The sequence below is a fragment of the Schistocerca cancellata genome, chromosome 6 (assembly GCF_023864275.1).
Source record: "Schistocerca cancellata isolate TAMUIC-IGC-003103 chromosome 6, iqSchCanc2.1, whole genome shotgun sequence".
Lineage (NCBI taxonomy): Eukaryota > Metazoa > Arthropoda > Insecta > Orthoptera > Acrididae > Schistocerca > Schistocerca cancellata.
The window spans coordinates 62,914,516-63,202,873 of NC_064631.1; the positions used below are offsets into that span (position 1 = coordinate 62,914,516).

The 288,358-nt window shown below is 44.8% G+C and overlaps 1 protein-coding gene and 1 non-coding gene across 2 annotated transcripts; one reads left to right on the forward strand and one right to left on the reverse strand.

The window, feature by feature from the left end:
* The first annotated feature begins 13,420 nt into the window (after positions 1-13,420).
* LOC126088142 (UDP-glycosyltransferase UGT5-like) lies at positions 13,421-230,393 on the forward strand. Its single transcript, XM_049906259.1, has 7 exons — positions 13,421-13,570; positions 118,670-119,011; positions 143,715-143,969; positions 158,142-158,462; positions 190,993-191,215; positions 201,828-202,101; positions 230,105-230,393. Exons 1-7 carry the CDS (start codon positions 13,421-13,423, stop codon positions 230,391-230,393), a joined length of 1,854 nt encoding a protein of 617 aa, XP_049762216.1.
* Trnas-cga (transfer RNA serine (anticodon CGA)) lies at positions 63,127-63,201 on the reverse strand. The gene has a single exon. It is a non-coding gene; the product is annotated as a tRNA-Ser (tRNA).
* Positions 230,394-288,358: the final 57,965 nt, after the last annotated feature.

Consider the following 288,358-nt stretch of genomic DNA (forward strand, 5'->3'; position numbering starts at 1 on the left):
CGACCATCATCAGTTATTTTGCTACCCAAATAGCAAAACTCCTCTACTACTTGAAGTGTCTCATTTCCTAATCTAATACCCTCAACATCACCCGACTTAATTCGACTACATTCCATTATCCTCGTTTTGCTTTTGTTGATGTTCATCTTATATCTTCCCTTCAAGACACCATCCATTCCATTCAACTGCCCTTCCAAGTCCTTTGCTGTCTCTGACAGAATTACAATGTCATCTGCGAACCTCAACGTTTTTATTTCTTCTCCATGGATTTTAATACCTACTCCGAATTTTTCTTTTGTGTCCTTTACTGCTTGCTCAATATACAGATTGAATAACATCGGGGAGAGGCTACAACCCTGTCTTACTCCCTTCTTAACCACTGCTTCCCTTTCATGTCCCTCGACTCTTATAACTGCCATCTGGTTTCTGTACAAATTGTAAATAGCCTTTCGCTCCCTGTATTTTACCCCTGCCACCTTTAGAATTTGAAAGAGAGTATTCCAATCAACATTGTCAAAAGCTTTCTCTAAGTCTACAAATGCTAGAAACGTAGGTTTGCCTTTCCTTAATCTTTCTTCTAAGATAAGTCGTAAGGTCAGTATTGCCTCACGTGTTTCAGTATTTCTACGGAATCCAAACTGATCTTCCCCGAGGTCGGCTTCTATGTATTTGTAATAAATTTTTCATACACAAAATATTTGATCTTGACTCTTGTGATCAAGTACTGTCAAAACTGAAATGTTACAGTCATTTTTAATTTAGCTGGTCTAACACTCCCTGTTAAGGTATTCATCTATAGTGCAGAACGAACTGCCCACCAAAAAGTCTTTCTATCTCTGTTTACACTGTGCTTTATCTGAAACCAAGTTTTTAATGGTTGTTGGCAGTCTGTTGAAAATGTGTGTTCCTGAATACTGGACCCCTTTTTAGAACAAGACAAGTGATTTTACATCTCAATGTAGATTGTTCTCATTCCTAGTATTGATATTACGTATTGAACCGTTGGTTGGAAATAGAGATATATTATATGCAACAAATTTCATTTTCCTTGAACAGGTTTCTACATGATATTCTTGAATTTACACCACAAATGAGTCTTATTAGACGCTTTTGCACTCTAAAAACTTCCCCTAGGTTTGATAAGTTACCGCAAAATATCACACCATATGACATAGTCAATGAAGGTAAGCAAAGTATGCAAGTTATTCTAGAATTAGATCTCCTGCATCTGACATCATTCGCATTGCAAATACAGACTTATTTAGGCGCTTCAGCAGTACTGTGGTATGCCCTTCCCAACTGAATTCATTATAGAATTGAAATCCCACAAATTTAACACTGTCACCCTCCTCTATCTGTATGTCTTTGTATGTTATTACATGCTGGGAGGAAATCTCTTATAGGCTATGAACTGCATATAGTGTTTTTTTTTCAAAGTTTAATGACGGTGAATTACCTTTAAACAATTTATTACAGTAAGTGAAAATTTGATTAACAGCAAGTTCTAAATCTGTACTTGACATACCAGTTCTTGCAATATTTGTATCATCTGCAAACAATAAAAAAACTTAGCAAGTGGCACTGTAACAGACTAGAGGACCCAGTAGAGATTACGTGAGACCGATGCAAAATTTCAGCAGCATTCTCAGGCACTCACAGAAATACTCCAATAATGTACACGAAACACGTTCAGCAGGCCAAGCAACAGTGTTATGGAGAGGCATAACTAAGAAGGCCTGTTGTATTGCAATGACGAAGCGATTACTGCGTCCCAGGAGCAATGCGATGGGGAGAGGATTAAAAGAATCCGTCGCTTTGTGACGCAGAGAGAGTACTGGACACCTAGAGAGCTTCCATGGTGTGACCCTAGCCTAATGCCAACAGCAGTATAATAGAAATAATCATGCAGAGTGTCTCCAGCAGAGCTTTCACTTGCCAGCTGGAATTGGTTTGTACACTCCTGGAAATGGAAAAAAGAACACATTGACACCGGTGTGTCAGACCCACCATACTTGCTCCGGACACTGCGAGAGGGCTGTACAAGCAATGATCACACGCACGGCACAGCGGACACACCAGGAACCGCGGTGTTGGCCGTCGAATGGCGCTAGCTGCGCAGCTTTTGTGCACCGCCACCGTCAGTGTCAGCCTGTTTGCCGTGGCATACGGAGCTCCATCGCAGTCTTTAACACTGGTAGCATGCCGCGACAGCGTGGACGTGAACCGTATGTGCAGTTGACGGACTTTGAGCGAGGGCGTATAGTGGGCATGCGGGAGGCCGGGTGGACGTACCGCCGAATTGCTCAACACGTGGGGCGTGAGGTCTCCACAGTACATCGATGTTGTCGCCAGTGGTCGGCGGAAGGTGCACGTGCCCGTCGACCTGGGACCGGACCGCAGCGACGCACGGATGCACGCCAAGACCGTAGGATCCTACGCAGTGCCGTAGACGACCGCACCGCCACTTCCCAGCAAATTAGGGACACTGTTTCTCCTGGGGTATCGGCGAGGACCATTCGCAACCGTCTCCATGAAGCTGGGCTACGGTCCCGCACACCGTTAGGCCGTCTTCCGCTCACGCCCCAACATCGTGCAGCCCGCCTCCAGTGGTGTCGCGACAGGCGTGAATGTAGGGACGAATGGAGACGTGTCGTCTTCAGCGATGAGAGTCGCTTCTGCCTTGGTGCCAATGATGGTCGTATGCGTGTTTGGCGCCGTGCAGGAGAGCGCCACAATCAGGACTGCATACGACCGAGGCACACAGGGCCAACACCCGGCATCATGGTGTGGGGAGCGATCTCCTACACTGGCCGTACACCACTGGTGATCGTCGAGGGGACACTGAATAGTGCACGGTACATTCAAACCGTCATCGAACCCACCGTTCTACCATTCCTAGACCGGCAAGGGAACTTGCTGTTCCAACAGGACAATGCACGTCCGCATGTATCCCGTGCCACCCAACGTGCTCTAGAAGGTGTAAGTCAACTACCCTGGCCAGCAAGATCTCCGGATCTGTCCCCCATTGAGCATGTTTGGGACTGGATGAAGCGTCGTCTCACGCGGTCTGCACGTCCAGCACGAACGCTGGTCCAACTGAGGCGCCAGGTGGAAATGGCATGGCAAGCCGTTCCACAGGACTACATCCAGCATCTCTACGATCGTCTCCATGGGAGAATAGCAGCCTGCATTGCTGCGAAAGGTGGATATACACTGTACTAGTGCCGACATTGTGCATGCTCTGTTGCCTGTGTCTATGTGCCTGTGGTTCTGTCAGTGTGATCATGTGATGTATCTGACCCCAGGAATGTGTCAATAAAGTTTCCCTTTCCTGGGACAATGAATTCACGGTGTTCTTATTTCAATTTCCAGGAGTGTATTTTCTTTCTCCTTCTTTGAAGTTTCTTGTGTAGCTTTTCCTACAGTGAGTCGCCTGCTGACCTGGGTGGTGTTCCAGCGGGCTTGATAGCGTTTTTCCGTCACTTTAATATCCTGGTGAAAACGCTCTCCTGTCTCCTAACTAACATCTCCCATATTGTCCGGGAAGAAATCAAGGTCACTGTTCAAAAAGTGAAATTTCAGGCTCATTAACCATCCTAAAGTTTTAAACTTCTGTAACATTGACTGTAATAGAAACATATTCTGGGTCTTTTTCATGTCCTAAGAACTTTGTAACGACTTGTCTGAATGATACCCATGTTTTTTCTCATATAAGGTCATTGTGGATTCAAAGTTAACAACAAACATCAATTTTCTATTATCAGGTCCGACAAAGACACCTTCTTTTAGTTTAGATTCTGAAAGGTGTGGAAACTTTTGGCAGAGATACTTAAAACATGGTCCATCTTTAGGCAAAGCCTTTACAAACTGCTTCATTAGGCCTAACTTTATATGTAGAGGTGGTAGGAGTACGTTTTTTGGACATACGAGGTTTTTGCGTAAAATGGTTATCTCACCAGGTTTTAAAGACTCCCTCACAGGCCAGTTCTTTCTGCACCAGTGTTGATCCCTGGCCCTACTGTCCCATTCACACAAGAAACATGGAAATTTGGTAAAGCCACCTTGCTGACCAAGGAGCATGCATGTTACTTTTAGATCGTCACATATCATCCAACCATGAGCAGAATAGCCCATTTTATTTAGCACTATTTCTAGGTTTTCGTAACATTCTATCATATGTACAGAATGTCCAACATAGATGCATAAATGTTACCATTGTGTTATAAAACAGCCTTTAAACTAATTTTGGATGAATCAGTAATCAGCCGCCAGTCTTCTTCTTTTTTGTATTCAATACCAAACTCATTCATCAGACCTGCAATGTCTGAGCAGCACTTCTCGCGGTTCTAGGCGCTCAGTCCGGAACCACGCGACTGCTACGGTCGCAGGTTCGAATCCTGCCTCGGGCATGGATGTGTATGATGTCCTTAGGTTAGTTAGGTTTAAGTAGTTCTAAGTTCTAGGGGACTGATGACCACAGATGTTAAGTCCCATAGTGCTCAGAGCCATTTGAACCATTTTTTTTTGAGCAGCACACTAAATCATTTTCTTGTTGAAAATACTTGGAAAATTGCTGCTCTCTCTTTCTATATATAAATACGTTGGTTCAAACTGACAATAAGTTCTTTTCTTTTAATCTAGAACCAAGAAATTCAGCTTTTTCTTTCGTTAAGCCCAGATCCCTAACCAAATCGTGAAGCTCGGTCTGAGTAAACAATTTGGGCTCTAGACGTTCTGTATTACAATGGAATTCATCATCATCTGGTTCATCTAAATAGCATTGTACATCAGAAAATTCTTCTGCTGGAATAGAATTTAAATCAACTGGTGGTTCAGGAACCAGCAAATCTACACCATGGCCTACTGGTCAGATGGCGGACGGAAGGTTATGACTACTAATATCAACACTGCAATAGTAGCAATCATCGGAAATATTTCTTGGCTCCCTCCATGTCACAGGAACAGCAAATCTGAAGGCTTCTTTCTCGTTTTTGGACCATTTTCTCAGATCTTCAGCTCACACATAACATACCTTATGCAGCGCCAAGATCAGCAAGTTTAGATCCAAAGTATGATAAATAAAACCTTTTTCACAAAGTCTGTAATGTTTCTTTGGTGTTTTTATATCACAAATTCACCACAAATATAACAAAAACTGTCAGCAGAGTTTTTACAACCACGATTAGACATTGTACTGAGCACATGTAGAAGAAACGGGAAAGTGAGGTTAGGCTGACAGTAAACAAAACACCATCTGTTAACACAAAAATAGAATCGACCTATTATAGCCAGCAAATGTTTTTCAGCAGTGCTACCAACGTCATCTACATTCATTACACCTCCTTTTAAAATTATTTTAACTGTATAAAATCTGTTAAATTCTTTAAAAAATAGCTTAATTTAATAAATTTAACTGTAAAATGTGAAGAAATGGTGAGTGATACAGTTTTTTAAGTATCATATTTGGATTTAACACCCTAAAAAAAATGAGAATAGGGTATTTTCAGACAAAAGTTTTTCTATCATTGGCATGTGTTATTGGAGACACAGTAGTGGTTCCATGGTGAGACCCTTCGTAATTGCCAGCAGCATTAGCATAGAAGCGCACTTCTAGAAAATCACAACAGTGCCATGGGAGGCTCTTGTAGTAGGCTAGCAACGGTGTGATGGAGAGGCAATAACATGGCGGTAGTGAGAGTGTCATATAGAAACGTCAGCAGAATGACTATTCTATTGCAATGGCGAACCAATTCCTGTGTCCCAGTAGCGAGGTGATTTACTTGTTTATTTACACGTCAAGTTCTGTAGGACCAAATTGAGGAGCAAATCTCCAAGGTCATGGAACGTGTCAGTACAAGTAATAACAGATGAAAATAAAAAGGTTATGAAGCCAAAAACAAGTCAAGCCATAAGATTAAGTAAACACAATCAACAATACAACAAGAATCAGCTTAATTTTTCAAGGAACCCCTCGACAGAATAGCAGGAGTAACACATGCGGAAACTCTTCAGTTTCGAGTTGAAAACGCGTGGATTACTGCTAAGGTTTTTGAATTCTTGTGATAGCTTACTGAAAATGGATGCAGCAGTACACTACACACCTTTCTGCACAAGAGTTAAGTAAGTCCGATCCAAATGCAGGTTTGATTTTTGCCGAGCATTAACTGAGTGAAAGCTGCTTATTCTTGGGAATCTGAAAACTGAATAAATCACAGAATAATGTGGATAGAGAGGTACAAACTGACACACATGCTTGCAATGACATGGGGTTTCATTAGAACAAAAAAAAATTATATACAAAAGTTCAAAAATGTCCGATAGATGGCGCTTCATCTGATCAGAATAGCAATAATTAGCATAACAAAGTAAGACAAAGCAAAGATGATGTTCTTCACAGGAAATGCTCAATATGTCCACTATCATTCCTCAACAATAGCTGTAGTCGAGGAATAATGTTGTGTGTGAACAGCACTGTAAAGCATGTCCGGAGTAATGGTGAGACATTGGCGTCGGACATTGTCTTTTAGCATCCCTAGAGCTGTCGGTCGATCACGATACACTTGCGACTTCAGGTAACCCCAAAGCCAATAATCGCACGGACTGAGGTCTGGGGACCTGGGAGGCCAAGCATGACGAAAGTGGCGGCGAGCACACGATCATCACCAAACGACGCGCGCAAGAGATCTTTCACGCGTCTAGCAATATGAGGTGGTTCTAATAAAACCCCATGTCATTCCAAGCATGTGCGTCAATTTCTACCTCTCTATCTACATTATTCCGTTGTTTATTGAGTTTTCAAATTTATACTGACTTTTTGATCACCCGGTATATATTGAGAGGCCAATGTCAAAATACCCAGATTAGTGAACAGGGGTCGACAAGAGGTTCACCAATTTACACCACTTATTATCCGAACCGCCCGCTTCTGAGCCAAAAATATCCTTTTAGACTGGGAAGAGAAAAAATAGCATCATTAAGTCTTTGAATAAGATCCTGAACGTGGGCTTTCCACGATAGTTTACTGTCTATATGAACACCTAGAAATTAAGATGTCAGGATTTGTTGAATTGTGTGTTTCTAAACTGTAAAAACTGAGTCTTACAGTGATTTAGCGTTAGTTTATTTCCTACCAGCCATGAACTTATGTCATGAACTGCGCTATTTGAAACCGAGCCAATGTTGCACGGAATATGAGGAAGTAGTTACAGCAAGCGATCAGTTTCGTCACGCAGAAAGACATCTGGACAACCAGAAGACGTACCGCGGTGAGGCCCTAGCAAGTTGCCAGCAGCAGTCTCGGAGAACTGCATTTGCAGAATGGCTCCGCCAGTGTCATGGAGGAACTTGCTGTAGGCAAGCACACGTGAGATAGATGTGATTTCTGAAGGGTAGCGACAGCGTTATGCTGAGGTGTCTGCAGAATGCGTGCAGCAATCTGACGGTGAAGAAACATCCGTGTCCCAGCATCCGTGTGAAGGAGTGATGGTTACAGTAAGCCAGCAGCAGTGCGTCGGTTACAAACTGCTGGAAACCCGAGTGTGGTATGATACTGAGAAGGTTGCAGAATGATAGCAGCGGTAGTAGACATCACCAGTGTGATGGATCGACATTTTCAGTTGCCCAGTAACGATCAAATGGTTCAAATGGCCCTGAGCACTATGGGACTTACCTTCTAAGGTCATCAGTCCCCTAGAACTTAGAACTACTTATACCTAACTAACCTAAGGACATCACACACATCCATGCCCGAGGCAGGGTTCGAACCTGCGACCGTAGCGGTCGCGCAGTTCCAGACTGTAGCGCCTAGAACCGCTCGGCCACCCTGGCCGGCCCAGTAGTGGTCAGATGGAGAAGCGTTTCTAGAATGGCCTCGGGAGTGTCATTGAGATACATGTGCAGAACGCCTACAGTAGTGCAAACGCGAAGCAATTTTAGCGTCCCAGCAACCATACGATGTCATAAGTGTTACATTAAGTAAACAACGGTGCCTCAGAGATTATTAGACACGCATAAAATGTTCCATGGGAGACTAGTTGTAAATTCCAGCACTATTTTCATAGAAAGACACTCACTGAAATACTCCAACAATGTCGCTGAGGCACTAGCAGTAGGCCAGCAGCCGTGTTATGGAGAGGCATAACTGAGCTTCAGCACGAGAGTCATATTAAGGTGTCTGGAGAATGCCTATTGTAATGGCGAAGCGATTACTATGTACCAGGAGAGCTACATAAAGCCATCGCTTTGTGTTGCAGAAAGAGTACTAGACACCAAGAAGAGGTTACATGGTGTGATCCTAGTCTAAAGCCAGCAGCAGTATAATAGAAATATACAGGGTGTTACAAAAAGGTACGGCTAAACTCAGGAAACATTCCTCACACACAAAGAAAGAAAATATTTTATGTGGAAATGTGTCCGGAAACGCTTACTTTCCAAATTAGAGCTTGTTTTATTACTTCTCTTCAAATCACATTAATCATGGAATGGAAAAATACGGCAACAGAACGTACCAGCGTTCAAACACTTTGTTACACGAAATGTTCAAAATGTCCTCCGTTAGCGAGGATACATGCATCCACCCTCCGTCGCATGGAATCCCTGATGCGCTGATGCAGCCCTGGAGAATGGCGTATTGTATCACAGCCGTCCACAATAAGAGCACGTAGTCTCTACATTTGGTACCGGGGTTGCGTAGACAAGAGCTTTCAAATGCCCCCATAAATGAAAGTCAAGAGGGTTGAGGTCAGGAGAGCGTGGAGGCCACGGAATTGGTCCGCCTCTACCAATCCATCGGTCACCGAATCTGTTGTTGAGAAGCGTACGAACACTTCGACTGAAATGTGCAGGAGCTCCATCGTGCATGAACCACATGTTGTGTCGTACTTGTAAAGGCACATGTTCTAGCAGCACAGGTAGAGTATCCCATATGAAATCATGATAACGTGCTCCATTGAATGGCTCTGAGCACTATGGGACTTAACATCTGTGGTCATCAGTCCCCTAGAACTTAGAACTACTTAAACCTAACTAACCTAAGGACATCACACACATCCATGCCCGAGGCAGGATTCGAACCTGCGACCGTAGCAGTCGCGCGGTTCCTGACTGAGCGCCTAGAACCGCTAGACCACCGCGGCCGGCCGTGCTCCATTGAGCGTAGGTGGAAGAACATGGGGCCCAATCAAGACATCACCAACAATGCCTTCCGAAACGTTCACAGCAAATCTGTGTTGATGACGTGACTGCACAATTGCGTGCGGTTTCTCGTCAGCCCACACATGTTGATTGTGAAAATTTGCAATTTGATCACGTTGGAATGAAGCCTCATCCGTAAAGAGAACATTTGCACTGAAATGAGGATTGACACATTGTTGGATGAACCATTCGCAGAAGTGTACCCGTGGAGGCCAATCAACTGCTGATAGTGCCTGTACACGCTGTACGTGGTACGGAAACAACTGGTTCTCCCGTAGCACTCTCCATACAGTGACGTGGTCAACGTTACCTTGTACAGCAGCAACTTCTCTGACGCTGACATTAGTGTTATCGTCAACTGCACGAAGAATTGCCTCGTCCATTGCAGGTGTCCTCGTCGTTCTAGGTCTTCCCCAGTCGCGAGTCATAGGCTGGAATGTTCCGTGCTCCCTAAGACGCCGATCAATTGCTTCGAACTTCTTCCTGTCGGACACCTTCGTTCTGGGAATCTGTCTCGATACAAACGTACCGCGCCACGGCTATTGCCCCGTTCTAATCCATACATCAAATGGGCATCTGCCAACTCCGTATTTGTAAACATTGCACTGATTGCAAAACCACGTTCGTGATGAACACTAACCTGTTGATGCTACGTTCTGATGTGCTTGATGCTAGTACTATAGAGCAATGAGTCGCATGTCAACCCAAGCACCGAAGTCAACATTAGCTTCCTTCAATTGGGCCAACTGGCGGTGAATCGAGGAAGTACAGTACATACTGACGAAACTAAAATGAGCTCTAACATGGAAATTAAGCGTTTCCGGACACATGTCCACATAACATCTTTTCTTTATTTGTGTGTGAGGAATGTTTCCTGAAAGTTTGGCCCTATCTTTTTGTAACACCCTGTACATACTGAATGTCTCGAGAAGAGTGATAGACTCTCTTGCAGTAGCCCAGCACCCATTTGATGGATAGGCAGTTCCAGAGGGGCAGCATTGGTGTCATGGTGAGGCGTGCGCAGAAAGCATATAATAGTGTTATGACGAGGCAATTTCAGTGTCCCAGCGTCAATCTGAGGGTGCGAGGTTACAGTAAGCTGGCAGCTGTGCCTCGGATACAACCTGCTGAACACCCAGAAGAGGTTACATGGTGAGACCGTTGCCGAGTGCTAGAGTTAGTGTCATAAATACACACTAGCAGAAAAACTCAAACAGTGTTATCGAGACATATGCAATAGGGAATGATGATGATGATGATGATGATTAGTGTTTGAGGGCGCACAACAACGAGGTTATCAGCGTCCGGCAATAGGGAATGATCCGTCTCATGGAGAGGCAGTTCCGGAGAGGTAACATTAGTGTCATGGTGAAGCGTCACAGAATGCCTTATAGAAGTGCAATGGCGAGGCGATTTCTGTATCCCTGCAGCAATGTGCTGGAGAGCAAGTTACAGTAAGCTAGATGCCTTGCCTCGGAGACAGACTGTTGGAGATTGAGTAGATGTTACATGGTGAAACGCTTCCTAATTGCCAGCAATATTAGCATAGAAGGCACTTGCAGAGATACGCCAACATTGTTGTGGATACACCTATAGGAGGCCAGCAAGCGTGTGACGGAGACGCAATAGCATACCAGTAGCGGTAGTGTCATATTGAGGCGTCTGCAAAATACCTATTGCATTGCAATGGCGAAGCGATTACTGTGTCCCAGGAGCAAGATGATGAGGAGAGAGTCACAGCAAGCCATCAGCTTCGTCTCGCAGGAAAACTGCTGGACACCCAGAAGACGTCCCATGGTGAGATCCAAGGGGGATGCCAGCAGCAGCCTCGGAGAAACGCACTTGCAGAATCACTCCAGCAGTATCATACAGAAACTTTCTGTATGCCACCAGACGTTGATAGTGAGGCGATTCCTGAAGGGCAGCCAGAGTGTCATTGTGAGGTTTCTGCAGACCACCTGCATTAGTCTGATGCCGAATGAACTTGAGTGACCCAGCGTTAATGTGAGGGGACGAGGGTTACAGAGAGCTTCTTGGCCTCGGTTACAAACTACTGGACACCCAGGTGTGGTTTCAATATGAAACGTTGGGGAATGATAGGAACCATCGTGGACTTCAGCAGTCACGGATTAACATTTGCAGTTGCCCAGAAAAGGAGAGATGGAGAAGAATTTTTAGAACCGTCTTGGGAGTGTCATTGAGAGTCACTTCCAGAATGCCTATGGTAATGCAAGGGCGAAGCAATTTTAGTGTCCCATCAACAATAAGACGGCACGAGAGTTATGGTAAATTAGCAACTGTGCCTTCGAGACCGACTATTGGATACCCAGAAAAGGTTCCATGGTGAAACCAGTGATAACTTACAGCAGCTTTCTTTTAGAAAGCCACTGGGATAAATTCTCCAACAATGGCGACGAGACACTAGCAGTAGACCAGCAGGCGTGTTATGGAGAGGCATAACTGTCAGACTGCCATTTTAATGCGTCTACAGAATGACTGTTCTAATGACGATTCAATTACTGTGTTCGTATACCAAGAGTATGGGGAGATAGTTACAGAAGGAAAAGAGTTTTGTCTCGCAAAAAGAGTGTTGGACACCCAGATGTTCCATGGTGATGCGTTAGCAGGATGCAAGCAGCAGTCTATGAGAAACACACTGGGGTGTGATTTCTAACTCGTCTCCACGTGGTAAACTCCGAGCAACTCTGTCAAGCGGCTAAAGAGTTAGAAACCTAGGCAATCCGGACTGTCTTACGACCTCCTGGATAACCGGACACGGTGCAAGCGAAAGAAGCGAATGGCCTTCCCCAAGACCCTAGGACAAATACCGTGGGACCAGTCTTGCACGTCTGCCAGTTTAATGTAGAAAACATAAGCTGACCAAAGAGTGAATGCTTATCAAAGCTTCTTTTAGACCATGACACTGACATCCTTTTAATACAAGAAACACACACTGCAGACGAAGCACAGCTCCAGTCGAGAGGAAAAATCCCAGGGTACAGATTGACTGGCGCAACATACCCACCGCTACTTACGCAAAGACAAGTATTGATAATGTGAAGGTTGTCTCTACATCTGACAGCGATAACATCCATAACACTACGATAAAAGTGCGAGATTTAACTATCATTAACATCTACAAACCCTCCGCCGTTTCCTGGCCAGCAAACCAGCCTCCACTCGTCGGCCACCCTGCCCTAATTGCAGGTGTTTTCAATACCCACCATACTGAATGGAAGTACAGGGAAAATTACGCTAAGGGGCTCAGGATTATGGAATGGGCTGAAATGCAGATCATGCACCTATTTTATAGCCCTACAGGCATGGTAACCTTCAGATCAACCAGATGGGGGTCGGAGACAAACCCCGACCTGTGTTCTGTTTCCACCGACCCGAGGGCTAAGCCAATCCCTGTTAACAGTCACATCGTCAAACACTTTTCGCACAGCCGGTACAGACCAATCTTTCTTGAGGTGGGCATACAGATCCCCGTGATCCTTGCGTCTCCACTGCCCCGGTGGAATTTCTCCAACGCTGACTGGTCTGGCTTTTCTAGAGACCTGGACTTTAGCATACGATTCATAACCCCTCATCCTCAGCATTACCAAAAATTTGCTGACACTGTTATAAAGACCGATAAAAAACACATTTCTAGGGGCATTAGAAAGCGGTATATACCAGGATGGACTGAAGCTGGTAAACGGCTGTATGAGGAGTACGAGAAGAGCGGAAGATCTGAAGTCGCACATGACCTCCTGCACAGCCTGGACGAAGCTAGGGGGGTCAAGTAGAGGAACACCATTGAAAAACTGGATTTTAGACGCTCTAGCAGAAACTAGGAGCTAATTTACAAGTACCACAAACTAAACACCAGACCAAATTCCCAACAATATAGTCAAAACGTCTAGAGCACCTGTCGATAAACCACAGTCACGTAAAGCAAAGAAAGAACTAAATACATTAAAGAGAAACAGCCGAGAACAACAAGACTTGACAAAACCGTTCACAGTCACAGAAACGCTACAGGGCCCCTGGTCTCGACAACATACACCGAGAGTTCCTAACACTGTGGACCAAAAACAAAGGAATGGCAGACTACATTTTACTCCCACATAGTCCAGTCAGGAGTTTTGCTAAAAGAATTCAACCTGGGTTACAGAATTCAAACCTGGGTAACACTGAACAGAATACGGGCAGGTCATGGCTGATGTGGATCGTCGATGTACAGATGGAACTTGAGATACGACCCTGGTACGACTGTGGTGCCGAAGAACGAACCCTCCACCACATCGTCAGCGAGTGTCCCCTGAGGTCGTTCACCGGCACTGGTGACGGCTTCCTGAGGGCAACCCCACAAGCTGTGGAGTGGCTGCAGAATGTAAGTGTGGAATTGTGATTGCTGAAAATACTGGAATCTGAACTTCATGTAATCTTATTGTTTTGTAACATAGTTTCACAATTATTGTTACATGCCAATGTTCAGTTTACATTATTTTATTATGATTGCATCCTATATTTTGACAACGTATATTCTCTTTTATGCTGTTTCCAATTAGTGTGTCGTGCCATAAGCTAAATAAATAAATGAGAAACGCACTTGCAGAATGACTCCAGCAGTGTCACAGAGACATATGCAGTATGGCATGACTCGTATGATGGAGAACCAGTTCCTGACAGGCAGCAATAGTGTCATGGTGACGCATCTGCAGAGCGCCTATAGTAGTGCAAAACTGACTCAATTTTAGTGTCCCACCAGCAGTAAGATGGCACAAGAGTTACAGTAAGTCGGCAACTTTGCCTCGGAGACAGTTCATAGGACACCCAGAAGAGTCTCCTTGGTGAGGCCAGTGTTAAATTCCAGCAGCATTCTCACCGAAAAACACTCGCAGATATACTCCAACAACGTCGTCTAGGCACTTAAAGGAGGCCAACATTCGTGTTATGGAGAGGCATAACTGAGCACCAGCACGAGTGCTACATTAAGGCGAGTGCAGATTGTTCATTGTGTAGTACAGGCGAAGCGATTACTATGTCCAAGGAGCAATGCGATGGGTTTAGAAAGCAGTCAGGTTTGTGTCGCAGAAAGTGTACTGGGACCCAGATGAGGTTTCACGGCGTGACTCTAGCATAATGCCAGCAGCATTGTAATAGAAATACACAGGCAGAATGACGCTAACAAGGGAAAGGGTCTCTTGCAGTAGTCCAGCACCCGTGTGATGGAGAGGCAATTCCTGAGGGGCTGCATTAGTGTTTTGATGAAGCGTCACGGAATGCCTACAGTAGTACAACGACAGGGCAGTTTCCACGTCCCTGCAGCAACGTGATGGAGAGAGTGTTACAGTAAGGTAAATGCGTTAGCTCGGAGACAGATTATTGGAAACCCAGAAGAGGTGCTATGGTGAGACGCTTCCTGATTGCCAGCAGCAATACATAGAAGGGCACTTACAATAATACACCAACAGTGTCTTAGAGCCACTTGTAGAAGGCCAGCAGTCGTGAGATGGAGATGTAATAACATAACGGTAGCCGGAGTGGCAAATTAAGGCGTCTGGAGAATGATTCTTCTATTGCAATGGTGAAGCAATTACTGTGCCCCAGCAGCAAGGTGTTGGGGGAGAGTTACAGCAAGCCATTAGGTTTGTCTCGCAGAAAGGCTACAGGGTACCCAGGAGACGTTCCATGGCGAGACCCTAGCGTAATGCCAGAACCAGTCTCGGAGAAACGCAGTTGGAGAATGACTCCAGCAGTGTCATAGAGACAGTTCCTGTAGACCAGCAGACGTAGGTGGAGAGGCAGTTCCTGAAGGGGAGCAGTCTGATGGGTAAGAAACTTCATCTACATCTACATCTACATACATACTCCGCAATCTACCATACGGTGCGTGGCGGAGGGTACCTCGTACCGCCGAGCGGTTAAAGGCGCTACAGTCTGGAGCCGCACGACCGCTACGGTCGCAGGTTCGAATCCTGCCTCGGGCATGGATGTGTGTGATGTCCTTAGGTTATTTAGGTTTAAGTAGTTCTACGTTCTAGGGGACTTATGACCACAGCAGTTCAGTCCCATAGTGCTCAGAGCCATTTGAACCATTTTTACCTCGTACCACAACTAGCATCTTCTCTCCCTGTTCCACTCCCAAACAGAACAAGGTTCAAAATGGCTCTGAGCACTATGGGACTCAACTGCTGTGGTCATAAGTCCCCTAGAACTTAGAACTACTTAAACCTAACTAACCTAAGGACAGCACACTACACCCAGCCATCACGAGGCAGAGAAAATCCCTGACCCCGCCGGGAATCGAACCCGGGAACCCGGGCGTGGGAAGCGAGAACACAGAACAAGGGAAAAATGACTCCCTATATGCCTCTGTACGAGCCCTAATCTCTCTTACCTTATCTTTGTGGTCTTTCCGCGAAATGCAAATTGGCGGCAGTAGAATTGTACTGCAGTCAGCCTCAAATGATGGTTCTCTAAATTTCCTCAGTAGCGATTCATGAGAAGAACACCTCCTTTCCTCTAGAGACTACCACCCGAGTTCCTGAAGCATTTCCGTAACACTCGCGTGATGATCAAACCTACCAGTAACAAATCTAGCAGCCCGCCTCTGAATTGCTTCTATGTCCTCCCTCAATCCGACCTGATAGGCATCCCAAACGCTCGAGCAGTACTCAAGAATAGGTCGTACTAGTGTTTTATAAGCGGTCTCTTGTACAGATGAACCACATCTTCCCAAAATTCTACCAATGAACCGAAGACGACTATCCGTCTTTCCCACAACTGCCATTACATGCTTGTCCCACTTCATATCGCTCTGCAATGTTACGCCCAAATATTTAATCGACGTGACTATGTCAAGCGCTACACTACTAATGGAGTATTCAGACATTACAGGATTCTTTTTCCTATTCATCTGCATTAATTTACATTTATCTATATTTAGAGGTAGGTGCCATTCTTTACAGCAATCACAAATCCTGTCCAAGTCATCTTGTATCCTCCTACAGTCACTCAACGACGACACCTTCCCGCACACCACAGCATCATCAGCAAACAGCCGCATATTGCTATCCACTCTATCCAAAAGATCATTTATGTAGATAGAAAAGAACAGCGGACCAACCACACTTCCCTGGGGCACTCCAGATGATACCCTTAGTTCCGATGAACACTCACCATCGAGGACAACGAACTAGGTTCTATTACTTAAGACTTCTGACTCGCAGCGTCAATGTGAGGGAGCGAGAGGTACAGTAAGGAGTCCACTGTGCATAAGTTACAAACTACTAGATACCCAGACGTAGTTTGATTATGGGAACTTTGCACAATGAATGAAAAATGGTTCAAATGGCTCTGAGCACTATATGACGTAACAGCTGTGGTCATCAGTCCCCTAGAACTCAGAACTACTTAAACCTAACTAACCTAAGGACATCACACACATCCATGCCCGAGGCAGGATTCGAACCTGCAACCGTAGCAGTCGCACGGTTCCGGACTGCGCGCCTAGAACCGCGAGACCACCGCGGCCGGCAGAATGAATGAAACGGTCGCTGAATTCAGCAGTGTGATGGGCTGTCATATGCACTGGCCCAGGAACAGTGAGATGGAGAAGCATTTCTAGAATGGTCTTTTGAGAGACATCTGCAGAATGGCTATCGTAGTGTAAAGGCGAAGCAACAATTAGATCTCACGAGAGGTAAATTAGCAACTGTGCCTCAGAGACAGATTGTTGGTCACCCAGAAAGATCCCAAGGTGAGACCAGCAGCATTCTCATAGAAAGGCACTCGCAGAAATAGTCCAACATTGTCGACGAGATACTTGCCATAGACCAGAAGCCGTGTTTTGGTGAGCTATAACAGAGCAGCAGCACGAGTGTCATGTTAAGGCGTCTGCATAATGCCTATTGTATTGCAATGGTGAAGCGATTACTGTCTCCCAGGAGCAATGCAACATAGATAGAGCTACAGAAAGCCGGAAGAGGTTCTATGGTGTTACCCTAATCTAATGCCAGCAGCAGTGTAATAGAAACTCACAGGCAGAAAGATTCTAGCAGTGTGAAAGAGACTATTGCAGTGGCCCAACACGTGTGTGATGGAGAGGCAATTGCTGAGGGGCAGCATTAGGCCGTGTCCTACGTAAGCGACAGAAGCGAGCGACAGCGCGCGACAGCTTCAGGCGACAAAACACAACCGTAGGTGTAGTTATGGAAGTGTCCTACGTGAGCGACATCTGTGTTGCTGCCTGTCTCCCGCTGCAAACGTGTTTGAATCTTGTCGCTGCAGCAAGCGCGACACAGAGCGACAGCCACATGTCTTCTTGGCAAAGCAGTGGAGCGGACGCGACGGCAGCTATGAATTACTTAACATCCGATTTTAAGAAAACTATTCGGTGAAAAAATTTGATTCTTCCGCAACCTATAGCTTGATATCCTTAAATGATAAAGGTCAGAATTTATTTTCGTTATTCGTCATAGTTACTGTGCTGCACGAAATTGAGCACATGGCTGCACGAAATTTTTTATGAATTTGCAGAGGTAAAATCACATTGTGTAGACTTTCTATATAGTTCATTTAAGGCCATACATTATTGCATATGCAATGTAACCAATATATCTAAATTGTATTTGAAGTTGAGACCGGAAAGATATCTCTTTCCATTCTTGAGATATTGGTTGTTATATCCACGGACGGGTCGCTCCCGTCGCGTCCGAAACGTTGCCGCGTTTCGGGAATCAAGTGGTCGTAAAAATCGTCGTATCTCATAAAAGGTTCAAGATATCGAAACGACGATTTTTGGAAATGACAGCACACAGAAAGGACTATTTTGTCATATGATTAACACTCGATACGTTTTTGTAAACGTGTGAGCAGAGTGAAAACAATACTCACTATAACTTACACCATGAGGTTTTGTCCAAATTTTCATAGGCAAACAAAGGGAGAGAAACAGGTAAACGGGATATCAAAGTGACCAGCATGAGGTCTAGTTTGGCATGAAAATATTTAACTGCTTGAAAGTCATCAGGGTAATGAACGAAAACTTAATTAAGCTGAGGAAAAATTGAAATATTTCACAAAAAGCTGGTTTAAATGAAGTGTCAAAAATGTCATCTGTTCAAGTCCTAGCTATTTCGCACATAAAAATATACATTGGTGCGGTATGTAAATGTCAAAAAGCATCCTTCGAATCAAGTACACCAGGAAGGCAAACGAGGAGTCAGTAAGACCATGCTTTTTGAATGAAACTTGAAATTAAAAAATGAAAGAAATCACTCAAATATTTTATGAAATTATTTGTGTAAAAGAAATAAGTAGATCAGAGAAACGTTCTACGTGCCTTTGAATGATGCTCGAAATCATGAACAGAAAATGAGGTGCACCAAACGTTTCCCTAATATTTTTTATTTCATACTTTTAGACAAATCGTTACACAAATGTTTGACATTCTTTTAAAAAATTTTATAATATTTACTTTTACAGACTATTTAGAGTAATTGAAACGCTTGGCCTTGACACTGACTGCTGATGAATTACATTCGCAGCATGAAATATCTGTAAAATTTCATGGTTCATTGTAATTTATTAGGAATTAAATGTGTGTGATATACTGGGATAGGTGTGAAGACCAAGTTCTTTCGCAACACCTTTTAAATATACTTATCGATGCAGTGTAAACAGTATACATAAAACTTAGTATACAGAATCGTAATTGAGTCATTAAAAATATAAGAATTGAGAGGAATCGAACTCAGGACCTTATCTTCACATGTAAAAAAAGACCGGTATACGCTACCCCTACACCACAGCTACCTACTGTGTACACATATGATTCTTTGTGCTTATCTTTGTATTTAGCTTAGTTAGTCATGTAATAGTCATTCGCCCGCATCTCGTGGTCGTGCGGTAGCGTTCTCGCTTCCCACACCCGGGTTCCCGGGTTCGATTCCCGGCGGGGTCAGGGATTTTCTCTGCCTCGTGATGGCTGGGTGTTGTGTGCTGTCCTTAGGTTAGTTAGGTTTAAGTAGTTCTAAGTTCTAGGGGACTTATGACCACAGCAGTTGAGTCCCATAGTGCTCAGAGCCATTAATAGTCATTCCTCTGCATTTATTGGCTGTTAAAAGTTCTTGATCATGTAAAAAAAACATTCGTATTTAATTTATTGATGAGATAGTCGAATGCTCCTCTGCTCATTCACGTGTATTCGAAGAACTTGTCTGGTGATCTTCGTAGTCGATGATACTTAAGAAATTCTCCATGGAGATTCCTCCATTAGTAAATTTCATGCAGAGCATTACTTTTCGCTTTGTTTTCTTAAGTAAACCTAATTCTGTAGCCTTACTCTCCAGCTACAGTATTCTACAGGTTAAGGACGCCGTTTTATAGAAACAGCCGGTTGTCTATAAGCAGTCATCTTGTAGCGCGACACGGTCGCTCGCACGCAGGACACCCGAGGTAGTCGCCCGATGTTGCTGCTTGTGGCTGTAGTGTCGCATATCCGGAAGTCGCTCACTGTCGCTCACTTCTGTGGCTCACGTAGGACACGGCCTTAGTGTGAAACGTTCCCTTTGAAAAATTATACATGACTGTGCTTAAACTGAAAGTGACACACAATATTTTTTAGCGCAACGCAATCTGACTTTCAAAAATCCCTACAAAAGAATGGCCCTGACTAACATTAACCTATACCTTTCACAAATCACTTACCTCACAAAAATCTTCGTTACTCTAGCTACAGCAATACAGCGAGCGCCACTACTGCCAGCTAAATAAAAGATTCAAACTACGGAAGGCACTAACTACTAGTAGGCATAGTTAGCAAATGAAAGATTTTAATAGAGAACAAACAATGTATTTACCTTAATAGTCATCAAAAGTCATAATATATACAGCAGTTCATGACATCCATTTTTACAAATTTCAAAACTCCGCCATTTCTCTCCCCACATCCACCACTGCTGGCGGCTCACCTCCAACTGCGCAACGCTACGCGCTGTTAACATCCAGCTGCCCAACACTACAATGGCAGACAACAATGCAAACTAGTCACAGACTGCACACAGCACAGCCAGTAATTTTCATACAGAGCGCTACATGGCGTTACCAATAAGAAAACCTAAACAGCCTACTTACAAGTGTTACGGTGAAGCGGCTGCAGAAAGCCTTTAGTACTGCGACAGCGAAGCAATTTCTGTGTCCCAGCCTCAATCTGAGGGTGCGAGGGTTGCTGCCAGCTGTGTACAAAGAAAAGCAACGGACCCAATACGGATCCTTGCGGAACACCACATGTAATTAAGTCCCAATTACAGAAAGACGCTCTAAAGTTTATCACTATCACCGCTGGGCATAACGTATGCATGACGTAAACGTTATCTTTCCACAAATACGATTACTGCGATCCTTCCAGTTGCAGTCTTCCTCTATTGATGTAACATTGCCCCAAGGCGCCGCTAGGACGCAGTCGCCCCAGAAATGTAACGACAAGACACAACTTCGCATCCCGCCGGTCTGGCCACGCTGAATGGATCATTAAAAGTTAATCCGCGGCCACAGCACTGGGTCTTGCCGACTACGGGCGGCGATTCGTTATATTATTCCGAGCGTTAAATCGCATTTGACGAGACACGTTCAGCGGAGCGAGGGCGGACTCGGGCCCGGAGGTATTTATAGCCCGGCCCGCGCGGAAACTTGCCGCCGGCGGAGGAGCACCGCCTTTGTGGCGAGCGGCTCGCATAATTTTATGTCGCCGGCGCGCATGAATAGTGCGCCGCAGACGAGGGCGGGACGGCAGGCCACAGAGTCTCTGCCGGCAGCGGCGAGTCACCGCGACCTGGGGACGTCAGGCATGCTGCTTCTGATGCTGCCGCCACTGAAGGCTGAGGCGTTGACACGGGGAAGGGAGTACGTCACGAAAAGCAGATTTAACGGGACAAGCAACAAACAGTTTTGACACAACGAAATACGAAGTTGTGTTTTGAAAATGGTTCCAGAAATTCAAATTAACTTAGAAATAACACTGATAAACGAAAACATTACGACTACTGCCCACCACGACGTTGGATGCCGCTTAGTGGCGTTTCGGGCAAGTTGTGCGCTAACAAAAGTATGTAAGCGGAGTACACACGTATGGGGCGTCACCCTAGCGAAGATACGGTCTCCAAATGGGGAAATACATTGAGAAAAGCGCCTTTGACAATTATTATTACGCAGAGCCTGTAAACGAGATCTCGAAAACGGCGAAGCAGGTCGAACGGTCACGTGCTACTGTCGTGAGCATCTGCGGAAAGACAGTGAAATTACCACAAGGCGCTAAATGGCTGGACGTCCACGACTTTTCACGCAACGTGGTGTTCGGAGGCTTGTCTGCTCTGTAAAGTAGGATAGGTGGTGATCTTTGCCAGTTCTGGAGAAAGACTACGATGCTGGGCACGCACAAGCGTTTCGGAGCACACCGTTCATGGTACATTGTTGAACATAGAGTTCCGCGGCAGACCACCCCTGCGTACTGACGCAACGACATCGCCAATTACGATTTCAGAGGGCACGGAATCATGGGTATTAGACCGTCGATCAATGGAAACCCGTCGGCTTTTTGGGTGAATAATATTTTTGCTGCACTCGGTCGATGTTCGTCTCTACAAGTACCGTCATTGATGTGAACGTGCAGCGCGCCACGGACGCAGCATTATTATGCTGTGGGAGACATTCTCTTGCGCTTGCACGGGACTTGTAGTAATCGAAGACACACTAACAGCTGTGAACCACCTGCACCCCTTCATGCTTGATGTCTTCTCAAGGGCAATATCATCGTTCAGCAGTATAGCTGACCGTGTCTCGGAGCCGGAACCGTGCTACAGTGGTTTGAGATTATAGTGAACTCATCTTGTTGTCTCGGATATCAAATTCGTCAGATTTAAACCTTATAGAAACCGTCTGGGTCGCTATCGGGTATCTCCGCATAATCAAATCAGTGGCCTTTTATTTACGCGTATTACATGACCTGTCGGGAGACATCTAGTGGCACGTACGTCCACAAATCTATCAACGAACTGTCAGATACTCAGAATCACTGATGTGTTCAGTTGCAAAGACGGACAAAGAAGCTATTAAGCAGACAGTCATAATTTTATGGCTCATCAGAGTGTTTACAGCAAGCTGTCACGTTTGTATAAGAAATATAATTATGGTGTACAAAGATTGCGATAAAACACAAGATATCAAGATGTTTGATCTCTATGTAGTCCAACACCAGAGGAGCTGTTTCTTCTTTTTTTTCGCATCACTAATAATCGGCTTTCGTCCAGCTGGTGGTAGAGAACGAACTGCAGAGATGTTCTTGACTGATTTACCCTTTTTCAAAATGTTGTGCTCCCTCCAAGATTCCATTTCATTGAACAAATATTTTATTTCTGTTATGGACAGCTTATTCCTCACAATTCTAATCCAGGAAGCGGAACGGACCTTCACTGGTGCTGTATGCAGTAATGGATCGCGTACTGTGGCGAAATCATAGAAATCTTCCTCCATCGTCTTTACAATATTAAATTATTTCATATTCTTTGCTTCTCTAATCGTATTAGCTATTTCGTCAGGAGTTATTGATTGTGAAACCTTCTTTCTCTTTTCTGTTATGCCAAAATCTCAGTCAGAAGGCACGTACGAACGCCCCTACACTAGAAATTTCAAACTGACATTATCAGCTATACTGTTTATACTTGACTTTCGGCTCCAAAACTAAAAGTGCAGCTCCCGTATGTCATACTCTCCAAAACTATGATAGTTATATTTGTATTTAAAAAGTATAAGTACAGAAATCGGTTACGTCACAATAAAATAAAAAAAACTAGGCGTTACCACTGACCGATATCAAGTAAATTTCATTGCGGACGAAAAACATGAGTTACCAGTTTGCATGGAACAGATTTCCTAGTAACACCTAGAATCACTCGGCCACAGCGGCTGGCTATTACACTATCAGGAGGGTGTATTAATACTAATTTCTCTGCGAATATAATTTCTTTGGTATTAGGTATTAGGCATTAGGCGACGGTCACTCCCTCAGAGGCTAGGAAAGATGTAGAGGGCTGAGATTCAAGGTGGGGCAGATGTCTCGGCGGTCATAATCCCTTATACTCCCTTCACCTGTCCAGCTCCTTCCACAAAGAAAATTTCACTAAAAGAGTTATGTTTCTGTTATTTTAACTTATTTTTATAACTCAGCCAACGTTCGGGGAATAAATAAGCATGAAAAGAGTCTAAAGCGTGACAAGGATTCTATAAAATTTCGAGGTAACTTTGGCAGTCAATACTCTGCAGCTGCTCGCCCAGAGGGCACATCCCAGCCAGGTAGAGGTGGCTGTCCGCATCACAGACCGACCCTACCTAATGCCGACCACAAGCCGCATGTGCAACGTGAGTAAAAAGGAAGAATCGGAAAACCATGATACACTGATTAAAGCAAGCCATTAAGTAAAAACGTCTTCCCTAAGGAAGAAGTAACAACCAGGCTGACTTTGCCGAATGTCGCCGGAGGCGACTCAGAGAAAGAGCATTTGAGCCGTATACACATGCTAGCTTACCCGTAACCTGTTAAACATCTGTTCGTACTTGTTGTCCCTCGTGATATACTGAAAATGGTCAGCGCAAATTTCCAATTTGTTCATATGTCTTGTCAAAGTCGTGGCAATTGTAGCTATCACAGTTCTTGAATCTGTGGCATGTCACATATAAATTGCAATTTCCCCAATGAATGCTTTTAGAATTTAGTACGTATCTCTCTATAAACTGTAATTTCTGGGAAATTACCTTATAGCAATGTACTAAGCACTTATCCAACAAATTATTATTATTATTAAGCTATATAAAACATTTTGTAATTATTTTCTTCTTAACTAACGAAATAGTTGCTATAATTATGCGTTCCATGCGTTAATAAATTGTCAAGAGACATGAATGATCGTGAAATATATGTAAAATCAGCTATAACTTTCGAATATGTATATATTAGTCCACTAAAAAAAGGCATTGTAAACACGTATTTCATAAATCTGAAGCCCATGTTTCTGTTGTAGTTTATTCTTATTCTCATAAGTCCTTTCCTTGAGACCTAAAACATTTTATGGAGTCTAATGATTCGCCCATTCTTACACTTGACTCAGCCTTCTAACAGCAGAAATAATTTTGTAAATATAATTACTTCTACTTCAAAAGCGAATGTGTTGAAGATTCTTGCCGTTTGTGGCACAAATTTAGCAACAATATTAATGTGAAATTGGTTTCTTCAGTGTTGGGAAACAGTTTTATTGCTTCTGACTATTTATTATCACTTCTGTGTCGTTTTATCCTAAGCTACAGCTGTGGTGGCGTATTTCGCATATTAAATTATGAACCTATTACATTGCATATAGGTTTTTCTACGTTCCAAATCGACTCATGTGGCTGAACGTGTAGCGAACAAAACCTCACTTTGTTGGGTAGATACACAACGTCTTTTTGCAAAAGGTCAGGTCTTTCAGTGTTTATTATCAAGTTTTTGTTATTAACGGAAAACGACTTTATTTTGGAAATATCTACGTTACAAGAAACCGTAAATAAACTATCCTATGATGTAACATTTCGTACCTTCCATGGTTGTTAGGAAACTAAAAACGACAAATGTGATGTGATTTGGAAGTTATTGTAGACTTTCATGGTACTACACAGATTTCCTATTGTAAAAACTGTTGTTGTTATTGTGATCTTCAGTCCTGAGACTGGTTTGATGCAGCTCTCAATGCTCCTCTATCCTGTGGAAGCTTCTTGATCTCCCAGTACTTACTGCAACCAACATCCTTCTGAATCTGCTTAGTGTAATCATCTCTTGGTCTCCCTCTACAATTTTTACCCTCCCCGCTGCCCTCCAATGCTAAATTTGTGATCCCTTGATGCCTCAGAACACGTCCTACCAACCGGTCCCCTCTTCTTGTCAAGTTGTGCCACAAACTCCTCCCCAATTCTATTCAACTATTTATCGTTCATGTTTCCTTCCATACGTGGCTACACTCCAGACAAATACTTTCAGAAACGACTTCCTGACACTTAAATCTATACTCGATGTTAACAAATTTCTCTTCTTCAGAAATGCTTTCCTTGCCATTGCCAGTCTACATTTTATATCTTCTCTACTTCGACCATCATCACTTATTTTGCTCCCCAAATAGAACAACTCCTTTACTACTTTAAGTGTCTCATTTCCTAATCTAATTCCCTCAGCATCACCCGACTTAGTTCGACTACATTCCATTATCCTCGTTTTGCTTTTGTTGATGTTCATCTTGTATTCTGCTTTCAACAACTGTCCATTCCGTTCAACTGCTCTTCCAAGTCCTTTGCTGTCTCTGACAGAAATACAATGTCATCGGCGAACCTCAAAGTTTTTATTTCTTCTCCATGGATTTTAATACCTACTCCGCACTTTTCTTTTGTTTCATTTACTGCTTGCTCAATATACAGATTGAATAACATCGGGGACAGGCTACAACCCTGTCTCACTCCCTTCTCAACGCTGCTTCCCTTTCATGCCCCTCTACCCTTGTAATTGCCATCTGGTTTCTGTACAAATTGTAAATAACCTTTCACTCCCTGTATTTTACCCTGCCACCTTCAGAATTTGAAAGAGAGTATTCCAGTCAACATTGTCAAAAGCTTTCTCCAAGTTTACAAATGCTAGAAACGTAGGTTTGCCTTTCCTTAATCTACACTCCTGGAAATTGAAATAAGAACACCGTGAATTCATTGTCCCAGGAAGGGGAAACTTTATTGACACATTCCTGGGGTCAGATACATCACATGATCACACTGACAGAACCACAGGCACATAGACACAGGCAACAGAGCATGCACAATGTCGGCACTAGTACAGTGTATATCCACCTTTCGCAGCAATGCAGGCTGCTATTCTCCCATGGAGACGATCGTAGAGATGCTGAATGTAGTCCTGTGGAACGGCTTGCCATGCCATTTCCACCTGGCGCCTCAGTTGGACCAGCGTTCGTGCTGGACGTGCAGACCGCGTGAGACGACGCTTCATCCAGTCCCAAACATGCTCAGTGGGGGACAGATCCGGAGATCTTGCTGGCCAGGGTAGTTGACTTACACATTCTAGAGCACGTTGGGTGGCACGGGATACATGCGGACGTGCATTGTCCTGTTGGAACAGCAAGTTCCCTTGCCGGTCTAGGAATGGTAGAACGATGGGTTCGATGACGGTTTGGATGTACCGTGCACTATTCAGTGTCCCCCCGACGATCACCAGTGGTGTACGGCCAGTGTAGGAGATCGCTCCCCACACCATGATGGCGGGTGTTGGCCCTGTGTGCCTCGGTCGTATGCAGTCCTGACTGTGGCGCTCACCTGCACGGCGCCAAATACGCATACGACCATCATTGGCACCAAGGCAGAAGCGACTCTCATCGCTGAAGACGACACGTCTCCATTTGTCCCTCCATTCACGCCTGTCGCGACACCACTGGAGGCGGGCTGCACGATGTTGGGGCGTGAGCGGAAGACGGCCTAACGGTGTGCGGGACCGTAGCCCAGCTTCATGGAGACGGTTGCGAATGGTCCTCGCCGATACCCCAGGAGCAACAGTGTCCCTAATTTGCTGGGAAGTGGCGGTGCGGTCCCCTACGGCACTGCGTAGGATCCTACGGTCTTGGCGTGCATCCGTGCGTCGCTGCGGTCCGGTCCCAGGTCGACGGGCACGTGCACCTTCCGCCGACCACTGGCGACAACATCGATGTACTGTGGAGACCACACGCCCCACGTGTTGAGCAATTCGGCGGTACGTCCACCCGGCCTCCCGCATGCCCACTATACGCCCTCGCTCAAAGTCCGTCAACTGCACATACGGTTCACGTCCACGCTGTCGCGGCATGCTACCAGTGTTAAAGACTGCGATGGAGCTCCGTATGCCACGGCAAACTGGCTGACACTGACGGCGGCGGTGCACAAATGCTGCGCAGCTAGCGCCATTCGACGGCCAACACCGCGGTTCCTGGTGTGTCCGCTGTGCCGTGCGTGTGATCATTGCTTGTACAGCCCTCTCGCAGTGTCCGGAGCAAGTATGGTGGGTCTGACACACCGGTGTCAATGTGTTCTTTTTTCCATTTCCAGGAGTGTATTTTCTAAGATAAAGCGTAGGGTCAGTATTGCCTCACGTGTTCCAACATTTCTACGGAATCCAAACTGATCTTCGCCGAGGTCGGCTTCTACCAGTTTTTCCATTCGTATGTAAAGAATTCGCGTTAGTATTTTGCAGCTGTGACTTATTAAACTGATAGTTCGGTAATTTTCACATCTGTCAACACCTGCTTTCTTTGGGATTGGAATTATTATATTCTTCTCGAAGTCTGGGGGTATTTCGCCTGTCTCATACATCTTGCTCACCAGATGGTAGAGTTCTGTCAGGACTGGCTCTCCGAAGGCCGTCAGTAGTTCCAATGGAATGTTGTCTACTCCTGGGGCTTTGTTTCGACTCAGGTCCTTCAGTGCTCTGTCAAACTCTTCACGCAGTATCGTATCTCCCATTTGATCTTCATCTACATCCTCTTCCATTTGCATAATGTCTTCAAACACATCGCCCTTGTATAGACCCTCTATATACTCCTTCCACCTTTCTGCTTTCCCTTCTTTGCTTAGGACTGGGTTTCCATCTCAGCTCTTGATATTCATACAAGTGGCTCTCTTTTCTCCAAAGGTCTCTTTAATTTTCCTGTAGGCAGTATCTGTCTTACCCCTAGTGAGATAAGCCTCTACATCCTTACTGTTGTCCTCTAGCCATCCCTGCTTAGCCATTTTGCACTTCCTGTCGATCTCATTTTTGAGAGATTTGTATTCCTTTTTGCCTGCTTCATTTACTGAGTTTTTATATTTTCTCCTTTCATCAATTAAATTCAATATCTCTTCTGTTACCCAAGGATTTCTACTAGCCCTCGTCTTTTTACTTACTTGATCCTCTGCTGCCTTCACTACTTCGTCCCTCAGAGCTACCCATTATTCTTCTTCTACTGTATTTCTTTCCCCCATTCCTGTCAACTGTTCCCTTATGCTCTCCCTGAAACTCTGTACAACCTCTGGTTTAATCAGTTTGTCCAGGTCCCATCTCCTTAAATTCCCACCTTTTTGCAGTTTCTTCAGTTTTAATCTACATAACCAATAGATTGTGCTCAGTGTGGTGTCACCGCCAGACACCACACTTGCTAGGTGGTAGCTTAAATCGGCCGCGGTCCATTAGTACATGTCGGACCCGCGTGTCGCCACTGTCAGTACTTGCAGACCTAGCGCCACCACATGGCAGGTCTAGAAAGACGGACTAGCACTCGTCCCAGTTGTACGGACGACATTGCTAGCGACTAGACGTACGAAGTCTTCCTCTCATTTGCCGAGAGACATTTAGAATAGCCTTCAGCTAAGTCCATGCCTACGACCTAGCAAGGCGCCATTAGCCTTACAGTGATTGTAATTAACCGTATCTGGAGATACTCATTTGTATCGTCAATAGCGATGTACCACAAGGATGAATTAAAGTTAAGTATTCAAGGAGCTGCATATTTTTCTCTATAGCATTCATCAAGTATCCTGTTCCAGAACTCACGCCAGCCGGCGTGTGTGTACGCGTGCCTATCGGTAACCTCACCCTGTGTCTAGACTCTTGTCTAGACACAACAGTCAGAGTGCTCATCTGCCCCTGGAAATGTCTTACAATTTAGAACCTGGTTCCTAAATCTCTGTCTTACCATTATATAATGTATCTGCCTTCCAGTATCTCCAGGCTTCTTCCATGTATACAACCTTCTTTCATGGTTCTTGAACTATGTGTTAGCTATGATTAAGTTATGCTCTGTGCAGAATTCTACCAGGCGGCTTCCTCCTTCATTTCTTACCCCCATTCCATATTCACCTACTACATTTCCTTCTCTTCCTTTTCCTACTAGCGATTTCCAGTCACCCATGAATGTTAAATTTTCGGCTCCCATCACTACCTGAATAATTTCTTTTATCCTATCATACATTTCATCAATTTCTTCGTCATCTGCAGAGCTAGTTGGCATATAAACTTGTACTACTGTAGCAGGCATGGGCTTCTTGTCTATCTTGGCCACAATAATGCGTTCACTACGCTGTTTGTAGTAGCTTACCCGCACTTTTTTTTATTCATTATTAAACCTACTCCTGCATTACCCCTATTTGATTTTGTATTTATAACCCTGTATTCACCTGACGAATAGGCTTGTTGCTCGTGCCACCGAACTTCACTAATTCCCACTATATCTAACTTTAACCTATCCATTTCCCTTTTTAAATTCTCTAACCTACATGCTCGATTAAGGGATCTGACATTCCACGCTCCGATCCGTAGAACGCCAGTTTTCTTTCTTCTGATTACGACGTCCTCTTGAGTAGTCCCCGCCTCGGAGATACGAATGGGAGACTATTTTACCTCCGGAATATTTTACCCAGGAGGACGCCATCATCATTTAACCATACAGTAAAGCTGCATGCCTTCGCGAAAAATTACGGCTGTAGTTTCCCCTTGCTTTCAGCCGTTCGCAGTACCAGCACAGCAAGGCCGTTTTGGTTAGTGTTGCAAGGCCAGATCAGTCAATCATCCAGACTGTTGCCCCTGCAACTACTGAAAAGGCTGCTGCCCCTCTATTATTACACGCAGTCATCCGAAGTCGTATTCAGAAGCCTCTGTTGCCGGCCGCTTGGGGCGCTGTGCTAGTTATTGGTAACAAAGACGAGACGAAGTGTCGCGACTGTTGGTAGATTGCAGACTGCAGTGACCTCTGTCGGTTCGTGATTAACGAACAAGCTGTCATGTCGTCACGGACTTGAGCAAATCAGCAGCACGTGGACACACACACACACACACACACACACACACACACAGCGAGTGTCTCGCCGCGCAGTCGCCGCCCCGCTGCAGCGGCCGCTGCTGAATTAATAGCGACGGCTTGCGTCGGGGACTTCCCGTGCAGGAAGCCGCTGCCACGACCCGCCATGAATAAATCCGTCCGCCAGGGACTGTGCGGCAAGGGGCCGAAGACGCGACGGCAGAGCAGCGGGCCAGTGCTGCCACCACACACCCTGCACTACGCCATCGTACGGACTTACGGAGCATCCAGACAGTGGCAATCGCTATAACAAGAGCAGCGTTCATACCGATCAGTGTTGTAGGTTAGTCTCGGTAGTGACGTCATTTTCGGTTCTTTATCGAAATATCCTATTCAGTAAGCTTCTGAGACTTGTTACCGAACGTTCCTCCCACCGATTTTACGACAATTGTACCGAGAGGTTTTGGATTTCGGTCTGGTGCTGTCGATCAGTGAACTGTGGTTTATGTACACCTATAATTTGTTATTTTAAACATATTTAGCGGTTTTAGCTTTGGATTTAGTGACTGTGTTACTAAAGAGTCACTAGAGGACGCTTCTGGTTGGAAAGTGAGTTCGTAATAGACTATTTTCCTTTGCTAGAAATACGGTTAGGCTAGGTTGTTACTGTGAACGATAACATCCGAAAAAAACTTTTTAAGTCAATATTCTCTCAAAATACGCATTATTTTTATGCAAAAGACTTTAAAGATCATTACGAGACATCGGTTCCGCTTACGCATATTACATGAGTGTGAACTGACGTTACTAGTGCCTTTGTGCACGTTTTCCCACAAATGGTTTAGTTAGTAATTATCGAAACGTGTTTACAACTTTCAAGTAACAATGGAAAGCAATTACGTGAAGCATTATATTGGAAACCTTCCAAACTATCACGCATTTATGACTTATGCAGCACCGTTTGGCAACAAAGTCAGCCTACGTTCCTCTACGCAATACTACAAGAAATGAGCACTTCGTGTCTGTTGTGTGGGGTGGCAAAGTGGTTAGCGAGCGGGAATGCAATTCGAAAGACATGGGTTCGCGCATAGATGGATGCAAAAACTTTTTTTTTCTCTTCATATGTGCAACACGTTCTGAGACATTGTTATTCGTGTGAGTTAAGATTGTTCTGCAATATTCGTTATTACTTACATGTAAGAGCGCACTTCCTCTGTAAAGATTTCGTGATTTCTGTGTGTTTAAAACACGAAATATGAAATTGTTGGAGATGAAATTGCTGTGAGTGAAACAACCAACAGTGACCTTTATATTTTTTCTTGTCAGAAATAATTCACCGTTTTTTCCGAATATGTAGCGATTTCCGAGTTGCGGTTAGACAGGAATCTAAGAGCACAACTTAAATTACTGGGAAGGTAACTAGCAGCAGTCATCTTCATAATCTTGCTTGTCACAAGTATTTATCTGCGATCGAATTCTCAACCACAGTAGACAGAGATGAAAGATCTCTGCCGTAATATTTTTAGACTGTAGCACCATATACGACACATTTTCATTCATGAGATGCATGTTATAAACTTCGACGAACTGCAGGAGCTCTCGAAAATGCGTTTTTTTGTTTGTTTTGTTTTTAAGACCCAAATTCTTGATGTATCATATAGGGAAGTGGGCTACTTAATCATTTGGATCTCTAGGAGCGAGTAAGAACCACATTTTGTTCATCTTCTTGTTCTTTGAAACTCTCAGAATCAATTTTTCGGGTGTTTTTATAGCTGTATTAGTACAATGTGGTACTACACATTATTCCTAGCTCATTTTCCGAAACGTAAAATCAAAACACGATGTCAGTGTGAATGAGAATAAGATGACGTAATGCGGCGTTTGCGACAATCTGCAGAATACAGTCAAATACGATATCGTTACTATGCATGCATGGAAACATTCGGTCAGAAAAACTGTAAAAATTTTTATGCATTTCATCTGAGAATCATGGAAATGGATATACTGCGCCTGATACAGTTAAGGAGGAGGCAAGGTCGATGAAGGCGGGCACGTCAGCTCGATGGAATGCGGCGTCATACGTTATGGCAACGTAAACGCAGTTTTCGGTACTTGGAAGAACAGCGCGCCCGTGTCGTCTGCTAGCCGCTTTGTGTTCGTGGCGCTGTGCGCGCTGCAGTGCGCATGCGCGGATCTGCGGCCGCTTGCTTTTGATTGGCTTGCGCGACACTAACCGACAACAGCGCTTCGGTTCTCTAGATCCGAACGGTATCGCTACCGAAATGCATACTGAATAACGCAGGGACTCTAATTCGAGTACTAGACCTATAACACTCTTAACTGCTACTGCTATACCTTAACCTCGAAGCTGGAGGCAGTTTGCAAAACAGAATTATTTTGTTATAGCAATTATGGTATAAAGCGACAGAGCAGTGTTACCCTCTGATAGAAATTTTGTTATGTTGACCGTGTTGTCCCTAACGGAGGTGGTTTATCGGAAATGAAAGTCAGAATTACGTAAATATTTGAACAGTAACAAACGGAATTTTGCCTATCTGCACTGTTTAATGGATAAAGAAAATGGTCGCCAGCCTAACTAGGCAAGAGAATGATTAACGTTCTCGTTCAAGAAAATAGTTATTAGTAATTTTAGTGGATAAACACAACCTATACTTTGTCACACGGGAGTGCAGTGAACTCTGACACATACATTTCTTTACATTAAGAATGAAGCTAACAGTTAGAGCAGCAGAACTATTTGCAAAATTATAAGAGATACCAAAACACCCTATTACTTTCAGGCTTTAAAGAAATTATGGTTTTTTATAATTAGTGGTCTTCCCATTACTTGATACCCAGCATTAATACAATAGATAAACTGTGGATCTTGTTATATTATTAATATGCACTTCCTATACACAAGAGAGACATACACTTAACAAACATGAGTATATAACGTTTCACAACTGCAGTTTTCCACTTTTACTACAGCGAAACACAATGTTGACAAAATTTCGAGAAACTGACTCACCTTTTTTTTTAATTTACTACAGATATCAAGGTGATCATTTGCTAAGCAAAACTTTAGAAGCCTCAGTCTTAAGAACTTTTAATTTTGCAGTTGGCAACAGCACTTTAACAAGCAGTTTTAACAGGAAAATTATTTTCAGCAAACAACATTTACTTTAACTCACTCTCTTGCCACATTAACTTTAACTTTCTTTTTACTAAGTTCAAGAGGCATTAATTAGCATAACATTGGTCATAAATGTTTTTTCATTAGGGACACTCGGATATCACTTTAGCTCAAAAGGAGAAGAGCCTGAGAAGTGTTATGATGAGGAGAAAAATCAAGGTAGGTACATAAATTCAGATACAAATTACCTTATATTTGAGCACACTAACACATCCATTAAGCTGATCCTTCACTGTACATCATTGTAGTATTCCGATGTAATGATTGCGCAATGTGGTGGCAACTGCATGTTGGTAGGTGGAATTGCAGGCAGAATTGCTGGACTCTGTCATTTCTTGGTGGCGATGATTGATACCAATCCCAGAATATTTCCAGCTATTTATCCATTCTTCCGAGGCATTGGAAAGCGGCAGGAAAAGCTTCTCTCGGAACCAGCACAATATGCATCTTTTACATGGCAGTGCACAGACTCGTAGCTCGTTCCCGACTCGTAGCTTGTCCCCGACTCGTAGCTCGTCTCCGACTGACAATCAGTTCCACCTTTTCTACCTAGGGCAACCACAATTTGCGCGCGCTACACAGTTCCGTTCCCGAGGGGAACCACTACACCTTTTACATACAAATTAACTAAGAACCCTAAGTGAAGGTCAGCAGTTTACATAACAGCAAACAAACACATTAAATAAAACAGAACATTTTCACATATTGACACTTCTACAAAAAATTATTCGCACAAAATTACAATCATATACAGCAAGTTTTGTCCCCTCCAAATGGGACAAAGCATTTAAATGACAGATACACTAATTTGCATAGAAACAAACCATGACATCAAAGTTTGTACAAAGAAAGGAGTATACAATTTAATGTTATCGATTCAAACAAACACATTTACAGAAGCACACAATGTAACATTAAATGAAACAAAAGCAAAATAAATCAGTACAGCATTAGAGCTATGGTGTTACAGACCGTTCAGTGCTATTGAGTACCGAAACGATCGGCACAATGGCGGAAAGATACAGAATAGGCACCAAGGCCTTCTAGCATTTCTTGTGTGGAACAAGGCCTTGCGATCACCAGCAGGGAGGTGAGAACGGAGATATTCATGTGTAATTTATATGCAGAACTTGCAGTCTTTTTCCACTTTGAAGAATTTATTATGCGTCTGGATGTGCTGTTGAACTTGTAACACGGCTCAGTAAAAAGTTAGCGATTGATGGACAACCTCTCTTGAAAGTTTTTGGAGTAAACCGTTTGGTTTTGCAGTGTTCAAGCCCATACCTGTAAACATCATGACTGCTTTATAACATTCTCTTGTAAAAGTTGTTAAATGTATGGAGTCTCTAACCTATTTGCCAATTGTTCACAAAATTCGGCGCATACTAGTTTCACAAAGATCACGTCAGCGAAAAAAGTCAGACTGGTGACCAATCACTTCATGTTCTTCGAGTCACATCGTTTGATCTAGTTTTCTATAACAATGGTAATTCGTGATCACGCTTGCCTGTACAGGAAATCGATCTGAAAAAATGCAACTTCTAACATTTCTGGCTCTTGCAGCTGTTGTTACTTTATTATTATTCAAAGCATTCTACGTGCTGGCGTCACTGGAAAGTACTGATGAGTATATGCAAATGTGGAATCCAACACCTGTCGCTCTACAAGTGCCATCACAGTTTGGTGGGCTCTATTATTTAGCTGACGTTGTGCCCGCGTAGCGATCCAGCGCTCACATTGGCTGCTGGGATGGTGTATGTGAGACAAAACTTGATAGCTTAATTATTTATCATTTGTTAAACCTCGAATAGAAATCTTTGTAAATATAAAAGGCCTCCCATAACGCAGCCATTAGGACGAACTATTCAAAATAATCTGATAAGAACTTCAAAACACAAGAAAATTTATGAAGAACCCAAATCACCTCGTGTTGCTGGAAATGGTGTCCTACTGGACAGTAGAATTCCAGTCTTGCCGGCAGTCAGTAAAATTAAACTGAGTGTTGGGGGGCGCGGAGTTGGTTTGTTTGTGTATGTGTGTGTGTGTGGAGGGGAGGGGGGGGGGGCAATGGAGGAGAGTGGAGGGTGGGAGAACAAAACTTAAAATTTCTGGAGTATTCGAAGTTCGCGGCGTGGGCACGAATCATTCATTCATTCATTTTTTTTATTTTTTATTTTTTATTTTTTTGGACTGCATACGAAACTTTGCAAAGTTGTATCTGCTCCGCTTGATCGACCCAGACTTTCCTGATTACTAGAGACAGCCACCGTAACGTATCGATACCAACGCACAATACTCTGTTCACTTGGCGGTTTTTTCCCGTAATTCCTCCTGAATGCACGTTGCACTGTTATGTCAGATGAACATCTCGCATATTCGAACACACAAAACCTCTTTCCTTACCCTCACGCCAGTTTGTCAAGACACTCAACTCGTAACGCCAACTCGGCGAGTTCGCGGTTCTATTCACGCATCAGTCACATTTGCACACGAAATACTTCGAAAAATATAGAATTTTGAAAAGTAACGAGTCATTTACAATAGCCCTGTATTTTGACAGTGCAAGAAAGAAGGATCCTTTATTGTATGATTATATGATAGCGGAACAAACACTGGTAGCAGTTACTTCTGTAAAATATCTGGGAGTATGCGTGCGGAACGATTTGAAGTGGAATGATCATATAAAATTAATTGTTGGTAAGGCGGGTACCAGGTTGAGATTCATTGGGAGAGTCCTTAGAAAATGTAGTCCATCAACAAAGGAGGTGGCTTACAAAACACTCGTTCGACCTATACTTGAGTATTGCTCATCAGTGTGGGATCCGTACCAGATCGGGTTGACGGAGGAGATAGAGAAGATCCAAAGAAGAGCGGCGCGTTTCGTCACAGGGTTATTTGGTAACCGTGATAGCGTTACGGAGATGTTTAACAAACTCAGGTGGCAGACTCTGCAAGAGAGGCGCTCTGCATCGCGGTGTAGCTTGCTCGCCAGGTTTCGAGAGGGTGCGTTTCTGGATGAGGTATCGAATATATTGCTTCCCCCTACTTATACCTCCCGAGGGGATCACGAATGTAAAATTAGAGAGATTAGAGCGCGCACAGAGGCTTTCAGACAGTCGTTCTTCCCGCGAACCATACGCGACTGGAACAGGAAAGGGAGATAATGACAGTGGCACGTAAAGTGCCCTCCGCCACACACCGTTGGGTGGCTTGCGGAGTATAAATGTAGATGTAGATGTAGATGTAGAACGGCCAGGGCCGGTTTATGGCGCAACCGACAAGAGCGGCAGCTTGGCGCGCCAAGCTGAGAAGTCGCAAATATCATTACCTCGTATTAGAAAAAGTAATTTTATGGGCGTATTTTCTAATACCTTTTTAAGCTCCCGAGTCCGCTTGACTTCACTTATGCCTGTAGGTAGTGATGAAAGGAGTGTTTCAAGATTTCACACGGAAATACCTTCGGTCAAGATGCTCTTAAGAACGATTGAGTAAACACTCGGCATTCGCCATTCAAATCGATATCTTGAAGTCATTAGACTCAGATTCAATTCTGAGAGATTGTGCAAATAAAAACTAAAAGAATGTCAGCATAATGTTTTCTATGCAAAGGCGAAAATTGTAGCTATATCTACTGAAGAACTGTAGGAATTATACCGGACTTCGTAAATAGAATATTTCTATTTGGCATGACACACAAACTTGTGTTTTTCTCTCCAGGTGCCTACATAATAATTTAGTCCTCGTTTGTCAATTTACACCTACTTTCATGCAAAATGTTCTAAAATTCAGCTTCTTACGAATGAATTTTCTTCACATGTAACACACAACTTGCGTTGCTCAACCCTGTCTTGAGTTTAAAATGTCGTTATAAAATAAGATATTTGTAGATTGCTGTCCCACTCTTCCCTATGGAAAGTAAAATGATTCTTAAATTACAGAATTTAAAACTGTTGTTTTTAAACTAAAATAACAGAAATTTTACATTTTCATTCTTTCCACTCGGTTTAATAGACAGCACATTTTTATTGAAGTTACAACAATAGAATAGCTCTAGTTCGTTTTGCTTTCTCTAAAAATCTTTTTAAGATATCAGGAATTACCTTAAACAGAATTGAACTATGTGTTTAGCATTAGAACAAGATTCACAAATTTATTTATTTCTGTTACAGAGAAAAAAAAATGGGTCAAATGGCTCTGAGCACTATGGGACTTAACATCTGAGCTCATCAGTCCCCTAGAACTTAGAACTACTTAAACCTAACTAACCTAAGGACATCACATACATCCATGCCCGAGGCAGGATTCGAACCTGCGATCGTAGCGGTCACGCGGTTCCAGACTGAAGAGCCTAGAACCGCACGGCCACATCGGCCGGCCGTTACAGAGAAATCTGTGTATAGTAGCATACTAATTTTAGAAGTGAAAACTAGCCATTTCCACGATCTCTAGATTTATTTTTAAAGGTCTTACAAACAAACCAAGGACAGGCAACAAATATCTAGGGTAGGGTGGAGGGTGCGCCAAACGATATGTCACTTGTTCGGAACAATGTTATCGAACTTGTCCATAGTATGATGTAAGTAACTTAAATATCTGGTGCAGCCGGCCGGTGTGGCCGAGCGGTTCTAGGCGCTTTAGTCTGGAACCGCGCGACTGCTACGGTCGCAGGTTCGAATCCTGCCTCGGGCATGGATGTGTGTGATGTTCTTAGGTTACTTAGGTTTAAGTAGTTCTAAGTTCTAGGGGACTGATGACCTCAGATGTTAAGTCCCATAGTGCTCAGAGCCATTTGAACCACATCTGGTGCAAAACAGTTTCACGTGAGTATTTTGTACTGGAATGCCAACAACATCATTTAAGCATCGCATGTAATTACAAGAGACTCTTGGTTTTAAATTCAAGTCTTATTGACTACTATTTATATCATGTTGTTAGTTACAGTCTTAAAGCTACAGATAACAGGTAATGAAAGTCGCAAAACCATAGGATTAAATTAATAAAAAGAAAAAAATATAAAAAGTTGTGGTCGTGATTTCGTAGTCTGGATGATTGCTTCTTGAACACGTGGCTTTTTATGCACAGAGAATGACTAAGGTGTGTCTGTGTGTGTGATGTACTTTAGATAAGAGGCTTCCACGTGCAGGACTTCTGTAGTAAAAATCGCGTATCTGCGAGATCGGCGTTACGCGATAAGATCAGTCGAAGAATTGCAGCTGCCACCGGAGCAGGAGGACCGCACGTCTAGGTGGAAACAGTTCCTCGTTTCCTGTCAACAAATCACAAATCGTTCAGAAAGTGAGTACATGTCAAGAAAGTACTGTCTGATTTACATGGCAAATCCACGGGCAACAATGATAGCACCACTTCACTCTACAAAACGGCCGAACTCATACCGGTCACTAAAAAAAAGTGTTATACAGTGAACGTACTGCAAACAAACCAAGGACATTGGCCGCTGTGTCCGCCCCCTTAGCCGAGTCGTCAGTGCGTCTGACTGCGACGCTGGGGGCCCGCGTTCGATTTCTGGTCCGATCGGATATCTTCTCCGCTCGGGGACTGGTGTTGTGTTGTCCTCATTACCATTTCATCATCAGCGAAATTCAAATCTCCCAGCATGATCCGAACTAAAAAGACTTGCAACTAGGCGCCTGAACTTCTCCAGGTGTGGACTCTCGGCTATTAAATGCCATGCCATCATTTTTTTCCATTGTAGCCGGTCTGTCGAATGGCGGACGCTTATTAGATGAACAATTACGTGTCTGCTCAACAAAAGTAATGGCGCATTTGTACGAAAAAAGGCTGTTATTAAGTTGATGTCATCTTTGGCAGTACAGTGGCAACGTAATTGAAAATGTGAAAGTTAAAGAGTAAATAAATATAAAGGAAACAAACCAGAAAAACATTAACGTTAGAACACTGAAAAACAATATGTGTGGCAGGTTTGATGTTAATGTTCCTCTGGTTTGTTCTCAATTATTTATTGTTAACCCTAAAATTTTCAATTACGTTAGCACTGTTTTTCACCTCATTCTCGACGTGTAACATCAATTTCAGTGTTGTTGACCAACATTGAACCTTCTTTGACGACGATAGTTAGTTAACGCCTGATGGTGGCCTAGCAAGCTAAAAAACAGTAAACGAAATAAATTAATACTGTAGAACGTTCACTATTTCGCATTTTCCATTTGCATTTATGAAATTGTTCTAACAAAGAACAACGGAACAATTAGTTAATACTATCAATATAAGGCTGTCGATATATCGAAAGCACCTGTGCATTTTACTGGTACAGTAATACGTTCTTCCATAATTGTATTTTCCAGAAATTTTTAAGAAAGGTCTGAGTTTCATATATTGTGTAAAATAAACTTCACAAAACGAAAGTTCATTGAATACCGTATATCACGCGAGGAATGTCAGTATTGAGGGATATGACAGAAACGCTAATTTCAAGGAAAAAACTTCGTATGGACGTTTGCACTATTCCGAATGGATTCCGAGACAGAACATGTTTCATGCAAAGTCGTATTTATTTTCTGCGTTAATCAATATACAGGGTGATTCAAAAAGAATACCACAACTTTAGGAATTTAAAACTCTGCAACGACAAAAGGCAGAGCTAAGCACTATCTGTCGGCGAATTAAGAGAGCTATAAAGTTTCATTTAGTTGTATATTTGTTCGCTTGAGGCGCTGTTGACTAGGCGTCAGCGTCAGTTGATGCTAAGATGGCGACCGCTCAACAGAAAGCTTTTTGTGTTATTGAGTACGGCAGAAGTGAATCGACGACAGTTGTTCAGCGTGCATTTCGAACGAAGTATGGTGTTAAACCTCCAGATAGGTGGTGTATTAAATGTTGGTATAAACAGTTTACAGAGAATGGGTGTTTGTGCAACGGGAAAAGTTCTGGACGGCCGAGAACGGGTGACGAAGATGTAGCACGCATCCAGCAAGCATTTGTTCGCAGCCCAGGAAAATCGACTCGCAGAGCTAGCAGAGAGCTGCGAATTCCACAATCAACTGTATGGAGAGTCCTACGAAAAAGGTTAGTTATGAAACCTTATCGTCTGAAATTGGTTCAAGCACTGTCTGCAGCTGATAAGATTAAAAGAATCGATTTCTGTGATTTTATCCTTGCTCAAATGGAAACAGATGAATCTTTCGTTTCAAAGATTGTGTTTAGTGATGAAGCAACTTTCCACACTAACGGGAAAGTCAACCGTCACAATGTCTGTATATGGGGCACTGATAATCCGCGGGAAACAACTCAGTATGAACGTGACTCGCCAAGGTGAACGTTTTCTGTGCCATTTCAGCCAATAAAGTTTCTGGTCCCTTTTTCTTCGAAGGTGCTACTGTAACTGGACTACAGTATCTGGAGATGTTAGAGAATTGGCTGTTCCCTCAGCTCGAACAAGAAGCACAACAATTCATATTTCAGCAGGATGGAGCGCCACCACATTGGCACTTATCTGTCCGTAACTACCTGAACGTCAACTACCCGAGGCGATGGATCGGCCGCCAGCCAGCCCGTGACAGAGCACTTCATCACTGGCCTCCAAGAAGCCCTGATCTTACCCCCTGCGATTTTTTCTTATGGGGGTATGTTAAGGATTGGTGTTTCGGCCACCTCTCCCAGCCACCATTGATGATTTGAAACGAGAAATAACAGCAGCTATCCAAACTGTTACGCCTGATATGCTACAGAGAGTGTGGAACGAGTTGGAGTATCGGGTTGATATTGCTCGAGTGTCTGGAGGGGGCCATATTGAACATCTCTGAACTTGTTTTTGAGTGAAAAAAAACCTTTTTAAATACTCTTTTTAATGATGTATAACAGAAGGTTATATTATGTTTCTTTCATTAAATACACATTTTCAAAGTTGTGGTATTCTTTTTGAATCACCCTGTATAGTAAGGTTTACACATAACAATGTGCCATTTAGAAAGTATCAATTGAAAAATACGTATCTTTGATACAGGCAGCTCTGCGCATATCGTAAACGTCACAGTACAGCTGTCGTATGGATTCCAATAAATGTTCGAGTATCCCATCGTCAAACTCAGCGCATTTGTGCACTCTTGGGAGAAAATGTTGTGTTGCCTGTCTAAGTGCATCTGCACGTTCCCTAATGACGGCGGAAGCCGCCATGACGTGACCTAGTAGTTAATCTCGCGTATTCACCTTTCGTTTGTACACTACAGAATTCATCAAAATCCATAAATAAAAGTGTCATGTGTAAAAGTGTGTGTGACGACCTAGGTGGCCAGTTAATTGTTCTGCCGGGACCAATGCAGCTATTGGGGTAAGTGCATTTCAGATACTCTGTCACATGTCTGGTAATACGCAGATCGGCTCCGTCGTGTCGGCAGTACATTGCAGCCCGCGTGGTCAGAGCAAGGTTTTTAAGATGTTCAACAAATGAATTCTCCAAACAATGCAAATTATTCTGTCCCGCCATTCGCTCTCCTAAAATGACCGGACCTATCAGTATACTGCCTATCATGCGCCACCAAACATTAATTGATGAACGAACTTGGAAATTGGTTTTCACTGTAGCTTGCGGATTTCCTGCTATAATCGATAACTGCTCTGTGTGTTGTTGATCTCATTCCTTGTAAACGTTTCATTATCAGTGAATGGTGATAACGGAAGCAAATGACGGTTGTCATTTAATTAGCGACAAAATTCAAGTCTTGTAGTATTGTCGATAATGTGAAGACAGTGGACACAATGTGTGTGAAGTGGGTACAAGTTTTCCGCATGCAATGTTCGCCATACCCGTATTTGTAGGGCCTTGATGCGTGCAGAAAGTCGGCGTGTGCTGGTAACAGGACTGCACAGGCTGTTGAACTACATGTTCCGAAGGAAAATGGCACCTTGGAAGAATACGTGTTGCACGCAGTGGGCTGAAAACACTGGAAATAGTCTATGATGGGTAATTCGAGGCGTCGGAAAGCGTCGACGGTATTCTTCAATGGTAGCAGGATCACTACCACTGCATAAGCCATAAACATATACCATATCCGCATATTATCATTAGTGGCACTTTGGTCAGTTAGTGTGCAAACACAGTAACCTATACTTCTCTCTGATACGCTGCCAGTCCCTCGCACTACTTCACTCACAAGACGCCAAGGAGAACTGCACGTTCAAGTTGCTAGTGTCGTGTCCTAATACAGGACAGAGAGAAGTCTGTGGATTTAAGGTCATTCTGCAGTTTCCGAGGGGTGAGGAACAAATGTAGAAAGACAAATTCCCAGGGATGGTAGACTGATGACTTGGATCAATGTCAGACACTGAAACGCGTACGCAGCGATGGTGAGCCATGACAGAATCTCTGACCAGAGAGCATGTAGTCAGTATTGCTGCGAGTTAGCAGTTGTGTGTGACGAGTCGGCGGACGTCGACATGGCATTCTGATCAAGATTCAGGACGAGGTATATTTTTTAAATAAGGTAATTAAGCAGCTTTGCGCACATCTGATAATGTAATGTAAATTAACTGTAACTAATTTGTTCAAGAATCGCCCCAATAATAATTTCGTTTTGAAAGCAACCATTTTTAACAAAGAACCCATTTTATGAAATAATATTTCCCTTGCATTTCCTTAAAGAAAAGTTTCCGTTAAGTTAAAAATATATATATATATATTTGCGATGCATTTCCTCGAAGCTATGGCGAAAAATAAGAGCAGATGCAGTTTTATTGAGGTAAGAATTTGAGTTTAATCAGGGCCTAAAGATCGACATTTCGGTCGATTTGTGTTTTCATTGTCACTGAGATAGTGTAACCTCCCCACAAAATTTTAATGACAATTATTTAATATAAATGGAGCCAAGTGTAACCTTCCCAGAGAATTTTGAAAGTCAATATTTAAATGTTAGAACTAGCAATCTGAGCCATGTGTAACCTCCCCACAAAAATGAAAGTCAATTTAATAAGAAATGAATGAAATCTTAGTGACAATGAAAACACAAATAGACCGAAATGTCGATCTTTAGGCCCTGATTAAACTCAAATTCTTACCTCAATAAAACTGCATCTGCTCTTATTTTTCGCCATAGCTTCGAGGAAATGCATCGCAAATATATATATATATTTTTTTTAACTTAACGGAAACTTTTCTTTAAGGAAATGCAAGGGAAATATTATTTCATAAAATGGGTTCTTTGTTAAAAATGGTTGCTTTCAAAACGAAATTATTATTGGGGCGATTCTTGAACAAATTAGTTACAGTTAATTTACATTACATTATCAGATGTGCGCAAAGCTGCTTCATTACCTTATTTAAAAAATATACCTCGTCCTGAATCTTGACCAGAATGCCATGTCGACGCCCGCCGACTCGTCACACACAACTGCTAACTCGCAGCAATACTGACTACATGCTCTCTGGTCAGAGATTCTGTCATGGCTCACCATCGCTGCGTACGCGTTTCAACACTGTCGCAGGGCACCTACGAAAGGCGCGGGTTTTGGGACTCGACAGGATTCTCGCAGCAGAAGACTCGTGGAATGCAGGGGTCTGATGAACACTGTTTATTTGCGATCAGACTAACTACCACACTGTGCCTGAAACCACGGAATGGGTACTAGCAGAAGCAGCGATCACTAGCAGCACGTCAAGTATAGACTTGAGACCAGCACTCCAAGTGAGAAAAGCAGACGTGTCGCAGCTTATCGAGGCTGGCCACGACCGACACGGATTCGGCGCCAGCGATCTTACTGAGAACTCCCTCTGAATGCAACAAGTGGGTTTTTAAAGAATCGTGGCGGCGCACTATTTCTCCCTCCTAATAGTCGACCTACCAAACCACTGGCACTCAACAAGCTTCGGCCTATCTGGTGAGTCGTTCTGCACCTCCAGGACGCCTGTGGCCAACCACATTTAGATTCCTCCCTTACTCCCACTCAGCAGGTAGGGATGCTTCTGGATTTTACATTGACAATCTCCAAGTGTTCAGCTGAAAGCTAAACGACACTGGCACTCCTATTATGGTCAGCAATAACAGTGTTTTATGTCACTTGGGCCCTCCATCAGTCCTTTTGTGAGTGGGGTCTGATGCAGTAGCACGCTAACCTTTGTAAACCTACATACGTTGCATCTCTCAGGCACAAAAACCAAGTATGCTGCCTCTGCTGAGACGTGCCTTTTCGTGGCCATCTTTACTGTGGATGTGGATGTGGTTACCAGTTAATTCTCTGAAGTGAAACTTCTCCTCTGAGACAGCTGCCCAGAGTGTCTGCGGTTTACAGGGCTCTACTGCTACTATTTAGCTCCGGTAACCTAAATGCTACCACTTTTGCCTCCCTCTGCATTGTGTCTCTGATTTCCTGTCTCGGAGTGCCCTCGATGGGTGCCAACAGCCTTAATCGTAACAACGTACACGTCATTAAGTCATCAGGATATGATAGAAGTAATGACTTAAAGACATACCGAGCAAAGAGGTTTCAAGCAACGAGGTATGATGGGCTAGAACAAAACGTCTACATCTACATTTATACTCCGCAAGCCACCCAACGGTGTGTGGCGGAGGGCACTTTACGTGCCACTGTCCTTACCTCCCTTTTCTGTTCGAGTCGCGTATGGTTCGCGGGAAGAACGACTGTCTGAAAGACTCCGTGTGCGCTCGAATCTCTCTAATTTTACATTCGTGATCTCCTCGGGAGGTATAAGTAGGGGGAAGCAATACAGGGTTATTACAAATGATTGAAGCGATTTCACAGCTCTACAATAACTTTATTATTTGAGATATTTTCACAATGCTTTGCACACACATACAAAAACTCAAAAAGTTTTTTTAGGCATTCACAAATGTTCGATATGTGCCCCTTTAGTGATTCGGCAGACATCAAGCCGATAATCAAGTTCCTCCCACACCCGGCGCAGCATATCCCCATCAATGAGTTCGAAAGCATCGTTGATGTGAGCTTGCAGTTCTGGCACGTTTCTTGGTAGAGGAGGTTTAAACACTGAATCTTTCACATAGCCCAACAGAAAGAAATCGCTTGGAGTTAAGTCGGCAGAGCGTGGAGGCCATGACATGAATTGCTGATCATGATCTCCACTACGACCGACCCATCGGTTTTCCAATCTCCTGTTTAAGAAATGCCGAACATCGTGATGGAAGTGCGGTGGAGCACCATCCTGTTGAAAGATGAAGTCGGCGCTGTTGGTCTCCAGTTGTGGCATGAGCCAATTTTCCAGCATGTCCAGATACACGTGTCCTGTAACGTGTTTTTTGCAGAATAAAAAGGGGCCGCAAACTTTAAACCGTGAGATTGCACAAAACACGTTAACTTTTGGTGAATTGCGAATTTGCTGCACGAATGCGTGAGGATTCGCTACCGCCCAGATTCGCACACTGTGTCTGTTCACTTCACCATTAAGAAAAAATGTTGCTTCGTCACTGAAAACAAGTTTCGCACTGAACGCATCCTCTTCCATGAGCTGTTGCAACCGCGCCGAAAATTCAAAGCGTTTGACTTTGTCATCGGGTGTCAGGGCTTGTAGCAATTGTAAACGGTAAGGCTTCTGCTTTTGCCTTTTCCGTAAGATTTTCCAAACCGTCGGCTGTGGTACGTTTAGCTCCCTGCTTGCTTTATTCGTCGACTTCCGCGGGCTACGCGTGAAACTTCCCTGCACGCGTTCAACCGTTTCTTCGCTCACTGCAGGCCGACCCGTTGATTTCCCCTTACAGAGGCATCCAGAAGCTTTAAACTGCGCATACCATCGCCGAATGGAGTTAGCAGTTGGTGGATCTTTGTTGAACTTCGTCCTGAAGTGTCGTTGCACTGTTATGACTGACTGATGTGAGTGCATTTCAAGTACGACATACGCTTTCTCGGCTCCTGTCGCCATTTTGTTTAAATGGTTTAAATGGCTCTGAGCACTATGGGACTCAACTTCTGATGTCATTAGTCCCCTAGAACTTAGAACTAGTTAAACCTAACTAACCTAAGGACATTACACACACCCATGCCCGAGGCAGGATTCGAACCTGCGACGCCATTTTGTCTCGCTGCGCTCTCGAGCGCTCTGGCGGCAGAAACCTGAAGTGCGGCTTCAGCCGAACAAAACTTTATGAGTTTTTCTACGTATCTGTAGTGTGTCGTGACCATATGTCAATGAATGGAGCTACAGCGAATTTATGAAATCGCTTCAATCATTTGTAATAGCCCTGTATATTCGATACCTCATCCAGAAACGCACCCTCTCGAAACCTGGCGAGCAAGCTACACCGCGATGCAGTCAAGGAAGTTGGGTGGGTAAGACACACACGTGTGCACCACTAGCCCAAAAACAAATGGACATTAAATGTGTTTTGGGCGTAGTTCCATACGAAGGTTTTTGCTTCAGATGAGCGTTCGTGTCATATCCCTGGATAATTACCATTGCTCGTGGAATACCCTGTATACCATCTAGATAAGGCCTGGCCAGGAGGCTCCTAGGCAAGCACCATCGGTCGTACTCACTCGCCTCCTGAGTAGTGAGCAGTCGCGCTAAAAGGGGGTCGTCAGATGTCATAATGTAGAGCACGGAAATCCAAACTGTGCACTGACTTCCGAGGAATAATCACGGTTCGCTGTCAGCATGTGCTTATGGCGAGCTGCTTAAAGTGGAGCGCAGCTCCTTTCAAATCGATGAGAGGCAGCATGATGGCCGAGTGTGGAAACTGAAAGCGAAGATCAGACACATTAACGTCAGATTACAATACGTCAGTGCAGAATGCCTCGCTACCGTTAGAACTTATAGACCTACAGTGTGAAGGCAGTTTCGTGATAAATCTTATTTTATTGTAAGTCTCGCAGATTTTTGTAAAAATTTTCCTCCATATAAATTTCCATGAGTTCACAACTTTACATCGATGATTGGACCTACACTCCTGGAAATGGAAAAAAGAACACATTGACACCGGTGTGTCAGACCCACCATACTTGCCCCGGACACTGCGAGAGGGCTGTACAAGCAATGATCACACGCACGGCACAGCGGACACACCAGGAACCGCGGTGTTGGCCGTCGAATGGCGCTAGCTGCGCAGCATTTGTGCACCGCCGCCGTCAGTGTCAGCCAGTTTGCCGTGGCATACGGAGCTCCATCGCAGTCTTTAACACTGGTAGCATGCCGCGACAGCGTGGACGTGAACCGTATGTGCAGTTGACGGACTTTGAGCGAGGGCGTATAGTGGGCATGCGGGAGGCCAGGTGGACGTACCGCCGAATTGCTCAACACGTGGGGCGTGAGGTCTCCACAGTACATCGATGTTGTCGCCAGTGGTCGGCGGAAGGTGCACGTGCCCGTCGACCTGGGACCGGACCGCAGCGACGCACGGATGCACGCCAAGACCGTAGGATCCTACGCAGTGCCGTAGGGGACTGCACCGCCACTTCCCAGCAAATTCGGGACACTGTTGCTCCTGGGGTATCGGCGAGGACCATTCGCAACCGTCTCCATGAAGCTGGGCTACGGTCCCGCACACCGTTAGGCCGTCTTCCGCTCACGCCCCAACATCGTGCAGCCCGCCTCCAGTGGTGTCGCGACAGGCGTGAATGGAGGGACGAATGGAGACGTGTCGTCTTCAGCGATGAGAGTCGCTTCTGCCTTGGTGCCAATGATGGTCGTATGCGTGTTTGGCGCCGTGCAGGTGAGCGCCACAATCAGGACTGCATACGACCGAGGCACACTGGGCCAACACCCGGCATCATGGTGTGGGGAGCGATCTCCTACACTGGCCGTACACCACTGGTGATCGTCGAGGAGACACTGAATAGTGCACGGTACATCCAAACCGTCATCGAACCCATCGTTCTACCATTCCTAGACCGGCAAGGGAACTTGCTGTTCCAACAGGACAATGCACGTCCGCATGTATCCCGTGCCACCCAACGTGCTCTAGAAGGTGTAAGTCAACTACCCTGGCCAGCAAGATCTCCGGATCTGTCCCCCATTGAGCATGTTTGGGACTGGATGAAGCGTCGTCTCACGCAGTCTGCACGTCCAGCACGAACGCTGGTCCAACTGAGGCGCCAGGTGGAAATGGCATGGCAAGCCGTTCCACAGGACTACATCCAGCATCTCTACGATCGTCTCCATGGGAGAATAGCAGCCTGCATTGCTGCGAAAGGTGGATATACACTGTACTAGTGCCGACATTGTGCATGCTGTGTTGCCTGTGTCTATGTGCCTGTGGTTCTGTCAGTGTGATCATGTGATGTATCTGACCCCAGGAATGTGTCAATAAAGTTTCCCCTTCCTGGGACAATGAATTCACGGTGTTCTTATTTCAATTTCCAGGAGTGTAAATTTCCATGACTTCACAACTTTACATCGATGATTGGACCTGTATACTTGTGCAAGCAAATTGGCTCCACAATGAAGAAAACGAAATCTACCTGCAGAAGCTCACTGGCATACACTGACGGGCCAGAACATTATGACCGCCTGCTTAATAGCTTGCTGAGCCATCCTTGTAGCGCTACACATCACAATTTCTGCCTTTCGTCGATTCTACAGGTCGTTGGTAGGCTTGTGAAGGTATGTGGCATCATATGCCCACGCACAGGTCACGTACACTATGTGATCAAAAGTATCCGACCACCTGGCTGAAAATGACTTACAAGTTCGCGGCGCCCGCCATCGGTAATGCTGAAATTCAGTATGGTGTTGGCCCACCCTTAGCCTTGACGTTAGCTTCCACCTTGGCAGGCACACATTGAATCAGCTGTTGGAAGGTTTCTTGGGGAATGGCAGCCCATTCTTCACGGGCTCCTGCACTGAAGAGAGGTATCGATGTTGATCGGTGAGGCCTGGCACGAAGTCAGCATTGAAAAACATCCCAAAGGCGTTATTTAGGATTCAGGTCAGGACTCTGAGCAGGCCAGTCCATTACAGGGATGTTATTACCGTGTAACCACTCCGACACAGGCCGTGCATTATGAACAGGTACTCGATCGTGTTGAAAGATGCAGTCGCAATCCCCGAGTAGCTCTTCAACAGTGGGAAGCAAGAACGTGCTTAAAACATCAATGTAGACCTGTGCTGTGATAGTGCCATGCAAAACAACAAGGGATGCAAGCCCCCTCCATAGAAACACGACCACACCATGACACGACCGCCTCCGAATGTTACTGTTGTTCAAAATGGTTCAAATGGCTCTGAGCACTATGCGACTTAACTTCTGAGGTCATCAGTCGCCTAGAACTTAGAACTAATTGAACCTAACTAACCTAAGGACATCACACACATCCATGCCCGAGGCAGGATTCGAACCTGCGACCGTAGCAGTCCCGCGGTTCCGGACTGCGCGCCTAGAACCACTAGACCACCGCGGCCGGCTGTGTTACTGTTGTCACTACATGCGCTGGCAGATGACGTTCACTAGGCATTCGCCATGTCCACACGCTGCTGTCAGATCACCACATTGTCTACCGTGATTCATCACTCCACACAGCGTTTGTCCATTGTTCAATCGTCCACTGTTTACGCTCGTTACACCAAGCGAGGCGTTTGGCATTTACTGGCGTGATGTGTGGCTTATGAGCAGCCATGAAATCCAAGCTTTCTCACCTCCCGCCTAAATGTCGTATTATTTGCAGTGGATCCAGATGCAGTTTGGAATTCCTGTGTGATGGTCTGGACAGATGTCTGCCCATTACACACTACGACCCTCTTCAACTGTCGGCGGTCTCTGTCAGTTAACAGATGAGGTCGGCCTATACGCTTTTGTGCTGTACGTGTCCCTTCACTATTACATCGGAAACAGTGGACCTAAAGATGTTTAGGAGTGTGAAAATCTCGCGTACAGACGTATGACACAAGTTACACCCAATCACCTGACCACGTTCGAAGTCCGCGATTTCCGGGGAGCGCCCCATTCTGCTCTCTCACGATGTCTAATGATTACTGAAGTCGCTGATATGGAGTACCTGGCAGTAGGTAGCAGCACAATGCACCTAATATGAAAAACGTATGTTCCTGGGGGTGTCCGGATACTTTTGATCACATAGTGTAATTTCTGTAAATAACTGGCCGCAGATTTGTGTACGCCGTGACGGCGCCCAATAGCGATTCACATCAGGCGAATTTGGTGGCCAAAACATCTAACTGAGTTCACTATAATGCTCCTGGCTCCGACGCACAAACAGTTATCCTGCTAATAGGTGACATCGCCATCCGAGAAGAAATCAAACATGAAGGCGTGTAGGTTATTCGCAGATGTTATAGTGCCTTCGACTGCTACCACAGGTCCCATGGAAGCGCAGGAGAATGTTGAAAGGTGGCTACACTGAGCCACAGCGCCAAAGATCGCGCCAGAGAGTATTGTTCCGCCGCCTCCACTGGCAGTGATTATTGAGACGTAGCGGCAAGCAGTTCTTGCTGAGAAGTTGTGGTGGACACTGCTTGTAGCTGAAGTTGGAGTGAGATGGGGTAGTAGTGAGTGTTTGTTCCATGTTTTATGCAGCTATGTGATGGGAGAGATAGCAGATGTTATTCTAATGGAGACATTGTAATGATCAGAGTGCATTTCGTCAATATAAATTAAGGTAACAAACTACTTTTATTCTTCTCTCTCATTATTTCAGTGACCTGAATAATGTGTCATTACAGGTTCAGTCAACAAGCATCTGGCGTGTGTTCTTGTATTAGAGTGTAATTTTGGTTTTCTTGCACAATTATAGTATTTGTAATTTTCTTTTATCACGTCAGTATAATTGGTATTTAAAAATTCTTGTCTTGTTGAAGAAGAACCGTGCCAGATGTGCGTTGAGTCATACTACCACATACAGAACAGCTACACTTGTGCTTTGTTGGTTTCGTAGGTTTTATAGTTGCTGGGGACTTAATTAATTATTTGTATTAACTGAAATTTTCATTTCATTCTTTGTGGTTGTTACATGCAGTCAGATTGCGTACAAAAACTAGTCAGGGCCAGCCGTTTACGAAACAGCGTAATCGGACATACAGCGACAGAAAATTAAAAAGTATTTGCATTGCATTCTTATATCTTTATTATAATAAAGCCCCCATGCACGTGGCGACCGCTGCTTCGGATCGTCCCTTGGAAATCTTCTGATTGTAAAATAGACAGTAGTATTGTTGTAGTAATTTGTAGTTTAGTAATTGTAGTTATATTGCATGTGTAGATTTGGTAATTGTCATTCTTCTTACGGTATTTCATAATTTAATTTTGTTGTCTTGTATACGCGTTTGACGATTTAGTGCAATTATTTCAATGGTTCGTCAATCGTGTTTGAGGGAAACATTTCGAGTGAATGGTATTGTTGGACATAAGGAGGCATTGTGTGTAATTTTCGTACAGTGACGAGTTTTGTATATTTTGTAAATGATTACGTGATCAATGAAAAAGGCGAAAATGATGGATAGTGAGAATGACGAAATTGTTGACATGGCGAACTCGCCAACAGAGGAAAACAGTATCATGAATAATGAAGTGGAAAACAATTTAATAAGCAGGGAAAATAGTCCGGAAATAGTTCAAAATTTTTCACAATCAAAAAATTTTCAGAATACGAGATTAATGACAGAAGATATGCAGCAGTTGATGAGTGCAATATTAAATTTTCGATCTGAATTTAAAACTGAGATGGGAGCAATGGGATCACAGTTACGATCTGAATTAAAAACAGATATGGGAACAATGGCAACACGGTTAGACTCTTTGGGATCACAGTTACGATCTGAATTAAAAACAGATAGGGGAACAATGGAAAAACGGTTAGACTCTCTGGGATCACAAATGGGAACAATGGAAACACGGATAGATTCACGAATAGGGACATGTTTCAAAAATATGAAAGATGAATTAAAGAAAGAAATCAGAGAAGAAGTACAACCGATTTTGAATGCTCACAATAATAGATTAGTTGCAGTAGAGATTAGACAAAGGGAACAGGATAGAGAACAGGAGGAAAGAGATCGCGTGACAGTACAGAAATTTTCAGAGTTAAATTTACAACGTGCACACGATAAGAAAGAAATATTTGAGAGAATCGAGGAATCCGTACCAAATGACAGATTAAATAACTTAACACAACAATATGAACAGTTAACTACCAAATGTGTCAATACTGAAACCCGAGTCGCGACACTTACGGAAGACGTAAATAAACAGAAAGAACAAATAGGTGATTTATCGGAAAGAGTTGAGGAAATTTCAGACAAATTGACAAATCTTAGTTTAAATGGGGACAGAGATTCAGATGATACAGCACCATTGCCATTTGCAGAAACCGAAGAGTACCAGAACATAAATAAGCATGGTGAAAATCAGGGAAAATTTAATGAACGCGTTAAAAGGGAAGTGGAGGCATTAGAAAAGCAAGTCAAACAAATTGAAAGCAAAATCGTAGGAAAGGACGGTAGAAGAAATTTGGAATCACCGATAGCAGCGGGTTTTGAAGAAAGTAATTTATTTCATTTACGAGATGCAACAAGAGAGCGCCAGGCGCGCGAACTTGACAATAATCGACATTCGTACTGGGACAGACGCGGTAGGTCTTTGTCGCCACGAGGCGAAAACTTTGACTATAAACACTTTTTGACTGTTCGGAAATTTAAGATCTTCCGCAATTCTAAGAATGACATACATCCATGTGCATGGTTAGATCAATTTATGTACGCACTTCCGCCAAATTTGCCACTAAGTCACAAACTAGAATTTATGTGCGGCTATTAAAGTCCTCAGGAGTTCACTACTCTAAGTGAATATGTGCCGTAGCGAGCATAGGGCCCCGAGCTGTAGTGGTGCTATTTCTCTTTTAGTTTTCTGTACCGCTGCCTACTCTTTCACTATTCTTTGCATCTATCGAAACAACTCTTCAACTATCAATCTATCTAGTGAGTAAGTAAACAATAACCGGATATGACTGTTTTACCCAAAAGTGACTTTGGAATTTACCGTTTGGACTTAATATACTTTCTGCAGCATTCATTCGTAGTTAAAACGAAATTTTACCTGTTTATCTTCGTGACAATATTACTTCATATGTTGACGACATTCTTATTGCTAAAAATTCTTGGAGTGAGCACAACAAAATTTTGGATTCATTGTTACGTATCTTTGCAAGAGTTGGCATTACAGTAAACTTGGAAAAATCTGAATTTGGTCGTTCTCAGGTGAAATTTCTCGGTCACATTATTTCTACAGAAGGTATTCTTCCTGATCCAGAAAAATTAGACGCTATTCGTAATTATGCCGTTCCTACCACAAAAGGTGATGTTCGTAGTTTCCTTGGTGTCTGCAATTTTCTTAGACGCTTTGTTAGATTGGACAATTTGGCCACACCTCGTTCGATCTATCTGGAAAGTTCTTTTTAAACGAAAATCGGTCGACAACTCTATTTGGTTAGTTTGTATTCCTGATGAGTGGGTTAATAAGCTGATTTGGTATACGCATTTCAGTTATGCACACTTTGGTCCCAGAAAATGCTTTCATAAATTACGGGAAAATTGCTACTTCAGTAATATGGAAAAACGTATTCGATCTGTTCTTGCCAAATGCAAATTATGTCAAAAGGCTAAGCCGCCGACAATTTCTCACAGAGCACCGTTGTTTCCTATCATTCCAGCGAAATTAAAGGACGTGGCTGCAGTCGATTTGTTCGGTCCAGTGGTTCGATCTACTAATGGTTTTGCGTACATTTTCGTAGCAGTGGAGCTGACATCAAAATATGTGTGTTTTACACCGTTACGCAAAGCAACAGCTCGTTCAGTATCTAACGCTTTCATCAAACATTTTCTTAAAGAAGTGGGTTATGTTGATAAGGTTATATCAGATAATGGATCACAGTTTCGTTCTAAAATTTGGCTTCGTACTCTACGGCGTCGTAAAATTAAACCAATCTTCATTTCACTTTTTCGCCCTCAATCTAACGCTTCAGAGAGATGGATGAAGGAAATCAATAAATTGTGTCGTCTTTATTGTCATCAGAATCACAGAACGTGGGATCAGTATCTTCATATTTTTCAAAACATTCTGAATGAACTTCCTAATGACTCAACTTCTTTACCGCCTATACTGATATTAAAAAACAAAGCACCGACAAATCGCATTTCTGAAATCGTTCCTTTTCCGCCTTCACGGAAACTGCGGCATTCTGAAGTTGTTAACCTGGCTCTACAAAATATTGCATCTGCGGCTGCTAGAAGAGAGAAATCAGCTAAGCGTCCTGGTCGTTTAAAAATCTTGTCAGTGGGTCAAAAAGTGTTAATTAAGTCTCATCGATTGTCTCACAAAGGAAAAGGCTTGTGTCGCAAATTTTTTCTGCTTTATAACGGTCCATATAGAATTCGCAAAATTATTCATGATAACACTGTTGAAGTAGAAACTCTTAAATCTCGACACTCTAAGGGAATACATCATATATCTAACGTTAAAATTTTTGTGGAATGATATACTTTTGAAAAATTTTTGTAGAATGACATACTTTTGAGAAACTAACAGTTGTATGTAAACACACGGAGAATGCAAGGATACCGCGCCGTGTTCCGGCGGCGGCAGATACTCAAAGCAACACTCAAGTCTGCGCGCCGCACAAGGCAGTCGTTGACCGCAAACAATCACTTCCTACGTCACGCGCCTACAGCTGATCGAGCGCTCAGTGTGAATGCACTGACAGCCGTAAATAAATACACAGTCTAATTTCTCCGACTAAATTCAGTATAAAGCTATAGTGACTTGATGAATTATGTTATTAACATTCAGTATTTTTCAGGATACGGTTCTATAAAATATTTAAGAACTTCAGGTAAATTCTGTGCGTGTCCAACGTTAAGACGACTTGCTATCGGGAAAATTTCAGGAAAAATGTCATTTCGAAGAAGAAAGTAATAAACTAAAAAGGTAATTATTAATTGAGTCTATTTTTCAGGTAGACGTACTTTAGACGTAATTTGCTGCTCGCGATTACGTGATTCATACTTCGTGCTAAATTTCATGTTCTATGAATTTACTTGTGAAGCGACGTGCTTGCGTACGTTAACTGATTTTGACCATGATTATTAATGAACTGAGTTGTAACTTGTTTGTATTATGCATCGCTTGACTGCAATGCTTTTTCACTGATGTCATATTTTTTTATTATGTGCTTGCTGTGCTTATTTATTTAAATTGTAATTGTCACCTGATAAATTGTGCTGATGTGGTTAGGTATGTAAGTTATACTTTGTGATTTATCTGCTTGCGCCTTCATGTTTACTTATTATAATTACATATGAACATTTATTTGCTTACGCTAATACGATGCTAATTACCTGTTTATTACGTAAGATATGTTTGCTGCTATGCGTATGGATTGCATATTTATACATCTCTGTTTGTTGTCACAACTACTCTTTAATTTGGTATATAGAAATGCTGTTGTACTGTGTATGAACATAGAGTTTAGGTTACACTATTGTATTAATTATAGATTGTTTTTTTGGCAGAGCCTCGTTGTAAGAATTGTGCTGCATCCACTTGTTGACATTCTGTTCACTACTGGTATATTTACTCGCTATTGCTTGTTTTGCTTACGCTCAGTGCTTTATATTTTAACATAAGAAAATGAACTGCAGTAATTCGACGAGCGACTTTAGTACAACAAACATCACAGAAGTCACATGAGCTGGAGGTTTTATGGAAGCTGTATAAATTTATGCTAATAGGAAGGAAGCTAACGATATGACATACCAAAACTAGGTTTAGACCATTGACAGTTATTACACTGCATTTTTCGTGAGCAACTGAAATAAGAAGTGACACTTGACACAAGAAATACTCCACATGTTTGCTTCTGTTTGCCATAATTCTTGAAGTGGTGTACACACTGTGAAATATTATGATCAGTCACACCCCGTAATCGTACTTAATTACTGAGAGTTATTCAAACTAAGTCTGTTAGAGGTCATGTATGCATTCTTTGTTTATAATTCATAATGAGTAGAAGATTTTGGTCAGATGGATTACACAGAGGTTGTGTGTTGACAGTGTGTCTTCGGATTGTATGGGATGATGAGGTTTGCATTAGGATTTTATCTGTACTTATTCGAGGAGACTGACTAGAGGAAAGAGTTGTTATGGAAGTGAAATGATACTGGCAATAAGGTTTATATGTATCAACGTATTGAAGAGGTATTATTGAGGTATTGAGATTATATGAAGTTGATTGGAGTTTTAGTGTATAAGAGGTAAAATAAGTGAGGCGCATATTTTTTTTTTTTTTTGTTGGTCTATATGGAACAAGGAGGATGAAGATAGCAGACTAGAACACTAAAATGGAAGGAAGATTGTCTACACACACTTTGTTAAATCACCAAGCAGTATGTACTTTTTTTTTGGAGAGAGGAAGCATTGCATATCTTGGCACACTGACAGTTGATCAGCAACCGTACATTTTGATCTGGCTTGGCAAACATTGGTCTTGACATGATGACTATGACGCTGACTTAACTATTATTGACTGTTATACATTGCTGCCACTATTACTTGATACACATGATGAACATGAAATTTTGACAGAAGTGCATATACACAGTTAACACTACTCAATTACACAGTAGTACTTAATGTGGATGAAAGATGAGTGAGTGTGTTTTGTGTGTTTTCCTTTCCTAATCCTACCCACCTATCTCCTAAATATTATTTTATTTGTTTGTAGTGGCTTGCACTGACACTCATAAATATTATAGGTTTACTGATATGACAATTATCTGATATCATTTGTGTGTTTATTAGAATTTGTATGTTTAGTGTAAGAGCATTGTAAAAGCATTTGTATGTGTATTCAAACTATTGTTCATGCTTGAACTGTCTGAGTAGTGATGGTGAATATTATGAACTGTTACCTGCACTTTTCAACATGATGTGTGACACTTAGAAATGTTTAATTTCTGCTGATGAACTGTGTGATCAGTGATAGTAAATATTATGGACTGTTACTTGTACTTTTCCTACATGATTGGTGCCAATAGGACATGTTTACTTTCTGCTAATAAACGCTGATGAACAGTGTAATCAGTGATAGGGAATATTATGGACTGCTGTCTGCACCTACTCAACATTGCTGGGTGCCACTGATGGACTGCTTCTACTGAAATGTCACCTGATGGAGTCTGAACCTACTCCACATTGCTGGGTGCCACTGATGAACTGCTTCTATCGAAATGATGTCACCTGTTGGAGTCTGCACCTACTCAACATTGCTGGGTGCCACTGATGGACTGCTTCTACTGAAATGATGTCACCTGTTGGAGTCTGCACCTGTTCCACAATGCTGGGTGCCACTGATGGACTGCTTCTACTGAAATGATGTCACCTGTTGGAGTCTGCACCTGTTCCACAATGCTGGGTGCCACTGATGGACTGCTTCTACTGAAATGACGTCACCTGTTGGAGTCTGCACCTACTCCACATTGCTGGGTGCCACTGATGGACTGCTTCTACTGAAATGATGTCACCTGATGGAGTCTGAACCTACTCCACATTGCTGGGTGCCACTGATGAACTGCTTCTACTGAAATGATGTCACCTGTTGGAGTCTGCACCTACTCAACATTGCTGGGTGCCACTGATGGACTGCTTCTACTGAAATGATGTCACCTGTTGGAGTCTGCACCTGTTCCACAATGCTGGGTGCCACTGATGGACTGCTTCTACTGAAATGATGTCACCTGTTGGAGTCTGCACCTGTTCCACAATGCTGGGTGCCACTGATGGACTGCTTCTACTGAAATGATGTCACCTGATGGTGTCTGCACCTACTCAACATTGCTGGGTGCTACTGCTGGAACTGTCAACCACTGGTTGTGAAAACATTTTATGTGAATATTTGTATGAACTGATTTTTTGTGTATTACTGTTTGTGAAAAGTTATGAGACTCTTACCTGTACATATTCGTCATTGCTGACGCTATTGAGTGAACTGTTTAACCACATAATACTTGTGTAAACTATTATGTAAAGTCACATGTATGAAAGAATTTGTATTGCTTAGTGTATTTTATATATTAGGCTATTGAAAGGTCAGTGCAAAGCCAAAATTTTATCTAGTTATATGATATTTACGTATTAATATTATCTTTTATTTTTGTCTGTATTTTTTTGACGAGTTTGGTGATATTTTCACCACCAATGCTGGCAAAAATACCATCAAATTCTAGCCCGTGGAGGAAGGGCATATGAAAGGTGGCTACACTGAGCCACAGCGCCAAAGATCGCGCCAGAGAGTATTGTTCCGCCGCCTCCACTGGCAGTGATTATTGAGACGTAGCGGCAAGCAGTTCTTGCCGAGAAGTTGTGGTGGACACTGCTTGTAGCTGAAGTTGGAGTGAGATGGGGTAGTAGTGAGTGTTTGTTCCATGTTTTATGCAGCTATGTGATGGGAGAGATAGCAGATGTTATTCTAATGGAGACATTGTAATGATCAGAGTGCATTTCATCAATATAAATTAAGGTAACAAACTACTTTTATTCTTCTCTCTCATTATTTCAGTGACCTGAATAATGTGTCATTACAGGTTCAGTCAACAAGCATCTGGCGTGTGTTCTTGTATTAGAGTGTAATTTTGGTTTTCTTGCACAATTATAGTATTTGTAATTTTCTTTTATCACGTCAGTATAATTGGTATTTAAAAATTCTTGTCTTGTTGAAGAAGAACCGTGCCAGATGTGCGTTGAGTCATACTACCACATACAGAACAGCTACACTTGTGCTTTGTTGGTTTCGTAGGTTTTATAGTTGCTGGGGACTTAATTAATTATTTGTATTAACTGAAATTTTCATTTCATTCTTTGTGGTTGTTACATGCAGTCAGATTGCGTACAAAAACTAGTCAGGGCCAGCCGTTTACGAAACAGCGTAATCGGACATACAGCGACAGAAAATTAAAAAGTATTTGCATTGCATTCTTATATCTTTATTATAATAAAGCCCCCATGCAATGTCTGCCGTAGCATGATACTGCTCCCATCATCCCGCGTCTGTAGCGCGGCACACGTGTCGAATCGCATTTCGCATACAGAATTTTGTGTTTTTGATTGAAAAATATGATGTTGTCCCATGAAAGATCGATGGAGCTATCAGTTAGTAATACCAATATGAAACAGTCAATATCTCGAAAACAGCGACGCATTTTGTCGATAACATGATTTTTCATCACTTGTCGTTCTACAAACTTTTAAATAATCATTGATTTTCATACATACTGTGAAATAAACTTTAAAAAACGAGAGATCGTTAAGTTCCAGGTGTGCCGGGGGAATGGTCAATATTCATGCATGTTATATGAATGGTACTTTGAAACAAGTAACTTCATCTGCACGAATGACCTATCCGAATGGTTTCCGAAACAGAACACATTTAATGTACATTCTTATTTTTTTTTTGTATTATTGGAACTTAATTTTTTATATTTTTTGTATCATTTTTTATATTATTCAATAAAGTTTATACACGTACAATGGTTTGTAAACACAACAATATGGTATTTAGAAAGTGTCAATGGAAAAGTACGTATCTTTAACGCATTCAACTCTATGCAGTATGATATACGTCACATTACAGCTCTTGTACAGTTCAAAATAAATGGTGGAATATCTCACCACCAACTGCGTGATTTGTGCACTCTTTGGGGAACATGTTGCACGTCCCTTAGTGAAGGCACAAGTGGCCATGATGTGACCAAGGAGTTAATCTCGCGTATTCCCCTTTCGTTTGTACATCGCAGAGTTCTATAACCACATAAAGGAAAGTGTAATGGCTCTAGTTGTGGCGATCTAGGTGACCAGTTAATTGGAATACCGCGACCAATGCAGCAAATGGGGTATATGTAGTTGAGACGTACGCTCACACGTCTAGTAAAATGTAGACAGGGTTCCTCGTGCTGGAAGTATATGCAAGTCCGCGTGTCCAAAGACACGTCTTCAACGTGTACAGCAAAGGAATTTTCCGAATAACGGAAGTAATTCTATCTAGTCATTCGCTTTTCTAAAATGACTACGGCACCGAACGTTAATCGAAAAATGAACGTCGAAACAGGTTTCTACTGTAAAGTGTGGCTTCCTACGACCATCGATGATTATCATGTGACTCCATTCTGTGTACGCATGACTTCATCAGTCCACACTACACTACTGGCCATTAAAATTGCTACACCAACAAGAAATGCAGATGATAAACGGGTATTCATTGGGCAAATATACTAGAACTGACAAGTGATTACATTTTCACGCAATTTGGGTGTACTGATCCTGAGAAATCAGTACCCACAACAACCACCTCTGGCTGTAATAACAGCCTTGATACGCCTGGGCATTGAGTCAAACACAGCTTAGATGGCGTGTACGGGTACACTTGTCCATGCAGCTTCAACACGATACCACAGTTCATCAAGAGTAGTGATGCTTATTGTGACGAGCAGTTGTTCGGCCACCATTGACAAGGCGTTTTCAGTTCGTGAGAAATCTGGAGAATGTGCTGGCCAGGGCAGCAGTCGAACATTTTCTGTATCCAGAAAGGCACGTACAGGTCGTGCATTATTCTGCTGAAATGTAGGGTTTCGCTGGGATCGAATGAAGGGTAGAGCCACGGGTCGTAACACATCTGAAATGTAACGTCTACTCTTCAAAGTGCCGTCAATGCGAAGAAGAGGTGACCGAGACGTGTAACCAATGGCACCCCATACCATCACGCCGGGTGATACGCCAGTATGGTGATGACGAATACACGCTTCCAATGTGCGTTCACCACGATGTCGCCAAACACGTATGCGACCATCATGATGCCCTAAAGAGAACCTGGATTCATCCGAAAAAATGATGTTTTGCCATTCGTGCACCCAGGTTCGTCGTTGAGTACACCATCGCAGGCACTCTTGTCTTTGATGCAGCGTCAAGGGTGACCGCAGCCATGGTCTCCGAGCTGATAGTCCATGCTGCTGCAAACGTCGTCGAACTGTTCGTGCAGATGGTTGTTGTCTTGCATCTGTTGACTCAGGGATCGAGACGTGGCTGCACGATCCGTTACAGCCATGCGGATAAGATGCCTGTCATCTCGACTGCTAGTGATACGAGGCCGTTGGGATCCAGCACAGCGTTCCGTATTACCCTCCCGAACCCACCGATTCCATATTGTGCTAAAAGTCATTGGATCTCGACCAACGCGAGCAGCAATGTCGCGATACGATAAACCGCAATCGCCATAGGCTACAATCCGACCTTTATCAAAGTCGGAAACGTGATGGTACGCATTTCTCCTCCTTACACGAGGCACCACAACAACGTTTCACCAGGCAACGCCGGTCAACTGCTGTTTGTGTATGAGAAATCGGTTGGAAACTTTCGTCATGTCAGCACGTTGTAGGTGTCGCCACCGGCGCCAACCTTGTGTGAATGCTGTGAAAAGCTAATCATTTGCATATCAAAGCATCTTCTTCCTGTCGGTTAAATTTCGCGTCTGTATCACGTCATCTTCGTGGTGTAGCAAATTTAATGGCCAGTAGTGTATTAATGGACGCAGGTGACGATGCATTTACCGGTGATAAAATAATGTTTTGTGGCATTGTTGGCAATGTGAAGACTGGGGACGCGGTGTACGTGAAATGGGTGTAAGTTTACTGCATGTAGCCTTCACCGTACACGTATTCGTGGGACACTGGTACGTGCAGAAAGTCGCCATGTGCTCGTAACAGGACTACGCGGGATCTTTTCAACAATGTTTTGCTGTTCTGCACAGCCTGAACTAAAGGTTCAGAAGAAAAATGAGAACTTGCAAGAATACCCGTTTCACGCAACGTGCCGAAAACTCGACTAAGCACTCCGTGATCGGGAATTCGATGCGTCGGAAAGCGCCGATGGTATTCTTCGACACCAGCGGGAGGACTGCCATCGTAGAAGTTGTAAACCTGCACCATACCTGCACATTCTTCATAAGTGCAGACGCGTTGCATTTTAGGCAGCGCGGGTACAAACATAGTTAATCGCGCTTCTCTCAGATACACTTTCAGTCGGCCGCACTGCTTGAGTCACAACACACTATGGACAAGAGCGCGCTCAAGGAGCCCGTTTAATGGCAGAAAGACATCCCCAGCAGAGAGACTGAAAGGGACGAGGTAGGTTGAGCTATAATAAATCATCAGTTTCGTTCGGTAAGACATTTACTTGCGCGGTACTAGCCCAAAAAGATATATACATTAAATATACTCTGTTTGGCAAACCACTCAGGATGGGGAGATGTCCATACGAAGTTTTTTGCTTCAAACGAGCGTTGCTGTCGCATCACTGGATATTGAGCGTTCCTCCCGGGACACCCTGTACACTATACACTGAACGCCAAAGAAACTGGTGTAAGCATGCGTATTCAAATACAGTGATACATAAACAGGCAGAATACGGCGCTTCGGTCGGCAACGCCTATAAAGGCAACAAGTAGCTGGCGCAGTCGTTAGATCGGTTACTGCTGCTTCAATGACAGTTTGTCAAGATTCAAGTGAATCTGAACGTGGTGTTATAGCCTGCGTACGAGCGATGGGACGCATCATCGGCGAAGTAGCGATGAATTGGGGATTTTCCCGTATGACCACTTCACGGGTGTACCATGAATTTCAGGAAACCGGTAAAACATCAGATCTTCGACATCACTGCGGCCGATAAAGATCCTGCAGGAACGGGAGTCACGACGACTGAAGAGAATCGTTCAGCGTGACAGAAATCCAAACCTTCCGCAAATTGCTGCAGATTTCGACGCTGGGCCATCAGCAAGTGTCCACGTGTGAGGCATTCAATGAAACATCATCGATATGAATGAGATTTTCACTCTGCACCGGAGTGTGCGCTGATATGAAACTTTCCTGGCAGATTAAAACTGTGTTCCCGGCCGAGACTCGAACTCGGGACCTTTGCCTTTCGCGGGCAAGTGCTCTACCAACTGAGCTACCGAAGCACGACTCACGCCCGGTACTCACAGCTTTACTTCTGCCAGTATCTCGTCTCGTACCTTCCAAACTTTACAGAAGCTTTACAGAAGAGCACTTGCCCGCGAAAGGCAAAGGTCCCGAGTTCGAGTCTCGGTCGGGCACACAGTTTTAATCTGCCAGGAAAGTCTCATATCAGCGCACACTCCGCTGCAGAGTGAAAATCTCATTCTGGAAACATCCCCCAGGCTGTGGCTAAACCATGTCTCCGCTGTATCCTTTCTTTCAGGAGTGCTAGTTCTGCAAGGTTCGCAGGAGAGCTTCTGTAAAGTTTGGAAGGTAGGAGACGAGATACTGGCAGAAGTAAAGCTGTGAGTACCGGGCGTGAGTCGTGCTTCGGTAGCCCAATTGGTAGAGCACTTGCCCGCGAAAGGCAAAGGTCCCGAGTTCGAGTCTCGGTCGGGCACACAGTTCTAATCTGCCAGGAAAGTTTTATCATCGATATGAGCATTCGGAGCCTAAGGCCCACTTGTGTACCATTGATCACTGCACGACGCAAAGCTTTACGCCTCGCCTGGGCCCATCAACAGCGACATTGGATTATTAATGATTGGAGACATTTGTCCTGGTCGTACGAGACTCGTTTCAAATTGTATCGAACGGATGGACGTGTGCGGGTATGGAGGCAACCTCCTGAATCCATGGACCCTGCATGTCGGGAGGGGACTGTTCAAGGTGGTGGAGGCTCTGTAATGGTGTGGGGCGTGTGCAGTTGGAGTGAAATGGGATCCCTGATGTGTCTAGATACTACTCTGACAGGTGACACGTACGTAAGCATCCTGTCTGATCACCTGCTTCCATTCATATCCATTGTGCATTTTGACGGACTTGGGCAATGCCGCATACGTCCACAATTGCTGCAGAGTGGCTCCAGGAACACTCTTCTCAGTGTAAACACTTCAGCTGGCCACGAACATGACTATTTTTGAGAATATATGGTATGCCTTGCTAGGTGCTGTTCAGGAGAGATCTCCACCCCCTCACCTGTTACGGATTTATGGACAGCCCTAGAGGATTCATTGTGTCAGTTCCCTCCAGCACCACTTCAGACATTAGTCGAGTCCGTGCCACGTCGTGTTGCAGCACTTCTGCGTGCTGATGGGGGCCGTACACGAAATTAGGCTCTTGTACCAGTTTCTTTGGCTCTTCAGTGTACGTTTCAGGACTTCGTACATCCGTAAAACCGGGACTCTTATGGGACTAGTTTGTTGTTCATCTGCCCTTTTGTCTGTCTGTTTCTCCGATTATTAACGACCTTTTTCTTAGGAACGAGTAGGCCTATCAATCCGAACCTTATGTCACTTATTAAGGTCTACGGGTCATTGGCGGCGTAAAAAATTGAAGCTTTTAAGTGAATGTGATTAAGAGATACGACCATTTATGTCACACGTTCTGATAATCACAGACTTACTCATCAAAACCTATAGGGTAATCTGGCAATAAGAAAGGTTTCACATACAACTACAGGAAACAAAACATCAAAACCGTTAATTTGTAATTGTATTGCTAAAAAAACTTTCGTTGTCATTTTTTACCTGATCGTCTATCAGTCCGTTAAGACAGCTTTTTTGTCACGGACAGGTAGACATATCAAATTAAAATAAGTGACACACGCTAGACTCCTAAGATACGACTTGGCAAACAAATGGTAATGAGATGGGGAGCTATTAATATCAATGGGGGCTACTCTGGGAAGAAGGTAGAGCTGGCAGAGGCTGCAAGTAAGATGGGGCTGGACGTTTTAGCTGTTAGTGACATTCGGGTAAGGGGTGAGAAAGAAGAGGAAGTGGGAGAATACAAGGTCTACCTGTCAGGCGTCAAAGCAGGAATAGCACAATGGGGTGTAGGGCTTTACATCAGGAAAGAAATGGAACCCAGCGTAGTTGCAATAAGGTATGTAAACGAACGACTGATGTGGATAGATTTGACAGTGTCTAGCAAGAAAATTAGGATTGTGTCAGTATATTCGCATTGTGAAGGGACAGATCAAGATAAGATGGATAGTTTTTATGAGGCACTCAGTGATGTAGTTGTTAGAGTAAAGGACAAGGACAGTGTTCTGCTCATGGGTGATTTTGACGCCAGGATTGGAAATCGAACAGAAGTGTATGAAAAGGTTATGGGTAAATTTGGAGAGGATATGGAGGCCAACAGAAACGGGAAACAACTCTTGGATTTCTGTGCCAGTATGGGCTTAGTAATCACAAACTCCTTTTTTAAACATAAGAACATTCACCGGTATACTTGGGAAGGCAGGGGAACCAGATCTGTCATTGACTATATAATAACAGATCAGGAATTCAGGAAGGCTGTGAGGGACACGCGTGTATTCAGGGGATTCTTTGATGACACTGATTATTATTTAATCTGCAGTGAAATTGGGATTGTGAGGCCGAAAGTGCAGGAGGTCAGGTCCATATGTAGGAGGATAAGAGTGGAGAAACTTCAGGATAAGGAAATCAGGCACAAGTACATAACAGCGATCTCAGAAAGGTACCAGTTAGTTGAATGTAGTCAATTACAGTCATTGGAAAAGGAATGGACAAGGTACAGGGACACAGTACTAGAAGTGGCTAAAGAATGTCTTGGAACAGTAGTGTGTAAAAGTAGGATGAAGCAAACAGCTTGGTGGAATGATACAGTCAAGGCAGCCCGTAAAAGGAAAAAGAAGGCGTATCACAAATGGCTACATACCAGAACCCAGGTAGACAGAGAAAGTTATGTTGAAGAAAGAAACAAAGCCAAACAGATAATTGCAGCATCGAAGAAGAAATCGTGGGAAGACTTTGGAAACAGGTTGGAGACTATGGGTCAAGCTGCTGGAAAACCATTCTGGAGTGTAATTAGCAGTCTTCGAAAGGGAGGTAAGAAGGAAATGACAAGTATTTTGGACAGGTCAGGAAAACTGCTGGTGAATCCTGTGGATGCCTTGGGCAGATTGAGGGAATATTTTGAAGAGTTGCTCAATGTAGGTGAAAATGCGATCAGTAATGTTTCAGATTTCGAGGTAGAATGGGATAGGAATGATGATGGAAATAGGATCACATTTGAGGAAGTGGAAAAAATGGTCAATAGATTGCAGTGCAATAAAGCGGCTGGGGTGGATGAAATTAAGTCGGAACTCATCAAATACAGTGGAATGTCAGGTCTTAAATGGCTACACAGGATAATTGAAATGGCCTGGGAGTCGGGACAGGTTCCATCAGACTGGACAAAAGCAGTAATCACACCAATCTTTAAACACGGAAACAGAAAAGATTGTAACAACTACAGAGGTATCTCTTTAATCAGCGTTGTGGGTAAAATCTTCGCAGGTATTGTTGAAAGGAAAGTGCGAGTATTAGTTGAGGACCAATTGGATGAAAATCAGTGTGGGTTTAGGCCTCTTAGAGGTTGTCAGGACCAGATCTTTAGCTTACGGCAAATAATGGAGAAGTGTTATGAGTGGAACAGCGAATTGTATTATGCTTTATAGATCTAGAAAAGGCATATGACCGGGTTCCTAGGAGGAAGTTATTGTCTGTTCTACAAGATAATGGAATAGGAGGCAAACTTTTGCAAGCAATTAAAGGTCTTTACATGGATAGTCAGGCAGCAGTTAGAGTTGACGGTAAATTGAGTTCATGGTTCAGAGTAGTTTCAGGGGTAAGACTAGGCTGCAACCTGTCTCCACTGTTGTTCATATTATTTATGGATCATATGTTGAAAACAATAGACTGGCTGGGTGAGATTAAGATATGTGAACACAAAATAAGCAGTCTTGCATATGCGGATGACTTAGTTGTGATGGCAGATTCGATTGAAAGTTTGCAAAGTAATATTTCAGAGCTAGATCAGAAATTTAAGGACTATGGTATGAAGATTAGCATCTCCAAAACAAAAGTAATGTCAGTGGGAAAGAAATATAAACGGATTGAGTGCCAAATAGGAGGAACAAAGTTAGAACGGTTTCAAGTACTTAGGATGCATATTCTCACAGGATGGCAACATAGTGAAAGAACTGGAAGCGAGGTGTAGCAAAGCTAATGCAGTGAGCGCTCAGCTACGATCTACTCTCTTCTGCAAGAAGGAAGTCAGTACCAAGACTAAGTTATCTGTGCACCGTTCAATCTTTCGACCAACTTTGTTGTATGGGAGCGAAAGCTGGGTGGATTCAGGTTACCTTATCAACAAGGTTGAGGTTACGGATATGAAAGTAGCTAGGATGATTGCAGGTACTAGTAGATGGGAACAATGGCAGGAGGGTGTACACAATGAGGAAATCAAAGAAAAACTGGGAATGAACTGTATAGATTTAGCAGTCAGGGCGAACAGGCTTAGATGGTGGGGTCATGTTACACGCATGGGAGAAGCAAGGTTACCCAAGAGACTCATGGATTCAGCAGTAGAGGGTAGGAGGAGTCGGGGCAGACCGAGGAGAAGGTACCTGGATTCGGTTAAGAATGATTTTGAAGTAATAGGTTTAACATCAGAAGAGGCACCAATGTTAGCACTGAATAGGGGATCATGGAGGAACTGTATAAGGGGTGCTATGCTCCAGGCTGAACGCTGAAAGGCATAATCAGTCTTAAATGATGATGATGATGATGATGATGACACACGCTAAGGTCTCAGTTCCCTTCGTGTTGTAAAAACGTTAAGCTTCTTAGCCAACGAAAACAAAAGAAATGGCCAGTTACGTCACATATTTTGACACTCGCAAACTCACTCGTTAAAGTCTGTAGGGCACTTTCCGTTGGTATAGAATCATTAAATTTGCCAAGAAGCGAGGTTTCACAGAACAAGTGAAGATGAAAATCAGGAAGTTCTTAATTTTCCATTTGTTATTCGACTTCAAATTAAGAGTCAGACATTTTCGAAAGTCTTGGAATCCCCGGAACCGATATCTTGCCAGTATCAATTATGGTAACAGGCAAAAATCCTCGAGATTCTCGGTTCCTGGGACAGACGAACTGACCGTACACACAATTAAGTTTGTTCCGAACCCCCATAGCGCGAGTCCTACTAGCACCTGGCCAGTTCTTTTAACTTTTTAAGGAATTAATTTTCACTTGTGTGTCTCTATAGATCTTAAACAACTAGGTTAATCCCTAATGTGTATTCGAAAAAGACGATCGTGTGAAACCCAGCTCGCGCTATTCGTCCACGAGTCTCAGAGGGCCATAGGCATGGGTTCCCAGGTAGATGCCGTGTTTCTTGACTTCCACAAGGCGTTTGATACAGTTCCCCACAGTCGTTTAATGAACAAAGTAACAGCATATGGACTAACAGATCAGTTGTGTGATTGGATTGAAGAGTTCCTAGATAACAGAACGCAGCATGTCATTCTCAATGGAGAGAAGTCTTCCGAAGAAAGAGTGATTTCAGGTGAGCCGCAGGGGACTGTCGTAGGACCGTTGCTATTCACAATATATATAAATGACCTTGTGGATAACATCGGAAGTTCACTGAGGCTTTTTGCGGATGATGATGTAGTATATCGAGAGGTTGTAACAATGGAAAATTGTACTGAAATGCAAGTGGGTCTGCAGCGAACTGACGCATGGTGCAGAGAATGGTAATTGAATCTCAATGTAGACAAGTGTAATGTGCTGCGAATACATAGAAACAAATATCCTTCATCATTTAGCTACGATACAGCAGGTCAGCAACTGGAAGCAGTTAATACCATAAATTATCTGGGAGAACTGATTTAAAATGGAATGACCATATGAAATTAATCGTCGGTAAAGCAGGTGCCAGACTGAGATTCATTGGAAGAATCCTAAGGAAATGCAATCCGAAAACAAAGGAAGTAGGTTACAGTACACTTGTTCGCCCACTGCTTGAATACTGCTCACCGGTGTGGGATCCGTATCAGATAGAATAGGGTTGATACAAGAGATAGAGAAAAGCCAACGGAGAGCAGCGCGCTTCGTTACAGGATCATTTAGTAATCGCGAAAGCGTTACGGAGATGATAGATAAACTCCAAAAAAATGGTTCAAATGGCTCTGAGCACTATGGGACTTAACATCTGTGCTCATCAGTCCCCTAGAACTTAGAACTACTTAAACCTAACTAACCTAAGAACATCACGCACATCCATGCCCGAGGCAGGATTCGAACCTGCGACCGTAGGAGTCGCGCTGTTCCGGACTGAGCGCCTAGAACCGCTAGACCACCACGGCCGGCGATAAACTCCAGTGGAAGACTCTGCAAGAGAGACGCTCAGTAGCTTAGTACGGGCTTTTGTTGAAGTTTCGAGAACATACCTTCACCGAGGAGTCAAGCAGTATATTGCTCCCTCCTACGTATATCTCGCGAAGAGACCATGAGGATAAAATCAGAGAGGTTAGAGCCCACACGGAGGCATACCGACAGTCTTCCTTTCCACGAAAAATACGAGACTGGAATTGAAGGGAGAACCTATAGAAGTACTCAAGGTACCTTCCGCCACACACCGTCAGGTGGCTTGCGGAGTATGGATGTAGATGTAGAAACTACCCATTCTGTGAATCCCAGCTTTACTCGAACCAATCGAGTAGGAAGCTTCCCAAGTTGCCTGAAAACAGTATAGGAGAGACGTAATTAGGGGAACTAATAACGCAAAGTTGCATTTAGTGGCGAGACCAGACACTGGTCTGTTGTCAGAGAGGACTCTGCTTCAGCCGTCGTCAGGAGCGAGTCAACTGCCGTACTGTGTCCTGTGTCCTTCAGCGTAACACGCACAGGACCAGCTCCAGGGACCTCCTAATGGCGATGCACACGAGGGCAGACATAAAGTGTTAACTATCTCCTCGAAAAAAAATACGTAATACAGATTTTGGGTGTGTGCAGACACATGTTTGCAGTGCTGTTACACACTGACAGCCCACGTCACAGAACCCAAGCGCCGTCAGAGGATGCAAAATCCCGTGTGTGTGAGAACGTGAAATCTAACTGAATCTGAAATTAATCAAGAATCAGGCACACCATTGAGATCCAGTTCTGAATTTAATGTACATTACAGAATTACTAACTTTGGCCCTACTAGTGAATCTGAGGTTCGAGAATTGGTATAATATTTATTACTTAAAGGAAATGTTTGTGATAATGAATTCAATATTTAAGTAACACAATGGTTTATTACAAAAGACACATATAGAATAAAGCAGCAAAATACAATTATGTTGACAAGAACTTTACAAAGACGTACCTCACTATGAGAAATGCAAACTAAAGTCTGAGTTAGGAGAGTTACTAAAGGAGATAGATTAGCATAAAACCTCGGATCTAATTCTGTGAACTAGGTACAGTAACCTAAGACGATCACAGTGTCTGGAAACAATCATAATAGCTCACATAATTCAAGATAGCGCTAAAATTGTTCAGTGTGTCTATTTAGTTGGACTGCCAGAAGAATTCTTGAAGATGTATAATTTCGAAATCGATAACGTGAATTATATACCACCAATAAAATCGCTGTATTGACTATCTAGTACCACAAGGTATCTTAATAGCTGAAATGGCTCTGAGCCCTATAGGACTTAACATCTGAGGTCATCAGTGACCTAGAATTTAGTACTACTTAAACCTAACTAACCTAAGGACATCACACACATCCGTGCCCGAGGCAGGATTCGAACCTGCGACCGTAGCGGTCGCGCGATTCCAGACTGAAGCGCCTAGAACCGCTCCGCCACACCGGCCGGCGTACATTAATGAAATACAACTGAACACCGTTAATGTTCCATTGGTGAAGATGAATCACACTAGATATGCAGGTGGTTAAATATTAAGCTCTGATTAAAAAAGCCTTGCCGCAGTGGATACACCGGTTCCCGTGAGATCACCGAAGTTAAGCGCTGTCGGGCGTGGTCGGCACTTGGATGGGTGACCACCCAAGTCGCCATGCGCTGTTGCCATTTTTCGGGTTCACTCAGCGTCGTGATGCCAATTGAGGAGCTACTCGACCGAATAGTAGCGGCTTCGGTCAAGAATACCATCATAACGACTGGCAGAGCGGTGTGCTGACCCCACGCCCCTTCTATCCACATCCTCCACTGAGGATGACACGGCGGTTGGATGATACCGGAAGGCCACTCGTGGCCTGAAGGCGGAGTGATTACTAAAACAATGTTAGGCGATCGGCCTGTTATTTATCGCATTAGGATTTCGTACACTAAAAACCATAACACAGAGTCACATTCATTAAAAATATTTTCGCATCGCTGTGCTGGGGCACGCATCATAGGCAGCAGATATTGTAGTTGGTTTGTATCACAATATTTGCAAAAATAATTTATTCATATTCCCATAATGTGGGATATTTTGCTTTTAAAACTCCATAGCATTTTTCAGTAGTAACTGTCCTAACTGCATTTGAACAAAATATGTTTTGAAAGCTTCATTTTTTGGGTTGATTAGTTAAAGTGTAGCGCAGGGTCAAACATGTTAGATGAATTCCCGAAATCATGCTCGAATTGTCCGGTAGGATCAAAATTTAGCACCATAGAACCGCAGCAAGGTAACCCTCACCTGCCCATTTTGTCACATTACTGTGCTACTTGCCAATGCACAATTCATAGCTCTGCGACTGCGTGAGGCGTTGTGTTGAACGTATGGACTTTAAGTTCCTAACCCTGGAGTGCACCTTGAAACCTCACACTTTTTTCTCTTCCTCCCAGCACAGAAAATGGTATTTTTGTCTTGCGAATGATGAGTTTGGGTTTCTGTGCAGTTGTAACAGCAGAAAGTAATTATATGGGTTGTCTGTTTGCTTCAGACTGCACTACAACAAATCTCTCATGTAAAGCTGGAGAGAGAATCAATAAGCCGTCATCTGTTTCTTTTTTCCGCAGATAAATAGTAAACTACTTTCATGATTCCATTGTGCATCGAGGATACAGGGCCGTCGTTCTGGGATTTGGGGGTGGATGACTGGCACGTAAACTGTAGCCAAGCTAATGTCTTGGGAGTGAGCGACGTCATCTCTGCTGCATCGTGTTAAACCGGATCTTTTCTCCAGCTCGGTAGCATCTCAACGAGGGAGTGACAGAAAAATATTGAAGGCGTTATTTCGCAACGGTTCTGTAACGCTTCATATCCGTCTTGGCCGCAGATCAGCGCCTGAACCGCAGCCACGCCAAGGAATGAGCTTAATTTCCTGTGAACGCGGTGACAACTAAGAAACTTAAGGTAACTTACGCTGAGGTGATAAAAGTCATCGGATGGCGATATGAGTATACAGGGTGAGTCACTGACTGTTGCCAACTAGAATAAGTCCGGAAGTATAATACACTCCTGGAAATGGAAAAAAGAACACATTGACACCGGTGTGTCAGACCCACCATACTTGCTCCGGACACTGCGAGAGGGCTGTACAAGCAATGATCACACGCACGGCACAGCGGACACACCAGGAACCGCGGTGTTGGCCGTCGAATGGCGCTAGCTGCGCAGCATTTGTGCACCGCCGCCGTCAGTGTCAGCCAGTTTGCCGTGGCATACGGAGCTCCATCGCAGTCTTTAACACTGGTAGCATGCCGCGACAGCGTGGACGTGAACCGTATGTGCAGTTGACGGACTTTGAGCGAGGGCGTATAGTGGGCATGCGGGAGGCCGGGTGGACGTACCGCCGAATTGCTCAACACGTGGGGCGTGAGGTCTCCACAGTGCATCGATGTTGTCGCCAGTGGTCGGCGGAAGGTGCACGTGCCCGTCGACCTGGGACCGGACCGCAGCGACGCACGGATGTACGCCAAGACCGTAGGATCCTACGCAGTGCCGTAGGGGACCGCACCGCCACTTCCCAGCAAATTAGGGACACTGTTGCTCCTGGGGTATCGGCGAGGACCATTCGCAACCGTCTCCATGAAGCTGGGCTACGGTCCCGCACACCGTTAGGCCGTCTTCCGCTCACGCCCCAACATCGTGCAGCCCGCCTCCAGTGGTGTCGCGACAGGCGTGAATGGAGGGACGAATGGAGACGTGTCGTCTTCAGCGATGAGAGTCGCTTCTGCCTTGGTGCCAATGATGGTCGTATGCGTGTTTGGCGCCGTGCAGGTGAGCGCCACAATCAGGACTGCATACGACCGAGGCACACAGGGCCAACACCCGGCATCATGGAGTGGGGAGCGATCTCCTACACTGGCCGTACACCACTGGTGATCGTCGAGGGGACACTGAATAGTGCACGGTACATCCAAACCGTCATCGAACCCATCGTTCTACCATTCCTAGACCGGCAAGGGAACTTGCTGTTCCAACAGGACAATGCACGTCCGCATGTATCCCGTGCCACCCAACGTGCTCTAGAAGGTGTAAGTCAACTACCCTGGCCAGCAAGATCTCCGGATCTCTCCCCCATTGAGCATGTTTGGGACTGGATGAAGCGTCGTCTCACGCGGTCTGCAGGTCCAGCACGAACGCTGGTCCAACTGAGGCGCCAGGTGGAAATGGCATGGCAAGCCGTTCCACAGGACTACATCCTGCATCTCTACGATCGTCTCCATGGGAGAATAGCAGCCTGCATTGCTGCGAAAGGTGGATATACACTGTACTAGTGCCGACATTGTGCATGCTCTGTTGCCTGTGTCTATGTGCCTGTGGTTCTGTCAGTGTGATCATGTGATGTATCTGACCCCAGGAATGTGTCAATAAAGTTTCCCCTTCCTGGGACAATGAATTCACGGTGTTCTTATTTCAATTTCCAGGAGTGTAGTAGCTGGAAAGTTTGGAGCAAGTGTTGCATGGGACAGCGGGGGCCGTAATACGACGTCGGTTTTTTGTTGCTATGTGGGGTCGTGTCAGAGATATGAGGTCGCGTCAGAGATATGAAGGTCAACTTCGGTTTTTTGTTTAATGGGATTCTATAGTTTAGTACTTATTTTCTGATAGCGGCTATTGAGACGAATCCAGTGTGTAAGTTCTTTGAAGGTCAACGAAGATCACAAAGGTGGCATGAACGTCCATTTACAATGACCACTGGCATAAATGCAGTGCTGCAATCTTCTTATAATAGATTGAGTGCTATTCCTTATCACTTCGGCACTTATCGAAGCACATGTTCTAACCATTCTCTCCCGTATGTCTTTAGATGCAGTTGCAACGTCTTTATAAACAATGTATTTTACGAATCCCCACAAGAAAAAATCCAGATGCGCCAAGTCTGGCGAATGAGCCGGCCACGACACATCTCCTCCGCGACCAATCCAACGATCTGGGAATTGTCTCTGCAACTCAACAGCGAAAAATGCGCCGGACACCCACCGTGTTGATACCACGTTCTGTTCCTTGTTCCTAAAGGTATTTCTTCCAATAACAGACCTAATGTTTCTTGCAGGAATGTGGTGTACTTCCTACCATTAATATTTCCTTCGGTGAAATAGGGGCCTATAATTCTGTCCTCCAGAGCCCCACACCATACATTCACCAATGACGGTTTTTAGTGTGCAACTTGCCGCAGCCAACATGGATTTTCAGTTTCCCAATAATGCATGTTATGCAAATCAACATTTCCATGGTTCGTGAATGTAACTTCGTCAGTAAATAGAATGAAATAAATAAATGAACCATCCGTCTGAATCTGAAGTTGAACCATCGGCAGAATTCAATGCGACGCATACGATCGGTGCCAGTTAATTCTTGGTGGAGACTGATATACTAAGGATGGTATTTATGGCGATGCAGAACACGAGCAACACTACTCTGGGTCATGCCAGATTCCCTTGCGATTTGACGTTTCCTCGTTAGTAACTTTCCTTTGCCGGATATGTTTCCGATGCGTTAAAGGACCACTTGTTCTCAATTTATCATACACATATTTAAATGTACGACGTGTAGGATGAGTACGTTGAGGATATCTTTCAGCGTATGTCTCTAGCTGTCACTGAATTTAGTTGGCACTCTCCGTTAATGAGAAGGATATCGACTTGTTCTTCGAATGAATACATCATTCACATTCGCTTGATTCGACGATACTACTCTTACCGTTTCTATTAGTGTTGTGTTGCGAAACCGTTGAATACTGTTTACATGTCAATGGCACTTTAGATGGATGTGGCGTATTGGGCGAATATTTACTATTTGCACGATATACGAGAGAGAATTGTCAGAGCATGTGCTTCGATAAGTGCCGAAGTGATAAGGAATACCACTCAGTCCATGATAAGAAGATTGCAGCACTGCATTGATACCAATGGTCATCATTTCGAACGCCTTCTGTAAATTAAAATAACTACCAAGCTGTAACATCCCACTTAAAAAAAACAAAGTCGTCCTCATATCTCTGACGCGATCCTACCTAGCAACAAAAAACCGACGTCATGCAACATTTGTCCCACAAACTTTTCAGCTACTTTCATACTTTCGGAGTTATTCTTGGTAGCAGTAGGTAATGAGTCACCCTGTATACATATGGCGATAGTATCGCGTACACAAGGTGTAAAAGCTAACTTCATTTTGAAACGTCCCCTTAGAACAATTTATACAAGACTGTGCTTAAACTAACACACAATATTTTTTAGCGCAACGCAGTCTGACTTTCAGAAATCCCTACGAAGGAATGGCCCTCACTAACATTAACCTGTACCTTTCACAAATCACTTACCTCACCAAAAATCTGCGTTACTCGAACTACTGCAATACAGCGAGCGCCACTACTGCCAGCTAAATAAAAGATTCAAACTACGGAAGTCACTAACTACTGATAGGGATAGTTAGCAAATGAAAGATTTTAATAGAGAACAAACAATGTATTTACCGTAATATAATATATATAGCAGTTCATAATATCCAGTATAACAAATTTCAAAACTCCGCCATCTCTCTCCCCACATCCACCACTGCTGGCGGCTCACCTCCAACTGCGCAACGCTACGCACTGTTCACCTCCAGCTGCCGCTGCCCAACACTACAATGGCAGACAACAATGCAAACTAGCCACAGACTGCACACAGCACAGCCAGTGATTTTGATATAGAGCGCTACGTAACGTTGCCAATAAGAAAACATAAACAGCCTACTTACATAAAGAAAACATAAACAGCCTACTTACAATTTGTACTCCAATGATTCACATGAAAAGCCTGCCAACATTATTACGGCCCCACGGCTCAAATCAGCAGACTTTGAACCCGGTAGGGTACTTGGAGCTGAGCGCACGGCACATTCGATTTCAGATATCATTAGGCAATCCAGTATTCCGAGATCCAAAGCGTCAACAGTGTGCCGAGAATGTCAAATTTCAGGCATTACCTGTCGCCACGGTCATTACAGTGAACGACGGCCTTTACTCAACGACCGGGAGCAGCGCCGTTTGCGTTGCTAACAGTCAAGCAAGACTGCGTCACCGCCAGACAGCACACTTGCTAGGTTGTAGCCTTTAAATCGGCCGCGGTCCGTTAGTATACGTCGCACCCGCGTGTCGCCACTATCAGTGATTGTAGACCGAGCGCCGCCACACGGCAGGTCTAGAGACACTTCCTAGCACTCGCCCCAGTTGTACAGCCGACTTTGCTAGCGATGGTTCACTGACAAAATGCGCTCTCCTTCGCCGACACGATAGTTAGCATAGCCTTCAGCTACGTCATTTGCTATGACCTAGCAAGGCGCCATTACCAGTCACTATTGATACTGTGAATCATGTACCGTCAAGAGCGACGTTCACCATTAATGGATTAAAGTTAACTATTCCACCAACTACGTCCTTTTTTTCTAAAGTCTAATTTCCTTGTCCTGTTTGTAACATTATGTGATTGCCTTATCATTTTAAATCATTCACTAATCGAGCAGTCGCTCGGCAACAGCTACAGTTAGCAAATAATGTTGCGAGAATGTAAAAGGTGAACGACCTGTGACGTAACTTGTTTATTGTCGAAGCGCCGTCAGAGATGCAGTGAGTTATTGACTTTGAAAACCGCGGCGCGAAAAACGGACAGAAGAAGAACACTTTTACACATTTTTTTTTTTTTGAGGTACGAGATATTCTCGATGAAAAGTTACTCACTCTTCTCTTGTCTCGTGTAACTTGTGTCGGACGCGCATGTCTTGCCGCCGTATTATTATTGTTAAAATTAATATTGTTCTAATGTAAAGTAAATGTGTAATACTAAAAGTGCCTAGCAGTAGATTCATTGTGCGACGTGTATGTGAAAACGTCAAAGGAATTGTTTTCATTAAGAGAAGTGCCAGTCAAAACGGCATCCATGTTAAATCCTTCATTGCAGTGTAAGTTCGTCTATGAATTGCCATAAATTCAGACTTAAATGGAACTGGTGTATGGACTATTCATTTACTATAGAATCTATGTCTGACTTCTTCATGAAATTATTTAATTTTCTATATGTTTCTGCCAAATAGAGAGTTCACAGTCACGAATTCTTTCGTCGAGTTCGGACGGAAGTTGCATGCGGCGAAATATTTTCTCCGCGCCATATTCCACTGGTAAATGCATGATAAACTACGGTCCCTTAGGAAATTCATGTTGAGCTATCCAAAATAATACTCTCCTCTGCAATGCAACTTCCGACTGATCAGACGATCCAACAAGAAACAGCCGCACACAGTCGGCGTTCGCAAATATGTTTCCACCGCTGATTATAGCTATATGTTACAGCATAAAAGTAAACATATTGTTATAATTAGCGACTACGAACGGGCACATTTATAACTGTATGTTTATGTATACACATTACGTAAACATATCGTTATATGTTCCAGACCTGACGCCAGCTTGCGTGAGCTAAGACGCGTGCCTTTCGGCTTCCTCTAGTAAACCGTTGTTGGCGCTCCTGCCAACCCACAACAAAGAACGTATCCGTTAGGACAGGACAGCGAAATTTGGCGTTAATGGGCTATGGCTGCTGACGACCGACGCGAGTGCCTTTACTGACAGCACGACATCGCCTGCAGCGCCTCTCCTCGGTTCGTGACCATATCGGTTAGACCAGGGCTTAACAACTGGCCGGTTTTGAGCGCGAGTACTCGCGTCTGCTCAGGCACTTGCTCGCGAGCAGGTGCAAGGTCCCGTAGTAGGGAGGGAGGGGAAATGCGCGCGCACGTTTGAATGTGATCTCGCGTTCTTAGCAGATTTAACTAGCCATCTGAATGCTTTGAACTTTTTACTACAAGGTAGAGATCTGCTAATTACTCATTTCATAGATCGCATACGAGCTTTTAAAATCAAATTGACACTTTGGGTGAGTCAGCTGGAAACAGGAAACCTAGCTCATTTTCCTAAATTATCATCCATGCAAGATGTTCACAAAGACTGTGAACGTTATGCACATAGTTTGGTTGATGAGCGCTTTCAAGATCTGACAGCACTAGACAGTGATTTTGATCTGTTCTCTCCATATTCAGCGAATATTTAAGAGATTCGTCCTGAGCTGCAGCAAGCAATTATTGACCTGCAGTGTGACAGAGAATACAGAGACAAATTTCAGAACAAGAAAAACATTTTGGAATTCTACAGACACTTCCCTCAGGATAGATTTCCTCGTTTGCACAAACTGGCGGCTACAATAATATCAATGTTCGGTTCCACGTATGTTTGTGAACAACTGTTCTCTGCAATGAAATGTAACAAGACGCGCCTGAGAAACGCATTGTGTGATCGAAATTTAAACTGCACGCTGCGCCTAAAATGCACAAGAACAATTACTCCGAACATAGACGCAATTGTAAAGGGCAAAAGATAACCGAGAATCCCACACTTCAGTGACGCCTTTTATTGTGTAACAGTTCACAAATTAATGCGAATGTAGAGGCATACACTAAGCTAGTAAAATTATGTGGCATGTGTACATTCTCCTTTATTTGTTTCATTTGTCGCAGTAATAATTCGTGAGTGATATCCATGCAGGTGGCCGCGGATTGACTGGCGGCAGCTGTTGTGTGCCCCACGTGGCTTTCCCCACTCTCCGCTCTGGTCCGGTAGTGGGGGTAGCGTGCTCGCGCTGCTCCGTGCTCGCGCCTTGCTGCTCACAGCTTGCTCCGCGAGCACATATGTTGTGAAGCCCTGGGTTAGACCCTAGGTGACTAGAAAACCATGACCTGGTCAGATGAATCCCGATTTCAGTTGATAAGATCTGATAGTAGGGTTCGAATGTGGCACAGACTCCATGCAAGACATGCACCCAAGTTGTCAACAAGGCACTCTGATGGTGGCTCCTTAATGGTGAGGGCTGTGTTTACATGGAATGGACCGACCCTCTGGTCCAACTAACCGAACACTGACTGGAAATGATTATGATCAGCTACTTGGAGATTATTTTTAGTCATTTATGGACTTCACGTTCCAAAACAAAGATGACATGTCAGTGGACTGCAACTGTTCGCAGTTAATTTGAAGAACGTTTTGGATAATACGAACGAATGGTTTGGCCACCTAGATCGCCTGACATGAATCCCATCGAACATTTTCTGGAGGTAATTGAGAGATCAGTTCGTTCGCAGCATCCTGCAGTGTCAACCCTTCGTAGTTATGGACGTGTGTAGAGGCAACATGGCTCATTATTTCTACAGGGGACTCCCAACGTCTTTTTGAGTCCATGTCATGTTAAGTTGCTGCACTACGCCGAGGAGAAAGAGGTCCGACGCTAAATTAGGATGTATCCCATGACGTTTGTTACCTCAACGTATGTAGTGATTTCTAAAGCTACAGTATTTCTCGTCACGGGCGGCAATGTTAAACGTGCAGTCGTTTGGGTAAGCTGCAGATAGCAAAACTATAAATGTGAGAGAATTTTCTTGCACCCCCCCCGTCTCCCCCTCTTTTCCCCTTGCGGGGTTGCCTTTGCACACAGACAGCGCCTGGTGCTGGATTGTGTCTGCGTGCAGCAGGTAAAGCCGTCGGCACACGGACCGTGCTGTCGAACGTTAACGTTAAGCGTGCCAAGTTCAACGTGCTGCTGAACACTCAGGAACGATGCGAGTTGTGCATACGGTACGTGGGACCCAACGTGGTATAGGCAATCGCAACGGCACTCCAGCGGCAGTTGAGGAATGTTTCTAGTTCGTAAATCACACTGTTTACTCAACGGGCCCGCATAAAATTCCCACGTTAGCTCTATTAAAACGCACATTCCCTCCATCGTCCACGAAAAGGAAAATACCATGTCCAATCAGTAAGGACACAGGCTAATAAAAGTTCCATTACAAACAGTGCAGTACAAATTTGGAATACTTCTCCGCATAAGAATAATAAATAATGTTTATTATTTCATCATTTCCACATTTTAGTAAAAACCCCAAGGTCAGTCTTACTTGATCACTGTTCCTACCCAGTAGCAGAGTCTTTGGAACATGTGAATTACGAAGCGTAAAAGAAAAAGGAGCAAAAAATCTTTATACAAGTAGCGCAAGCTGTCTAGTAGATTAAGATAATCGAACAAAGTCACCCCTCAAAAAAAGGTGACCTTATATTTAAATAACATCAAATATTATAGTATATATTTATATTAAACTAATAATAAAGTATAGGAACCTAATAAAAACACGAATGTTAGGAAAAAATAAAATTGGAAGTGTCAAAACGCGAACCATCAGCCCGATAAACAACTTGCTACAAGACGGTGACTCTACTCATTACGCTAAGCCAATACACACCTATGGCTTCTAATGATAGTATGTTACTCCTTGCTGGGAACCTTAATCGCAGATATGTTACTAACTGAAATTTAATTATAACAAATTGTACCAAGAACAATGTGTTTTGGGTGGATCTTCAGTGTGCCGCTGCCTTCAAATAGCCTACTCTCATAATACGCAAGTTACAATAATTCTTTTGCCACGAACACGATGTTTCTCATTATTTTATTGGAACAAATCACAAGTTAACAACGCGTTTTCCAGTGATTCTCAATGTGCTGGTGCTCAGAAACGGCATATATACATATAGGCTTGAAATGAATGCCAATATAGCGCCTCACAACTCTGTACTGAAGAGAGACAGCGTGCGAGTGACGTAGGTGGCGTTGTGTCATCTCATTGGTCAACGCTCAGACGCACGCTCAGAACATCTGACATGCCAGATATTGCTCTGCACGTTCGGAAAGACACCCGAACGTGCTATTCCACGCTATGACGTCAGAAACTCGGCACGCCCAGCGCTCGGATGCACGGTCCGTGTGCCGTCGGCTTAAGGAACCGCCGCGGCTCCTTCCACGTTCCGCCTTTCCCAACGCCCAGAGCCCCGGACTTCGTCGTCCTATGGATCATCTGGTGTTTGGTTTTCCCTCAAATCCCTTCTTCGCCTCTCCTTCTTCTGGCACATGGACTACATGGCGCTCCATCTGGACCCGTTTGCACTTCAGCTTCTGTAGGACTGTTGGTTGTTGCATCGAGAACTAGATTTCGTCGTTCTTCCTTCTCCTACTTTTTCCTATATCTTCCTCATTACTCTTCTTTCGAATATTAATAATTTTTCCTTTCCTCGATTAGTCTAGCTCCAGGTTTCTAAGGTGTACATGACAGCTGGGGATGTCACTGTGTTAAAGATTCTCATCTTCGTGTTCGCTGATACTAATTTTGAGCTGAGAGTCTCCCTGAGGGAATAGACTAAATGAATTTCATTCTCACTAATATTCTTTCCTTTATGTCAGTTTCTAAGCTGTTGTGTTTGATAAACCAAGATCCCAAGTATTTGGAGAACTCTCTTGAAGCTCACATCATCTGTCTGAAGAAATTCTTCCTGGTCTTGTCTTCTTCCTAATTGCATGAACTCTGTTTTGGTTTGATTCGCGTTTAGCCCAACCTTCTGTGCGTTGTTTTCCATTTTCTGGAACATTTCTTTCAACTAATGATTTGATTCACTTAGTAGCACTATATCAACTGCATTGCTAGACAACTGAAATTATCATCAGTCTGTAGTCCAGCACACTCCTATTGCCTATATTTCCTTATTACTTACACTCAACAGAAGGCATGAAAGAGCATCACCTTGTCTGACTCCTGTCTCATTCCTGAACGCTTCTGACATGCCCCGCCTGGAAGGCACTGGTGCTCTTCACCTATCCATTTATAAGTTTCTACCAATCCCACTAACTTCTCAGAGCTTCTGATGTCAAGCAGTGCATTCTGTAGGCTATTCCTGAGTATGCTATCGTTTGCACTTTCATAATCGACGAGAAACCATACATACATATTAATCATATTCTCAATGTTCTTCAAACAATTGTCTTAGGGCGGAAATGTTGTGTATTGTCGATTGATCTGGTCGAAAACCAGCTTCATATTCCTATATGTTGTTCTCTACGAATGTCTGTAGTTTTGTAAGGATGACCACAGACAACACACTGTAAGTTACATTCACCAAGTTGATGCTTCTGTAGTTAACACACTCGTATTTGATTCCCTGCTTGTATATCGAGCATATTACGGAAACTTTGCATTGTCATTACCACGTCTCATTCTTCCACATCACCTGGATCGGGTTACATGTCGCTAAGTGCAAGGTCTCACCTCCCACTTTCGTTAATTCTCCTATTATTCCGGCCTCCTCTGGGGTTTTGTTGTTTCTGCGTCTACTAACTGGAATCATGACATGTTCTTCAGTCACCCCCTATTATTCTTTTATCTTCCATTTGTGACCAGATTATGTTTTATTTGTAATTAAATTCACGGTGTGGCGCAGGGTTGCATTTAATAAATAAAACATTTATTCTTCAATTACGAGCACTTTTCAGAGACACCTGGTGCGCAGCTACCCGACACGTCACTATTTCAACATATTTTTTGACTGTTGCTAGAATTAGAACGCTGCTGTGATCTGTTGTGGAAAGAAGAGTTTCCCTTCTTACTTAAGTTAAATGGAAACTTATTGTTGTTGCGGTCTTCAGTCCAGAGATTGGTTTCATGCTGCTCTCCGTGCTGAAGCTGTCTAGTGTATTCATACCTTGGTCTCCCTCCACGATTATTACCATCCGCGTCTCCCTCCAATACTAAATTGATCATCCCTTGATGCCTCAGAACGTGTCCTACCAACCGATCCCTTCTGCTACTCAAGTTGTGCCACAAATTTCTCTTCTCCCCAATTCTGCTCAGTACCTCCTCATTAATTACGTGATCTACCCGTCTAATCTTCAGCATTCTGCTGTAACACCACATTTCGAAAGCTTCTATTCTCTTCTTGTCTACACTATTTATCGTCCATGTTTCACTTCCATGCATGGCTACACTCCAGACAAATACTTTCAGAAAAGACTTCCTGGCCATAAATCTATACTCGATGTTAACAAATTGCTCTTCCTCAGAAACGCTTTCCTTGCCATTGCCAGTCTACATTTTATATCCTCTCCACTTCGACTATCATCAGTTACTTCTCTCCCCAAATAGCTAAACTCATCTACTACTTTAAGTGTATCATTTCCTAATCAGATTCCCTCAGCAACACCTGATTCAATTCGACTACATTCCATTATCCTCGTTTTGCTTTTGTTGACGTTCATCTTATATCCTCCATTCAAGACACTGTACATTTCGTTCAATTGCTCTTCAGGTTCTTTGCTGTCTCTGGCAGAATTACAATCTCTTCGGCAAACCTCAAAGTTTTTATTTCTTCTCTGTGGATTTTAATTCCCATTCCAAATTTTTCTCTTGTTTCCTTTATTGCTTGCTCAATATACAGACTGAATAACATCGGAGGTAGACCACAACCCTGTCTCAGTCCCTTCTCAACCACTGCTTGCCTTTCATGCCCCTCGACTCTTATAACAGACATCTGGTTCTGTACAAATAGTAAATAGCCTTTCTCTCCCTGCATTTGACACCTGCCACCTTCAGAATTTGTATCAGACTATTCCAGTCAACATTATCAAAAGCTTTCTCTAAGTCTACAAATGCTAGAAACGTAGGTTTGCCTTTCCGTAATCTATCTTCTAAGACAAGTCGTAGGGTCAGTATTGCCTCGCGTGTTCCAAGATTTCTACGGAATCCAAAGTGATATTCCACGAGGTCGGCTTCTACCAGTTTTTCAATTCGTCTGTAAAGAATTCGTGTAAGTATTTTGGAGCCGTGACTTATTAAACTGATAGTTCGGTAATTTTCACATCAGTTAACACCTGCTTTCTTTGGGATTGGTGTTTTTATATTCTTCTTGAAGTCTGATGGAATTTCGCCTGTCTCATACATCTAGCTCACCGGATAGTAGATTTTTGTCACGGCTGGCTCTCCCAAGGCAATCAGTAGTTGTAATGGCATGTTGTCTCCTCCCGAGGCCTTGTTTCGACTTAGGTCTTTCAGTGCTCTGTCAAACTCTTCACGTAGTATCATGTCTCCTATTTCATAATCATCTTCGTCCTCTCTGATTTCCATATTTCCCTCATGTGCATCGGTCTTGTATAGACCCTCTATATACTCCTTCCACCTTTCTGCCTTCCTTTCTTTGCTTTGAACTGGTTTTCCATCTGAGCTCATGTTATTCATACAAGTTGTTCTCTTTTCTGCAAGGGTCTCTTTAATTTTCCTGTAGATAGTATCTATCTTACCCCTAGCGATATATGCCTCTACATCCATACATTTGTCCTCTAACAATCCCTACTTAGCCATTTTGCACTTCCTGTCTATCTCATTTTTGAGACGTTTGTATTCGTTTTTGCCTGCTTCATTTACTGCATTTTTATATTTTCTCCTTTCATGAATTAAATTCAGTATCTCTTCTGTTACTCACGGATTTCTACTCGCCCCTATCTTTTACCTGTTTGATTCTCTGCAGCCTTCACTATTACATCTCTCAAAGCTACGCATTCTTCTTCTGTATTTCTTTCATCCGTTCTTGTCAATCGTTCCCCGATGTTCTCTCTGAAACTATGTACAACCTCTGGTTCTTTCAGTTTATTCGGGTCCCATCTCCTTAAATTCACACCTTTTTGCAGTTTCTTCAGTTTTAATCTACAGTTCATAACCAATAAATTGTAGTCATTGTCCTCATCTTCCCTTGGAAACGCCTTGCAATTTAAAACCTGGTTCCTAAATCTCTGCCGGCCGCTGTGGCCGAGCTGTTCTAGGCGCTACAGTCTGGAACCGCGCAATCTGCTACGGTCGCAGGTTCAAATCCTGCCTCGGGCGTGGATGTGCGTGATGTCCTTAGGTTTAAGTAGTTCTAAGTTCTAGGGGACTGATGACCTCAGAAGTTAAGTTCAAATGGCTCTGAGCACTATGGGACTCAACTGCTGAGGTCATTAGTCCCCTAGAACTTAGAACTAGTTAAACCTAACTAACCTAAGGACATCACACACATCCATGCCCGAGGCAGGATTCGAACCTGCGACCGTAGCGGTCTCGTGGTTCCAGACGGCAGCGCCAGAACCGCGCGGCCACTTCGGCCGGCAGAAGTTAAGTCCCATAGTGCTCAGTGCCATTTGAACCACTTTGAACCTAAATCTCTGTCTTACCATTATATAATCTATTTGAAACCTTCCAGTGTCTCCAAGTCCCTTCCACGTATACAACCTTCTTTCAAGTTTCTTATACCTATGATTAAGTTATACTCTGTGCAAAATTCTATTAGGCCGCTTCCTCGTTCACTCCTTAGATCCATTCCATATTCAACTACTACTTTTCCTTCTCTTCCTTTTCCTATTATCGAATTCCAATCCCCCATGATTATTAAATTTTCGTCTCCCTTCACTATCTGAATAATTTCTTTTATCTCATCATACAGTTCTTCAATCTCTTCGTCGTCTACGGACTCTATCTTGGTTACAATAATTCGTTCACTATATTGTTCGCAGTAGCTTACCCACGCTCTTATTTTTTTATTCATTATAAACCTACTCCTGCATACCCATATTTGATTTTGTATTTAAAACCCTGTATTCACTTGACCAGAGGTCTTGTTCCTCCAGCCACCGAACTTCATTAATTCCCTCTATATCTAGCTTTTACCTATCCATTTCCCTTTTTAAATTTTCAAACCTATCTGCCATATTAAGGGATACGAGATTTCAAGCTCCGATCCGTAGAAAGCCAGTTGTCTTTCTCCTGATAACGACGTCCTCCTGAATAGTCTCCGTCCGGGGATCCGAATGGGGGACTATGTTACCACCGGAATATTTTACCCAAGAGGACGCCATCATCATTTAACCATACAGTATAACTGCATGCCCTCGGGAAAAATTACGGCTGTATTTTCCCCTTGCTTTCAGCCATTCGCAGTACCAGCACAGCAAAGCCGTTTTGGTTAATGTTACAAGGCCAGATCGGTCAATCATCCAGACTGTTACCCCTGAAACTACTGAAAAGGCTGCTTCCCCCCCCCCCCCCCCCCCCACCGCCCCTTCAGGACACAAATGTTTGTCTGGCCTCTCAACAGATACTCCTCCGTTCTGGTTGCACCTACGGTACGACTATCTGTACTACTGAGGCACGCAAGCCTCCCCACCAACGGCAAGGTCCATGGAAATCTACAGAACTAAATAACCCGGATGAAGCGCTACACGTCGCTTAAAAATGCAGCTACGCTTAAGGCAGTCTTTTTTCGATTATAGCCTACTTTCCGCCATTAAAAACAGAGGGAGGTGGGGTGGAGGGGGAAGAAGAAAAGCTGTATGACGTGCCATGAAACTCAGCGCAATGCTGTGAGCATCTTCCGTTTTCTCAGTCATTCTGTTACTTCTGTAGCACCACTGAACAAAGCCTTCAAACCTGAAACACCACTTTTGTACATATAATTGCACATGTCAAAATATTTCCAACCTCTAACGCGTGAATAACTTCCTTATATTGATAAAACTATAAGTGGGGAGTGCAACAAGTCCCCGTTTCTCCCATTCCCTGTGTCTAAACCTCTGACCACACAATATCAAGGAAGTGATACATTATTAGCCATCTCCACACTTCTCATTAGAATTACAAATTACGATTGATGCAGATCCTTCATCTACTTGTAAAAGAATCCTTTTAGCTCATAAAAGACCCAAAGAGCTAATAAGGTTGACTAGACGAAATATTAGTTTTTGTGGGTTGGCAGGAGAGCCAACACCGGTATGAGAGGAAGCCGAAAGGCACGCGTTTTAGCTCACGCAGGCTGGCGTGAGGTCTGGAACAGGACAAGGAAATTAGACTTTAGCAAAAAAGGACGTAGCTGTTGGAATACTTAACTTTAATCCGCAATGGTGAAAGTCGCTCTTGACGGTACATGTTTTACAGTATCAATAGTAACTGGTAATGGCACCTTGCTAGGTCGTAGCAAATGACGTAGCTAAAGGCTCGGCAAATGAGAGCGTAATTTGTCAGTGAACCATCGCTAGCAAAGTCGGTTTTACCACTGGGGCGAGTGCTAGGAAGTCTCTCTAGACCTGCCGTGTGGCGGCGCTCTGTCTGCAATCACTGATAGTGGCGACACGCGGGTCCGACGTATACTAACGGACCGCGACCGATTTAAAGGCTACCACCTAGCAAGTGTGGTGTCTGGCTGTGACACCACATTCCTCCCCTGCAAATCGGCGCACGGTTGTGGCATAAGGCTTCCGCCCGCCGTGGGGAGCTACCCATGTTGACGTATGCGACGAGGTGGGGAGACTAACAACAGGCGAGGCTGTGCCACCCGCACCCTGCCATTCGGAACGCGGGGAGCTAGGAAACGCCTGAAAACCTGCTCCAGGGTGCACGCCAACATGCTGTGTATGCGCCCGTAGAGAGACAGGAGGGGCCGAAGGGTCGACCTCCATCGGGCCGGGGCACCCGACATATGGTCCGGAGCGGGCAAGAGTTCCATGTCGGAGGACAACTGGTCACGGGAAGCGATCGGCGGCGCGTGACCCAGGGAGGCGCCCGGCGGGAGAACAGGCGGTGGCGGCGACGGCGGCGGTGGCTCGTCGCCATGGGGCAAAATGGTAGGCAGCGTCGGTAACACCTGGGGCTGAGGCGAGCCAGTAGATGGGTCCCCAGGGCGCTGACCGCACGGCACCGTCGCTGAAAGCAGACGGGGAGCGGCAGATCCCGTGCGACGTCAGAGGCGCAGCTGATTGAGATGCCGACGCACCTCACCAGAGGCCCCCAAAACCAGATACATAGCGCGGCCGAGGCAGCGAAGAATGCGCCCTTCGAGCCAACGCCGTGAACCTCGATAGTTGCGGTAGTAGACAAGATCGCCTGGGGCAAAAGCAGGTGTCTGCCGCTGCAGAGGAACCTGATGCGGCGGATGTAGCAAAGACATCAAGGTTCGATGAGGGCGACCGTGGAGCAACTCAGCCGGCGAGCGACCATCTCGGGACTGAGAGCGATACGAGGACAAAAAGAGCAATAACGCGTCCTTCCGAGAATGAGACTCTTTCGACTTCAACATCTGTGACTTGAAAGTCCTGACCAAACCTTCAGCGGCACCGTTTGACTGTGGCGCCGACGTCAGATGTTGAATACCATTGGCCTTGCAGAATGACTGAAATTCTGCGGATATGAATTGTGGGCCATTGTCGGAAACAATAGTCTGTGGAAGACCTTCGATACAAAAGATAGCGGACAACGCTTGGATGGTGGCAGATGACGTCGTGGAAGACATCCGGACAACAAAAGGAAAATTACTGAATGAATCGACCACAACCAACCATCGAGCATTCCAGAATGGACCAGCAAAATCGATGTGTAAGCGTTGCCAAGGGGAAGTGGCTTTTGGCCATGCAAAGAATTTCTGCGGTGGTGCTGATTGTTGTTCGTCACACACCATGCAAGAAGAGCACATATTCGTAATCGCGGCATCGATTCCGAACCAAGTACAGTGCTGACGAGCAAGTTGTTTTGTTCGCACTATACCCCAATGTCCTTGGTGGAGAAGCTGTAAGACTGTAACGAACGTGGGACCACGACCCTGGACTGATCATTATCAGAACTCAACAGAAAAACACCACGTCGTACAAAAAGTCTCTCCTTGTGAGCAAAAAATCGGCGAACCAACGGATCCCCGATCCATGACTTTGACAAGGGCCATTGCGTAGCAACAAAACGCAGAACGGTAGCAAGGACAGGGTCGGCAGCTGTGGCTGTAGCTACACGACGAAAATCAGTCGGAAACGATTCGACCACGTCATCTGTTTCCGAATCAATGAACATGCAAGCAAGTTCGGAGGAATCGAATGCCCTATCCTCAGCAACAGGCAAACGGTGCAAAGCATCGGCGTTTCCGTGCTTAGCAGTGGACCGATACAAGATATCGTAGCGGTACTGCGAGAGAAAAATAGACCAGCGAATGAATTTCTGCGCTGTACATGGAGGTACAGGCTTGGTCGGATGAAAAAGCGATGTCAAAGGTTTGTGGTCGGTGATGATGGTAAAGTGACGACCATACAAGAAATCATGAAACTTTGTAACACCAAATAGGAGAGCCAATGTTTCTTTCTCGATCTGTGAATAATTTCTTTGCGCAGACGAGAGCAATTTGGACGTAAAGGCAATAGGGCGATCGTGCGAACCATCTTCGTGCGCAAGCACAGCACCGATCCCGAAATCCGATGCATCCACCATCAACAAAAGGGGCTTCGGGGGATCGAATGGCGTAAGGCAAGTATTGGAAAGCAACGCCGATTTCAACTGGCGAAAGGCGCGTTCGCATTCCGTCGTCCAGACGAACGGAACACCTTTACGGCGTAAGCGATGAAGCGGAGCTGAAATGGAAGAGGCGTGGGGGATATATTTATGATAATAGTTGATTTTTCCCAGCACATTCTGTAGCTGCTTCAAATTCTGCAGCGAAGGCAAGTCTTGTATGGCACGGAGGTGCTCTGGACTGGGATGTATGCTTTAGGCATTGAGTACATGTCCCAGATAGGGTACGTCACGAGCAAAAAACACACATTCGTACTTCCGCAAGCGAAGACCATTTTGTCGCAATTCCTGAAATAATGTTCTGAGATTGGCTAAATGTTCTTCTTCCGTCTGTCCGGAGATCACAATATCGTCCAGATAGTTTGCTGCAGTAGGGACCGATGCACAAACAGTTTGTAGATATTGCTGAAATAATGCAGGGGCGGATGCACACCCGAATGGCAGTCGTGTGAATCGGTACAAACCAAGATGCGTGTTAACCACCAAAACACGCTGGGAGTCTTCGTCCACCTGTATTTGCAAGTACGCATCTGCTAGGTCCAACTTCGAAAAATATTTACCCGGGCACAGTTTGTCAAAAAGATCTTCCGAGCGGGGTAAAGGAAAAGGTGCAGTCACTAGTTGTGGATTCACTGTTGCCTTGAAGTCCACACAAAGTCTCAATTTTCCGGAAGGTTTTTGCAAAATTACTAAGGGTGATGCCCAGTGAGAAGCCTGCACACGTTCAATTACACCTTGTGATTCCAAATCGTGTAATGTTTTTGTGACCTCATCACGCAATGTGTGGGGAACATTGCGCGTTCTGAAAAATTTCGGTTGTGCTTTTACTTGCAGTTCCAAATGTGCTTTATAGTTCTTAGCGCAACCGAGGCCCGGTGCAAAAATGTCTGCAAATTCTTCACATTGACGAGAAACACTGTCTGAAGGCACAGTCTGGTTCACTGATAGGACCTGATTTACTATAGACAAGTTAAACAACTGAAATAAATCGAAACCAAACAAGTTCACTGCAGAAGAAGAACGAAGGACGTAAAATGACACAAGTTTTGTTTGTCCATGTGCATGTTGCAAGAAGGCTGCACTGTCCTAACACAGGGAGCTCGTGATCTGAATAGGTAGTTAACTTAACATTTGCGGCACGCAACGGAGGTGTGCACAGCAGTTTGTAAGTGTCTTGATTGATCAGTGAAACTGCAGCTCCGGTATCGAGCTGGAATGGTATCACTTTGCCGTTAATGTCCAAGTCCACAAAAAGTTTATTGTCCTGCTGACGACAAGAGCGACTGTCTCGTGCAACGTGAACTGACACTGGTACAAAATCACTTGCGACTTGACGGGAGTTCCTGCGATGTTGACGCACACTAGTTGTGGGACGAACACAGCCACTGTTAGAGAGAGTGGCACTGGGCGGAGTGGCATGAACTATATGAATTTCCATGGGCGAAGTGTCGTGAGCCTCAGTATCCTTGGTTCGATTCCTATTCCGGCGTGAAGCAAAGGGCCTGGAATGGTTTTGAGTTTGCGATCGGAGCTTTCTATGGCAAACACTTTGAACATGTCCTTTTTTATTGCAATAAAAGCAAATAGCTTGGCGTGATGGGCAATTCTCACGCGAATGTCTAGTAGCACACCGCGGGTATGATTTTAGCACTGCATTTGCTTGCTGGCGTGGTACACGTGGCTGAGAGCCTGGCGGCAGCAGCGCGGTCGAGCTCGAGGACTGTTTACTGTTCCGTGCAGCTCGCCCGGCGGGCCGGTTAACCTGACATACGGGTGGCGAAGTTTCAAATGATTCCTGAGCAAAGTCAAGTGTGTCCTGCCGATCCAATATGTCCATCACTTGTTGAAGGGAGGGATTGACTAGTTTCAAAATCTGTTCCCTTATACGAACATCAGAAACGTTCTGTGCAATTGCATCATGCACCATAGTATCTGAATAAGGGAGTCCACATTGACACTCAAAAGCACAATCCCTAGTGAGGCCTTGCAAGGCTGCAACCCACTCCCGATTAGTCTGACCTGTCGTACGTTTTGTACGAAAGAAGATATACCTTTTGGCAACTACATTGACTGATTCTTTGAAATATGCGTCTAATGCAGACAAAATTTCGTCGTAGGACAGAGTTGCTATGTCACGTTGGGGAAATAATTTGACTATCACACGGTACGTGTGCACCCCGATGGAGGACAATAAAAAAGGCTGCCGCTCGTTACCTTGAATTCTGTAGTCAGCGAGATGGAATCCAAATTGGCGTGACCACTCCATCCAGCTTTCCAGTGCCGCATCAAAAGGACGAACAGTTGGTGCAACTGCGTGTTGTGGCTGCGTTAGCGGTGGAGCGGCGGCTGCTGCATTGTTTTGCATTGCACGTTGACCCTGTACGAGCTGTCCAAGGGCATCCAGTAAGGCCTGCGTCTGCTGATTCTTTAAGCGATCAAATTCGGACAGTACATCTGCAGATGGTGGCGAAGCCATATCACAAGTAAATCAGGGCAGTATAGTTACGAACACGGTGTTGCCTCGTCGCCAAATGTTGTGGGTTGGCAGGAGAGCCAACACCGGTATGAGAGGAAGCCGAAAGGCACGCATTTTAGCTCATGCAGGCTGGCATGAGGTCTGGAACAGGACAAGGAAATTAGACTTTAGCAAAAAAGGACGTAGCTGTTGGAATACTTAACTTTAATTCATTAATGGTGAACGTCGCTCTTGACGGTACATGTTTTACAGTATCAATAGTAACTGGTAATGGCACCTTGCTAGGTCATAGCAAATGACGTAGCTGAAGGCTATGCTAACTATCGTCTCGGCAAATTGAGCGTATTTTGTCAGTGAACCATCGCGAGCAAAGTCAGCTGTACAACTGGAGCGAGTGCTAGGAAGTCTCTCTAGACCTGCCGTGTGGCGGCGCTCGGTCTGCAATCACTGATAGTGGCGACACGCGGGTCCGACGTATACTAACGGACCGCGGCTGATTTAAAGGCTACCACCTAGCAAGTGTGGTGTCTGGCGGTGACACCACATTAGTCATCCTACATGCTGGCCGTTTACTAACTTCTAAAATAGCACCCTGGGCTACATTTAACATAATCAGCACATTATTTTTCAGTCCCACTGATGCAACTATCCTTTTAATTAGGTTTTTTTACTGGCTACCAGTTTTTAAATAAAATTCAGTTATCAAATAGAATGACTGTTCAAAATAAACGATTTTAGATACAAGAGTTGCTGTGAGTAATTTTATGTGAAAGTACAGTTAAAACGCATAATTTCTTGAAGAGGAACCCATACGACGACTACGGGTGAACCACTAAATAATATTCATACACCTTGGCTTTATGAAATCAATAATTTCTTTCTAAGTGATGAGTTACCCCAAAAAATTATTCCCCGTTATTGAGTGGCAATATACAAAATGTACTAGGTGGTTTATTTGTTTGTTTCCAATACTAGCAATTATACAAAGAAGAGCTTAACTTAGTTGTTTGAGCAACTAAGTAATAGGCATGTTCCAGTTAAGATATCACGAATGTGTCCACCGAAACATTTGCGACATTCTGCGTTCTATACTAGCTCCTAGCCACATTCTTCATGAGTTCTTGTCATGACTGTTTGATCTACAGAAGTGAATATAGTGTGTTTTCTCAAAACTGAAGGAGTGTAAATTTTCAGAGAACCAATTAATAATTCTTTGAAAAACAGCATTAAGAATTTCTTTTGATATTTCCTCTGTCTTTCATTATCAGTACCGTCTGCAAAAAGTACCAGTTCTGTTTCATGAAAGAGATGTGGTAGATTATTCACATGTATCCCAGGTAAACTACGTTACTTGTTGCGCTTTCCCGAGGCAACGAGCGCGGACACACAATTGCATTGACAAAAATTCTGGCAAGTTGGGTTCACCATTTACTGCATAATAATTCATTTTTGTATACATGTCTTTCGCAGTTTGTTGTTTGATCCAGAGTTCTCCATTTACTTGTTCGTTTTAGTACACCACATGTTCTCTCTTTTCAGTCGGCTACAAGTCAGTAGTTCGGAGCACACTCTGCCGTTATCTCCGTAAGTCGCGTCGTGCCGTTTGTGGCGAGCAGCCTACCGTGGCCGCCCGTATTTCTTAGTTAAATTTCATGCCTTATCTCACTCCACACCTTCCAGTGGCCATCGGATCGGCAGAACACGTTCTCGGCATCTGAACGAACGAGCATTTGCGGTGTCGCGCCTCAAGTTTAACGTTCGCCGTTGTGTCTGTTAAACAAGTACAGTTTGTTTCGGACAGTGCCAGAAGTCAACGTGATTCTACGCAGGTATCAGTAGTGCAGTTCTGTAAGTAAGAAATCGTCCTCCTGGTTTAATGCATTCATCCTGTGTCCGTGCACGTCACCAGGTTCGAAAAAGCAAACAGTTAATCTAAAGTGAAGTGCTGCGTTCCCTGACCTAGGGGTTGTTATTTTCTGTTGTTTTTCGAGATTCCGTTAAATTTTATTCTCTCTCGCCATTTCATGCACGCCTGTCACAAATGTACGAAATGGAGTCAATTCTGATTAGGCTGCACGAACTTATACTTATCAATATTGAATAACACGCATTGCATCCGATGCCCTCTGTTTGATGACACTCCAGTTGATGGTTGTTGCAACACTGTTAGAAAGTATTTCTGTTGTCTTTATATCCAGTAACCTTCAAACAACGCATATGTGTGTATGCAGAGTTTTACAGACGATCGTCCTTGATCGATGGTACGGCAGGAAACATCTATGTATGTTGCAATATTTTAATCGATTTTAGGGGCTGTAGCCGTGATATTTCCCTCGTTAGTTGAACAAAGGTCGGGAAAAGAATCAGCTGGGGGCTTTAGTGATCATTGCTAACTGTGGAATTCCTCGAGTCTAATGACAAGACATAGAGATAAAGCTTGGTACTTGTGCGAGACTATTGTGTTTGCCACTGTGCAACGTCCATTGCTGGTAACGAAATATGTTGTTGTTGTTGTGGTCTTCAGTCCTGAGACTGGTTTGATGCAGCTCTCCATGCTACTCTATCCTGTGCAAGCTTCTTCATCTCCCAGTACCTACTGCAACCTACATCCTTCTGAATTTGATTAGTCTATTCATCTCTTGGTCTCCCTCTACGATTTTTACCCTCCACGCTGCCCTCCAATACTAAATTGGTGATCCCTTGATGCCTCAGAGCATGTCCTACCAACCGATCCCTTCTTCTGGTCAAGTTGTGCCACAAACTTCTCTTCTCCCCAATCCTATTCAATACTTCCTCATTAGTTATGTGATCTACACATCTGATCTTCAGCATTATTCTGTGGCACCACATTTCGAAAGCTTCTATTCTCTTCTTGTCCAAACTATTTATCGTCCATGTTTCACTTCCATACATGGCTACACTCCATACAAATACTTTCAGGAACGACTTCCTGACGCTTAAATCTATACTCGATGTTAACAAATTTCTCTTTTTCAGAAACGCTTTCCTTGCCATTGCCAGTCTACATTTTATATCCTCTCTACTTCGACCATCATCAGTTACTTTGATCTCCAAATAGCAAAACTCCTTTACTACTTTAAGTGTCTCATTTCCTAATCTAATTCCCGTAGCATCACCCGACTTAATTCGACTACATTCCATTATCCTCGTTTTGCTTTTGCTTATATTGATATTATATGCTTCTTTCAAGACACTGTCCATTCCATTCAACTGCTCTTCCAAGTCCTTTGCAGTCTCTGACAGAATTACAATGTCATCGGCGAACCTCAAAGTTTTTATTTCTTCTCCATGGATTTTAATACCTACTCCGAATTTTTCTTTTGTTTCCTTTACTGGTTGCTCAATATACAGATTGAATAACATCGGGGATAGGCTACAACCCTGTCTCACTCGCTTCCCAACTACTGCTTGCCTTTCATACCCCTCGACTCTTATAACTGCCATCTGGTTTCTGTACAAATTGTAAATAGCCTTTCGCTCCCTGTATTTTACCCCTGCCACCTTCAGAATTTGAAAGAGAGTATTCCAATCAACGTTGTCAAAAGCTTTATCTAAGTCTACAAATGCTAGAAATGTAGGTTTGCCTTTCCTTAATCTTTCTTCTAAGATAAGTCGTAAGGTCAGTATTGCCACGCAATAGTCAGCGGTCATGCAAAAAGCAATCCGGACAGTTTATAAATCATTAAATCACACACAACGCTGTCGCGGTCTTGTTAGCTTTACGGAAGGCAGGCGTGCATAAGATTCGCTACCAGTGAGGTTTGTCGTACTGGACGTTCTTGATGTACCGTTCAAGACCGCTACGTGCAACATTGACACTACAGCCACCTTCTTCAGCCTGACAGATCTGCCGTGGGCGAGCACTGTAGTCCGGCTGGCTGACGATGTGTCGAGATTTTAATATTTGTGCCACCCTACTGGGATTATGTTTTCGTGGAATCCGCTGAAATGTGTTATGTTTGACTACTGAATTAATTAACGGTTTCGACTTTGACAAAAGTTGAATCCGGCACTGGCAATAATTAGCTCTCAAAGACGACATCACTTTTCCCTTGAACGCCAGAATTTGAGACGAAATTCCCTTCTCAGACAGTCACCGTAGCATATACAGGGTGGTTCAAAACGGTCTTTACAACTTTGAGTTCGTATATTTCAGAAATTTGGTTGGTAGAAAGATGTGGTTTGTGATATAATGTTTATGTGCACCTGAAGGTTTCTTTTCAATTTTTTAAATTTTTTACCGTTGATTATCGACGAAAACGGCATTCTCCAGTAGATGACACAGTTCGCGGAATGGATGATGAATACCAAGTCTGACACCGTGATACAGCGGAGCCCCAAAAAGTTTTTTTTTAATGAAGGATATTGTCTATCAGACCCAGAACTGCCTTCTGGCATTGGAGCAGCAACTGCATATGTTAATCAGGATACGCTGGGGCGGACATGGGAGGAACTGGAATAACGCTTAGACATCCTGCTTACTACACGTGGTGCACAGAATAAACTGTTGAACGGCTACTAAAAACTTATGTGTATGAGAATACTACATCTCAGAGCGCAACTTTCTACCCATCCCCATTTGAGAAACATACGTGATGAAATTTGTAAAGCATTTTGAAACATCCTGAAATCTGCCTCCCCGTGTAGTGTTTCTTCCACTATGATTTTCTGTGCGGGTATGCGAAAAGACGCACGCCATCGGTGCACATGGTGATTTTGACAAGTAGGTACAAACTACACGGAATCAGCTCGGAGAGGATGAGAGCAAAAGGAAGGTCATATGTACGCACGGCCGGAAATGCGTTCCGAGCGAGGTACACTCTCTTGGAGATAGTGCAGGCTCAAGTCATTGAAAGTACATGTGACAACACACCATGTAAGTGGGACTCGTCTCTGCGTGCTACTGTTTCAGACGCACACACGCAAGGACAGAGCTGGCGTACCACTACGTAGCAGACGCATACGTCCATAGGCACGTCTCACAACACTGGATTCAAGAGTGCCCCGCACGACGTGTCGGGAGTTGCGGAAGGATGTCTGGTCCCGTAAGGCAATCGCCAATTAGGTTTGGCACCTGTACCTTCTAATAAAATATTGTACGTTATTTCGGGCAATTGCTCTCTGTACTTCATGAGAATAATAAACCACGTAGGCGCCCTGAAAAGCAATGCCTCCGAATTTTTTATGTGAAAACTCTTAAAACATTTTAAATGAAACTAAACTTATTTACACTTCACAACTTTTTCCTTCCTGTCTACATATTTGCAGCCTTCTGCCTCGAGAGAATTCCAAACGGTAGCGGTGCTTGGCGGTGTGTAACGTAACTATGTCGGTGCACGGAAATCAACGTGCTGTAACCTAGTTTCGAATTCGAAGAGTCCGTTCGCACATGGAGCAGCGTCTCCTTCAGCACGATAACGCCAGACCACACACGAGCGCTGTGTCACCTGCAACAGTCCGATGCCTTGGCTTCACTCTCATCGATCATCCGCCATGTAGTTCCGACTTGGACCCACCCGATTCTCATTTTTTTCCAAAACTTAAAGGACATCTTCGAGGTCTCCACACGGATAGCGGGGCAAGCGGACCTGAGGCTGTGGCTCCGTCAACAGAGTCAAACATTCTACAAGGGTGGTATCAACAAACTGGTCTCTCGTTGGGAGGAATGTGTTCGTCGCCACGGCTACAATACCGAGAATGAAATATGATGAAAAATGAAGATGTAGAACGTTAAGATCGTTGGTCTTATTTGAAAAAGTTTCGAGCGTTTTCACATAAAGTATTCGGAGACATTACTTTTCAGCGCGTCCTCATACTTTATTTCACCTACTACGGCTTTTTATGTGATTCATCTGACGTAAATCATTAAAAGACTATATAAATTGACACTAATTTAGCGTTTAACGGATCAGCTGAGTAACTGGACCACGAACTGAGCACTCAAATGTCAGTATTTACGATGTCAAAGTTTCTTGTAAGATCTTCAATTGAGAAAGAGTTACAACCCACTAATTTCATATTCTTTGCGAGTAGTAAGTTCCACCTATGAGGCTGCTACACCTTGTGAAGTAAGTAAACAACTATCTGTGGATCATTATTTAATGAAAAGCTACCCGACAGCGTCCAATGTACTGTTCGTCACATTTCGACACTAGTCGCAACATTTAGAGTCTTCACGAGACGATCTCCGCCAACCTGAGCGGCGCACTGAATCCAATAAGTTCGATTATTCGGGTTTATAGCGTTATGTAATAGCGAATCATAGATAAAGGCAACTTTAGTAGACTGGATACTCCCTGCACGCAGACAAAACACAAGCTTAGACTTGGAACGAATGAAGTAGATAGTTCATATACTACAAAAAAAAAAAAAAAAAAAAAAAAAAAAAAATGCACTAAGAAAGTAGATAAGAAGGTACAGAAGAAACGAGTGCAGACGTATAAAAACAATGAGAAATCTAACAGCGTGATTAGTTAATTAATGATCCACAGAAGTAATATAATGGAAAATGCAAAGTATGCGAAATTACAATTGCTTGTACTGGAATGAGACAGTTCAGTGGAAAAATCTTTTGTGCTTCCATGCGTTATGTGCACTGCATGTGGTGTGCACGTTTTGTTTTGATTATGATCGTCGGCTGGACTGTTGGTTTATGATGGGTCATGTGAAGAGTTCATTCTTATTATTTTGGGGATAGGCAACACTGGGAAAGAAAATAGCATACATATAAATCAGAAATGAAAAAGCACCTTGCATCCTTGTGAAATATCTGTTCCCTGCTTCTGTTGCCACGTCTAACAGTTCATATCGAAGTGACCAAGGAAATGTTCCTGCAGCTGAATTAACTTTCACATATCGAAGCGTTGAACGTAATTTGTCCTATAACAATATGGACTGTACTGTAAGACTGAATAAAATTATATATCTTAATTCAAGAACAGCTTCAAGTATTCATCTTCCTAGAACCAAACTGGAAACTCTGTTTTACGGGGTTCTACAGCAATATGCTATTCAGACTGTAAAAAATTATCCAAACACAGACAATTTACTTTATCGCTTATAGACTGGTTCTTCTAACAAGGAAAACACATACCGTTTCCTTTAGTGATACAATGTTCAACAGACAAAAATGAAATTCAAAATTAGTTAATATTTTTATGAAATAGTTATGAGACTGGAGATGGCATCTTACAAGCAATTCAAAAAGCAAATGGAAAATACAACTTATCTTTTCGTACTTCATCTGGGCTACGTGCTGGCAACACGGATGGTAATTTCGGTGTTAACTATTCTTATTTTCAAATGTGGGAGATTTGGTACCAGATTTGATTAAAGAAAGTTGCACAACTGCATGGGACATGCCACACTTTTTTTGTTATATGACGCAGGCTCCATAATTTTAATAATTTCTGCTCATTTTTCCCATTCTGCTGTAAAAAGACAAAAACTGAATAACTTTACAAAACCAGTAGCTAGAAACTTTCGCGAAATGGAACGTCATATGGGAAAAAGATGGCCCTCCCATATTTTAAATTTGATTAATACAATTGAAAAATGTCTGGAAGGAACTGCATAACAAATCTGGATTTTCGTAACACTATTTATAATTTTAAAAATGGATTATAGAAGAAAACAAAAGAACTCTTCTTTGGATATGAAAGAGACAAGATCGTTAAAATGTTGTATCCACCTGAAATGACTAGTACAATTCACAGCAGCTTGTTATTATTTGTTGACAGTGCTTTAGAGTACCTAACTAAATGGTTTGATTTTAGTGACACATGTTGATTATTTACACTGAGTAATATAAATTCAAACAGCATTGTTAAATTCGACCTTTTTGTTAACAATTCTTGGAAATTTAAAGCTGCAAAATCTCAAATTGAATGTGGATGAACTTTAGGCGAAATTGCATTATTAAACAAATTATGTGATCAAATATATATTTCTTAAGGTTTTTCAGAATCATCCACTGCGCAAAAATGGCTACAAATATTTAGTAAGACCGATGATGATTTCAGAAACTTTTACAATTAATTTCATTTCTATAGGCTATTCCCGCCACTTAAGCATTCAAAGAGAGCTTTTGTATGATGAATATTAGGTGGCAGAACGAAAGAAATCATCTCTGAATTTAATCAAAATATCCACGGGTGTACTGCCGGTCTACAGTGTCCAACGGGCACAATATTTCGGCGATCATACATGTCGCCATCATCAGGTGAACTGACGGACTGAGCTCCTGTGAACGTTCCGGTACGGAGATCCGTACGCTATGCCTCCTCAGGGGGAACTGGGTTCGGTCGCGGCGGCGGCCGATTTAAATACCCTCCGCCCGCGGCGCACTCCCTCCGCCGTCCGCGCCCCGCGCCGCGGTCGCGCGGTGGAACAGATTGCGACGGCGTCTGAGATGACATCGGTGTGATGGCTCTGTCAGCCGTGGTCGTCACGACGAGTGCGCCGCGGGCGGAGGGTATTTAAATCGGTCGCCGCCGCGACCGAACCCAGTTCCCCCTGAGCAGCCATAGCGTACGGATCTCCGTACCGGAACGTTCACAGGATTTCAGTCCGTCAGTTCACCTGATGATGGCGACATGTATGATCGCCGAAATATTTTGCCCGTTGGACACTGTAGACCGGCAGTACACCCGTGGATATTTTGATTATCAAATACGCCGGGAGAAACTAAAGAATCATCATCTCTGAATTTAATAAAAAGTGAGCTATTTATGTATTCTAACGTAAACAAAGCCTGCAAAGATGCCGTGAAGCTGTCTAGCAGTGACAATTATTTCTTAAATATTGTCAAAAGCCATTATAAACATATTTTAAACAAAGTAATATTGCAAAATAAATAACACTTTATTTCCATACAATGTACTTTTTTCTTACATTTATCAACCAGTTCACCTGATAGCAACCCTATCGCCAATAGTTCACCCCAACACACTGAGGCTGAACCAGTGTTGATAATTCGCTGTCACCATACTTCGGGGATTCCCAATGACCCTGAGGCAGGTGTTGTGGAGGTTGATGATCTTACCCCTCGTTAAGGTAACCTCATCTGTTAATAGCATGGCTGACAGAATTCCCAGCACCATGGTTGCCTGTGCACAAATCAGGACAAAATAGTCGCCGCAGAGGCAAGTCCATATATAATACGGCATGCAAGCGATATAAGTGATACGGTTAGAGGCAGCTGTCTTGCAGAATGTCCTACACTGTCGTCTGGCTTACCTCACGCTGGAGGGCAACCTTCCTGATGCTGATATATTTATTTATTTATTCGTCAGAGGATCATCTCGCAGTGATGAAGGATTTGCCAAGGTAATGCACTGCAAATCAGTAGGTCAAAATACGAGGGCAGTTCAATAAGTAATGCAACACATTTTTTTCTGAAACAGGGGTTGTGTTATTCAGCATTGAAATACACCAGGTTATTCCCCAATCTTTTAGCTACACAACACTATTTTTCAACGTAATCTCCATTCAGTGTTACGGCCTTATGCAACCTTGAAATGAGGGCCTGTATGCCTGCACGGTACCATTCCACTGGTCGATGTCGGAGCCAACGTCGTACTGCATCAATAACTTCTTCATCATCCGCGTAGTGCCTCCCACGGATTGCGTCCTTCATTGGGCCAAACATATGGAAATCTGACAGTGCGAGATCGGGGCTGTAGGGTGCATGAGGAAGAACAGTCCACTGAAGTTTTGTGAGCTCCTCTCGGGTGCGAAGACTTGTGTAAGGTCTTGCGTTGTCATGAAGAAGGAGAAGTTTGTTCAGATTTTTGTGCCTACGAACACGCTGAAGTCGTTTCTTCAATTTCTGAAGAGTAGCACAATACAGTTCAGAGTTGATCGTTTGACCATGGGGAAGGACATCGAACAGAATAACCCCTTCAGCGTCCCAGAAGACTGTAACCATGACTTTACCGGCTGAGGGTATGGCTTTAAACTTTTTCTTGGTAGGGGAGTGGGTGTGGCGCCACTCCATTGACTGCCGTTTTGTATCAGGTTCGAAGTGATGAACCCATGTTTCATCGCCTGTAACGATCTTTGACAAGAAATTGTCACCCTCAGCCACATGACGAGCAAGCAATTCCGCACAGATGGTTCTCCTTTGCTCTTTATGGTGTTCGGTTAGATAACGAGGGACCCAGCGGGAACAAACCTTTGAATATCCCAACTGGTAAACAATTGTGACAGCACTACCAACAGAGATGTCAAGTTGAGCACTGAGTTGTTTGATGGTGATCCGTCGATCATCTCGAACGAGTGTGTTCGCACGCTCCGCCATTGCAGGAGTCACAGCTGTGCACGGCCGGCCCGCACGCGGGAGATCAGACAGTCTTGCTTGACCTTGCGGCGATGATGACACACGCTTTGCCCAACGACTCACCGTGCTTTTGTCCACTGCCAGATCACCGTAGACATTCTGCAAGCGCCTATGAATATCTGAGATGCCCTGGTTTTCCGCCAAAAGAAACTCGATCACTGCCCATTGTTTGCAACGCACATCCGTTACAGACGCCATTTTAACTGCTCCGTACAGCACTGCCACCTGTCGGAAGTCAATGAAACTATACGAGACGAAGCGGGAATGTTTGAAAATATTCCACAAGAAATTTCCGGTTTTTTCAACCAAAATTGGCCGAGAAAAAAAATGTGTTGCATTACTTATTGAACTGCCCTCGTATACAACATACGAAAAACACATAACTTGATTTATGACTATAGGATAATTAGTGTATGAGGATGATAGGTGGTCGACCATGACGTTGATTAAGCGACCGTCCCGGCATTTGTATTAGTGATGTAGGAAAACCAGGGAAAACCCAAATCGTTAAGGCCACACGGAGCAACTCCATTATTCTCAATATGAGTCCTGTGTTTTAACAACTGGACTGCCTCATTGATAAATCCATAATATTGTATAATATTCCTTGATTGATACATAATTTTTTTCAGGTCGATTGTAATACAAAACATAGTTTTGTTCTTCATTGCTGCACACACTAAGGACACCCGTTGCAGACTGCAGGACTGTTTTAGGTAACTCGTAATACAGAACACAGTTCCTCTCTTCATTGCCACAACACTAAGGACACCCACTGATGACGCCTAGGCTGTGAATACGCTGCTATGCCTCTTGCATAACTCCAGATTCCAATCCCGCCACGTTCTACTATGCTCCTCAGTCCACCTGAAAAAATGAGTCAGCAGACATTACTATCATGCAGTTTATATCATGACACACGATACCCTTGTGAAAGCAGTAAACTATGATCATATATTGAAATACGACACGGTACTGTAGTTATCCACTTTCATTACTACCCACTACCCTAAATCCTCAAAGTAATATACACTCCTGGAAATGGAAAAAAGAACACATTGACACCGGTTTGTCAGACCCACCATACTTGCTCCGGACACTGCGAGAGGGCTGTACAAGCAATGATCACACGCACGGCACAGCGGACACACCAGGAACCGCGGTGTTGGCCGTCGAATGGCGCTAGCTGCGCAGCATTTGTGCACCGCCGCCGTCAGTGTCAGCCAGTTTTCCGTGGCATACGGAGCTCCATCGCAGTCTTTAACACTGGTAGCATGCCGCGACAGCGTGGACGTGAACCGTATGTGCAGTTGACGGACTTTGAGCGAGGGCGTATAGTGGGCATGCGGGAGGCCGTGTGGACGTACCGCCGAATTGCTCAACACGTGGGGCGTGAGGTCTCCACAGTACATCGATGTTGTCGCCAGTGGTCGGCGGAAGGTACACGTGCCCGTCGACCTGGGACCGGACCGCAGCGACGCACGGATGCACGCCAAGACCGTAGGATCCTACGCAGTGCCGTAGGGGACCGCACCGCCACTTCCCAGCAAATTAGGAACACTGTTGTTCCTGTGGTATCGGCGAGGACCATTCGCAACCGTCTCCATGAAGCTGGGCTACGGTCCCGCACACCGTTAGGCCGTCTTCCGCTCACGCCCCAACATCGTGCAGCCCGCCTCCAGTGGTGTCGCGACAGGCGTGAATGGAGGGACGAATGGAGACGTGTCGTCTTCAGCGATGAGAGTCGCTTCTGCCTTGGTGCCAATGATGGTCGTATGCGTGTTTGGCGCCGTGCAGGTGAGCGCCACAATCAGGACTGCATACGACCGAGGCACACAGGGCCAACACCCGGCATCATGGTGTGGGGAGCGATCTCCTACACTGGCCGTACACCACTGGTGATCGTCGAGGGGACACTGAATAGTGCACGGTACATCCAAACCGTCATCGAACCCATCGTTCTACCATTCCTAGACCGGCAAGGGAACTTGCTGTTCCAACAGGACAATGCACGTCCGCATGTATCCCGTGCCACCCAACGTGCTCTAGAAGGTGTAAGTCAACTACCCTGGCCAGCACGATCTCCTGATCTGTCCCCCATTGAGCATGTTTGGGACTGGATGAAGCGTCGTCTCACGCGGTCTGCACGTCCAGCACGAACGCTGGTCCAACTGAGGCGCCAGGTGGAAATGGCATGGCAAGCCGTTCCACAGGACTACATCCAGCATCTCTACGATCGTCTCCATGGGAGAATAGCAGCCTGCATTGCTGCGAAAGGTGGATATACACTGTACTAGTGCCGACATTGTGCATGCTCTGTTGCCTGTGTCTGTGTGCCTGTGGTTCTGTCAGTTTGATCATGTGATGTATCTGACCCCAGGAATGTGTCAATAAAGTTTCCCCTTCCTGGGACAATGAATTCACGGTGTTCTTATTTCAATTTCCAGGAGTGTATAACAGTGTGCTATACATTATTCACTAAAAACGTTTTAATTTCCTTTCGAAACAAATGTGTGTTATTAATACTTTTTATTCCTTTTGCCACTTTATTATTATGCAATTTTATCCCTTGAGAAAAATGATGTTTTGAATTTTTTTTGTTTGTTCCTGGGTAAATGTAACTTCCAAATGGCTCCTGTTCTCTGATTATGTGCAGAACAATTAGTAAAGTTGTTGTTGTTGTTGTGGTCTTCAGTCCTGAGACTGGTTTGATGCAGCTCTCCATGCTACTCTATCCTGTGCAAGCTTCTTCATCTCCCAGTACCTACTGCAATCTACATCCTTCTGAATCTGCTTAGTGTATTCATCTCTTGGTCTCCCTCTACGATTTTTACCCTCCACGCTGTCCTCCAATACTACATTGGTGATCCCTTGATGTCTCAGAACATGTCCTACCAACCGATCCCTTCTTCTGGTCAAGTTGTGCCACAAACTTCTCTTCTCCCCAATCCTATTCAATACTTCCTCATTAGTTATGTGATCTACCCATCTAATCTTCAGCATTCTTCTGTAGCACCACATTTCGAAAGCTTCTATTCTCTTCTTGTCCAAACTATTTATCGTCCATGTCTCACTTCAATACATGGCTACACTCCATACAAATACTTTTAGAAATGACTTCCTGACACTTAAATCTATACTCGATGTTAACAAATTTCTCTTCTTCAGAAACGGTTTCCTTCCCATTGCCAGTCTACATTTTCTATCCTCTCTACTTCGACCATCATCAGTTATTTTGCTCCCCAAATAGCAAAACTCCTTTACTACTTTAAGTGTCTCATTTATTAATCTAATTCCCGTAGCATCACCCGAGTTAACCTGACTACATTCCATTATCCCCTTTTTGCTTTTGTTGATGTTCATCTTATATCCTCCTTTCAAGACACTGTCCATTTCGTTCAGCTGTTCTTCCAAGTCCTTTGCTGTCTGTGACAGAATACAATGTCATCGGCAAACCTCAAAGTTTTTATTTCTTCTCCATGGACTTTAATACCTACTCCGAATTTTTCTTTTGTTTCCTTCACTGCTTGCTCAATATAGAGATTGAATAACATCAAGAAGAGGCTACAACCCTGTCTCACTCCTTTCCCAATCACTGCTTCCCTTTCACGTCCCTCGACTCTTATAACTGCCATCTGCTTTCTGTACAAATTGTAAATAGCCTTTCGCTCCCTGTATTTTACCCCTGCCACCTTCAGAATTTGAAAGAGAGTATTCCAGTCAACATTGTCAAAACCTTTCTCTAAGTCTACAAATTCTAGAAACGTAGGTTTGCCTTTCCTTAATCTTTCTTCTAAGATAAGTCGTAAGGTCAGTATTGCCTCACGTGTTCGCGTGTTTCTGCGGAATCCAAAGTGATCTTCCTCGAGGTCGGCTTCCACTAGCTTTTGCATTCGTCTGTAAAGAATTCGTGTTAGTATTTTGCAGCTGTGGCTTATTAAACTGATTGTTCGGCAATTTTCACATCTGTCAACACCTGCTTTCTTTGGGATTGGAATTATTATATTCTTCTTGAAATCTGAGGGTATTTCACCTGTTTCATACATCTTGCTCACCAGATGGTAGAGTTTTGTCAGCACTGGCTCTCCCAAGGCCGTCAGTACTCCGGGGGCCTTGTTCCGACTCAGGTCTTTCAGTGCTCTGTCAAACTCTTGTTCTCTTATCTCCAAAGGTCTCTTTAATTTTCCTGTAGGCAGTATATATCTTACCCCTAGTGAGATAAGCCTCTACATCCTTACATTTGTCCTCTAGCCATCCCTGCTTAGCCATTTTGCACTTCCTTATGACCTCATTTTTGAGACGTTTGTATTCCTTTTTGTCTGCTTCATTTACTACATTTTCTCCTTTCATCAATTAAATTCAATATTTCTTCTGTTACCCTGTTGATCCTCTGCTGCCTTCACTACTTCATCCCTCAAAGCTACCCATTCTTCTTCTACTGTATTTCTTTCCCCCATTCCTGTCAAATTGTTCCCTTATCCTCTCCCTGAAACTCTGTACAACCTCTGGTTTTTCAGTTTATCCAGGTCCCATCTCCTTAAATTCCCACCTTTTTGCAGTTTCTTCAGTTTTAATCTACAGTTCATAACCAATAGATTGTGCTCAGAGTCCACATCTGCCCCTGGAAATGACTTACAATTTAAAACCTGGTTCCTAAATCTCTGTCTTACCATTATATAATCTATCTGATACCTTTTAGTATCTCCAGGTTCTTCCATGTATACAACCTTCTATCATGATTCTTAAACCAAGTGTTAGCTATGATTATGTTGTGCTCTGTGCAAAATTCTACCAGGCGGCTTCTTCTTTCATTTCTTAGCCCCAATCCATATTCACCTACTACGTTTCCTTCCCTCCCTTTTCCTACACTCGAATTCCAGTCACCCATGACTATTAAATTTTCGTCTCCCTTCAGTATCTGAATAATTTCTTTTATTTCATCATGCATTTCTTGAATTTCTTCGTCATCTGCAGAGCTAGTTGGCATATAAACTTGTACTACTGTAGTAGGTGTGGGCTTCGTATCTAACTTGGCCACAACAATGCGTTCGCTGTGGTGTTTGTAGTAGCTTACCCGCATTCCTATTTTCCTATTCATTATTAAACCTACTCCTGCATTACCCCTGTTTGATTTTGTGTTTATAACCCTGTAGTCACCTGACCAGCAGTCTTGTTCCTCCTGCCACCGAACTTCACTAATTTCCACTATATCTAACTTTAACCTATCCATTTCCCTTTTTAAACTTTCTAACCTACCTGCCCGATTAAGGGATCTGACATTCCACGCTCCGATCCGTAGAACGCCAGTTTTCTTTCTCCTGATAACGACATCCTCTTCAGTAGTCCCCTCCCGGAGATCCGAATTAGTAAAGTATTTATTAATATTTAATAATTTAGTAATACATTGGTGTGCACCACATATTGGTGGATGTACTCACTTGGTGCCGTAAGGATGTCCAATTTTTTAAATAACTCATTACAGTGAGCCTGGCTGCTACTTCCAGTTATTATTCTTATGGCCCTTTCCTGTAGTTTAAAAACGGGGTTCATCTTTTGTGCTTTTCTCCCAGAAAAGATTCCCATAACAAACTGAGTGGGCATCGGAACAGTATGTCACCAAAAGACATTGGCTGTTACAGATTGAAAGCTAATACCTAAGAACTGATGCCAATCATTTTGCCAGTATCTTTGCCCGTTTATTCCATGTTAACTACAAATCTATACTCATACCTAAACAAATTGTATTTGTTGCACGATCTACAGATTATTCATGTATGCTGAAAGTGACAAAATTTTTCTTCTCTTTATGGTGAAGTATATACAGTTTGTTTTCTTTATGTTCAACGTTAATTTATTATATACTGCCTAATTTTAAAGATCCTTGACCGGTTGCTTTCTCCAATAGGTGTTCTGATGTTTTGTTAGTTATTATGATGTTGGTGTCACCAGCAAAGAGAGCTGTTTCGCTATTTCTTAATCAGGAAAGTCACTGATATTGTTACATGCCAACCTAGTACATGGCAGCAAATGGTTAAAATTTTCATATTCACTGAGCGAAGCTATCCTGCTTACATTAAGATAGTGCCGACACAAGGCAGTGTGAAGAATAAACACTTGAGCACCTAAAGTGGGTCAGGGGAAAACACGACATTGGCGCTTTTGGCATGACAGACGCAGGAATTCAGCAGAGATGTAGCGGGACAAAGCAGCTAGGCAGGATCACGTCACCTTTGTTACTCGCTGTGCCACGAGCTGGGAACAGTCACGTCTGACGCCATACGTGGTTATCAGGATGTGTCGTGTTCGAAAGAGAGAGACTAATCAGGGCCCATAATCTTGCTGTAGGAGAATAAAAACTGTGTCTGAATTGAGTGATTTTTATCATTTCAGAAAAACCATGGAGTATAATCTCCTGTAAGTACACGATGCAGTGCAGAGGATGACTTAGGCACATGATTCAATTCAATAGTCACCTGTGTATATGGCGTAATGAATCCCTTTCTCTCGTTCATTTGCCCCACACTTGAGAGAGTATTATTATTCTAAAATATTCTGCCCCAGGGACAGGTGTTGCAACCTCTACTCAGCAACCTCTACTTATGACAGAACTATTCCACACTGCATGGAGAACGTCCTTTGTGAGAGGAAGAAAACCCACTTTGATTACATCTCCTAGCCAATGAGGTTTCTGTCTAGCATCTGTAGACCACTAGGTTAAATCTATGGTGCAGGCCATATCACGAGAAGTGTAATGATAACTATGTCACAAAAATATAATTTTGCAGCAATTTTCGAATTGAAAGCCTATACTGGAATAACTGACATTTATCGTGTAACGAGACTTTTCCCCAGGGCTTCACTCATGTATGTGTTCAACTTACACATTGCACAGATCTCCTCCCCTCTCTGTGTCCACCTCTTCATCCCCCTGTCTGTCCCCCACACTCTCCCACCTCTATCTGCCCATCTCCTCCCACCCTCCCTTTCTGTATTTTCTCTCTGTCCATCTTTTCCTCCTCCCTCGCCCTTTTTCACCTCGTCCTCCCTCCATCTCTGTCCATCTCCCTTTCTCTGCCTCCCCCTCACCCCTTTCGCAGTACATCTCCTCTGCCCCATCTATCTGTTCATCTCATTCTCCTCCACACTCTCGATGTCCATCTCATTAACCACTCTCTCTCCATCCATCCCTCCACTACCTCTCTTTGCCCACCACCTCCTCAACTTTTTCTGTCCTCCACATCCTCCCCCCTTCCACCTACCCATCTCTTCCCCCCTTCTTACCACTCAGCTGTACCTACTGGGACATGCAGCCCCTGCAAAGTGTGGTGATACTACCTGCATGACATACCTGTCATGCAGTGCAGCCTACATGTTGCAGTGAAGAAAACAAATTTTTGGCTGTATCTCTGCTACTATGGGAGTTACAATGTTCTAACCCCTATTATGCCAATTCTTATATGGAAAGTAGTATGTGTGGGTTAGCAGTTGCTGGACACACACATATACTATTTTATAGACATAATTCTGCTACAATTTATGGTTTAATGTACTGATGAGATTAAAAAATTAAGATTTATTGAAATCATAGTGGTACACATTTTTTTAAAAAAAGACTAGAAGTTGAGATTTGTGTATGAGCAAAAACTCATTATTTCTGTTTTGAAAATAACATGTTGCAATTATAAGCTTGTATCTTTGTTAGGCCAATGCAAGTTAATGGAAGGAATGTAACAATTAATCAAATTTTAGGGAGGAAATGAAGAACACACTTTGTACATGGAGTGCTAATGAGGCAGCACATCTCCTATTAAGTTAGCTGTCTCGCCATTGGACGATGTGAGGAGCACTCGCTAAATAATCACATGCTGATATTACATGTAATGAATAGTGGTGCACCAGAATAAAAGTGGACTTTTCAAAATGCCCTATATAACAATGCAGAATGTCAACTGACTGTACATTTAAAATTAGGATGGGCTTATTGTCTAGTGAGGAAGTTACTGTAATTATAAAAGAATATTCAAACAATATTTAAAAAACCATACAATTAACCTGTATCTTTAATCAATCAAGCAACATGACGCAAAAAAAAACTGCAGTGGTGTGAGAGCCTGCAGCACAGTGCTGTGCAGCGAACTTGGGGGAGTCATGTTCGACGTCAATACGCATGGATGTTATGAGGATGTTATAAACTGTATGCATTTTATTCGCTGTATGTTTTTTAACCAAGATACGTATATGTGTGCGTGGAGTAGCACTTCTATACAAGTTCCATAAGGTACATAAAATTTTGTATTTTATATAATAGGTGAAAGTAATTGTAGTCTCTTCCTGCCCCTCTAATTATCTTCATGTTCTCCCCTTCCTTCAGATGATGGTAGCCTAATATTGCTGAAATCAGTCATCTTGGAACAATAAAAGTTTCTATACCACAGTAGCGTCATATGAAGTGCGTTCTTCATTTCCAGCCATACGTATCACCCTACAATACAACATGTGTACTTTACGAAATTACATTTTACTTATAGTTAGTTTAAATACAACACTTTCCCAAACAAATCAGACTTAAAATGAAAGTTTCACATAATTTTTTGACCAATTGGCCTGTGCTTGCATACACTTTACATTGCTGCGTTCATAACTTAGTTGTCTTAAAATACCTGTTTCAATAATTAGCAGAACCAGAGCCCCTCACTAAAACATTCACTGTGGTCGCTTGAAGCTCACTGTCGCGTTTCAACTTACTATGATGTAAGGAGCCTGTATGCCAAGTCTCAGACGCTGTGCGTATTGAGGCATCTGGTACATTTCATGCAACATTCCCTTAACGAATACAATTATCCAAAAACGGTTTTTACAGCTCTGCGACTGGCTCCAGGAAATGAAACATTCTTTACTTGTCCTGGTTTGTATGAAATGTAATATGCATGAAACAGGCTTTCCACGAAATGTGATCTTACTTCAAACTAGCAGAATTTTGTTTGCTGTGCTTATAAAAGTCTTAACAAACTTGTCAACTGTTATCCATGCGTTTGACTGTGACACACTGGGATTTTGGCGAGAGGTTGCACGGCCTTTGAGACGTAAATGGGACTTACCTCGTATCAGCTGCTCACTGAAAAATTCAGCTGCATATTCCCACAAAAAAATTACATGTACTATTTTACGATTATGCGAAGGCCCCCACCACAGCATTAAAAGAAAAATACGTTTCTTGTTTTAAATTTTTGTGATCCGGCCTCCTACGCTGCAGCCTACACAGACTGCAACCTAAATGCGTCGCTGCAACCTATGAAGCAATACGAATCTTTTCTTATTCAACCAAACCACACCACCTGCAAAGAAACTGAGCATTCAGACGGGGAGGAGGAAACGAAATACACTCCTGGAAATGGATAAAAGAACACATTGACACCGGTGTGTCAGACCCACCATACTTGCTCCGGACACTGCGAGAGGGCTGTACAAGCAATAATCACACGCACGGCACAGAGGACACACCAGGAACCGCGGTGTTGGCCGTCGAATGGCGCTAGCTGCGCAGCATTTGTGCACCGCCGCCGTCAGTGTCAGCCAGTTTGCCGTGGCATACGGAGCTCCATCGCAGTCTTTAACACTGGTAGCATGCCGCGACAGCGTGGACGTGAACCGTATGTGCAGTTGACAGACTTTGAGCGAGGGCGTATAGTGGGCATGCGGGAGGCCGGGTGGACGTACCGCCGAATTGCTCAACACGTGGGGCGTGAGGTCTCCACAGTACATCGATGTTGTCGCCAGTGGTCGGCGGAAGGTACACGTGCCCGTCGACCTGGGACTGGACCGCAGCGACGCACGGATGCACGCCAAGACCGTAGGATCCTACGCAGTGCCCTAGGGGACCGCACCGCCACTTCCCAGCAAATTAGGGACACTGTTGCTCCTGGGGTATCGGCGAGGACCATTCGCAACCGTCTCCATGAAGCTGGGCTACGGTCCTGCACACCGTTAGGCCGTCTTCCGCTCACGCCCCAACATCGTGCAGCCCGCCTCCAGTGGTGTCGCGACAGGCGTGAATGGAGGGACGAATGGAGACGTGTCGTCTTCAGCGATGAGAGTCGCTTCTGCCTTGGTGCCAATGATGGTCGTATGCGTGTTTGGCGCCGTGCAGGTGAGCGCCACAACCAGGACTGCATACGACCGAGGCACACAGGGCCAACACCCGGCTTCATGGTGTGGGGAGCGATCTCCTACACTGGCCTTACACCACTGGTGATCGTCGAGGGGACGGTACATACAAACCGTCATGGAACCCATCGTTCTACCATTACTAGACCGGCAAGGGAACTTGCTGTTCCAACAGGACAATGCACGTCCGCATGTATCCCGTGCCACCCAACGTGCTCTAGAAGATGTAAGTCAACTACCCCGGCCAGCAAGATCTCCGGATATGTCCCCCATTGAGCATGTTTGGGACTGGATGAAGCGTCGTCTCACGCAGTCTGCACGTCCAGCACGAACGCTGGTCCAACTGAGGCGCCAGGTGGAAATGGCATGGCAAGCCGTTCCACAGGACTACATCCAGCATCTCTACGATCGTCTCCATGGGAGAATAGCAGCCTGCATTGCTGCGAAAGGTGGATCTACACTGTACTTGTGTCGACATTGTGCATGCTCTGTTGCCTGTGTCTATGTGCCTGTGGTTCTGTCAGTGTGATCATGTGATGTATCTGACCCCAGGAATGTGTCAATAAAGTTTCCCCTTCCTGGGACAATGAATTCACGGTGTTCTTATTTCAATTTCCAGGAGTGTAAAACATCACGGGTTGAGCAGATATTTGATATTACTGCACAGAATAAAAAAAATCGAGTTAAATTTAAAACAAAATTGGCAGTATGAGCCCACTTGCCAGCATGACGTTGCACCTCCTGCATCCTGCGTACACGCACTGGTTCAGTCACACAGGGAGTCATGAAGCTGCAGTATCGTCTCCTGAACCAATGTAGCCAACAACTGTCCTAACTGGTCCTCGATACCCCGGATAATTGCAGTGGAATAGAGTTGATGACCAAGCTGCTACCACACAAGTTCTGTTACGAACACGTATGGGCATCTTGCTGGCCATAGGAGTATCTCAGTACCATGCAGGCAGTTCCGAACCAATTGACGTCTGTGGATGAGCATTGGCCTGTTGAAAAATGGCATCGTATTACTCTCGCATGAGAGGTAACGTATGGCGATGCCTGTGATGTAACATTGTGCCATTGGAATTGTACCTGAGGTGATATTCGATGCCTTCCCACACCTATATGCTAGGAGTAACGCCGCTGCTGCTCTCCGAAACATTGAAAGAATAAGATCTCTCTCCACGTTGCCGCCATACTGGCTGAAAGTGTCCATCTTGGGTGCTGCAGGACCGCGATTCGTCGCTAGCACGAGACAACGCCATTCATCAGTACTCCATGTTTGCCAGTCAACGCACCACTCCAGAAGCAAATGTTTATGTTGTGCTGATAAGAGCAGTCTATGCATGGAACGGAAATTCCCTAGTACAGGTGGTGCTAGCCTCAGACCAGTGGTCCAGGGTGACACAGAATGTTGCTATGACTCCATTACTTGTTCTCGGATGGCAGGAGCAGATGTCAAGGGCTGAGGATGCGTTTGATGCACCATACAGCAACACACCCTTGTGCTTGTCGGACGCAGTCGACTGGAACCTCAGCGACCAGTATGCATGCATTCACGTTCACATGCAGTGCAACGTCAATCAGCTGTCACATCGGATGCTAGAAAAATCAGAATATTGCACGATTCGACCGACCAGCCCAACAGAGAGCCACAAAGAGGCCCCTTTGAACCTCTGTCGGCGCTGATAATGCTGTCTTGGACGAGTATGCAGCATCTTCATGTCCTTCGCTGTGCTGATCGACATCACGCCATTTGTGCAGGGTTGGACAAATAAAAGTGGCCCAGAGAACAAGGTTCCAGAGAACAAAGAAACACAGTGGAGGAAATGCACTATTCACCTGTCTATAGCAGATGCTGAAAGTGACCGCTATCCATCTCTTGGCACTATGGAGCTCTGACTGCTCAGCAAGTTGCTGAAGGCGGGTTGAAGATTGTCCGCTGGAATTTCTGCAGTCTCGTCCGAAATGTTCTGCTGCAGCTCTTGTTGCGATACACGTTAGACTTGAAGGTTCCCCACACAGAGTAATCGCACACTGATAGATCAGGTGACCTGGGTGGCCAGCTAGCACCGCGACCAGACTGACGTCTGGACGTCTGCCAACAACTCTCCCACGCGTGAAGATTGTGAAAATCTACTCCAAGGTTCGGCCGACCGTATGGGCATTTGCTCCATGCTGTTGCCTGTACCTGTAGGTATTTTTCTCCACCGTTAATGCTGCCACAAATGATTTCAAAATGTTGGAAATGTAAGACACAGTAGCCAGCGTACGATGAAAGAAGATGACACGAGTAATGCGGCGTCCAATCACTGCACACCAAACCTCAAACCTTTTGCTCATGTAATGGTGCTTTGTGGGAAGTTATGAGGATTCTCCGCTGCCGAGAACCTGTGATTTTGTGAGTTTACATAACCACACAGGTGAAACCAAGCTTCATCAGACATAAAGAACAGATCCATGCCCGAGCCATTCATTGTTCTCAGTGAACAGTCACTCACAAAACTTGAGGCGCTGAGCAGCATATGCGGGTTTTAATGTATGAACAACAGACGCATGACAGGGGTGCATGTGCAGGTCCAGGTGACGTGATATCTCGGTCTCTTGCAGCAGGCGTCGGGTTGATTGGTAGGACTCTGAAGCATATTCTGTTCAACTGAAGCCACATTTTCTGGTGTACTGGATACGTTTCTGAATGTTTTTTTTTTTTACTTGTTCTAAACAGATCCTGTCTGACACCTTTTTCGGACTAAGTGTTGCAAGGCACTTGTTGCTGGAACTTTGACACCGTTGAACTTCTCAGCAAAGAATTGACTACACCGGTTCCACGACTTTTTTCTCACATAACTTTCCCCAACGAACACTTGCTGCTAAACCGTGAGCACCATCACTTGCTTTGCACTGCTCCACTCACTCTGGCGCAGTCCGCACTATGAGCTGAACATGGACCACGTGATGGGCATACACGTGGTGTGCACGTCATGAGATGTGGTAAATGTAAATGTCGTGTGACTAGGGCCTCCCATCGGGTAGACCGTTGGCCAGGTGCAAGTCTTTCGATTTGACGCCACTTCGGCGACTTGCGCGTCGATGGGGATGAAATGATGATGATTAGGACAACACAACACCCAGTCCTTGAGGGGAGAAATTCTCCGACCCAGCCGGGAATCGAAGCCGGGCCCTTAAGATTAACATTTTGTTGCGCTGACCACTCAGCTACCGGTGGCGAACATGGGATGTGGTTATATGCATACATTCACATCCAATCACCTTTACTTGTCTGGCCCACCTTTATTTTCCCCACCCTGTATATCCTACCAGATGTGCTAATAACACTAAACATGAGAACAATAATGCACTCTGGCAGCCCTCCTACATGCTACGATCGTAAATCAGTAGCTAAGGTAGAATATTCAAAATTTCTAGATGTATACATTGATGAGGAGTTGAACTGGAAAAAACACACTGAGGATCTGCTGAAACGTTTGAGTTCAGCTACTTATGCTATTGCGGTCATTGCAAATTTTGGCTATATACATCTGAGTAAATTAGCTTACCACGCCTATTTTCATTCTGTGCATTCCTGTGGCACCACTCATCATTGAGTAAAAGAGTGTTCATTGCACAAAAGCGTGTAATCAGAATAATTGCTGGAGCTCATCCAAGATCATCCTGCAGACACTTATTTAAAGAGCTAGAAATCTTCACTGTAGCCTCACATATATATTGTGAGGCTACAGTGAAGATTTCTAGCTCTTTAAATAAGTGTCTGCAGGATGATCTTGGATGAGCTCCAGCAATTATTCTGATTACACGCTTTTGTGCAATGAACACTCTTTTACTCAATGATGAGTGATGCCACAGGAAAGCACAGAATGAAAATAGGCGTGGTAAGCTAATTTACTCAGATGTATATAGCCAAAATTATATATATACACTCCTGGAAATGGAAAAAAGAACACATTGACACCGGTGTGTCAGACCCACCATACTTGCTCCGGACACTGCGAGAGGGCTGTACAAGCAATGATCACACGCACGGCACAGCGGACACACCAGGAACCCCGGTGTTGGCCGTCGAATGGCGCTAGCTGCGCAGCATTTGTGCACCGCCGCCGTCAGTGTCAGCCAGTTTGCCGTGGCATACGGAGCTCCATCGCAGTCTTTAACACTGGTAGCATGCCGCGACAGCGTGGACGTGAACCGTATGTGCAGTTGACGGACTTTGAGCGAGGGCGTATAGTGGGCATGCGGGAGGCCGGGTGGACGTACCGCCGAATTGCTCAACACGTGGGGCGTGAGGTCGCCACAGTACATCGATGTTCTCGCCAGTGGTCGGCGGAAGGTGCACGTGCCCGTCGACCTGGGACCGGACCGCAGCGACGCACGGATGCACGCCAAGACCGTAGGATCCTACGCAGTGCCGTAGGGGACCGCACCGCCACTTCCCAGCAAATTAGGGACACTGTTGCTCCTGGGGTATCGGCGAGGACCATTCGCAACCGTCTCCATGAAGCTGGGCTACGGTCCCGCACACCGTTAGGCCGTCTTCCGCTCACGCCCCAACATCGTGCAGCCCGCCTCCAGTGGTGTCGCGACAGGCGTGAATGGAGGGACGAATGGAGACGTGTCGTCTTCAGCGATGAGAGTCGCTTCTGCCTTGGTGCCAATGATGGTCGTATGCGTGTTTGGCGCCGTGCAGGTGAGCGCCACAATCAGGACTGCATACGACCGAGGCACACAGGGCCAACACCCGGCATCATGGTGTGGGGAGCGATCTCCTACACTGGCCGTACACCACTGGTGATCGTCGAGGGGACACTGAATAGTGCACGGTACATCCAAACCGTCATCGAACCCATCGTTCTACCATTCCTAGACCGGCAAGGGAACTTGCTGTTCCAACAGGACAATGCACGTCCGCATGTATCCCGTGCCACCCAACGTGCTCTAGAAGGTGTAAGTCAACTACCCTGGTCAGCAAGATCTCCGGATCTGTCCCCCATTGAGGATGTTTGGGACTGGATGAAGCGTCGTCTCACGCGGTCTGCACGTCCAGCACGAAAGCTGGTCCAACTGAGGCGCCAGGTGGAAATGGCATGGCAAGCCGTTCCACAGGACTACATCCAGCATCTCTACGATCGTCTCCATGGGAGAATAGCAGCCTGCATTGCTGTGAAAGGTGGATATACACTGTACTAGTGCCGACATTGTGCATGCTCTGTTGCCTGTGTCTATGTGCCTGTGGTTCTGTCAGTGTGATCATGTGCTGTATCTGATCCCAGGAATGTGTCAATAAAGTTTCCCCTTCCTGGGACAATGAATTCTCGGTGTTCTTATTTCAATTTCCAGGAGTATATATATATATATATATATATATATATATATATATATATATATATATATATATATATATTCACTTATGAAATTGGTTATTAACAATCCGAACGGATTCAAAAATATTAGCAATGTACATGGCTACAGCACTAGGAGAAAGGATGATCTTCACTACTCAAGGTTAAATCTAACTTTGGCTCAGAAGGGGGTAAATTATGCTGCCACAAAAGTCTTTGGTCACTTACCTAATAGCATCAAAAGTTTGACAAATAGCCATATAGTATTTCTTAATGGCAACTCCTTCTACTCATTAGATGAATTTTTGGATATAGTAAGTGGGTAATTTCCCAAATCTCCAGAAAAAAAAATTAGTGTCATGTAATATTTTGTCTAATGTAATATCTTGTATAGGCACCTTTTATTAACCTGACACGTTCAACATCATAACGAAGTGTCTTATTCATAATCTATGGAAGAAGTACTAATCTAATCTACAGAGACTTGTAGCTCTAATGATTCACACACCCACTGATGGAGAGTACAAGAATGGTGTTACACGGACAACTGGCCACGCGTTCTGCGTGCTTCGCTGTTTCTGTTAGGCAGTTCCTATTGTCTTCGTGCACACACTGAGCGCTGTTTGCTCGTCCACCGCGCTGACGCTCCGCTGCGCTGGTGCTTCGCAGCAGGAGGCCGCCATGCTCGCCGCCTCCCTCGCAGCGGCGCTGCTGGTGCTGGCGGCGGTCCCAGTGCAGCCCGCCAACATCCTGGCGCCCATCTGGTTCCAGGCGAGGAGCCACTTTGCGGTGTACGAGCCGCTGTTCAGGGCGCTGGCGGCCCGCGGCCACAACGTCACCGTGCTCAGCCACTATCCCCAGCGGGCTCCGCTCGCCAACTACCGCGACATCAGCCTCGCCGGCAGTGCGCCCCTTTTCACCAACAACGTAAGTGTATTCCTGTCTCTCTATGTTTCCCCAGCGGATATATTCAATATACAACGGTGAGCCGAAACGTTATGACCACCTGTTTAATACGAGGGCAGTTCAATAAGTAATGCAACACATTTTTTTTCTCGGCCAATTTTGGTTGAAAAAACCGGAAATTTCTTGTGGAATATTTTCAAACATTCCCGCTTCGTCTCGTATAGTTTCATTGACTTCCGACAGGTGGCAGCGCTGTACGGAGCTGTTCAAATGACGTCTGTAACGGATGTGCGTTGCAAACAACGGGCAGTGATCGAGTTTCTTTTGGCGGAAAACCAGGGCATCTCAGATATTCATAGGCGCTTGCAGAATGTCTACGGTGATCTGGCAGTGGACAAAAGCACGGTGAGTCGTTGGGCAAAGCGTGTGTCATCATCGCCGCAAGGTCAAGCAAGACTGTCTGATCTCCCGCGTGCGGGCCGGCCGTGCACAGCTGTGACTCCTGCAATGGCGGAGCGTGCGAACACACTCGTTCGAGATGATCGACGGATCACCATCAAACAACTCAGTGCTCAACTTGACATCTCTGTTGGTAGTGCTGTCACAATTGTTTACCAGTTGGGATATTCAAAGGTTTGTTCCCGCTGGGTCCCTCGTTATCTAACCGAACACCATAAAGAGCAAAGGAGAACCATCTGTGCGGAATTGCTTGCTCGTCATGTGGCTGAGGGTGACAATTTCTTGTCAAAGATTGTTACAGGCGATGAAACATGGGTTCATCACTTCGAACCGGAAACAAAACGGCAATCAATGGAGTGGCGCCACACCCACTCCCCTACCAAGAAAAAGTTTAAAGCCATACCCTCAGCCGGTAAAGTCATGGTTACAGTCTTCTGGGACGCTGAAGGGGTTATTCTGTTCGATGTCCTTCCCCATGGTCAAACGATCAACTCTGAACTGTATTGTGCTACCCTTCAGAAATTGAAGAAACGACTTCAGCGTGTTCGTAGGCACAAAAATCTGAACGAACTTGTCCTTCTTCATGACAACACAAGACCTTACACAAGTCTTCGCACCCGAGAGGAGCTCACAAAACTTCAGTGGACTGTTCTTCCTCATGCACCCTACAGCCCCGATCTCGCACCGTCGGATTTCCATATGTTTGGCCCAATGAAGGACGCAATCCGTGGGAGGCACTACGCGGATGATGAAGAAGTTATTGATGCAGTACGACGTTGGCTCTGACATCGACCAGTGGAATAGTACCGTGCAGGCATACAGGCCCTCATTTCAAGGTGGCGTAAGGCCGTAGCATTGAATGGAGATTACGTTGAAAAATAGTGTTGTGTAGCTAAAAGATTGGGGAATAACCTGGTTTATTTCAATGCTGAATAAAATAACCCCTGTTTCAGAAAAAAAATGTGTTGCATTACTTATTGAACTGCCCTCGTAGATTGTTGGTCCACTATGCAAACACAAGACAGAAGCTATTGCGCTTAATATGGATACTACAAGTTCTCAACATGATTCCAGAAGTAAGTGGTACCAGATGCCTACGAAGAGGTCAAGCAATTCCCGAAAATTACGGGATGGTGGTTTACGGGAACGCAGCAGGCGCCCGAAATAGGCTCAAAAAGCAACAGATCAGGCACATTTGCTGGCCAAGCCTTCAGGGTGAGTTTACTATAACGCCCCTCAAACCACTGTAGCATGATTCTGACCTTGCAACACGGACAGTTGTCCTGCTGGAAGATGTCAGCGCGAGGGGGGACTACAAGCATGAAAGTATGGAGCAATACAAGTGTTCCACACTAATGTTTACGTAGTTCACTGCTGCGATGATTCCTTCCATTACCATCACAGATCTCATGGAAGTCCAACTCAGTGCACCCCATGGCACAATTCTGCCCTCACTGGTCCGCATCCATGGCGTGGTAATGTTTCGTGCTCCCATTTTCCTGGATGACGACCTGCAAGGCCCCAACAGTCGACCTGGTATAACAAGTGATTCATTCGACAGGTGACACGTTTCTATTGATCCACGGTAAAAACTGAGTGATGCTGCGCCCAGTGCAATCGTAACTGATGATGTTGTTGGGTCAGTACAGGAACATGTAGGGGTCGTGTGATGTGGAGCTCCGTGTTTAACAATGACCTTTGAAAGGGTGTGCTTCGAAACACTTGTGCCTGTGTGCCAGAATTGTACTCTGCCCTCAGATCTGCCACAGATAGCTGCCTATCGTGGATTACACAGAGCGGGATCCTCCGACCACTATGTTTTGTGATGAGACGTGGTCGTGCAATGCCAGACAGCCTAACTGAACCGCTCCATCCGGAAGGGACCTCAGTCCATTATACTTAATTTCGAGAAAACAAAAAACAAAAAAACAAATAATGTAGATACTAGAGTATGAGATCAAAGCTAAGAGAAAAAATATATGTTGTTTATCGACCGAGTATCAAGGTCCTTACAGAGTTTACAGGCGTTTAAAGTGTTTTAATTTAGGAAAAAAGAATGTTATTTGGTGATGGATTGAAGTCCTTTCTGCATGGGCCTCAATAGATTTTCACCCTTTAGCAGTTTCTTGAGGAAAATATAATGATTCCTTTATTACTTTGAGGATATGCTTATAGTTTAGGAATGTGAAAGGATCATGAGCATTAGATAAAGCAAAACAACTGGTTTTCAATCAATATTTATTATATTATTAAGAAGAAAATCAATATTTATTAAGAAGAAAAACAATTCAATACATCATTTTGAGTTTCTTTACACATCTTGCTCTTCACTGTTAACAACGTGTGTCGGTTCGTGGTAGAATTCTTCATGCTCATTCGGTCTATAAGTTAGTAATCTAGTAACGTCCTTTACTTTTGCTGCTTTTATTGCAGCTTTCTCCGTGGGATATGCACAGTTGGGTAGAAAAGTAGAATGTGACACATGGCCAGGTCGAGACAGACGGAATATGTGTTTCACAATACCATCAATACACTGGGATGTTATTATACACCCACATAGTTGGCTGCTGTATGAAAAGTGCGTCATTGTACTGATTCCGAAATGTACTTTCTGGTCTCGTGGTACTGACTTAGGTATAGTTTCTTCTGATATGCAGTTTCTTTTGTAAAGAATTGGTCACCAGTTTTTGAAATCCAAGATATCCTCTGTTTTCACTTCACATACTTCAAATTTCACAGATGTGCTACTTTCTATGATCAGTTTGGTTATTTCATGCACACAATATAGTCGATTTGATTGTAGCAAAGTCCCTGTCACAGGGCAGAAAAGAATGACCTCTCACTGTAAAGAAGTGCTAGATATGTTTAAATCGGCCAGTGTCTGTTAAAAAAAAAATAAATAAATAAATAAATAAAGCGGCAGCCTTACCAAAGTATGGTTCTTATTCTGCCCTGCAGAGTTATCGGAATATAAATGTAGCTCTGTAATTTCAGCAGGAATGTCCTGCAGGTAGTTATACAAGAAAGAACATACCTCATTACATACTTTCCTGTCAATTCCCTCGTGGTAATTATATAGTTTAGCTTTATTTTTCTAGATATCATAAATGCAAAACACAGTAGTAGTCATCTGGGGCATGTGATAAAGTTTCCTGGAACGGTGTTCATAAATGGCAGCACAACATGTCGAAACACCAGACTAACGCACAAATTTGCAGTCAAGGTTAGTGGAATAACCACGAGAGTGCTCCTGCTGTCATGCGAAACCACAGCGCATACCATAACTATGTGTGTGGGGTTAGTGTGTCTAGCATGCGGACAGGTTCGTTGCAGGTCCTGAATTGGTCTTCTTCTAACCAACTCACGGGCACCACTAGTACCGAAGCAGAACCAGCTTTCATCAGAAAACACAAAAGATTTCTGGCCTGACCTCCAATGATCTCTTGTTTGACACCACTGAAGTCGCAAATGGCGGTGATTTCGAGTAATTGGAACGCACGCGACAGGCCGTCTGACTCGGAGAGGTCCTAGAAATAATCGTTTACCACTTTACTTTTGAATGCATTACGGGAACAGCAGTGATCAATGTCTTGTAAATAATTACTATTAAAAACAGTCTTGATCACGATTTATTTAGCAAGGTGACCGGTTTCGACCACTACTGTGGTCATCTTCAGACCTACAAGATGTATACAAATCACTAATTAGAGGGCTACATGCATTAATGAAAATACATAAAGTTATAAGACTATAAAGCTATAAAACGTTGAATTACCATTGAGTAGGAACCCCTTTCTGTTGGAGAATCACAACTGGAGAAACCAGTGTACGTCTTACTTTATATAATGGAGGCTCCACCCACTTCTGACTGCATGATGTCATTATTAACCAATGAGTTATAAGTCGAATTACAATTTAAAATTTCTTAGTTAAAAGAACATTGTCAAGAATTAGAAATAAATACACACTAAACTTAGCTTATTAAACAGCTATTGTCAATTAAAAAGCGTTAAAAATATTTAAATATGTAGGAAAATGAACTTCGGTTTGGCAGTACATGGGTTGCCCTCTCATGGCCTGTCAGTGAACCATTTGGAACCACTGGTTGCTATGGTGAAGTTAGACGCCGTTGCAAAGATGAAGAAGTAAGCTTTCTCCACTGAAGTTGTTGTAGAGTCGATAGTCGAACTAGTGGTTGCCATGGTGAGGACAAACGCCGATGCAAAGATGTGGCAGCAGGCTTCTTTCCAACGAAGTTGTTGCGAAGTGGAATGGAAAAGACTGTGGCGTCAGACGATGTATTATTGAGCAGCAACTTGTCTTTATTGAAACGAAAAGAGTAAGCTACAATAATCTGTAGCTGATATATATATATATATATATATATATATATATATATATATATATATATATATATATATATATATATATATATATACTACATGCTGAACAAATACGCTACGAAGTAGTTGACCGTATATATGAAATATTATCTATGAAGTAAATATGTAGATTACAAGTGCCAATTTTTTTATAAGGCATTGCTATTCCTCAAGTTACATACCAGTCATATAAGCAAATAAAAATGAAATAATTTAAAATTATAAATTTGTGAGCCATTGTCAAAAATAAAATAAAACGATGTGAATTAGTAAAATACAGTCTAAAAGCATATTGATGATTGACTATCTGTTTTAGAATTATTGCTTTTATGCTTTTAGACTGCATTTTACTAATTCACATCGTTTTATTTTATTTTTGACAATGGCTCATAATTTTATAATTTTAAATTATTTCATTTTTATTTGCTTATATGACTGGTATGTAACTTGAGGAATAGCAATGCCTTATAAAAAAATTGGCACTTGTAATCTACATATTTACTTCATAGATAATATTTCATATATACGGTCAACTACTTCGTAGCGTATTTGTTCAGCATGTAGTATATATATATATATATATATATATATATATATATCAGCTACAGATTATTGTAGCTTACTCTTTTCGTTTCAATAAAGACAAGTTGCTGCTCAATAATACATCGTCTGACGCCACAGTCTTTTCCATTCCACTTCGCAACAACTTCGTTGGAAAGAAGCCTGCTGCCACATCTTTGCATCGGCGTTTGTCCTCACCATGGCAACCACTAGTTCGACTATCGACTCTACAACAACTTCAGTGGAGAAAGCTTGCTTCTTCATCTTTGCAACGGCGTCTAACTTCACCATAGCAACCAGTGGTTCCAAATGGTTCACTGACAGGCCATGAGAGGGCAACCCATGTACTGCCAAACCGAAGTTCATTTTCCTACATATTTAAATATTTTTAACGCTTTTTAATTGACAATAGCTGTTTAATAAGCTAAGTTTAGTGTGTATTTATTTCTAATTCTTGACAATGTTCTTTTAACTAAGAAATTTTAAATTGTAATTCGACTTATAACTCATTGGTTAATAATGACATCATGCAGTCAGAAGTGGGTGGAGCCTCCATTATATAAAGTAAGACGTACACTGGTTTCTTCAGTTGTGATTCTCCAACAGAAAGGGGTTCCTACTCAATGGTAATTCAACGTTTTATAGCTTTATAGTCTTATAACTTTATGTATTTTCATTAATGCATGTAGCCCTCTAATTAGTGCTTTGTATACATCTTGTAGGTCTGAAGATGACCACAGTAGTGGTCGAAACCGGTTACCTTGTTAAATAAATCGTGATCAAGACTGTTTTTAATAGTAATTGTTTAACACTTTGTTGTGTCACTGTGGTGCCAGCGGTTGCTCAAATTGCCGCTGCATATAAAGTGGCTACATTCCTGTCAAGACTTTCTTAAATATCGCAGAAGGAACATCAAACTTCTCGTACCACAATTACATGACTTCGTTCAAACTTAGCGAGGTGTTGAGAATGGCGTCTTTGTCGCCTTACAGGCACTCTTGACTACAGTCAACACACCACGTTCAGTCTTAAAGGCAACTAACGCTCACGACCGTTACAGCGCGTATTTGTGAAATCTAAAATGCATCCTGATAGTGTAGCTACTGGTGCCACTCTTATACTTCTGGCGTGAAATATGATTAGACATCTTTCAGATGTAGAAACGTGCCTGCCAACTTTAGTTTCTGTCGCACAACTCCATCTTGACGCTGCAATTATTTCTCTATCAGTGTACCTGAAAGATTTTACATGTTCCATCGTCTCACCTTCGAATGTTTTGGAGGAACCTTCATGTTTGTCGATTCTCATCACTTCCGCCTTTTCTATGTGATAAATTATAATTTTCCCTCTGAGCCAACACCACTTGATTATCTGCTTACCTAACTGCTTTTATCCTTCTCCTCTTACTATAGTTCACCTTAATTTCTCTAATATCTTGATAATTAGTTTCTCAGCAAAAGTATTGAAAAGCGTCGGTGAGAAACTACGCGCTTGTCTGATACCTCTTCCAGTAGCCGCTCCATCTGTTTCCCCATCTCCAACCTCTAGAACCATTTTTTTGTTTGTTTTCTGTACAGTTTCTTTATCTGTCTCCTGTTCTATCAGTCTACACCAATGTATTTTACGGATTTCAGGAGGACACTTCAGTCAGCTCTGTGAACCTGCTTTTCCCAATCAGCAAAGCAGCCGTACATAAGACTGCTATCTCATCCCAGAAATGGTATAGTTGAAGACGCCTTGGACAGAGCGTCGGACAGTGGAGAGAGCAACGGAACATATAGTGCCATTGGAATCCCCTGGAAATCCATTGTCACTGCGTCTTCTGGTACGCAACACCTCACGGGTCTGTCTTGATTCAAGGGTCAGTGGCGGAGTCTACATCTACATCCATACTCCGCAAGCCACCTGACGGTGTGTGGCGGAGGGTACCTTCAGTACCTCTATCGGTTCTCCCTTCTATTCCAGTCTCGTATTGTTCGTGGAAAGAAGGATTGTCGGTATGCCTCTGTGTGGACTCTAATCTCTCTGATTTTATCCTCATGGTCTCTTCGCGAGATATACGTAGGCGGGAGAAATATATTGCTTCACTCTTCGGTGAAGGTATGTTCTCGAAACTTTGACAAAAGCCCGTACCGAGCTACTGAGCGTCTCTCCTGCAGAGTCTTCCACTGGAGTTTATCTATCATCTCCGTAACGCTTTCGCGGTTACTAAATGATCCTGTAACGAAGCGCGCTGCTCTCCGTTGGATCTTCTCTATATCTTCTATCAACCCTATCTGGTACGGATCCCACACTGCTGAGCAGTATTCAAGCAGTGGGCGAACAAGCGTACTGTAACCTACTTCCTTTGTTTTCGGATTGCATTTCCTTAGGATTCTTCCAATGAATCTCAGTCTGGCATCTGCTTTACCGACGATCAACATTATATGATCATTCCATTTTAAATCACTCCTAATGCGTACTCCCAGATAATTTATGGTATTAACTGCTTCCAGTTGCTGACCTGCTATTTTGTAGCTAAATGATAAAGGATCTATCTTTCTGTGTATTCGCAGCACATTACACTTGTCTACATTGACATTCAGTTGCTGGGTGGAGCGCGAAAGTGGGAACTACCGGAAGGGATGCCACCCTTGCCTTAATGACAGGTACAAGGTGTTACCGAATGTTCATAAAACATTGGGCAGCGCCTTTACTTGTTTGAGGGTGGCAGCCGTGCCGGCAGTTCCCACGTTCGCGCTCCAACCAGGAAAGCCTCTCCTGTTGGAGCAGTGGCCAGTTTTCCTGCCCACTCCGAACAAGTGGGCGGGTATTCTAGTCACTGGGAGCTCCAGCGTTAGACGTGTAGCAGAGCCGCTAAGGGAAATAGCAGCCAGGTAGGGAAACAATGCCAGTGTTTACTCAGTGTGTCTGCCGGGAGATCTCTACAAGAAGTGGCTTGGAACACAGTGGGTACAACTGGCTGCAAGTCGTGGCTCATTTCAGTACGAATGACTGTTGTCACTTGGGTTCTGAGGCCATCTCAGTTCCTTTGGGCGGTTCACTGATTTGGTGAAGGCAGGCTGCAAACACAGATCACTTTTTGTAGAATCACACTCAGTGTCGGTCCTGTGATTTGGAGCAGAATGAAAAGTCTAAACCAGAGGCTCAGACGACTATGCAGCGATGTTGTTGTTGTGGTCTTCAGTCCTGACACTGGTTTGATGCAGCTCTCCATGCTACTCTATCCTGTGAAAGCTTCTTCATCTCCCAGTACCTACTGCAGCCTACATCCTTCTGAATCTGCTTAGTGTATTCATCTCTTGGTCTCCCTCTACGATTTTTACCCTCCATGCTCTCCTCCAATACTAAATTGGTGATCCCTTGATGCTTCAGAACATGTCCTACCAACCGATCCCTTCTTTTTGTCAAGTTGTGCCACAAACTTCTCTTCTCCCCAATTCTATTCAACACCTCCTCATTAGTTATGTGGTCTACCCATCTAATCTTCAGCATTCTTCTGTAGCATCACATTTCGAAAGCTTCTATTCTCTTCTTGTCCAAACTATTTATCGTCCACGTTTCACTTCCATACATGGTTACACTACACACAAGTACTTTCAGAAACGACTTCCTGACACTTAAATGTATACTCGATGTTAAGAAATTTCTCTTCTTCAGAAACGCTTTCCTTGCCATTGCCAGTCTTCATTTTATATCCTCTCTACTTCGACCATCATCAGTTATTTTGCTCCCCAAATAGCAAAACTCCTTTACTACTTTAAGTGTCTCATTTCCTAATCTAATTCCCGTAGCATCACCCGAGTTAACTCGACTACATTCCATTATCCCCTTTTTGCTTTTGTTGATGTTCATCTTATATCCTCCTTTCAAGACACAATCCATTCCGTTCAACTGCTCTTCCAAGACCTTTGCTGTCTCTGACAGAATTACAATGTCATCGGCAAACCTCAAAGTTTTTATTTCTTCTCCATGGATTTTAATACCTACTCCGAATTTTTCTTTTGTTTCATTTACTGCTTGCTCAATATAGAGATTGAATAACATCGGGGAGAGGCTACAACCCTGTCTCACTCCCTTCCCAACCATGCTTCCCTTTCGTGTCCCTCGGCTCTTATAACTGCCATTTGGTTTCTGTACAAATTGTAAATAGCCTTTCGCTCCCTGTATTTTACCCTTGCCACCTTCAGAATTTGAAAGAGAATATTCCATTCAACATTGTCAAAAGCTTTCTCTAAGTCTACAAATGATAGAAACGTAGGTTTGTCTTTCCTTAATCTAGCTTCTAAGATATCGGATGCGAATTTCTTGACCTCCACTATCGAGTGGAGAACAGCAGGGCACCTCTCAATAGAACAGCAGTCTTCTACATGCAGGAACCAGCTGCTAGTGAACTGGAGTAAGTGCGGCATGCACTTCCAAGTTTTTTTGGGTTCAGGACCGCCCATGCCCCTGGGGATCAGTGTTGAACTGCCTGCCGAAATCGCAGGCAGATCAGTCACATTATTTACAGAAAACGTTCGTCCTCGCAGATAGTAAATAGTAAAATTAATATGACATCAGTAAAATGCACAAAAAGTAGTATCGCTTATTACTGAATGATTGCCTCAGTCGCACATACTGATGGAGATGATGCAGCAGGCGCTGGACTCGCATTCCTGATTTAAGTTTTCCTTTATTTCTGTAAATTTTGCAAAGTAGATTGCAGGATTATTGCATTAAGAGTACAGACGATTTCCTTCCCTCGCACTCCAGAATACGAGCTTCGGCTGTGTACTCAAGGACTTTCTTTGTTCCTTCCAACTTACAATTCGCTAATGAATGTCTGGGACTAAGCAACAAGTACATTGTAACATTGCACAAGATATGGATTCGCGAATAGTGCAGACACGAGTAGGTGATCAATATAATTACATCTATATATTCATACTCCGCAAATCATTGTGAAGTGCATGACAGAGGGTGCTTTCCATTGTGCTAGTTATTACGGCATCTTCCTGTTGCATTCGCCTATGGACGCAGGTGGACTGATACCGTAAACGCCTGCGTGAGTGCTGTAATTAGTCTAACACTGTCTTTGCAGTCACTACGGGAGCGATACATAGGATTTGCAGTATATTACTAGATTCAGCATTTAAAGTTGGCTCTTGTAAATTTCTGAGTTCTGTTTCATGGGATAATATGCATCTGTCTGCAGGTGTTTGCCAGTTCAGTTTCTTCAGCTTCTCCGTAACACTCTCTCACGGATCAAACAAACATGTGACCATTCATGCTGCCCTTCTCTGAATACGACAGTACGTCGCCTACAGGTACTATTTGGTATGGGTCACTTGAGCAACATTCTTAGATGCATCACCCGACAGATTTTTAAGCACATTCGTAGAGTTATTGCATTTACTAGTGTTCAACTAATGAAACTAAGTTTGGCGCCTGATTTGATAGTTCCAGGTCGTCTTCGATAAAACTGTTGGACCCACGTGTTTTTATGAGTTGACTGTGACTGTTTGATATTATACTCATAGGACACTACGTTTTCTTCATTTTTTGAGGTGAACTATTTTACACTTTTGAACACTTAAAGCAAGTTGCTAATTTTTGCTCTGTTTTGATGTCTTGTCAAGGCCTGACTGAATATTTGTGCAGCGTTTTTCAGAGAGTTCTTTACTGTAGATATCTGTATCATGTGCAAAATTTTTAGGTTACTGCTAATATTGTCTGCAAGGTCATTTATGTACGACACGAACAGCAACGGTCACAGTACACCTCCCTGGGACACATCTGGAATTACTTGTACATCCGTCGATGACTCTGGATCCACGATAAATACTGCATCTACTAGACTACCTCGATCCATGGCTTTGAGTATGTCATTTGAGAAACTACGTGGTGTGAAATTTTGTTCGCATGACCTACGATGTGTTATGGTTAAAAGAGGAGCTAACTCAGCCGAAAATTCAGTGCAGAATCTGACAAGATTCTATCATACCTGGAATATTTAACTATTTAAGCTGTTTCTCAACGCAGTTGACATTAATATCTATTTGAATCATCTTCACAGTGGTGCGATATTTAGCAGAATGCTAAGGACACACGGTGTTTTAACTAACAAGAAATATGCGTGAGTATTTGAGCAGTACAAAGGACCTACGGCCACTGCAGCAACGGCAGGGGTACATTAAATTCCTTGTACTTACTGTCAGGCGTACAGAGGACCTACTAAAACAAACATCAACACTCGGCTTGAAGAAGGTGAGAGAAATTGCCATCTGAGAAATATGGAGAAACAAGGTACTCCGAGATCATCGACCATCAAGTTCGAAATGTTAGTGACAACCAATGATTATTATGGGAGAAAAGTTTGAAAATACTGATTCCATTCACCAGTGCTTCTAGGCCGGAATATGGATTTTCCAATATGGCAGCACTAAACCCAAAAGTGGGAAAGTGAATGAGATTAGAAGATTGGATGACAATAGGATAGCATGGTTAATGGATATTTGTAGTTTTTAATTTTTGTGGTATGTAGCGTTCAGAACTCACAAATCAATCGTAAAAAGCAGTTCGATGTAACTCTAAAAATTCTCGTGGGAAGCAAATTTGAACTCCTCCGAGGAACTTTAATTTTTTAAACGTAGGATACTTTGTGACTTGACCTCGTGGCTCAATCGTTAGTGCTCGAGACTGGGAGTCACTAGCTCGCGTCTCACTTCAGTGTTTTTCTTTCGTTCAGTTCGAATACCTACGTCATTTAAATACAAAAGTCACTAAATAGGCGATAATTAACATACATATAATTTTTATGCGTATTACGTAGGAATTGAGAGGACACACGATACTAGGGAGCAACTCTTTTTATCTGCGTGTGTTTAGAAATTTTGCAGTCCGCACATCTGTTAGTTTAGTGCGTTGACAACTGTTCCCGGCACCGAGATTCCATGCTACTGGGTTGACGCCTACGCTAGTAAAATTACCCGCGCTGTGGTTCACAGCTACTCGGCGACAAAAGATTTCTGTGAACTGCGCAACGGTTGGAAGGGACGCGACGTCTTTTGCAAGGGACCGCTAAACTGTAGTAGCATTTCAGAGTTCGTTGCCGAAGCAGCAGATCGTATTTTGCAGCGCTGTGCGTGAAAATCTTCTACTACGACAAAAAAATTAAAGTCGGACGTGGACGACGGCAAGTTGATTGGTCCTTTGGCGTTACAAGGTGTTGTTGAAGCCTCCTTATGCAGTGAAGGCTTAAGATTTTGGCATGAGAGATTCCCCTGTATATTAATAGCAACTCCTAGCAGAAAATAGTCTCGTTGCACCAACATCACTGGCGGTAATTCCCGAAGAAAACCATACTACTAGCAGAAAACGTGTTCCATCATACATTACAAACTTCACACGGAAGAAAGTTTATACCATGTGGAGAGATAATTATGTTCAATTAACAGGACGAGAAAAATATTTTTAGTGGTATGTAGTAAGAAGTAAGAAGACGTGGATTTTTCATAAAAACGATACTCATGTGTTAACTGGCATATATTTAATGTACCATACTTAAATGACGTAGGTATTCGAATTGGATGAAAAAAGGGAGATAAATGACCAAAGTGACACTAACCGTCGTCGTTATCGTCGTCAACAAACTGTCCTACCTTTAATGAATTAAAGTTGCTTAGAGAACTTCAAGGTCGGTTTCTCGAGAATTTTTAGACTTGCATCTAACAGCTTTGGTAAATTGATACTTGATTTCTGAAGTTCATGTAGCATGAATATAAAAAAAATTACAAAAATTAGATTTACATAATTCTAATGTTTTATTTCCAATAGGGTCATTAATTAAAATTTGTTATTATTTACTCAGTTTCTGTCACAGTTGCGTAGAATTTCTTCGTAATGATTAGTTTTGAACGTTTGCGTTCATTCTCAACTCATTGCCTTCGGGAGTTACAATATCATTAAAGATAAAGAATGGCAGTTATTGCAACAATTATCAATATATCGTGTGCATTTTATTAGTTTTGTAACAGTTTGATCTTTTGAAAGCAAACTGGTCGTCTGACGCCCGCAGTACGATGACGCTATAACTTGAAAAGCAGCAAGTGGTTGCGAATGCGCTTGCTGCTGTCATACAAGTATTTTAAAGGCAACATCCCAGTTTTCATATTAACCGAATACGCATTACAACAGTTTTCATGATGTTTTTTGCGAAAAGATGGTCGAATAAATAAGTCTGGTAAAGATGTTAAGGCGATAGCTCCTTGGGCTGGTGCTAACGTAATATGACTCCATTCGTACTGTTTGTTCATGTTATTATTCGCTTCATATCGTAGCGTAACATTAGAACTACAATTGTGTAAGGCAAGATTTTGTAACGGAGATGTGTAAGAAGAAAATTAAAATGTAGATAATTCTTTACTGAGGAATGTAAGTAGCAACTGTGTCGGACTATTTCTTTTAAGCAGAGTCAGCGTGTAAGACCAAATATTAACTTTGAAAGTGTGGAATACTATTGGCTACACACGGAGGTGGCCACAACTAGTGACGTCTGTCGAGGTTCTGTAAGCACGTCTGTAGTGACGGCCTTCGGTATAAGCTAGTTGGTTAGATGTAACACTACTGTATTAGGGTTATTCCACAACTGTTGTGCAAATCTGTTTCATGTAGATGTCTTGGGAGTGTGTCGGTGGAATCAGGCTCTAAGAGCCATTTGAAATGCAGGTTTTCTTATTCTATAATTGCACTACAACGAGCTGTGCACATTGTATATTGACAATTACTGTTGTAATGATTTGAATTCTCTGTATATATTAATGTTGCAGCTTTCGTAGGCAGTGGTTAGAGAATGAACGTTAAAGTTCGAAGCTAATCACCACCAAGAAATTCTGCGCAACTGTGACTGAAACTTGAATAAATAATAATTTAAAAAAGCGATTGGCTCGTGATGCCCTTGTGAGACCAATCAGCACAAAGTATTCTAGAATTAAGTTGTACCAGTGCCTTCATTGCCTCATTATTTCTTTGCTGAAAAACATGTTAATTTCATTTACAAAATTGTTAAGGCTTTCGTGGCCACTTGTTGACAAACTGCCTATTGGCTTCTGTCTCGGGTTCTTCGGCCGACGTTCATCTAATGATTTTTCTGACGTTTCGCCAGCACGAGTGGCTGGCATTGTCAAAGCTTCACCCTCCATTGCCGGTGGTGAACTGGGGGCGAGCTCGCGGCCGCAGACTATATGTACCTGGCGCGCCAACGTCCGAGGGCTTCTCCGCGGTCATTTCCGGTGCGGTTCTCCTCTTGCTACCTGCGACGGTCGTTCGCTGCAGTACGGGAAGCCACGATCCGTCTACCTTAAGGCTTTCCTCTTTCTTGTTCAAACTGTTCGCGTGTTTTTGGATTTCTACAGCTTCTCTGAACAAGCGCGTGTGATAGTGCTTAAGGTAAACGGATCCTGGCTTCCCGTACTGCAGCGAACGACCGTCGCAGGCAGCAAGAGGAGAACCGCACCGGAAATGACCGCGGAGAAGCCCTCGGACGTTGGCGCGCCAGGTACATATAGTCTGCGGCCGCGAGCTCGCCCCCAGTTCACCACCGGCTAGAGGTGGGCCAAATGGTTATTCTGGAGTAACCGTTATCACAGTTCCAGTTATTCTTTGATAACCGTTATCGTTAACCGTTATTAATAACTGCCAAGTTATTTTTCGCTAGCGAATACCGATAACTCCGACAGTTAAATAACGACATAGTTGGAATCCATCAGTTTAGTTATCAGTATAACTGCGAGTAGTGTGAAATAGCAGGAATGTCGTATGAATCGTGTCATAACCTTAGCTTATTAACTCCGGGTACATTTTAGTTGATGTTAGAACGATTATTAGTGTTTCATATTAAATGTTTGTAGGTTATCGGTCGCTATTAGAAATATTATCTTCGCAGCTGCGACAGAAAGTACGCGGAACTTCGCCAAAGCACTGTTTAAGTAAAATGTTAACAACGTGCATTTTTAAGTATGAAGTAATATGTAAACTGAGTACTGTATGTTAAATTCGAAGCTTAATTTCTTGTGCTGCTCACATAATAGAATAAAGTGTACAGCCTTATAATACAACAAAAAATATACGTAATGTGACAGTTTCGTTTACTCCTGTGCTGTAAAAGCTAGTCCTATTGGGGAAAGTGTGAGTACGCTAATCCAAGTTTTATGTCAGATTTGCAAACTGCTCGATTTCTCCAGCGACAGCATGTTTATAACATATGAAGACATGCAGATCGAAAAGGTTGACAGTGTTACATTTCTGGGACTACAACTCGATAATAAATTCAGTTGGGAAGGGCATACCACATTTTTGTTTATATGTTATTTCATAAGGGAGCATATTCTGTGGGAACTTATCAAACGTAGCAAAAGTTTTTCGCATGTAAAAGCGTGTAATAAAAATCGTTTGTGGTATCAATTCAAGAACATCATGTAGGAACCTGTCGAAGCAGACGGGTGGAATCAGACGCTTCCATCGACCCCTCCTTCTACTCTGTAGATGAATATCGTAACAGAGACTGATAGACCAGCTTAGGTAAAAATTCTGCTATATTTCAGTTTTGACAGCACTTGGTTGCAACAGTCAAGATCGGGTATTCTGTGTACGATAAATTTATCAAAAGTACGTAACTGTGTTTTATTCTGTCAGTGTACCAATTCTGTAAATATTAGCAGTTACTGTGATATATTCACATATTTTGACAATCTCCTGACAAATGATGAGGATAATAATTATTATATTCCACTGTATTATGTTATACTTTCTGACATGTTATTTGTCATTTGCGATGGCCAGCGGCTATTTCCGTAGCAGTACGAAAATATTTGTTCGCTCCAGTTACTATCCTCTCTGGAAATATCACCTGGAACTACGACCTTTAACTGGAGTCACCGAGTCAGGAACGTCTAGACACACAGTTATTCCGTTACCAGCTTCCAGGTTATCTGTGGTGGTAGCCCGATAACTACCAGAGAACTAGAACTACGAGCCAATAACGATAACTGCCAGAGGAGAATACCGGTCTCTGACAGTTATTTCCATAGTCGCTCGAATTCCTAAGTAACTTTCCTTCTACTACCCGTCCAAGCTAAATTAACACGTAAGGCGGTGGCTTAAGGGAACGACCGTACTTGTTAATGCCTGTACTGCAGCTCCTATCAGCCACGGCTCGGACATTAACTTTATTTAATTGTTTATGCTAAAAGTAACGAAGGCCCACGAAATAGTACACAGTTCTTATCAACAGATGGCGCGCAGTCTCACAGTTATTCCCATGGTCTATAGAACGCCTTCCAAATGCGCAGTACGATCTTCGGTCAACAGATGGCGCGAGGCACTGTTGACACTAAACAGTTATTGAAATAACTGCCAGAATCAGAGGAACGGTTATCGCAGTAACCGTTACTTCTCAGTAACAGGTTATTTCTATCAGTTACGTTATTTTTTGCCACCTCTACCACCGGCAATGGAGGGTGAAGCTTTGACAATGCCAGCCACTCGTGCTGGTGAAACGTCAGAAAAATCATTAGATGAACGTCGGCCGAAGAACCCGAGACAGAAGCCAATAGGCAGTTTGTTAATTTCATTTGTTTGAACGCTTCCTAAATATTTCTCATCTTTCGACATTTTCAAAACAAGGCTTTTATTACTCCGAAGATTGGTTAGGTGTTAAACTTAGTTGGGGGTGGCCTGCAACGCGTTTTTTTCCTATGCCGATCTCTTCAATCTCAGAGTAACTTCTGCTCCAACGTCATCAATTGTTTGTTGTACTTGTTACAATATCTGTCGTCCTCTACAATTTTTGCCCCTATGACTCCTTGTAACAGCATTCCCCGATGCCTTTAACACATGTCATATTATCCTGTACCTCCTCTTATCAGTGTTTTCCGCAAGTTTCTTTCCTTCGACTATTCTCTGGAGAACCTCCCCATTTCTTATCTTATCAGTCCAGTCTATGGCAGGAAATTTTAAGCGATTCGATTCTCTTCTTTGTCGGTTTTCTCACAGTCCGTGATTCACTTTCATACAGCATTGTACTGCAAACGCGTATTCTCAGATACCAGTCTCTAAAGTTGTCCAATGTTCAGTATTACTATCCTTCTTCTGTCGGGAGATGTTCTCTTTGCTTGTAGTAGTCTGCGTCTTATGGCCTCTTTACTTCTTTCGTCAAGCGTTATTTTGCTTTCATAGTACCAGAATTCCTTCACATCATCTACCACGTGGTCCCCAATTTCGGCATTAAGTTTCTTGCTAATTTCATTTCTGCTGTCCCTTAATACTATCGTCTTTATTTTATTTACTTTCAAATTGATCCTGCAGATCACGCCACTGAAGTCTGGTAATTCTTTCTGACTTTCACAGAGGAATTCAGTATCATATCACGTCACTCGCGTGATAAACAATTTAAACTTCATTTATTCATTCATTAGTTGGCGTACCAATTTTGACGAGGTTTTGAGTGGTCATAAGAACAAGCAGGTTTTAGAGCTGGAAGATCAACAATTGATCATATCTTTTGCCTACAACAAATTATTGAAAAAAAAATGGTTCGGGCACAACCTATACATTTAGTATTCATAGATATAGAAAAAGCCTATGATAGTGTGCCTTTATCCAGTTTATGGAAAGCTTTAATATCAATAGGAATAAATCCAAGAATAATTAAAGCAATTCAAAATTTATATAAAAATTCTATTTCAAAAATAAAAATTGGTAAATATCTATCACATGGATTCCAAGTCACAAAAGGATTACGTCAAGGATGTAGCATCTCACCTACATTGTATAAAATATATACAGAAGTAACTTTACAGAATTGGAAGAAAAAATGTCACGCTATGGGAATACCAATAAATGATAGAACAATATACTCGTTACAATTTGCAGATGACCAACTGATTATAGCCTAAGACTATGAGGACACAGAGTATATGACCAGAAAATTGATTCAAGAATATAAAAAAACAGGTCTAAATGTAAACATGAATAAAACAAAGTACATGGTAATTGGTGGAGTGAATGGAGACTTAATATTAGAAGAAGGGATGGGAACAATAACAGCTACTGAGGAATATAAATATTTAGGTGTGAAAATTACAAATGATGGGAAACAGGACAAAGAAATTAGATCAAGAATAAATTCTGGAAAGACGACAATCTCTTTATTGAATGGAATTCTCTGGAACAAACACATAACAACTGATAACAAAATAAGGATTTTTAAAACAATAGTTAGGAGCATTATTACATATGGTTCAGAAGTGTGGACAACAAAATGGCAACTGAAATCAAAATTATTAGCCACAGAAATGGGTTTCTGGAGACGTTCAGCAAGAATATCAAGACGAGAAAGAATAAGAAATGAAGTAATCAGAGACAAGATGAAATGTAAAAATTCAGTTATTGATTTCATCGTGCACAAACAACTTAAATGGTATGAACATATCAGACGAATGGAACAGGAAAGACTACCAAAATGCATAATCGACTGGGTACCAATTGGAAGAAGAAAAAGGGGACGACCACCTGATACATGGAAACAGGGAGTTCAGTCAGCAATGAGGAAGAACAACATTCCTGAAGATTTATGGACAAATAGAGAAGAGTGGAGAACAATAATTAGTGACTTACTGTAATCTAGAATAGGTGCTGGAAAAATGTACTCACATTGTAAATCCAGAATAATAATAATTGAGTGGTCATAGCGCCAGGTGTTAATGGTGCCTCTCGCAGCTCTTATTCAGCCGACAGCCAACACTGCAAACTGATTAGGTAGCTTCAGTAAGGGCAGAAGCTGAACTAACGAATTAACGACCGCGCCTCGTACCCCCCTCTCCTGCTTACAAGGCAGATGCGCTCAGCGCTACACCATCGTACCGCTGTGCCTATCGCGGCTTCACCAAGTACCACAGTCCACTGCCCTCCGTAACACAAACTTCATATCAGCCCGTTGCCTCTTTCTTTAATCGTGAGTACTGCCGAGGCTCTCCGGGATCAAGTCCCGACTGTGGCACAAATTTTAATTCATTACTTCAGCTTCTATCCTTATTGAAGACAAAGCTGAGACTCATATGTCTCCAGGCAAATGGAATTTCATCAAATCAATGATTATTCAGCCTCTGTAGCAGTCACACTAATGCAAAATTTATTTATCCTTCTACAGCCCACCTAATCGTGTCGTATATCTCTGCTGAGTAATATTAACGTTTCTTCAGTCCAGTGCCTTTGACAGTAAGTATTGTTGATGAAGTTATAAGAGAAACATTCAGTTTTCTTAAAACTGACACTAAAAACTAAACATTTATTTAACTGATCACCTAAAATGAAATATTTTTCTCATAAATAAACGTAAGATACAAATTTTGTAGCTTAGCATGTGATAATTACTTTAGCTGACATTGATCCCTTTACCGTTATCATATTTGTAACATACAACCGTAAAAGTTCTCACTTACTTCCTCAGTTTCCAGAATAATATTCTTAAATTAATCACAAAGTGTACCTCACTCCGATTTTTAAAGAACCATAATGAATCTTTTATTTTATTTTGTACGTATCCCCATTGAAAAATTCACTTCCAGTGCGCCGTTATTTCAAAGATTCTGCTGTTATTTGTTCCGCCGAATTCTTTTCGAAATACGCGTGGTTCATATTTGGTTGTCGCTGGCTATTGCGCTGCCCTCTCTTAATTAATCTAACAATTTTGTTTCGAAACCTGGCTGAAAAGGCAGAGAGATTCTGGTCGTGTGTGAAGTCTCCTAACGGCAAAACACAACCAATGCCTTCTCTGCGCGCTAGGAATGGAAATACTATCGATGACAGTGCTGCCAAAGCCGAGTTACTAAACACAGCCTTCCGAAATTCCTTCACCAAAGAAGACTAATTAAATAACTTAATAAAAGCAAGTCCTACGGTCCAGATTGTATACCAATCAGGTTCCTTTTAGAGTATGGTGATAGATCAGCTCCACACTCAACAACCACATACAGCTGTTCGCTAGACGAAAGATCCGTACCCAAAGACTGGAAAGTTGTACAGGTCACATCAATATTCAAGAAAGGTAGTAGAAGTAATCCACTTAATTAAAGGCCCATATCGTTAACGTCAATATGCAGCAGGATTTTGGAAGATATATTGTGTTTGAACACTATGAATAATTTCAAAAAGAACAGTCTATTATACACGTTAACACGGATTTACAAAACATCACTCTTGTGAAACGAAACTGGCTCTTTACTCACACGAAGTGTTGAGTGGCATCGATAGGGGATCTGAAATTAATTTCGTATTTTTAGAACTCCAGAAGGCATTTGACACCGTATTTCATAAGCTATTTGTAATCAAACTGCGTGCTTATGGAATATCGTCTGAATTATGCGACAGCAATTGTGATAGAGTGAAGCAGAAGTGATTTCTGGCGTTCCCACACGTAGCGTTATAGGCCCTCCGCTGTTCTTACCTACATAAACTATTTAGGAGACAATCTGAGCAGCCGTCCTACGTTGATTGCAAATGGTGCTGTCGTTTATCGTCTACTAAAGTCACCAAAAGATCAAAATAGACTGCAGAGCGATGTAGAAAAATATGTGTATGGTGAGAAAATTAACAGTTGACCCAAAAAATGAAAAGTACAAGGCGCACGATAAATCAGTCGAATCTAAAGGCCGTAACGAGCAACTTAAATTGGAAAGCACACATGTAAAATGTTGTGGGGAAGGCGAACGAAAGACTGCGATTTACTGGGAGAACATTTAGAAGATGCAACAGATCTACTAAGGAGACTGCCTACTCTACGCTTGTCCATCCTCTTTAGGAGTACTGCTGCGCGATGTGGGATCCTTACCAGATAGGTTTAACGGAGTACATACAGGAAGTTCAAAGAAGGACAGCACATTTAGTATTATCGAGAAATAGGGGAGAGAGTGTCACGGATATGATAAACGGTTTGGAGTGGAATAATTGAAACAAAGGTGTTTTTCGTTGCGGCGTACCTTCTCGCGAAATTTCGGTCAACAACTTTCTCCTTCGAATGTGAAAATATTTTGTTGACGCCGAACTACATAGGGAGAAACGATCATCATAATTAAATAAGGGAAATCATATCTCGCACGGACTAATATAGTGTTCGTTTTTTCCGTGCGGTGTTCAGGAGAGGAATAATAGGGAATTACTGTAAGGTGGTTCGATGAATGCTCTGTCATACACTTATCCATGTATCCATGTAATGCAGATTTAGATGTTTGCTATACTCTGTTCTGCTGCGGCGCTCACAGATCGCTCCTGCTTCACGTGCCAGCAATATCTTACACTGCGGTCTCCGTGACAGAAAAAGAATAGGAAGGAAAAAAGTTCAGAATCTAAGTTGAGTTCCGGCTTATATTCGTCAATGACGTCTCTGATTTAAAAAAAAAATCAAAAAGACGAAAAGTTTCACACAATATTTAGGTACGCCTGGGCAGTATGTGAGCTGAATATCATTTGTACACTACTGGCCATTGAAACTGCTACACCACGAAGATGACGTGTTACAGACGCGAAATTTAACCGACAGGAATAAGATGCTATGATATGCAAGTGATTAACTTTTAAGAGCATTCTCATACACAAACAGCAGATGACCGGCGTTGCCTGGTGAAACGTTGTTGTGATGCCTCGTATAAGGAGGAGAAATGCGTACCGTCCATGACGTTTTCGACTTTGATAAAGGTGGGATTGTGGCCTATCGCGATTGCGGTTTATCGTATCGCGACATTGCTGCTCGCGTTGGTCGAGATCCAATGACTGTTAGCAGGATATGGAATCGGTGGGTTCAGGAGGGTAATACGGAACGCCGTGCTTGATCCCAACGGCCTCGTATCACTAGCAGTCGAGATGACAGGCATCTTATCCGCGTGGCTGTAACGGATCGTGCAGCCACGTCTCGATCCCTGAGTCAACAGATGGGGACGTTTGGAAGACAACAGCCATCTGCACGAACAGTTCGACGACGTTTGCAGCAGCATGGACTATCAGCTCTGAGACCATGGCTGCGGTTACACTTGACGCTGCATCACAGACAGGAGCGCCTGCAACGGTGTACTCAACGACGAACCTGGGTGCACGAAAGGGAAAACGTCATTTTTTCGGATGAATCCAGGTTCTGTTTGAAGAATCATGATGGTCGCATCCGTGTTTGGCGACCTCGCGGTGGACACACATTGGAAGCGTGTATTCGTCGTCGCCATACTGGCTTATCACCCGGCGTGATGGTATGGGGTGGCATTGGTTACACGTCTCGGTCACCTCTTGTTCGCACTGACGGCACTTTGAACAGTGGACGTTACATTTCAGATGTGTTACGGCCCGTGGCTCTACCCTTCATTCGATCCCTGCGAAACCCTACATTTCAGCAGGATAATGCACGACCGCATGTTGCAGGGCCTTTCTGGATACAGAAAATGTTCGACTGCTGCCCTGGTCGGCACATTACCCAGATCTCTCACCAATTGAAAAAGTCTGGTCAATGGTGGCCGAGCAACTGGCTCGTCACAATACGCCAGTCACTACTCTTGATGAACTGTGGTATCATGTTGAAGCTGCATGGGCAGCTGTACCTGTACACGCCATCCAAGCTTTGTTTGACTCAATGCCAAGGAGTGTCAAGGCCGTTATTACGGCCAGAGGTGGTTGTTCTGGGTACTGATTTCTCAGGATCTATGCACCCAAATTGCGTGAAAACGTAATCACATGCCAGTTCTGGTATAATACACTCCTGGAAATGGAAAAAAGAACGCATTGACACCGGTGTGTCAGACCCACCATACTTGCTCCGGACACTGCGAGAGGGCTGTACAAGCAATGATCACACGCACGGCACAGCGGACACACTAGGAACCGCGGTGTTGGCCGTCGAATGGCGCTAGCTGCGCAGCATTTGTGCACCGCCGCCGTCACTGTCAGCCAGTTTGCCGTGGCATATGGAGCTCCATCGCAGTCTTTAACACTGGTAGCATGCCGCGACAGCGTGGACGTGAACCGTATGTGCAGCTGACGGACTTTGAGCGAGGGCGTATAGTGGGCATGCGGGAGGCCGGGTGGACGTACCGCCGAATTGCTCAACACGTGGGGCGTGAGGTCTCCACAGTACATCGATGTTGTCGCCAGTGGTCGGCGGAAGGTGCACGTGCCCGTCGACCTGGGACCGGACCGCAGCGACGCACGGATGCACGCCAAGACCGTAGGATCCTACGCAGTGCCGTAGGGGACCGCACCGCCACTTCCCAGCAAATTAGGGACACTGTTGCTCTTGGGGTATCGGCGAGGACCATTCGCAACCGTCTCCATGAAGCTGGGCTACGGTCCCGCACACCGTTAGGCCGTCTTCCGCTCACGCCCCAACATCGTGCAGCCCGCCTCCAGTGGTGTGGCGACAGGCGTGAATGGAGGGACGAATGGGGACGTGTCGTCTTCAGCGATGAGAGTCGCTTCTGCCTTGGTGCCAATGATGGTCGTACGCGTGTTTGGCGCCGTGCAGGTGAGCGCAACAATCAGGACTGCATACGACCTAGGCACACAGGGCCAACACCCGGCATCATGGTGTGGGGAGCGATCTCCTACACTGGCCGTACACCACTGGTGATCGTCGAGGGGACACTGAATAGTGCACGGTACATCCAAACCGTCATCGAAACTATCGTTTTACCATTCCTAGACCGGCAAGGGAACTTGCTGTTCCAACAGGACAATGCACGACCGCATGTATCCCGTGCCACCCAACGTGCTCTAGAAGGTGTAAGTCAACTACCCTGGCCAGCAAGATCTCCGGATCTGTCCCCCATTGAGCATGTTTGGGACTGGATGAAGCGTCGTCTCACGCGGTCTGCACGTCCAGCACGAACGCTGGTCCAACTGAGGCGCCAGTGGAAATGGCATGGCAAGCCGTTCCACAGGACTACATCCAGCATCTCTACGATCGTCTCCATGGGAGAATAGCAGCCTGCATTGCTGCGAAAGGTGGATATACACTGTACTAGTGCCGACATTGTGCATGCTCTGTTGCCTGTGTCTATGTGCCTGTGGTTCTGTCAGTGTGATCATGTGATGTCTCTGACCCCAGGAATGTGTCAATAAAGTTTCCCCTTCCTGGGACAATGAATTCACGGTGTTCTTATTTCAATTTCCAGGAGTGTATATTTGCCCACTGAATACCCGTTTATCATCTGCATTTCTTCTTGGTGTAGCAATTTTAATGGCCAGTAGTGTACTGTAATGAGACCCTGCGGTGAGACTGGGAGAGTTGACACTGTGACTGCGGTCAGGTTCCAGTGGATCTGGTGGTGGCGCTGAGCAACCCTGCTGCCCTGAGCGCCTGGATGTGGAGCAACGGCACGCAGCTGTGCCGCGACCTGTACGCCCTGCCGCAGGTGCAGCAGCTGCTGCGGTCCGGCGACCACTACGACCTCGTCATCGCCGAGGTGTTCTTCGGCGACTGCATGCTGGCGCTCGCGCACAAGTTCCGAGCGCCGCTCGTGGGCGTCATCTCCTCCGTGGCTCTGCCGTGGGCGCACGACAGGGTCAGTTACCTTTCATCTTTCTTTTTGCGTAATGACTCTCTTAATACGTGCACTAACAAGGGAACCTCCCCATCGCACCCCCCTCAGATTTAGTTACAAGTTGGCACAGTGGATAAGCCTTGAAAAACTGAACACAGACCAATCGAGAAAACAGGAAGAAGTTGTGTGGGACTATGAAAAAAATAAGCAAAATATACAAACTGAGTAGTCCATGTGCAAGATAGGTAACATCAAGGACCATGTGCCCTCAGGAACTCCGTGGTCCCGTGGTTAGGGTGAGCAGCTGCGGAGCAACAGGTCCTTGGTTCAAAGTGAAAAGTTTAATTTCTTTATTTTCGCAAAGTTATGATCTGTCCGTTCGTTCATTGACGTCTCTGTTCACTGTAATAAGTTTAGTGTCTGTGTTTTGCGACCGCGCCGCAAAACTGAACGGTTAGTAACGAAAGGACGTGCCTCTCGAATGGGAACCGAAAATATTTCATCGCAAGGTCAACCGATACTTCCACAGGAAAACACGTCTGATATATTCTATACGACACTGGTGACGGCATGTGCGTCACATGACAGGAATATGTTGTCGACCCACCTAACTTGTACACTTGGCGAATGGGTAAAAAGATTCTTCTACCTTCCCCGATTTAGGTTTTCTTGTAGATGTGATAATCACTCCCAAAAGAATGATGAAAACATAAGAGCTTGTCACATAAACTGCGACAAATGAATGCAACAGTTTCACAGCCGCACAGTTTTCCCTGTGCTCTGTCAAAACATATGTTTTTAACGTTTTCAAATTTTTCCATGTGTAGACCGTCAAATCCTGCACATGTCCAAGCAAATCTGAACATGTCCTGGTATTTTGGAGAGCGAAGTCGATTATGTGAGTGCCTGAACTTTCATAATTGTGTTAAAATAAAATATTTAGCTTTTCACTCGAGGAAGACTTAAACCGAAGACCTCTCGTTCCGCAGCTGCTCACGCTAACCACGGACCACGGCGCTCCTGAGCTCACGTTGTTCTTGATGTTGCCTATCATGCACATGGACTACTCAGTTTGTATATTTTGCTTATTTTTTTCATAGTTCCACACAACTTCTTGTTTTCTCGATTGATCTGTGTTCAGTTTTTCAAAACCTATCCACTGTGTCAACTTATAACTAAATCTGAGCGTGGTGCGGTGGGGAGGTTCCCTTGTAAGTAACGTGCTTGGTTACCGAACATCATCAGCCACTGGAGAACCATTGCTGAATACAACAACCACCACTGCGTGAAGTCGAGCTCTAATCTTTTCCACATGACACGTAGGTTCTTTGCAGTGTCCAAAAATTCACTCGTCTCTCTTCTCAGTCAAAACACTGCACAGACACTGTGCCTAACGCCAGTAGCACTGTGACTATTTTTGTGAACGAGAGATGAACTTTCCCGTTATCCGACTCCATTTTCCTAGGAGCTCCAATTGTACAATTTAGTGTCCTCTGTGTCTATATTTTGGAGTAGCCGGTTTTTTTTTCGAAAAGAATTTTAAATGTCTGAGCTCTTCGTTCAAGTTCTGTGGCTCGCTGAGTCTTTCAGCCCTGGCCATCAATTCCTTAAGTGCCCCATCTTTTCAGCTTTAGGCACTGATTGGAATTTTTGAGTAGGTAACAGTTAGTGAGTGTCGGTTTTGTATGGACTTTGTGCTCTCAAGCTCCGTGATCACTTGCACAGAGTGTAACTAAATCCCATTTAGAGACTTTTTAGTCTCGTAGTGGAGACCAAGTCGGTTAAGCTCAGCATAGGAACACAAATGCAGAATCTTACCGTTTTCATGCTACACGCAATATACCACGACGGACGTCTCTCTCTTGGCTCCTGCCGCTTGCCGGCTGGGTCCACTCACAGGTACGGCTAGATCGGATGACCACCGACGGCAACACAGATGCGGTACATCCATACCACGCTCCGGTAAACACGCTCGCCTCATCTGGAATTACGTCATACTCCCCAAGCCACTGCCGGCCGGAGTGGCCGAGAGGTTCTAGGCGCTGTAGTCTGGAACCGCGCGACTGCTACGGTCGCAGGTTCGAATCCTGCCTCGGGCATCGATGTGTTTGAAGTCCCTAGGTTAGTTAGGTTTAAGTAGTTCTGAGTTATAGGGGACTTATGGCCTCAGAAGTCAAGTCCCATAGTGCTCAGAGCCATTTGAACCATTTTTGAACCCCAAGCCACCTAATGGTGTGTGGTAGAGCGTACTTTTTGTACGACTAACTGAACCGTCCAGCCCTGATCGACTGGCTAATAGCGTGTGTCTAGCTGCGTTCGCCACAGCCATAACCAGTGCCATTGGCTCTTCCTCGGAAGCCACAGTGGTCTCGTAAATCTAGGACCTTATGTGACCCTCCCATGTCCCATTGAACCGGGCTTCGCCGTACGATAACATTACGTCTAGCTATTCCGAAAATGTGTCGTTCACTAGCAGTACACTAAAAATGAAATGTACGTAAAACTTGTATTATGTACAGTACTAAATTATTACTACTATGCAATAAATTGTACAGTATGGACAAAGACCACATGCACAACAACAGGTAGAATACTCTCTGGGCAGTTGACAAACTCAACTAAATGGTATGTAAACAAACCTGCAGTGTAGTGGATATGGGACATCTGTCGATTGGTGAATACGTAATACCGTAGTCAGGGCGCCTAAAATGAGGCAGATTTGGTAGCTGGGGTCATAGTAACAGTGCGGCTGTATTTATCGTACGAGAGCGAAACTTGGTAGATATGCTAATGTGTTACTATGGAACCGGATTCGCTACAAAATAAATAAATAAATGAAAACATAATTAAAATTATGGCCAGCATGATCTGCCGCAATGCAAGAAAGACGTATAGAATCATTTCCATACCTAATAGATTGCGGAAAGGTCAAATAAGTGAGAAAGGCATAATCTTGATTTTATTATTTACCCTCTTTCATGAAAACAATGCTTTCCACACTGTTGCTCTCTTCAAAAGCAGAAATCACAAGTTGTAGAAGTAGGTCTCTATAACGTGCTGACGACACGATACACCTGACAGGCTCTGAGCGAATTCTGTTTAAAGCAGAACGGACCGAGAATAAAGGTCCTTCTGAGTCCGCACCTCACAGTCACATACCGCAAACGCAATCGCTTCTACATCTACATGCATACTCTTCAAGCCACCTGACGGTGTGTGGCGGAGGGTACTTTGAGTACCTCTATCGGTTCTCCCTTCTATTCCAGTCTCGTATTGTTCGTGGAAAAATAAATTGTCGGTATACCTCTGTGTGGGCTCTAATCTCTCTGATTTTATCCTCATGGTCTCTTCGCAAGATCTCCGTAGGAGGGAGCAATATACTGCTTGACTCCTCGGTGAAGGTATTGTTCCCGAAACTTCAACAAAAGCCCGTACCGAGCTACTGAGCGTCCCTCTTGCAGAGTCTTCCACTGGAGTTTATCTATCAGTTGCGTAACGCTTTCGCGATTACTAAATGGTCCTGTAACGAAGCGCGCTGCTATCTGTTGGATCTTCTCTATCTCTTCTATCAACCTTGTTTGGTACGGATCCCACACCTGTGAGCAGTATTCAAGCAGTGTGCAACACGCGATCTAACAGTACTCCAAATTCGACAGTTCTGTGTATTTACTGCACCTTGTAGTGTAAAATGTGCCTCGTCAGCCGCGCGGGATTAGCCGAGCGGTCTTAGGCGCTGCAGTCATGGACAGTGCGCCTGGTCCCGGCGGAGGTTCGAGTCCTCCCTCGGGCATGGGTGTGTGTGTTTGTCCTTAGGATAATTTAGGTTAAGTAATGCGCAAGCTTAGGGACTGATGACCTCAGCAGTTAAGTCCCATAAGATTTCACGCACATTTGAACTTTTTTTTTTTGTGTCTCGTCACGCCATAGAATAATACCTGCCCCACATGTCATCAACTTCGATCTGTGGCAGAAATCGAAGAGAAAATTCAGAACCTTGCTGCGGATCACGTGGTTCAGTTGCTGCACCGTCTGGATCTTGTATGGATAATATACAGGGTGAAAAGTATTTTAACCGACAAACTCTGGGAGGTTGTAGGGGACATCTAAACAAATATTGTTCCCTAATGTCATTTTTTCCTATGAGGATCATTTAAACCGGTGGAGGCCGTATTACGCTCTTCAGTTGTTAGAGGGCGTATTATGCTCTTCAGTTGTAGGCAACTTCTGTCCACCAGTGTAGTAGTGCATTGTCTCTGTTTACTAATGGAGCGATACACATGGAGTGAGTACACTGATATGGTTGGTGCGTACTACGTAGCTGCAGAGCGGGTTTATCAACTACCTGCTCCCTACAAGACAACGCATGTGGTTCCAGCATGATGGGGCGCCGGTATTTCTCAGTCGTCGTGTGCGTCGATACCTGGACCGACGGTTCCCAGAAACGTGGATTGGCAGAGGTGGTTCTGTACCATGGCCTGCTCGATCCCCAGATATGTCCTCTGTGGACTTTTTTGTGTGGGGAGAGATGCGCAACCTTGTTTACGAAACTCCTGTTGCATCAGAAGAGGATTTGGTTGCCCGGATAGTAGCAGCAGCAGGAACAATTCAGGATACTCCTGGGGTTTTTTCCCGTGTCAAAACATGATCCGACGGTGTAACCTTTGTTTACGTGTCAATGGAGGCATATTTGAAAATCTACTGTAATTGAAATTGGGTTGTGTTAATGTGTTGTCTCTTGATCATAAAAAAATGGAAAAGTGTTTGTTGGTTTAATTAACTTGCCGCCAGAGAAATCTTCCTCTACCGGTTTAACTACTCCTCATACGAAAAAATGACATCAGGTGATGATGATGATGATGATGTTTGGTTTGTGGGGCGCTCAACTGCGTGGTTATCAGCGCCCGTACAATTATCCAATCTTTGCTCAGTCCAATTTCGCCACTTTTCTGGATGATGATGATGAAATGATGAGGACAACACAAACACCCAGTCATCTCGAGGCAGGTGAAAATTCCTGACCCCGCCGGGAATCGAACCCGGGACCCCGTGCTCGGGAAGCGAGAACGCTACCGCGAGACCACGAGCGGCGGACAATGACATCAGGGAAAAATATTTGTTTTGATGTCCCCTACAACCTTCCAGGGTTTGTCGGTTTAAAGACTTTTCACTCTGTACGTCGCAAAACTTTCGGCATTGTTGACCATCGTATGGTGACAATGCACAAGCCCTAGCGCTACACGGGCACGTGCTGCTTGGCCAGTACAGCAACAGCAACAGCAACAGCAACAGCAACCTCGTCAGTAAGTTCCACAGGGACAGAGCGTCTTCCTCTTCCAGGTGCCACACAAAGCTCTCCCGTGTTTGCAACTTTCATTATCATTTTCTTTAAACCATTAAATGACATGGGGCCTGTCCTCAGACCTTTTAGTCGGCGATGCTCTCTCAATGCAGCGTTGTAATTGCTGCTGCTCACATAAAAAAATTTTCATTAACAGTGCACGGTCTCTCTTCTCGACAACCATACCGTTTACTCACGTTATGTCTAGTCAAATGACAACCTGGAAGTCATACCGCGATACTAACGGTGTACAGCGCCAGATTTGCGCCTGGTGCAGAAAATTAGAACTAATTATTTTCAAGCTTAAATCGGTTCCGCATTAACTCACTAGCATATCCGCCAAGCTTCGCTACCCTACGGTAATTACAGCCCACAGTGGACCTCCGTGAGTAGCTGCACTTCAATTATAAACACTCGGTGTTTTGCGTGAAACAGGAAAACAGCTAAACTGAACTGCCTTGATCCCCACTACAAGTTCTCAACGTCTGTAAGGGGAATTTACAGGGTGTTTCAAAAATGACCGGTATATTTGAAACGGCAATAAAAACTAAACGAGCAGCGATAGAAATACACCGTTTGTTGCAATATGCTTGGGACAACGGTACATTTTCAGGCAGACAAACTTTCGAAATTACAGTAGTTACAATTTTCAACAACAGATGGCGCTGCGGTCTGGGAAACTCTATAGTACGATATTTTCCACATATCCACCATGCATAGCAATAATATGGCGTAGTCTCTGAATGAAATTACCCGAAACCTTTGACAACGTGTCTGGCGGAATGGCTTCACATGCAGATGACATGTACTGCTTCAGCTGTTCAATTGTTTCTGGATTCTGGCGGTGCACCTGGTCTTTCAAGTGTCCCCACAGAAAGAAGTCACAGGGGTTCATGTCTGGCGAATAGGGAGGCCAATCCACGCCGCCTCCTGTATGTTTCGGATAGCCCAAAGCAATCACACGATCATCGAAATATTCATTCAGGAAATTAAAGACGTCGGCCGTGCGATGTGGCCGGGCACCATCTTGCATAAACCACGAGGTGCTCGCAGTGTCGTCTAAGGCAGTTTGTACCGCCACAAATTCACGAAGAATGTCCAGATAGCGTGATGCAGTAATCGTTTCGGATCTGAAAAATGGGCCAATGATTCCTTTGGAAGAAATGGCGGCCCAGACCAGTACTTTTTGAGGATGCAGGGATGATGGGACTGCAACATGGGGCTTTTCGGTTCCCCATATGCGCCAGTTCTGTTTATTGACGAAGCCGTCCAGGTAAAAATAAGCTTCGTCAGTAAACCAAATGCTGCCCACATGCATATCGCCGTCATCAATCCTGTGCACTATATCGTTAGCGAATGTCTCTCGTGCAGCAATGGTAGCGGCGCTGAGGGGTTGCCGCGTTTGAATTACATTAAACCTCCGTTGAAAACTTCGTCTTGTTGCAACAACACTGTGTTCTAGGCGGTGGAATTCCAACACCAGAAAAATCCTCTGTTCTAAGGAATAAACCATGTTGTCTACAGCACACTTGCACGTTGTGAACAGCACACGCTTACAGCAGAAAGACGACGTACAGAATGGCGCACCCACAGACTGCGTTGTCTTCTATATCTTTCACATCACTTGCAGCGCCATCTGTTGTTGAAAATTGTAACTACTGTAATTTCGAAAGTTTGTCCGCCTTAAAATGTACTGTTGTCCCAAGCATATTGCAACAAACGGTGTATTTCTATCGCTGCTCGTTTAGTTTATATTGCCGTTTCAAATATACCGGTCATTTTTGAAACACCCTGTAGTTATACACTGTACATCCAAAAATGACATTGGACGTCCTCTCCGTTTTTCCGTTGCGAAGTGTAACTTAGAATTAATGTCGTGCACAAAATATACAAATTCTGAGAATTCATTTTCTTCGTGAGGCCATATAACTAAGTTACATCATATTCAATAAGTAAGGAAGTAAGTGTCTTGAATACATGTGGCGCGCACTGAAACATGGCAGTGTGCTGCGAGCGTGAATAAAGTAGAACTCAAATCGTTACCGGGAGTGGAGGGGTGCGCCGTAAGGAGTCCCACCTGCCTCTCACAGCCCAGACAGGCTACACTTGCGAAACCAGAGCTGACGAAGGGTCGTGCCCACCGCGAGTCCTTTCTGGTGTCGTGGGAGTCCAGGTCGAATTCCGGAAGCGGCGGATGTAACGCTGTGAGAGCAGGTCGATAGTTGTGCACGGATAGCCCAGTCTCCCGCCAGTGGTAGAGGTCCTACGTTCGAGTTCTGGTATGGTACACACTTTTGATTTGCCAGGGAGTTTCGCCTAGAATCGATTTCAAATTCCAGCAGTTCTTGCTGTGCTACAATCCTTTGTGTGTAGCTTCCAGATTACCTCAAAGGAAAGACATTCTACACAGTACATTAGGAGAACACCCATTAGAGAACCAAAGCTAAGAAGCAGAACTTTACACAGGCTAACAAATGTAGGAACACGCGAGCCAATCCTGGCGCTATGACTTATCTTAGAAGATATGTTAAGGAAAGGTAGCCTACGTTTATAGAATTTGTAGACTTAGAGAAAGCAGTTCACAGTGTTGCCTGGAATATTCTCATTGGAATTCTAAAGGTAGCAGAGGCAAAATACAGGGAGCGAAAGGCTATTTACAATTTGTACAGAAACCAGATGGCAGTTATAAGAGTCGAGGGGCATGAAAGGGAAGCAGCGGTTGGGAAGCGAGTGAGACAGGGTTGTAGCCTGTCCCCGATGTTATTCAACCTGTATATTGAACAAGCAGTAAAGGAAACGAAAGTAAAATTTGGAATAGGAAATTTATTTATTTAATCGTATGGCTAGGGCCCCCGTCGGGCAGGCCGTTCGCCGGGTCCCGGGTCGCAAGACACCCGTTTCAGTTCGTCGTTGATCCATTAACTCAGTTTTTTATTACAGAGGGCAGCTAACCCTCTGACCGAACACGCTGAGTTACCGTGCCGGTGACCATTCAGCTACTGGGGGCGGACGAAATAGGAAGTAAAGTACAGGGTTAAAAAATGAAAATTTGAGGTTTGTCGATGACATTGCAATTCTGTCAGAGACAGGAAGGACTTGGATGAGCCGTTGAACGGAATGGACGGTGTCTTGAGAAGAGGATAAGAGATGAACGTCAACAACAAGGATTATCGAATTTAGTCAGATGAAATCAGGCTGTGGTAAGGGATTTAGATTAGAAAATGCGACACTTAAAGTAGTAGAAGAGTTTTGATATTTGGGCAACAAACTAACTGATGATGATCGAAGTAGGGAGGATATACATCGTAGACTGGCGATGGCAAGAAAAGCTTTTCTGAAGAAGAGAAAGTTGTTTACCAACGAATATAGACTCAAGTATAAGGAAGTTTTTTCTGAAACTGCTTGGAGTGTAGCCATCTACTGGCCGCGGTGGCCGAGCGGTTCTAGGCGCTTCAGTCCGGAACCGCGCGACTGCTACGGTCGCAGGTTCGAAACCTGTCTCGAGCAGGGATGTGTGTGATGTCCTTAGGTTAAGTTTAAGTTGTTCTAAGTTCTAGGGGACTGATGACGTCAGATGTTAAGTCCCGTAGTGCTCAGAGCCATTTGATTTTTGTAGCCATCTATGGAAGTGAAATATGGACGATAAACAGTTTAGACAAAAAGAGAATGGAAGGTTTGGAAATGTAGTGGTAGAGAAGAATGCTGAAAATTAATTGGGTTGATCACGTAACTAATGACGAGGTACTGAAAAGAACTGAGGAGACAAGAAATTTGTGAGGTACAACTTGACCAAAAGAAGGAATCGGTTCATAGGACACATTCTGACATCAAGGGATCACCGGTTTAGTACTGGAGGAAAGTGTAGGGAGTGAAAATAGTAGAGGGAGACCAAGTGAGGAATACGGTAAGCATATTAAGAGGGATTTAGGTTGCAGTAGTTATTCGCATATGAAAAGGTCCGCCCAGGATAGAGTAGCATGCGGAGCTGCATCAAACCAGTCTGATGACCATGTTGTTGTTGTTGTTGTTGTCTTCAGTCCTGAGACTGGTTTGATGCAGCTCTCCATGCTACTCTATCCTGTGCAAGTTTCTTCATCTCCCAGTACCTACTGCAACCAACATCCTTCTGAATTTGCTTAGTGTATTCATCTCTTGGTCTCCCTCTACGATTTTTATCCTCCACGTTACCCTCCAATACTAAATTGGTGATCCCTTGATGCCTTAGAACATGTCCTACCAACCGAGCCCGTCTTCTAGTCAAGTTGTACCACAAACTTCTCTTCTCCTCAATCCTATTCAATACTTCCTCATTAGTTATGTGATCTACCCATCTTATCTTCAGCATTCTTCTGTAGCACCACATTTCGTAAGCTTCTATTCTCTTCGTGTCCAAACTATTTATCGACCATGTTTCACTTCCGTACATGGCTACACCCCATACAATTACTTTCAGAAACTTCTTCCTGGCACTTAAATCTATACTCGATGTTAACAAATTTCTCTTCTTCAGAAACGCTTTCCTTCCCATTGCCAGTCTACATTTTCTATCCTCTCTACTTCGACCATCATCAGTTATTTTGATCTCCAAATAGCAAAACTCCTTTACTACTTTAAGTGTCTCATTTCCTAATCTAATACCCTCAACATCACCCGACTTAATTCGACTACATTCCATTATCCTCGTTTTGCTTTTGTTGATGTTCATCTTAGATCCTCCTTTTCTAACATTCTGCGTGGTGTCTGTTTGTTCTATATCGTGTCTCCCTACTACTTTCGCGCAACGACGCTCTGAGCGTGTTTTTTTTAGGGAATTGACTAGTTTGAACCTGGGACCTGTTGCTGGTAAGGAGACGTCAGACCACATATGACATGTAAAATTCAGAAGAGTTCAGTGAGACTATCGATGATATAACCAAATACTTAATTATTTCAGCGTCAGCTCCACTGCACTCCCTGTAAAAGAATCTTAATACTAACTAATTTTAGTGGAAGGGGTTCAAGGCTTTCCTATTTTTAGTTAGCTGGTAAAATAACATCGAAAAATCAGTTACGTTTACCATTGGAAATTTTATTCTACTCACAAAACATTGTTTATAATTTGCACTATTGATAAAAGGATATGTTTTAATACAGGATGGTAAAAACCAACTGCGTTCAACAAAAATGTGAACGAATATTCCCTGAATGGGTTTCCAAGTTCTACAATGACCTATGCCATATCACATCTATAATCTAGGTTTAAATTAAGTTTCACAAAAGAGAAAACTATCAAAATGGTCTACAGTGATCCTCAATTATCTTTAATTACTTATCTAACTTGTCATAAATTACAGTGGCTGATGTGGCTTCTCAATAACTATATAACGGAAAAATCATCGCGTTTCAGATTTTTACTTCAAGTGGCAAATGTGAACACCATGAGCTTTAATTGACGATCGACACTAGTATTACGCAAAAAGGAGGTGTAACAGATGAGACTTCTGCAGTTATGAGTGAAGCTTTATGCGTTATTATGTGGCATCGCGTGCGTTCATTACCTTGTCGGTGTTCGTCAGGGGGCGGAGGACAGCACAGCTCCGCTCACCTCGCCGTCTCGGAAGCAACACTCTCCTAACTTCTCCTTACTACAATTTACCGAAGTTGGTTTAAAAAAAACTATCTGGTTGTGTTTTCATCTGACCTATCAGGGTCTCAATGTTATCGTTAAGCTCCACCTACAAAAATTCTGTCTATCCAATGAGAAACGTTATACTTTTCGTGGTAGGGCAATGTTTTTAAAGTTTGCAATGTAACAGAGACGCGAAAAAGTCTGACACTAAAACTTGCGGCTGGGGTGGTCCTAGAGGCTAGCTGGCGACATGGGTGTCCGTCACTTATCGTAGGGCCTTCAGCTTAACACGATTCTGCTTTCGGCTTCTGTTCTCGTTTCTCCCCTCGGAACAGAGTCTTTCTCATGGTGGGAAGGTATGACATGCATTTAGGCATTCTTGTGTTAGTCTGTGGTATTTCATTTGCTCACTCGTTACTCGTATTACTTCGGTTAATTTAATGTCACGATTTATTCGGAGTTATGTGACATACTACTGGATTTGCTTATCATGTCAGGGTTTTCATGGAAGGTGTTGGATTTGCCTGACACATTACACTTTCAAGACACTATCCATTCCTTTCAACTGCTCTTCCAAGTCCTTTGCTGTCTCTGACAGAATTACAATGTCATCGGCAAATCTCAAAGTGTTTATTTCTTCTCCATGGATTTTAATACCTACTCCGAATTTTTCTTTTGTTTCCTTCACTGCTTGCACAATATAGAGATTGAATAACATCGGGGATAGGCGACAACCCTGTCTCACTCCCTACCCAACCACTGCTTCCCATTCATGTCCCTCGACTCCTATAACTGCCATCTGGTTTCTGTACAAATTGTAAATACCTTTTCGCTCCCTGTATTTTACCCCTGCCACCTTCAGAATTTGAAAGAGAATATTCCAGTGAACATTGTCAAAAGCTTTCTCTAAGTCTACGAATGCTGGAAACGTAGGTTTGCCTTTCCTTAATCTAGCTTCTAAGATAAGTCGTAGGGTCAGTATTGCCTCACGTGTTCCGATTAACAACAACAATGTCACTGAAACTTCCTGGCAGATTAAAACTGTGTGCCGGACCGAGACTCGAACTTGGGACCTTTGCCTTTCACGGGCAAGTGCTCTACCATCTGAGCTACCCAAGCACGACTCACGCACCGTGCTCACAGCTTTACTTGTGCCAGTATCTCGTCTCGTACCTTCCAAACTTCTTCTGGAAACAATGTCACTTTAACCCATTAGCGGAACCGAGTGAGGTGGCGCAGTGGTTAGACACTGGACTCGCATTCGGGAGGAGGACGGTTCAATCCCGCGTCCGGCCATCCTGATTTAGATTTTCCGTGATTTCCCTAAATCACTCCAGGCAAATGCCGGGATGGTTCCTCTGAAAGGGCACGGCCGACTTCCTTCCCCATCCTTCCCTAATCGGATGAGACCGATGACCACGCTGTCTGGTCTCCTTCCCCAAAACAACCAACCAACTAACCCATTAGCGGGGTCAGGGATTTTCTCTGCCTCGTGATAACTGGGTGTTGTGTGATGTCCTTAGGTTAGTTAGGTTTAAGTAGTTCTAAGTTCTAGGGGACTGATGACCATAGATATCAAGTCCCATAGTGCGCAGAGCCATTTGAACCATAACCCATTAGCGCTGTGCGTTGCCATATGGCAACGTTTGTAAAACTTTTTTAAAATCGTTGATTCCACGACATCGACGAAGTGAGAGTGTTGGCAGCACTGGATTCCGCTCCGCTAGACTGTAAAGATCACTGCAATGCAACAGTTTTAACAATACATTTAAATTCTGCGTCGTAAGCTGTGTTGGAAGTCTTCGTTTTCTGAATGACGAATAAAAATGGAGTATAAGTTCAAGTAAGTACGTTTTACACAGTAACTTCCGATATATAATTTGGTTTTTTAGTATGGGTCTGCTTTAAATACTCAAATATATATTCTTTGGGGGTTACTGCTTGCTGTGAAATAAATTACGTTCATTTAGGCCGTTTGAACGTCGGTGTTGCCATATGGCTACGCTAGGTGCTTGTACTCAGTAAAAGGACCATTTTTTTTCTTTTTTGTTTTAGAAGAGGTTTCTCGCTTGCTGAGGCGTTGGAGATTCTTTATAATGACAATATTGGAGGTGATGTGTTTGATGACCCCCAAAATTATTTTCTAAGAAAGATCGGGGATATTTTGAGACAGCAATAGAGAAGAATGATGGATTATTGTATGTGCGGTGGCTGGACAACTCAGTTCTCACAGTGATCTCTTCTTCATGTGGTGCACAAGAAGTTGTCCAAGCCAAAAGATTCTCGCAACTAAAAAAGCGAAATATAATGATTCCCAGACCAAAACTGGTAGCCACGTATAATACTTATACGTGAGGTACTGATCAAATGGATCAGAATCTAGCATGCTATCACATTGCAATAAGAAGCAAGAAATGGTACTGGTGTCTCTTTACACGGATGTTAGATGTTGTCATGCAAAACAGTTGGATTTTGTATAACAAAGCGTGAAACCAAACTATTTCTCAGCTTGATTTCAAGAGAGAAGTAGCAACAGTGTACTTGCAAAGACACCAAGCTTTACCAAAAGGAGCCGGGAGACCATCTGCATCAAGGTCATGTTCCGACAGCCGCATATCAGATTCAATTAGGTTTGATAAGACTGACCACGTCGTCCAGCACACAGAAGGAAATAAGAAGAAGAGGTGTGCACACAAGGACTGTAAATCTGTTGTGAGAACAATCTGTTCAAAGTGTAATGTGGGATTGTGTATTGACTGTTTCATTCCATTTCATGTAAAATAATGCTGAGTTCAAGATTTGATTTTTGATTATTAATTGTACTGTGTTATACAGTATCCATTGTATGATGAAAAGTGGATAGTAAATTTGCACAAAACTTGTATATGTAATAAGAAATTTGAATAACCTACTTATTTTAGTTGAAGTTGTAATCCGTATAAATTTAGGTAGTGAAAGCGCCTAGCGTTGGCATATGGCAACATGAAATATCTAGCTAATGGCGGTAATGACTTCCGTCGAAACAACTCTGTCGTGTACTTTATGCCTTTAACAGAAATAATAACGCAATTTTTTTTAAAAATCACGAAAAAATTAATTCCGGCGCTAATGGGTTAAAAAATGCTACTGGATTTCAAGAGTGGTCATTGGAAGAGTAAATAGACTATTATAATTTGTTTCCCGTCTTCACTGAGTGGTAGTATTGGTGAAGAAGGTGCAGTACAACAAACGTTCCTTTTTTTTTTAGGTGGGGAACCCCGAGCACCCTGCCTACAGCCAGACGTACTTCTCGGCCGGCACGCCGCCCTTCAGCTTCTGGCAGCGGCTGGTGCACAGCGTGGGGCACGTGGCGGCCAGGCTGGGCTACTGGCTGTGCTCGGACCTCGAGGTGGACGCGGTGGTGCGCGAGGCGCTGGGGGAGGGGGTGCCCCCGACGGCGCAGCTGTCTCGCCGCACCAGCCTGCTGCTGGCCAACAGCCACTGGAGCCTGGGCCAGCCGCTGCCCGCCGTGCCGGCCCTGGTGCACGTGGCCGGCGTGCACATCCGGCCGCCGCAGCCGCTGCCGCAGGTTAGAGATGGGGGATCCGCTCTTGAACTGATTCATAGAGTTGAATCTTTCAAAGGAATGAACAATCAGTGATTCAGAAAAAAAGAACGGTAGCTCCAAACGTTTCCCACAGCAGAGAGAGAGAGAGAGAGAGAGAGAGAGAGAGAGAGAGAGAGAGAGAGACGGAGCAAATCAGCAGCGCCTCTGCTGGTCACAGCACAGTGCACGCCACACAACACTGCCAGCGCCGGCCTCTGCCCTGCTTCTACCTTGGCTGCCTGCATTGTGCAGTGCCCCATTGGATTTTGTGTTTCACATATGCCGTTCCGTCTCTGTGCGTTGTCTGCCGCGTGCAGTGTCTGGCGCAGCTTAACTTCGCATCTCACTCTGTCGGCGATCGTTTCAGTCGCACGTCCTGCCCTCTGGGTAGTTGATGCGAGCAACAGGACAGAGAGCCACCTAGCGGATAACATAGGAACTACTTGCAACAACCTGCTCGCAAGGGAACGGACGATTTGTCTCGGAGCGGGTGAGTTCACCACTCCCCCCACCCTCGGAACTCGCCCGCTCAACGCTCACCCCACCGTTCTCGACTCTAGCCAGAGCGTTGAGCAAAGCAACTCAGGTGTCACTCTGGTCTCTGCGGTCTTAGCTCACGCAGTAATACAGCTCGCAGCTCGACCTGCTCGACTCAGTGCTTCTGCATCGGAGTTTGTCTCTACTGGATATTGTTCTTCGTAGTAATACCGCTATGTATATTACATTATTATGTTATGTATACATCAATTGTTTTTATTTTATTTTTATTTGTTTAAACTGATTAGATTAGGTTCCTGATGACTCCTCTTACTATAGGATTTTTATTATGGACACTCGAATTTACGCTTTAATTACGAGCGAACCGATAAACGTATCGCAAAATGTGATACACCAATATTTTCCTTGTTTTATTCTGCGTAAGGCTATATGCAGCACTTTCGTTTTACAGTCAAATTTATATTTTTTTTCTTATTCTGGTACGGATTTTGCGATTTTAGGCGTCTTCGGAAGGAAACGTTCACTTTAAAAATATATGGCTTGCGATGTATTTGTATGAGGTTAATGAAATTTTAATACGTTATAGCCAAATATATTGTTAATGTAAATCTCAAGTTACAACATTTTCCGATCACCCAAAAATCCACGATAGTGCAAAATAAATCAATAATCAAAAACTTTGTCATATAGTGGAAATTTCAATAAACAATACAAAATTCTTACTCATTATCTGTGTTACTTCAAAATAAGATCAAATAAGATCAAAATACAGGTATAGTACTGGAATAAACCAAGTTTAAAGGACAATGTGCCTTCCATTTATTTTCTATTGTAAATGAGTGGTGAGTCATGAAAAACAGCTAATTCATTTCAGGGAGTGAACAGTTCTGATCCGATCTCTGAAAAGAACAGTTTTGCCCATCTCTACCGCAGGTGCGAGTCCCGTCCGACACTAGGACAAACGACACTTTTCCACGTCACTGTCACGTACCTCTAACAGGGGAACCTCCCATCGCACCCCGCCCCCCCTCAGATTTAGTTATAAGTTGGCACAGTGGATAGGCCTTGAAAAACTGAACACAGGTCAATCGAGAAAACAGGAAGAAGTTGTGTGGAAAAAAATAAGCAAAATATACAAACTAAGTAGTCCACGTGCAAGATTGACAACGTCAAGGATTGTGTGAGCTCACGAGCTCCGTGGTCCCGTGGTCAGCGTAAGCAGCTGCGGAACGTGAGGTCCTTGGTTCAAGTCTTCCCTCGAGTGAATAGTTTACTTTCTTTATTTTCGCAAAGTTATGATCTGTCCGTTCGTTCATTGACATCTCAGTTCACTGTAATAAGTTTAGTGTCTGTGTTTTGCGACCGCACCGCAGAACCGTGCGATTAGTAGACGAAAGGAAGTGCCTCTCCAATGCGAACCGAAAACATTTGATCTCAAGATCATAGGTCAACCGATTCCTCCACAGTAAAACACGTCTGATATATTCTATACGACACTGGTGACGGCATGTGCGTCACATGACAGGAATATGTTGTCGACCCACCTAACTTGTACACTTGGCGAATGGGTAAAAAGATTCTTCTACCTTGCCCGATTTAGGTTTTCTTGTGGATGTGACAAACACTCCCAAAAAATTAAATTTTTCACTCGAGGGAAGACTTGAACCAAGGACATCTCGTTCCGCACCTGCTCACGCTAACTACGGAACCACGACGCTCCTGAGCTCATATTATCCTTGATGTTGCCTATCTTGTGCATGGACTACTGAGTTTTTATATGTTGCTTATTTTTTTTCATAGTTCCACACGACTTCTTCCTGCTTTCTCGATTGATCTGTGTTCAGTTTTTCGAGGCCTATGCACTGTGCCAACTTATAACTAAATCTGAGTAGGGTGCGATGGGGAGGTTCCCTTGTAAGCGGTATCGACTCCGTCTTTGCCCACTATTTTGCAGTCAAACTTCTCAGCACTGGAAATGTGTACTCGCTGTTGCGTCTGACTCCTTGGGAACTGAGGTAGATAGTAATAATTCAGTTAATTAGAACATTCTGAATAAGTAACTGAGCCATGTATCAACTCGTGCTACACCTCTTGTTTAGATTGCATTTGGTTTCCTTTTCTTCCCCTGACATGTTTGTTTGATATGTTGTCTGTCATTAAGTGGCTGCTTGGTTGTCTTTTCCCTCTGCTATCGATATCTGCGTTTTGCTTCCGGCAAACTGTTATGGAGAAAGTGAGATCTTTGACCGGTGGTAACCTCGGGTGGTGGCGCGGAAGTAGGGGCGTGGCGCGCAGAGAGTGGTGGACACGGGAGGGCAGTGTGGCTCTCCAGCGCGAAGCAGGCGTGGTCGGTTGTACCGAGTCGCCACGTGATGTACCGGGTGATCAAAAAGTCAGTATAAATTTGAAAACTGAATAAATCACCGAATAATGTAGATAGAGAGGTACAAATTGACACATATGCTTGGATTGACATGAGGTTTTATTAGAACCAAAAAAAATACAAAAGTTCAAAAAATGTCCGACATATGGCGCTTCATCTGGTCAGAATAGCAATAATTAGCATAACAAAGTAAGACAAAGCAAAGATGATGTTCTTTACAGGAAATGCTCAATATGTCGACCATCATTCCTCAACAATAGCTGTAATTGTGGAATAATGTTGTGAACAGCACTGTAAAGCATGTCCGGAGTTCTGGTGAATCATTGGCGTCGGATGTTGTCTTTCAGCATCCCTAGAGATGTCGGTCGATCACGATACACTTGCGACTTCAGGTGACCTCAAAGCCAATAATCGCACGGACTGAGGTCTGGGGACCTGGGAGGCCAAGCATGACGAAAGTGGCCGCTGAGCCCACGATCATCACCAAACGACGAGCACAAGAGATCTTTCACGCGTCTAGCAATATGGGGTGGAGCGCCTGGTTCTAATAAAACCCCATGTCATTCCAAGCATGTGTGTCAATTTTTACCTCTATATCTACATTATTACGTCGTTTATTAAATTTTCAAATTTATACTGACTTTTTGATCACCCGGTATACCGGTTGTGTGTAACGAGCGGGTGGAGTTGACGGAAGAGCTCCCTGCGTGTTGGTTGTATACAGAATCGCCCCACGAGTAGTTGCTGTTCATTTCGCCTTGGTGGGACGTTAACAAGGACCTCTCGTTCCGCAGCTGCTCACGCTCGCTTGTTTCTTTAAATCCGCCGTTTCAACACTGGAGTTTAAAAGGAGACACCTAACATGAAGGAGCGGTCACTACCCGTCAACGTTGCAGAGAAGACGTGAATTCCGGTGACAGAGCGTGTTGTCGCGTGACCGTGGCGTGTTGGGTACGCTGGTGACGCGTGCGCAGTCGGATGTGTGGATCCTTGCCATCGGAGGTCGTGTACTGCCTGTTCGAGCATAATTGCAAGTTAAGTTCGTGGAAGGTTTAATCATTAAGTAATAATTTTGTGTAACCAGCGTCTCTTCTGTCTTGTGGCCTCCGGCGACCGGGTTTCCTGTCCCCGGCACCGGTGTAATTGAAGACAGTGATCTTTCCTCCTCCTCTCGTTACTGTCCGGTGGGAGGTGTAGTTTTGGGCAGTTTAATTGTTTCGCTATTCTGTCGTGGGTTATGAGTAAATTCATGCTTCTTGTTGGTTGATCATGTGGTCGCTCATTCAAGACTGTGTTGCGGTAGCGTTCTCGCTTCCCGCGCCCGGGTTCCCGGGTTCGATTCCCGGCGGGGTCAGGGATTTTCTCTGCCTCGAGATGACTGGGTGTTGTGTGATGTCCTTAGGTTAGTTAGGTTTAAGTAGTTCTAAGTTCTAGGGGACATGACCATAGATGCTAAGTCCCATAGTGCTCAGAGCCATTTTTTGACTGTGTGGTGTAATGTTTCCTTGCACGAGGTTAGCTCTAATTCTGTCAGCAGTTAAGCCTTCTTATAACAAGTTTTCGCTGGCTAAAAGTCGGTGCAGTGACCAGCCTGAGAGTGGCAATTGTGTTACGGGCGTATTTAAATTTTCAGTATTCTTTCTAGCCTGGTTGGTTTGTGGGAATTAAAGGGACCAGACTGCTACGGTCATCGGTCCTTTCTAGCCTGAGCATCCCTGAGTGGGTGATTTGTGGCCGCCTTACACGGGTCCGTCATATTTGTTATGTTCTAAAGATATTCCAGGACACTTTTGTTAAAAAAATTTTTAAATTCCTCCAAGTTTGTAAATTCGTTTTATTGCCATTAATCTCGTGTTTGCTGAGACCTGTTTAATTTTTTTAATAGCGGTGTTGGTAGCTTCACTACCTCACCGTACCTTATTAACAAAGTTCTGTATTTACTTTAGTAGCCTGTTTACTAATGTTCTTTAAATGTTTTAACTGTTTTATTACTGTAAATTACTTGATTGCCGTTAGCGGCGTGTTTAAAAGGCTGTTTATTGCCGTACTGCTGGTTTCTGTAAGATACGAATAAAACCTTTGTGAAAATCTCAACTCGACAGTAAACTACTAGAAATTTGGCCCTGTTTCCCTTGTGGTGTGGGTTGTAGTAAGTGTAACCACTTTATTAGTTACAACAAAACATATGTTTGCCTGCCAGTCTCAGCTGTAGCTATGCAAATGCACACGTAGACTTATAGTTCAGAACACACTAAATGAGCCCAGTATTTTCAGCGAAGCTCTTCACCCTGTACCAGGCCACACAGTACATCCGGCGACACAGGCTTTTCAGTTACGAGGTGCGAAAATAAAGTAATCAAACTGATTTTCTTTACAAGATGTGGGAGCTCTGCAGGCTTGCGTAAGCACAATATCTTTGATCTTGGTCTATAAGCTGCTTCTAGTCCAAGCGGCACATCGATGCAACTGCTCAGTCGTGAGTTGTGCTGTAATAAGTTAACACGTGTTTGTGTCTCTCGTCACGGAAATGGAACCGCATAATATTGCGCAACGGTATGCCATTTCTTTTTGCGTTAAATTGGGTGAAAACGCGACGACAACTTAAGGTAAGCTTCAGAAGGCTTTTGGAGAAGAGGTTATGTCAAGAGCTCAAGTTTATCGTTTGCATAAAATGTTTAGTGAAGGCAGAACGAATGTTGAAGATGAAGACCGCAGTGGACAACAATCAACCTCAAGGACGGATGCTAACAGGGTGCGTGAACTCGTAAGATCTGATCGAAGATTATCCGTGAAAATGATTGCAGAAGAACTGAACATCAATCGAGCAACGGTTCGTCTAATAACAACTGAAGATCTTGGTATGAGAAAGATTTGTGCAAAAATGGTCCCCAAAAATGTCACATCACAACAGCGAGAAACACGGAAAAATGTGCGAACCGATCTGTTAGAGCAAACGAAAATCAATCCAGAATTGTTGAGCGGTGTTATCACTGGTGATGAAAGTTGGTTTCTTCAGTACGATCCAGAGACAAAACGCCTAAGTTCGCAATTGTGCACAAAGGGATCAACCAGACCAGAAAAAGCTCGCATGTCAAAGTCAAAAGTGAAATGCATGCTTGTGTGCTCGTTTGATTCCAAGTGAACTGTTCATAAAGAGTGGGTGCCTCCTGAACAAAGAGTTAATCAATATCACTACAAAGAAAATTTTAGAAAGACTTCGTAAAAGAGTTCTTCGTGTCCGTGCCAGCATTGCTGATAATTGGATTCTGTATCACGATAATGCGCCATCCCATACTGCTCTTCAAGTACAGCAATTTTTAACCTAGAAACAAATTTCAGTACTACCACAGCGACCTTATTGACCAGATATCGCTCCGTGCGGCTTTTTTCTATTTCCAAGAGTCAAAACGGTGGTCAAGGGACGCCATTTTCAAACAACAGAAGATGTCCAAAAAGCTGTGACGAGGGTCTTGGAGGATATTACAGAAGATGAGTTCCAGAAATGTTACCATCAATGGTAGACGCGCTGGAAAAAGTGAGTCAGAAGGGAACTACTCTGAAGGAGACAACACTAAACTTGACTAAAACGGTTGAAACTTTTTTTTTTCACGTCAGTCTCAGTACTTTATTGTCGCACCTCGTATGTCGCCTGCTGTGACTCTTTCAGTGCCCCTAAGTCTCTCTGTGTACTGTACACCGTCCATCCCTTAGTGCTTAGGATCTAGGAAAGCTGTCACTTGCTCACTCTTGATGGAGCCACCGTGAGGTGTATGTGGGTCCCTGGTCACGTCGGTCTGACGGCATGGATGTGTGTGATGTCCTTAGATTAGTTAGGTTTAAGTAGTTCTATGTTCTAGGGGACTGATGACCTCAGAAGTTAAGTCCCATAGTGCTCTGTCCGCGTACCTCAGTTCACTACTTATTTCATTCCGGCCTTTGATCTCTGTTGGCATCTGTCAGCAGGTGGTGTCACTTTGGCATCAGCACTGGTCCTCCCTTCATGGGAACAAGCCTCTCCCAGCGGCTTGGACGACCTCCTCTCGGCCCTCTCGCCGCGAGGAGACCATTTCAGCTAGGTTGCATATTGGGTACTGTCTTTTTAGCCATTGCCATTTGTTGAGTGGAGATCCCCCAGCACTTTGTGCTCCTTGTCCTCGACCTTTGACCGTTCTTCATGTCCTGACGAAATACTCATTCTTTAATCACTTACGCCGACCGAGGTGGCCGAGCGGTTCTAGGCGCTACAGCCTGGAATCGCGCGACCGCTACGGTCGCAGGTTCGAATCCTGCCTCGGGCATGGATGTGTGTGATGTCCATAGGTTAGTTAGGTTCAAGTAGTTCTAGGGGACTGATGACCTCAGATGTTAAGTCCCATAGTGCTCAGAGCCATTTGAACCACTTTTAATTACTTACGTTCTAATTTATGTTTGCCGCCTGAGTTATCGGCCGTTTTAGCGAACGACGCGCGGGCTGTCGAGCGCGTTTTACTTTTTATCCGTCGTAGCAATACGGTGAAGGACATTTAATCTTTAGTTCAGGACCTCCGTTGTCTTTATGGCGTACTTTAACGTCCTTTCTCCAAGAGAAAGTCCTTGCTTTTAGCTGTCTTTCCATCCGTCGATCGGGTTTCATGTGTAGTCGCTTTCAACTCCTTTTTGTGTTACGCTTCTACCGGCCGCTGTGGCCTAGCGGTTCTAGGCGCTTCAGTCCGGAACCGTGCTGCTGCTACGGTCGTAGGTTCGAATCCTGCCTTGGGTATGGATGTGCGTGATATCCGTAGGTTAGTTAGGTTTAAGTCGTTCTAAGTCTAGGGGATGGTTCAAATGGCTCTGAGAACTATGGGACATAACATCTGAAGTCATCAGTCCCCTAGAACGTAGAACTACTTAAACCTGACTAACCTATGGACATCACACACATCCATGCCCGAGGCAGGATTCGAACCTGCGACAGTAGCGGTCGCGCGGTTCCAGACTGAAGCGCCTAGAACCGCTCAGCCAAACCGACCGGCTGTCTAGGGGACTGATGACCTCAAATGTTAAGTCCCATATGCTTAGAGCCATTTTTTTTCTTGTTGCGGTTCTGACGTGGACGCATACGACCTTAGTTGTTTTCGCGCCGTAAAAGAAAACAAGACAAAGATAACGATTACTGAGTGGTGAGCTGATACAAGTGCAGAACGGCCGTACTGTCGCTTTTTTACAGTCACTAGAAAAAAAGACAAGCTAGTAGACACTTGTTGACACAGTTCTGATGGCGATGGCGTGTAGACACAGTTTAAAGGAGATGGAAATCTCTTCACTCCCCGTCGGTTGACACGCGCTGTGCCGGCCGCGGTGCTCTTGCGGTTGTAGGCGCTCAGTCCGGAACCGCGAGACTGCTACGGTCGCAGGTTCGAATCCTGCCTCGGGCATGGATGTGTGTGATGTCCTTAGGTTAGTTAGGTTTAAGTAGTTCTAAGTTCTAGGGGACTGATGACCACAGATGTTAAGTCCCATAGTGCTCAGAGCCATTTGAACCATTTTGAACACGCGCTGTGTCCTGGCGAGTAGGCAGCCCAACGATGTTACTCCGACAGGAACTTCCTGGAAGTGGGCAGGGTCCGACCTCGACCAGAACTGCCCTCCTGGCTTCTGGCGACACCGCTACAGGGCAGAGAAGCGACCGTGGCGGTGGCGCCTCGGAACTGAGGGAGGCGGGAGGCGCGCCTGCTTCTTAAGCATCTGACTGGCGCCTCGTGGCACCGCTTTGATGTGCCGTATCTCTGCGATTGTCGACACTTCTTGCGCCGGTCGTGACACTCGACGACACCGCACTTGGAGAGCAATGTTCGTCCCCTCCTAACAGTTCAGTACGGTTACGGGTCTCGTCTGTTCGCAGAAGCCAGTCTGTGAATCTCATCAGTCAAGCACGCCTCCCTCGGCTACCGAGCAAGCTTCGCGGAAACCGGGTAATGGCCCACGCTGTCGTCGGTCCGCGAGCTGGTCAGTGGAGGCCGTACCCGCTTTGCCACCCGCTGAAGACAATGTGAGCACAGCACTTTTGCTTTTCTCCACTAACTTAAATCTACATCTACATCTACATTTATACTCCGCAAGCCACCCAACGGTGTGTGGCGGAGGGCACTTTACGTGCCACTGTCATTATCTCCCTTTCCTGTTCCATTCGCGTATGGTTCGCGGGAAGAACGACTGTCTGAAAGCCTCTGTGCGCGCTCTAATCTCTCTAATTTTACATTCGTGATCTCCTCGGGAGGTATAAGTAGGGGGAAGCAATATATTCGATACCTCATCCAGAAACGCACCCTCTCGAAACCTGGCGAGCAAGCTACACCGCGATGCAGAGCGCCTCTCTTGCAGGGTCTGCCACTTGAGTTTGTTAAACATCTCCGTAACGCTATCACGGTTACCAAATAACCCTGTGACGAAACGCGCCGCTCTTCTTTGGATCTTCTCTATCTCCTCCGTCAACCCGTTCTGGTGGTGCCACTCGGCTGGTGTGGGAACGCCAGTACCGTTCATCATCATCATCATCATTTAAGACTGATTATGCCTTTCAGCGTTCAGTCTGGAGCATAGCCCCCCTTATACAGTTCCTCCATGATCCCCTATTCAGTGCTAACATTGGTGCCTCTGCTGATGTTAAACCTATTACTTCAAAATCATTCTTAACCGAATCCAGGTACCTTCTCCTCGGTCTGCCCCGACTCCTCCTACCCTCTACTGCTGAATCCATGAGTCTCTTGGGTAACCTTGCTTCTCCCATGCGTGTAACATGACCCCACCATCTAAGCCTGTTCGCCCTGACTGCTACATCTATAGAGTTCATTCCCAGTTTTTCTTTGATTTCCTCATTGTGGACACACTCCTGCCATTGTTCCCATCTACTAGTACCTGCAATCATCCTAGCTACTTTCATATCCGTAACCTCAACCTTGTTGATAAGGTAACCTGAATCCACCCAGCTTTCGCTCCCATACAACAAAGTTGGTCGAAAGATTGAACGGTGCACAGATAACTTAGTCTTGGTACTGACTTCCTTCTTGCAGAAGAGAGTAGATCGTAGCTGAGCGCTCACTGCATTAGCTTTGCTACACCTCGCTTCCAGTTCTTTCACTATGTTGCCATCCTGTGAGAATATGTATCCTAAGTACTTGAAACCGTCCACCTGTTCTAACTTTGTTCCTCCTATTTGGCACTCAATCCGTTTATATTTCTTTCCCACTGACATTACTTTCGTTTTGGAGATGCTAATCTTCATACCATAGTCCTTACATTTCTGATCTAGCTCTGAAATATTACTTTGCAAGCTTTCAATCGAATCTGCCATCACAACTAAGTCATCCGCATATGCAAGACTGCTTATTTTGTGTTCACATATCTTAATCTCACCCAGCCAGTCTATTGTTTTCAGCATATGATCCATAAATAATATGAACAACAGTGGAGACAGGTTGCAGCCTTGTCTTACCCCTGAAACTACTCTGAACCATGAACTCAATTTACCGTCAACTCTAACTGCTGCCTGACTATCCATGTAAAGACCTTTAATTGCTTGCAAAAGTTTGCCTCCTATTCCATAATCTTGTAGAACAGACAATAACTTCCTCCTAGGAACCCGGTCATATGCCTTTTCTAGATCTATAAAGCATAGATACAATTCCCTGTTCCACTCATAACACTTCTCCATTATTTGCCGTAAGCTAAAGATCTGGTCCTGACAACCTCTAAGAGGCCTAAACCCACACTGATTTTCATCCAATTGGTCCTCAACTAATACTCGCACTTTTCTTTCAACAATACCTGCGAAGATTTTACCCACAACGCTGATTAAAGAGATACCTCTGTAGTTGTTACCAGTACCGTTTCACCGCAAAAAATAAATAAATAAAATTCGTATATTACGTGAAACTGCATAGTGCCAACAAGTGCATAGTACACATAGGACAATGGATCAAGGTAACACTGCTTCACTCTAGTGCAACGTTGTGATAGTGAAATGGGTGTCTTCTTCACAGAGTGAGAAGGTGGCTGCCCGCCCAGACTTATCGCAAATTTCTATTCATTTCTTCTTTGTCACACTGCCAACTGGAGTCATCCCCTCCGTTCTGAAGTTTTGAAAGGTTAGAAGATGGACGTGAGGAAAGAACTTTTTGGACATTCATTGACGAGTGGCTGAGTCAGAGGAGATTAGAGAAGGCAGCAGCTGGCAGCCACATGGAACCACTGAGCACACTTTGCTGCTCTTGAGGAGACGTGAGTTCTCGCTGGGCAGCTCGCTTCTCTTACCTTTCCGGAAGGCAACTCCTCTTTTTCATTTAATTAGAATTTGTATTTTGTTTCTATAATCTCGTTCGCGCGAGCTGGACGTACAAGAATACCTTGGCGCTTCATTCTCCATGCACTCTTTTCTTCAGCTGGTCCCATTTTGTCGACGTAATTCGTAATTCAGTTAGTCTTGTTACCTCGATAAGTTTTCACTAACTTATGTGGAACTTAAGAGTAAATAAAATTCTCATAAAGGCGGAGCTGAAAACCGGTACATTGTCGCTGGATAAGCTACAGAGCTACAACCCTTTTCCCGACAGTGCCGGAAATTGCGCGTAAATTGAGCCGTTAGTTTTTGAGATCATACCTTCCGAAGAGACAAACATTCGTTTTTGTATAGATAAGGTTAGATCAATATTTTATTGCCACGTGTTTCGTGCCATATATCCGAACATTTCTTTCTTAATTAGGCTAGCAGAGATAGGATCTACGGCTGGAAGGCTTGCCAGGTACAGCAGTGATAGATTACACACGTACACAAAAACTTTCCTCAGGAGTCTGTGAGTTGCTAGCGAAAACTGTATCAAAATGTACCGGAGATTAGCGACAGCAGAACGCGGCAGCGGGCTCTGACTTGTACTGTATTACAGATAAAACATAGAACATGAACATGTTTCAAAATTACTGAAGCGTACTATGGCTATAAATTTAGGTAGAATACAGTGACGGATGTGGAAAGTGTGACACCATCTACAACTACATCTACATCAGCACTCCGCAATCTACCTTACGGCGCGTGGAGGAGGATACGCCGCACCACTAACTGTCATTTCCTTTCCTGCTTCACTCACAAATAGAACAAGTGAAAAACGACTGTCTATACGCCTCCGTATGAGCGCTAATTTCTCGTATCTTATATTTGTGGTCCTTATGCGCATTGTATCTTGGACGCAACAGAATCGGTGTGCGGTCAGTTTCAAAAGCCTTTCTCTAAATTTCCTCAGTAGTGTTCCTGCAATACTCTCTTCCAAATTCTAAAGGTAGCAGGGGTAAAATACAGGGAGCGAAAGGCTATTTGCAATTTATACAGAAACCAGATGGCAGTTATAAGAGTCGAGGGGCATGAAAGGGAAGCAGCGGTTGAGAAGGGAGTGAGACAGGGTTGTAGCCTGTCCCCGATGTTATTCAATCTGTATATTGAGCAAGCAGTAAAGGAAAGAAAAGAAAAATTCGGAGTAGGTATTAAAGTCCATGGAGAAGAAATAAAAACCTTGAGGTTCGCCGATGACATTGTAATTCTGTCAGAGACAGCAAAGGACTTGGAAGAGCAGTTGAACGGAATGGACAGTGTCTTGAAAGGAGGATATAAGATGAACATCAACAAAAGCAAAACGAGGATATTGGAATGTAGTCGAATTAAGTCGGGTGATGCTGAGGGAATTAGATTAGGAGATGAGACACTTAAAGTAGTTAAGGAGTTTTGCTATTTGGGGAGCAAAATAACTGATGATGGTCGAAGTAGTGAGGACATAAAATGTAGACTGGCAATGGCAAGGAAAACGTTTCTGAAGAAGAGAAATTTGTTAACATCGAGTATAGATTTAAGTGTCAGGAAGTCGTTTCTGAAAGTATTTGTATGTAGTGTAGCCATACACGGAAGTGTAACATGGACGATAAATATTTTGGACAAGAAGAAAATAGAAGCTTTGGAAATGTGGTGCTACAGAAGAATGCTGAAGATTAGATGGGTAGATCACATAAATAATGAGGAGGTATTGAATAGAATTGGGGAGAAGAGGAGTTTGTGGCACAACTTGGCAAGAAGGGACCGGTTGGTAGGACATGTTCTGAGGCATCAAGGGATCCCATTGGAGGGCAGCGTGGAGGGTAAAAATCGTAGAGGGAGACCAAGAGATGAATACACTAAGCAGATTCAGAAGAATGTAGGCTGCAGTAAGTACTGGGAGATGAAGAAGCTTGCACAGGATAGAGTAGCATGGAGAGCTGCATCAAACCAGTGTCAGGACTGAAGACAACAACAACAACAACAACAACAACAGTGTTCCTGGCAAAGAACGTCGCTTTTCCTCCAGGGATTCCCATTTTAGTTCCCGAAGTATCTCCGTAATACTTCAGTGTTGCTTGGACCTAGCGGTAACAAATCTAGCAGGCTGCCTCTGAATTGCTTCTCTATGTCTTCCTTCAATCCGACCTGGTATGGGTCCCAAACACTCGAGCAGCACTCAAGAACAGGTCCTACATGTGGTATTCTTTACAGATGAACCACACTTTCCCAGAATTCTCCCAATAAACCGAAGTCGATCATTCTAGTTTCGTACTAAAATTCTCACATCTTCGATCCATTTCATATCGATTTGCAACCTTACGCCCAGATATACGTGACTGTGTCAAGCACGACACTACTAATGCTGTCCCCCAACTTTACGGGTTTGTTTTTGATATCCGCATTAACTTAAATTTTTCTACATTTAGAGCTAGCTAACATTCGTCACACCAACTAGAAATTTTATCTAACTCGTCTTGTATCTTCCTACAATCACTCAACTTCGACACCTTAGCCGGCCGGTGTGGCCGAGCGGTTCTAGGCGCTTCAGTCTGGAACCGCGCGACCGCTACGGTCGTAGGTTCGAATCGTGCCTCGGGCATGAATGTGTGTGATGTCCTTAGGTTAGTTAGGTTTAAGTAGTTCTAAGTTCTACGGGACTGATGACCTCAGATGTTAAGTCCCATAGTGCTCAGAGCCATTTGAACCATTCGACACCTCACCGTACACCACAGCATCATCGTCAAACAACCCCAGATCGCTGCCCACCGCATCCGCCAAACCATTTATGTATATAGAGAATAACATCGGTCCTGTCTCACTTCCTTGGGGCACTCTTGACAATACCCTTATCTCTAATGAACATTCACCGTGAAGGGCAACACACTGGGTTCTATAACTTATGCAGTCTTCGAGCCACTGACATATCTGTCAACGTATTCCATATGAAATAAGTTGACAGATAAGGGGCATCATGTCAAACGCTTTCCAGAAATCTAGAAATATGAAATTTGCCTGTTGTCCTATGAACCACCAGTACGATGTTTATCGAGCTGTATGCAGATGTTCATCACATAACGGGCATGGTCCGAACGCCACCCACCAAACCTCCTCCGCACTTCAACAGTCTTCTTACCCAGCAGCTCCCCACATGATCCCAGCAGCTGGAGATGTTAGCCTCGAGAATCGCTCCTTCCTTTGACCTCCCACCAGACCTTCTGCAGAGATGTTGCCGGCACAAACAGACGCAACATTGGGAATAGTGCTGGATGTCCCAGTTGACTCCGGCTCTGCACATTGCGAGTCTCAGTTCTCTGCGGTGTGTCGTCAACGGTAAACGATGTACGTAAACTCGAGATGTAAACCCAGATTGCAGAAGATCCTGACGGATCGTGGCGACACACTGCCTGTAGCCTCTGCCTTGACTTCAACTGTTTCCATCCGTCTATACTTCAGAGCCAGTCTACGCGTGTTCTGTTTCCACGTCGTCACCGCTCAGTCATTGGCTACTCTGTGCGGTCAGTCGCTGTGACTGCTCCGACGTCCCTCGTGCGTATGATTCGGCCGTTCTAAGAGCTAGAAAGACGATGATAAGCTGCACATGCAAGTCCTTTGGCCATACAGAGTTGCAATCTCGTCCTGAAAAAATCCATTAACGTAGGACACACAAAATTGGCATAGTCTGCTCACATCATTCTTGATGTGTGAGAATTGTTTTTTCTTCGTACTAAAAATACTTAAAACACACTATAGTTCAATTCTTTTATCTTGGCGGCTCGCGCATGCCCGCCCAGACGCGGGAGATTGCTGCGTTGCCAGTTGCACACGACGCACGCGCCAATAGAAGCAGCGCCATAGTATAGCATCGTTCGCAAGCTTACGTGTACGGGGTAGCGCGCAGTTCATGAAGTAAAGCTACCACGGCCGCATTAACCCTTTCGCTGCTACAAAGACGTGCTCCCTGCATTCCGCGCTGTGCGCGATTTTGTCACTGCACTGCTCGCCTGTGCAGACACATCGTGTTCCGACTGATTTGACACTCTTATCAATCGATTCCACCAAAACTATTTGGCGCAAAAATTAGATTTTTACACATCTTTTTGACTGATACCTTCCCCCCATAAATGACTTAATTTTGTTTCGATGTTCAACGCAGTTATTATGCAGCATTAAATATAGTAAACCATTGCACGAAATTTTGAAGAGTTTGCAGAGGTAAAAGTCCATAGAGTATACTTTCCGTATGGTCGATTTTAGTTGCCACAATGTTGAGAATGAAATGTGGACAAGATACCTAAATTTCATATAAAATTTACTGTATAACAATAGCTCATTTAAGTACCACATAGGTGTCGTATGTAATATTGAGAAATATTCCGTCTTTCGCGACTGTAACAAAAGTTTTATTTACACTGAGCACGTTTGGCTTTATTTTAAAGCATTTCAATCAATCAAAAGGAAGTAGAAAAAATACATCAAACAACACTGTGGACTCACAAAAACATTAGGACTTGAATATACCGTCTATCAGTGAAGAGCTCTGAGCTATGTGAAATATAATATAATAACTCTTCAAAATTTCGTGCAATGGTTTACTACGTTTAATGCTGCATAATAACTGCGTGAACATCGAAACAAAATTAAGTCATTTATGGGGGTAAGGTATCAGTCAAGAAGACGTGTAAAAATCAAATTTTTGGGCCAAATAGTTTTGGTGAAATCGATTGATAAGTGTGTCAAAGCAGTGGGAACACCATGTGTCTGCACAGGCGAGCAGTGCAGTGATAAAATCGCGCACAGCGCGGAATGCGGGGAGCACGTGTCTGCAGCAGCGAAAGGGTTAATGATGAGACGAAGCACTAGAAATTTCAAAAAATTGCATTTAAACGAATATAATTCGTAAAGTAAGGCACTTCGATATTGTTTTTAAATAATGAAAATATTAAGCACCGCTCAAGGTTTGAATTCATAACCTTCCGCTCAGTAGCTCAACACCTTAACCGTTATGCTAACGCACCTCGCGTGCCCTCGTGACGCCATGAGGAGTATAACACGTCACACAAAATACTGACAAACATTGTTGGTATGACTATGAATTACTCACGCTTCGTCGAACTACAATAGGAAATAAACAATTACCGCTGTTCTTTATTGCGAAAAAGCGGTTCGTGAGAGTGATACAAACACCTTTCCTTGCTATCGCCTGAATTAGGAGTCTTATTGCTTGTTTGGTTTAATTAATTAATAGAATATGAAGCAATTGCTTTTTCCAAACTTTCTATAAAAGAATGTCTGCTATCAAGACATTACTTTTGTTCTGTTACTTTATTTATGACTGAACTTTTCTAAAACTGAAGACACTCGTCCATGCTCTGCACTGCAGTCGAGATGTGGCAACGTCGTTCTCTGTTCATTGGCTGACTGTGTTTTGTGGCGTCAGATGCGCAGAACGAACCTAAACTCGGCCGCCAACATAAATGACGCGCACTTTAATCGGCCACATACCTAGTAGCTGGTATGTGCGGTTTTGGAACACATAACAACGGCGACGCGTCGTGGTATGGAAGCAATGAGGTCCTAGTAGGTCGCTGGGGGGTGTTAGCACCACTATTAACTGTGACGCCACGTTCAATCACATCCCAGACGTGTTCGATAGGGTTCAGATCTGGTGCGTTGGGGGACCAGCACATCAACTGGAACTTGCCACTGTGTTCCTCGAACCAGGCTTTGTGACATGGCGCATTATCTTCTTGAAAAATCCCTCTGCAGACGAGAAACATGATCTTCATGCTGGGGTGTCTGCAGCTAGTGTACTACTCTGCCGCCATGGTGCCTTGGAAGAGCTCCACTCGACCCGTGACTACCGACGTGAATGTTCCCCAGAGCATAATGGAGACCGCCGCCAGCTTGTCTCCGTAACGCAGTACAAAAGCTGTTACCCTGGAAAAGGACAGGTATCGGGGTTCCTCAGACCATGCAAAGCTCTATCAACGTCCACTGCGGATGGTCACGTGCCCATTCAGTCGTAGTTACCGACGTCGTGGTGTCAACACTGGCACCCGCATGTGTAGTCGGGTGTGGAGGACCTCCTTAGGAGTGTTCAGTGCACTCGCTGTTCAGACAGATTTTTACTCTACCCGCCACTCAAGTCTGATGCTAGTCCCGACACATTTCGCCGCCTGCCATGTTTTACCTGCCTGCGCAGCCTACGACGTCCGACATGTGTAACGAGTGGTGGCTACCCAACCCCACGATTCCTGGAGGTGTTTCCACCCTGGTACCGGCACATGTTGAAGATACTCACCACAGCACTCCTCGAACTCCCGACAAGTCATGCAGTTTCCGAAATACTTGTACTGAGCCTCCGGGCCATCACAATCTGCCCTCGCTTAAACTCAGATAGATGGCGCGCCTTCCCCATTCAACGCACATGGACAGCACGCTCGCTGATGTTGCATGCACCGTACGTGTGTCTGACTAGCAGTCACTCCACGCCAGGTGACATTGCTGTCGCCTGGACGAGTTTATATCGACCATAGGTCGGTGGTCATAATGCCCTGGCTGAGCAGTGTAGATCAAATGGTGTTCAAATGTGTGTCAGTTCCTAAGGGACCAAACTGCTAACGTCATCGGTCCCTAGACTCACACACTACTTAAGGGTCTCCGGAACGCCCTATACTTGCAATGTTAAAATAACGCTTATAAATTACATCTTTCCTCACAAAGTATTTGAGGTAGGAAGTTGAACTTTTTACAGATTATTTATTAGAATATGGGCTACAACTTAACACAGGGATTTTACAAAATTTTAATTCAGTTATTAAAGATGATTTTTTTCAATTGTAATGAAAATTCACAACATTTTTTTGCAATTTTTTATTTATATATTCAAAAATATACAGTTTTTTGGAAAAAGGCTGTGTTAAATTATGCAGAAGGTACTGTGTAACATTTGCTGAATGTTTGAAACAAATATGTTTGGAAGATCCTTAGAAAACATGTAATTAGTATGAGAAAATAAAAATTTTGGGAATCGAGCGACAAAGATTGGATTAACTTTTTAGTGCATTCCAGGTCCATAGGATGGATTATCTTCATCCTCTGCAAACTCCCCCTCCAGCTTCCTCTTGTTCCTCCTCCTGTTTACTCTTGCTTGTATTTCTAGACTCTTTACAGCCCTGTCTGCAGCCCGAAGGCGTTCCTTGTCTAAAGCAAGCATCGCTCGTACCATGTTAGAACCTATCTTCATTCCCATATTTCTAAATACCTTGCACCTTACAATGTTGCCATCATTGAAAGTCGCAACAGCATCATACACACCAAGGTGTAGTGTTTCTATTCCAACAAATACAGTCTTGGGGATTCTCGACCATATAACACTATTTACACTTACATTGGGGTTTTGAGTTTTTCCGTGAATACACTTTTTCAACAGTTCAGGTGCTGCTAAGTCTCTGAAAATAGGTTAGCCACAACACATACTTTATCTCACATCATTAAAATATACCTGATGAACACGGACGTTAATAATAACACCATTTGACAGCAGTTTAACAGCGCCACAGTGGGTCACGCCCATATAGGACACGTTTAAAAAAATTTAAAAATAGTTGTAGTCTTCGGAATTGAATAAATTATATATCTATTAAAAGGTAATAGTCTGTAGATTCAGAAAACGCAAAAAAGTAAAAATTGAACTTTTCATGATTTTCAGCCTTTCCGGAGCCCCTTATACTAACTTATTCTAAGAACAACACACACACTCCCATGCCCGGGGGAGGACTCGAACCTCCGGCGGAAGGGGCCGCGCAATCCGTGACATGGCGCCTCAAACCGCACGGCAGTGTAGATCAAAAGGATTGTTGCAGCAAGTGTTGTATCCACGGACCCAACCAACCAACCAACCATCTCGCGCACGCGCGCCCTGACCGTGACATTGCTGGCCACAGTTCCTGTCGCGGCCGTCGGCGTCTCAGGGCGTTACCGCCGACGGAAGAGGTCGCGCCATGGCTGAGCTCGGGTCCGCAGCGCCCTCTGCCTTTTGCATATAAGGAGGAGCGCTGGCACCGAGACGGACAGTCTATTGTCTACTGCTAGCCTTTCGTGGAGTTTATAGCGGAGCCATTGCAGTGTGATATTTGCTATTGTATTCGACTAGGCTCAGTACACGGATTACTCTTGGATATTACTTGGACCTGTATTGCTGGTGCACGTTTCGTCAGAAATAAAGATACCTCTTCATTCTAGCCGGCGCAGTTCTTGTCATTACTTATTTTTCGGCCAACAGACGTAGCTACATCCTGGTCACTACCCACGCTTTATACAATTTGTGGTGGCTGCCCCAAAAGTACCGCCGAGGACCTTGCGATTGGGAGGCGTCACAAAATCAAGAGTTTTTTGACAAAACGTTTGATGTAAAAGGAATGACAGAGGACCATCGACCAAGCTCTGTTGTCGGGAGAGGGAGGAAGGTATAGTTCGAAAGCTTAAGCCTTTGCACAAATGTAAACCAGAAATTCGACAAATATAGACTACCGGAAAAGAAATTGACGTATAAACAAAAGATCGAGCAAAGGAAAACAAAATATTCCACGCGCTGCGAGAAGTTAAAAAAGAGAGAGAGAGAGAGAGAGAGAGAGAGAGAGAGAGAGAGAGAGAAAGTGAGCGCTTCAGTCTGGAACGGCAAGACCGCTACGGTCGCAGGTTCGAATCCTGCCTCGAGCATGGATGGGTGTGATGCCCTTAGGTTAGTTAGGTTTAAGTAGTTCTAAGTTCTAGGGGACTGATGACCTCAGATGTTAAGTCCCATTGTGCTCAGTGCCATTTGAACCTGTTCGGCACAATAACGCGGAAAATAAGCCTCCTTCTTAAATATCCTTCCAAATAAGCGAAGATTCACTAAGTACTTGTCGCTATTCCTCACCTCTTTCTTTATTGTCTTGATTGAGCGACTGGAATAGCTAGCAGTTCCTGCAACTCTTTCCAGCACAGGTTAGATGAGTTTCTTGCTTCCTCATTTGCCTTTTCCGACAAAAATTTGAGGCCGCTGTGCATAATCACACGTGCCTTATTATTAAGAACTTGCACTTCGCGTATGGTGCGTGAAGACGGCAGTACTGTGCTTTGTAGTCAAGAGGTAGCAGCGGAACGCTCCAAGTGTAGAGATTGGCAGGTGGCAGTAGGGGCGGGAAATTTTTTGAAAATATCGATACATACTGTGTCGATTTTTTGGCGCTCTATTCCGTGTGCTCAGACCTCCGTTAACATTTTGCATTGGGGCAGTGTGTCAAGCGCTTTCATAAAAAAAAAAAAAAACCTAGGAATGCTGAATCAACCTGTCATCCATGGTTTGCAGGATATCCTGTTAGAAAAGGGGGAGCCAAGTTTCGTATAAAGGAATCTTTTTAAATTCATGCTGATTTGTGGTCAGAAGCTTTTCTGTCTCTGGAAAATACATTCGAACTTATAATATGCTCAAGAATTCTGCGGCAAACCGATGTTAAGGAAATTGGTCTGTAAGTTCGGGAGTTTGTTCTGCACATGATGTCATAGTAGAGAGTGCGTGGCGTGTTATATCAAGGACAAAGAACTGACCTGCGTACTCGATGTCATGAATGTGACTCAACATTTTGCTTGTTGGAACAAGTCTTAGTTAACTGAACAATCGGTTTTGCTTGTTGGAACAAGGCACAACTTACTGGAAAAAGCCTCAACTTGCTTCGTCAGTAATGTATGAGGAATTTGTTGCAGTTTTGCAGTAATAGGGTGGTGAAGGGGCAATTTGTTACAATTCCGCTGTAATATGGGCAATGTGTTACAATTTTACTTTAATGTGGACGGCAATTTATTACAGTACCGCTCTAACAGGGATATATTTGTCACTATTTTGTTGTAACATGATGGGCAATTTGTTACAGTTTTGTTGTAAAATGGCTGGCAATGTCTTACAGTTTTGCTGTAGTATGGAGGGCAGTTGTTACACTTTTCCAGTTTTGCTTTTATACAGGGAATTTGTTGCATCTTTTTTCTAAACATGAAAATATGTTCTCATATTTTCACTGTAAAATTGAGGGGAATTTGTTACAGTTTTGCTGCAACATCAGGTAGTTTGTTACAATTTTGCTGTAACGTGTAAGATAATCTGTTGTAATTTTGTTGTGGCAAAGTTAACTTTTTTAATATTTCTCTCTAACACAGACAGCAATTTGTTATAATTTCACTGTAACATGGGCCAGTTTGTTAAGTTTTGATGTAACATAAAACACAGTGTGTTACAGGTTCGTTGTAACATGGGTAAATTTATTATAGTTTTGCTGTAACATTAAGGGAAATCTCTTACATTTTAGCTCTAACACGGGTCATTTTGTTGCAATTTTATTGCAACGTAATGGGCAATGTGTTTCAGTTTTGTTGTGACACAGCAATTTGCTACAGATTTACTGTCCCATACATCAGTATATTACAATTTTTCTGTAAAATGGAGGGCAATTTGTTACAATTTTGCTATAAGATGGGGCCGTTTTTTTAGAGTTTTGGTTCAACTAAGTGATGTATTCTGTGGTCACGTTTCATGTAGTCTCCTCTGAGTGGTAGCGCAAGATGACAAACTTACTGTGCTGGAAGATAAGGTCAGCATCCTCATGTAGCACCATTATAATCTTTACCTGACTTTGAAAGTTGGTAGTTGAAAGCAGAGCAACCCTCGTTTCTCACCTATACAAATGTGTATTACCTTTGTTGAGTGTGCTACTTCATCAAAGTGACATGTAGTTTCCAGAGTGTGACAACATAACTTAGCATTAGCAACATAAGATGACAGACTTTTGTCCTGTGAGACAAATTTAATACCCTAGTATGGGGTCACTATAATGTTAAGGTGACTTTGATATGAGGTTCACCCAAAATAAGATGACTATTAAACAAACGTAGATGTAAGTTAGGTCAGCAGTTGTGCTTATGTATATTTTGTAATGTTATAGAATATATATCTTTTATTTGGATACATGTAAGATATGGTCCAAGCTTGAAGAATACTCATTAACTAATCTATAATTTAACTGAGTAGTGCCAATAAGCAAGCTGTGTCTATTTCGTAAGTAATGAAACGATTTTGGTGTGAAAATACTTAATTTGTGGGTCCGTTGTGCCTTGCAAACTGCAGAGATGCATAATGATGAATGGGTGTACTGACATCCGAACCTTTGCACGCAATATACCCACTAGCCAACGTTGTGGTGACCCTGTACCGCTTCTCCATGTGTGCCTTTCCAGTCGTGTCTTCAGCCCTGACATCATTTTTATGGACGGTAATGTGCAACCACATGAAACAGCACAGGTGGAAGTGCTCTCGGGACAAGAAAATATTTTATGAATGGAACGGACTGCACCTTCCTCTGACTTAAACTCATCGAGCTCATGTGTTATGAATTCGTAGAATGTAGTTCAGTACGTCCTCATGCACCAACTGCCATTCAGAACTTGTCAGCTGGTGGTGGGATGGAATGTCCTACCAACAAAACTCCTTTACCACCCTCGTGACCCTCGTAACAGGCATGGGAGCACACTGCAGAGCATGCGTTGCTGTCTGTCATCACACACTGTGTTAAGAATGATGTCTCGCCTTTTCTGATGTCTACGCAACCATCATAAATCGCGATACCGTGATTGTAATTATTGTCTCTGAATAATAGCGTCATTTCTGTTAGTCTCATTGCCTATTCCTTTCAGTTACTTTCTGTATTATACTGTAGCAATTCATTACATGTATACTCCAAATTTCTTTGGGCTATGTTACCTGGCAATGACACCACATAAAAATTTCTTTCCTTTCATCTTTACGTTTTGCACACCAGGGTGGATGTAGAAAATATTTAATTCGAGGGCGAGTTGTCTCTTACACCATGTATGGTACAGAGATCGACCTACAGATGTTCACTAGCCGTGCTTTACCTATAAGTTCATGGTGTATACCTTCTGCGCATGTGTGTGTGTGTGTGTGTGTGTGTGTGTGTTTGTGTGTTCAATATGGTTCAAATTGCTCTAAGCACTATGGGACTTAACATCTGAGGCCATCAGTCCCCTAGACTTAGAACTACTTAAACCTAACTAACCTAAGGACATCACAAACATCCATGCCCGAAGTAGGATTCGAACCTGCGGCCGTAGTAGCAGCGCGGTTCCGGACTGAAACGCCTAGAACCGCTCGGCAACAAAGGCCCGCTGTGTGTGTGTGTGTGTGTGTGTGTGTGTGTGTGTGTGTGTGTGTGTGTGTGTGTCTTAATTTTCTGGATAAATGCTTCAGAACATTAGACAAGACAGATTGTTCAGGTACATTTGATCATTTTTAGTTTACACATCACCTATTTTTGCAATAATTTTTCAGAGACCACCCTCTTCAATTATCTTGAGGGCTTGGCTTGGGCGCTACATTCTAATTGGCTGCCTCAGTCTAACAGCCCCTCAAATTCCACACTGTGACTGGCTGGTTCATTTTAATGGCTGCTGAATTAGAGCACTAGAAGAAGGGGGATGAGAGGATCCGGAGGGAAGGAGAGAGGAAGCACTATGACGTTATGCATATGGTTGACAGTCTTGCCTCAGCATGTAAGCAAGCCACATCTTTAGGAACTATTTTTTTTCTGGGATTGGAAAAATAACCGGTCTGGTCTAGAATCAGCACTGCATTTCTACTCACATGTTTACAACTGGATTCTACGGCTTGTATTTTAATTCTACAAGATCTTACACGTTACTGAGTGCTGATCTCCGAAAAATTGTTTGAACCGTGAATTTACTTTCAAAATCTTTTTTAAAAAATTTACTTTATTTACTTTATTTACTAGCGATTCGTCAAGAACATTAACACATTTAATCACACTAGGTGAGCGTGGAAGTAGTTGCCTGGGAGTAACTAATGAAAATGAAATTACCTTTAACAAATGGGAATTTTATTCATAAAAGCCATTTCAAAAACAGATTTAAAATTTATAAGCAGAAAAGCACCCTCGAAATATCAAGTTACAATTTTATTTAGAGGCTGAAAGAACAATATTGTCAGTATGAGCCTTCGGGCTGAGAAGCTTGCCGCTCCCTTTCAACACGGCCGTAGTCACGACCGCTCACAACAACCTCTGAAAGAGTACACAGGTGCAAATCTGCAACACACCAGATTACTTTTAAAATTTTAACAATTCCCACAAACACATTAACTAAGCACCCTGTAAGAGGGATGGAAATGGTACAAACACTCACACTAAGAAATGATTTGCCACCGAAAGTGCAATTTGTTTTTAAAAGGACTCTTACGGTGGAAGGGTGGTAGCTTTATAAAAATGGCTATTTAAATAAAACCCATGAAATTCAAACTTACATAAAATGTACAACATGCTTTACATTACACATATACCGGCTCACAAGATGTTAGGCAAGATAAAAACATTTTTCAGGAATTCGGCCTTTACACCTTAATTCTATATAATCCGACAAACATGACAGAGACCGACAGACAGACAGAGACTAACTTCCTAACAAATGCGGACGAAAGACAGGCGAGCAAGCTGGGGACGAGAGAGACTGACCAAGAAAGCAAGTAGAATTTAACAAGTAAACGAAACAACATACCAGCAATCACAAAACTTCTAATAAACGGCGATGTCTGGCGAAGACCTGGCGCAGCACCCCCAAATCGCTCTCCCGAACCGTCCGCTGCCAGCCGCTTCAACGGACGCAGGATCTCCCGTCTCACGGCGTCGCAGCTCGCTCCGGCTACACCGATGCCGTGGGTTGACTCCTGTTGCTCTTGTCGGCCGCGAAGCCACTACTCCTCGCTATACGGCGCGGCCCACTGGCTGCCACGTGGCGACCTCGCATGCGCCGACGCTCAAGCCGGACAAGTCATCTTGTGTCCCAGTGCGATCGATCCAACCGGCCTTAAGGTCGATCCGAAAGACAGACATGCTGGCACTCCAGACGGCAGACCGACATTGACTAAGCGATACACTCGGTAGGACCCACCCCTGCAGAGGAAACATGCCCTCAGGCTAGCCGACATCCCTGCCCCGGGAAGAGACCGACCTACAGATCAATCCAACCGCCAATGTCCACTGCCTGAACAGGCTTGATCAGACTGGCGGCCTAACACATACTAGCACTCCGGACGACAAACAGACAGTAACTGCCCCACACCGACCCGGCTAACCAAGTCACCAGACTCGCCCCTAGCTGACGACTGACCTCCTGCCTAGTTTTTTTTTCTTTATTGTTATTTTCAAACCCGTACAAACAGGCAGGCTGTCAGCATCATGTTACGCCGCTCTTCAGCCATGGAGTAGATAAATAAACAACAGAATGAGTACACAGATGTGACATAACGGTGGGTAATAAAACAGTAGACACATAAAGACAAACACGGAGCCGTTCACACTCGACGATAATCCACACTACAAACTGTTGTCACGACGCACTAACACTGAAGATGGCGATGGCACAGGTGAACGATGGAGTGTGAAGGTGAACACTGAACACTAAACACGACGGCACACACGAGACACTGATGGCGATCATCTCCGGCGCGCGAATGTCCACTTAGTGTGTGCGAGTCTGGGGACCTGACAAGAGGGGAATAAGGCTGAGGTGGGGGAGAGGGGAGAACAAAGATGCCAATGGCTGAGGAGATGGGGGGAGGAGGAGAGGGACAGGGGAGGGGAAGCCCGGGGGAGAAGTGGGGAGAAATGGAAGAGGGAGGGAAGGGGGAGAGAAGGGTGGGAGGGTGCCCAAAGGAGCAAAAACAGGAAGAGGGAGGGAGGATCAAAGTTGGTAGGAGGGGTAGATGGAGGGGAGGAGGGCATCATCATGGAGAGGGAGCTGGCGGAAGCCACCTTGGGAGAGGGTAAGGAGGGTGGAGAAATGGAGACCGGGTGGGACGTGGCAGCGGGCGGGGGCGGGAGAGGATGGGCGAGACAAACGGGTGAGGAGGATCGAGTTTGCGGGAGATGTACAGGATCCGTATCCTTTCAAGGAAAAGGAGGAGGTGGGGGAACGGAATGAGATTGTACAGGATCCGCATGGGGGAGGGGAGACGGATGCAATAGACGAGGCGGAGAGCATGGCGTTCAAGGATTTGAAGGGAGTTATAAAAGGTAGGAGGGCGGAGATCCAGGCCAGATGGGCGTAACAAAGGATAGGATGGATGAGGGATTTATAGGTGTGGAGTATGGTGGAGGGGTCCAGACCCCACGTACAGCCGGAAAGGAGCTTGAGGAGACAGAGTCGGGAGCGTGCCTTCGCTTGGATTGTCCAGAGATGGGGGGTCCAGGAGAGTCGACGATCGAGGGTGACGCCAAGGTACTTAAGGGTGGGGGTGAGGGCGATAGGACGGCCATAGATGGTGAGATAGAAATCAAGGAGGCGGAAGGAAGGGGTGGTTTTGCCTACAATGATCGCCTGGGTTTTGGAGGGATTCACCTTGAGCAACCACTGGTTGCACCAAGCAGTAAACCGGTCAAAATGGGATTGGAGGAGGCGTTGGGAGCGCTGAAGGATGGGGGCAAGGGCAAGGAAGGCGGTGTCATCGGCAAACTGGAGAAGGTGGATGGAGGGTGACGGCGGCGTCATGTCCGCCGTATATAAAAGGTACAGAAGGGGAGAGAGGACTGAGCCTTGGGGCACACCGGCGGAGGGAAAAAAGATGTAGGAATCCGTGTTATGGATGGTGACGTAGGAAGGACGGTGGGAGAGAAAGGAGCCGATCAGACGGACGTAGTTAATGGGAAGGGCGAAGGTTTGGAGCTTGAAGAGGAGACCGGAATGCCATACGTGGTCATAAGCACCTTCGAGGTCCAGGGAGAGGAGAATTGCGGAGCGACGGGAATTAAGCTGTTCAGAAAGGAGATGAGTGAGGTGAAGGAGAAGTTCGTCGGAAGAGAAGAACGGTCGAAAGCCACACTGCGAAACGGGAAGGAGGCGGTGCTGATGGAGATGCTGGTGGATGCGTCAGGTGAGGATAGATTCCAGGACCTTGCTGAACACCGAGGTAAGGCTGATGGGATGGTAGGAGGAGATGGCGGACGGCGGTTTACCAGGTTTAAGGAACATCAGGATACGGGAGGTTTTCCACAGGTCGGGGTAGTAACCGGTGGACAGGACTACATTGTAGAGCCTGGCCAGGGTGGAGAGGAAAGAGGAGCTTCACGAAGGTGACGGTAGGTGACACGATCATGACCAGGAGCGGTGTTGCGTTTCGTGCGGAGTGTAGCAATGAGATCCTGTGTAGTGATAGGGGCATTGAGTTCCGTGTGTACTATGTTGTCCAAGTACTGGAAACTAGGTGCGAGGGGAGGGACAGAGGTGTCAGTGTGATCGCGGACATCTGGAAAGAGGGAGTAATCGAACTGGGGATCATCGGGGATGGAAGACATCGGAGAGGTAAGAGGCAAAGTGATTGGCGTTACTAAGGGTGTCAGGGAAGGGGTGAACATCATGGAGAAGAGGATAGTAGGGGGAGGGTTTAGTTCCAGTAAGGCGATGGAAGGCTGACCAGAACTTGGACGAGTTTATAGGTAGGGTAGCATTTAAACAGGTGCATGTCTGTCGCCAGTCCCGGCGTCTCTTAGCCACGAGCAAATTTCGAATGTGTCGCTGGTGTTGCCAGTGGCGTCGGAGTGTGTCCAGGTCATGTGTGTGGAGGAAGGCACAGTAGAGACGGCGGGATTCACGGAGGAGGAGGACGGCCTGTGGGGGTAAGGTGGGATGGTGGGGGTGGATGGCGACAGTAGGGACATGGGCCTCCACGGCCTCAGACAAGGTCTGCTGGAGAAAGGAGGCAGCATGGGTTACATCGTCAGGGTGGTGGTAGGTGAAGGGGTGGCTATCGACCTGGTTGGAGAGGGTATTCCGGTAGGCATTCTAGTTGGCATGGGAATAGTCATGGACGTACTTTCGGGGAGGGTCATTACGAGGGTCGGGGAAGGGGCGACAACCGTCTGAAATGGTGAGGACGACAGGGAGATGGTCGCTACCAATAGGCTCCAGGACATCCACCGTTATGCGGCCAAGGAGGTTAGGGGAGGAAAGGATAACATCGGGAGTGGAGTTGGATTTGGGACGGGTGTGTTGGGGGATGGGGATGAGGTCGCCTTGAAGGGAGGAGAGGAACCGATGAGACCGCCGTAACTGGGCGGCGGAACGACTATGGATGTTGAGGTCGGCGGTGATCACTTAGGAGGAGAAGGTACAGTCAATGTGGGAGGGAAAGTCGAAGGGAACATGTACATTAGGGTGGACATAGATGGTGGCACAGGTGACGGTAAGGCCGGGGAAGAAGAGACTAAGGATCAGGTGTTCGGTGTGGCCGGGAAGGAGAGGTTGGAGCCGAACTGGGATCTGGCGGTGGTGACCAATGACAACTCCGCCACGCGCAATCGGTAGGGGATTATCGGAGCGGTGAAGGAGGTAGGGCGACGTGTGGACGGTGTGGTGGGGTTGGAGGAAAGTTTCATTGAGGAGGAAGGCATCCACACGGTGGGTGGCAAGGGTGTGCAGGAAGAGGTTCTTATTGGCGGGAAGGGAGCGGATGTTGTTGAAAAGGATACGGTGCTGTCGTGCCATGACAGGGAATTAGACAAGGGTGTCAAGATGGGAGAAGGTGAAATGGGCCTGGTTGTTGGAGTAGGTGGCATAAATATTTAAGTGGAAAATGGAACGGGCGGCGAGGGAGACCTGTTGGATTGTGTGAGGGCGCTGGGAAGGGTGGACGTTATGTAGGACAATTGTGAGGAACCTGATGATGTCCTCAGCGGTGGGAGGGGGGACGAAGGGAATTGCCAGGAGGGGTGGGGGCGTCCAGAGGATGGACAGGGACGGTGACTTCAGGAATGGTCGGAGGGGGCCGGGCTTTACACTTTTGGTAGTAGGTGGAATGGGGGAGATTGCAGGTATTGCAGGAGGGAGGGGATTGAAGGTTAGGGCACTGTCGGAGGAAGTGTGCTTGTCCACAATGCGGGCAGCTGGGGGCCTCACGGCACTCGGCTGTTGGGTATGTGTTATAGCACAGACACCTCTGGCAGAGCAGGGATTGAGGATGGGAATGGGAGGGGTCGACCTTATAGCGCTGGTTGAAGAGGAGGGCACCCTCCTTCAGGAGACGGTCAATGGAGGGGGCATCCTCGGAGAAAATCCGCATAAGGCGGGTGGGGCCGGCCGAGTTGAAAATGCGGCGGACCGCCCACACCTCCAGCATGGGATGCGCCTTAAGCTCCGCCAACACCTCCTCCTCCGTGATCGATGGACTGAGCCGAGTGATCACGGCAGTGAGGGTCGGTGGGTGATTCGGGGGTTGGGGTTGGTGGGTAGGAGATGGGGAAGGAGCAGGGGTGAGAGAGGTGTTGGGGCTAAAACGGGTGATGGGGAGGCGGGAGAGGATGTCAGTATGGAGAGTTGGGCTGGGGGAGGAGATGAGAACAGAATCCCGTCTGGGAGTGAGGAGAGAGATGGGGCACCAGGGAAGTGTTCGCGGAGGAGGAGGGAGAGGTTCTGGGCCTCAAGAAGGGAAGGATCGGGACGGGAGAGGAGGTATTTGTATAAAAGGGGGGGAGGAGGAGGAGGAGGAGGCGGAGGCGGAGGGAGCAGGGCCAGGCGGGGAGACATCCATGGCATCCTGGGGAGGGAGGAGGAGGACGGGGCGGGGCCTTTTTGGGAGCAGAGGAGGTGGTGGTGCCACTAGGGCGTTTAAGGGCGGCGGAAGGGTGAGTGGTGACATGAGGGACGGGAGTTATAGGGAGGTGGCGGGAAGGGGCAGGTCCTGGCGTGGACGCAGCAGTTGGCGCCAGAGATGGTGACGGTGAAGGCGACGGCGACGGCGGCGGTGGTGGCGGTGATGGCGAAGGCGATGGGGAGAGCTGGGCATGGGCAGTGGCCCGACGGGCCACCACCCTATCTGGAGCTGCAGTGACAGGCTGTGGGAGTGGGGGGAAAGGATCAGAGGGAGAGGAGCGGGAGGAAGAAGCTGGAGTGGGGGCGACAAAGAGCGAGGGCGAAGGGAGAGTGAGAAGAGGAGGGATGGAAAGAGGGAGTGTGACTGGGCACACAATGTAATGGTGGTAGTGGCGGCGGAGGGGGAAGTATAAACTATGGCTGTGGTGGTAAGACGGATAAAGACGAAGACGGACGAAGACCAGAGTCCCACGCTGCTGGCCCTTGCGCTGACGCCGACGATGGCTGGCAAAAATGCCGCAGCTGCTGCTGCTGCCGCGGACGGGGCCGGGGCCGCTGCAGCTGCTGCTGCTGCTGCTGGAGGGCTGGCTGGCTGGCTGGCTGGCTTGACCGCTGCTGCTGGAGGGCAGGCTGGCTGGACCGCTGCTGCTGGAGGGCAGGCTGGCTGGACCGCTGCTGCTGGAGGGCAGGCTGGCTGGACCGCTGCTGCCCGGCTGGACCGCTGCTGCCCGGCTGGACCGCTGCTGCCCGGCTGGACCGCTGCTGCCCGGCTGGACCGCTGCTGCCCGGCTGGACCGCTGCTGCCCGGCTGGACCGCTGCTGCCCGGCTGGACCGCTGCTGCCCGGCTGGACCGCTGCTGCCCGGCTGGACCGCTGCTGCCCGGCTGGACCGCTGCTGCCCGGCTGGACCGCTGCTGCCCGGCTGGACCGCTGCTGCCCGGCTGGACCGCTGCTGCCCGGCTGGACCGCTGCTGCCCGGCTGGACCGCTGCTGCCCGGCTGGACCGCTGCTGCCCGGCTGGACCGCTGCTGCCCGGCTGGACCGCTGCTGCCCGGCTGGACCGCTGCTGCCCGGCTGGACCGCTGCTGCCCGGCTGGACCGCTGCTGCCCGGCTGGACCGCTGCTGCCCGGCTGGACCGCTGCTGCCCGGCTGGACCGCTGCTGCCCGGCTGGACCGCTGCTGCCCGGCTGGACCGCTGCTGCCCGGCTGGACCGCTGCTGCCCGGCTGGACCGCTGCTGCCCGGCTGGACCGCTGCTGCCCGGCTGGACCGCTGCTGCCCGGCTGGACCGCTGCTGCCCGGCTGGACCGCTGCTGCCCGGCTGGACCGCTGCTGCCCGGCTGGACCGCTGCTGCCCGGCTGGACCGCTGCTGCCCGGCTGGACCGCTGCTGCCCGGCTGGACCGCTGCTGCCCGGCTGGACCGCTGCTGCCCGGCTGGACCGCTGCTGCCCGGCTGGACCGCTGCTGCCCGGCTGGACCGCTGCTGCCCGGCTGGACCGCTGCTGCCCGGCTGGACCGCTGCTGCCCGGCTGGACCGCTGCTGCCCGGCTGGACCGCTGCTGCCCGGCTGGACCGCTGCTGCCCGGCTGGACCGCTGCTGCCCGGCTGGACCGCTGCTGCCCGGCTGGACCGCTGCTGCCCGGCTGGACCGCTGCTGCCCGGCTGGACCGCTGCTGCCCGGCTGGACCGCTGCTGCCCGGCTGGACCGCTGCTGCCCGGCTGGACCGCTGCTGCCCGGCTGGACCGCTGCTGCCCGGCTGGACCGCTGCTGCCCGGCTGGACCGCTGCTGCCCGGCTGGACCGCTGCTGCCCGGCTGGACCGCTGCTGCCCGGCTGGACCGCTGCTGCCCGGCTGGACCGCTGCTGCCCGGCTGGCTGGCTGGCTGGCTCGCACCTGAAAACCTAGCGCTTCGATTAGTGCTGGAATGGCACAATCGAAGGGCGGTATCCTTGTGGAGTACCGCCGGAGATGCCTCCTGCCAAGCTCATAGCGCCCCATAAATGCACGTGAACAGGCAACCTTTCCCCTTTTCCACTAGGGGGAGACACCAAAGCTGCGATTGCCACAGCGGCGCCACTGCAAGAAACGGAAGGCGACTGCTTTACACCACGCGCTGCGGCGCGCTCTTCAAAACAGCAATTTTTATCACGGCTCATTGTTGTTAGAATACCTGCTGTGGAAATTAAAAATATCCTATTAATGAATAACTCTATCGAAAACTGACGTGGAGAGAGTACAGCTGTGTAAAGATACAGGTCAGTTCTTACAATAGGGAAGAAACAACCACCAGTCACAATTAATAATATGACTTAATGAGTACAAGTAGTGGTACAACCGGTATGGAACCCTCATGTTCTTCATCAAAAGACTGATCATGTTAATAGTTTCATTTAAATTATGCTGCACACCAAATGGCTACCTTTTTGTTGTGGAAAGAGTTCCATGGTATAATGGTGCCCAGCAGAAAAAAATTACGTAGATTTTCTGTTACAAGCAGGTTAAAAAAAGTCTGTTCTTACCACAGATAGTTTAGCTAATCATTGGGTGTGATAAAGGTAGAATACTCATCTTTCTTTCATTGGTAACTAGGATGTGAAGATGTTCCTGGACGGCAGCCCACAAGGTGCCATCTTCTTCAGCCTGGGATCGATGATCCAGTGCGAGACCTTCGCTAAGGAGAAGCTGCGTGCCCTGCTGGACGTGTTTTCTGAGCTGCCCCAGCGAGTCCTGTGGAAGGTGAACGCGGCATCCCTGCCTCCGCTACCGCCCAACGTGATGGCCCGCTCATGGTTCCCGCAGAACGACGTGCTCAGTAAGTAACAAGCCGTGTGAGAAAACTTCTCTATGTACAGCTGTCAATGTTGCTTTTCCTCGAGCATAGTAACTGAAGCGGGAGCGCTGTTCTTCACTTTAGAGATAATTCCTAATGACCAGTTAGATACAGCGACAGTTTCTGCAAAACCTGCATATGCAGAATTCAATGATGAGATCTGGTGATGTACAGTATGTGATCAAAAGTATCTGGACACATCCAAAAACATACCTTTTCATATTAATTGCATTGTGCTGCCACCTACTGTCACGTACTCCTTATCAGCGACCTCAGTAGTCATTAGATATAGTGAGAGAGCAGAATGGGGCGCTCCGCGGAACTCACGGAATTCCAACATGGTCAGGTGATCGGGTGTACGCGAGATGATTTCCACACTCCTAAACATCCCTAGATCTCTGTTTCCGATGTGATAGTGAAGCGGAAACGTGAAGGGGCACGTATAACATAAATGTGTACGGGGCGACCTCGTCTGTTGACTGACAGAAGCCGCCGACAGTTGAAGAGGGTCGTAATGTGTAATAGGCAGACATCTATCCAGACCATCACACAGGAATTCCAGACTGCTTCAGGATCCACTGCAGTTACTACGATAGTTAGGCGCCAGGTGAGAAAACTTGGATTTCATGCTCGAGCGGCTGCTCATAAGCCACATATTACGCCGTAAGTGCCAAACTACGCCTCGCTTGATGTAAGGAGTGTAAACATTGGATGACTGAACAGTGGAAAAACGTTATGTGGAGTGACGAATCGCGGTACACAATGTGGCGATCCTATGGCACGGTGTGGGTATGGCTAATGTCCAGTGAACGTCATCTGCCAGAAAGCCTAGTGCCAACAGTAAAATTCGGAGGCGTTGGTGTTATGGTGTGGTCGTGTTTTCCATGCAGGGGGCTTGCACCTCTTGATGTTTTGCGTGTCACTATCACAGCACAGGCCTACATTGATATTTTAAGCACGTTCTTGCTTGGCACTGTTGAAGAGCAATTCGGGGATGGCGATTGAATATTTCAACACGATCGAGCACCTGTTCATAATGCACAACCTGTGGCTGTTATACGACAATAACATGCGTGTAATGGACTGGCCTGCACATAGTCCTGACCTGAATCCTATAGAACACTTCTGGGGTGTTTTGCCAGTCCTCACCGACTGACATCGATACCTCTCCTCAGTGCAGCACTCCCTGAAGAATCCGCTGCCATTCCCCAAGGAACCTTCCACCAACTGATTGAACATATGCCTGTGAGAGTGGAAGCTGTCATCAGCGCTAAGAGTGGGCCAACACCGTATTGACTTCCAGCATCACAGATGGAGGGCGCCACGAACTTGTAAGTCATTTTCAGCTAGGTATCCGGATACTTTTGATCACATAGCGTACGTAGAAAATAAACGTGATTTACGCTAAGATTTAAAAGATTTTTAGAACGACAAATGCAGGAATCTGAAGTCGAAATATCGATTACAAAGTTTGTTGGATAAAAATGGTGCAGAAGTTCAGTACATGAATAGCTTTTGTTCAGTTAATTTATTGGAAAAAATTTCATATCAATGTTGTAATCACAAGTTTTGTGCCATACTAAAATATAATCTGATACACAAAGAAGCCGGCCGCGGTGGCCAAGCGGTTCTAGGCGCTTCAGTCCGGAACCGCGCATGACTGCTACGGTCGCAGGTTCGAATCCTGGCTCGGACATGGATGTGTGTAACGTCCTTAGGTTAGTTAGGTTTAAGTCGTTCTAAGTTCTAGGGGACTGATGACCTCAGATGTTAAGTCCCATAGTGCTTAGAGACATTTGAACCATTTTGATATTCAAAGAAGAACCAAAAGCGGTAAGCTGCTGCTACTGAGGCCCATATGTACATTACCCTAAGGGACGGATAATACAGAGTGTTCAAAAGTAATAAAAAAGCCGAAGGCCAATCGTCCCAAAAGTTTTGTAAATATATTAATATTGTGAACCTGGAACCATATAGTCTTCAGTTTCTTAGCAAAATTCTGTACGGAAGATACGTCTTCTCCAGAGCATGCTTTACACAGTCCAAAAGAGTATGACAAGTTTTATTCAAAAACAACCTCATATTCTCGTTTACCTTTGACTTACAGTTCGCTAGCACACGTAATAACTTAAAAACTTTCGTATCGTTCTGTGAATCCTCCGTCTTCTTACTGGCTTGCACATGCAGTACACTGGACAACAGTTTCCTGATTCGCAGAAGTCAACATTATTGCATCAGGTCAGACATGAAACTAGTCCCATGATATGATGGTCACAAGCTTTTAGAATTTCAATAACCAGTGGTTACCTATCGCATAAGCTACTGTTCCTGCTTGCTGGTTCGGTGCCACAATCGTGGACAGAAATCGTGAAAACTGATCGATTATACTCAAAGCGTACCGATTCTATGCCACTGTCTGTGCAAAGGTTACAAAAATGTTCATACTGTTCATTTGGAGCGGCCACTGCCCACAGGTAACGTTTGCAATGGAGTCTGCCGTAGAATCAGTGCAGCTCGCTGCACGCACTGTATACAGTTTTTTTATACAGGGTGTCCCATTTATCTTGACCACACTAAATAACTGTTTGTCCAGATGCAAATTACAAAATGTTTCAAGCAAATGTTCTTTAGTCGTCAGGGGAACATCAGCATGATTGCCTTCCTTGTAGCTTTGTTTTTTAAGGATATGAACAGCGGTATGACTTTTTTAAATGACACCCTGTATTTTTTATTCAGTAATTCATTCCCTCTCCTAAAGACCTATTCACCATTCATTGAAACACAACGTTATTAGTTACATAACACAACACTGACGAAGACGCTCCAAGCGCTTAGTGCAGGTGCCGGCCGGTATGGCCGAGCGGTTCTAGGCGCTACAGTCTGGAACCGCGAGACCGCTATGGTCGCAGGTTCGAATCCTGACTCGGGCATGGATGTGTGTGTTGTCCTTAGGTTGGTTAGGTTTAAGTAGTTCTAAGTTCTAGGGGAGTTATGACCTCAGCAGTTGAGTCCCATAGTGCTCAGAGCCATTTGAACCATTTTTTTAGTGCAGGTACTCGGGGTAATGAAACATATCCACGTGCTAACGTTGACAGAGGACAAAACGTAAACATAAGTAAAAGGCACACCCGTCATTCCGCCAACCAACGTCAGTTGAAGAGTTGTGTGAGTAGAATGTACACCAACGAAGAGAAGGAAGCGGAACTGTTGACAGAGCGATATCCTGGCGAGAACCCACCTTCCCGACGGATGTTTTCTCGTCTTGTTGCGACGTTTCAGGAAACGGGAAGTTGGGAAGTTTCAATCTACGACAACGCAACCGTCGCAGCACTCACAGACGAAGCTGCCGAAGCTACTGTTCTCGCTTCCGTTGCTATGAATCCACATGTGAGGACACGACAGCTTGAACACGAGATTGGTATTCCTAAAACCAGTGTACTTTGTATTCTTACACGCCACCGGTTCCATCCTTACCACATACACCCACATCAAGAATTGCATGTGAATGATTTCCAGAACCGTGTACAGTTCTGTCAGTGGGCACAACAGCAAATCCTCGCCAACCCGAACTTCTCCAATTTTTTGTTTACCGATAAATGTTCCTTCTCAAGCAAAGACAGGTAAATAGAAGGAACATGCATTATTGGTCCAGCGACAACCCATGACGGATTAGACAGGTGGAACATCAGCGTCAATGGAGAGTTAACGTCTGGTGTGGTATGCTTAATACTACAATTATTGGGCCGTGTTTCCTCAATGGTAGTCTAAACGGCACAGCGTAAGCCAACTTCCTCGGGTGAATTCCTCCTCCTCTTTTGGATGAAGTGCCGCTAAGAACCAGAATGCTTATGTGGAATCAACATGATGGATGTCCAGCACATAATGCCTTGCGTGCACGTCGTGCTCTGAATCGAAGGTATCCTGCCAGGTTGATTGGTCGAGGAGGAACAGTTACTTGGCCTGCGAAGTCTCCTGATTTAAATCCTCTGGACTTTTTCTTTGGGGATGCATTAAAGACGTTGTCTATCGCGATAGTCCAACAATTCCAGAGGACATGCAGGAACGTATAATGCTTGCTTGTAATTCTCCTCAGCAGGCAACACTGGAAGCAGTAAATAATCCTTTCATTCAACGAGTGCACCAGTGTATCGGTGTGCAGGGTCACCACTTTGAGCACCTACTCCTGGGCAATGGTACAGGAGTCAAAGTCAATTTTGTGTTATGTTTTTACTTGGTTTTCATTTGTTTCCTGACAACTCCAGTAAGTGGACGAGTTTGTGATCCGGGGCTCAAAGTCAATGTTGTATTATGTAATTAATAACATTGTGTTTCAGTGAATGGTACACTGTGATACATTTTTGAATAGGTCTTTAGGAGAGGAAATGAATTACCGAATAAAAAATTCATTATTTCTCATAATCCAGGAAGTGAGGGCAGGACCAGTGACCCAAATCCTTTAATCATACTAAGACTAATTCACACTCCAGAATCCATTGAAACTTCAGCCTCTTCTTCAGAAAATTTTGGCAAGAACTTTTTATAATAATTAGCTATCCCCGGCCAAGATTGTAAATCGTCCACTGTTTTAGGTGTCTGGTCTGGATTTCCTGTATGACTTATGCAGGCTGAGGGTTGGTTCACATTCCATCCTGACCGATGATATGGCCTAAATAATGAAGCTCTTTTAGCACAAAATAACACTTTACTAAACTATACGTTAGTCATACCATATGTTATCGACTAAGTACGTCACATAATCATACTATGTGTTTCTGGATGTCCTCAGAGACGACTATAATATCCTTCAGGAACACCAAACATTGTTTTAGTTTCATCCCGTGTAGTATACTTGTCCAACAGGTACTTGAATGTCGCTGGCGCATTCTTTAACCAGAATGGCTTTCGCTGGTACTAAATGTGACCGGATGGAACCATAAACACAGTTTTGGGTCGATCGTTTGATCCTATCTCTATCGAATAGTACTTATTCAGCAAGTCTATGGTCTTAAAGTAACGACATTGTTCCAGGACACCTAGTGTTCTGTGATGTTAAGTGCTGGATGTCTTGGGTCGATACTCTAGGGCTATCTCTGTAGTTTGGTACCCACACCACAAAACTATGATCATAAAGTAACGGAATTGTCCCCAGTTATCTAGTGTTTCTTTGGCGTTATGTACTGGGTATGCCTTTCGTGGCTCTTTTTTTGGTACAATTACTGTCGGTGGTGACCATGGACTGGCACTGTCTTCTATAATTCCACCATGGAGCTGTTGGCCAATAAATTCCTTTATCACTGGTTGTGGATGATGTAGAATTCGATATGGTTTTCTATACAGTGGTGGTTCATTCAAAGTCGATATCATATCCTACATCATCAGTGCCAATGGACCGGGAGTTTTAAACAACCTTGCATGTTCTTCTGATAACGTTTCCGTCTTCTCCCCATCATGTCCTTCCACAGGCGACACCTTTTACTGCAGTGTAGATAAGTCAATAGACTAGCATCAACTATTCTTTCCTGAAGTCTCTATCCAATTCTCCCTCGTCCAAAACTTGCAGGTTACTTACCAGTATATGTCATAATTCCACTCCTACTCATTCTAAATTACCCATGCTGGTGGGTACTACTCAAGAATTGTCAGCGTTTCGTATCTAGGGTAAAATGTGGCCGATAAAATGCTGTGATTTATCTAGTTCATTTGACATCAAGGGTTCAACCACACATCCAGTATTAAGTGTTATGTCTCCTCCTATGTCCACTCACACTATCTTTCCTGCACATCTCTATATTATATCACACAATAGACCTTGAATGCAATATAGCTATACTCCCCTGCACATAGGGTGTGTCTTGAATCTGTTGGGTCGTTACAGTAGTAGAACTGAGAGAAAACAACGGCTCCATTATGCCCTGTTGAACATCGACTTAGGAGTGATGTTCATTCAGAAAACCTAATCAGAGTGTATCAAAGCTTAAGTCTACGCTAGGGCAACATCCGCTAAGCCCTGGAAGCCCTCTCCATACTCAGAATCTCAAAACTGCTGAAGCAAGCATGTGAATAATATCCCCGTACACACCATTCAAATTGCACTGAGGAGGGTTCAAATTCCTTACATTAAGTATGCCCTAACTGGCAAAAAATACCTGTGACCCCATATCCAGCAAAAATTTGTACAATCCTCCTATAAAGCCAGTTAATCACAGTTTGCCACTTCTTCCACATGCAGATGCCTCGCGTTAAAATGGTTCAAATGGCTCTGAGCACTATGGGACTCAACATCTTAGGTCATAAGTTCCCTAGAACTTAGAACTACTTAAACCTAACTAACCTAAGGACATCACACACACCCATGCCCAAGGCAGGATTCGAACCTGCGACCGTAGCAGTCCCGCGGTTCCGGGCTGCAGCGCCAGAACCGCTAGACCACCGCAGCCGGCGCCTCGCGTTAAAATTTTCTGGGAATACCACTCAGTGGCTGCAACATTCCGTCTTTCATAAGCACCATAAATCACGTTCACAGTGTACAACCTATTTACATTTATAACATTGCGACTTTCTATAATCATGCTGAATGTGGCCCAGTTGACCAAATTTTAACAGATGGTCTCAGTATTAGAATCCATTTTCCTCTCCCTTGGCTTCGTCACTGCATCAATCTCTCGTGATGCTGCTGAAGGCATTACAGCCTCGCGTACCAATAGAATTCCATATGTCCTTTAGACGACATCTCAGAAGGCTAACCTCTCAAAGACGTATCTGGTGCTATTAGTTGCGCCTTCTGTAAAACAGCCTTATTGTATATGCGTCATTTCGATGTTACCTGAAGATGACCTAAGAAGCCAAAAGCTGGTTTTTGACCAAATAAATATGTCCCAGAACATTCCTTTTTCATACTGAAAGTGTTATATTTAAGATACACGGAAATAATGGATACTTGTAATGCTATTCTTTCCATATCCTTTATCGTTCCTCTCAAGTAAGAAATGTCTGCTTGTGCTCCACCGGCTCTTCCGGCTGTTCACAGCGTATAACATTCCCGTTCATCAACGTCATTTCAGCAGCTCCTGACACTCTCTTTGTTCAACTGGAAGAATAAAATTATTGATTTTCTCAAATTATTTGAGTGAGAAATATTTACTCTTGGTATAATTGTCCACACTGGTAATAAACAAATCAACACTTAAACATGTTTTCCATTTTACAATCATCAACGTATCTGAGACGTGCTGCAGCTCGCGTTGGTGCTATTTGTGTGTTTCCGACCTCTGTTGGAGGCCAAACGGTATCGTTTAGTTGGCACGGTTGCGGTTGTTTGTCGTCTTCTCGTGTTGACTGGCACCACTCGGATTCGCAAGCGTTGTCTCTCCGCTAGTGGCAGCAGCGGCGGTTGTCGATATGTAGTAACTGTTGCCCTATCTTTGGGGCGCCGTCGTTGTTTTTCCGGGTCGTGTGAGTGGGCCAGTTCGATTGGGGACTGAGGAGGAGCCAGATCCGCACAGTGCCAGAACACGCCGGGACTGCTGGCGACACCCATGGGTCTCACGGGAGGGTGTACGACCTCGTCGTAAACCGGATCAAGCAAGCTTTAAGATGAGTGCATTTCAATCCAAGTAGAGAAACCTCCACCATTGTGATATCTCTCGGTTCTCCAGTGATTGTGGTTCGTGTTGCTGCTCGTAGTGTCGCCGAGGCGAAGAGCAGCGAGTGGAGTGCTTGGGGAAGGCGGACCTGATTGGCTTTCCCCAACTTCTAATTATTATTTACTGCGTTCAACTTGTTACAATTTGTGAAGTTCAACCAGCGGTAATTTTTCTTGCCTGGTGGCCGCTGACGACCTAGTTCCCTGCCCTAGGGGTTAGTGTCTGTAACGGCACTGTACGTTTCCTCGCCTTGCCGCTGCTGTCCCGTAAGGCGTGTAGTTTTGACAGCTTTCTTGCTTGTAGGTCGGTTGGAGATTCTTCTACTCTGGTGGTAGTGGTTCCTTTCTCGTTCTGGGCGCTCTAACACAGTATTCTGGGGAAGTAATGCAGACCGCCGGTTCCAGCTTTGGCGTATTGTTCCATCGTTGCATTTGGTTTATCGGACGTCAGGTAGCTTCAGCAAGATTATCATTAGTCATTCGTTAGACTGCCACTACTCTGAGTTACCATCTTGTGAAGTGAATGCGACTCTTGGCTGCCTATCTCATCGCTCGCGAAGGTGTTTGTTGCCACACCTTCTCAGAGGTCGATTCCTGGACCACCGTCTGTCGTCCCTTGGTTCTTGTAAGACATGTGTGTTCTAAAAGGAGGTCTGATGCCCAGTAGCTCAGTGTAACGCTCCTTCAGTCCACGCCTTCTTCGGGTATAATCTGCCCCAGTACCCTTTAAGGAACTTATGTACTGGTCCTTGTGTTTTATTGTTGTATTATTTATTACAATATCTTGTAATGCCTGCATTAAAGGTTATATATGTCTAGTTAATAGTTCTGGTCGCCCTCTGGAATAAATCTAGCAGTGTAGTGTGCAGTGAATGTTAAGGGTTGTGTTACAAAGTTTACTATCACCTTATTTCACCAGTTTCGTGATCATTTGCTTTTTTTTAAATTAACCTTGGCTATTGTATTTTCTGTGTTACAGGAGGTTTCTAATTTTTTTATATTATTACCATTACTGGCGTGTAAGGCCTTCAGCCGTGATTGTGGTCGCTTGCAGTATGCCTTAAAACCTTATTTACTGCCATACCTGGCGCCTGATGCCTTCTGCTGCGTTGTGGCGACTTACCCTTAATATTTCAATACCTGTAAATTGCAGCGAGTTCTTAAACAATTCTTAATTTATTGTCATTTTTGGAGTGTAAGGCCCTCAGCCGTGATTGTGGTCGCTTGCCTTAAAATTCTAATTTTTTTTTAATCTTTAAAAGTTTTCACGTAAAGAAATTCGGAAGCGTTACTTTTCAGCACACCCTCGTCAATTTAAGAGTGTGTAACTGATGATATGAGTAATGTAAAGACCAATATGTCAATTTTTATACATTTAAGCCACAGGGCTTTTTTAGTCACCTGTAAATCGGCAGCATGCAGCCATACAGAGAAACAAATAATGTATTTTTTGCTAGTCAAACGAAGCGCTCTACACTTTTCTGATAGAAAATATGCCAATTGTGCTACGTTAATATCGCCAGATCGATTAAGATACACTCCTGGAAATTGAAATAAGAACACCGTGAATTCATTGTCCCAGGAAGGGGAAACTTTATTGACACATTCCTGGGGTCAGATACATCACATGATCACACTGACAGAACCACAGGCACATAGACACAGGCAACAGAGCATGCACAATGTCGGCACTAGCACAGTGTATATCCACCTTTCGCAGCAATGCAGGCTGCTATTCTCCCATGGAGACGATCGTAGAGATGCTGGATGTAGTCCTGTGGAACGGCTTGCCATGCCATTTCCACCTGGCGCCTCAGTTGGACCAGCGTTCGTGCTGGACGTGCAGACCGCGTGAGACGACGCTTCATCCAGTCCCAAACATGCTCAATGGGGGACAGATCCGGAGATCTTGCTGGCCAGGGTAGTTCACTTACTCCTTCTATAGCACGTTGGTTGGCACGGGATACATGCGGACGTGCATTGTCCTGTTGGAACAGCAAGTTCCCTTGCCGGTCTAGGAATGGTAGAACGATGGGTTCGATGACGGTTTGGATGTACCGTGCACTATTCAGTGTCCCCTCGACGATCACCAGTGGTGTACGGCCAGTGTAGGAGATCGCTCCCCACACCATGATGCCGGGTATTGGCCCTGTGTGCCTCGGTCGTATGCAGTCCTGATTGTGGCGCTCACCTGCACGGCGCCAAACACGCATACGACCATCATTGTCACCAAGGCAGAAGCGACTCTCATCGCTGAAGACGACACGTCTCCATTTGTCCCTCCATTCACGCCTGTCGCGACACCACTGGAGGCGGGCTGCACGATGTTGGGGCGTGAGCGGAAGACGGCCTAACGGTGTGCGGGACCGTAGCCCAGCTTCATGGAGACGGTTGCGAATGGTCCTCGCTGATACCCCAGGAGCAACAGTGTCCCTAATTTGCTGGGAAGTGGCGGTGCGGTCCCCTACGGCACTGCGTAGGATCCTACGGTCTTGGCGTGCATCCGTGCGTCGCTGCGGTCCGGTCCCAGGTCGACGGGCACGTGAACCTTCCGCCGACCACTGGCGACAACATCGATGTACTGTGGAGGCCTCACGCCCCACGTGTTGAGCAATTCGGCGGTCGTCCACCCGGCCTCCCGCATGCCCACTGTACGCCCTCGCTCAAAGTCCGTCAACTGCACATACGGTTCACGTCCACGCTGTCGCGGCATGCTACCAGTGTTAAAGACTGCGATGGAGCTCCGTATGTCACGGCAAACTGGCTGACACTGACGGCGGCGGTGCACAAATGCTGCGCAGCTAGCGCCATTCGACGGCCAACACCGCGGTTCCTGGTGTGTCCGCTGTGCCGTGCGTGTGATCATTGCTTGTACAGCCCTCTCGCAGTGTCCGGAGCAAGTATGGTGGGTCTGACACACCGGTGTCAATGTGTTCTTGTTTCCATTTCCAGGAGTTATGATTCGCTCCTCTTTATCCGCCTACTACATCTTCTCCTTCACTGTAGATCATCCGAACGTGAGAGTGTTCATAACGCACGCCGGAATGCTGGGTCTGCTGGAGGCCGTCAACGCGAGCGTGCCCATGCTCGCCATCCCCTTCTTTGGCGACCAGCCGTCCAACGCAGCCACGGTGGTCGCGGCGGGCAACGCGCTGCAGCTGTCGTACGGAGACCTCGACTACCAAACGTTTCGAGACACACTCGGCGAGCTGCTAAACAACGAGAGGTGAGCAAACTCCTCGACTCGGATGAATATTCAGAAGAAAGCTGAGTGTCGGGTGGCTATAATTAAAGGGCAGCTACTAACCGGACTCCAGTGTGGTCTGTTATCATCGTACACCAAATAAACTCAGTAGGTACGCTAATGCGGAACCGAGTTACACTGGAAAACAAATTACACTACTGGCCATTAAAATTGCTACACCAAGAAGAAATGCAGATGATAAACGGGTATTCATTGGACAAATATATTATACTAGAACTGACATGTCATTACATTTTCACGTAATTTGGGTGCATACATCCTGAGAAATCAGTACCCGGAACAACCATCTCTGGCCGTAATAACGGCCTTGATACGGATGGTCACTGAGTCAAACAGAGCTTGCATGGTGTGTACAGGTACAGCTGCCCATGCAGCTCCAACACGATACCACAGTTCATCAAGAGTAGTGACTGGCGTATTGTGACGAGCCAGTTGCTCGGCCACCATTGACCAGACGTTTTCAATTGGTGAGAGATCTGGAAAATGTGCTGGCCAGGGCAGCAGTCGAACATTTTCTGTATCGAGAAAGGCCCGTACAGAACCTGCAACATGCGGTCGTGCATTATCCTGCTGGTAGGTAGGGTTTCGCAGGGATCGAATGAAGGGTAGAGCCACGGGTCGTAACACATCTGAAATCTAACGCCTACTGTTCAAAGTGCCGTCAATGCGAACAAGAGGTGACCGAGACGTGTGACCAATGGCACCCCATGCCATCACGCCGGGTGGTATGCCAGTATGGCGATGACGAATACACGCTTCCAATGTCTGTTCACCGCGATGTCGCCAAACACTGATGGGACCATCATGATGCTGTAAACAGAACCTGCATTCATCCGAAAAAATGAGTTTTGCCATTCGTGCACCAAGGTTCGTCGTTGAGTACACCATCGCAGGTGCTCCTGTCTGTGATGCAGCGTCAATGGTAACCGCAGCCATGGTCTCCCAGCTGATAGTCCAAGATGCTGCAAACGTCGTCGACCTGTTCGTGCAGATGGTTGTTGTCTTGCAAACGTCCCCATCTGTTGACTCAGGGATCGAGACGTGGCTGCACGATCCGTTACAGCCATGCGAATAAGGTGCTTGTCATCTCGACTGCTAGTGATACGAGGCCGTTGGGACCCAGCACGGCGTTCCGTATTACTCTCCTGAACCCACCGATTCCATATTCTGCTGACAGTCATTGGATATCGACCAACGCGAGCAGCAATGTCGGGATACGATAAACCGCAATCGAGATAGGCTACAATCCGACCTTTATCAAAGTCGGAAACGCGATGGTACGCATTTCTCCTCCTTACACGAGGCATCACAACAACGTTTCACCAGGCAACGCCGGTCAACTGCTGTTTTTGTATGAGAAGTCGGTTGGAAACTTTCCTCCTGTCAGCTCGTTGTAGTTGTCGCCACCGGCGCTTTCTTGTGTGAATGCTCTGAAAAGCTAATCGTTTGCATGTCACAGCATCTTCTTCCTGTCGGTTAATTTTCGCATCTGTAGCACGTCATCTTCGTGGTGTAGCAGTTTCAACGTGCCAGTAGCGTAATTTCAATTTTGGCTACCACGTGCGAATCTGGCTCTGTACGGTATGACATCTACGCTCTCATTTGACGTGAGTAAACAGTGTCGCTGCCGAGGTGACCGTGCGCTGTTAATATTGTTTTATATGAACGGCAGCAATTACGGTGCTGCATTGAAAAGTATCGCTGACTCAAACCCCTGAGGAGAGGCCAGTGTCATCAAATGGTTTAAAGAAGATGATAATGAAATTCTAAAACACGTGTGCGGCACCTGGAAGAGAAGTCGTCCTATCGCCGTGGAAGTTATTGAGCAGGTTGCTGCCGCTGTTACTGACCGTGCAGCACGTGCCCCGGCTAGTGCTAGCCCTTATACACTGACACAAGAATTGTCCATCCCGTGGTCAACAGTATGGAAAGTTTTCTGATCTGCTTACACTGATATCCGTACAAGATCCAGACTGTGCAGCAGCAGAAACCTTACGATCCCCAGCAACGTTCTGAATTTGCTCTTCGGTTTCTGGTATTACATGTGGCCGGGCAGTATCCTACGGAGTGACGAGCACGCTTTACACTACAGGGAGAAATGAGTACAAAGAGCCGCGCGGGATTAGCCGAGCGGTCTCAGGCGCTGCAGTCATGGACCATGCGGCTGGTCCCAGCGGAGGTTCGAGTCCTCCCTCGGGCATGGGTGTGTGTGTTTGTCCTTAGGATAATTTAGGTCAAGTAGTGTGTAAGCTTAGGGACTGATGACCTTAGCAGTTAAGTCCCATAAGATTTCACACACATTTGAACATTTTTTGAGTACAAAGTGTTGTCTAGACAAGACAGTCTAGACACAAGGCGAGGAAGCCGAAAGGGCACGCAACGGAGGTGCGCCCAGTTGTTTGTACGTGGCGTGATTGAGTAGTGAAACCGCAGCTCCGGTATCGAGCAGGAACGGGATCATGTTGCCATTCAGGTGGCTTACAAAACACTCGTTCGACCTATACTTGAGTATTGCTCATCAGTGTGGGATCCGTACCAGATCGGGTTGACGGAGGAGATAGAGAAGATCCAAAGAAGAGCGGCGCGTTTCGTCACAGGGTTATTTGGTAACCGTGATAGCGTTACGGAGATGTTTAACAAACTCAAGTGGCAGACTCTGCAAGAGAGGCGCTCTGCATCGCGGTGTAGCTTGCTCGCCAGGTTTCGAGAGGGTGTGTTTCTGGATGAGGTATCGAATATATTGCTTCCCCCTACTTATACCTCCCGAGGAGATCACGAATGTAAAATTAGAGAGATTAGAGCGCGCACAGAGGCTTTCAGACAGTCGTTCTTCCCGCGAACCATACGCGATTGGAACAGGAAAGGGAGATAATGACAGTGGCACGTAAAGTGCCCTCCGCCACACACCGTTGGGTGGCTTGCGGAGTATAAATGTAGATGTAGATGTAATTTCCAAGTCTACAAAAAGTTTATTGTCCTGCTGACGACAAGAGCGACTGTCTCGTGCAACGTGAACTGTTTCTGGGACACAAGCACTGGCGACTTGACGGGATTTCCGTCGACGTCGACGCACACTTTTTGTGGGACGAACACAGTCACTGTTAGAGAGAGGAGCACTGGACGGTGTGGAATTAACTACATGAATGTCCATGGGCGAAGGTTCACGAGCCTGAGTGTCCGTGGTTCGATTCAGGCGCGAAGCAAAGGGCCTGGAATGGTTGTGAGTGTCCGATCTAAGCTTTTTCTGGCAAACACTTTGAACATGTCCTTTTTTATTACAGAAAAAGCAAATAGCTTGGCGTGACGGGCAATTCTCACGCGAATGTCTAGTTGCAGCCCGCGGGCATGATTTCAGCACTGCATTTGCTTGCTTGCGCGGGACACGTGGCTGTGCTGACGTGCGCGAGGGCTGTTTACAGCTCCGTGCAGCTCGCCCGGCGGGCCGGTTAATGTGACACACAGCTGGCGAAGTTTCAAATGATTCCTGAGCAAAGTCAAGTGTGTCTTGCCGATCCAATATGTCTATCACTTGTTGAAGGGAGGGATTGACTAGTTTCAAAATCTGTTCCCGTATTCGAACATCAGAAACGTTCTGTGCAATTGCATCACGCACCATAGTATCTGAATAAGGGAGTCCACATTCGCACTCAAAAGCACAAAGGCCTTGCAAAGTTGCAACCCACTCCCTATTAGTCTGACCGGCCGTATGTATTGTACGAAAGAACGTATACCTTTTTGCAACGACATTGACTGTTTCTTTGAAATATGCATCCAATGCCGACAAAATTTCCTCGTAGGGCAGAGTTGCTACGTCGCGTCGGGGATACAATTTCACTATCACGCAGTAGGTGGACACACCTACACACGAAAGCAAAAACGACTGCCGCTCATTACCTTGAATTCTGTAGGCGGCGAGATGGAATCCAAATTGGCGGGACCACTCCGTCCATGTTTCCTCGTCTGGCTGAAAATTACGGAATGTTGGTGCAACTGCGTGTTGTGGCTGCGGTAGCGGTGAAGCGGCAGCGGCCGCATCGTTTGGCAGTGCACGTTGACCTTGGACGAGCTGTCCAAGGGCATCCAATGAGGCCTGCGTCTGCTGATTCTGCAAGCGATAAAATTCGGACAGTACATCTGGAGAATGTGGCGAAGCCATGACACAAGTAAATTAGGGCAAAGCAAGTAGAAAGAACAAGATCCTTTTTGATCCGCGTGGCCAAGTATGTTGTGTCTAGACAAGACAGTCTAGACACAAGGCGAGGAAGCCGAAAGGGCACGCAATGGAGGTGTGCCCAGTTGTACGGACGACATTGCTAGCGACTACACTGACGAAGCCTTTCTCTCATTCGCCGAGAGACAGTTAGAATAGCCTTCAGCTAAGTCCATGGCTACGACCTAGCAAGGCGCCATTAACCATTTCAAGAGCGAGTCTCACTTGTATCATCAAGAATGCTGTATACAAATGATGGATTAAAGTTAAGTATTCCAGCAGCTACTTACTTTTCTTTATAGCATTCATTACGTATCCTGTTTCAGACTTAAGCAAGCCTGCGTGAATTAAACGCGTGCCTTTCGGTTACCCGTCACTGTGAACTGGCTGTCTTGTCAGTCCACAACACAAAGAAATGCTGAATTTGGGTAATGTTAACCCGCGTGTTGCGCACATAGAGCCATTGCTCTTGCCAGATGCTACTGAGTGGTCTCGATTTACGAGCACCTTCATTCCCAGTCCGTTCTTCTTCGAACAGAATACACCCAGACGCCTTGTCATGTGTACAATGAGGGCTGCACGTTATCGAGACCTCCTTGAACCGTCTCAGATTCCTGGTTTGGATGAGCGCAGCTGTGTGGAAACCTCCCTTCTGGTGCAAGAAGGGGCAACACCTCGTGTCGCTCGCCTAGTGAAAGATCTGCCTAATGCAACCTTTCACGAACGTGTCGTCTCCGGAGTTTTTCCAAATGCATGTGAGTTTTCGCCCTGGGGATGGGGATAACTAAAAGAACTCGTTTACCAGGGACACGTTCAGTCTCTACCTAATGTGAAGGCCAGTGTACTGGAACACGTGGTTCAGATTCGACCGGAATTGCTGCGGTAACTCCTGATAGCGTCGTTTTACGGATGCAGCATCTACGCCACCTATCCGATGTTCAAACTGTGTAAGCGGCGGTTAATAATAAAATGAACATTATGCCTTTCTCCAGTGTTTGACCTTTTCTGCCCATGTGTCATGTCGGATCAGTTACATATGGAAACATTTCTATATTGCTCCATTAAGTTTCGGGTGTGCAACCGCAAGAATTCTCCTCATTCTTCTTCTAATATTTCGGCTGTATAACGTTCACCCATCTACAGAGTGAGCCGCAAGACTGCCGCTCCAGTTTTTTTTTTTTTTTTTTCTTTATTGATTTTCAATTCCCCCCGAAGGGGGCGGGCTGGCAGCAGCTTAGTACGCTGCTCTACAGCCTACAGACTTTGTTTCTAAAAACGGAAGAAGAAAAGAAATAAGAAAAACAGGCAATAAAACGGTGACTTAAAGTGTAAAACGGCGGAAAAATGCGGAAAGTCTGCTCCAGTGCTCGCTTCGTTCCTTTATACTCGTGTACCGCGCAACTGCGCATGCGGCCACAGATGCAAATGCGCCAGAGACGTTGGTCAGCGGCAGAGACGACACAATGCGCGAGTTACATCTATGACTCCGCAGTCGATCTCTGTTGGCATGTCGATATATCATTGTGAGCTGCTCTGTGACGACGTCTTTGTAAGTTTATTACAGCAAGTGCCGGATTCCATGATTTATCAAGTTTGAAACTGTTGTGGCGTATCAAGACAGCCACGCCACTCGGAAGTAGCCGAAATGCACGCGTTACACACGCTGGCTGGCGTGAGGTCTGAAACAGGGTACGTAATGAATGCTATAAAGAAAAGTACGTAGCTTCTTTAATACTTAACTTTAATCCATCATTTGTATACAGCATTCTTGATGATACAAGTGAGACTCTCTCTAGATATGGTTAATGGCGCCTTGCTAGGTCGTAGCCATGGACTTAGCTGAAGGCTCTTCTAACTATCTCTCGGCAAATGAGAGAAAGGCTTCGTCAGTGTAGTCGTTTAGCAAAGTCGTCGTACAACTGGGACGAGTGCTAGTCCGTCTCTCTAGACCTGCCGTGTGGTGACGCTCGGTCTGCGATCACTGACAGTGGCGACACGCGGGTCCGACATGTACTAATGGACCGCGGCCAATTTAAAGCTACCACCTAGCAAGTGTGGTGCCTGGCGGTGACACCACATTCCTCCCCCGCAAATCGGCGAACGGTCGTGTTATCAGGCTTCCGCCCGCCGTGGGGAGGGCCCCATATTGACGTATGCGATGAGGTGGGGAGCCTAACAACAGGCGAGGCTGTGCCACCCGCACCCGGCCATTCGGTCCGAGGGGAGCTAGGAAACGCTTAAAAACCCAGTCCAGGGTGCACGTCAACATGCGGTGTATGCGCCCGTAATGAGACAGGAGGGGCCGAAGGGTCGACCTCCATTGCGTCGGGGTATCCGACGCGCGATAACGCCATGTGGTCCGGAGCGGGCAAGAGTTCCATGGCGGAGGACAGCTGGTCACGGGAAGCGATCGGCGGCGCGGGACCCAGGGAGGCGCTTGGCGGCTGCAGCGAAGCGTCCACTGCGGGCGGCGCCGGCGGGAGAACAGGCGGCGGCGGCGGCGGCGGCGGCGGCGCGTCGCCATGGGGCAAAATGGAAGGCATCGTCGGTAACACCTGGGGATGAGGCGAGCCAGGGGATGGGTCCCCAGGGCGCTGACCGGACGGCACCGCCGCTGAAAGCAGACGGAGAGCGGCAGATCCCGTGCGACGACAGAGGCGCAGCTGATTGAGATGCCGACGCACCTCACCAGAGGCCCCCAATACCAGATACATCGCGCGGCCGAGGCAGCGAAGAATGCGCCCTGCGAGCCAACGCCGTGAACCGCAATAGTTGCGATAGAATACAACGTCGCCTGGAGCAAAAGCAGGAGTCTGCCGCTGCACAGGAACCTGATGCGGCGGATGCAGCAAAGACATCAAGGTTCGATGAGGACGACCGTGGAGCAACTCAACCGGCGAGCGACCATCTCGGGGCTGAGAGCGATACGAGGACAAAAAGAGCAACAACGCGTCCTCCCGAGAATGCGAGTCTTTCAACTTCAACATCTGTGACTTTGTAGTCCGGACCAATCGTTCAGCGGCACCGTTTGACTGAGGCGAAAACGGCGCGGATGTCAGATGTTGAATACCATTGGCCTTGCAGAATGACTGAAATTCTGCGGACATGAATTGTGGGCCATTGTCGGAAATAATAGTCTGTGGAAGACCTTCAATGCAAAAGATAGCAGACAACGCTTGGATGGTGGCAGAAGACGTCGTGGAAGACATCCGGACAACAAAAGGAAAATTACTGAACGAATCGACAACAACCAACCATCGAGCATTCCAGAATGGACCAGCAAAATCGATGTGTAAGCGTTGCCAAGGGGAAGTGGCTTTCGGCCATGCAAAGAATTTCCGCAGCGGTGCGGATTGTTGTTCGGCGCACGCCATGCAAGAAGAGCACATGTTCGTAATCACAGCATGATTCCGAACCAAGTACAGTGCTGACGAGCAAGTTGTTTCGTACGCACTATACCCCAATGTCCTTGGTGGAGAAGCTTTAAGACAGAGGACTGTAACGAACGTGGGACCACTACTCTGGACTGATCATTATCGGAACGCAACAACAAAACACCACGTCGTACAAAAAGTCTCTCCCTGTGAGAAAAAAATCGGCGAACCAACGGATCCTCGATCCGTGACTTTGACAAGGGCCATTGCGTAGCAACGAAACGCAAAACGGGAGCAAGGACAGGGTCAGCTGCTGTGGCTGTAGCTACACGACGAAAATCAATCGGAAACGATTCGACCACGTCATCAGTTTCCGCATCAATGAACATGCAAGCAAGTTCGGAAGAATGGAATGCTCTATCCTCAGCAACAGGCAAACGGGACAACGCATCGGCGTTTCAGTGCTTAGCAGTGGACCGATACAAGATATCGTAGCGGTACTGCGAGAGGAAAATAGACCAGCGAATGAATTTCTGCGCTGTACGTGGAGGTACAGGCTTGTTTGGATGAAAAAGCGACGTCAAAGGTTTGTGGTCTGTGATGATGGTAAAGGGACGACCATACAAGAAATCATGAAATTTTGTAACACGAAACACGAGAGCCAAAGCTTCTTTCTCTATCTGGGAATAATTTCTTTGCGCAGACGACAGCAATTTGGACGCAAAGGCAATAGGGCGATCATGCGAGCCATCTTTGTGCGCAAGCACAGCACCGATCCCGAAATCCGATGCATCTACCATCAACAAAAGGGGTTTCTGGGGATCGAATGGCGTAAGGCAAGTATTTGAAAGCAACGCTGATTTCAACTGGCGAAAGGCGCGTTCGCATTCCGTCGACCAGACGAACGGAACACCTTTACGGCGTAAGCGATGAAGCGGAGCTGAAATGGAAGAAGCGCGTGGCACAAATTTATGGTAATAGTTAATTTTTCCCAACACACTCTGTAGCTGCTTCAAATTCTGCGGCGAAGGCAAGTCCTGTATGGCACGGAGGTGCTCTGGACTCGGATGTATGCCTTGAGCATTGATTACATGTCCCAGATATGGTAAGTCACGAGCAAAAAACACACATTTGTCCTTCCTCAAGCGAAGACCATTTTGTCGTAAGACCTCTAATAATGTTCGTAGATTGAGTAAATGGTCGTCTGCTGTCTTTCCGGAGATCACAATATCGTCCAGATAGTTTGCTGCAGTAGGGACCGACGCACAAACAGTTTGTAAATATTGCTGAAACAATGCAGGGGCGGATGCACACCCGAATGGCAGTCGTTTGAATCTGTACAAACCAAGATGCGTGTTAACCACCAAGACGCGCTGGGATTCGTCGTCCACCGGTATTTGCAAGTACGCATCTGCTAGGTCCAACTTTGAAAAATATGTTCCCAGGCACAGTTTGTCAAAAAGATCTTCCAGGTGGGGCAAAGGAAAAGTAGCAGTCACTAGTTGTGGATTCACTGTTGCCTTGAAGTCCACGCAAACTCTCAATTTTCCAGAAGGTTTTTGCAAAATTACTAAGTATGAGGCCCAGAGAGAAGCCTGCACACGTTCAATGACACCTTGTGATTCTAAATCGTTTAATGTTCTTGCGACCTCATCACGCAATGCGTGGGGAACATTGCGCGCTCTGAAAAATTTCGGTTGCGCGTTAACTTTCAGTTCCAAATGTGCTTCATCGTTCTTAGCGCAACCAAGGCCCGGTGCAAAAATGTCTGCAAATTCCTCACATAGACGAGACACACTGGCGGAAGACACAGTCTGGTTCACTGATAGGACCTGATTTACGATAGACATGTTAAACAACTGAAATAAATCTAAACCAAACAAGTTCACTGCAGAAGAAGAACGAAGGACGTAAAAAGACACAAGTTTTGTTTGTCCCTTGTATGTTGCAAGAAGGCTGCCCTGTCCTAACACAGGGATATTCTGTCCTGAATAACTAGTGAGCTGAACATTTGCGGCACGCAACGGAGGTGCGCCCAGTTGTTTGTACGTGGCGTGATTGAGTAGTGAAACTGCAGCTCCGGTATCGAGCTGGAACGGGATCATGTTGCCATTAATTTCCAAGTCTACAAAAAGTTTATTGTCCTGCAGACGACAAGAGCGACTGTCTTGTGCAACGTGAACTGTTTCTGAGACAGAAGCACTGGCGACATGACGGGATGTCCGTCGACGTCGACGCACACTTTTTGTGGGACGAACACAGTCACTGTTAGAGAGAGGAACACTGGGCGGAGTGGCCTTAACTACATGAATGTCCATGGGCGAAGGTTCACGAGCCTGAGTGTCCTTGGTTGTATTCCGGCGCGAAGCAAGTGCCTGGAATAGTTGTGAGTGTCCGATCTAAGCTTTTTCTGGCAAACACTTTGAACATGTCCTTTCTTATTACAGAAAAAGCAAATAGCTTGGCGTGATGGGCAATTCTCACGCGAATGTCTAGTTGCACACCGTGGGCATGATTTCAGCACTGCATTTGCTTGCTTGCGCGGGACACGTGGCTGCGCTGACATGCGCGAGGGCAGTTTACAGTTCCGTGCAGCTCGCCCGGCGGGCCGGTTAATGTGACACACAGCTGGCGAAGTTTCAAATGAGTCCTGAGCAAAGTCAAGTGTGTCTTGCCGATCCAATATGTCTATCACTTGTTGAAGGGAGGGATTGACTAGTTTCAAAATCTGTTCCCTTATGCGAACATCAGAAACGTTCTGTGCAATTGCATCACGCACCATAGTATCTGAATAAGGGAGTCCACCTTCACACTCAAAAGCACAATCCCTTGTAAGGCCTTGCAATGTTGCAACCCACTCCCTATTAGTTTGACAGGCCATACGTTTTGTACGAAAGAACGTATACCGTTTTGCAACGACATTGACTGTTTCTTTGAAATAGGCATCCAATGCCGACAAAATTTCTTCGTAGGACAGAGTCGCTGCGTCGCGTCGGGGAAACAATTTCACAATCACACGGTACGCCTGCACCCCGACGGATGCTAACAAAAAAGGCTGCCGCGCATTACCTTGAAGTCTGTAGGCGGCGAGATGGAATCCAAATTGGCGTGACCACTCCGTCCAGCTTTCTACATCCGGGGCAAATGGCCGGAACGAGGTTGCAACAGCATATTGTGGCTGCGGTAGCGGTGAAGCGGCGGCCGCCGCATCGTTTTGCATTGCTCGGTGACCCTGAACGAGCTGTCCAAGGGCATCCAATAACGCCTGCGTCTGCTGATTCTGCAAGCGATAAAATTCGGACAGTACATCTGGAGATTGTGGCGAAGCCATGACACAAGCAAATTAATAAAAACTCAATTGGCTCGTCGCCAACTGTTGTGGCGTATCAAGACAGCCACGCCACTCAGAAGTAGCCGAAATGCACGCGTTACACACGCCGGCTGGCGTGAGGTCTGAAACAGGATACGTAATGAATGCTATAAAGAGAAGTACGTAGCTTCTTTAATACTTAACTTTAATCCATCATTTGTATACAGCATTCTTGATGATACAAGTGAGACTCTCTCTAGATATGGTTAATGGCGCCTTGCTAGGTCGTAGCCATGGACTTAGCTGAAGGCTATTCTATCTCTCGGCAAATGAGAGAAAGGCTTCGTCAGTGTAGTCGCTAGCAACGTCGTCGTACAACTGGGGCGAGTGCTAGTCCGTCTTTCAAGACCTGCCGTGTGGTGGCGCTCGGTCTGCGATCACTGACAGTGGCAACACGCGGGTCCGACATGTACTAATGGACCGCGGCCGATTTAAAGCTACCACCTAGCAAGTGTGGTGTCTGGCGGTGACACCGCAGATACCACTATCTGTATTAATTAAATTCGTCGTCAATCGAATTTCAGTTGCCTCCTTCACTATCGAGTCACAAAGAGATGATGTAGTTCCCAAAATTTTGAAGCTGTCATACAACATTCTGTGACCAGTGTCAATACAGTGCGCTTCCACTGCCGACTTGTTAGGTTGTAAAAGTCGTGTGTACCTCCGATGTTCTGTACATCTTTCTTGGACAGTACGAGTTGTTTGTCCCATGTAAGAAAGGCCACATTCACATGGAGTTTTGTAAACTTCAGATTTTCGGAGCAGCAAATCTTCTTTGACGGAGCCCACGAGTGCAGCTGTCTTGGGTGGAGGACGATAAATCACTTTTACTTTGTGTCTGCTGAGAATCCGTGCTATTTTTTTTTTTTGAGAGGCTACCCACATTTGGCAGGAAGGCCATCGATTTAAAGGTTTCGTCTTTTTCTGCTTTGTTTGTGGCCTCTTTCGGTTTCTTTTTCAGTGCCTTCTGCATTTGCTGTGGGGAGTACCCATTGTCTTCAAACACTCTTTGTAAGTGGGAAAGTTGATCTTGCAGACTGCTTTCGTCAGAAATAATATGCGCTCTATGGGTCAAAGTTCGAAGAACACTCATCGTCTGGGCAGGATGGTGGCAGTTATTTGCACGTAAATACAAATCCGTGTGCGTCGGCTTCCGATAGACTTCATGTCCCAAAGTGCCATCCTCTCTGCGCCGAACCAGAACATCCAAGAATGGAAGGCATCCCTCCTTTTCAATTTCCATTGTGAACTTTATTTGATCGTGGAGGGAGTTCAGATGACTTAAGAAGTCTTGCAAGTTATCTTCACCATGGGGTCAAACTACAAAGGTATCATCAACATACCTCCAGAATATATTTCTACCATTAACAGCGCCAAATTTTCACCTGGTGGCCAAAACTGGAACTATTTTTTTTCCAGCTTAAATCGGTTCCACATCAATGCATTAGAATATCAATCAAGTTTCGCTGCCGTACGATAATTACAGCCCATAATGAACCTCTGTAAGTGGCTGCGATATTTAATCACAACGGAGACTGTTTAAATAATGTTTCCGTTCTCTTAATCTGAACATTAATATTAGTTACAAGTTCTGCACAGGTTATGAGCGCGGTTACAACGAAAGCTTCTACCTGGCTGCAGTTACACAACACGGTGGAACATTTTAAGTTCTTGTGTAAGGCCCGTACTGCAATGACAAAACCAAACACTAAAGACAAACACTAAAGAAATTCCGAGTTTGCAGAGGAGATGCTATGCACTCGCAACCACTTGCAAGTACCGGGTAGTTATGTTCAAACATTTGCTACTTGGGCCAATGTTAACGGGTAACTATTTACCGTATGGATACCCAACTCTACAGTAATAATGCTCAGAGTGTGCGCTGCAAAATTTGCGCTGTTAGTACTGTTAGTGTCGTGACTTCTCGTGATGCGCCAATACTGGTACGTCATCGTACGGTTGCAACGCAAGCAACAGTGTGCATTGCAGTTGGAGACAGTCAGCGTGGTCTGAACATGGTGAGAAGGGCTTAACTCGGAAAGCTGTTTTATCGAAACAGCAGTAACAGTGCTCCTGCCTTTTGCGAGTATCGAGGTACTAAAAGAGCACGGAGAGATCCTCTTTCCGCACAGGGGTGGAAGAACACGGTTCCGAAGTTCGAATTAACTGGCGATTTGGAAAGTGGTTTCCGAAAGGCCGATAGCCAACTGCGCCAAAAATTGCTGAAGGAGTGACTGTTGCCGTGGATGAGAATGTTGAACGCAATGTGACATCTTCAAGCTCTCCACGAGCTGTGTCTCGACAGCTCAACTTTCCAATATACACCGTTCAAAATGTGCTGCTAACAGTTATGAAATCCATACAAACTCTCAGGTTCTCATGGCTGCAGATGGTCGTCACGTTGAGCAACGTTTGTAGCCTAGAACGTAAAGATGGTACGCAATTGGCAAATGTTACCCTCCCAGGTGGAAATTAAAATGTGTTTGCTGCAATGGTTTATTTGCTATCTGTCTTCCACTTGCTCTTACAAATTTTTTCACAAAGTTTCAATGTCTAACGCTCACTCGTTCTTCATGGGAACCTTCTCAAGTGGTGAAAGTTTAATTACAGCCACCCTGCATGTGGCGCCGCCATTTGTATGTAAACAAGACTTTCATTTCGAATTGCTTTCGATTTATTACTGTGCGGGACTGACTCAAAAAGTCAAGTGACCAAAGTTATTTCACAAACGATTACACTGATGCTATGTATTACGCCACTGGCACTCACTTCATTTTTACATGGGCATCATATTTGTCCATACACTTGTTTCCTCGAGAACTGGGATTAACTCCCCACACCACGGGCTCTTGTAATGAACTATTTTTCGTTTTCTTCTGTATTACTTACAATTACCATTGGGCTTTCCGGTTTACTGAACATATGCATTGGTTTACAAGCTAACTAGAGACCTGCCACCCCTCCCCCCCATCTTCCCCCCCCCCCCCCCCCCCCGGCTTCCAGCAGGTAGCACCAAGTATCTACGGCCCGACATTTTATCTGGCCTAACAGCAATTTCGTTCACGGGACACTGCGTAGAGCTATGATCAAAAATCAGAACACAACGTTAGGTACCTGAATATCATAACTTCCATATAAACTGAACGATTTAAGCAGCACACGCCGATGCTGGCTTACTGCAGCACCTAAAGCAAGCACTTTACAACTTGAATTATACTGTGAAAATGACACCTACTTGTACAGTTCAACATGGAATGCAAACCACGTTCTGCTGCTGACGAATGTCCACGTGATTGAAAGCTAAGAGCTAGCTTAAAAGACAGTGAAAATAGTATTCCGGCTCGGATCCCATCCCACAGAACAGCCTTTCGGTTTTCATGCACACATTTTATCGGTAGACCATCAGCACCAACGTGGATTTTGTTCAAGCTTCGCTGCTGTCTAGAGGCGTACTTTAATTCATCATATTTCAGCCAAGTTTCACGAAATATTGATAAAAATTATATACACGACTTTCCTCGTGAATTAATCTATCTATTTATAGAAACCGGATCCAAATCCTAACATCAGTTCCAGAGAACATCCTCAATATACTTCATACATTGAAGAGCCAAATAAACTGGTACATCAGCCCCCCGAGAGCACGCAGAAGTGCCGCAATAAGACGTGGCATGGATTCGACTAATGTCTTCGGTAGTGCTGGAGAGAATTGACACCACGAATTCTGCAGGGATGTCCCTAAATCCGTAAGAGCGCGAAATCTCTTCTGAACAGCACATTATAAGGTATCCCAGAGATGTTCCTGCATGGAGAGTTTGGTGGCCAGCGGAAGCACTTAAACTCAGAAGGGTGTTCCTGGAGCCATTGTGTAGAAATTCTGGACGTGTGGGGTGTCGTATTATAGTGCTAGTCTCTGTCTAATACACCTACGCATTCTTAAATAGGGTTAAACACACAGTTCATTCTATTCCTAGGTATAAGGTTCAAAAAATGGTTCAAATGGCTCTGAGCACTACGGGACTTAACATCTGAGGTCATCAGTCCCCTAGACTTAGAACTAGACTTAGAACTAACCAAAGGAGAGCACACACATCCATGCCCGAGGCAGGATTCGAACTTGCGACGGTAGCAGCATCGCGGTTCCGGACTGAGGCGCCTAGAACCTCTCGGCCACGACGGCCGGCGTATAAGGTTCACTTGGTATGTAACCTGGTAGACGGCCACTTGCTCGCTGCACTGCTACTTCTATACGTGGGGATATCGAGATAACAGTAACTCGCTTACATATGCTATGTCCACTAATCTCGAATTTGTTTTGTTCCTAGAGTAGTGTGATTTTGTATAATGCATATTCTGGATTCAGATTCGAATACACAGTCAGAGATCCTCGAAGATTAATGGAGAAGGTGTCCTTTATTATTAATCATAGGACTGCGGGATGGTCAACAAGAAGCTTCTGTGGTCTGTGATTATAAACCATTCATCGAATAACTGGCCGGAAAGAGACGTGATTACTTCAATAAGCAAATTCTCTTTCCAAATTAGGACGATTAGTGTATGTGCTGATTACCGTTTCATTTTGTCGAAACATCCTCAAGCAAAAGGGATTTTTTGTAAGATTGGGACAGGTGATGTTCGTTGCTTGTTTTCGCCGCCTGCCTGCTTATTGCTACCCTGCCAGGGTGCAGAGAATGGTGGACCCAAGGCACCAGGTAGGGTCTGTTGTCGTGCCAACCTTTGTCCAGCCATCTTACCGACCGCTTCCATGTGGGCACCGGGGACTGCGATACATGTATTTTTTAATATAAATAAGGTACATTTCCTACCCTGTACTATGGCAGGGAGAGGCAGTGGTGCGTTGGTCCCTTAGTAATTCACACACATTTGAACAGCGGTGGTGCGCCGGGGAGTACAGAGGGCGCCATATGGCACTGGCCAGAGACGTGGGTCGAGGTGGTCTTGGATGTTTCTGTGACTCGCTGCTAGCATAACGTTACACCCTAATAATCCAGGGAGAACACAGTAAGTCCTCATTTTGTGTATTGCTTATATTGTTTTGTGACGCTGTGCTTCTTGTTTACTGGTGTATATTTTGTTTACATAATGCGCTTTTGTACTGATTAGATGTTTTTCTCAGAACAGAGGAGAAAGTAATTGGGGATCTTACAGCAATCCCCGTATCTCTCTACGCGACAATACGTTTTAATTCTTGGCTGTTGCCGCAATATTTTCATATGGGACTTTCTTCTCGTCTGCCGGCCGGAGTGGCCGAGCGGCTAAAGGCGCTACAGTCTTGAACCGCACGACCGCTACGGTCGCAGGTTCGAATCCTGCCTCGGGCATGGATGTGTATGATGTCCTTAGGTTAGTTAGGTTTAAGTAGTTCTAAGTTCTAGGGGACTTATGACCACAGCAGTTGAGTCCCATAGTGCTCAGAGCCATTTGAACCAATTTTTTTCTTCTCGTCTGATTTTTTTACCTGTAGCAGCTCTCCGAATCGCACTTATACATTCTAAATATCTTTTCCGAAACTTCCATCTTTTTCAATTTCTTTGAATTATCAGATGTGGTACAGTGCCGCGGTACTAGGCTCCTTTAAACTTCTACAGTGGAACTTACTACGTTAAATAAAGTCACATACGCACAGCAGCCCTTTACCACACTGTATACTAATGACTAACAGTGGGAAGCGGGTAGAAACAATATAGCTGCTGACTTGAGAATATGTACAGAAATAGAGGGACAGTCAATCTGCATGATATCAGAGACTGAACTTAACTAAATTTTTATGCCTATTTTCAAAACTGTCCTTGATTTTCTTCTATAAAGAACAATATTTTCAGAATGTAAATTACTTTAGTTTAGTTTTAGTTACAAGAATTTCACAAGGACAGCAAGCTCGCTACACAAAAATGCCTTTCTTTTAATGTAAGCAAGGTAACTGGGCAAAGAATTAAACTGTAAGTATTCGGCCGAATCGCAAACATTTTGTGCCTGGGACAAAAACTCTTGCGTGGACTGCTTGTAAGCTAAAAAAAAATTATGTGTTCCTCCAGTACATAACAAACTACGCTTGATTAAGCAGTTTGTAAGGGCCCTTCCACGAGATCTATTTTAAGTTGCTTTCTATTAAACTGCCCTTCACTGGTCAAGAGAAAAATAAAGCTGGAAGTTTCGTTAGACCTCAAATTCACAAACTGTTGAAGGATCCCGAATTCGAGAATGCAATGAATGTTACAGAAAAAAGATGTCGACTCTCTTCAGGTCTGTTACTGATAAGTTTGTGGGCAATAAAAAAAATCGAAATTACAAGTACGTTGTCAAAACAGTGTTGAAAAATATCGATAAGTTGTGGTTTAACATGAATGTAAAAGTCCAGTTTCTGCTCTCACATGTTGACTACTGCCCTGAAAATCTGGGACCTAACAGTGGTCAGCAAGGAGAACGCATCCACCAGAATATTGAGAAGATAGAGAAGATGTATCTGGAAAAGATAGAATGAATGTGTGATGGGAGCTGTAGCTGGATACTGAAGAGGTACAGTAAAGGTGTAGGTACTGCGAATAAAAAAAGAGAAAGTTTAAAAATTGGGTGTAAGTTTAAAAATTGAATGGAACGGAGAGTTCACAATATTCCTAAGAGCACAGTCCGTAGTATTTTTCATGCATCTAAAAAATAAAACAATAAGCATAAAAATGTGGACCTCGACTGATAATTGATATTTGAACTTCAGTTACCTAAATCTTTAAAATACGAGATCTTGTTTTGTGAGAAGTCGTGACGAGATCGAACAAAATGAATTGCTTTCAGAATCAGCATAAAAGTTTATTCTAGAACACCTACTTTTGAGGAAACTACTGACAATAATTTCGAAAATGTGGGCTTGTGTAGCCAGTGACGACACGACTGGTGGCAAGCGGCTTACTGTGGTTTTTATTTGCTTTACAAGCTGCACGATGGTTACAGATAGTCGAAGTTGAAGCCCTGTGACTCTCGTATGAAAGTAAATCGAATCGATTCAACTCTCTCCATGTCCTTCTGTGTGAAATAAACCTAAGAAATTCGTCGTCTTACACAAATGCATTGATGGAACCTCATGGTACAGTTAAAGTGCAACCAATTTCTCATCCAAAACAATCGCTTTGAGATATTTTGCACGGTGGTAATTTTCCTTGTTTCATAGAAAATACAAGGTAATAATAATTTTGTTATTTAGTTATTAGTTATTTTGTAGTTGACAAGATATGTAGGCGATCCAGTATTAGAATCGGAATTTAAAAGAGCTTTGGAGGACTTACGGCCAAATAAGGCAGAAGGGATAGATAACATTCCATCAGAATTTCTAAAATCACTGGGGGAAGTGGCAACAAAACGACTATTCACGTTGCTGTGTAGAATATATGAGTCTGGCGATATACCATCTGACTTTCTGAAAAGCATCATCCACACAATTCCGAAGACGGCAAGAGCTGACAAGTGCGAGAATTATCGCACAATCGCTTAACAGCTCATGCATCGAAGCTGCTTACTAGAATAATATACAGAGGAATGGAAAAGAAAATTGAGAATGCGCTAGGTGACGATCAGTTTGGCTTTAGGGAAAGTAAAGGGACGAGAGAGGCAATTCTGACGTTACGGCTAATAATGGAAGCAAGACTAAAGAAAAATCAAGACACTTTCATAGGATTTGTCGACCTGGAAAAAGCGTTCGACAATATAAAATGGTGCAAGCTGCTCGAGATTCTGAAAAAAGTAGGGGTAAGCTATAGGGAGAGACGGGTCATATACAATATGTACAACAACCAAGAGGGAATAATAAGAGTGGACGATCAAGAACGAAGTGCTCGTATTAAGAAGGGTGTAAGACAAGGCTATAGCCTTTCGCCCCTACTCTTCAATCTGTACATCGAGGAAGCAATGATGGAAATAAAAGAAAGGTCCAGGAGTGGAATTAAAATACAAGGTGAAACGATATCAATGATACGATTCGCTGATGACATTGCTATCCTGAGTGAAAGTGAAGAAGAATGAAATGATCTGCTGAACGGAATGAACAGTCTAATGAGTACACAGTATGGTTTGAGAGTAAATCGGAGAAAGACGAAGGTAATGAGAAGTAGTAGAAATGAGAACACCGAGAAACTTAACATCAGGATTGATGGTCACGAAGTCAATGGAGTTAAGGAATTCTGCTACCTAGGCAGTAAAATAACCAATGACGGACGGAGCAAGGAGGACATCAAAAGCAGACTCGCTATGGCAAAAAAGGCATTTCTGGCCAAGAGAAGTCTACTAATATCAAATACCGGCCTTAATTTGAGGAAGAAATTTCTGAGGATGTACGTGTGGAGTACAACATTGTATGGTAGTGAAACATGGACTGTGTGAAAACCGGAACGGAAGAGAATCGAAGCATTTGAGATGTGGTGCTATAGACGAATGTTGAAAATTAGGTGGACTGATAAGGTAAGGAATGAGGAGGTTCTACGCAGAATCGGAGAGGAAAGGAATGTGTGGAAAACACTGATAAGGAGAAGGGACAGGATGATAGGACATCTGCTAAGACATGAGGGAATGACTTTCATGGCACTAGAGGGAGCTGTAGAGGGCAAAAACTGTAGAGGAAGACAGAGATTGGAATACGTCAAGCAAATAATTGAGGACGTAGGTTGCAAGTGCTACTCTGAGATGAAGAGGTTAGCACAGGAAAGGAATTCGTGGCGGGCCGCATCAAACCAGTCAGTAGACTGATGACAAAAAAAAAAAAAAAAGTTGACAAGAACTGATGCTAACCCAATAAATTGGGTTTGCGCCAGTGTTCTCGTACCTAATGTTTCTGAAGCTAGATTGCTGCGATCAGCTACTACAGTCATCGATAACCCCATTTAGAGTCTTTCTGTGTTTCATTGTCCTGAAAATCACAAAATAATCTCGTGCATAATTGATTCTTTTAAGGTAGATTGGACTGGAATACTCTCTTTGTGATTCTGAGGATAGCGAGGATAAAATACTGGTAGCGAAATAGAAACCAGACGCACTTATACGAGTCGTTGAAAAGGGGGTGAGACAGAGTTGTAGTCTACCGCGATAGTATTCAATTTGTACACTGAACAAGCAGTAGAGGAAACCAAAGAAAAATTTGGAATAGGAGGACTTCTTGAACGTTTCCAAGAATGTTCGGAATGGTTTTGCAACATAGCGTCGACCACTGTCATGCTGCAGTATAACATCTTCATGTCTGCCACCGTATTGTGGCCTTTTGTCCTCCAGTGCCCGGCTCTGACTCATCAACCGCTTTCGACGACAATCTCCTGCGGTTGATTTCGTCTGTTTCAGTTTCTAAGGCCGGCCTTCGACGTCAGAATCGCCGTTCTTGATGCAGTGAAACCACTCTCTGCACGTTCTTTCACTAGTAGATGCCTCACGTTAGGTCTTACCCAGCATTGTATGAACCTCAACCACATATTTATTCATGTTAAACCAGAAGATTAAAACTTCTCGCAAATGACGAGAAATCGGTTCGTAAACTGACATTTTCAATCGAGACCAGCTTTATGATGCAATCACAAATCGGTTAATATTTTGATGGCGTCATGCTTACAGATGTCTAAGCTTATTGTTAGACACTTACGACCTATCACCTGCACACTGCTTGCGACAATCCTAAAATAACGGAAGCAAAGTTGTAGCCCTTGTATATGATAAATTGTTTTAAATGTATTAAAAGTACTTCTGTTGTTTCTCCTTCCTTAGCATTTTCTGTAATTTGTGAAATATGTCCTCTTCCCATAATTTATCTTTACCTCTGCTTATGTGATAAATATTGTTATTATTGCTGACACTTGTGGATGAGTGGCTAGTACGACGATCTACCACACCCAGATTCATTTGGGTAGGTGTTTCTTTTGCCCTTCAGCACACCGTGTGGTATAATAATTTTTTTTTAATCACCAGTCCTCTTAGTGGTTTGACGCGGACCACCATGAATTTCTCTTCTGTCCCAACCGCTTCATCGTAGAGTAACACTTACTACCTACGTCCTAAATTATTTGGTGGATATATTCCAATCTCTGTGTTCCTCTACAGTTTTTACCTTCTACAGCTCCCGCTAGTACCTGGTATCTTAACGGTCCCTCCTTCTTATCAGTGTTTTTCATATATTCCTGTCCTCTCCAATACTGCGCAGAACCTCCTCAATCCTCCACCTAATTTTCAACATTCGTCTGTAGCACCACATCGGAGATACTTCGATTCTCTTCTGTTCGGGTTTTGCCACAGACCATGTTTCAGTACCATCCAATGCTGTACTCCAGATGTTCATACTCAGAAATTTCTTCCTCACATTAAGGCCTATGTTTGACACTCGCAGACTTCTCTTGGCCAGGAATGCCCTTTTTGCCAGTGCTAGCCTGCTTTAATATTCTTCTTGCTCCGTCCGTCATGGGTTATTTTGCTGCATAGATAGTAGAACTCTTTAAACTTCATTTACTTCGTGACCATCAATCCAGATGTTAAGTTTCTCGCTGTTCTCATGTCTGCTACTTGTCATTAATTTTGTCTTTCTTCGGTTTACTCTCACTCCATATTCTGCACTCATAACACTGTTCATTCCAGTCAGCAGATCCTGTAATACTTCTTCATTTTCACTGAGGATAGCAATCTCATCAGCGACTCTTATCATTGATAGCCCTTCACCTTGAATTTCAATTCCTCCCATGAACCTTTCTTTTATTTCCATCGTTGTTTCTTCGATGTATACGTCGAACAGAAGGGGCGAAAGATTACATTCCTGTCTTACATCCTTTTTAAACCGAGCGCTCCCTTTTTAAACGGAGCACTTCGTTCTTGGTGTTCCACTCTTATTACTCCCTCTTGTCTCTTGTACATGTTGTACAATCCTGGAAATTGAAATAAGAACACCGTGAATTCATTGTCCCAGGAAGGGGAAACTTTATTGACACATTCCTGGGGTCAGATGCATCACATGATCACACTGACAGAACCACAGGCACATAGACACAGGCAACAGAGCATGCACAATGTCGGCACTAGTACAGTGTATATCCACCTTTCGCAGCAATGCAGGCTGCTATTCTCCCATGGAGACGATCGTAGAGATGCTGGATGTAGTCCTGTGGAACGGCTTGCCATGCCATTTCCACCTGGCGCCTCAGTTGGACCAGCGTTCGTGCTGGACGTGCAGACCGCGTGAGACGACGCTTCATCCAGTCCCAAACATGCTCAATGGGGGACAGATCCGGAGATCTTGCTGGCCAGGGTAGTTGACTTACACCTTCTAGAGCACGTTGGGTGGCACGGGATACATGCGGACGTGCATTGTCCTGTTGGAACAGCAAGTTCCCTTGCCGGTCTAGGAATGGTAGAACGATGGGTTCGATGACGGTTTGGATGTACCGTGCACTATTCAGTGTCCCCTCGACGATCACCAGTGGTGTACGGCCAGTGTAGGAGATCGCTCCCCACACCATGATGCCGGGTGTTGGCCCTGTGTGCCTCGGTTGTATGCAGTCCTGATTGTGGCGCTCACCTGCACGGCGCCAAACACGCATACGACCATCATTGGCACCAAGGCAGAAGCGACTCTCATCGCTGAAGACGACACGTCTCCATTCGTCCCTCCATTCACGCCTGTCGCGACACCACTGGAGGCGGGCTGCACGATTTTGGGGCGTGAGCGGAAGACGGCCTAACGGTGTGCGGGACCGTAGCCCAGCTTCATGGAGACGGTTGCGAATGGTCCTCGCCGATACCCCAGGAGCAACAGTGTCCCTCATTTGCTGGGAAGTGGCGGTGCGGCCCCCTACGGCACTGCGTAGGATCCTACGGTCTTGGCGTGTATCCGTGCGTCGCTGCGGTCCGGTCCCAGGTCGACGGGCACGTGCACCTTCCGCCGACCACTGGCGACAACATCGATGTACTGTGGAGACCTCACGCCCCACGTGTTGAGCAATTCGGCGGTACGTCCACCCGGCCTCCCGCATGCCCACTATACGCCCTCGCTCAAAGTCCGTCAACTGCACATACGGTTCACGTCCACGCTGTCGCGGCATGCTACCAGTGTTAAAGACTGCGATGGAGCTCCGTATGCCACGGCAAACTGGCTGACACTGACGGCGGCGGTGCACAAATGCTGCGCAGCTAGCGCCATTCGACGGCCAACACCGCGGTTCCTGGTGTGTCCGCTGTGCCGTGCGTGTGATCATTGCTTGTACAGCCCTCTCGCAGTGTCCGGAGCAAGTATGGTGGGTGTGACACACCGGTGTCAATGTGTTCTTTTTTCCATTTCCAGGAGTGTAGTAGTATGTACAGCTTTAGAGAACTTCAAGGAGATCTCTTCATTCCTTAGTACTGCCATATCCTACTTCTTTGTAATTGATTTTTCCTGACTAGTTTCTTAAACTCCAGCCTACGCTTCATCACTTCCCGTCAGATCACCGAAGTTAAGCGCTGTTGGGCTGGGCTAGCATTTGGATGGGTGAGCATCCAGTCTGCTGAGCGCTGATGGCAAGCGGGGTGCACTCAGCCCTTGTGAGGCAAACTGAGGAGCTACTTCATTGAGATGTAGCGGCTCCGGTCTCGTAAACTGACATACGGCGGGGAGTGCGGTGTGCTGACCACATGCGCCTCCATATCCGCATCCAGAGACACCTGTGAGTGAGGATGACACGGCGGCCGGTCGGTACCGTTACACTTTCATGGACTGTTCGGGTGGAGGAGAGAAAGTCTATATCTGTTCCTGGGTACGCCTTCCAATCCAGTACGTGATTTCGTAATGTCTGCCTGACCATCACATAATCTAACTGAAATCTGCCCTTATCTCCCGGTCTTTTTCATGTATACCGCCTTCTCTTGTAATTCCTGAACACAGTATTCGCTATTACTGGCTGAAATTTATTACAGAACTCGACTAGTCTTTCTCCCCGCTCATTCCCAGTAAAACTACACTAAACTCCCGCCGAAAAGGCCTCGGAAGATCTAACGGTGCCAACCGACTACCGTGTCATCCTCAGGTGATAGGCTTCTCCGGATGCGGATATGGAGGGCCATGTAGATAACATACCGCTCCACTAATCGTTGTGGGCTTTCGTGACCGGAGCAGCTACTTCTCAGTCAAGTTGCTCCTGAGGCGGCGCCACGAGGGTTGAGTGCACCTCGCTTGTCAACAGCGCTCGGCAGACCTGGACAGTAACCTGTCCAAGTGCTAGCCAATCCCAAGAACGTGTAAAGTGGGTGATCTGACGGGAACCGCTGTTACCACTGCCACAAGCCCGCTGGCCTCTCATTCCTGGTACCAAGCGCAGATTCTCCCGCAACCCTTTCCTCTACTCCTTCCCCTACAACCACATTCCAGTCCCCCATGACTATTACATTTTCATCTCCCTTCCCGTACTGAACTACCTGTTCAGTACCCTCATATACTCTCTCTGCCTCTTCATCTTCAGCTTGCGAGGGCGGCATGTATACATGACTATCGGTGCTGGTGTTGGTTTGCTGTCGATTTTGATAAGAACAACCCTATCACTGAACTGTTCACAATAACACACTCTTTGCCCTACCTTCCTATTCATAGCGAATCCGACTCCCGTTATACTATTTTCTGTTGCTGTTGATAGTACGCCATACTCATCTGACCAGAAATCCTTGTCTTCCTTCCACTTCACTTCCCTGACCCTCACTATATCTAGACTGAGCCTCTGCATTTCCCTTTTCACATTTTCTAGCTTCCCTAGCACGTCCAAACTTCTGACAGTCCACACTCCGATTCTTTCGTTGGCTATTCAGCGTTTTTCTCGTGGTCACCTTCACCTTGGCAGTCCTCTCCCGGAGATCCGAACTGGGGACTATTCCGGAATCTCTTACCAATTCAGAAATCATCATGACACTTTTTCATTTACAGGCCACATGTCTTGTGGATGCACATTAAGTGCGTTTCCATTGCCTTCTGCATCCTTACGGCGTTGATCATTGCTGAGTCCTCCGCCTTTAGAGGCACTTTACCACCCCAAGGAGAAGAGAGTGCCCTGAAACTCTGTCCGCACCTCCGCCCTCTTTGACAAGGCCGTTTGCAGAATGAGGGTCATCTCTTACTTCAAAAGTCTTCTCCCACCAACGATGATGATTTTTATTCAAAATTCAAGCGGTGGCGGAGTTAGAACCTGGAACCGGGAACGTTTTGATTACTAATCAAAGACGCTACCCCTAGCCTCTAAAAGAACATTCGAAAACTTTATTTCCTCTGGGCGGAAATAAAACCTGGGATTTTGCATGCAAATTCTTACTGATGGCATAAACCGGAATATAAAACTAAGTGGCAATCTTAATGCCTTTGTTATGACAGAAAGTGAACAGTTTTTAAGCAAAACACATATGACAAGTTAGAGACAAGAGAAATGAAAACAAAACAGAATTTTGTGGACAGCGAAAATTTTTCTCTGCATGCACATTTTCTGTACCTGAGTATCTGCCTGGTTTCACAACAGGGTCATTCCTCGAAAAGTGAAGGTTTTGTTACGTCTACACTAATCTGCACGACTTCCTGATCCTTCCTTCCTGTTCCTTCCAAACCTTCACTGTATATTCTTCATATTCAGGTCTATCTGTTTTGTATTTTCATGTTAATACTTCAGTGTCAGTTGTACAAAATGTTACGTGTGTAATCACGGAATGGCGTAACAACAGTCTCTACACCAGAGCAGGGGACAGCCCTTATAGAATACGGTCAGCACGTAACGGTTCACCAACAGTAGTATAACAACAACGAATTCTCCAGCCGGATAGCTAGCCGTAGGCAGGTCGCAGGAACACGCTTAGGGCACCAACCAACGGATCCGACGGAGAAATTAGAGACGTTTTAGATTAAGCGACTCCCTGATAACGGTGCCGGTGAGCAGCGCTGCCGCTGAGCGGGCTTGGCTGACCGTATCGAAATCTTAGTCCGAGGCCGCGCCGGATGCTGCAGGTGCTCTACTACACTTAGTTTCCACAGGCGGCCACTATGATTGCTGTTGCCTGCCTACCCATAATTATCTTTGCAAATTAGCAATTGTTCTTTTGTTCTCTTCTTTTACAATTAAATCTCTCACATTTTCACAAAAACAACTGGACCACAGGTCTGATATTGAGAGGTAGTCGGGCCTTGAAGAAATTCACCGGAATCCCGGGTAGGCAAGTCTGGATAAGACTGCGCTACAAGCTGGATCCTAAGGCGGTTTATGTTATGTGACGTTACAGGTAATGTAGGTGAAGGAGGGTAGGCAAATATAATGCAACAGAAAAATCGTTCTGCTGATATCGGAATACGTATGAGGAAGTATTTTGAAAGTTGCCTACAGTAAAATGTGGAGGTTTGTGTGTGAGACAGGAGCAGGCATGAACATACAAGTGTGTTTTAAATACGGATTAGGTAAGGATGTGGAGACAGTATGGAGTTGATGCACGAATTCTAGATGGTCAGTGGGAGGAACGTCTTTTAGTGGAAAAGTACCATTCCAATGTTGCACACTACTGGTTATTAAAATTACTACACCTCTAAGATGACGTGCTATAGGCGCGAAATTTAACCGACAGGAAGAAGATGCTGTGATATGCAAATGATTAGCTTTTCACACAAGTTTGGCGTCAGTGGTAACACCTACAACGTGATGACATGAGGAAAGTTTCCAACCGATTTATCATACACAAACAGCAGTTGACGGGCGTTGCCTGGTGAAACGTTGTTGTGATGCCTCGTGTAAGGAGGAGAAATGCATACCATCACGTTTCCGACTTTGATAAAGGTCGGATTGTAGCCTATCGCGATTTCGGTTTATCGTATCGCGACATTGCTGCTCGCGTTGGTCGAGATCCAATGACTGTTCGCAGAATATGGAATCGGTGGGTTCAGGAGGGTAATACGGAACGCCGTGCTGGATCCCAACGGCCTCGTATCACTAGCAGTCGAGATGACAGGCATCTTATCGACATGGCTGTAACGGATCGTGCAGCCACGTCTCGAACCCTGAGTTAAGAGGTGGGGACGTTTGCAAGAAAACAACCATCTGCACCAACAGTTCGAAGACGTTTGCAGCAGCACGGACTATCAGCTGGGAGACCATGGCTGCGGTTACCCTTGACGCTGCATCACAGACAGGAGCGCTTGCGGTGGTGTTCTCAACGACGAACCTGGGTTCACGAATGGCAAAACGTCATTTTTTCAGATGAATCCAGGTTCTGTTTACAGCATCATGATGGTAGCATCCGTGTTTGGCGACATCGCGGTGAACGCACACTGGAAGCGTGTGTTCGTCATCGCCATACTGGCGTATCACACGGCGTGATGGTATGGGGTGCCAATGGTTACACGTCTCGGTCACCTCTTGTTCGCATTGACGGCACTTTGAACAGTGGACGTTACATTTCAGATGTGTTACGACCCGTGGCTCTACCCTTCATTCGATCCCTGCGAAACCCTACATTTCAGCAGGATAATGCACGACCGCATGTTGCAGGTCCTGTACGGGCCTTTCTCGATACAGAAAATGTTCGACTGCTGCCCTGGCCAGCACATTCTCCAGATCTCTCACCAACTGAAAACGTCTGGTCAATGGTGGCCGAGCAACTGGCTCGTCACAATACGCCAGTCACTACTCTTGATGAACTGTGGTATCGTGTTGAAGCTGCGTGGGAAGCTGTACCTGTACACGCCATCCAAGCTCTGTTTGACTCAATGCCCAGGCGTATCACGGCCGTTATTACGGCCAGAGGTGGTTGTTCTGGGTAGTGATTTCTCTGGATCTGTGCACCCAAATTGCGTGAAAATGTAATCATATGTCAGTTCTAGTATAATATGTTTGTCCACTGAATACCCGTTTATCACCTGCATTTCTTGTGGGTTATCAGTTTTAATGGCCAGAGGTGTATTAAGAGTAAGCAGAACAAGTGAGTGCAGTAATTTCATTCGTTTAACAAGTAAGCTTATGTACGCTCTTGCGTTTTTTTTATTCTTTGAAGGTACCGCGAGAGCGCCAAGCGGCAGTCCATCCTGTTCCGGGACCGCCCCCGGCCGCCGCTGGAGGAGGCGGTGTACTGGTTGGAGTACGTCATCACGCACCGGGGGGCGCCGCACCTGAGGTCCGCCGCGCTGGACCTGGCCTGGTACCAGTACCTGCTGCTAGACGTCGCTGCTTTCGTGGTGGCCGTCGCTGTCTCCCTGATGTTGGCCATCTACTGGCTGCTGCGAAGAGTAAAATACTGCATTACGCGAGAAAGTGTGGATGGGCAGAAACTTAAAATGAACTGAGACTTGTAGCAAGCGACTACCAGCACACTCTACATAATTACTGCACCACTTATCTTTGAAGAGAATGTGGCCTAAGCCTCTGGACCATTGATATGTGAAAACAAGCATCACCCTGACCTTATGTCTATCCCTCAATATCCTCTCCGAATGCGACTCTCACACCAGAACAGTGCTAATCCACTCCAGCATTTACGCTTTCCTTTCGACGTAACTGTTGTGTTGGCTGAAGAGCCAACACCGAGTTACTAGTGGAGGCCGAAATGCACGCTTTTTAGCTCACGCAGGCTGGCGTGAGGAGGGAAGAACTATATTGACGTGAGGTCTGGAACATGATAGGGAATTAGAATTCAGAAAGCGGACGTAATTAGTTTGATACTTAACTTTAATCCATTAATGATGAACGTCGCTCTTGACGGTACATGAGCCACAATATTATCTGTTCAGAAGACATAGTAACAATATGGCGCCTTACTAGGTCGTAGCAAATGACGTAGCTGAAGGCTACGCTAAACTGTCGTTTATGCAAATGAGAGCGTCTGTAGTCAGTGAACCATCGCTAGAAAATCTCGACTGTACAACTGGGGCGGGTGCTAGGGAGTCTCTCTAGACTAGACCTGCCGTGTGGCGGCGCTCGGTCTGCAATCACTGATAGTGGCGACACGCGGGTCCGACATGTACTAATGGACCGCGGCCGATTTAAAGCTACCACCTAGCAAGTGTGCTGTCTGGCGGTGACACCACATTCGGTTTTCTTTTCACTGCCCCTTATGTGTTGCGAGCTTTGATGGAGAGTGGTTACAATAATAAAACGAAAAACACTCCCATGGAGACATACAAGCAATAAACCTTGTATACTAGGAAAAAAATATATTTTTGTGTAAAGCATTGATGTTGGAGACAGATACAATCCTTTAGTATTATTTTTGTAAGGCAAATCATCCATATTACAATGTTTTGTGTTCAATATTTAATAGTTATTTCAGGTAATTCAATAAATTTAATTTCATTAACCTCCATTACTCTAACTTATTCTCATTTAGGCTTGAAATGTGCCAAACTGTGGGCATATGAGGTCTGTTTAGTCAAACAATGTCTCGACTGTCCAGCCATCGCAGCTCAGCAGCAAGCTATTGCTCGCAGAGACCATTATTGTTAAAATATTTTCGTGTTATTGAAACTCCCTTCCTATATGATGCATCATTCTCACTTCAGGGGTTGTGTTCAGGATATGTGAACTGAAGTGTCGGCAGACGTGCCAACACTGTTTTGTTGGAGGAGACCGAAATGCACGCTATAAGCTCACGCGGGCTGGCGTGAGGTCTGAAACAGGATACGTAATGAATGCTATAAAGAAAAGTGCGTAGCTTCTGAATACTTAACTTTAATCCACATTTGTAGAACATTATCTTGTTGATACAGTAATAGAATTTCAATATCAATGGAATACGGCGCCTTGCTAGGTTGTAGCAATTGTAGCTGTAGGCTATGCTAACTATCGTCTCGGCAAACGAGAGCGTAGTTGTCAGTGAACCATGGCTAGCAACGTCGGCTGTACAACTGGGGCGAGTGCTAGTCAGTCTCTCAAGACCTGCCGTGTGGTGGCGCTCGGTCTGCGATCACTGACAGTGGCGACACGCGGGTCCGACATGTACTAATGGACCGCGGCCGATTTAAAGCTACCACCTAGCAAGTGTGGTGTCTGGCGGTGACACCACATGAACACCACAGGACGAGTAACGGAAAATTTATGCTCTTGTGAGGAATAGTGTAACTTGACATTATATTGATGAGTGCGACGGTAGTTGAAGGGTTGCAGCCAGCCGAGTTGCTCGTCTAAGCGGTATCCCATATGAGCAAACCAGATGCGTCCTTACCTGCAATTACTATAGTTCAATTCTTTTATCTTGGCGGTTCGCGCATGCCCGCCCAGACGCGGGAGATTGCTGCGTTTCCAGTTGCACGCGTCAAGAGAAGCAGGGACACAGTATAGTTCGCAAACTTACGTTTAGAGGGGAGCGCGCAGTTTATGAAGTAAAGCCACCACGGCCGCATTAACCCTTCCGCTGCTACAAAGACGTGCTCCCCGCATTCCGCGCTGTGCGCGATTTTGTCATCACTGCACTGCTCGCCTGTGCAGACAAATACATGGTGTTTCGACTGCTTTGACATACTTTATCATTCGATTAAAAAAAAACTATTTGGCACGAAAATTTGATTTTTACACATCTTCTTGACTGATACCTTCCCCCATAAATGACTTAATTTTGTTTCGATGTTCGACGCAGTTATTGTGCAGCACTAGATGTAGTAAACCATTGCACGAAATTTTGAAGAGTTTGCAGAGGTAAAAGTCCATAGCGTATACTTTCCGTATGGCCTAGTTTTGTGCCGCTAGAAATTTCAAAAAATTAAATTCAAACGCATAAAATTCGAAATTTTTTTAAATAAAGAAATTATTAAACAACGAACAAGGTTTGAGCTCAGAACCTTTCGCTTCACAGCCAAACACCTTAACCATTACGCTAACGCAGCTCGTCATTACATAGACCTCACAGAGCACTTTAAAATGTAACGAAAAATACCGACAAACACTGTTGGTATGACTATGAATTACTCACGTTTCGTCGAAGTACAATAGGAAATAAACAATTACCGATGTTCTTTATTGCGAAAAAGCGGTTAGTGAGAGTGATACAAACACCTTTCCTTGCTATCGCCGGAATTAGGAGGCTTGTTGCTTGTTTGGTTTAATTAATTAATATAATATGAAGCAATTGCTATAACGAATGCTTTTTCCAAACTTTCTATAAAAGGAAGTCTGCTATCAAGACATTGCTTTTGTTCAATTACTTTATTTATGACTGAACGTTTCTAAAACTGAAGACACTCGTCCGTGCTCTGCACTGCAGTCGACCTCTGGCAACGTCGTTTTCTGTTCATTGGCTGACTGTGCTTGGTGACATCAGATGCGCAGAATGAACCTAAACTCGGCCGCCGTCGTAAATGACGCGCACTTTAGTACTTTAGATCTTGGGCTATGCACAGCTCTGTTTAAAAAAGAATAGCTGGATGTAGTCATGGAGTAGAGCTGCACACGTCTCTTTTCATGCCCTGCAGCCAACTCGGTGCAAATAATAATCTGCTGTCAAACAGTCTATGCATTGGCAATTGCGAATTAATAAAATACAAAATAAAAGTTATAGGTTAAGAATAATTAAATAGCAAGGGTTCTATTCTAAAATCTGTAATTGACGTAGGTGACAAAGAATTATGTTGAACAACGTCTATTCATGAAAGAACATCCCAAATAAACGGTAAGTGGTCCTACGTCATTCTTTTAAAATACAGACAGAAAATACCCTTAACAAATATAGTAAAGTTACGTTGAGAACGTAACGAGAATTGTAGAAAAATCCGCAAACTAAACAGATACGCAAAAACGAAGTCCATTTCGTATTCACAGTACACGAAATATTCACCAGCTCAAAACAGTTCACTGTTCAACATAATGATTTACAAGTTAGGACACTTGATACAAGGAATAGTAACTCATACTCTGTCTGAAACGCCTGGGCTAGCAGGACAAAGTGGATTAAGCTGTGGAAAGGAGCCAAAATGAGTTCCTTCAGTTGTACTCAACATTCAAACTTTATTTATCAACACACAATATTACAAAACTTTAATCGACCTCCTTTGATTAACTTTAGATCGGCTGAAGGCCACATTCAAAATCCAAGACACGAGGTCCAAGCAAAATTGAAATACCAGTTTCTTCTGGATATTTCACCCAAGAATATTTTCTAAATCTTAAATCTAATCGGCTGAAGGCCTTAGCAATTTAATTTTAATGTCACTAAGCTGGAGGTCACACATTAAGCAATAACAGGAGTTTAAATCGAAAGGCAGACGGCCTTATCTTAAAACATTTCATATAGATAAAGAGCCGACCGTTGTGGCCGAGTGGTTATAGGCGTTTCAGTCCGGAACCGCGCTACTGCTACGGTCGCAGGTTCAAATCGTGCCTCGGGAATGTATGTGTGTGATGTCCTTAGATCAGTTAGGTTTAAGTGGTTCTAAGTTCTAGGGGACTGATGACCTCAGATGTTAAGTTCGATAGTGCTCAGATCCATTTGAACCATGAATAAAGAATAACAATCTTATGCCATAAGGGCAACACAAGGACATTAATTTAAGAGATATTAATACTCGGCTTAAGGCCACACATCAACACAATAATTTTACGGCTTAAGACCTTAAAAAATTGATGTAAAATTCGGCTGAAAGCCCCATATAAGGAATAACAAGCTTATGTCTAAAAAGCAAGGCAGGAAAATTAATTCAGGATATTCCAAAGCTCGACTGAAGGTCACACATCAACCAAATAACTGAAACTCAGACAGCGAAATTACTATGTAACAGACACGGAACGGCTCTCAGAAGTTTGTAAGGGTCGACCTGGAATTATAACTCTAACGCCCGTTTAGGCGGCACAGGCAGCCAGACCAACAATCTCTAAATCGGAAGGCAACCTAACCGACAGACAGCCGACGAACCAACCAACTACCTGATTTCGGTCACCAGAGCAACGGCACTACAACCAAAATGCCAGCGAGGCGAAGAGACCGGTAATTTCAAATATTGGTGTGTTATTAGTCCAAGGCACAATAACTATGACATACATGAACATCGCAACGATTGCGGAACTACACGCCGTGGCGAAAGCATCAACATGGTAAGAAAACACTCACTGATAGTTCTGTCGCAATCGACCAACTGGCTGCTGCAGTACGCAGACAGCATTACAGCATTTAAGGCATTCCTCAGTCGAACTGACACTGGATACACAGTGTTCCACGAAGCACTGCCACTAGAAACTCAAACACTCGTATAACGATAGATAACATTCCATCAGAATTTCTAAAATCATTGGGGGAAGTGGCAACAAAACGACTATTCACGTTGGTGTGTAGAATATATGAGTCTGGCGATATACTATCTGACTTTCGGAAAAGCATCATCCACACAATTCCGAGGACGGCAAGAGCTGACAAGTGCGAGAATTATCGCACAATCACCTTAACAGCTCATGCATCGAAGCTGCTTACAAGAATATTATACAGAAGAATGGAAAAGAAAATTGAGAATGCGCTAGGTGACGATCAGTTTGGCTTTACGAAAAGTAAAGGGACGAGAGAGGCAATTCTGACGTTAAGGCTAATAATGGAAGCAAGGCTAAAGAAAAATCAAGACACTTTAATAGGATTTGTCGACCTGGAAAAAGCGTTCGACAATATAAAATGGTGCAAGCTGACGAGATTCTGAAAAAAGTAGGGGTAAGCTATAGAAAGAGACGGGTCATATACAATATGTACAACAACCAAGAGGGAATAATGAGAGTGGACGATCAAGAACGAAGTGCTCGTATTAAGAACGGTGTAAGACAGGGCTGTAGCCTTTCGCCCCTACTCTTCAATCTGTACATCGAGGAAGCAATGATGGAAATAAAAGAAAGGTTCAGGAGTGGAATTAAAATACAAGGTGAAAGGATATCAATGATACGATTCGCTGATGACATTGCTATCCTGAGTGAAAGTGAAGAAGAATTAAATGATCTGCTGAACGGAATGAACAGTCTAATGAGTACACAGTATGGTTTGAGAGTAAATCGGAGAAAGACGAAGGTAATGAGAAGTAGTAGAAATGAGAACAACGAGAAACTTACCATCACGATTGATGGTCACGAAGTCAATGAAGTTAAGGAATTCTGCTACCTAGGCAGTAAAATAACCAATGACGGACGGAGCAAGGAGGACATCAAAAGCAGACACGCTATGGCAAAAAAGGCATTTCTGGCCAAGAGAAGTCTACTAATATCAAATACCGGCCTTAATTTGAGGAAGAAATTTCTGAGGATGTACGTCTGGAGTACAGCATTGTATGGTATTGAAACATGGACTGTGGGAAAACCGGAACAGAAGAGAATCGAAGCATTTGAGATGCGGTGCTATAGACGAATGTTGAAAATTAGGTGGACTGATAAGGTAAGGAATGAGGAGGTTCTACGCAGGATTGGAGAGGAAAAGGAATATGTGGAAAACACTGATAAGGAGAAGGGACAGGATGATAGGACATCTGCTAAGACATGAGGGAATGACTTCCATGGTACTAGAGGGAGCTGTAGAGGGCAAAAACTGTAGAGGAAGACAGAGATTGGCAGTAGACTGATGAACAACGAGAACAAATCAGAGGCGTACACACACAAAGTCGAAGGACGGTCGGTGACGAAACACACGTCGCCTGACCAGACGACCAACCAAGAACCAACCGAGGTTGTTGGCACTCAAACCATGAGCGTCCGCTGTTGTGTCTAGACAAGACAGCCTAGACACAATGAGAGGAAGCCGAAAGGCACGCGCTTAAACTCACGCAGGCTGGCGTGAGGTCTGAAACAGGATACGTAATGAATGCTATAAAGAAAAGTACGTATCTTCTGGAATACTTAACTTTAATCCACATTTGTAGAACATCGCTCTTGATGATACATTAATAGAATATCAATATCAATTGAATACGGCGCCTTGCTAGGTCGTAGCAAATGTAGCTGAAGGCTATGCTAACTATCGTCTCGGCAAATGAGAGCGTAGTTGTCAGTGAACCGTTCCTTGCAAAGTCGGCTGTACAACTGGGGAGAGTGCTAGGATCTGTCTCTAGACCTGCCGTGTGGCGGCGCTCGGTCTGCCATCACTGACAGTTGCGACACGCGGGTCCGTCGTATACTAGCGGACCGCGGCCGATTTAAAGGCTACCACCTAGCAAGTGTGGTGTCTGGCGGTGACACCACATCCGCTGTCCGTCGGGAACTGGGAGACACGGCGATCCGGCCACACTGGCGCGGACCCAGTCACGCAGAGGCAACTCTTGCCCATTGGCCACGAGAAGAAATCGAGCCACGTCCAGCAAGATGACCCAGTGACGAGGCCCACAAACGGTCAAAACACCAAACACACTTCGTCCAAAGAGGGCCAACGGTCTATCCCGCTGCCACCTCCGTCCGTCGGACAGTTCATCCCGTGTCGCGAGCGGTCGGCGAGTACCGGCTGTCCGCGCCTCCCTAGCGCTCCGTCCCCGACTGCTGCTACGTCCCGACTGCACTTCTGCCGCGTTCCAACTCCAACAGCTCCAGGTCCGATCTCTCCCCACGACACACCACGACCGGGAAGTGATAGCCGTCCAGTAAAGATAATACGGCAGGGCAAATATCGATACGCGCTGCTGCTGCCACTCACGGGCAGGCGAGACATTAATTCAGTGACACCAGTAATTGAAATTTAAAATGACGAGGGGGCTGCACGGTAAAACAAGATGTTACATAATAGACGGCACGAACATGAGCCACGCACGGCTCGCTGTCTATCTTCAGTTCCGTAAAAGAAGCGGAATATATTAGAATCCTACTCTGGAGCGCATTCAGACTTCTCGAAATATAAAGTCTCTTGAGAGATTAAGGTACGATACAGGCCCTTCACTGCCAAGAATCTATCACCCACTCCATTAAAAACCACCCGATAGTACAGACAGATCTACATGATACGGGGTTAATGCGTTTCGTGATCAGGGTATTTGCTTTTCAGTTATTTGTAGTTGTTCCCCTCTTCGATCATATCACTGCACATTATCTAGTGCCGGTTTTGGTAGGCGGTCAGAATTATTAATGGCACAGTTTAAATCAGTTCAAATCTGGAATCCGTTGCAACTTCGAGGTCATTGAGACCGATAAAGCCCGCCATTGGAATTACTGAACAAAATCGTAGAAACTGCAGGGTGTTTCAAAAATCACCGGTATATTTGAAACGGCAATAAAAACTAAACGAGCAGCGATAGAAATACACCGTTTGTTGTAATATGCTTGGGACAACAGTACATTTTCAGGCGGACAAACTTTCGAAATTACAGTAGTTACAATTTTCAACAACAGATGGCGCTGCAAGTGATGTGAAAGATATAGAAGACAACGCAATCTGTGGGTGCGCCATTCTGTACGTCGTCTTTCTGCTGTAAGCGTGTGCTGTTCACAACGTGCAAGTGTGCTGTATTTATTCCTTAGAACAGAGGATTTTTCTGGTGTTGGAATTCCACCGCCTAGAACACAGTGTTGCTGCAACAAGACGAAGTTTTCAACGGAGGTTTAATGTAACCAAAGGACCGAAAAGCGATACAATAAAGGATCTGTTTGAAAAATGTCAACAGACTGGGAACGTGACGGATGAACGTGCTGGGAAGGTAGGGCGACCGCGTATGGCAACCACAGAGGGCAACGCGCAGCTAGTGCAGCAGGTGATCCAACAGCGGGCTCGGGTTTCCGTTCGCCGTGTTGCAGCTGCGGTCCAAATGACGCCAACGTCGACGTATCGTCTCATGCGCCAGAGTTTACACCTCTATCCATACAAAATTCAAATGCGGCAACCCCTCGGCGCCGCTACCATTGCTGCACGAGAGACATTCGCTAACGATATAGTGCACAGGATTGATGACGGCGATATGCATGTGGGCAGCATTTGGTTTACTGACGAAGCTTATTTTTACCTGGACGGCTTCGTCAATAAACAGAACTGGCGCATATGGGGAACCGAAAAGCCCCATGTTGCAGTCCCATCGTCCCTGCATCCTCAAAAAGTACTGGTCTGGGCCGCCATTTCTTCCAAAGGAATCATTGGCCCATTTTTCAGATCCGAAACGATTACTGCATCACGCTATCTGGACATTCTTCGTGAATTTGTGGCGGTACAAACTGCCTTAGACGACACTGCGAACACCTCGTGGTTTATGCAAGATGGTGCCCGGCCACATCGCACGGCCAACGTCTTTAATTTCCTGAATGAATATTTCGATGATCGTGTGATTGCTTTGGGCTATCCGAAACATACAGGAGGCGGCGTGGATTGGCCTCCCTATTCGCCAGACATGAACCCCTGTGACTTCTTTCTGTGGGGACACTTGAAAGACCAGGTGTACCGCCAGAATCCAGAAACAAGTGAACAGCTGAAGCAGTACATCTCATCTGCATGTGAAGCCATTCCGCCAGACACGTTGTCAAAGGTTTCGGGTAATTTCATTCAGAGACTACGTAAATATTATTGCTACGCATGGTGGATATGTGGAAAATATCGTACTATAGAGTTCCCAGACCGCAGCGCCATCTGTTGTTGAAAATTGTAACTACTGTAGTTTGGAAAGTTTGTCTGCCTGAAAATGTACTGTTGTCCCAAGCATATTGCAACAAACGGTGTATTTCTATCGCTGCTCGTTTAGTTTTTATTGCCGTTTCAAATATACCGGTCATTTTTGAAACACCCTGTAGTTTCCCACTTAGAAAAGTTCCACAGCTACTGTTTTATAGACAGGAAGATACGCTTTGTACTGAGGAGAGCGTGGGAGATCAGTCATTCATGAGTTCCTGCGGACTTTCAGCAGATCAGCATTGGCGGCTGCGCAGTTCCCTGAGGCGGTACGATGCGTCAGCTTTGTGTTACACTCCTGGAAATTGAAATAAGAACACCGTGAATTCATTGTCCCAGGAAGGGGAAACTTTATTGACACATTCCTGGGGTCAGATACATCACATGATCACACTGACAGAACCACAGGCACATAGACACAGGCAACAGAGCATGCACAATGTCGGCACTAGTACAGTGTATATCCACCTTTCGCAGCAATGCAGGCTGCTATTCTCCCATGGAGACGATCGTAGAGATGCTGGATGTAGTCCTGTGGAACGGCTTGCCATGCCATTTCCACCTGGCGCCTCAGTTGGACCAGCGTTCGTGCTGGACGTGCAGACCGCGTGAGACGACGCTTCATCCAGTCCCAAACATGCTCAATGGGGGACAGATCCGGAGATCTTGCTGGCCAGGGTAGTTGACTTACAACTTCTAGAGCACGTTGGGTGGCACGGGTTACATGCGGACGTGCATTGTCCTGTTGGAACAGCAAGTTCCCTTGCCGGTCTAGGAATGGTAGAACGATGGGTTCGATGACGGTTTGGATGTACCGTGCACTATTCAGTGTCCCCTCGACGATCACCAGTGGTGTACGGCCAGTGTAGGAGATCGCTCCCCACACCATGATGCCGGGTGTTGGCCCTGTGTGCCTCGGTCGTATGCAGTCCTGATTGTGGCGCTCACCTGCACGGCGCCAAACACGCATACGACCATCATTGGCACCAAGGCAGAAGCGACTCTCATCGCTGAAGACGACACGTCTCCATTCGTCCCTCCATTCACGCCTGTCGCGACACCACTGGAGGCGGGCTGCACGATGTTGGAGCGTGAGCGGAAGACGGCCTAACGGTGTGCGGGACCGTAGACCAGCTTCACGGAGACGGTTGCGAATGGTCCTCGCCGATACCCCAGGAGCAACAGTGTCCCTAATTTGCTGGGAAGTGGCGGTGCGGTCCCCTACGGCACTGTGTAGGATCCTACGGTCTTGGCGTGCATCCGTGCGTCGCTGCGGTCCGGTCCCAGGTCGACGGGCACGTGCACCTTCCGCCGACCACTGGAGACAACATCGATGTACTGTGGAGACCTCACGCCCCACGTGTTGAGCAATTCGGCGGTACGTCCACCCGGCCTCCCGCATGCCCACTATACGCCCTCGCTCAAAGTCCGTCAACTGCACATACGGTTCACGTCCACGCTGTCGCGGCATGCTACCAGTGTTAAAGACTGCGATGGAGCTCCGTATGCCACGGCAAACTGGCTGACACTGACGGCGGCGGTGCACAAATGCTGCGCAGCTAGCGCCATTCGACGGCCAACACCGCGGTTCCTGGTGTGTCCGCTGTGCCGTGCGTGTGATCATTGCTTGTACAGCCCTCTCGCAGTGTCCGGAGCAAGTATGGTGGGTCTGACACACCGGTGTCAATGTGTTCTTTTTTCCATTTCCAGGAGTGTACTTTAACAAATAAGAAGGTAAATATTATTTGCATATATCTAATTTTTATAATTTACGCTGGTTGTATTTACTCTGTCCGTTTCTTTGTTTGATGATCCTCATGGACGTGCTGGAAGGCGTCATTTATATGGGTGTCACAAATCATGTGAGAAGCTCTCTAGCATGCGATGCCGGGTCTCATTTGTTGATTTTGTCATTATGAAGTGTTATTATTAACTGATGATGATGACTGGGGTTTATTGAGTATACAGTGATGTCTTGGTACTCCTTTGCTGTCACACCTGGGGCGATATGGCAGTTCGATGATTGTAGTAAGTATATTTACTGTGACGTCTTGGTACTCCACACCTGGTTTGGTATGGCAATTTGGTGAAGTGGTAGGGAGAATGATGTTCATTTTGCTGAATCCATTCCTGGATAATGTTTGTTGGTACCGCTTAATATTCCGTTTGACGTTCATTTGTATTTGTTTCACTATTCAAGGTTTAGTTTTGGAGAGGTGGTTGTAGTAGTTACCATGCTTCAAAGTTCATGGAAAGACGTTTGTAACAATTTTCTTTGCAGGATAAGAGAGAAAAGTATCTTGCTGTCTTCTGCCCTTCTTCGTCTTGCATCGTCTGTTCTTCTCTTCTTTCTTGCATTCTTCTGTTCTTCTTGAGCTAGGAATATGTGAATTTTAATGTAGAAGAAATATAGGATTTGTAGGATCTGACTGCCTTTTCAAATGTAAGGTGATGAGTTTATTTCTTGTACCTTCTTTGTAGTCTCGTCATATCATGATTCTCCCCACACTTGTCCATGAAGTAGCAGTACCGTGGCATATGACATGTCCATGCTGCGCATTGTTTCTTCTGAAGTCCAACCTGGTTGCAACCTGCATTTCCAGTGTGGTGTTGGTCTTCATGTTGTTGTCATTGCCCTAAGTGCTTTCTCAACATGTCTGTACCCTCTCCGTCGCTATCTCGAAGCATCAGGTGTTGAGGGAGTTGGCAATTGATGCTGGTTGTGATGTCCCTCTGACGCATAGAAATATTTACAATTTTTATTTTACATATATTTGTTATTGTTACTTACGAAAAACTCTGATTTTATGTAATGCAAAAATTTTCTGATAGCGGCAAAATTATTAGATTGATATATTTCTTTATTCTAATTAAATCCTATCACTTTTTCATCCTTTTGTGGGTTGTGTGTCATTTCTTGCTTGTTTGCATGTTGCAGGATACTCAATACTACAAGAAACTGTTAGTGTGTTTTGTGTCCCCTTTTTTCCTTTAGTTATGTTGTTCTGTTGATCTATTAATTTAACTTTTATTTTGTGGTTAGTATAAGATAGGGTGGACGTTAGTTCGCCTAAACTCTTCCGCATTATTTACGGCAAATTTTACGTTTTGCAGTATTCGGTGGCCTAACTTCTACTTCTGGTTTCTCTTTGCTGTGTTGTTCTTGTCTCTGTGGACCACAAAAAAATGGTTCAAATGGCTCTGAGCACTATGGGACTTAACTTCTGAGGTCATCAGTCCCCTAGAACTTAGAACTACTTAAACCTAACTAACCTAAGGACATCACACACATCCATGCCCGAGGCAGGATTCGAACCTGCGACCATAGCGGTCTCGCGGTTCCAGACTGTAGTGCCTAGAACAGCTCGGCCACTCCGGCCATCTGTGGACCACAATTTCCTCTGTAGTTATTCGCGCGTTTGTCTCGCCAGTTGCTGTTTCTGACATCGTGACCTCTTTCAAAGTACCCTTGACTGTTGGCATTTTGATTCCTAAACCCGTACCCACCACTGTATGAGTGTCCATTACCGTTCCTATTTCAGTACCAATTATTCTGGTTCTCGTTTCTATGCCAATTGCCTCCACTGTTAAATTGCCTGAAATTATTGGTATTAGCGTTACTATTATTATTATTGGAATATTCGTTCCTAGTGCTCTCCTTTTGCTGTTTCCTCTCCTTTCTTTTTTCTTTCACCTCATCTTCTTTAAACATGAATTCAAGTTCCCTTAAGACCTCTTTGAATTCTTCGGGATTTTCATTTTTTCCTACTGTCGCCTGTTGATATTTTACCGGTTACTTCATTCTACATAGACGTATCAACTCTCCGTTACTGTATGGTTTGTCAAGGCATTGTTTCTTTTTGTCCATTGTGTTAAAGAATTTTACCAAGCTTTTCTCCCCTGAGTTTTCAGATGGTGTCTTCTGAAGTAACTGGTATTTAATTATATATCATATATACGATATATATGCGACATATATAATATATTTGTCTACTACATTCCAGTACAATGAAAGAAAATCCAGAATTTGAGCAGTAGTTTCGTCCGTAACCCTGTCGTTCCGTCCTAAATACTACCAATATGTAAAGTCTCAATTACATAATAAAATACAGAGAATTTTTCCTTGCATAGTGTTACACAACTAAAGCAGAAATACGGTTGCGAGACGCCTTCTAAAATCCCAAACACCCCATTCGTTCGAGAAGGTTTGGCATTGCTGCCGAATAGATCGTGTTTTGGACTGCTCAGCGAGATTGTTTCTACGGTGCTGCAACAAGCAGCGAGTGAATCACATAATGTGGATTTAAGCGAGTATGTACTAAACAAAAGTCAAAGTATGATAACACGTCTCAGCTATTTTGGTAATTGTTCAAAGGAGTCAGGTGCCAGTTTTGAGGCCTGGCCAGTGACTGAAACCATACATAGTGGAAAGAGTTTGAATGTATCTCATTATCTGTTTTAATCAATGAAGCGCGACAAAAAGGACTCCGAAAGTGCAGTGTGAGTGTAGACTAATCAAATGTGCCTCCAATGAAGATGGAAGATTTAACTATAGAGTGAATCAAATAAAAGTAGCCCAGACCGAATGCATACGATTGGACATGATTGTATCCATATATATGGCAGCACTAACAGAGGAGGAAAAGACCTACAGTTATTTTCAATAGGATGGAGCAACTGGCCATACAGCTAGGCGAAACATGGAGCACATTTCCACAGTCTTCACGCCTGACAGTGTTGTTAGCAGAGATCAGTCCGGTCGCAGCCCTAGCTGGCCACCCAGGTCACGTGATCTGTCAAGTGAGCGATTACTTTGGGTGGGGAGCCCTCAAGACTAAAGTGTATCGCAACAACGCCCATAGTCTTCTAGAACTACAACAGAAGATTCCCGATAAAGCTGCAGCAATTCCAATAGACCGGCTTCGATCCGTCTTCAGCAACTTAATGACCTCCGCCCAAAAATGCCAAGAGATGAATGGTGGTCACTTTGAACATCTGATATAGTCAGGTTGTACTGTATTCCCTTTCCACTCGTGTCTTTCTTTATATGTGGCAATTCTGTTCTCTGTACACTTTTGTTTGCCTAACCCTGTAGTTCCATATGCAACAGCACAGGGAATTAGGAGGACTTAATTCTTTGAAGAGGGAAGAGTGTAGCGCTGCAAGCCTAGGCAAGCGGGCTCGATGCCGTTAAAGAGCACTTTCACCAATACTGTGGCACAGCATCATGGCATGACAGTTGCTGTGTGCCGTCGTCCACCTGCCTGTCAATATCGAGCGAGTTACCAAAACCAGGGACACTCCGGTAAGCAGCGTGCTTTGGTGCGTATAAACAGTGCCCATCTGGCCAGGTAGGTGATGGGATTGCTGGGTCAGCACCTGTCAGAGTGTCAGCTTCTGCCGTGAAGTCACTACTGCCTCACTATCTCCCTGCCAGGAGGTCCAACCGCAGCATTAATTGGCCGAGACTCGAACTGAGGTCCTTCTAGCCACTGAGCTACTTGACGTCTCCCAGCTTCGGACGCTGGACCAAAGTTTGCACCCCAGTTGTCTATGACGTCTGTCACTCGCCACGGCTGCGCCGGTACCGGGCACCTCACTGCTGTCAAAACGGCCAAGATCGACGTTCCAGCACCTGATGCAGCTCAATAGTGAAATATTTACCACGAGAAGAGAGACAAATTCTGACATCAGCTACAATTGGGCACTGAAAAAAATTTACTGACGACGAGTGAAAATTTAACCTGACGCGGACTCGAACCTGGCTCTCCACTTTACGTGAGTGGTCACCTTAACAGCTATGGCTATCCGACAGTGCTTTTTATCTGACTCAAACTACCAACTTCTCGCACAACACTTACGTAGCGACATTTGTCCACTATACCCTTCGCTCGCCGTATCACTCTGGATTCCGGCAAATGGAAACGAGCGTTTGGCGTTATTAGCCGGAAGACCCCTTGCGGGGCAGGTCCGGCTGCCTTGGTGCAGGTCTTATTACATTCGACGCCACATTGGGCTACCTGCGCGCCAGAAGGGTATGATATCATGATGAAGACAGCACAACACCCAGTCCCTGAGCGGAGAAAATTCCCGGCCCAGCCCGGATTCGAACCCGGGACCGTAGGACGGCAATCCATCACGCTGACCACTCAACTATCGGGGGGGACTCTGAATTCCGGCAAGAGTTCAGGAGGGAGAGTGCATCTGCACTGAAATGATCTTCATAGCCGTCAAGCCACAGGTATTGAAACAGGGATGATCATAAATTAAACCGAAAAACGGCAGGAACGGATTCATAATAGGAAATGGAGGAAAAAAGATACTATGAATGTGCGTCCGGAAATGGATGGTGTGCGGGCAACGACAACAAATCGTCCCGGAGCACAGTACAGAGCTATAATGCATCCATGTCACAACAGATGTTCAGAGTTGTCTCCATGGGATTGCAGGTGATAGGTATGGTAGCGTTTGTCATGCAGCATACACATAATCATACTTTGACTTACACTGTGTTGGCGGGCCAGTTGTCTGGATCTTGTACTAGGGTTCGTCTTAATATTCCGTAGAACTCGGTCCACCACATCTGGTACAGTCCACGGCCTTCTTGCACGTTCGTCAGTGTGAAAGGACCTGTTATCACACAAACGCCCAAAAAGAGCTTTGTAAAGTGTCAGGCAAATCCAACACCTTCCATGAAAACCCTGACATGATAAGCAAAGCCAGTAGTATGTCACATAGCTCCGAATAAATCGTGACATTAAATTAACCAAACTAATACGAGTAACGAGTGAGCAAATGGAATACCACAGACTAACACAAGAATGCCTAAATGCATGTCATACCTTCTCACCGTGAGACAGACACAGTTCCGAGGGCAGAAACGAGAACAGAAGGCGAGAGCAGAACCGTGTTAAGCTAGAAGGCCCTACGATAAGGGACGGACACCCACGTCGCCAGCTAACCGACAGGACCACCCCTCACCCCATGTTAAAAGCTAGAGCCCTCCAGAAGAACAGTATAGATCTTACGATAACACTAAAAGGGCCACACCAGCCGCAAGTTTTAGCGTGAGACTTTTTCGCGTCTCTGTTACGTTGCAAACTTTAAAAACATTGCCCCACCATGAAAAGTATAGCGTTTCTCATTGGATAGACAGAATTTTTGTAGGCGGAGCTTAAGGTTAACATTGAGACCCTGATTGGTCAGATAGTTTTTTTTTAAAACCAACTTTGGTAAATTGTAGTAACGAGAAGTTAGAAAAGAGTTGCTTCCGAGGCGGCGAAGATGGAGCTGCGCCGCCCGCTGCCCCCCTGAAGCTGCCTAACCAACGACAATGTAATGAACGCACGCGATGCCGCATAACAGCGCATAAAGCTTCACTCAGAACTGCGGAAGTCTCGTCTGTTACAGCCCCGTTTTGCGTAATACTAGTGTCGATCGTCAATTAAAGCTCATGGTATTCACATTTGCTACGTAAGTTAACATCTCAAACGCGATGATTTTTCTGTTATATAATTATTGAGAAGCCACATCAGCCACTGTAATTTACGACAAATTAGATAAGTAATTAAAGTTAATTGAGGGTCACTGTAGACCATTTTGATAGTTTTCTCTTTTGTGAAACTTAATTTAAACCTAGATTATAGATGTGATATGGCATAGGTCATCCTTCGATCCATTGTAGAACTTGGAAACCCATTCAGGGAATATTCGTTCACATTTTTGTTGAACGCAGTTGGTTTTTACCATCCTGTATTAAAATATTTCCTTTTATCAATAGTGCAATTTATAAACAATGTTTTGTGAGTGGAATAAAATTTCCAATGGTAAAATTAACTGCTTTTTCGACGTTATTTTAGCAGCTAACTAAAAATAGGAAAGCCTTGAACCCCTTCCACTAAATTTAGTTAGTATTAAGATTCTTTTACAGGGAGTGCAGTGTAGCTGACGCTGAAATAATTAAGTATTTGGTTATATCATCGCTAGTCTCACTGAACTTTTCTGAACTCTACATGTCATGTGTGGTCTGGCGTCTCCTTGCGAGTAACAGGTCCCAGGTTCAAACTAGTCAATTCCCTAAAAAACACGCTCAGAGCGTCGTTGCGCGAAAGTGGTAGGGAGGCACGACTTAGAACAACAGACACCACGCAGAATGTTAGTGAATGGCGACCCTGCCAGGATGGTAAAATACCATGATTGAAGGTTGACCACATGCCTAACTAGGTCAGAAAAATACCCTGTTGAAAATTTTCGTAATAAAAAAATTTTTTTTTGGAAGGCATAAATAGTTGAAAACAGTAGCTGCAGCGATAGATAGTAAGAAAGTATTCAATAGAAAGTGAGACATTCTAGCAGAGACAATAGATTATTAAGTTATAAATTTTAAAAATTGTTAGAATTAAGTTTTCTCCTCAATGCAAGCGCACAGGTGGCGGATACATCGTTGACAAGTTGGTTCTGACCCAGCAAGTAAGTGAATGGATTGTCAGTCTTGGGTATAATAAGTGTCAAGTCGTGTGAGCAAAAAGTTTATAAAACGCGTGAGATCGTATGAGCGCATGTTGACTTGAAGTAGGGCGCGTGAATTGCTTTTAAAACAGAAAATAAGGGATTCGCAAAGATTAGCAATGGCAGACCGAGACCTTGACCGAATTGAGGTAGAGACCCAGCATGAAAATGGACAGAGAATAGAGAACGGTATAACAGACGATGCAGTATCGCGAGAAATAGGACATACACTCCTGGAAATTGAAATAAGAACACCGTGAATTCATTGTCCCAGGAAGGGGAAACTTTATTGACACATTCCTGGGGTCAGATACATCACATGATCACACTGACAGAACCCCAGGCACATAGACACAGGCAACAGACCATGCACAATGTCGGCACTAGTACAGTGTATATCCACATTTCGCAGCAATGCAGGCTGCTATTCTCCCATGGAGACGATCGTAGAGATGCTGGATGTAGTCCTGTGGAACGGCTTGCCATGCCATTTCCACCTGGCGCCTCAGTTGGACCAGCGTTCGTGCTGGACGTGCAGACCGCGTGAGACGACGCTTCATCCAGTCCCAAACATGCTCAATGGGGGACAGATCCGGAGATCTTGCTGGCCAGGGTAGTTGACTTACACCTTCTAGAGCACGTTGGGTGGCACGGGATACATGCGGACGTGCATTGTCCTGTTGGAACAGCAAGTTCCCTTGCCGGTCTAGGAATGGTAGAACGATGGGTTCGATGACGGTTTGGATGTACCGTGCACTATTCAGTGTCCCCTCGACGATCACCAGTGGTGTACGGCCAGTGTAGGAGATCGCTCCCCACACCATGATGCCGGGTGTTGGCCCTGTGTGCCTCGGTCATATGTAGTCCTGATTGTGGCGCTCACCTGCACGGCGCCAAACACGCATACGACCATCATTGGCACCAAGGCAGAAGCGACTCTCATCGCTGAAGACGACACGTCTCCATTCGTCCCTCCATTCACGCCTGTCGCGACACCACTGGAGGCGAGCTGCACGATGTTGGGGCGTGAGCGGAAGACGGCCTAACGGTGTGCGGGACCGTAGCCCAGCTTCATGGAGACGGTTGCGAATGGTCCTCGCCGATACCCCAGGAGCAACAGTGTCCCTAATTTGCTGGGAAGTGGCGGTGCGGTCCCCTACGGCACTGCGTAGGATCCTACGGTCTTGGCGTGCATCCGTGCGTCGCTGCGGTCCGGTCCCAGGTCGACGGGCACGTGCACCTTCCGCCGACCACTGGCGACAACATCGATGTCCTGTGGAGACCTCACGCCCCACGTGTTGAGCAATTCGGCGGTACGTCCAGCCGGCCTCCCGTATGCCCACTATACGCCCTCGCTCAAAGTCCGTCAACTGCACATACGGGTCACGTCCACGCTGTCGCGGCATGCTACCAGTGTTAAAGACTGCGATGGAGCTCCGTATACCACGGCAAACTGGCTGACACTGACGGCGGCGGTGCACAAATGCTGCGCAGCTAGCGCCATTCGACGGCCAACACCGCGGTTCCTGGTGTGTCCGCTGTGCCGTGCGTGTGATCATTGCTTGTACAGCCCTCTCGCAGTGTCCGGAGTAAGTACGGTGGGTCTGACACACCGGTGTCAATGTGTTCTTTTTTCCATTTCCAGGAGTGTATAACGCACAATAACGGGGATAATTTACGTCAAGACATAGAACACATAAGTCAGCATACGACAGAGGACCAGGAAAGTAGAGAGAGACAGCCGATGAGGATTCTAACTTGCGTCTTGAATACGTAGAACCCATAGTGCAAGTAATCAGAGCTCCCTCACCACAGAGTACAAGGAATGCGAGCAGAAACGTGTCACAGCACAGTTCAATGCAATCGGTTGCGAACCAACACTTGGGAGAAAACACAGAGCGTAGGACGTCGGAAGAAAACGCAATAGGACCCACCAATCTGGCAGAATTATTACAACAAATTACGGAAACCATGACAAGGCAAAATAAAGACACAACGAACCAAATTCAAATTCAGAATGCAGAAACCACGAGACAAATGCGTGAGATTAAAGAACAAAACAAAAAAATTCAGTTACACCTAAGTCATATTGAAGACGAGGCAAAAGAATCTCGAGAAGTGATAGGAAACTCAATAACAGGTCACAATCAATTGAGAACAGACTTTGATAAGGTACAAGTGGACGTACAAACATTGCGTAATGACGTTCAGGATGAGATCAAAACATTACGTAACAACACACCCAGGGAGAAGTCAAGAAACTAGAGAAACAGATAAACGAAATTACTAGACAAGCAGCAGGAACAGCGCGTGAAATTGTTGAAAACAGTGTGTTACACAAATGTATCACAAAAGCAGCGCTGAAAAGATATGATAACCGCATAGTCAAAATACAAGCGCAAACGACGCAACAATTTCAGAAATTGCGAACAGAGTTGTTGCAAACCATTGAAGAGCGTAGTGAGCAGGATCGAACAAGCACTGAGTCTGCAACCACATCCGTATCTGTAACAGCACCGGAAAAACAAGCAATTAACGAAGATATTACGCATTTGCGATTCCAATCACAGGCGGAAAGAACATACGTGAAATCAGACAGCCTCCACAGCAACAAACACGTTACGAAATTCTTCATGAACAAATGACACCACAAACACATGCGGAACCACAAATGTATGTTTCAAGACAGTTTGGATCGTGCAATGAAGCAGCGAGGTTAGCCAGACAAGATACTGAACCAATACCTGACAATGGAAACCCAGGTCACGAAGAGTACAGTGCAATGCATTCAGCAACACGTTCACAACCGATGGAAGAAAATTATTGCGTACCACTCCAACGATACCACGCAAGGGTAGGCGAAAGTTACAGTGGACAATATCCAATGGATCTACCACAACCGGAAAGAACGACGGGAGAAATGATCAGAAACAAAAGTGGCGAAGAATCGCGAATTTCATATGGAACTATGACTAAGCACGACAACGATCATTTCCTCACAGTCAGAAAATTTCAACACTTCCGAGAAGGAAACTCATTACATCCACGAACTTTTATTGATCAATTCCGAGTAGGATTACCAGAACACTGGACGTTAGCACACAAATTAGACTTTATATGTGCACACATGTCAGGAACAGTCGCAGAAACCATGCAGAACGTTCCAGCGACATGCCGATCGTACGAAGATTTCAGAGAGAAGTTTCTCTCACGATACTGGTTAAGCGAAGCACAGAACAGAGTGAAGTACGAATTTTTACAGAACCCATATTTTGAAAATTCAGGAGAGAAGAGACCCGTGAAATTTTTTGAATTAATCGCAAAGAAAAATCAATGCTTAGATGTACCATACAGTGACGGAGAGTTGATTAAATTATGCGCGATGAAATTACCATTGAAATACCAGCAATCATTAGTAGGGCGCGGAGACAATGACGTCGAAGCATTTAAAGGTATTCTAAGGGAACTAGAGTTCATATTTTCGGAAGATGACGCAAGAAAAAGACGAAGCGCACGTGAAAACGAAAGCGAAAAGCAGTGGAATCCACAAGACACAGTACGAAGAAACAATAATTACGAAATACGTGACAACTTCGCACCAAGAAACGACAAAAGATTTCAACAAAGAACCGGTTATAGATTTAGAAGAGAATATGGCAATAACTATAATTCACCCAGGAACCGTAACAACTATTACAGAGGGAATAACGACAACCAGAACGGGTACTGGAGAACCAATAGAGCGACAAATTATCAACAAAGAAACCACTATCAACAAGCTGAACAAGAAAAGAGAACACAGATGAAAGAGGTGGAGGGGAAACAAATCCGCAGGGACCAGATGAAAACGAAGACAGGAAAATAACAATATCGTGTTGGGACGAAATTAATTGGGAGAATACTGACGAGGAAAGTGAATTACCAGAGGCATGCACAACGAATGCAGGAGGAAAGGACGAAGTAATGAGTATTGCAGAGCTATTTGAGATGGAAACCAGGGAAAGCGATTTCAATGAGAATAGTGCGCAGTCGACAGAAGTTGAAAATAAGTTACTAGTGGGCACACAACCCAACGTATATAATGGAGGAAGTTATGAAGCGACAATTAGAGCATTTAGATGCGATTATGTGGAAGTAGCGACGCAGAAGGAGAAGATAGACGAGGATGAGGAAAAAGTAGAGGATGTTGAAGAAAGCGTAAATGAAGGAAGAAATAGAGAAGAGGAAATAAAAGAGAGAGAAGTAGCAGTCGAAGCTTATCCTACAGAAAGTTCGAATTCACAAGGGAAATACCTGAAAAGACTCATGTATGATTCAGTGGAGGATTCGTTGATGCAAGAAGAAGAAGAACAGAACCAACCCTTTCAAATTCAACCAGTTGTGAAGGCCATGGTAAAGCATATCCCAGTCAATATTGTAATTGATAGCGGAAGTGAACTGACTGCTATCTCAGAAAATTTATTCATGCAGTGTAATGCCAATGAGGAATTGCCAGTTCTGAAAACACGTAAGATTGAAGTAAGAGGTCCTATTAGAAACAATGCTGCAGAAGTTACGAGACAAACAAGGTTAAATCTTCCGTGACAAGGTAAAAAGATCGAAGCCAACTTCGTGACTATACCTAAACTAACTGTAGATTTGATTTTTTAAATGAGAGACGAGCGATAATAGATATGGGGAAAGGTAGCGTAACATTCGGGAATGTCACACTTCTCTTTGAGCAAAAGCTAAATTTAGAAGAAATACCAGTTATAAACAAACAATTAAGAATGATGCGAGATAAAGAGGGTGAAGAATTAGAATGGTATACACAAAAGGTGGAATCGCCTCAACTCATGTTGGAAGTCCATAAAGAAATCGACGAAAAATTGCAAGAAGTTCAAGGTATTTCGGAACACAGTAAAGAGAATTAGAGGGTATTTTACGAGATAAAGCAGAGGTACTTTTAACTAAGACGGCAGTATTAAACACTTTCAGTACAAGTTTAAAGTAAAAGAGCGCAAACCATTTAGAGTGCCACCCTATACAATCCCATTAAGGTACAGGAATAAAGTATTCCAGGAGATATCTAAAACGTTAGATGGCGATATTATTGAACCAGCTACCTCCACATATAACAGCCCGCTCCATATTGTACAAAAACGAGATGGGAGCATCAGATTAGTGTTTGATTCCAGACAGATCAACACAATCATAATCACTGAGACAGATCGCCCAGATATTTTCATCAATTGATTTACGGAGTAGTTTCTGGCAAATAGAATTGGTCCCAGAATGTAGAAAATTTGCAGCATTTATCGTATTCGGTAGATGTTACCAGTTTAAACGATTGCCGTTTGGTTTAAACATATCTTCAGCAGCGTTTATTAGGGGATTTAATACTATACTCCGTCCTGAAATTTTACAAAAAATTACTTGTTATGTTGATGATGTGATTATAGCAGAACCCTCTTGGAAACATCACAACGACACATTAAATCAGTTTTTACAGATCATGAAACAGCATGGGGTCACAGTAAACATAACAATATCCAAATTTGGAAGGCGAGAGGTCAAATTTCTAGGACACACAATTTCAGAGAAAGGGGTAATGCCCGACCCAGAAAAACTAACGGCAATCAAAGAATTCTTTACTCCATATAATAAGAAAACTCTCAGAGAATTTCTAGGTCTCACCGGATTCTATAAAAAATTTATTTGGATCGACTCTCTCGCAATACCACGCCTATGTGCATTGACTGGAAAAAACACGCCATGGGTATGGGATCAATAAGCCAATGAAGAATTTTTAAAAGTGAAAAACGCACTAACAACAGCACCGATTTTAGCACATCCTGATCTAACACAAAAATTTTGTGTGGCCACTGATAGCGCGAAAACAGGTTTAGGAGTTGTTTTATTCCAAGAATACGAACAGGCAAGGCTAAGATCATATAGAACAATTGCATTTGCCAGTCGGGTACTCACAAAAAGCGAGAAAAACTATTCAGTCACGGAGCTGGAAGCATTGGCCATTGTATGGGGCTTTCAACGTTTTCGATACTTCCTATTCGGAAGAAAAACAAAAGTATACACTGACCACAAAGCATTTGAATTTCTGTTATCCGCCAAACTAACTCATGGGAGGTTAGCCAGATGGATGTTAACACTACAAGAATTTGACTTCACTATTACACACATACCAGAACCAGCAAATGTATTAGCAGATGCTTTATCACGATGTCCACAGGGTGCATCCAATAATATAGGTTTTAAAGCAGCAGAAGACCAGTTTACAATGAACTATACGAAACAAGTAACTTTCGAAAACTACATTACGACAGCATTGAAAAACATAGGCAAAGAACAGGAGAAGGATCCCGAAATACTAGGAATCAAACACAAGTGGAGAAGTAAGGATTTTCCAGACATTCGACAGCACTATCTCGTAAAAAACAATGTTTTATTTTTTAGCCGAGATGTTGCAACGAATGAATGGTTAATTTATATCCCAGATGAACTAATTAATAAGTACATATGGTATACACATTTAAGTAATGGCCACTTTGGACCAAAGAAATGCTTTTTAAAAATAAAACAAACAAGCCATTTTCCTAATATGGAAAGATGAATTAGAACAGTATTAGTCAAATGCAAAAAATGTATGAGGGCTAAACACGTCACTTTCCAAACCAAACCATCTATGTTTCCAATAATCCCTAAAAAATTAAAACAAATAGCTGCAACAGATTTGATGGGGCCCCTCCCACGCACAAAAAATGGATATATTTTCATATTTGTCGTTTTGGAACTTACTTCTAAATATGTTACCTTGACACCATTAAAGCGGGCAACAGGTCTTACTATAAGTAAAGCATTTAGACAAGATTTTCTCAGACAAGTAGGTCCAGTGGAACGAATAATTTCGGATAATGGCCCACAATACAAATCAGTGCAATTGCAGAACACGTTAAAACAACACAAAATAAAACCCATCTACATATCTAAGTACAAACCTAGTAAATCCAGCAGAACGATCTATGAAGGACATAGGCACTTTATGCCGATTATATGCAGGCAAAAGACACAACACTTGGGATATATACCTTAAAGATTTTCAAGAAGTAATAAGTGAAATTCCACATAGCACTACACTACTACCTCCAGTTACTGTACTTAAAAATATTGAACCCCCAAACATAACCAGAGAAAATGTTAAATTTCCTATTGTACCATGTAGACAGCACAAACAAGTCATAGCAACAGCACTCTCCAACATCAGAAAGGCAGCCATGAAAAGAAAATAAAGAGGAGATAGAACAGCAATTAAAAGAACATTCTCAGTAGGCCATAAAGTATTTGTAAAAGCACACCATCTCTCCAGCAAACAGAGACAAAAAATACATAAGTTTTATGCTGCATACAAAGGACCTGTCATAATTAGCCGAATTGCTCATGATAATGCTGTGGAACTAATGAACCCAAAAACAGGCAAAACCTTAGGACTTCACCATGTGAGCCATATCAAAAAGTTTGAAGATTAATTTTATTACTGTTAAATAATCAGTACAATATTTCAAGATTATGTTGCAGATAAGATCGTCAGGAGAAAGAAGAATGAAGAGAGAAGAAGGTGGGACAAAGAAAGTAGTTTCAATAAAAACAAAAACAAAAATAACACCAATAATACCATAGATTAAGGTGAAGGGATAAAGCGTAGATAGTCTAACAGCATGAAATACTAAAATGCTATACACCAGGACACTACACAAAAATAAAAAACGAATTTGAGGATTATTGTAGAAGTTAAGACTCAAAATATCTTAGAACTGTAACATTGAAAGGGCGCCAAAATTTGTAAGGCTTTTTAAGAGGGCGTAAAACAATGTAGGTACTAGACATATGTTAGATGATTATAAGTAAAACTTTTTGTAAGAACCATTGTAAAAACTCCAGCAAGGACGAGATGCAACGACCCACAAGTTGCAACGAGAGAAGTATCAAGAAAGAAAAGGACATAATTAGCAAGACACGATTCCTACAAGGCAGAAGCGTCGAGAGAAGGGAAAAGGACAGCAAGACCAACAGAGGGCCCTTGTATCGAAAGTGGGCAGTAAATCTGCCCGCTAAGCAGAACCCTGCTGGGACAGAACACAGAACCACAGAGTGGCAGAACCCTGCAGAGACACGACAGGACACTGAACGCCAGAAGGGTCTTGGAACGCCCCGACTCAGCGGAGCGAGCAAAAAACGGCCTGACGAGAAGACCGCTTGCGCAAGCCACCACTGGCAAAAAAAAATATGTGTAAAAGTCACACTACTGCTATTAAACAGCACGCTGATGCACGAAACTGAAGAAAACTTCCATAAAGTAAAAATGACACGCCCAAACAATTTATCAAACTATTACTATGAGAAAAACTTCAAAGTGACTAGTTACCAATAAATATTTCCATATCCTGCCCAGAGAAGAACTAAGAAGCAAGTAAGAAGCAGAGAAAAAGCAGGAAGAACAGAAGTTGAAGGTTCGTAAGATTTAGACCAAGAAAGAAGATGGGTGAAGAATAGACGACATACCTTCCCAAATACCTATCCTATTGTAAACTAGTCGACTGCAAAGTATTACAACGAAAAACGACTGCTTTCAGCGACACATAACGATGACTTTCACGCATACAAAGCCAGTAAACCACGAGATTCTGCACTCACAGCTCCATTCCATTATGGGACCTCTACAACAGCAACACACTGTTACGAAGCCAACAAAGAATGATGAACGAAGCTGTACATCAAATACTTGCCCACATCCATCTCGCTCAAGTGCATCACCTTCATGCAAAAACATATGCCAACCTCATGCTTAAACATTCATAGGATTGAGTGAATGTGTGAAATCAAATTATGTGATGTAGGAATTGTGCAAAAGAAATGTGTGAAAAACTAAATAAGTTAAGCACACCAGACAGTTAATAAACTACAAAATAGCAGTCATCGACTATGGACTTAAGTAAAAAATAGACTGTCGATAAAAATAAGGCATTATTTCTGAAATGGACAGTATATAAAGAACAAAAGTAAGGCATAATAAACACTAAAACTATATGCCACTTATTTTCTCCTCATAAAAATAAAAGGATAACTATATTTACTTATTTTCTCCTTATAATAACAAAGAATAAAAAATTATCTTGTTGGATGTTTTCCCTTTCTTTTAACATTTGTACCATTTGTTAGGATAATGTATGTATATTTCTTTGTCAAAGCAATTATTGGAAATAACTCTTGTTACTGTAACAATGTTGAAATGAGTGTCTAGAAACAAAAACATTTTACTTGTACATGATATTTAGAAAATGTCTTAGGAATAGATTTTACTTAACTACTACATTTATAAAAAAAATATTTCTAAGAAAATCGATATGAAAGACTCCTCACTTTTGATAAAAAGACTTCTTAAAAAACAAACTTCACACTTAAAAAAAGATAGAAAATAATTAAAAATTAATAATAAAAATAATAATATAAAAATATTCTTCTCTTGTCAATATAAACATATTTTTGAGAATAATGTGGAAGAATATAAAAATATAAATTAGTAATACAAACTAGCATAGAACCAGAATAACGTGGCAGAACAGTAGGCAACAAAATTTAGATAAAGGAATAATTTTTGACTGGCTTAGACAACAAATCAATCATTGCCTAACTTCAGTGCAAAAATTAAGTTCGAAGGGTGGTGATACGTAAGGCCTCAGGCCAATCCAACACCTTCCATGAAAACCCTGACATGATAAGCAAATCCAGTAGTATGTCACATAGCTCTGAATAAATCGTGACATTAAATTAACCAAAGTAATAAGAGTAATGAGTGAGCAAATGGAATACCACAGACTAACACAAGAATGCCTAAATGCATGTCATACCTTCCCACCGTGAGACAGACACAGTTCCGAGGGCAGAAACGAGAACAGAAGGCGAGAGCAGAACCGTGTTAAGCTAGAAGGCCATACGATAAGGGACGGACACCCACGTCGCCAGCTAACCGACAGGACCATCCCTCACCCCATGTTAAAAGCTAGAGCCCTCCAGAAGAACAGTATAGATCTTACGATAACACTAAAAGGGCCACACCAGCCGCAAGTTTTAGCGTGAGACTTTTTCGCGTCTCAGTTACGTTGCCAACTTTAAAAACATTGCCCCACCACGAAAAGTATAGCGTTTCTCATTGGATTACAGAATTTTTGTAGGCGGAGCTTAAGGTTAACCTTGAGACCCTGATTGGTCAGATAGTTTTTTTAAACCAACTTTGGTAAATTGTAGTAACGAGAAGTTAGAAAAGAGTTGCTTCCGAGGCGGCGAAGATGGAGCTGCGCCGCCCGCTGCCCCCCTGAAGCTGCCTAACCAACGACAAGGTAATGAGCGCACGCGATGCCGCATAACAGCGCATAAAGCTTCACTCAGAACTGCAGAAGTCTCATCAGTTACAGCCCCGTTTTGCGTTATACTAGTGTCGATCGTCAATTAAAGCTCATGGTATTCACATTTGCTACGTAAGTTAACATCTCAAACGCGATGATTTTTCTGTTATATAATTATTGAGAAGCCACATCAGCCACTGTAATTTACGACAAATTAGATAAGTAATTAAAGTTAATTGAGGGTCACTGTAGACCATTTTGATAGTTTTCTCTTTTGTGAAACTTAATTTAAACCTAGATTATAGATGTGATATGGTATAGGTCATCCTTCGATCCATTGTAGAACTTGGAAACCCATTCAGGGAATATTCGTTCACATTTTTGTTGAACGCAGTTGGTTTTTACCATCCTGTATTAAAATATTTCCTTTTATCAATAGTGCAATTTATAAACAATGTTTTGTGAGTAGAATAAAATTTCCATTGGTAAAATTAACTGCTTTTTCGACGTTATTTTACCAGCTAACTAAAAATAGGAAAGCCTTGAACCCCTTCCACTAAATTTAGTTAGTATTAGGATTCTTTTACAGGGAGTGCAGTGTAGCTGACGCTGAAATCATTAAGTATTTGGTTATATCATCGCTAGTCTCACTGAACTCTTCTGAACTCTACATGTCATGTGTGGTCTGGCGTCTCCTTACCAGTAACAGGTCCCAGGTTCAAACTAGTCAATTCCCTAAAAAACACGCTCACAGCGTCGTTGCGCGGAAGTGGTAGGGAGGCACGACTTAGAACAACAGACACCACGCAGATTGTTAGAGCTTGAAGCGTTGTGTGATGTGGTTGCTGTCTGTGAGGGTATTTGTTTTGGTACAGCTGTGCTGCCTCTTGACCGTTTCCATCTGCTTGGCCGTACACAAGCACCATCTCGGCTTGTTCCCGACATGAATATCGGAGCATTCTGCTGCTTACAGTACACTGCATCAATCACACAGGCTGCAACACGCAAGGAACACACAGCACTTGGTCAGAGGAACTGTCATTCGTCAGCGCTATCTACCATGGCGACGATGCATTTCCAGGCACATGTTCATATGACCTTTTTCCCTCCATTTCCAGTTAGGAATCCGTCCCTGCAGTTTGTCGGTTTCATTAATGTTCACCCTGCATATTTATGGTGTCTGTTCCTTGGGACATGTCCAAAAGGACAGACACCACACATATATAAATGTTTACCACACAAGGTTGTTCTGCGTTGGGGTCGCTGAACGCATCAGCTGCCGGCCACTACACTGCAACGCTTCATTGCTGAGGTTCCTGAAATCGGCGTCTGGTCACGCCCGTGGAACACTGACGCCATGGATCGACGCCAGGCTGAGATGTATGATGAGAGTGCGCACATGTACCTGCATTAAACTTGTTGGAACAGTAAAGCGTTGTGAACTGCTGGTTCCACCTCCCTGCTCTGAGGAGAACACATGTAGCACTCGCCAGCCCATCGGTCCCACAATGCCCAGTTTGTAGAGCAGAACGTGATGCTAGCAGCAAGACGAACCGCTCCCCAGCCCCTCTGTAGCGGTGATTGCTCTTCATGCTGATACGCAGGAAGTGATTGATAATCGACGGTCAGTCCGTAATCGTCTGTACCACGTCGACTACGGGTTGTTTTCTTGACTTGCTGACAGAAGGAGTTCCATAAATTCTGGCAGCTACGACACATTGTGAACTTTGAATCGTAGACACAGACACAACTACTTATCTTTCAGATGTAACTGTTTAATTCAAAATAACAAGAACAAATGTAGCAGAATGACTACTTTTTTTCCGAAAATCGCTTAACGTCATCTGAACTTACAACTCTTAACGTTTTGGAATGAACATGATTGCGACACAATTACCTACCACGAACGTGTGAACTCTTGTGTTCCACGTGACTACTCTCGCCTGTATTTCTCATGAGACAATGATTTGGTGTGTAGAATGATAGTATGAAAATGCAGATTTCAAATCTCCACGTTCTCGTTTTTGCGCAAATGCTAGGCACAAAATTACTTAGGTACATTACAATCGATAAGATTGTGTTGAAAGGTGGCTACACTGAGTCACAGCGCCAGAGATTGCGCCAAAGATTATTATTCCGCCGCCTCCACTGGGCGCAGTAGTAGTTCAGAGTATGTCGAGAGCAGTCGTAGTTCTGTTGGGCGAGAGAGTAGACGATCTGAATGTTGACTGAAATGTTGTACTGTTTGGTTGGTGTACTGTATAGATGGAAGAAGATGCAATTTTCAGAATATACAATCCTGGAAATTGAAATAAGAACACCGTGAATTCATTGTCCCAGGAAGGGGAAACTTTATTGACACATTCCTGGGGTCAGATACATCACATGATCACACTGACAGAACCACAGGCACATAGACACAGGCAACAGAGCATGCACAATGTCGGCACTAGTACAGTGCATATCCACCTTTCGCAGCAATGCAGGCTGCTATTCTCCCATGGAGACGATCGCAGAGATGCTGGATGTAGTCCTGTGGAACGGCTTGGCATGCCATTTCCACCTGGCGCCTCAGTTGGACCAGCGTTCGTGCTGGACGTGCAGACCGCGTGAGACGACGCTTCATCCAGTCCCAAACATGCTCAATGGGGGACAGATCCGGAGATCTTGCTGGCCAGGGTAGTTGACTTACACCTTCTAGAGCACGTTGGGTGGCACGGGATACATGCGGACGTGCATTGTCCTGTTGCAACAGCAAGTTCCCTTGCCGGTCTCGGAATGGTAGAACGATGGGTTCGATGACGGTTTGGATGTACCGTGCACTATTCAGTGTCCCCTCGACGATCACCAGTGGTGTACGGCCAGTGTAGGAGATCGCTCCCCACACCATGATGCCGGGTGTTGGCCCTGTGTGCCTCGGTCGTATGCAGTCCTGATTGTGGCGCTCACCTGCACGGCACCAAACACGCATACGACCATCATTGGCACCAAGGCAGAAGCGACTCTCATCGCTGAAGACGACACGTCTCCATTCGTCCCTCCATTCACGCCTGTCGCGACACCACTGGAGGCTGGCTGCACGATGTTGGGGCGTGAGCGGAAGACGGCCTAACGGTGTGCGGGACCGTAGCCCAGCTTCATGGAGACGGTTGCGAATGGTCCTCGCCGATACCCCAGGAGCAACAGTGTCCCTAATTTGCTGGGAAGTGGCGGTGCGGTCCCCTACGGCACTGCGTAGGATCCTACGGTCTTGGCGTGCATCCGTGCGTCGCTGCGGTCCGGTCCCAGGTCGACGGGCACGTGCACCTTCCGCCGACCACTGGCGACAACATCGATGTACTGTGGAGACCTCACGCCCCACGTGTTGAGCAATTCGGCGGTACGTCCACCCGGCCTCCCGCATGCCCACTATACGCCCTCGCTCAAAGTCCGTCAACTGCACATACGGTTCACGTCCACGCTGTCGCGGCATGCTACCAGTGTTAAAGACTGCGATGGAGCTCCGTATGCCACGGCAAACTGGCTGACACTGACGGCGGCGGTGCACAAATGCTGCGCAGCTAGCGCCATTCGACGGCCAACACCGCGGTTCCTGGTGTGTCCGCTGTGCCGTGCGTGTGATCATTGCTTGTACAGCCCTCTCGCAGTGTCCGGAGCAAGTATGGTGGGTCTGACACACCGGTGTCAATGTGTTCTTTTTTCCATTTCCAGGAGTGTATTTGAGAAAGGAGATGGACTTTTGAATTATGATACTGGTGTAATGGAATATTTTCGTCAATATATAATGAGGTAAAAAGGTATTAGAGTGTTCTTTAATAACAATCCCTCTTGCTCACAGGTACAGTCAACAAAGCATCTGGCTGCTATTCATTTATTAGACCTGTAATTCTGGTTTCTATGTGCGATTATAGTATTTCTGGTTTTTCAATTAGTTCATTGCAAATGGTGTTTAAAATACTTTGTCGTATTGAGAAAGAACCGAGCCAGATACATGTACGTTGAGTCACACTACCACACACAGAACAGTTACACTTGTGATTGGTTGTTTCGTAGCTTTTATAGTTGCAGGGGACTTAATTAATCAATTGTGTTAATGGAAATTCCTTGTCATTCTTTATTTTTATTTTATGCAGTCAGATTGCGTGCTAATACTAGTCAGGGCCAACCGGTTACGGGACTTCGTGACTGGTCACACAGCTAGTAAAATTATTGCATTTATTTATTAATATTAGTCTTTTCTTTTTAATTAAGCCCCCTTGCAGCGTTTCACAAAGAAGAGGAGGTTAAAAGGAAATATATGTCTTTACCCTGTTGCGGATCTGTAGCTGAGAGGATAGTTCTAGAACACCAAGGTGCGAGTAGGCTTCAGTACTCGAGGTATGTTAGCAAACACGAAGCGACGCAGCATCCAAACATAACAAACCCTTCACACATTGCGGGGATGACAAAACTAACTGTGGAAAATGTAAAAGCTCTTAAATAGGGTAAACAGGTAGAAGTTTTGGCACTACAGTTAAAGAACACACTAACACCAGTGACAAATGTGGATCTTCGTTTGGAAACCATCTTCAGATGACACAACACAGTTTGAATGACATTCTTCATAGAAGCAGGAAAACAGGACAGCTTGATTATTTAGAAGAAATCGAAATTTATAGGGATGTTAGTGGACCAGACACAACATATCTTGAATGAACAGACTGACGTCAAACATGGAGCTTCTTAGATTATTTCAGGAACATCTTATAAGATGGCGTTTACAGATATAGCTCGAATTTGTGCACTGTTCGCTTGCCTTGTATCCTAGGCCATATTACACATGATACTAATTAGTAGTTGTTTTGCCTTCGTGGGTATGTTAACATTTATGCATCACTCGTGCGATTGCATGCGCCTACTTTACGTCTGTGGACCGCTACCTTTAATTTACATCTAAGATTTTTTACCCTTTTTTACAATCGTATTTTATAGGTTTTGTTTACCCCGACTACTTAAGTTTTAGCTTATGTCCTGTCAGTTGTAATTACGCACCTACCCATCGCTTTAAATAAGAATGCTCACATGAACACATCACTTGCGTGGTACGACACTCATCTGTATGTGCGTGCTTTACATATGTACCTTTAATTTTCATTTAGGAGGAGGAGGAGGAGGAGATTAGTGTTTAACGTCCCGTCGACAACGAGGTCATTAGAGACGGAGCGCAAGCTCGGGTGAGGGAAGGATGGGGAAGGAAATCGGCCGTGCCCTTTCAAAGGAACCATCCCGGCATTTGCCTGAAGCGATCTAGGGAAATCACGGAAAACCTAAATCAGGATGGCCGGAGACGGGATTGAACCGTCGTCCTCCCGAATGCGAGTCCAGTGTGCTAACCACTGCGCCACCTCGCTCGGTAATTTTCATTTAGAATTATTGGCCCTGTTACATTTGTGTTTTAAGATGTTGTTACCTGTTACTAGCCACTTCAGTTTTACCATCTGGAGTGCTAGCTACGATTAGATATACATGCACTCATGTATGTACGTATTACCTACTTGTCATTTACATTCTCGATTTTACTTGTTTAATCCTTTTACATTCAACATATAAACTGTCAGATCAAAAGTAGCTGGAAACTTATTATAGATATTAAGATAGGGGGTGTCCACTCTTTGCCATTATGATGGCTTCAGTTCTCCTGCTAACTTTTTCAATGAGGTTTTTCAATGTCTGTGGACGAATGGCAACCCATTATTCCTCAAGAGCCGAAATCAGAGAAGTTGTTGGGCACTGGGGTCTTATGCGATGTCGATGTTCTGACTCATACCAAAGGGGTGCCATTGAGTTCAGATCGGGAATCTAGGCAGGGCACTGCATTTCAGGAAAGCTACTGTCCACAAACCCTTGTCTCACAAATGCTTCTCTTACGGAAGGTTGCGTTGTTATACCGACATAGTCATCGTCTCAGAACTTTTCCTCTAAAGTACGCAGCATGCGACGCTGTAAAATGTGCACATATTGTTCCGCATTTAGCGTTTTCTCTAACGCAATAAGGGGACCACACGCTAACCACGATAAACACCTGCGTGCCTTATCAACACCTCCTCCTTACTTCGCTGTCGGCACTATACATGACGGCAGGCAAAGTTCTCCAAGCGCTCGCTAAATTCAAACCCTTCTGTCGGACTGACACAAGGTGCAACGTGATTCCTCATTCCAAATCACTCGTTTCCAGTCTTTCATTGTCGAGCGGCGTCGCCCTTTGCACCACTTCAAGCGCCGCTTAGCATTCACTACAGAACTGGATGGCTTATGAGGGGCTAATCAACCATTGTATTAAATTATTTTTAATTCTCTGCTCACTGTCACTGTACTAGCTGGACTGCTGGTACCACTTTGGAACTCAAGATCGATTCCTTCCGCTGACGTCGTGCGATTTTTTACAACCAAACTCGGCAATGCTCGACGTTCCCTTCCCGTCAGTTCATGAGGACTAATTGATTTTGGTTCAGATGTGGTCGTTCCTTCGCGTTTTCACTTCACAAGTACATCACTAACAGTCGACATCGTTAGCCTCCAACATGTGAGAGACTGATTCTGATCTACCTTCCTACCACAGTTGCGCAAGGATGCTCTGTGAGTTTTTTGGGGAATTAGTGTTGAACCTATGGCCTGCAAGGGAGGAAGATACCATCTCACACATGCAGAATTCAGGAGAGTGGAACAGTATGGGCAGTGATGTAATAAGACAATGATCACTATAATTGTTCCACTACACTCCCTGTAAAAGAAATGTTAACGCTAACAGAACTTAGTTTACTGGTTCAACGTGTCACTACGTGTTAGCAAAGAGTAATTTAAAAGTTTTTTTTTATTATAAAGGTTTACTTTCACTCTCAATATGACTTCATGACGTAGCAATCATAACTATAATACGTACAGGATGGTAAAACATTTATATGCTGGGTACTCCCAAACTGTTAATATCAATTCGTAACTCCAGAATTCCTTAGTAGTAAGTTGTTCATCAACCATATCTAGGGGTCGGCAGAATACAAAGAAATTAAATAGAATTGGGGGCTAGAAACATCAGTTAAAATAACCAAATAATGGATGTGGGTGGGTAAAGAGCAGTTAAAAAGAAGTACACAAATAAAACAACTCTACAGTGGCTGATCAGTTCTTTTCGTCAAATCGGATATCTCGCGTTTCTGCTTCAATGAAGCTGGACAATCGTGAATATGTTTAACTACATGGAATGGTAGAACATACGGGAAAAATGGGAGAGACGAGACGATCGCAATTCTGAGTGGAAACTGAATGTCACTTTCCGGCATGGCGCGCGTATTTACCTTTGGTCAGCGGCTGCAGTCAGCATGCTGTGGACCTGAGAATCTGTTACAAATCTTTCTCGACTGTTACATGTCAGTCTGATACTGTTCCTGCATCTTTGGTGAAGCCGAGACTCCTACTAGCTAAGTTAATTGCCATGGTACATGCTATTTGGCTGGAATAGCGTGTATGTTGTTGCCCTCAAATTGATCGCAAGTTTTAACTGTCAGTGCTCAGTAAAATGCTCCATACTAGGAGACTTTGCAGTTTAACTTCTAAAGAGTTATGACGAGCCTGTGAACAAGTGTTCGCATAATTACTCTCGCAATCGTCTCAGTATGGCGCAAGTCGTCATTCTCAAACACTCGACGATTTGCTGCAAGAGAAGAGCGAATTTTTCTGTCTGCATTGTGAATATATCAAAGCTGGTGGCCATGCTTTTTCTTCCTGGCCAAACAGAGTGTTCGTACTTGTTATAACTCCATCCACTAGAGTTTCTGTAGCCTATCAAAGGCGTCGTTCGTTTTGTAGGGCAGAATCAAGCTTCTGATGCGTAATACTGAGACAAACAGCTTTTATCCACACTGGTTTTAATGCAGGTGGCCACAGTGAGTCACCAGTGTTTTGAGTTGGGTTTCTCGAGACGTTTATCTGCCATCTCCAGCCGTGTCCCTGCAGAAAGGCTTTCTGAAGGGTCATAGTTAAAAGCTAGGGTTATTGCGTGTCTTCCAGGGACAAGAGTGGTTTTTGTTGGCAGCCTGCACACTGGCTACAACGTCGCATTGTGTCCGCCGGATCTCCCGCTTTGGAGGTTTCGGCCGAACATGGGATGGCTGTTGCCATCGCAAAATTCTCCTTTCCTCAGAACCGCATCTCGTACCTCAGGTTTGGGAAATCACTTGCGTGCAATTCCTAGTGTGAATGTTGACTTGTTTATTCGATCTGTCAGGAATTCAATGGAAAGTGTGTTATTTCCCTGACACGTTACAGGCCTTAGAATGGCTGAAATCTCCGTGATCGGTTTGTTACACAGGTGAGATCCAACGCCTGGTCCACATTTCAAAGTCACTCTGCTCTCCTGACCGACCCACCATGCTGTCACTGCCACACTTCTCCACTGCCCACACAGTACTCCTTGCATCCTTCTATACTGGCAGGTCGCCTCTCGCGACATCAAGCAGTCAGTGCTGCATTACATAGGGGTGTCCAGATACTTTTGATTAGATAGTGTACATCGGTCACATTCATACACACGACCTATATACCATATGACATCGACCCCACATACTAACATCTTTGTACTCTCGAGCGTATGTTTACATCTTTGTCATTTTGCCAGTACTGAGATCCATCCACCACGTTGGCTACAAGAGCGCTGTACTTGTGTGTATACGGTGGGTGTTGTTTTTACTTTCATGGTAGCTGTTTCCTGTTGTTGTATTTAATACATGGTGTGTGTTCACCTTGTGTATGGAGCAGCAAATAGATTTGTTCCACAACACGTATTTAATTTCAAACTGCTGGTAACTATGTTCCACCATGTCACAACTCACTGTTGCAGGATGGATTTCAACATCTTACGTAAGTACACGTAAGTTTTCAGTTTTAAAGATCTGTTACTTCATTTTTAACCATAGAGGTTTTTTTTTTTGCTGACTGCTTTCAGAATGCTTGATAATGACTACGAGTCGAAAGTTTAGTCGCAAAAAATGATACTTTTAACATCCAAACGCGGAGTGACTTCATTCAATAATTACTGGATATGTAAAGTGATTTAACTTGTGAACCTTAGTTATGAACAATAATAACCAGTTGATGAGAGGCTAGCACTAGGAAAAGTAGGCTATCGCTAAGTGTGCTACAAAGTTCTCTCAGTTTACTCTTTCAAAGTCAGTAATCACGTTAGAATTTACGGCATCGACCATCTATTTAAATTAATTAATTTAAAGAGATCCACGTCAGTTGTACTAATGATTTATTGAAATTACGACCACTTTCAGGATGTTAAAATCCCATCTTCAGGCGTATGAAACTATCATACAAAGGAGAGAAGAGAATAAATGAATAAAATATATTTGGAAAATTTATGTTACCATTACTTTTTGTCGCAGTTCTTACTGGTTTATCTTCTGTTCACTCATTTGGCCTATGTAACATTCCCTTGTTGCTTAAAATGGCACATGTTTTTACAGGTTTGTGAGATTCAGGCTTATTTTTCTCCCATTTGTCTCCCCTCTTAACCATTATTGTTATTATTGTATAATGTAAGGCAGTCAGCCGTATCACCTCGTGTTGTTATTTCGCTGCTCACATTGCTACATTCACATTTTAGATTTGTGATGGTTTTTATATATTCTGTTTCACGTCGCTTGACCCCACAATGTATCGTGCATATATTGAAAAAATTACTTATGTGTGTGAGCAATGACACAAAAAAATTACTTAAGTTGGGGTTAGCGGATTAATTCAAAGACATGCATTTAAGTTTCCAGGACCATGGTTGGAAAGAGATCATGACAATGTTAATGAGTATCTGTTTTGGCACTTGCTTCTATCTTCATCTGCCGAGCTGCGCTGTAAATGGTAAAATAGTGACCTATCTGCTCTCCTTATAGTGTTGACGTTTGTTCAAAAATATGTCCAATGACACAATGAAATTTGTCTTTCATGCTCTACGTGAACCCCAATTTATTGTGAGCGCAAAATTTTGGATAACGGTAAATGGCATTTAAGCTGGCTCCTGCTATGATGCTTAACCATACTTTAAATTGAGAAAAAGTGTTCCCTCTCTCATCTAGAATTCTCTTGTTAGTTTGATCCAGTGTTTTAAGCTATGATCAAGTGTATTTTAATTAACGAAAACATCTAATCACGTTAACCAATTTTCTCAACACTATAGACTTGAATATTATCCAGGAAAGCATCGTACTTCCAGTTCGCTGCTAGAGGAATTTTATATGAGTTAATTATATCTCAACAAAGTATTCCAGAACATGAGTAACTGGATCCCTTTATGCTGATTAACATTGATGTTAGTAGCATTTGAGTGGAGAACGGATTGCTGAATTTAGCTAGAATATTTGTTTTATACACTCTGCATTAACAAACACAATTCAACTTAATTCCAATAGAATGGACTTCACTTGCATTTGTCTGTACACCGAGTTGGTTTACTCAGAACTTCACAACTATAAAATCCACAGCTATCACATATCTGATATCTGCCTGCCGTTTGGATAAGTAATTTAACACAATGGATCACACATATACTCTCTCCCTTAAATAGCGTTGCGCCAGAGCTGGAACGAATCACCTGCTCGATGGTGTTTGGAAACTTCCCACATTAATAATTTAGCACTCAGCTGCATCACTTTACCGTGATCTGATGCCTGCAAGATGGTGGAGCGTATGCCGATAGCAAAGTAATACTCACTCGCACCATGGACGGCCGTCCTCGGAGACTATGTTTCAGCGCAAATATCTCCGGACGTACAACAGATATTGAAAAACGACTTTTGTGGGTATGAATGTAAGACATTGGCTTATGAAAGTAAGTACTATGAGACGTTACAAAATGTTGTGTACATACGAGGTGCATTCAAGTTCTAAGGCCTCCGATTTTTTTCTAATTAACTACTCACCCGAAATCGATGAAACTGGCGTTACTTCTCGACGTAATCGCCCTGCAGACGTACACATTTTTTACAACGCTGACGCCATGATTCCATGGCAGCGGCGAAGGCTTCTTTAGGAGTCTGTTTTGAATACTGGCAAATCGCTGAGGCAATAGCAGCACGGCTGGTGAATGTGCGGCCACGGAGAGTGTCTTTCTTTGTTGGAAAAAGCCAAAAGTCACTAGGAGCCAGGTCAGGTGAGTAGGGAGCGTGAGGAATCACATCAAAGTTGTTATCACGAAGAAACTGTTGCGTAACGTTAGCTCGATGTGCGGGTGCGTTCACTTGGTGAAACAGCACACGCGCAGCCCTTCCCAGACGTTTTTGTTGCAGTGCAGGAAGGAATTTGTTCTTCAAAACATTTTCGTAGGATGCACCTGTTACTGTAGTGCCCTTTGGAACGCAATGGGTAAGGATTACGCCCTCGCTGTCCCAGAACATTGACACCATCATTTTTTCAGCACTGGCAGTTACCCGAAATTTTTTTGGTGGCGGTGAATCTGTGTGCTTCCATTGAGCTGACTGGTGCTTTATTTCTGGATTGAAAAATGGCATCCACGTCTCATCCATTGTCACAACCGACAAAAAGAAAGTCCCATTCATGCTGTCGTTGTGCGTCAACGTTGCGTGGCAACATGCCACACGGGCAGCCATGTGGCCCTCCGTCAGCATTCGTGGCACCCACCTGGATGACACTTTTCGCATTTTCAGGTCGTCATGCAGGATTGTGTGCACAGAACCCACAGAAATGCCAACTCTGGAGGCGATCTATTCAACAGTCATTCGGCGATCCCCCAAAACAATTCTCTCCACTTTCTTGATCATGTCGTCAGACCGGCTTGTGCGAGCCCGAGGTTGTTTCAGTTTGTTGTCACATGATGTTCTGCCTTCATTAAACTGTCGCACCTACGAACGCACTTTCGACACATTCATAACTCCATCACCACATGTCTCCTTCAACTGTCGATGAATTTCAATTGGTTTCACACCACGCAAATTCAGAAAACGAATCATTGCACGCTGTTCAAGTAAGGAAAACGTCGCCATTTTAAGTATTTAAAACAGTTCTCATTCTCGGCGCTGGCGGTAAAATTCCATCTGCCGTACAGTGCTGCCATCTCTGGGACGTATTGACAATGAACGCGGCCTCATTTTAAAACAATGTGCATGTTTCTATCTCTTTCCAGTCCGGAGAAAAAAAATCGGAGGCCTTAAAACTTGAATGCACCTCGTAGTTCCTCGTAGTCAGCGCGTACACAACTTTCCCACTAGAGCGCGCCACGCTAAGGACAACAGCGCAGGCGCAGCGCTCGTCCGTCTCCGCGCTATGAGATGGCGCTGTCTTAGAGACGAACCAAATTCTGCTTCCGCCGATCCGCGTATTAATATGACAAGCAGCCAATGAGATTGCTGCTAACGTAGAACCTTTTCTCCTCGCAGATCACACTCGCGCAGTGATACCTGAACGCACGTGGTATTATAACGAGTGTACAGACCTCTGATTAGTCAGTCTGCATTAGTCTGCATTTCTCTGCATTAGTCTGCATTTTTCTGCATTTGTCTGTACCAGTCTATAGTCAAGTTTCAGTCTGCGCCTAATAATATTATCATATTCCTGCACATAGCCATGAAGATAAATGTATAGACACTTTGTCAAGATCAGAGATATGTGAGAATAAGACTAACGTACCAAGACCAAAGGAACTTCATATTGTCAACTGTAAATAGCATCCAGAATCAAGTTAAGTAAGGTTTATGATTGTTATTATTTTAATAAATGTGTGTGAAAATTAATCAAGTTCTGTTTAAAGTTGGTCTCCGTCAATCTGCTACTCTAAGCGTGCAAGTGGCATTTCTATCGTCTGACCTAACGACAGAAGATAAACACGCCACGATAAGACCACGAGACATATTGCTGACACTCGCCTACTTTGTTAGAGCGACAAGTCAAATAATCTGATGGTGTGTGTACCGAAGGTCTTACAGTACGCACACCACACAAAACGTACGCAAATATTAGTTTCAGCGCAAACTTATTTTCTTTAAATGGACACTCTCTATTATTTCTTACGATATCAATAATATAATAAATAACAAAAAGAATGACGTTGGTTGCATCGTAATACGTCAATTACACCCCGCAAAATTGCAAAGCGAAGTTGACGCTTGAAATAAACGAAACGGGCGGCTATTGCACATTACGGGATACAAGTGTGAACCCTTCGTTGCTCGTATCGCGATGTGATTGACGTAATACGATGCAAGAAACGCTGCACTTATTACTACACTCCTGGAAATGGAAAAAGAACACATTGACACCGGTGTGTCAGACCCACCATACTTGCTCCTGACACTGCGAGAGGGCTGTACAAGCAATGATCGCACGCACGGCACAGCGGACACACCAGGAACCGCGGTGTTGGCCGTCGAATGGCGCTAGCTGCGCAGCATTTGTGCACCGCCGCCGTCAGTGTCAGCCAGTTTGCCGTGGCATACGGAGCTCCATCGCAGTCTTTAACACTGGTAGCATGCCGCGACAGCGTGGACGTGAACCGTATGTGCAGTTGACGGACTTTGAGCGAGGGCGTATAGTGGGCATGCGGGAGGCCGGGTGGACGTACCGCCGAATCGCTCAACACGTGGGGCGTGAGGTCTCCACAGTACATCGATGTTGTCGCCAGTGGTCGGCGGAAGGTGCACGTGCCCATCGACCTGGGACCGGACCGCAGCGACGCACGGATGCACGTCAAGACCGTAGGATCCTACGCAGTGCCGTAGGGGACCGCACCGCCACTTCCCAGCAAATTAGGGACACTGTTGCTCCTGGGGTATCGGCGAGGACCATTCGCAACCGTCTCCATGAAGCTGGGCTACGGTCCCGCACACCGTTAGGCCGTCTTCCGCTCACGCCCCAACATCGTGCAGCCCGCCTCCAGTGGTGTCGCGACAGGCGTGAATGGAGGGACGAATGGAGACGTGTCGTCTTCAGCGATGAGAGTCGCTTCTGCCTTGGTGCCAATGATGGTCGTATGCGTGTTTGGCGCCGTGCAGGTGAGCGCCACAATCAGGACTGCATACGACCGAGGCACACAGGGCCAACACCCGGCATCATGGTGTGGGGAGCGATCTCCTACACTAGCCGTACACCACTGGTGATCGTCGAGGGGACACTGAATAGTGCACGGTACATCCAAACCGTCATCGAACCCATCGTTCTACCATTCCTAGACCGGCAAGGGAACTTGCTGTTCCAACAGGACAATGCACGTCCGCATGTATCCCGTGCCACCCAACGTGCTCTAGAAGGTGTAAGTCAACTACCCTGGCCAGCAAGATCTCCGGATCTGTCCCCCATTGAGCATGTTTGGGACTGGATGAAGCGTCGTCTCACGCGGTCTGCACGTCCAGCACGAACGCTGGTCCAACTGAGGCGCCAGGTGGAAATGGCATGGCAAGCCGTTCCACAGGACTACATCCAGCATCTCTACGATCGTCTCCATGGGAGAATAGCAGCCTGCATTGCTGCGAAAGGTGGATATACACTGTACTAGTGCCGACATTGTGCATGCTCTGTTGCCTGTGTCTATGTGCCTGTGGTTCTGTCAGTGTGATCATGTGATGTATCTGACCCCAGGAATGTGTCAATAAAGTTTCCCCTTCCTGGGACAATGAATTCACGGTGTTCTTATTTCAATTTCCAGGAGTGTATTTGCAGTGTTAAGTGGACTATAAACAATACACATGTCGAGTCACATGGAATGAAAAATAAGGAAAGGGTTTACTCGTTCGCACTTCACTGATCTTCACTATAGTGCTAGAAGCTGCAATTCACATGAAAGCGCTGTGACCCGCGGGTCATGGCCCATCGAACATAGGTCGGTGTGAGGTGGAGGTTACACCATGAAGTTAAGTAACGATTTAGACTTTGTACACATGCACTGTTTGTGTTTCCCCTGTTTTTAGTTTATAAATGTATAGCTATGGTGTTCTTTTAATCATTGACAAAGGTCTTCTTAGGCACCTGTGGGTTTTATTGTTCTGAATAAGGTGTAGTTATCTACGCCGAAACCTAGGTTAACACTAGGTGCTTTTTTGCAATCGAGGCGGGTTTCTAGTTTTTTAATAGTTCATTAGATAAGTGACAATGTATCTCGTCAACACTTCAGTCACGAGGCTAGTGCACTTGTCTCGTGACTGAGAGTATTGACGAGATACAATGGATCTAATGGACAATTTTATATGATTGACGTAACACTGCCATTGGAAATGACGGAAGTCGAAACGTATGAAGTGCTTTTGGAAACAATAAAAGTGTGGTCAAGACAAAGGCAAAAAGTTATTAAAATTAGAGAACTACAATCGACATTACGGTAAGAAGAAACCGAATATCACTGACCACAGTAAATATAACTAATGGCTGACCAAAGATCTAACAGAGGGGCAAATGGTAGTTAGTTGCACGTAGTCGTGTAACTGGACATCTGTATTGTTTCCATTCTACTTAATAACAGTGTAAATAGCAGTAAGTTCAGTGTATTTTTTTTCATCGCAGTACGTCAATCAGATCGCGATTACGAGCAACGTGGGGTTCACAGTTGCTTCTCGGGATGTGCAGTAGCGGTGCGTTTCGTTTATTTCATGCGTCAACTTTGCTTTGCTGTTTTGCGGGATGCAATTGACGTATTAAGATACAGCCAGCGCTATTCTTTTTGTGATTTTTCATTACTGATTGTGTATGAAATAATATGGGGTGACCATAAAAAAACTAAAAGTTTGCGTTGAAAATAAAATTTGCTTACGTTCTAGAATTACTCACATTATTTACTTTCATGAGCCCCTGCCTTACATTAATACTGGTGAAAATCGATTTTCATTGTCTATTGTAGTTCCAGAGATGTTTGCACTGGCACGTTTAAGTGGATCACCCTGTACATTCGAACTCGCGTGTGCGAGGTGTGGCACAACACCGCTGGCTTTCACACAGACTATCGGCCACACAAGCAATGTGCAAGTTGCGGTGTTCCACAGGAGTCTAGCCACTAGTGTCACAATAACAGTAATCGCCCTCCAAGGGGCCGATGACCTCGCTGTTTGGTCCCCTACCCATATCAATCAACCAACCAACCAACCAACCAGTCATCCACCAAAGACACACACGAGCTCGAGTATCGCAAGGAAGCACTTGCCTCAAACTCGCCGCTTCCAATAGTCCCTACCGCACCGCAACGGCGCGCAGACCTCCAGACGCCTCTCCGTACACCGACTGCCTCCTTCTTTGCAATACCTTCGCGCGACTTCGGCTTACGTATTAGGCATTTTATTCCAACCATTGAGGATATCTCCCTCCGACACAACTTCACCCCCCCTCCCCCCCCCACCCAAAAGTGCGTCTCTCTCACCAAATACAATCTCACCAAAATATCCACTACCAAAATTAACGCCGCCCACTCTGAAGACATTGACGTCACAACCTCTACGCCAGTGACTCTAGCTCTCGTTCATGTTTTAGCCTGTCATCCAGGCCCTGTCTTGTAGGGGTCAACACACTGGACCACATGGCCGTCACCAGCAACCGCCACGCACTTTTCCCTAGCGAGTCACACTGGCCGGCTTTCTACACTACTGACCATTAAAATTGCTACACTACGAAGATGACGTGCTACAGAAGCGAAATTTAACCGACAGGAAGAACATGCTGTGATATGCAAATGATTAGCTTTTCAGAGTATTCACAGAAGGTTGGCGCCGGTGGCACACCTACAGCGGGCTGACATGAGGAAAGTTTCCAAACGATTTCTCATACACAAACCGCAGTTGACCGGCGTTGCCTGGTGAAACGTTGTTGTGATGCCTCGTGTAAGGAGGAGAAACGCGTACCATCACGTTTCCCACTTTGATAAAGGTCGGATTGTAGGCTATCGCGATTGCGGTTTATCGTATCGCGACATTGCTGCTCGCGTTGGTCGAGATCCAATGACTGTTAGTAGAATATGGAATCGGTGGGTTCAGGAGGGTAATACGGAACGCAGTGCTGGATCCCAACTGCCTCGTATCACTAGCAGTCGAGATGACAGACATTTTAACCGCGTGGCTGTAACGGATCGTGTAGCTACGTCTCGATCCCTGAGTCAACAGATGGGACGTTTGCAAGACAACAATCATCTGCACGAACAGTTCGACGACGTTCGCAGCAGTATGGCCTATCAGCTAGGAGACCATGGCTGCGGTTACACTTGACGCTCTATCACAGACAGGAGCGGCTGCGATGGTGTCCTCAACGACTAACCTGGGTGCACGAATGGCAAAACGTCATTTTTTCAGATGAATGCAGGTTCTGTTTACAGCATCATGATGGTCGCATCCGTGTTTGGCGACATCGCGGTGAACGCACATTGGAAGCGTGTACTCGTCATCGCCATACTGGCGTATCACACGGTGTGATGGTATGGGGTGCCATTGGTAAAACGTGTGGGTCAGCTCATGTTCGCATTGACGGCACTTTGAACAGTGGACGTTACATTTCAGATGTGTTACGACCCGTGGCTCTACCCTTCATTCGATCCCTGCCGTGCGGGATTACACGAGCGGTCTGGGTCGTTGCAGTCATGGACTGTGCGGCTGGTCCCGGCGGAGGTTCGAGTCCTCCCTCGGGCATGGATGTGTGTGAAACTTCCTGGCAGATTAAAACGGTGTGCCCGACCGAGACTCGAACTCGGGACCTTTGCCTTTCACGGGCAAGTGCTCTACCATCTGAGCTACCGAAGCACGACCCATGCCCAGTCCCGAGTTCGAGTCTCGGTCGGGCACATAGTTTTAATCTGCCAGGAAGTTTCATATCAGCGCACACTCCGATGCAGAGTGAAAATATCATAATGGGTGTGTGTGTTTGTCCTTAGGATAATTTAGGTTAAGCAGTGAGTAAGCTTAGGGACTGACGACCTTAGCAGTTAAGTCCCATAAGATTTCACACACATTTGAACATTTTCATTCGATCCCTGCGAAACCCTACGTTTCAGCAGGATAATGCACGACCGCATGTTGCAGGTCCTATACGGGCCTTTCTGGATACAGAAAATGTTCGACTGCTGCCCTGGCCAGCACATTCTCCAGATCTCTCACCAATTGAAAACGTTTGGTCAATGGTGGCCGAGAAACTGGCTCGTGACAATACGCCAGTGACTACTCTTGATGAACTGTGGTATCGTGTTAAAGCTGCATGAGCAGCTGTACCTGTAAACGCCATCCAAGCTCTGTTTGACTCAATGATCAGGCATATCAAGGCCGTTATTACGGCCAGAGGTGGTTGTTCTGGGTACTGATTTCTCAGGATTTTGACCAATGAATACGCGTTTATCATCTGCTTTTCTTCTTGGTGGAGCAATTTTAATGGCCAGTAGTGTATTATTAACATCACGCAGCTAAACAATGCAGTACCTTCTCATCACGCGAATATATTATGTCCGTCCTTCTTGTGTTATTTAAAACATGGACTGTACTCATTTACCTCCAAATATACAGGCATATACGTATAGGGGTAGTTAGGTGGTTAGTGTTTAACGTCCCGTCGACAACGAGGCCATTAGAGACGGAGCGCAAGCTCGGGTTAGGGAAGGATCGGGAAGGAAATCGGCCGTGCCCTTTCAAAGGAACCAACCCGGCATTTGCCTGAAACAATTTAGGGACATCACGGAAAACCTAAATCAGGATGATTGGAGACGGTATTGAACCGTCGTCCTCCCGAATGCGAGTCCAGTGTGCTAACCACTGCGCCACCTCGCTCGGTCATAGACGTGTAGACGACCATTTAATCAGTATACAACAGGTAATGTAGACGACACATCAACTGATGCGTGATAAATGAGTCATTCATTAGGTCACAATGGATTTCGCGAGCAATCTACGGCAAAAGATTCATACATACAAGATCATCCCACATGTGAATTTGCTTGTATGATATCAGAGCAGCAGTACGAAACATTACTTTCTAAATTCCATAGCGTGTAGGTGTGCGTGTGTTTTGAACGCAAGTGAAATAATATAGATACGTATTTAGCAGGTCCCGACTCCCAGATATTATATCATTCATGTGGACGATAGGCACGACTTTCACAAATTGAAATTCCCTGTTAAAGACGAATCTGGACCAGAAGGACCGTGATTCAAAGGAAATTACGCTTACGTTATCTGCTCGAGATAAATCTTACAGAGATAACTTACAGGAGACCGAAGAAGAGGAGTGGCCATGCGGCATGGCGCAACGGTGAGGGCGCTCCACTCGTACGTGGAAGAGTGGGTTTCTGGTGCGCGTCCGACCAGCCACGTTGAAGCTGGCCGTGGTTCCCCGAAATCGGTACCGGCTGGTACCGGATGGTTCGTTTCAAAAGGCCACAAATATCTTTGTTCGCCGTACATGCCCAGTTCGAGTCATCTCTAACGACGTTGTGGCCGACGGGCGCTCTACACCAACAGTCCCTCTCTCTGTGTCTATAATCTCCATCTCATTTTCAAGTGCTAGGGAGAGGGTACTTCCCATTGTACCAACGATGGAAATGAAAATGCCGTCTGGCTAGGGCCTCCCGTCGGGGAGACCGTTCGCCTGGTGCAAGTCTTCCGACCGAGCGAGGTGGCGCAGTGGCTAGCACACTGGACTCGCATTCTGGAGGACGACGGTTCAATCCCGCGTCCGGCCATCCTGATTTAGGTTTTCCGTGATTTCCCTAGATCACTCCAGGCAAATGCCGGGATGGTTCCTTTGAAAGGGCACGGCCGACTTCCTTCCCCATCCTTCCCTAATCCGAGCTTGTGCTCCGTCTCTAATGACCTCGTTGTCGACGGGACGTTAAACACGAATATCCTCCTCCTCCTCCAAGTCTTCCGAGTTGACGCCACTTCGGCGACTTGCGTGTCGTTGGCGATGAAATGATGATGATAAGGACAACACAACACCCAGTCCCTGAGCGGAGAAAATCTCCGACCCAGCTGGGAATCGAACCCGGGCCGTTAGGTACGACATTCCGTCGCTCTAACCACTCAGCTACCGGGGGCGGACATTGTGCCAAGGATTAGAGGTTCTTACAGTTCCCTTGCGTAATGGGGCGGAAAGAGACAATGGCATCGTCAGATGTGCCCCAGGGAAGTGTGACAGAACCGGTGTTATTCTCTATGTTCAAAAATGATCTGACGGGCACGGTGAACAGCAATTCACGGCTGTTTTCTGATGACACTGCTGTGTACACGAAGGCGTCGTCGTTTAGCCATGGTAGGAGGATGCAGGATAACTTAGAATTTTTAGACGGTGTGGTGAAAGCTGTCTTGCTCTGACTGTACACAAATGTAAATTAATGCGGCTGAATATCATGTAATGGTCGAATAAAACATTACTAGTGTGATGTTTAACACAGTAGCGTCGATTAAATATCAGGGAGTAAGGTAGCAAAATGATACGGGATGGAACGAGCACGTCATGTTGGTGGTAGCGCAGGCGAATGTTCGACTTCTGTTTGCTGGGAGAATTTTTGGGAAAGTGCAGCTCATCTGTAAGGCAGACGGCGTACAGAACACTAGTGCTACCTGTTCTTGAGTATTGCTCGAATATCTGCGGGCCCCACCGGGTCGGATTAAAGGAAGACATCGAAGCAGTTCAGAGGCGGGCTGCTAGATTTGTTGCTGGTAAGTTCGACCGCCTCGTAAATATTACTGAGATGCTTTGTAACGCTGGAAGTCCCTAGAGGAAAGACGACGCTCTTTTCTCGTGACACTATTGCAGAAATTAAGAGAACTGACGTTTAAGGCCGGATTCAGATCGATTCTACTACAGCCAACGTTCATTTCGCTTAAGGACGATGAAGATAAGATGAGAGAAATTAGGGCTTATAGGGGAACTTATAGATAACCGTTTTTTCCTTGCATTATTTGTGAATGGTACTGGGAAGGAAATGACTATTAGTTGTACAAGGTACCCTCCGCCATGCATCGAATAGTGCGTTGCGGAGTATGTATATAGCTTCAGATGTAGAAGACTGACTGCTTAAATGCCTCTGTCGGTGCTGCAGTTAGTCAACGGTCTCCTCCTCTGTGTCCCAGCAACAGCAGTACGTCGTGGACGGTCGTAAATTCCCCGAGTCCTCACTTAATACTGCAAGTAGAAAGTAGGATTTCTCATGATAATTGAAAGGAACCTGTGACCGTTCATTCTGGCTTTCTTTGTACACCTTCGGTGTGCCCTCTCCTATTTGATACGGTGCCCCATAAACTTGATCAGTATTCTAGACTCGGACCCTTGGACCCAGAATGTTTTTTAAACAGCGTTTGACCTCTTACCAACAAATAATCCTGTGCTAATAATAAGCCTCAAAACGAATACACGGATTAATGAACACAGGACTGTCGTAGCGAGACTCAGTGTTGTAATCCCCAAATCCTCCACAAATAACCGAAAAATATACCTGTTCAAAAACACAGATAAAAATTAACTTGACGCCTCCCTGAGAGACAATCTCCATTCCTTCCAAATTAACAATGTAAGTGTAGGCCAGATGTGGCCTGAATTCAAAGAAACAGTATCGTCAGCAATTTATAGATTTATTGCAAATAAATTAACAAGCGACGGAGATGATCCTCTGTTCTACACAAAACGGATCAGAACACTGTTCAGAAACAACGAATAAAACATGCCAAATTTAAATGGATCCAAAATATCCAATATTGGCAATCTTTTACAGAAGCTCGAAATTTGGCGTGGACTTCAATGCGAGATGCTTACAATAGTTTCCACAACGAAACTTTGTCTTGAAATCTGGCAGAAAATCCGAAGTGATTCTGGTCGTATGTGGAGGATGGTAGCGGCAAGACACAATCAGTGCCTTCTCTGCGCGATAGCAATGGAAATACTTTGACGACAGTGCTGCCAAACCAGAGTTACTAAACCCGGCCTTCCGTAAATTCCTTCTCCAAAGAAGACAAAGTGAATATTCCAGAACTCGAATCAAGAACAGCTGCCAACATAAGTAACGTGTAAATAGATACCCTCAGAGTAGTGAAGTAACTTAAACCACTTCACAAAAGCAAGTCTTCCGGTACAGACTGCATGCAAGTTAGGTTACTTTCAGAGTATAGCTCCATACTTAACAATTAAATAAAGCTGTTCGCTCGACGAAAGATCCATACCCATAGAGTGGAAAGTTGCGCAGGTCACATCAACATTCAAGAAAGGTAGTAGGAGTAATCCTCTAAATTACAGGCCCATATCATTAACGTCGATGTGCAGGAGGATTCTGGAACATAAATTGTGTTCGAACATCATGAATTACTTCGAAAAGAACGGTCTATTGGCACACAGTCAACATGGATTTACAAAACATCCTTCTTGTGAAACACAACCAGCTCTTTACTCACACGAAGCGTTGAGTGCTATTTACATGGGATTTCAAGTGGATTCCGTATTTCTAGATTTGCAGAAGGCTTTTGACACTGTACCACACAAGCGGCTTGTAGTGAAATTGCATGCATCGTCTCAGTTATGCAAGTGAATTCGTGATTTCCTGTCACAGTGGTCACAGTTCATTGTAATCGACGAGTCATCGAGTGAAACAGAAATGGTTTCTGGCGTTCCTCAAGGTAGTGTCATAGGCCCTTTGCTGTTCCTTTCCTTATCTATGTAAACAATTTAGGCGACAACCTGAGCTGCCGTCTTAGATTATTTGGAGAGGATGCTGTCGTTTATCAACTAGCAAAGTCATCAGAAGATCAAAACAAATTGCAAAACGATTTACGAGTAGAAAATATACCTGTATGGGGCAAAAATTGGCAATTGACCCTACATAATGAAAAGTGTTAAAAGGAATCCTTTAAACTTCGGTTCTGCGATAAATCAATCAGATCTAAAGGCCGTAAATTCAATTAAATACGTAGGAATTGCAAATACGAACAACTTAAATTGGAAGAAACACATAGAAAATGTTGTGGAGAAGGCTAACCTAAGACTTCGTTTTATTGGCAGGGCACTTAGAAAATATAACAGATCTACTAAAGAGACCGCCTACACTACGCTTGTCCGTCCTCTTTCAGAATACTGCTGCGCGGTGTGGGATCCTTACCAAATATACCAAGTAGGATTGACGGAGAACTTTGAGAAAGTTCAAAGAAGGGCATCACGTTTAGTATTATTGCGAAATAGGGTAGAGAGTATCACTGAAATACTACAGGATTTGGTGTGACAACATTAAAACAAAGGTGTTTTCGTTGCGACGGTATCTTCGTACGAACTTTCAATCACCAACTTTCTCCTCCGAATGCGAAAATATTTTGTTGACGTCGGCCTCATAAGCAGAAACGATCATCAAAATAAAATAAGGAAAATCAGAGCTAGCAAGGAAAGATATAGGTGTTCGTTTCTTCCGTGTTTTGTACGAGATTGGAACAATAGAGAATTATTGTGATGATGGTTCGACGAACCCTGCGCCAGGCTCTTAAATGTGATTTGCGGAGTATCCCTGTAGATGTAGATGTAGACGTAGATGTCTCCTTTGTAGTCTGAATGCATTTTCCAGATATCCTGCCAATATATCCAAAGTCCGTTATCAGCTTTACCCAAGCCTAAGGCAGTGTGATAACTCCATGTTACATTCCCACAAAATGTACCGTCCCCATATTTGTATAAGTGGATTGATTCTGTGTCTCACTGATGTAGTCACAGAACTCTAAATTTCTGCGTTTTCTGAAGAGAATGATTTTAGATTTTAATACATTTGAAGCAATGTGCCAATGTTTCCAGCACTTTCAAATCTTATCAGCTCAAAATGGCTCTGAGCAATATGGGACTTAACTTCTGAGGTCATCAGTCCCCTAGAACTTAGAACTACTTAAACCTAACTAACCTAAGGACATCACACACATCAATGCCAGAGGCAGGATTCGAACCTGCGACCGTAGCGGTCGCGCGGTTCCGGACTGAAGCGCCTAGAACCGCACGGTCACAAGGGCCGGCAATCTTATCAGCACTTGACTGGATATCTCTTTAGGATTTTCTTGAACGGTACTTGATTAAAGATAACTGCGTCATCTACAGAATCTCTGAGGTTATTATTAATAGTCTCTGCAAGATCATTAACACACACCGATAAGCCAAAGCTTGACCACTGCACACCGCGAAGTTGGATGTCGCCTGGTGGCATTCCAGGCACGTGACGCGGTAACAAAAGTACAGGGTTATTACAAATGATTGAAGCGATTTCACAGCTCTACAATAACTTTGTTATTTGAGATATTTTCAAAATGCTTTGCACACACATACAAAAACTCAAAAAGTTTTTTTAGGCATTCACAAATGTTCGATATGTCCCCCTTTAGTGATTTGGCAGACATCAAGCCGATAATCAAGTTCCTCCCACACTCGGCGCAGCATGTCCCCATCAATGCATCGTTGATGCGAGCTCGCAGTTCTGGCACGTTTCTTGGTAGAGGAGGTTTAAACACTGAATCTTTCACATAACCCCACAGAAAGAAATCGCATGGGGTTAAGTCGGGAGAGCGTGGAGGACATGACATGAATTGCGGATCATGATCTCCACCACGGCCGATCCATCGGTTTTCCAATCTCCTGTTTAAGAAATGCCGAACATCATGATGGAAGTGCGGTGTAGCACCATCCTGTTGAAAGATGAAGTCGGCGCTGTCGGTCTACAGTTGTGGCATGGGCCAATTTTCCGCGGGCTACGCGTGAAACTTGCTCGCACGCGTTCAACCGTTTCTTCGCTCACTGCAGGCCGACCCGTTGATTTCCCCTTACAGAGGCATCCAGAAGCTTTAAACTGCGCATACCATCGCCGAATGAAGTTAGCAGTTGGTGGATCTTTGTTGAACTTCGTCCTGAAGTGTCGTTGCACTGTTATGACTGACTGATGTGAGTGCATTTCAAGTACGACATACGCTCTCTCGGCTCCTGTCGCCATTTTGTCTCACTGCGCTCTCGAGCGCTCTGGCGGCAGAAACCTGAAGTGCGGCTTCAGCCGAACAAAACTTTATGAGTTTTTCTACGTATCTGTAGTGTGTCGTGACCATATGTCAATGAATGGAGCTACAGTGAATTTATGAAATCGCTTCAATCATTTGTAATAGCCCTGTATGTAGGCGGAGCAGACCCGGACGGAAGATCACAGCAGCGAATATATGGGCTGCAAATGGGGAGATCCATTGAGACAAAAGGCAGATTATTATTACACAGGGCCTTGAATGAGTATCTGGGAACGGCGAAGCTGGTCGTGTGTTCACGTGCTACTGTCGTAACCATCTAAGAAAAGAGGTAGAAGAACAGTGGAACTACCACCACTAGGCGCTAAATAGTTGGACGTCCACTACTCTTCACGGAACGTGGGGTTCGGAGGCTTGTCTGCTGTGTAAAGTAGGATAGAAGGTGACCCGTGGCGTCTCTGGCGAAAGAGCACAATGCTGGCGCACACATAAGTGTTTCGGAGGACACCTTTTGTTGTACACTCCTGGAAATGGAAAAAAGAACACATTGACACCGGTGTGTCAGACCCACCATACTTGCTCCGGACACTGCGAGAGGACTGTACAAGCAATGATCACACGCACGGCACAGCGGACACACCAGGAACCGCGGTGTTGGCCGTCGAATGGCGCCAGCTGCGCAGCATTTGTGCACCGCCGCCGTCAGTGTGAGCCAGTTTGCCGTGGCATACGGAGCTCCATCGCAGTCTTTAACACTGGTAGCATGCCGCGACAGCGTGGACGTGAACCGTATGTGCAGTTGACGGACTTTGACATCTACATCTGACTGTCGTTTATACTGATGGCTCCAAACAGGAGACTTTCCTTGGCTGTTCTGTGGTGTTCCCTGATCATGTTACCCGGATTCGCCTCCCTGCTGAATATACCGTTTTCGCAGTGGAGCTCCGCGCGATCCTGACGGCACTGGAGCAGATGCATCGCGTTCGGGGCGATCGATTTCTTCTCTGCTCCGATTCTCTTAGTGCCTTACAGTCACTGCAGAACCTGTACCCGACTGAAGAGATGGTCCAGCTGATACATGACCGACTGTACTTGCTCCAACGGTGGGGTAAAGAGGTATCCTTCTGCTGGGTGCCTGGTGATATCGGCATATGGGTCAATGAACAGGCTGATCGGGCTGCCAAGGAGGCCTGCAGAGAGCAGGATGTGGTCCAGTGTCCTATCCCCTTGCAGTCAGTCATCGCTGCACTCCACAGGAAGTGCACGGAGTTGTGGGAGGACGAATGGCTGGCGGTGACGGCCAATAAACTGCGGTCGGTAAAGTCAACCACTCGGTCGTGGCGTTCCTCCTGCCGGCTGCTCAGGCGGGAAGAGGTGGCGCTCACACGTCTTCGGATCGGGCACTGTCCTCTGACACATAGCTACTTATTACGGCGGGAGGATCCTCCGTTTTGTGATGCTTGTGATGTGCACATCTCTGTCCGGCACATTTTAACAGACTGCGTTTTATACCGTGATGCAGGGGCAGAAGCACAAGTTGATGGGGATCTGCCCTGTGTTTTAGCTAACGATGAGACGTGTGTGTCTAGGGTTTTTAAGTTTTGTGATGTGTCTGGACTCTGGCCTAAACTTTTAGGCTGGCGGTTTTAGTGTATTGCAGAGTGGCTGACTCCTCCCTTTTTTCCTTGCGGTTAGCCAGCCACTTCCATCTGCTCCATTGTTTTAGCTCCCTCTACCTCTTTCTTCCTGTGTCCATGTTTTACTGCTGACGCCCTGCTTCACCCCACGCTTCGGTGTGGGTGAGCACATATTTTTTATGATTGTTCCCTGTGTTTTATGTTCCGTTTGATGTAAATGTTCTGAGTTTTTTTTTTCTTGACACCCGTCTCACTTTGATACTGAACGGGCGCTGAAGACCTTGCTGTCGTGCGCCCCCAAAACCCTTCTACTACTACTACTACTCTACATCTGAAAGATGATGTCTATTCAAATTTCGCGCCAGTCGCATAAGAGTGGCGCTATTAGCGCCACTGTGGGGATGAAAATCAGATTTGTTTCAAGTGCACGCCGTAACTGTCGTGAGCGTTTGTTACCTTTGAGACTGGACGTGGTGATCTGATGTTAGTCAATAACGACTTTAAGGCGACAAGGACGTCATTACCAACGCCTTTCTGAGTTTGAACGAGGTCGTGTAGTAAAGCTACTAGAAGCTGGATGTTCTGCGATACTGCAGAAAGGCTTGGCAGTAACGTAGTAGGCAGTGTACATGACTGCTGGCAGCGTTCGTCACGAGAACGTACGGTCGCAAGAAGACCGGGCTCCGGACGGCCACGTGGCTCTACCGAGATGGAAGACCGTCGTGTTGGGCGTATGGCTCTGGCGCGTCGTACGGCATCTGCAGCAGCTATTTGAGGAGGACTTGGCCACCACAGTCACACAACGAACTGTTACAAACGGGTTACTTCAAGTGTAAGGTGGCAACGGCCTTGCACCTTACATGAGTCCATTTAACGTGACACTTTCGGTTTTGTTGGAGTAGTACTCTAAATTACGGTGTAGGACATCTACAGGGTGTTTCAAAAATGACCGGTATATTTGAAACGGCAATAAAAACTAAACGAGCAGCGATAGAAATACACCGTTTGTTCCAATATGCTTAGGACAACAGTACATTTTCAGGCAGACAAACTTTCGAAATTACAGTAGTTACAATTTTCAACAACAGATGGCGCTGCGGTCTAGGAAACTCTATAGTACGATATTTTCCACATATCCACCATGCGTAGCAATAATATGGCGTAGTCTCTGAATGAAATTACCCGAAACCTTTGACAACGTGTCTGGCGGAATGGCTTCACATGCAGATGAGATGTACTGCTTCAGCTGTTCAATTGTTTCTGGATTCTGGCGGTACACCTGGTCTTTCAAGCGTCCCCACAGAAAGAAGTCACAGGGGTTCATGTCTGGCGAATAGGGAGGCCAATCCACGCCGCCTCCTGTATGTTTCGGATAGCCCAAAGCAATCACACGATCATCGAAATATTCATTCAGGAAATTAAAGACGTCGGCCGTGCGATGTGACCGGGCACCATCTTGCATAAACCAAGAGGTGTTCGCAGTGTCGTCTAAGGCAGTTTGTACCGCCACAAATTCACGAAGAATGTCCAGATAGCGTGATGCAGTAATCGTTTCGGATTTGAAAAATGGGCCAATGATTCCTTTGGAAGAAATGGCGGCCCAGACCAGTACTTTTTGAGGATGCAGGGACGATGGGACTGCAACATGGGGCTTTTCGGTTCCCGATATGCGCCAGTTCTGTTTATTGACGAAGCCGTCCAGGTAAAAATAAGCTTCGTCAGTAAACCAAATGCTGCCCACATGCATATCGCCGTCATCAATCCTGTGCACTATATCGTTAGCGAATGTCTCTCGTGCAGCAATGGTAGCGGCGCTCAGGGGTTGCCGCGTTTGAATTTTGTATGGATAGAGGTGTAAACTCTGGCGCATGAGACGATACGTGGACGTTGGCGTCATTTGGACCGCAGCTGCAACATGGCGAACGGAAACCCGAGGCCGCTGTCGGATCACCTGCTGCACTAGCTGCGCGTTGCCCTCTGTGGTTGCCGTACGCGGTCGCCGTACCTTTCCAGCACGTTCATCCGTCATGTTCCCAGTCCGTTGAAATTTTTCAAACAGATCCTTTATTGTATCGCTTTTCGGTCCTTTGGTTACATTAAACCTCCGTTGAAAACTTTGTCTTGTTGCAACAACACTGTGTTCTAGGCGGTGGAATTCCAACACCAGAAAAATCCTCTGTTCTAAGGAATAAACCATGTTGTCTACAGCACACTTGCATGTTGTGAACAGCACACGCTTACAGCAGAAAGACGACGTACAGAATGGCGCACCCACAGACTGCGTTGTCTTCGATATCTTTCACATCACTTGCAGCGCCATCTGTTGTTGAAAATTGTAACTACTGTAATTTCGAAAGTTTGTCCGCCTGAAAATGTACTGTTGTCCGAAGCATATTGCAACAAACGGTGTATTTCTATCGCTGCTCGTTTAGTTTTTATTGCCGTTTCAAATATACCGGTCATTTTTGAAACACCCTGTATGTGGAAACGCATCGGCAAGCGAGATTTCCGCGATTTTGTAATTATAAGATTTTGCGGAAAGGCAGTACGCGAGACAGAGCTCGGCTACATCCCCGCCTAGCCGCCGAAGGCCACAGCCTGATGGTATGAGTGGTGGGGGATTTCTGTAATCCGTTTAGAGAGGCCACAGCGGCCGCCAACCTCTGAGGGACGAGCGGCTGCAGGTGTTCAGGTGTTTACCAAAACAGAGCAGTGGGTAGCTGGACCGGTTTTCCTGTGCGTGCTCTCATCTACGTCCCACTAATTTTACGCCTTCGAGTAACTCAAGTGGGGCAGGCCAGGAGTTCCAAATAACAAACTTTCAATGCGAGAATCTGTGTTCGCTACGACGGGGAATCTCGCCGGGAAAATCTCGAGTGGTCTCTTGGGAGAAAACTTCCAGTAAACGCGTTATTTCCCACAGCTGTGGCTCTTCGCAGTCGGCGAGGGCGGAGTTTACTTGTCAAATTTTGTAGAAATAAAAGAATTCTGGAAAAAGAGTTCTATTCGCAGGCCGTACATTGGTCGGCACTGGCAAACTGGGTATTTTGGGAGCTTCTAGTGATGTGATTCGCTCGGTAAAAGTTGAGGTGAGAAAACAAAGGTGAAGAGCGATCTTGTTGGACTCTCGGTAGAAGTCTTCCGTTCTGGGCTCTCGTACTGAGAGGATGTTAGCCAAGTCGTCTCTCCTCTTGGTCTCCCGTTCTGAGAGGACGTTATCCGCGCCAGCTCATT

Coding starts and splice junctions, on each gene's coding strand:
- LOC126088142 (XM_049906259.1), top strand. CDS start 13,421: ATGGAACTTGAGATACGACCCTGGTACGACTGTGGTGCCGAAGAACGA. Junction 13,571..118,669: donor CTGTGGAGTGGCTGCAGAAT/GTAAGTGTGGAA, acceptor TGTTTCTGTTAG/GCAGTTCCTATTGTCTTCGT. Junction 158,463..190,992: donor CGCCGCAGCCGCTGCCGCAG/GTTAGAGATGGG, acceptor ATTGGTAACTAG/GATGTGAAGATGTTCCTGGA.